At 32.5% G+C, this 260,718-nt stretch overlaps 15 protein-coding genes, 1 long non-coding RNA gene and 1 pseudogene across 25 annotated transcripts; 8 read left to right on the top strand and 9 right to left on the bottom strand.

Moving 5' to 3' along the window:
- The first annotated feature begins 1,756 nt into the window (after positions 1-1,756).
- Positions 1,757-7,653, top strand: LOC148624560 (uncharacterized). The gene is made up of 4 exons (XM_088567231.1): positions 1,757-2,084; positions 3,519-4,346; positions 6,287-6,391; positions 6,521-7,653. Exons 1-4 carry the CDS (start codon positions 1,911-1,913, stop codon positions 7,049-7,051), a joined length of 1,638 nt encoding a protein of 545 aa, XP_088423357.1. The 5' UTR covers positions 1,757-1,910; the 3' UTR covers positions 7,052-7,653.
- Positions 7,654-7,799: 146 nt separating this feature from the next.
- LOC148624559 (myosin, essential light chain, adductor muscle-like) lies at positions 7,800-14,793 on the bottom strand. Its single transcript, XM_088567232.1, has 5 exons — positions 14,619-14,793; positions 10,200-10,346; positions 9,410-9,577; positions 9,006-9,092; positions 7,800-8,150 (listed from the first exon to the last, which is right to left on the bottom strand). The coding sequence occupies exons 1-5, from the start codon at positions 14,644-14,646 to the stop codon at positions 8,101-8,103; spliced, it is 480 nt and encodes a 159-aa protein (XP_088423358.1). The 5' UTR covers positions 14,647-14,793; the 3' UTR covers positions 7,800-8,100.
- Positions 14,794-20,408: 5,615 nt separating this feature from the next.
- LOC148624557 (dynein light chain Tctex-type protein 2B-like) lies at positions 20,409-29,538 on the bottom strand. The gene is made up of 5 exons (XM_088567230.1): positions 29,357-29,538; positions 27,578-27,711; positions 23,024-23,093; positions 22,647-22,710; positions 20,409-20,846 (listed from the first exon to the last, which is right to left on the bottom strand). The coding sequence occupies exons 1-5, from the start codon at positions 29,431-29,433 to the stop codon at positions 20,799-20,801; spliced, it is 393 nt and encodes a 130-aa protein (XP_088423356.1). The 5' UTR covers positions 29,434-29,538; the 3' UTR covers positions 20,409-20,798.
- Positions 23,469-26,402, top strand: LOC148624558 (uncharacterized). 2 transcript variants are annotated; one of them, XM_088567229.1, is made up of 2 exons: positions 23,469-23,504; positions 24,456-26,402. In XM_088567229.1, the coding sequence occupies exon 2, from the start codon at positions 24,464-24,466 to the stop codon at positions 25,205-25,207; it is 744 nt and encodes a 247-aa protein (XP_088423355.1). In that variant the 5' UTR covers positions 23,469-23,504; positions 24,456-24,463; the 3' UTR covers positions 25,208-26,402. The 2 variants fall into 2 exon arrangements, with proteins under 2 accessions (XP_088423355.1, XP_088423354.1); XM_088567228.1 differs by lacking the exon at positions 23,469-23,504 and adding an exon at positions 23,511-23,937.
- LOC148624555 (guanine nucleotide exchange factor DBS-like) lies at positions 29,530-82,441 on the top strand. Of its 5 annotated transcripts, none has more exons than XM_088567224.1 (26): positions 36,501-37,905; positions 44,247-44,330; positions 44,507-44,621; positions 45,916-46,006; positions 46,576-46,689; positions 47,108-47,224; positions 48,641-48,900; positions 51,521-51,635; positions 51,872-51,994; positions 67,466-67,657; positions 69,647-69,838; positions 70,248-70,424; positions 70,927-71,093; positions 71,927-71,993; positions 73,434-73,549; positions 74,132-74,201; positions 74,368-74,463; positions 74,806-74,898; positions 75,165-75,293; positions 76,141-76,350; positions 76,581-76,673; positions 77,078-77,226; positions 77,655-77,856; positions 78,174-78,382; positions 78,662-78,695; positions 80,832-82,441. In XM_088567224.1, the coding sequence occupies exons 1-26, from the start codon at positions 37,464-37,466 to the stop codon at positions 80,871-80,873; spliced, it is 3,699 nt and encodes a 1,232-aa protein (XP_088423350.1). In that variant the 5' UTR covers positions 36,501-37,463; the 3' UTR covers positions 80,874-82,441. The 5 variants fall into 5 exon arrangements, with proteins under 5 accessions (XP_088423353.1, XP_088423350.1, XP_088423351.1 ...); XM_088567225.1 differs by having other exon boundaries at positions 78,662-78,731; XM_088567227.1 differs by lacking the exons at positions 36,501-37,905; positions 78,662-78,695 and adding an exon at positions 29,530-29,654 and having other exon boundaries at positions 78,174-78,378.
- Positions 56,665-60,573, top strand: LOC148624556 (uncharacterized). The gene is made up of 4 exons (XR_015919698.1): positions 56,665-58,085; positions 58,419-58,459; positions 59,250-59,288; positions 59,720-60,573. It is a non-coding gene; the product is annotated as an uncharacterized LOC148624556 (long non-coding RNA).
- A 5,554-nt stretch (positions 82,442-87,995) lies between the features above and the next one.
- On the bottom strand, positions 87,996-98,464 carry LOC148624554 (uncharacterized). The gene is made up of 4 exons (XM_088567222.1): positions 98,042-98,464; positions 93,179-93,317; positions 90,212-90,321; positions 87,996-89,624 (listed from the first exon to the last, which is right to left on the bottom strand). Exons 1-4 carry the CDS (start codon positions 98,174-98,176, stop codon positions 88,263-88,265), a joined length of 1,746 nt encoding a protein of 581 aa, XP_088423348.1. The 5' UTR covers positions 98,177-98,464; the 3' UTR covers positions 87,996-88,262.
- A 1,390-nt stretch (positions 98,465-99,854) lies between these two features.
- Positions 99,855-100,931, bottom strand: LOC148624553 (uncharacterized). Its single transcript, XM_088571163.1, has 2 exons — positions 100,518-100,931; positions 99,855-99,979 (listed from the first exon to the last, which is right to left on the bottom strand). The coding sequence occupies exons 1-2, from the start codon at positions 100,900-100,902 to the stop codon at positions 99,969-99,971; spliced, it is 396 nt and encodes a 131-aa protein (XP_088427289.1). The 5' UTR covers positions 100,903-100,931; the 3' UTR covers positions 99,855-99,968.
- A 6,218-nt stretch (positions 100,932-107,149) lies between these two features.
- On the bottom strand, positions 107,150-108,078 carry LOC148624552 (uncharacterized). The gene is made up of 2 exons (XM_088571023.1): positions 108,011-108,078; positions 107,150-107,820 (listed from the first exon to the last, which is right to left on the bottom strand). Exons 1-2 carry the CDS (start codon positions 108,069-108,071, stop codon positions 107,150-107,152), a joined length of 732 nt encoding a protein of 243 aa, XP_088427149.1. The 5' UTR covers positions 108,072-108,078.
- A 4,610-nt stretch (positions 108,079-112,688) lies between these two features.
- On the bottom strand, positions 112,689-124,440 carry LOC148624551 (mediator of RNA polymerase II transcription subunit 4-like). Its single transcript, XM_088567217.1, has 6 exons — positions 124,309-124,440; positions 119,655-119,776; positions 117,855-117,970; positions 116,183-116,327; positions 115,345-115,500; positions 112,689-113,362 (listed from the first exon to the last, which is right to left on the bottom strand). Exons 1-6 carry the CDS (start codon positions 124,374-124,376, stop codon positions 113,193-113,195), a joined length of 777 nt encoding a protein of 258 aa, XP_088423343.1. The 5' UTR covers positions 124,377-124,440; the 3' UTR covers positions 112,689-113,192.
- Positions 124,441-124,448: 8 nt separating this feature from the next.
- Positions 124,449-140,203, top strand: LOC148624550 (eukaryotic translation initiation factor 4E type 2-like). 2 transcript variants are annotated; one of them, XM_088567218.1, is made up of 7 exons: positions 124,449-124,521; positions 129,923-130,016; positions 130,880-131,008; positions 132,308-132,412; positions 134,612-134,764; positions 137,150-137,286; positions 139,846-140,203. In XM_088567218.1, the coding sequence occupies exons 1-7, from the start codon at positions 124,502-124,504 to the stop codon at positions 139,886-139,888; spliced, it is 681 nt and encodes a 226-aa protein (XP_088423344.1). In that variant the 5' UTR covers positions 124,449-124,501; the 3' UTR covers positions 139,889-140,203. The 2 variants fall into 2 exon arrangements, with proteins under 2 accessions (XP_088423344.1, XP_088423345.1); XM_088567219.1 differs by lacking the exon at positions 124,449-124,521 and adding an exon at positions 124,720-124,748.
- A 4,084-nt stretch (positions 140,204-144,287) lies between these two features.
- Positions 144,288-152,165, bottom strand: LOC148624549 (WD repeat-containing protein 53-like). Of its 2 annotated transcripts, none has more exons than XM_088567215.1 (2): positions 152,056-152,165; positions 144,288-145,533 (listed from the first exon to the last, which is right to left on the bottom strand). In XM_088567215.1, exon 2 carries the CDS (start codon positions 145,530-145,532, stop codon positions 144,498-144,500), a length of 1,035 nt encoding a protein of 344 aa, XP_088423341.1. In that variant the 5' UTR covers position 145,533; positions 152,056-152,165; the 3' UTR covers positions 144,288-144,497. The 2 variants fall into 2 exon arrangements, with proteins under 2 accessions (XP_088423341.1, XP_088423342.1); XM_088567216.1 differs by having other exon boundaries at positions 151,948-152,076.
- Positions 152,166-152,258: 93 nt separating this feature from the next.
- LOC148624547 (nuclear protein AMMECR1-like) lies at positions 152,259-162,915 on the top strand. The gene is made up of 5 exons (XM_088567220.1): positions 152,259-152,499; positions 156,365-156,475; positions 157,034-157,148; positions 158,798-158,888; positions 159,592-162,915. Exons 1-5 carry the CDS (start codon positions 152,270-152,272, stop codon positions 159,756-159,758), a joined length of 714 nt encoding a protein of 237 aa, XP_088423346.1. The 5' UTR covers positions 152,259-152,269; the 3' UTR covers positions 159,759-162,915.
- Positions 152,582-156,358, top strand: LOC148624548 (uncharacterized; annotated as a pseudogene). The gene is made up of 3 exons (XR_015920216.1): positions 152,582-152,590; positions 153,515-153,794; positions 154,059-156,358. The product of XR_015920216.1 is annotated as an uncharacterized LOC148624548 (transcript).
- Positions 162,916-164,287: 1,372 nt separating the features above from the next.
- Positions 164,288-183,011, bottom strand: LOC148624546 (uncharacterized). Its single transcript, XM_088567214.1, has 12 exons — positions 182,940-183,011; positions 178,913-179,324; positions 178,540-178,684; positions 177,886-177,985; positions 175,361-175,480; positions 175,030-175,086; positions 174,513-174,680; positions 172,919-173,207; positions 170,482-172,060; positions 168,656-169,403; positions 167,413-167,568; positions 164,288-166,577 (listed from the first exon to the last, which is right to left on the bottom strand). The coding sequence occupies exons 2-12, from the start codon at positions 179,271-179,273 to the stop codon at positions 166,389-166,391; spliced, it is 3,912 nt and encodes a 1,303-aa protein (XP_088423340.1). The 5' UTR covers positions 179,274-179,324; positions 182,940-183,011; the 3' UTR covers positions 164,288-166,388.
- A 411-nt stretch (positions 183,012-183,422) lies between these two features.
- On the top strand, positions 183,423-227,684 carry LOC148624545 (UDP-glucose:glycoprotein glucosyltransferase 1-like). Of its 2 annotated transcripts, none has more exons than XM_088567211.1 (41): positions 183,423-183,459; positions 184,943-185,070; positions 187,881-187,966; positions 188,205-188,335; positions 188,619-188,737; positions 190,262-190,436; positions 191,464-191,560; positions 193,953-194,028; positions 196,023-196,123; positions 198,446-198,545; positions 199,634-199,694; positions 200,228-200,383; positions 201,498-201,584; positions 202,537-202,656; positions 203,201-203,422; positions 204,889-205,017; positions 205,774-205,938; positions 207,324-207,447; positions 208,126-208,224; positions 208,624-208,718; positions 208,846-209,052; positions 209,620-209,751; positions 210,052-210,182; positions 210,541-210,636; positions 212,599-212,701; positions 212,955-213,034; positions 213,466-213,655; positions 214,403-214,454; positions 215,001-215,104; positions 215,359-215,444; positions 215,754-215,838; positions 216,273-216,358; positions 216,859-216,957; positions 217,896-217,980; positions 219,433-219,542; positions 220,072-220,144; positions 220,758-220,861; positions 221,860-221,916; positions 222,924-223,155; positions 223,957-224,125; positions 226,374-227,684. In XM_088567211.1, the coding sequence occupies exons 1-41, from the start codon at positions 183,442-183,444 to the stop codon at positions 226,403-226,405; spliced, it is 4,602 nt and encodes a 1,533-aa protein (XP_088423337.1). In that variant the 5' UTR covers positions 183,423-183,441; the 3' UTR covers positions 226,406-227,684. The 2 variants fall into 2 exon arrangements, with proteins under 2 accessions (XP_088423337.1, XP_088423336.1); XM_088567210.1 differs by lacking the exon at positions 183,423-183,459 and adding an exon at positions 183,551-183,624.
- A 2,138-nt stretch (positions 227,685-229,822) lies between these two features.
- On the bottom strand, positions 229,823-253,823 carry LOC148624544 (transcriptional coactivator YAP1-like). Its single transcript, XM_088567212.1, has 7 exons — positions 252,990-253,823; positions 241,615-241,835; positions 239,787-239,944; positions 237,602-237,749; positions 236,332-236,421; positions 234,466-234,563; positions 229,823-233,882 (listed from the first exon to the last, which is right to left on the bottom strand). Exons 1-7 carry the CDS (start codon positions 253,451-253,453, stop codon positions 233,799-233,801), a joined length of 1,263 nt encoding a protein of 420 aa, XP_088423338.1. The 5' UTR covers positions 253,454-253,823; the 3' UTR covers positions 229,823-233,798.
- Positions 253,824-260,718: the final 6,895 nt, after the last annotated feature.

The following is a 260,718-nucleotide window of genomic DNA, read 5'->3' as shown; positions in this document are numbered from 1 at the left end:
TTTTATTATTGATGGAAAGTCACATTCTTGATAAATTAAACATCGACTTATAAAGAAAAACACACCGAATCATATCTTCATGACTTGTACAGTAAACTCTTCGTGATTCTTAAAGAACAAAGAAATCCAAAAAAAAGATTATAAATAAATTATTTATAATACGATGTGAAATAGTGATACAAAACATATTCTACAATATATATTTTTACAAGTTTTCTGTTAAAATTTATGTAACAGAGAAAAGAAAAAGAACGGATATAATGGTAAAGCGTAACAAATGCACAAGCGTATAACATAAATACAAAAAAATAGTAAATACTTTCAGAGCTACGTGTAAACACACCTTTAAGATAGCTCTTGGAGGCCCGACAACAAAGTAAATTTTATTACTAATAAAATCCACAGTAAGGGAGCAACCATTTGATTTTAGGGGGAAGTAAGATCAAATTTTTCGTCCTGGATTTTTTTTTTGTGTTAATACTATCCTAAATAGTAGTATAACGACACAAAGACACATTAATGACCAATATATTCTGACCGTGGACAGGCACGTGAAATCTGCGATGGGCTTTAACTAGTTTTATAAGGCCTTAACTATACCCCTTTAATGTAAGGTCAAAAATAACTGAAACAACAAATACACCATAGAATTCACGGAATACCTCATCATAAACAATACAGACAAATGAGATATCCATTTAAAGAACGTTTGCAGTAACTGAAATCTAGCTCATAACATATTAAAGAATGACAATACCATCAAAACTACCAGCATCAGAAATAATCGGTCATTACAATTCCAGTTGACTGGATTTGGAGTAGTAAATAGGCAAGATTCGATTCGTTTTTTGAAACAATAACCTCGATATTTTAAAAAGGAAAAGAGTGTCACCCACCATTACCATCGGAAATGCCTGTAGCATGCCAGGGTCATTGCGGTTGTTACTATGTAGCATGCCAGGGTCAATACGGTTGTTACCAACTTCCCTGTTTTTGTCTTGATATTGCCATTTCTTATACGAACTTTACTTTTTTACATCATGATACTTTGTTGCATTAAATGATATCGCACAACTCTGGATTGTTTCCGGTGTGACCCTTTATGACTGGTGTTGGGGACCTGCATTAATTACTGTTGCTAGACTAATACGAGGTTATATATGCACTTGCGATACTGATGACGGCTACCGAAAGCGGAGCAGAACATGCCGTTCCTTCCAGAGCACCTAATGTCAACCCCCCTTTTTTCATTTTTTTTTTTTGTGGGAGTTCATACTGCTAGTGCTTTAGATCTGTTTGTGTTACGTCTTGTTTTCAGTCTGCTTTCAAGTTCAGACCATGTACTTGGGTTTTGACGTATATGAATGCTTCATGCTTTGATCAGTATTTTTCGCCGATATTTCTTTGTCCTCTTTTGGGTGTTTTTTTTAAATAAAAAAATCAAGGTTTTATGTTCTTCTTGTTTTTTTTTAAAATAATTTTACGAGGGTACAACTGTCTCCTTTAAATCTGCGCCTATTATCGTAACAATGGAATAAATTTTCATTTTTTCTACTAATAAAAAAAAGAGAAAGTATACAAAATACATATATAGAAAAGACCACATGACATATGAAAATATAATCAATTATGTATGTTTAAATAGAGTAATTTCAATTTACACACAAAACTGTAATGTTCAGATATCTAAAATTGATTTTGGCTCAGTTCATCAATTGAATACCTCGTTGTGATAAGTCTTTCCCCAGCTGTTGTCAAAAGGGATGACAAAATGTATTGAATATCCGATGGCCTGCCACGTCTTTTGGTTACGTCAAAATATTGTACGGATATCAACAGACACATGTAAAAACTCAACTTCTTCGAAAAAAATGAATGAAATTTTGGATTAATCAGATGCCATCAATAAGATGCAAAGACGAAAAGCACGAGATGATCCTATGGACAGACTCGAACTTGGGCATCAAGCAAATTTTACAACGTCAATTCCAATGAAAAAAATAACAAAAATGAAATTTGTGAAATACTTAATTTTGATACTTGTAGCTGTTGTTATTCATACAACTTATAGACTTCTTTGGAAGGTAAGATATATTTATATTGCCGACTTAAGAAAAAGTATGTATACATATGTTTTAAAATGTCCAGTAAACCAGAGTGTAAAAAGATAAAATCAACATCTTAGTCCAGTCAATCGAGCAAACTTTTTTGCCCTTACTCCAGACAAATTGGAACAGAAGATATTTAAGTTCTAATCATAGCAAGCACCGAAAAAAGTCTGACTAAATCTGGAAAGGGGAGATAACTCTGTCACAATGACTGAAATAATAAAATCTCGGCAATTTCCGCTACACTAAAAAGTTTTTTTCTCTTGAGTCACGAGAAAGACTGGGTAGTTCCGATTGAATAAAATTTTATACAAATTATCTGATAAATAAAATAGAGGATCGCCTACGTTCATATCTTTTTATCAAATACAAACTTAGATTTAGAAACTATAAAGTTAACCATGGTGTCCATTTTTCGAGGTAATGAAATTCATTAATTCAAACTTCAATGAAAATGATTAGGTAAATATTCTATCTTTTGTGGTTAAAATATTGTTTAACAAAGTCAAAACTGTTGATAAATAGCTTGCAAAAAATAAACAATATATTTCTTTTTAATTCAAAATGATGTAAGTGCATGAAAAAAGCATTTCTGTAAATTAAAAATTTCCTCGCAATTTGAACATACCAACCCTAATTCAAAATGCTACACATCATGTGCAGCATAATATTGGAGATAGTCAATAAGGGGGAATCTGTCTAAGTATCATGCCTTACATAAAATTGATTTTAAAAAATGCAAAAATCTGACCAAAATAAATATTTTTACTGAGTTATCTCCCCCTTCCAATGTTAATTTCGATAGGGAATTTGAAATGCACATTTCGAGGTTTCTGTTAGACTATTTTCTGTGTTTATTTGGATCATAATGTTACATATATTAATCAACATTTTCTTTTGCAAGTGTGTTTAAGTTTAAAATTTATTTTGACTGGAGTATCATGTTTTTGCTTGATATTTTTTTCAGTCGTTTTTAAAACATAATAAAGACATATATCTACATATATAAGTAGAAAAACTGAACAGTTTCATATCAATACAAAATCATATTATATGAGTGTTAATTGTAATCAAAGGCTGATTCGTTTGGGTACATGAAAAGACATACTCATTTAGTCACTTACCATAAGTTTCATTTGTCAGTGGGTGTATATGAGAAAATTAAAGTATCTACAGTTATGAACAAAACATATTTTATGGCATTTTATTTGAACTGGTAACACATCAGTAGCTCTTTACGTAGAAATACGTTATACATTGTAACAATATGTCCTATTTATTACAACTGAACATAGACTATTAAATCGATCAAAATCTACTCTTGAAAGACCCCTAACCGAAGGCAAACTCATTGTAGTATATACTTTGTTCCACCAATTTTAAATTACATGTATCAGTATGTTTTATCAGACAGGTAACGATTCTGAAACTCTGTCTCGAACTAATGACGAAAGAGCCAAAGTTGAATTTGAAATAAACTCATTCAAACAGAAATCAAATGATATCGACCCTCTAAAAAGGAGACCAGTTGATGTTGACTCAACGAACGATAGAGGTAAATTCGATGACCCACGAGATTTTGTGGATAAGCTTTATAATCATGAAGAAACCGACACAAACGTGGACGATGACAGTAAACGTATGTCTTTGTTGAAAAATAAAAGGGAGAGGTTTGAAAATTTAAAGAAATCTATTGAAAAGGCAAAAGAGGAACTTGAAGCCAAAGATGATGGAATAAAGTTGTCGAATCAGGTCAACGACGATGGTCCAGTAAAAGAAAGTAGCGATATTAAAGAGGACCAACCAAAAGCCATTGAAACATTAGAGTTGGAAAAAGAACATATCATTGAAAGCAAAATAGCCGAAGTATTAAACGAGGTTAAAGTTTCAGATGAAGTAACACAAGAAACAGACAAGGCCAAAGAAAGAGTTGAAATCGAAAAAGAAGAGTTGCGTTTGAAAAATCCAAATGCATTTGAGAAGAAACCAGCCACAATTCCATCACCCGATGGAGAATTCATCAAGAAGGCTAATAAAGTGGTAGAAAAGATACAATCTGACAATAACGCACCAACACTGATAACTGACCATAAGCACGGGGAACCAGTACTAGTAACAGCAGCTACCAGTAAAACATTCGACCAGATAAAACAGCTAGTCTTTTCGTTGCAGAAATTTAACCCAAAAGACAAAATATACATCTTTGATCTCGACCTTACAGATCGACAGAGAATGCATGTGAGTTGTTCTTAAGCAGTCTCTATATATTTAAAAACTCTTTTATTGCAAAACTGTTCTCGTTGTCTTTTAATACTAACGAAGTTCCGTAGAACTTTTCAAAAAAGCTTGCTCACCGATATCGTTTCTAGGATTTGTTTTTCAACCTGTTTGTTTGTGCTGTAGGTGTTATGAGATTTTCTAATTCATATATAACGCTATTGAAGGATTTGAAGGTAGGTATTCGTCACTTAAGATATACCGGTAGTCCATGAAACCAAGTTAATATAGCATTGCTGGGCAATAGATTTGGCTTTCATAATTTAAATCAGTCTCCTATTGATTAGGTAGTTGTGCAGTTTGAGTATAAGTTATTCTATAGTCCAATTCACCTCAGATTGTTTGCGGTTTTTTGCGTTTATTTTTGTAATTACTCGACGGTTCTTTCCAAAAACTTGCCATTTTATTTATGTCGTTCTGTACTACGATTCCCTTACAATTATTTTTCGTTCTTACCTCCGAGATTGAAAAAATTCAAAATTTATTTTTCCTACGAGAATTTTGCATTGAATGTATTGTTTATCCGCCATCTTGTTTCTATGGATATTTTGAAATGTGGGAATAAGGGAATCGTAGTACAGAACGACATGAATAAAATGGCAAGTTTTTGAAAGGAACCGTCGAGTAATTACAAAAATAAACGCAAAAAAACGCAAACAATCTGAGGTGACTTGGACTATATAATAAGATGTGTTTCAAAGGTCTTTAGACCACAACCATAATAAAACTTTGACAAGACTTTGATAAACATGTAACCAATGTCATAGACGCATGACAGCCTACTACAAAGGTTTTTTAACGTCCTTGACTACTCTGACGAGTCTCACACGGACGGCGGTTAAGGCATTATAAAACTATAAAAAAAAAAAAAAAAAAAAAAAAAAAAAAAGTCGGCGTCACATAAATAACATACTGTTAAAATTTGAATAAAAATATTTTCTACAACTATTGACACCTACCGTCGTTTAAATTGTCTTAAATGACTTGCTCATTCGTTTAGCCAAACGGCTTCTCCCTAAAGGGGGTTATCTTCTAATACCAACTCCTCTAAAATTTTCACAAATTCTTTAACAAGCTATTTTTTTTATAAAATTTATGATACCATTGTGCACCTATTATTTCGTATTTCCATCTGAATGACCTTTTTTGTGGTTTTGTGATGCAAAACATGAACTATGATATTGATCGATTAAGTGGGGATCCATCTCCCATTCCCCAACTACTCTTAAACCGCTGAATAGAATTATAATGAAACTTTCGCATTTTTTTTTACAATGCCCCCTATTTGGTTTCTGGGAAGTGAATGGGATATCACAGATCACACTTTTTAAACATAATTAGTCTTTTGATTAGATTAACGCTTCGTCACGAAAACACGGTTTCTATTTTATAAGGGAGAAATGATAGATTTATTGATTTTCATTTGTATGGATGACAGTAAAACCGTTATAGGTTGACCTTGTTAGGACTCTAAGGTTGACAAGGTGATCGCAGCAACGCTAGACGATCAAAATTTTCCACTTTTGACTGGCGTACCAGTGCGATTGTTTGGCAATCTAGCCGCCGTATCGCACAATATATAATAGGTGGAATTCTGTTAAATATAAACTGGTTCTCAAATAGTAAAGTGCGGAATAAACAAAATTAGATGTCCGACTGGGAACCAGAGCATGATTTTTGTAGTGACTCTAATAATGCTCAGCGATCAAGATCGGTGAGCAATGAAATAGAAATGGATGAATATTTTAATCAGTTAAGTGCCTCGACCTCTTATGGCCTAACTACCAAATTCGTCTAATTTTAACTAGAGATAAATCAAGAGAAAGAGTAATCTAGGGAACCAAATGTATACGTTTTCGACTGCTTTTCCCCTATGTAATTGAATTCTTCTTTTTTTTAAGCTGATGGCAGCTTGTAATGTGAGAGTTCGAGAGTTCTGGTCGAATTTGTTTCCAAGTTTTATCTCAAATTGGGAGCATTTCCACTGGAAACCGCTAGTAATTCAGGTTGGTACATATGTTCAATAAGTGAATCTTCATATAGCCTACAATATAATTAAAAAACCTTAAGTCCCAGGTTAGAAATTTTATTTTTTAATGCTTCTTCATGTCAAAACAAACTTATTATTATTTCAGACGGCTCTGGCAGAGTTTGGACATATCATTTGGATAAACCCTGGTAATGTAGTCATTGCTTCAACTCTACCAGAGATTGCTAAGGAGTCCAAAGATCTTAAGATGAAGATTATTGGACAAAATCAACAATTTACTACGTATGCTGTAACACATCGACAAATGTATAAATACCTTCCTACAGACAAAAAGAAGTTATTCAATTCTCCACATATTGAAATTCATGCTCTTTTGCTCCATAGTACCGAGGAAATTATGGAAAATCTTATGAAGTTAATTGTTGCTTGTGCAATGGAACCAAAATGTATGGCACCAGCTTCAACGAAGTGGCAGTGCGACTTTGATTTTTCGGGTAAAGAATATGCGAATTGCCATAGATACGACGAATCAGCGATTAACATAGCCATCAAAAATTGGTATAACTTTGATACCTCTAGCGTCTTAAAAACTTCTAACATTTTTAGATCTTATGATCCCGACGAAAAGCTTCCTTTGAAAATGTGTAGAGACGAAAAGGATATGAAAAGACGATGAAAGTTTATTTATCAGTAGTTCTTTTCACATGCTATATGAGGACTCTTGTTGTCACTCAAATGTCTACAAATTTATTAGTTCGGTCTACTTAATGAACGCATTTTATAAGCCAAATTGCAGAATTGGCAAAATTAAAACAATTCAATTATTTCCTTTCACAGAAGCAAAACTAACTTACTGTTTTATCCCAGTGACGAAACGGTTGCTAGGTCATTGCCGTATTGTCTTTCCTTTTGTCTTACTACTTAATATAATGTTAATGTTTACAGCGTATCATATTTGTAAACTAAACTTAGCTCATGGCTCGTTGTATTTGGTATTGGTATACCGTGTATACTATGTATCAAGGTGTATTTCCATTCAAAGGGGTCCGTGTATATGCTCAACCGAGGACTTCTATAGTTCCCATTGAAATTTATGATTGTGACTGCGTCGCTTCCGCCAGCCTCGGTACAGGCCTAGCTGTACATATGGTGTACTAACTTGGCATAATGTACTTGCAATATAATGTTGAAATATTACTTATACGTCCATTTGTGTTTAATCATCGAAATTGTGTTAACAAGTTTCATGTTCCATTAATAAAAAGCGTTATTTGTAAATTATTTTAGATTTTTTAAAGGTTTATAAATCTGAAATCGGTTGCTGGTAAAAAATCCCGTTTGTAATGTGTATGGACTGGGTAAACTACCAGTATGTGTTTCGTCTGGGCATTGTTTGATATTTTATAGGGTATTTCCTTGCCAAGTGAAGACTAAGGTCTCATGTGGTATACCGACACATATTGATTCGTATAAAAAGGCTATCAAATACAGATTCATTCACTTTATATGTTCGTATTATAGATGCGTAACTCCAGAATTTGCATATTATTATATTGTTATATAATCCCAACATAAAGTTCGTTTTCCTACAGTATTTCATTTAAAAAGCCATCAATGTTGTCATTAAACTAAGGGAACATCACGGTGTATTGATATTTTAGAACCATCATTCTAAACTACACACTATTCAAGGATAAGAACTGGAACCTAAGTTGTCAGTCTTTTTCACTTGCAATTTACACCAGATGGACCATCTAGTACTTTCTTGATAAAGTCTGAAATATATAAAACATAAAGCCAATAACACAGATACAACTTTGACTGGTTGATTTCTACAGGTTACGAAAATTCTCAAGTCATCACCATGACTACACCGAATTGTTTTGGTCCTAAATTCCATTCTTTTTATTTTGTTGTTGCAAAAACGGTATAGAAACATAGAATTCGGTCTCCACCATGACCTTGACCGCTATGGAGTGTCAGATATTGTCAGAAAAGGTCCAAACCTACGTATGTCGAAGAACATAACATTCAGTGTCAAGCAACTGTGTCTCATTTTTCTGTATATATATTTTTTAATATTTTATAGTAATGGCTGGTTTTTCGTTTGTTAAACCGGCTTCTTGTCCACGGAGTTCTCCCCTGTATAATAATCTTCGAATTCCTAATTATTCGATGCAAGTATAACAAAATTTTGTGAATACGATGTAGTTATATAATGCATAATTCGTATTGAAGATTTCTACTATGCTCAGTGACGACACTTAGTTCGGAATCTGATCTTAAAATATACCACAGGCACTCAACGTTATATCAATAAGTATTGTGGGAATACTATCCATGGGTAGAAATACTCCATGGATAGTATTCCCACATATTTGAGTTGCCTGTGAATATACCCTCAGAATTATGAACCTCATTAATTTTTCTTTTTTTTTAAATTCTCCTTTTTGACATCGTCAGAAACTCATGGGCGATCTTGGTGGATGATGGACAACAGCCTACCGTTATCGGGTTGGAAGTGGGAGCGTGATCGCGCCATCCTAGGATTTCCGATGATGTCCCTGTAAGATTATACATGCACATACTTTTTAGTGAAACAAATGAATTTGTTCTTGCTAGAAGCCTACCTTCGAACTTAACATTTCCATCCAAGTCTGCCTGGATTTCCGTCTGCTGTAGGATATCGTCCACTTCCTCGTCATGTAATCTATCTCCTTAAACATACACATAACAATTTGCTAACCAATTTACCTTATTAGTCTGAAACACTGGTCATTGCATCCACAAATGTAAAAGTGCAAGAACTCAGACATGAACAAAGAATTAATACACTTACAAGTTGCTTCTTTACTTATTTTCGCGAGAAACGAAAAACGCGTATATAAATCGTTGTGTAAGATAGACATAAATCGACAAAAATTGTAATAATAACGAACTATAATCACTGGAATGGTAGTACACCAAATGATAGGCCAAAAATATATTGGTTAGCTGCATGTCCTAGCAATAGTTAGTCTAGGGTCTAACTTACCCATGGCTGTTAACATATGTCTCATCTCTGCTAGTGATATATATCCCATTCCTTCTCTATCAAACGATTTAAAGGCTTCAACAAAATCTTGTAAAGTCCCAGTATCTTTTTCCTTGGCTATTGATTTAACGATTGGAATAAATTCTTCAAAGGAAAACTGTTTCTCTCCTATGAAATGAAAAAAGTCTTCATTTTGATATTTACGGATATTTTTCATGGAATCTTTGAAAATGTTATCAACAGTCTAGCAACACATTTAGAAACGGTATTCACAATAAAAGATGCGACCAGAGACTTGACAAATAAGGTTTAATTATGTTATATAAAAATTGAAATTTAAAAATAATATTTGAATTTTTAAATTCAAATTTATATATAACAATCATAATGGAGGTTTATGGTTACCTTCAAACAAAAGCTGGAAAAAATGCATTTATTGATTGATTATGGTTTATGTCATATGGCAAATAATTCTAGGACGAGAACCGATCACGGTCCGACATGCTGAGCCGGACTTTGTTCATTATGTTTGCTCATAAAAGCAATGTTCGGCCCATAGCTTGACCCCACTCGGATGCTTTATTCTGATTCCGAGCTAACAAGGCTTCACTCTTTTCCTGTATGTCCAGTGTTTGATGGAAAACCAGTGACTGGCATTTTACAAAGCCTTTGTTTCATGCGACTCCACTGACGACCGAACCATCGAATTTTTGCACTCGAGACAAGACCACCATGAAAGTCGTTGTAAACATATTTGATTGCTAAGTGGTTTATATAATACTGAATTTACCAGACTGTTTTGTACCCTCTGCTTTCTTAATGAAGGATTCTGTAGGGTTGTATCCACAGCATCTCAGCAGATCTCCGACTTTTTCGGCACCTATCAGGCCATCCCGTCCGTCCCAGAAATCATACAAGTCAAATGCCTCTCTTATATCTACAACGTTATTTCAAAAGGACTTTGAATTTGTAACATTTGCAACATATGGTGTCAACCTTCAATAAGAATTTATTGGTTGGGGGTTGGATGGCGCTTGAATGAAATTTGAAATAAAAAGCAGGGTTGAAAATTTCACGAAATAAAGAGGAGGGACAGCAAATATAAATTAAAATATATATAATTGGCACCGAAGAAAGATAGGGAGGACATATGGACCTATACTTCCTCAAAAGAAAAAGGCAGAATAGAAAAATTCATCCTGGCCCCCACCCCCTAATAATAAAAAGCTTCTCCGAGCGCAGCCACTTGAACTTAGCAAAGATCACTTTGCCCCCCCCCCCCCCATCCTCTGTACACTGAAAATGCTAAATGCTAAATGCTGTTAAATTTTCTTAAAACAGAATTTTATAAGAAACAAATTAACTGGTATGTCAATTAATTGAAAGACAACTGAAAAGTCTTTCCCTTGAAAGTTTTCTCTCTCTTTAAGACCTTTCATTTGATATGCCACAATCTTACCTTCAAAGTACTTCAAATTTTTGCATTTAATGACCCTGCACTTCGAAGATATATGACATATCGGGGTTGAAACTATGACTTTTTTAAACGCGCTCATTTGAATGACCATTCTACGAAGTTGAAAAAATGATGCAATATCAATTCTAAAACAGATTTTGATGAAATATACAAAACCATTGTAAAATATGAAAATTTCAAGTTGTTGTAGTATGGTTGGTTTTTAATATTGGTCCTTGGTATTGTTGTCAAACAATTGCATGTACTTGAGCAGATCTTTTATTCTGTGTAAGAATTATTTGTGTGTCTATTGTGAATTTTGAAATATATACCCCGCTCTTAAAAACTAAAATTTCAGTAGCTCCAAAACAAGACACGATATCTCAAATATGATGCAATAACAAACTCCAGAACCGGAAGTCGTATAGACGTGGGACTACCACCATACACATTAGGATCACTTGACCTTGAAAAAACTTTCATAGTCAAAGTAATACAATCATGTCAAGGTCACAAACCTAACTATGTGAAACAATTAAATTGTCATAACTTTTGAACAGACAGTTGGAATGATGTAAACTTTGGCTCAAAATGTAGTTTATCTAGAGGGTCATTCCATACGATGCATGTATGCACTTTTCTCTTATTGTTTTTAATATAAAGGCCTGAAGTTTGCAATGACAAAGCCTTTCAGCATTCTGTGATCTTTGACCTTGGATGCAAATAAAGGTCACATGGACCTAAGATCATTGGTGAAGATCCCATGTCTCTATGACTTCCGGTTCTCGAAATATAAATTTTCAAAACTTAAGTATGATTAGGCATATAACTCCCGTAAGGTTTGATAGCAAAACACATGTTTTTGTTTATTCATAAGGTCATCTGTTAGTGTACTTGTAACCGTTTTCACATTGATTCTATGATACCTATAATAATTTTCAAGATATGAGGTCAGAGTAAATGTTGGAAAAAAACAGACAAAAACAATTAAAGGTTTTTCCTTTGTAGGGAAAGACCTTAATAACAGAACTAACAAAATTGAACAAACATAAACCTTTTCCGTCAACTTTCAATTAACACCTATTTAACCTGCTTTGGCCCCAAATTGCAGAACGGTATGGACCAGTAACCCAATTTTAAAATACAAAGCTTCCTCTTACAGCAAATAATAGTTTTTTAAAAAAATTCATGATGTTCGATTGACTAAAACTTAAGTTATCGCACGGAAACGACAAAATTAACAACGGCTATCTCGCCGACGACGTCATCAAATGCTTGCTACCATAAAGTACCTCAAGTATTTCTTTATCTGATTAAAATAAAATCTGCAACAATATCCTGGACCAAAGGATCAGATATGCAAACTGAATAAGACTGAGAGTTGCATATTATTGTACGATTATGCGTTGTGTTGACTACTCATGGTTGGATAAAACCACTGAAGCTGCGATATGCAAATGAACACCATTCATAGAAAATTCATCCGCCTTCGAATGGAATTATCAATGGAAAATATGCGAATGAAAACCCTAAAAAGAAAATTCACCGACCAATGAAACCAGTCTGTCATTGAATAATTTGACCTTGACGATGAGCTTAACACAGCAATCAATTAAAGTGTGAACTTTCACAAAAAGTTTGACCTTGATGTCATGAATAATGCCGAATGACTTTAAAAAAAAAAACTCCGAGAAATACAGTTCGATACGAAGATTATTTCCCCCATAATATGGATAAGCAAAATCGTACAAAAATGTTATAAGCTCCTTATACAGTCCTTGGAACCCGGAGTGGGCGAGGATATACATCAAATTCCAATTGTTTACTGTGGGTTACAATTCATTAAAATACTTTACATATAAAGGGCTCATGATTGGTTGGATAAAATAATGTCTAATGAAGTTTTGCAATTATGATATCGAATACCGTCCGTGCGAGACCCGACAGGTTAGTCAGGGGCGTTAAAAACCCCCTTAGTTAGATATCAAATAAACTGCTGAAAGAAACTCCTATCCACAATATAAAGTAGCGAAAAAGGGCCAAATTTGACTATATTAGAAGGTTTCTATATGGACACTGCAAAAAATGTTAATGATATTGAATTAACCTCATTTGCGCGATCGGGCCACTTCGGGCCACTTTTCAATACAACCGTACGATGAGTACTTAAAATGAGATCTTGTTCTGAATTGTTACTAAAATACCTTATTTTTCTGTTTTCCCTTGGTATTCTGCTGTGTTATGAAAGGAACGGTAGATGAAGGGAATTTTCTAAAATGAAAACAGTGGAAAACTTGGAATAGCCGGGTTTAGGGAGTTTTGACTAATTTATTTAATTTTTGCTTTTAAAAAGGGCATCCATGGGCGAATGCTGGAACACAAACTATGTATAAACACCCTGGTTTAGACAAGTTGTCAGAAATCGGTCCCAGAATATACATTAAAATTTCTACATTTCCACAGCAAGAAAATCCCGACGCGCATTGACCCCAATTATAACCCTGCATCAAGAAAACAACAGCTTATTGACTTCGTAAATAGAAAATTCATGTCATGCCGAATCGTTTCATGTTTTAGCAGACACTCTTTTGTTAATATGAAGACTACAGTTAGTAGTAAAAATCCGCGCGTGCTCGTTTTAGACAATATTGATACTTTGAAAATGTTTCGTTTCTTTTAAATTGCATTTGTTGATCCTGTGAGTAATTTGCATAGGTTAAAATAATAATGATAATTAAAAAAATACTTTTTGATAATTTTTCTTTTATTACCGTTGATTAAACTGTTAGATTGGAGCGTTTTCCTATTATTTTTTGTCATTCCTAATTACAAGTTAACATAATGCCTCAAAATCTACTAATAGTTAGATTAAAACAAACTCTCAGACAAATCACTGGATATTTCAAAAAGAAGTAATTATCTTAAACATTTTTTTTTAACCACGAAAATGATGAGCACCTGTATTATCTATATCTTTTTTTTTAAATCTATAACATAAACAAGCATGTACTTGTTTGATCGTTTAGGTGGCTATTATCTGATTTTATGGTTTCTTATCTATTGAAGATAGGTACCATGTGTAGCAAAATTTTACATCTGTTAAGTCATTAAAATGTTCATGGAACTGGCGTGAAGATTAGTATTTAAGCGTCCGGTTACACTTCGATTGCTACTACCGCAAAAAAAAATTGAGTAACCCATGATGGTTTCCAAGACAAGACAACTTTGTTGATAACCTCAGACACAATAGATGTACAGGAGGACACTAACACAGCATACAAATCACACAACAGTACACACAATAATTACAAAACATGAAAATAATGCACAACACAGCATCAAGATATAAAGTATCTAACGGAGGAAAGGTTGGTTGACTAAGATTTCGCCTGTAAACGGGGCTGAAAAAAGTTTTTGTCAGGAAACAACTGTTATGGTTGAATTTTCGTGCATTTTAACAGAGGCGAGAAAGGACCTTCTTGTTGACATGCTATGAAACTTTTGTACACATGTCATTGTCATTTGATAATAAAAAAATATATCAACTTTACTCTCATTTCATGAAATGTATGAGTTGGTAGTGATAAAACTACCTATTATTACTCCTTTTTGTAAGCATACAATCAACGACATTTCAAGATTATTTAATTATCTTTTTTGAATACTTCAAATAATTATTTAACTATCTACAGACAATAAAGCTTCCGTTCAGTGCTATCATATAATTATGTTATATCGAAATAAAAAACATACCGTCCAAGTCGACTCCGTTGCTGTTCATGTTTTTTTCCTTTTTCTTGTGGATAAAGGAAAAGTGGTCTTCAGTGAGGAGGATATATTCATAAACTTTTGCATATAAATCCACCGCACTCAATCAATTCGATTCCCACTCATGAGTCCGGTTGATAGCTTTAAATTTTCAAATCTAATTACTGGGACTGTACCATTGTTAGATAGTCAGAGGGATGGAGTGCTATTTGATACGATTAGTGGCATATAAATGAAGACAAATAGAAAATAATTAATTGTTTTAAGTCCCACGGGTACTTGGGGTACGGATGGTTCCGACCACCCCTTTCTTCTCGAGAATTGATATTTCTGTCTGATTCTTTAGTTTGATTAAAAATATTTATTTTTTGCCAGTTCATATAAAATTTCACAGAGGAATGCATAACACACTGCCTATTTTTTTTAAATTCAATTCAGGTATCCTCGAGAGAAAAAGTGAGTGGTCAGCACCATGTATCCGTGCTCCACTCCATGTGGTGAATACATAAAAAACAATTGCCATTTACATCTCATTTATTATATAAAAAACTATTTCAGTGCTGGATTCACACTTAATGCTTTATTTTTTGTTTCTTTTCTGCGTCAATAATTTATTTCTATGGGAACTGAGTGGCCGTAACTATTCGACTAAAACTCTCTGTGTTGCCTATTTAGCGACGACTTACCTTACATTCTGAAATACCGACGTTTTAGCTAGAACACTTTCTGAACGATTCGTCTATCTTTTTGAATATGAATTGGGTGAACCTTTGAATTCGACACAAAAGTCGTATGCTTCTAAAACGGACTTGTAACATCTAACTGACGAAGTATGATTTTTTTTTTCAGCGGTGAAAGGTAAAACTATGGCATGTCGTTTGTAGTGTGGAATGTTCGTTTCCAATGTGATTAGTAAATGTCATACATGTCCTCCTTGTTCGATCGGACTTGACCATCAGCGAGCATCCTTCCTACGCACTGAATTCACTATAATAGTCGTTTTTCTGGATGTACTTAATTAGATATTTTGTGTAGTACGGTTTATTTGACGTTCGAACACTGTATTGTTTGACTAAGGATCCCCTCGTTTGCATCTCCTGATTGTGTAGAATGGTATGTTTTTTTAGGAGAGCGAGTTTGGGCATATTTTAGAACTTCTGTCAAGTTTAATATGGAACCTTCAAGTACAATTTCACAGAAGTTCCGTTCACTTAAATACTGAAAATTTATGCTTGGTGTCTGCACAACGTTATGCAGATTGATAGACCCTTTTGTGGTAAGTTGGTGAGCATGCTCAATATACACTTCCGCGAGGTGGGGCTTGGGTAGAACAAAAGAATTTTCCTCGCAGAAGTGTATATTGAGCATGCTCTACGCATGCTCGTCTACTACTCGAACGTTAGCCAAAGGGTCTATTATGCAGACATTTAATGCATTTTTTGCAGTGTTATGAAAATGGCAATGACATAGGCTTTAAACAGGATAAATGAACTGAATATACATGTGGTACCAATATTTATTTAATTTTACTAAACAGAAATGTTTCCAATTACGCTTAGACAGAACAATACACGTGTCTATAAAAAAAAATGTTATACAGGGTGCAGCTTGATACGACTACTGAGGTTGAACTCGGAACGCAGTTGGGGTACAACAATCAAATTATATACAGATCAGAGTTAAGATTGTTATTAAATGTTTGTAAGTTTCAGACACAAAATATACGTGTCAAACTCATTTTCCTAACGTGAGCTAATATAAAATCCCAAATTTGAATACGATGGAAATTGATTTCAGCTATATTCAGGCGATGAACATGAAGTGGATGATAAAATGAACATGAAATGATGATGAAATGAAAAATGGGATGGGACACAAGGGGTCGACGAATTTTGATTGCCAGTGGAAATAGGGAGAGGTGGGTAGGGTCGGGCAATTTAGCCTTCCGTGGCGGAGCCCTATGGTTCCTACCCCGGGAGAATACCACATTAGGGTTCTTTAACGTGGGAGGAACGTAGCATCTTTCCCAACACGGTGCACCACTATGGTTTGCGGTCAGGTTTTCCGTATTATAGCCTGACAACCCCAGCATGTAACACACCAGGGGTACCCCATTCCACCACCTGGGGCACACAACCTAGTTGCTCTGTGGGCAGAGCGCCCTAGCCCCCGGCTAGGGTTCTGGGCACTATTAAGTTGCCTTTTACGACAAGCTTAGCGCTGCTGCAGGCCTATTCTTTTGACACCCGGACCTGCACGGGGCCAATGGAAATGAAACATGCCAAAGAAAACCTAGAGTTTAATTTTTGAAATTTAATTCAAGCTTTGGGCCAGCAACACAAGATGAGACAAAGTATTGATATTTTGGTCTTATCAAAGAGCACCTTAATTTTATTTTTGTTGAAACTATAACTGTATGACGGTACCTGCTCGGCATTTAAAAACCATTTATGTTGAATTATCTCTCTTTACATGCATGTTCAAGCAAAATAACTATTGAATATAAATAGTTTTGGAGTTAATATGCCTGCAAAATACATTGACAGAGTGAGACAAATTCTTATGTGGATCAAGTCACAATTTCAAACTTCATTCCCAGCCTTCCTTTGAGTTTATGGCATTTTGTTGAGCTCACTTTAAATCCCCAAATCGACCCAGTCATTCTTCGTTGTATGGTACAATGTCATAAAGATATATACTTATGATCAAAATTGTTTATAAATTTTCATGTCCCTTGAGGATCCTTAATTGGAAAAAATCTTCCTCTATACTAAAACTGACAACATGATACCATTATACGACCGTAATTTATTTTGCATTTGTATAAAAAGGTCAATGTGTGTTTCCATTTCTAGGTGCTACAGCAGCGCTCCCTACAGTGAAAAATGGCAAAGTCTTGTGAAACAAGAATTTGATGTTACAACGTATGCCATACATGTCTATATAAAGCCACATACCAAATTTGAAATCAATCAATGGATTCAGAGCTGAAAAAAAAATGCTAGGATAATTAGGATGAACGGCTGGATGGATAATATGATTCTTATATACCACACTCTTGAGTAGGGGTATAAAAAGTTTTCTCAGGATTTTACCTCATCTCATTCAAAATGTTCATTACATGCACTGCGTGTAACAATTATATTATAATATTTCTTAAAAAATAGTTAGTAAAAAACAACGAATTGAAAAAAATTTGTTGTGGAGGATTGTGTTGTGAACTACACCTACATATGTCCAATCATCATATTGATATACCCTATAAAGTACATGTGTACCAAATTTGATGAAAAAAAAAGTAATAAAAGTGGCAATCTGCATTATGACATAGAGGCAATATTAAATGACAATTGAAGGTTAATTGATTAACTGAGCGTTTGCTTTGGATTTAACATCCTATTGTCGATATTTCAGGACGTTATCTCTACACTCTCAACGCTTGGCGTTGGTTTCACAAAAAGTGTTAAATTGATCGTAAATCATGATGTCACAATGCTATTTTAGTTTATGACGTCATTACTTAACTTTACACTTACGACTTTTTGTGAAATCGAGACCAGTGGCTTTCACAAAAATTCGTAAGAGTAAAATTAGTCGTAAGTTATGACGTCACATTACTTTTATTTACTATGACGACTTATTTTGCTCTTACGATTTTTTTTGTGAAAAGGACCACATGACGCAAAGTTGGGCGTTAAACCCGACCCAGGTTTTTACCGGCGGTTTTTACCTGTTTTAAAAGCCCTGTACCATACCCAAAAGTGGTCAAAATTTCCGTCATTATTCATTGTTTTGTAAACATTACTACATTTCAGTGTTCTGATATTTCAAATGTCTCTTTTTAGTTGTATTATGGAAAAATATACATTTCCCTTTCAAAATAATTAAAACTACAGGTAATAATAAATCAAAACTAAAATTCATGAACATTTCTTTATTTCATACAGTAATTAGTACAGGTAACTTAAGTAAAACACAGCTTCACTTGGCAAACAGGTGGTCAACTAACACTGTTAAGAGGCAGTCCATGTAAAAATCGGGCAGATCCTTTGATGTGGTTGCCACATCGTTAATTTTACCCGATGAATTTTTGTTCCCATGTAATGTTTGTATCATTCATTATGTCAAATAGTAAAAAGATCCTTCAATGTGACAACGGATGGTTCAGAAATCAGTTTTAAAGTTCCATAAAAAAGCAACCAAGGTATCCCTAACAACTTCTAACGTTTCCGTTACTCTACACACTAAACAAGTAATTTTCAAAGTTTCACTGTGAATTCCTAGGACAAATGACATCTTAAAGTTACTTACCGTTGCAAAGCTTGGAAGATAAGGCTTTCAAAATCATTATTTTAATGGTACGATGATTGTAGAAATTCGTCACAAAATTTACTTGAATAAATAATAATAATACCTTTTCTGCTAACTGGCGGCATGGAGGTAAATTATTCACACATGTAAACAATATTCATACACTTTTGTTGTAAATTACAAATATGATTTTAAATTACACATTTTCAGCTTTATTTTGACTAATTTTGATCAGAATACAAACAAATTATGCACTAACAAAGCATAGATCTAGGTTTAAAGTGTATTTTTGGTACTACATAGGGGGTGGCCATTTGACCTGGAAGTGTTTAGTAAGACCCAATTTTTGCACCAAATAAAGAGTAATTTCCCTTCTCCAGTGCTTTCTCTGTGTTTTTTTTTTTCTTTTAACCATTGCATTTAATCAAAAACCAAGATTCAACTTTGAGGCGGCATGCACTTATGACATGAAATAGATGAACATTTCATGAAATCAAAATTTGTCATGTGCAACCAACTGCCTGGTTTTTGCATGGACACCCTCTTAAAGCAACATTCTCTCATAACCAGGAAAAATACCATACAAGTGGCTTGATTGAGTTAGAAACACATGTTATGATGCCCTTCCTTGTACCAAATGAAATTTTTCTGTAAAGGAAAAATGGAAAATTTATAAGGAATTATTCTTTACAGTTTCTTTCATATATGGTTTCCTACATGGTGATTTAAAATCATGTCCATAAAAATCCCTTAAATTCTCTGTTTTATTCTATCATTGAAAGCACTTCTCAGTTATTGTCACTAAAAATCTCTTAAGATGGAACACTTAAGATGAAACCAATACTTATACAATTGACAAAGACACCATTAAGACTAGTGCCAGATGCAAAGACTGCAATGTTGTAGCCAGTGCAAAAGTACAAAGACTCAAGGGCCATGATAGAGTGAATGATATCGTAGATAGAATGAAAAAAGCCACTTTGCAATAGACAGTACAGTACACATTCAATTCATTCATCTTAGGAACTGTTCATATTTTGCTTAATACCCAATCAACCATTAATATATTTACCAGTATAGACCGGTAATAACTGGTAAAAACCAGTATTGACCACTGGTCTGGTCAATACTAGTATTAACCATTTTTTGACAACCTTGCCAGTACCACTGCCCAATTGAATAGACCCTGCTTTATACTTAACTAGTCTGACACCCTGAGCTGGGTCTTTATTGTGCTAGTCCACAAAAGCAACAGCCTGCAGGTAGGTATTCAACCCCAATTGGGCTCCAAGCCAACCAGTTGTCACTCAGTCCCATTAAATACAGTGTGCTTTGTTGGGGAAGCAGTGATTAATGACTGACAACCAAAGTCTTAGGTGTGACTCTGCTGGGGATCAAACTCATGACCTTCTGAGCTCAAAGCATGCTACCCCGAGACCATTGAGGCGGTTAATAAAATTGAAGTACAAAGGTAATAACAATTTACTTCATCAATATTATCAATAAAAATAAACTACAAGGCAATAAAATTATTTCACAAGTTCTGTGTGCATAAATGTTCATGAGAATTCAGAAGGAATTATTATGACCTTTTTGAAGCACAATCTACAAATATGTATTTGTGAATTGGTTTTTCATCTCAACAGAGCTTTGCAAAGACATTCTACAGTTTGAAAGCTTATTTTACTACAATATGTATCTCTGATACTGATCCATATTGATCAAGAGGTATGTTAATCATTTTAACACAAGATGTGTCATAACATATGCATGTAATGTCATGTGGTTGGTCACCAGTTAAAAATTATGATGGCAATAAAAGATGGTTGAAATTGGCCCATGGATTTTGAATACTCAGTAATAGAAACATCCAAATGCTGCTGCCACACAAAACAGAGAGTCCTGAAATAAAATATTTAGAGATTGAACAGTTTAAATGAATTTTACATACATATATCACTGTTAACACATTATTAATGAAAAATATCCCAAGTTCATTAAAATGGTATGCAGTTAATGCTGTTGATAGATACAACTCAGACTATGTGATACATGTAAGCATGAAACAGTGAATAAATGTCTATTGCTTTGAATGATTTTCTAGTACGGGAATAATTTCAAGTTGCAGTAAACGTACATTCAATTCAATCTAACAAACAGTTTCACAATACAAATTGGTTTAACTGGAAAACCAGAGAAATGATAAAACTCCAATATTTTGATCAAATCAACTTATTTACATTTAACTGATAATTACTAAATCTTCTGAAGATTCTTTTGAATGCTTTAATACATGTAGGTTAATAGTTTTATATACTATAAACAAAAGGCTCTCAGGAGCCTGAATCACTCACCTGATTCATTTTTAACCTTTCGAGGACAAAAACTCTGACAAGGAGTCATCTGACAACTTTGACTAAGAAGCCTTTAGTATGCCTTAACACAAGGATCATTTTATCAGTTGAAAGTTTTTTTACTACATGTATATACATTAGTTTTTAATATATTGGCTGAAAATCGCAAAAAAAACCCATAATTTTCATCTTTAAAGGCAAATAACACTAACAAGGAGTTGCCCGACATGACTTTGGTTGAGCTTTTCAAGCTGAAGTAGGAAGTTCGCATTTATTTTCCAATATCTCTTTTAGATACAGTGAAACTTTTCCAAACTGGCTGTTTTCAAAAGTCTCGGCCGATATACCTTAAACCCTAAGTGTTTCGTCTTCAATAGACCGGCCACCCCCTAAAACCGTACATCGGCCGGTCGTTCAGAGTTTTAGTTATATATTTCAAACAAAAACAACCTCTCAATTCCGGCCGCCCGGTTATTGTTCACCTGTAATAAATGTGTTAACAAAACTGTAAATGATTATGTAATTAATAATTCATTCACCAACCAGTTTGCATATCATCAGTGGACAGATGATAATTGAAGGGAACAGTAGTTTAAACAACTAATTTAATCCAGACATTACATTTTGTCACTGGTTGGCTGTTAATTGGTGTGTACACACATCAGGCAACCGGGGTCATTTAATAGTATGATCTTAACGATCTTTTAACTGTCAAGTAATGTGACTTGTACCCAAGTCAAAACAACATAGAGTGAAATTATTAGACTTTGTTGATGGGTAATTTATGAAAACAATACAAATAATTAATTACTATCAATAGCCCTTTGATCTTTACTACACATTCTTTCAAAACCTTGAACATTATTTTGTCAGCAGTACCGTTTGTAAAATCAAATCATTTACAAATGATGCAAGCTTTGAAATGTAATAAAAGGCCAAAAGTGTTGAGTTGGCATTAAACATGTCTGGACCAACAAACTGACAAGGTGTAAAATTACAGAACACATTAACGGAAACAGCTCTTAGAATGCATTGCTTATTTTCACAAAACCTGCCATTTTTTCTTGTCCAAGTGGTGGCCAGTTTAGAGAAGTTTCACTGTATATGTAAAAGTTGGCCACTTGACCCAATGGTCTAAAATAAATGTGTTACATTCATATACAATCAAAGTAACATTTAAAGTAGACTCCCTAAGGATGCTGGTGCCCAAGTTAGGAAATAATTCACCGAGTGGTTTCACAGATTTTTATTGAAAAATTAACGAATGAAGACAGATGACAACAGATGCCAAAATGATGACAAAAGCTCAAAATGCCTTTTAGGCCAGGTTAGATAAATTGATTCTTACATTCATAAAAATGTCTTGAGCATAGTTATCTGTATCTGAGTCCCAAAAACATCTACATCCCATTCTGAAAAAGATGAGCTCATTGTAATAAAACATCAAGAATGTAATACTTTTAACAGAATGCTTAATATGTAGTTAATACATTATTTTCTAAAACTTAGTACAACATGTAAAAATAATGATTAAAATGCTTAGCTGAACTGCCAAATAATCTGAAAAAAAAAAGCACTACAAACTCTGCCTTTTAAAAAACAAAAAACCTACAAATGTATTTAAATGTTTTTGTTTCCACTTTCGAAAATGGTTAAAAATCCTTGGCAAATTGTAAATGCTGCACATCTGATGCAGACAAATATAACACATAGCAAGTAACTTACTTTACACCTCCTCCTTTCTGTTCTCCAATAACAACTTGTACTGAAAATTTATATCTGTCATATCCTAAATCTAGAAAAGATTTTAAAGTTTCAAAGCAATAGGACAAAACATTCAAATTATAAGCTTTCTCATTAAAAAGTATGTCAAAATATTTATTTTATATGGTAATAAGCATGAATAAAAATATTAACATGCAGCAACTGGAGGGTATCAATTAAATATTTCTGTGATATACTTAAGGCCTAAACGGCTGTTTCACAATATTTTACAAGCCCTACATAACCTTGGTTATGCTCATTAAATGACAGGAAAATATGTTTGTTTATCATTGAAAATAGATTTAAAATCATGCAAATTGATATTTTAACCTTTACAGTGATACATGATACTCCCAGTCGAACGTTATATTAAAAAATCAAGATTTTGTGTCCTAAAATAGTGCATATTTTGTTGTTATGCTGTAACATTCTAGAAAATAAGGTAAGTTTTGATTATTTCAGACAGTAGATAATTCTTAAGTGTACAATGATGAATTACTTCCCAAAAAGCAGAATGCACCAGCTTTATTTTGCATTTTATTTTATTCAGATCGGATAAAAATTTAGAAAGTTATGAATAAATGAAAGAAGGGATACCTTCGTTATGTTTTTCATAAAAAAGGAACATATGCTAGCTAATCAGTACTTAGAAATAAAGCTTTATACAGATTTTCATCAATTAACTCTTTAATTTGTGGAAAAATGTATATACAAGCTGTGAAAAATAACTTTACTATATATATGAAATAGCATGATAACAATTTCTTCATTTTATTTCAGGTTTGGTTTAAGGACACTTTTTTTGTAGTGTCCGCAACACAGTTATATCTGCTGAACTACTGGAGCTATTGAAAAAGTATTTTGTGTGTAAACAGGTTCCTCCACACTGAAGACATTAACCAATCAATGATGACTTTCTCAATTGATTAGACTTTACAGCATCACATAATTGCTGAACTGTAGAGTCTGCAACCCTGTAGTGTCCGCAACACTCTTATTTGCTTAAGCTTTGAAGCTCTTTTTCTCTTCATTTGAACAAAAGAATGTTTGAATATCTTTCAATGTTCAGTATTTAACTTGATTTTAATACAAAATAGTAGAATTTTATCAGTATAAGGTAAAAATTGTAGCATAACAGGCATAGCATACGATGTACGTCAGTGTTATTAGAAGGTCATTGTTGCTGGACTGCTATTCTGGTTTCAGGTCAAAAGAAAACAGAAAATTGTAAATTTTGAAAATTTGGCAACAGTGGCCTTCCATTCATAGCCCCAGACCATAACTATCAAGGAACCAAACAACAATATAAAGTAACTTTAACAATGTTTCAGAGTGTTGCGGACACTACATGTTCTGTCTCTTACAAGAATATAAACATAGTATCTTGTTTCAGGAGTAACTATGGCCAAGACCAACACTAAGAGATCAAGAAAACACAGAGAAAATCTGAAAAAGAATGCCAAAAGACATGAGAAAGCAAAAAAGAGGGATAGGATTCGAAAACAAAAGGCCAGGTCAGAACTTAGGAAGACAGCAGACAATAACACACTATTGAAGATAAGGGGAAAAAAAAGACTCGAAATGAAAAAGTACAGAGAAAAGAAGAAGGCAAATACATTAGCAAATAACAGAGAGAATTCTGGAAAGCAAAAGAATGCTAAAATTAAACAAAGTCAGAGAAAAAAGAGATACAATGAAAAAAAGAAAGCTGAAAAACTTAAGAAAGAGAAAGCTGTAATAAGAACACAAAAATGGCAAATGCGAATACAGTTAAAAACTGGTAACAATTCTGAAACTGGGTCAGCTGATGGTAGAGAAAACAGTGAAACAGAAAGCCCAAACGCTAAATTTAAGAACAGGATGGCAGAGAACAGAGCCATCAGGAAAGTAAAAGAGAAATTGCCAAAAACACCAAAAAAGAGGGCCATCATCATACAAAAACTAGCTGATTCACCCAGTTGTTCTAAATTTTTGAAAGATAAGATGATGACACCTGAAAATATAGAAAATGCAGAAATTGGAAAGAATTTTGTGAAATCAATGTCGTCACTGTATTCATCTACAAAGGTTACTAGGAACGAAGGACACATCAAAGCCAGGAGAACTCTAAAGAACATTTTGAATGAGTCACTAAAAGGAAAATAAATCTAAAAGAAAAACTGAAAAGAAGGTTGGTTTTTTCAAGCCTAGAAAGGTGTCAGGTTTGGCTTGGTGGATCAATAAAGAGAGAAAAACAAGAAAGGACAAGATAAGCTGGAAAGTTAAGAAAGAAATCACTGACTTCTATACCTCTGGAGAAGTATCTAGGGAGCTGCCAGACAAGAAAAATGTATCAAAGAAGACCAACATAGGTAAAATGGTTATGACGATGACTATAAAAGATGCACATCTGATGTACAAGAAGAAGTATCCAGACAGCAAAGTTGGGTTAACTACATTCTACAAGTTAAAACCATGGAATATAAAGAAGGTGTCAGAAACAAATAGACGATGCTGTCTCTGTCAAATTTGCTGCAATGTAGTTCTGAAAGTTGAGGCAGCTAATAAGTTCATCATTGGAAAAGATACAGAAATACAGAGTCTTACTAAACGATCTGCTTCAGATATAACAGTTTGCAGCTATGAAAACCAGCAGTTTCCAAAAGCTAACTGCCTGAACAGAAATTGTGACAATTGTGGACCTTCTGAAATTAAGAAATATTTCACTAACCTAATAGATGAACATAAAGACACTTCAGACTTATTAGCCATGGAGTTCTGTACATATGTTTATTGTTGAAACAGTTTCTTTAATACATTTTCCTTCATTTACTGTTCTTTAATAGCTTTTACAATGTTCCTAAATAAGAAATTATTGTATGCTTATAACTTTTATTTCATGATAAGATATATCTTCAAAAGTCTAAAAATATATGTAGTGTCCGCAACGTTTCAGGAATGTATTAACTTTGATTTCTATTTCACAATATTGACCATCTCTGTATCAAAATGGCTATAACCTTTATACTGATTGCTTTTTCATCAAATGCAAACATTTACCAAGCTTTGTTTTCTAAATATCCAGTGGAATAAGATTATTTAGTTGAAAATGAAACATTATGTTATTCATAGCTCAAAATTTTTTATGATTCTTTATTACAAGAGACACTTTCTCCTGGTATCAGTGGTGACATTGTAAGGTACACTAAGACATTAGTACAATTTTGTATTGCTTAGTTTTCAATATAAAGCCATATGATAAATTTTAGATTAAATTCAAAACTGTAGTGTCCGCAACGCTTTCAGGCTGCTTTGTAGACCCCTATAATTTTCAAAATTTTGAATAAAGTGTTAAAATTAATTGTTGTTTCTTTTAATATTATACCTATAGTATCAAAATTAGTTGGAATTATCATTTTGTTATCCATAACAAGATCTAAGTATCCATTTATAATAGTATGCTGAATTTCTGAGGGGAGAAAAATAGGGTAAAAATTTCATTTTCCCCAAAAAATCAAAGATTATCATGAAACTTTTACTTGTACAACTACACATTATCATAGTTCAAACTTATGGAGACCATAAAGCCATGGTTAATGGTGTTATATTTCAAATTTTTTAACATAACAGTTCTTGTATACAATGAAAAAGAGCCTGTGGATGCCTGGAAACTTTTATCGAATACAGGAAAACAAGAAGAGGTTACACAAAAATCTTTTCAGGTTTTATTCTAGAGACATGCTTCTTTCTGAAAAATGCCTTGTCATTAAGATTCAACCAGGTTTATTTTTCATCAAATTTGTTACAGTCCTGTGTAAAATATTGTGAAACAGCCGTAAAACAAATTATAACACAACTGTCCCTAGTTTCCCTAATTTTGTATGGTCTTTGCTGCTAAGAGCTATATAGAGTGAAAAAATTACTGTTCTACAATGAATTAACAAAACAACACTACCTCGAATCATACAATTAAAAAATGTTATTTGAAAGAAAAAACCTATCTTTAGACCAACCCTAATTTTACAAAGACATTAAAAAAAACATATAAAACATTGCCTACTAATATAAACAGCTGAGCACATGATATGTCCCTCCCCACTTTCTAAGATGTTTTAAGTCTAACACATTTGGTAACTCAGAATTGAAATCAATAATAATAAAAATGATATGGAAATTCACTCCATGACGTCAAACAAAAATAACCCAAAAAGCTTTAAATACCTCAAGCATTTTTAAGTTATTCTACAATAAACAGACAAACAGAGATATACCATATGTCTGCCAAATTAGGGGTGTATAAAAACTCATTAATTGGCCTAACTTTTAACGTTGCGCATTTTGAAGTCAATTCAGGGTGTAAACTAACTAAACTTGCATAAAAAAAGACATAAATTATTCGCAACCAAAAAAAAAATAAACAAACCCAAAACCAAAATATATAACTTGTCTTTATTCAAATTGGACCAAAAGAAAAACATGCAAAGCTACAAACAATTGTGTCCCAGACTCTCAAAAGTTGGATAGTATTAATTGTACCTTTTAATTTTGTCTTGATATCATCTGCAATGACTTTACATAAATCTGTGGTTTCATCTGCATCATAAACTTTCCCAGCTAATCTGTCACCAAGAACTGTGTGTATAGTTTCCTTAACTATAATTGGTCTGAACCTGAAAAGAATGAAATAAAGCCCATTGTATTGAATAGATCTATCAAGTACACTGCATTTTATACTCCGTCTTTTCTTTATTGGACAACCGTAACTATAGAGTAAATAACATGACACTCACAGAATTTGCATAAAACATTAATGAAAAAAATAAATAAATTTTCAAATAAACAGAAGTTCAAATTAGTCATGGCCTTAGGTCCATATTAAATTTCTAACCTAGGACCTACCTACATGTACATTTTTGTACATGTAAATCCTGAACCTTCAATCCTTTTACCTGACACCTTATTAAGGACCTTGCTTTTCCTTAAGTGGACCATTAATTTGAAACTTATGAAAGTCCTGGACATTCCGATCATGAAAGTAAATTTGAACCCCTGATAAAACTATTTATCTTTAGTGGATTCTCATTGGTACATTAAATATATTTTACAATATGGCTTAATGTTAAAGACATTTACAACAACAAAAAAATTGTTTATTTGAAAGTCCATCCCTATCATTTAATATAGTGCCTTTCTTATATAACTTGGCTGATGATCTACTCTTAAATTCCAGACACAAGACTTGTTCAAAAATTGAAGAATGGGCCAGAAGTGAAGACTGCAATTGTACATTTTTGGAAGCTCCAATTCTTGGGGCTTTACATATAGAGTACAATAACACTAGAAATTATTGAGGTGCACTTGTTTTCATACACTAAGTTGACAGAGTCTAATTTTGTAAAACTTAAGGTTAAGCTTTATTTCCACAAACTGTCATAAAATTATCTGCAGTGACCTATCTATGAGGGGCCTGATGGGTTATTTTCGTTCTTTGAGATTGGCACATTTTCACTATCATGATCTGTTTTTCTACAGATTTATTTGTCATGATTCGTGTTGAAAGTATTGTTCGTGAATCGTTTTCATTGAAGTTTTATGTTGGTTCTTCATGATTGAGACATATATTTCGTTCTCGTGATTTTTTTTCCATTACAGAAATAAAGAGTTTCATTGAGTTGTCTTTCTTGGCTTAAAAAACTGAAGTGGCACGATAGTTTTAAAAGTGCAATTAGAACCTGGGAGAATTCAACACGTAAACAAGTAATGAGCCAGAAATGTGTTTGATTGTAGCTTAATTGAACCAATCCTCAACACAACCAGCTTCTGAATCACTATTATCGAGGTTGATTGGGGATACTCTTTTTATATGTTCCTGACCTGTGATCATGGAAATTTATTTTCTGTGAATCGTGATCACTGATTGACAAAAAAATCAACTCGTGAATCGTGATGAGACCTACCCCCCTCCCCCCCCCCCCAACATCAGGCCCCTCATCTATTGAGACTGAATGGAACCATAGTTACAACTATAAGTATAATACAGTAAGTATACAATTACAATTTATGGAGCAGCTAATGTTATTCCTAAATGGAAATCATTGTATAATAGCTCTTTTTAGAGCAAAAAAAAAAGCAATCAGTTAAATGTTTTGTCTTAAGTTTTTAGCATGAACTTGCTTAACATGAGAGGACGAAATATAGTTATGAGAATCACTTGATGGCGATAATTACACCTCCAAGTTATCTCCCCTACAGTAGAAAACGTGCACATTTCGACAATATTCATCATTACATGTTGTTTTTTTTCGTGAAACTCACTTATTTTGGAAGTTTGGACGGATGATATATGTATTGCTGGCATTATTAGTTGAATCTTCTGTCGCAGTTTCTGTCATTTTATCGGTTGTTTGCTATATAAATTTATATTTCTGCAGTAATTCAGCACAAAACATCAAAACAAGAAAAATGGCGACCCTGACAACAATGTAAACAACGCCCTCTAGCGTGTGACTTGTATAACCTTTAACCTTATTTAAATGACAGGTAAGAAGAAAACAGAAGCACCTGGCATTTGAAAATGACAACAAATATCATCCTACTACACATAAGTTTCTAGGTAAATGTACTTAATTCATATCAGAGAACAAAAACTGTCGTACAAAGACTAACTTCGATTTGATTCGTGTCATTCATGAACAGGTGCGAAAATCAGGTTGATGATGTAAATTTCCATTAATTACTAAATTGGAAATCATCAGATACCGGAAGTACTTCTAGAATAACCTTACCATCTTTTAAAACGGAAATTTTTTCTTCACAACTTTGTTTTTATAATAAGTTTCCTGGTTTTTTTCACAGGATATAAAATGTTTGTCCACTCCTTACAAAATGAATCATACCATTCCTGATTTGTGTTCTAAGGAAAACAATTTAAAACAAGAATTTTTACTATATGTTAATAAATATGTAATTTCATATTGGCCCTGTTATAGGTTTGAGGTCTGTCATATTGGTCGACTATGAGGCGGTTGTATTGGTCCCGAGGCATTGCTGAGGGCCAATAAGGCTGTCGAGGCCAATATGATTGACCAAACCTATAACGGCCAATATGAAAGTTCATGAATCCAATTCTAACTCAAAATGGCGGTGTCAAACAACCAGAAGTTATGAAGCCGTATTGGCCCTGGTTTGATTCATATTGGTCCTCTTTTTTCATATTGGCCCTGTACAAATGCCCGGTTTGAATTCATATCAATTGGTCAGTTTTTGACATATTTTGGGTAACTGGTTAATAAAGTAGACTATAATCCACTATAAAAATCCTTGATTTAGGAAACAGTCTAAAAAAAAATAACAGTATCATGCTGCTGCATATTAATGTTTGAAATAGGTTCAATCAGAAGCTTGAAATATTATTAAAGATTAAAAAGTAAAGGTAAATTTGATTAAATGATTGTAGAGCTTTTTAACAGTGGCGAGATTTACATCCATTAAGACCACAAAAACTTGAAATCTTTTTTATGAATGCTGCATGAAGCTTGTAAATACTTTTCATCTGTGGCAACATCCCTTCAGCACCTGTATATGGAATGTTCATATCACAACTCACACATTATGCCAGAGCTTGCCAAGAAACTACACTGACTTTTTGTATCGCGCTAGAACTCTAACAGATAGGCTTCTGGAACAGGGTTATGTTGCTACAAGATTGAAGTCATCACTACAGAAGTTTTATGGTTGTCATCATGAACCCGTGGATCATTATGGTGTATCCATCTGCACCATGAAAACTGATTTATTCAATGGGTCATAGTTTTCCTTTCCTCGTTTGTCTACCCCGGACTTGACTTTTTTATGAGCAACTTTGCGGGTGTTTCTAGAAAAGCAGAGGACGCTTACCCTACCGGTGCACCTGGTCCATGCTCCCAGTTTTTAGTGGAGTGTGAGTTGCATATTTGCTTTTGTTACTTTGTATGTATGATTTTATGTTACTTTATGTTCATTGTTGTGTATGTCTGTTTTCCATGTCTGGTCTTTTTCCCTGGATTGCATTCTTTTGATTACCGCTATAACCTTGGTTCCCTTGATTACTCTTTAACAACATCCAGCAGCCCTTTTCACAAAAAATCATAAGAATAAAATTAGTCGTAAGTTGTGACATCACAATACTTAACTGCATTATGACATCATAACTTACAACTAATTTTACACATACGATTTTTTGTGAAAAGGGCCACAGACACTCAAATCTGCAGTGAGATTATTAAATGACGCTTGGTATTTGAAATACATGTACCTTCAGTTACCTTACACAGTGACCAAAAGTTAATTCAAAATATTTTTCAGTCATATAATAATTTGACATTGTCTGGTATGAAGACACTTGATTTTCGATCAATTACTTGAATAAATAGACTTCAGCTGGTGGATATTCACTGGTTCCCACATCAACAAATGAATTAGGGGTCTAAATTGGCCAAGAAAACCCTGGTTCCAGGGCAATACATTTTTTTGTAATATGAGTAAAGGCTTATGGAATATGGATCTCTATGATATTGTGTATAGTATTAAGTTCTACTCCTTAAAGTGAAGGTTTTGATGGCTATAAAGGGTGATGCCCTTACCTTTTAGGAATGGAGGACCAACAAGGCATCAGAAATAAGCGTTTTCTTCAACTATGTATAAATTACTTATTTCCTATGTCTAAATGCAAATTTTAAAGTTCTATGATCCCTCTCATTCTGGTCATAACCTGTCAAAAAAGAAAATCAGTATCAGGCTTGAATGGTGTGTCCATTCTTGTCCCAACTGAACAAGGTTCAACCTCTGCAGTTGTATCAAGTTGTCCTGCAAAGCATTTTATTGTTGAATTTGTTGCCTATACATTTTCTAGATGTAGGCAAGGGTTGATGCCCCATTAAGCTAGTTCAATCCTGCCACATCTTTTGTGGCAGTCTTAAGTCAGAAACCTCTAGCTTTTGTTAATCTTGTGTGATTTTGACAAGTTTAGGAGAGTTTGTGATGTCATCACTTACATGTGATTTGGTTTGGTTGCGAAAAATCCATTTAGTGGCATGGGGCATCTACTTTAAATCGTCATTACTTTTTCATTTATTAACATTATTAAAAGATTCTTCTGGTTCCCAAAATTTCAAATAAAATATTTTTTATCCATTTATCCATGGAATTTTTAGATAAATATTCAGTAATAATAACTACATGTATATGTGCATAAGATTTATTTATGATTCTATATGAAAATAGAGGTTTACATATAAATATCATCACACATTTATTTTTCATGTAAAAGAATTATAATTTCACATGCAAAATATGAATTACTTTATCTAAATGAAAAATTTTACAGAACCAAAATTGGATATAAAATAAGAAAGTGTAAAGTTTTGAAAATTGTGATTCTAATCAGGAAATTGTCAATTGTTTATTTGCCAACCATTATGACACTTAATGATATGGAAATTAGTGAATATGACATCACCAAAGAGATTGGCGAACTCTCCTGTAGTGTGATGCACATTTGTTTCAGAGGCCTGTCAAAGACAAAATTATAATGTAATTACCACTTGGTAAGGGTTCATACACTGCCTTTGATAACTGTTTTATTGCTGTTTTTTGTTGATTTGTTTGCTGCCTTGCGTTTTTTGTCTCTTTGACACATTTCTGGTTTCCACTCTCTTCTCTATTTCCTTTTTTACAGGTCTTTAAGTCCTAATTCAGGCCCAATAATATGAAACATTTTCCAAAATAATCAAAATATTACTTAGTCTTGAATGGAACAAATTGTATTTTAGTGAAGCCAATCTACTTGAAATTGGTGAAAAAGTGGATTATTGGATGAATTACTTGTAATTTTCAAATATTAGTCCAGAAATTGATTATTATTATTACTTTCATGACACACCTTTCTGTAATACATGTACATGTAAGTCATTTCTCTACTATACATGTGTTTTGGTCTATTCCGACTTTCTTATTGACATGAAGATGAAACCTAATATTAATCATTCTGATTACTGAAGAGGCTTCATTAGTGGATGTGACTTCTCAAATTTGAAATCCATTTAAACATTTATCTTTTGATTTTATTTGGGGGTAAGGGATTTTAAGCAGGCCAAATTTTTTTGTTGTTTTTTGTCTACTGTGCAGGCAGGGTTATATTTCCCCTTATAATAATTATGCTGTACAAGACATTTTTTTCCCATATGCAAAATGTGGGGTAGAATATTTTTTCTTTCCAGATGCTTGCAAAATGATATTTTTGGATAAAAATTAGAGCCAGAATCCTTTTTCTAAAAAAATCCTAAGCCCTTTCAAAAAATGAAATGGTTTATCCCTTAGAAAACTTACTTTGGTTAAATCTTTATAACATGTGGTCATCTTCTGTTTCAATGAATTCCCTTTCAGAACCTTGTAAGTGATTTTGTCCCAGAGGAACCTCTCATCTCATCTCTCATAATTGATGGAACGATTAATTTTTTTTTATTTTCACTACTAAAATTGTCTCCTGTTTTTCTCAGTTGTCATGTGTACATGTATATGTTTTGATGATTTTGATTGTCTCCAACTTGTCACTAAAGACCCAAGGCTTTTGTGATTTTGGATGTACAAAATGTAAAACTTTTACACCTTAGGGGTCAATAATATCAAGTCATCAGACCTGATCTGATGTATAATTCAGTTTATATACAGCTGAAGACTTCAAGGCATTAGAGTCCTGCAGCCCTTTTCACAAAAAGTCGAAAGAGTAAAATTAGTCGTAAATTGTGACGTCACAACACTTAACTCTATTATGACATCATAACTTACGACTAATTTTACACTTATGATTTTTTGTGAAAAGGACCGCTGAATGAGATGTTCTTGTAGGAATAAACTTAAACTGGGTATTTTGACAGTCTGAATTTGTTTGAAATGGGGTGAAATCTATTGACATGATCTTGATTTTTCTTGTTTGAATGTACTGGTGTGTAGAATAAGAATACAATGATGTGTTTGTTCTATTTTATCATCTCACCTAACTTCTTGAATGATTTTCTTCGATTAAAATAGTCATTCAAATAATTATGGTTACCTCCCTTGAGATACTTATTTCCAATTTTTTTCCTAAACATGCTTTGCATTAGAACAAACCATATGTACTTAAGCCAATGAAGTAGTTGTACAACCACAGATAATTGAAACCCATCCTGCTGTAGTTGATATAGAATGTCACTTAAAAAATATGAATAAGAGAAAAGCACCTTGAGTTGACAACATCACAATAGAAATGTTAAGTGGATTTGGGTAACTGGTAACTGGTGGGAAATTAAGCTCCTGGCAACCACAACAAAAATGGTAGGTAAAATCTTCATCAAAAGAAAATTGCTCCAGCAGTTGAAAAAAGACTTTTTTGGGAGGAGTAGTCAGGTTTTAGACCTAGAAGGACAACAGAGCAAATTTCATCCTCCAGAAGGGCATTGAATGGAATGCAAATCAATATGTACCTTGTATGTCTTGTCAGTGTTGAGAGAGTAATCAAGGGAACCAAGGTTATAGCGGTAATCAAAAGAATGTAATCCAGGGAAAAAGACCAGACATGGAAAACAGACATACACAACAAAGAACATAAAGTAACTAAAATCGTACATACAAAGTAACAAAAGTAAATGAGCAACTCGGACTCCACTAAAAACTGGGAGCATGGACCAGGTGCACCGGTAGGGTAAGCATCCTCTGCTTTTCTAGAAACACCCGCCGAGTTGCTCATAAAAAGTCAAGTCCGGGGTAGACAAACGAGGAAAGGAAAACCATGACCCATTGAATAAATCAGTTTTCATGGTGCTGATGGATACACCATAATGATCCACGAGTTCATGATGACGACCACAAAACCCCTGCAGTGACGATCCCAATCCTGCAGCAACACAACCCAGTTGTCATAGATATATTCTGTGGAAGATCATGAAAGGCTTTAAGCATAGGCATCCCAAATAAACCGATTGAAATGGTCAAAATCATGTATGAAAGCAACAGATGTTCTGTTAATGATGGCATAGGTATACATGTATATGAATGATTTGAAATCAAATCAGGCTTTTTGTTCCTTCTCAACATTGATAATGAGGCAAACCACAGCAGAAAAACAGAACTGGGATGAGGGAAAAATTCAAAATGACAACAAAATTAGATGTTTAGACATTACAGATGACAATTGACTTGATTGACCTACTCACAAGCACAAAAGATCAGATGCTGAGAAACTTTATTTTTGGGTGTTTTCCAAATCAATTAGTTTCCAATACCACAGGAAGTAACCAGGAAAGTAGAAGGTTGTTTAATATGAGTAACTTCCCATGAAAAATAAAAAATGTTAATCTTTGTGGTTTTTTGCTTTTCCAATCATTTTTGAAAATAATGACAGTTAGAATGAAGATGAACTTTGCAGGAAAGATGTTTGGAGTTGCCAGAATATAAATGGCTTATTAGTCTCTTATCGGAGGCTTTAGCCAAACGGGGCTTTAGGTTTGTACTCCTTTAATCCCTCTGTCTGTAACATGAATCAGTTTTCCACACATTTTTTTTGTCATGCTTCAAGACATACATCTTTGCTGAGTTATAGTCCTTGGCCTTAGACAATTTATGCAGACTCAATTTTCTGCACTTTCCTTGCTAACAAATTATGCATTAAGTTTGCATTTTGTTCTTTTTTCTTTGGGTAGAGGACTTTGAATTGTCATGCAATACTCTCAGAATGTTTGTGTAATTTTTGTTCTACTTGATTAAATAGTATGACAACCAGAGAACTAATTTATCCAGGTGGATATGAGTAATTCAGGCTCATTAGAGTTTCTAGCTTAGAAACCCGCTTTATGTGTGTGGGCAACATTTGTGCCTCCCAGACACATGACTCCCATGGTAACCAGTTATCACTCTGTCTCATTGGTGGCACAGGTTTTGTAGAGAAGTGAAAATCGTGATTTCCTGTAGCGAAGTTTGACAACTACTTAGAGACCTCTAAAGTTTGGCTCAAATTGTAGTTTTTTATATACAATCAATAAAGGCTGGATCCTGTGGCTACTTTTAGTAAAAGCACAAAATAGGATTATTGATGCATAGACAAACATCATACAATTTCATCTGTTGCTTATTTCCAAATGTGTTTTTGTAGTGTTGGCCTTGTTGCATGATTCTGCATATTTCCATGATTTTAGGCTAATGTTTGTTTAATTCTTTAAGAGTTTGGAAAAATGAGAAATGGTTGACAAATTTTCAGATGAATTAACTTTGTCTAATGAATAATTTATCTATTTTCTACTATTTTGTCATTATTTCACTAGGAAAGCCTTCTGATATGCATTGTATTGATTGAAACCAAGGTATTGATCAGACAGGTTAGAAATTTAACCTTGCGGCTAATACAACATATTTTCATGAATGTAACTTTATCAAATATGGCTGATGTTGGAGAATTTTTCATCTTTAAATGGGATGTTTGTTGATCTCCTACCAGAAATGGACTTGAACTTACATGGGATCAATATTTAAGTTAAATATTGTAATTTTTCATTGATGATAAGTTCAATAATTGACCACTGTCTGACAAACATGTGGTGCTGGATTTCCTTATTTGCTAAATATTGATTTACATTGAGTTTTCATTTCATCTGGTGTGCAGATTGGATGCAGATACACTACAAGTATAGAAATATTTTGTGTTCACCGAATCATGGATGCAGAAGCTAATTGATTTTTGAGGCTTTAATTCCATCATTTTAAAACTAGTTGTGTTTTGCTATGGAAGTAGATGTTTTTAATTTTTGGTCAATATTAGATAGCTTCAATTTAGAAGAGACTGTTTTGATGGAAATAGTAGATAGTGGTATCGATTGTGTATATATGATTTTGGAAACTTTTCAAGATGTTGTTTACCAGGCTTTTGATTATCCTGAATATTATCTCACATCATTAATGTGGAATAATTAGAAAATATTTATTTGATACATCAATGTGAAATGTGATAATTTGTGATATAGAGGGAGATAACTCTAATATGAGTAGTGTCCAAGTGATTATTAATATTTCTTTTTAATTTACCTTCTCTAAAAACAAGCAATAAACACATGAATTTTAGGTAAAAACAAACAATCATTATAACGGAGACCTTAAGGAATTAACAGTAACTAAGTAAACAGATGTTTATATTGAGATGATTCATATATATAACATGTCACATTTTAGCAAGGAGAACTTTTAACATAGAAAATTCTTTTTTTTTTTATGTTTACTTGTATGTGATTTTGGAAGTTAAATGATGAGTGTCTTTTCAAAATACTAATGTACTTAGTATGGATAAGAAATTAAAGAACTGTGATCAGAACTATTTTGAGGAAATCCATGGAAATTTCGTACCATAAAACCTGACTTAATGGCTACATCAGAACCCAGAATCACATCATCTAAATTACCAGGTATTCCAGGCCATCAAGTGGCAAAGATTGAAAAACAAATAGATGATTTCCTTGAAAACTTTAAACGTAAAAGTTCAATATTAGATCGTCAAACCAGTGAGGAGTACAGGGAATACCTAGGGGTACCAAATTTGCACCAAGGGTACAGCTCTTCCCAAGGTTCTACAGAAGACTTTACGGATGACTACAGTCCAAGTAATGATCGATCATACTATCTTGGAAATAGCTCTTTTCACAGAACTCATAAGAGGCAATTTAGCAATACAACCACCACAACAACTGGTACAAGTGATTCTGAATGGGGACCAGATTATGAAGATTTTGGTGTTATTAAGGATAAGGTTGTTCTCTTTCCCTCCAGAAGTATACTTATACAAAGTAGTGAATATAAAGTTAATGGTAAGAATACTGGCGGATTAATTATACCTCCACAAACAAAGTAAGGGGAATATATAGGAATAGGCCTGGTTGTATGTTGGCCTATTTTCTCTGCATATCTTGTAATTACAGCTTGTTCTTAACCTCTTGACTGATTTTGATAAATCTTTTCAGTGATACACTGTACACAAACTGTATTTACATATTTATTGTCCAAATCCATGCATCAGATAATCTAATTTTAGGGTGTTACATGTTCCCATATCATTAAGTGAAACATCCCCTTAACAGTGGATGAAATTTGATGAAACTCCATAAGAAGGTTAGGTATTGTATATTGATGTGCATAATAAGGCTGTTTATTATTATGATATCCATGCATGAGGGGGAAATTACCATCCTGTAAGTGCTAGTTTTCTTAAACCACAAGACAGATTGTAATTGAACTTAATAGAAATGCATTTCATTTTTTGTATATGTAAAAGTGCATAGTGGAGACACAAAAATGTATTTATTGTCTCTGCAGATGGAGCATGATCAAACCTACGAGTTCAGTATGTTCACATCACGTGAGCAGAACTCTTATTGTCAGTGAATTTTGATGACATTTCAGAATATTGTTACTAGTATAATGTATTCTATTTAGATGTGCATGAAGAAAGATATTAAATGTGAGCTTCCTGTGAGGGGAAAAAGTCCATGTTAGGATGCTGCATGTTTAGGATCCAATAAATATACATTCGAAAGATTTTTTTCACCATTTTCAGTCTGTGTGTAGAATACATGGTTTTCAAGTGACTTGTGTGATGTCTACAAAAAACAGATATGCACTACCTTGTTTTCATTTGTAGTTAACTGAAGTTTCTTTGTTACAATGCAGTGCTTCAGTACTTTCCCAGCTTCTTATGATATAAAAGTTGTCTAAGACAGCTTTGTGTAGTTTGCATTTACCTATTTTCTCTGACAAGATTTTGTCTTACATCTTCAGGAAGTTTGTTAGAATATCACTGGTACATGTACTAACAGCAAGTCTTTCTGGTTGTCAGTTTGTCATAGCCATTCAAGACTTCCATATTGTCATAATCGAGCATAGGCTACATAGTGTGAAAAATGGAGGTTGCCTATCAAGTAGAACTTACATGAATGTTTGTTCTGTCCATTTATATACTCTTGTAACAGGGATACAGTTATGCTTAATTTACATTTGTTAGTGTGTTAGTGATAGTCCTACAGTTTCTGTAAAGATCTTATCCTCAGAAACTATGATATGATGTAGATTTTAATCAAATTTTCTAGTAGTGATGATTTGAAAATCTTTCACATTCAATGTACTTTTGGTTCTGCTTGAATGATCAATATGACTTCAAGAGGCTGTTTGAGCCAGCTTCTGATTGTAATTGTCTTATTGCAAAGTTTTTGTTGAGTGCATTATAGTATCTCCTGCATTAATATAACAGATACTTCAATTTTGTGGGTTTTTTTTTTGTAAAAATTGAAGATCTGTCAGTTTACAAACTTGTTTTGTGGTGTATAAATATGCTTGTGCGTAGGATTTTCTTAAACAATTCCATACATTATTGGATGGTGTCAGATGATGTTTGGTCCGTCCTGGAATGTGTTGGATGGTGTCAGATGATGTTTGGTCGGTCCTGGAATATGTTGGATGGTGTCAGATGATGTTTGGTCTGTCCTGGAATATGTTGGATGGTGTCAGATGATGTTTGGTCCGTCCTGGAATATGTTGGATGGTGTCAAATGATGTTTGATCCGTCCTGGAATATGTTGCCTGTCACAGAGTTTTATTACTTGGGTGTCATATTGTAGGATTAGTCAGATATTCAGTCTGAGTCATCATTGGATGTTTTACTTATATTCATGTTATCATCCAATCAATACTTATAGGTCTATGTAATTAGACAGGATCTTTATGTTTTATTATTAGTTGATATGGTCAACTGCTTTATGGTGATGTTTTTGGACCCTACTTCTTCTCTGAATCTGTGTTAGCATTCAATGTGAATTAAACCTGATCAATAATTGTTAGATAAAAGATAACATTTGTGATTTTTACATGCCAATGTCATGTCCAGGCTGTAACTTTCTTGTTTTCCAAATAGGCTTTTGATATGCTGTTAAACAACCTCACTAACCAGGATTGGAGACTGTTGACCCTGAACTTTGACCTTAATTTCAAATATTTGTTTGGGTTTATTTTTTGTTTTTCACATCAGAACTCTAACATTTTGTTCTGAATGAAAGGATTTTGAAATTTAACATGTACATTTAGATTACCAGTAGACTGTCAGAACAAATTTATACTAAAATTTATTTATAGCTATGCTGCAGAGATGGATTCCATCTCAGGATGAAGTTTTTTTCACACAAGGATAAATAAGGAAATGTTTAAAATAGTAAGGTTTACTTTTCATTTATTATTCTCACTTGTCAAGTTTCCCTGCACATTCAGCAAAGGTAGACAACTCATCATAAATTACTATCTTAGAGTTACCTTAGTTTTATGGAGAAAAAGGATCTACAAATGAAAATATGTACCCACATAATTCTTCTGCTGAATAGAATTTTGCAATATAATTTATATCGAAAAGGTGTCGTTGTACCTTATGCATTAAAATACATACTTTAGTATGCAACATAGATTTACATGTATAGAAAGCTTTAGACATCTTTAATCCAGGAAGGATCTATGTAATATAAAAGTATTAACAATTAAATAATCCACTGTGAAATCTTGTTTATAACTGAAAGATCAATCTAGGCAAGTCTATTGTATATTTTATATTATGTTTGATTAATACTTCTACTGAAGGAAATATTCTCTGCCTTCACAATATAAGTCCTTGCTATGTATGGACTGTGGGTTGTCCTTGCATTGTTTATAAATAAGCCTGTAAAAGTTACTACCTGTCAATAAAGGCTTATTTAATGCTTTATCAATTTTGGCTTGCAAATACATCCTGATATTATTGATACTTATATGTAGTCCATGTGTTTGAATACTAAGGAAATTGGCCAATAATGGGAAGCATTAATCATTACATAATTGGCCAAATATATATAAATTCATGAACATGAATTATATGTAATGTTTATCATGTAGTTTCAGTTTTATTATCAGTATGAGATTTAGTTCAGGTGTATACATTCAGGTGATAAAGTCGTAGGAAGTTAACTGTGACATTTTTTAAATATAAACATATGGAAATTTAGTGCGGAAATTTAAAAGGCGAAATTTAGTATATTGATCTTGATGATGTGATGCAGAAGGATTTTGTTGCCTGCAATATTGAAGACTTATTTGCAGAACAAAATGCAGTCCGATGATACAGGTAAATAGAGATCAGCTGATTTCTTTTTTTAATTTGATATAGCAGTGAAATGTTCATGTTCATAGATATTTAAAAAAAAGTTTTGCTTTATTTCCACTCTGTCAATGTCCTTGTCATTATCTTCATCTGTAGAGACTTAGATTTTGTGCAATAACTTAAATACTAGGTGGTTGATCTTTATTAAATTTTATGACCAGTTTCCTAAATCACAAAAGGAAAGCTGGTATTAATTTTGGGGTTTTGGTCTGAACTGTTTTGGAATTATGGGCTGAAAAGTAGCATTTCATAGAATTTAACTATAGTGTATGGATATCTGTGATATTTTTCCTCAATATTTTATACCACAAAGGTCCAACAGGGATTAAAAAATGCTTAACACTTGAACCATTTAGAATGAGAGGCCAAATAGGGACCTGAAACAAGCATTTTCCTGATGTCCAATTACTTGAATGGATCTTTTTGAAATTGTATCACTAGGAGGAACCATTAAGGAAGGGGCCACGTCCATTCTGGTCAAACTTTTATCCTGTGTCAAATGTCCAATCACAATCAAAATTCAGTGCTGTGTCGAGCTTGAAAGATTTGTCTATACTTACTCCAACTAATGAGGATTCAACCTCTGTGGTCATGTCAAGCTGTGCACTGCCAAGCATTTTATATAATTTTTCACTTAAATATTTTTTGCAATGTTCACAATGAGTTTTGGTAGATTCAGGAGCTATTTCATTGGCCTAGCTATTTTGTATTTGTTTGACAATCCCTATGTTGACTATACATAGCCTACTTTTTCATTATACATTACTATCGATAACATGGTCTCATTACATTATTTTCATCAAAAGACTAAAAGATTTATTATGAAATTCTTTAGATTGTCCCCCTTCTTTGTTCTCATTTTCATTAACCTTTGTAATTTAAAAATTTTCCAAAGTGGGAGATTTGCCTTAATATCAATTTCATGAAATATTTTAGCTGTCAAATTTTTTGTCTATACTTGACTTTGTGGCAGTTTATTTTCATACGTTACAACATCACATTGGAATTCTTTAAAATTTGGCCCGAAATCTAAGCTTCATGACATTTGATCGTCACTGGTAAAATACCAAAATACTGAAACTTCCAAAAGTGGGAGGTTATGAGCTCTCATATGGAGGCACACAATGAAGCCGGAGGTCCTTAAATTTGTAATGAAATATTGGGAAGCTTCCTCTGAAACTGTTTACAATGCCTTACCCACTGGTGTGTAATTATACCCCCACTCCAATGGATAGAGGATGTACTGTTTTCCTTGTCCATGTTTTTGTTTTTCTGTGTTTTACTAATGCCTTTTTCCATCACAGTTTTCTCAACAACTACTCATCACAGTGGCTTGAAATTTTAATACATTCTTCCTGTAAGTATGCCATATGGGGGATACATTTTCAGATAAATTTAACATGTTTACAAAGGAATTTGTTTATTTTTGACATATTTGGAAAATTGAAATTTTTGTCACATTTTCTCAGCAAATTTTCATCACAGCAGTTTGATACTTTAAACCATCCTTCCTGCCATATGGTGGGATTCATTTAAGGAAAAAATCCACAACAACTTCCTGTTTACTGAGGACTTTGCTTATGTTCCTGATATCAGGATTGAAAGCGGGGTATCACTAGTGAGCCATTGCTTACAGATTTCTTGTTTTAAAATGTATATAACTTACTGGAGAATAGCATCATCTATAGATTTGACCAGACTCGGTTAAGGGCCAAATTATGGTTTTATGGTGGGACTACCATAGACAGATACAAGTATTTGGAAATCTGATTTTAATGTTAACCTTTACTAAAAAGTTTCGAAGTTGGTTGACTTATCATGCTTTTTCATAGCTTGGATATTACCGGAAATGTCAAGTTTTATGAAGAACAAGGCTAGCATTTAGGTTACTTGATAAGGTTACAGATGCAGTACTGTTAAGCAGATACTGTTACAATTGATTACTTAAAATTACCTCCTTCCTTCCTCTTAATCACGGAAATGACTTGACAATAATCAACCTGACTTCCTAGTAGCAGTTTATTAATTTTCATAAGGAAGCGCTGGAAAACTTAATTGCATGTGTTAATGGAGGTAACAAAAGCACTTACAGTGTTTGTATTCAGATACAAGTTTTTAGTATTTTAAGTACTAATTCAATTGTATAACACAAGTAGATTTTTAAATTAGAAGTTGTATTTCAATTTTTTATGTAGCACAAACATAGTTGTAAATCTAAAACAGATTTTGAAATTAGAAGTTGTATTTGCCATTTTATTGGACCAACCAACTAATGTTAGATGAAGAATGAAAGTGTAATATTTATAGTACTGTTTTATCAAGCAGGAGGAAATGTTATTACTTTGGACATTTATTTTCAAACTTGTTTAAGGAGGTAGATCTAGGGTAAGGGGCATAACTCTTGAAATCAGTGATATGTTTGTTTCATATGCTTTCCTTTGAAACAGAATGAAATCAGTCCAAGTTACTATGATGCTTACATGAGATTAATGTAAAATTGATGAATACAAACATTCCAATGATTTGTAAGAGTTGTGTCCCTTACCATAGGTCTACTTCCTTAAAATAAACTGTAGTGCTGTTACATTTATTTCATACCTATGCTTCAATGTGCAAAGATGCCTGTTTTGAGAATTGTACAAAATATGTTTTTATTCAAAGATGTTGCCCTATATTAGATTGGTGTATACATGTGCTACTTTCAATTTTTTTTTCAAAATATTACTTTGATGAGGAGCATATTATAGAGTCTCTTCGGACAAGAAATTATAACTATTCTAAATAGTTTGTTTAATCAGATTTTTTAAAATAACTGTATAACACAAACAGATTTTGATATTAGAAATTTTATTTGCATTTTTTATGGAAAACCAACTAATATCCCTACTAATTCAGGTTTTTGACAAAATGTTGGAGGTTAAGATAATTACTTTTCTCAATATTAAATTGAATACTTACTGAATCGTTTTTCATTTACAGGAGATGATATGGGAGAAGCAATCTGTCCGTATAGTGTCTTGGATGTGGCACCTTTACTCCAATGGAAATTTGCTTTTGTATCAGGTTAGTTGACTCCTTAACATACAAAAGTATTGATTTTTCTTATACTCAATACACTTAATTATAAAATAAGCTTCCAGATGCACTTTAAATATATCTGTTAAACCCATTTACTTAAATTGATAATGCATAAGATGATCCAATTACTATTATAGTTTTTGTGTTTGTTTTTTGACTAGGAGGCAAAGCTAGAAATGGAGCACCAATCCTGACAGTACCCGAGAACCCAGATCAAAAGGAGATATCAGAAGAAGAATATAAAAAGATAGTTTGTTACCTTTGTTGCGTTCCTCCGTAGGTATCATTTCATGTTTGGTATGACTGTTGTGTTCCTCCGTAGGTATCATTTCGTGTTTGGTATGACTGTTGTGTTCCTCTGTAGGTATCATTTCTTGTTTGGTATGACTGTTGTGTTCCTCCGTAGGTATCATTTCATGTTTGGTATGACTGTTGCATTCCTTCATAGGTATCATTTCGTGTTTGGTATGACTGTTGTGTTCCTCCATAGGTATCATTTCATGTTTGGTATGACTTGCATTCCTCCGTATGACTGTTGTGTTCCTCCGTAGGTATCATTTCATGTTTGGTATGACTGTTGCGTTCCTCCGTAGGTATCATTTCGTGTTTGGTATGACAACAAAGTATTCTAGTAGCCTGTGAATTAATTGTTGGTCCTTGAAGTTCAATTAGAATTTTTTTTCAACCTAGATTTATTGTTTCACCTTTGTGTCATGGAGAGGGAGACTTATTGTTTGCATTCACATTAAGATTTTATATCAAGTTTTATTATTAGGTTAGTTTAGTTTGAACCACTTGTGCTAGGTCAATCATATTTTAAGTTGCATTAGCATCACTACACCATGTCATACATATGCCTTTGCAGGCATGGTCTATTGGCTTTGAAATTTCTTGGTAAGGTTTTAATGTTAAGTTTTCAAATTTTGTCCATAAACATGAATCCTTTGTGCTTGGTCAATCATATTTGGTATACATCATTACTTCATAACTTTATATTAACAGCATTTCAGGAATTTCTGCCTCAGTAACTTTATCCTTGTCATAAACTGGTTCATATGGGTCATCACTCTGCTATAATCTGTTTCTTTATTTAATTATGTCAGACTTTTGTTGTCCCAAATACGGAATTTCTGGCCTCTGTATGTCTGGTTTTGCTTTCACCTTACTTTATATTACTGGAGTATATAGAGGTACATGTTTTGCGGCCAGTCGCAGCTTTTCCATTGGTGTTAGGGTTTACTCATCGTTCATTCATGGAAGACCCATGGGTAGCCTTGAGCTGACATTTTCTCTGAATATGTAGCTAAATAAATGTAGAAGGCAATAGCAAGACAATTTACCCCTTTGGAATATTGGAAGTTCAACTTTCAGTAATAAAATACAAAATTAAACTCTTTTCCCCATGCATATCTTCATTATGTGCAATAACATCCTAATTTTTTTCAAAGTGGTTACTTAAAATTGTGGGAGGAAATACATGTACCGGTAACTCATGCATATGTACCTGCAGTTCTGTTGCATTAAATGCATTGTATCTGATCATATTTGAATCTGTTTTATTTCATTTTAGATTACATGAAACAGAATTAGGGTTTGTTATTATCATAGATAGACGAAATCATAGCTGGGGAGATGTCAAAAGTTTATTGACAAAAATTAATGTAAGTTATGGTTATTAGTATAACAAGATAATGTATGATAATTAGCCTCTCCATAGCTAATCAGCTGATACACTATCAAGTATAGAAGTAAAGTGCCCTGAGGTGCATACCAGCTAGATTCAATAATGTGTATGCAATTTCACAGGCACAAATTCTTCTTTATAAGAATTTGATGGACAATTTTACTTTGAGATATCTTGATTTTGAATTTAGCAGCACACCATTTTTCTGCTTGTTCATGTTTGTTAATACAAGTAACTTCTGAGATGACTTGTCAAGACAAACTTCAGTATGAAAACCCACTTTCAACATGATAAAGCATGTAGATGAGAATTCTTTAACAGAGAGAATTTTTTACTGAATGTGCCAAAAGTTCAAAATTATGTATAAAAGTATTTGACCAGAACATTAGTTTTAAACACTGGCCTTTTGGTGGACATAACACTGTCAATAGTGGGCTGTAGTTCTGATATTTGTTTATTAATTACTATCATAGATTTTTCAATAGGCATGCATGTAACAAAAATTGTGATTTTGTTTTATCTTTATTGATGTTTACTTATTTCCAGAATTACTTTCCAAAGCACATCCAAGTTGTGTTTTTACTCCAACCAAAAGGATTTTTTCAGCGGGCATTTCAAGATATTAAGACTAAGTTCATCAAAGAAGAACTTGAGTATAAGGTAAAAACTATAAATAACCTCGTTCACATTTTATGAAAGACATTTTATTTCTCACCGTAACTGAATCATTGTCATTAATAGTTAGATACATGAATACAATCTAGTAGGTCTAATTTTGACAAGTATTTGAGTTATTCAAATACTTGTATGGTCTTTTATAAATTAACCACTGTAATGACCTTTCATGTTTTCTTTTTAATGGCCAATTTTTAACTGAAATAATTCTTGCATGTAGTAAATACCATGAATGTCAATCGCACAGTAGTAGTAATTGGAGAAATACTTGTGTTCCTTAGAAAATCATTTAAATGTGCTTTCTTACATTGGGCTCTCTGAAACTGCATGTTTTTGGATTTGAAAGCAGTAAGTTCATATTGAAGCATTTTATGTAGGCTGACTATTAACTTGTTCTTTACAGGTTATTCTGTACAGTGAACCTAAGGATCTGTTAGAACATGTGGATTCCAGTCAGCTGACAACAGAGATAGGAGGACAGTTGGTGTATGATCCTAATGAATGGACACAACATAGATCTGTAAGTTTTCCATAAAAGGCCTTTTTTTCAAATTGAAACAACTGAATGATGCTGAATTCTTGTGTACTTATCTTCACTTGGTATGATACTAAAATAGATTTCTTGATAGAGCTTAAGGGTGAGTGGTATTTATTTCTTGCAAGACACCCTTTGTGCAGCTCATTGAAGGTCAGGTGAATGAAGGTTTGGTCTGGTGAATACGCTTTTGTGGCTGATGGAAGTCATTGGACGTATTGGAAACATACACTTCATTTAGGTCACATCATGGTGACCACAACAGAACTTTTGAAATGACAAATTATATATCCTTGATCCTTGTCCCAGTAGTTTGTGTGTAAGTCCTTGAGCCCTACCTAGAATGTTAGTGTAATGGTTGCAATTTCTAAAAAAAGGTATGAATTGAGTGTCAAAAAATATTTACAAAAAGCAAATGTTTATATAGTGGTTCAACCTCTTTATGGTGTAACCTCCATACAGTGCAATCATTAATTTTGATTTTTTTGTAAGGAAGAACAAGTTTACTGCACATATTGATCATACACCATCAAAGTCAGGTCAAGAAGTGTTTCCTCACATATTTAAATCAGCTCAACATTCCATATATGGTATATTAGTCTTTTTATAAGTTCACCGTTGTGATGTACTGTACATCCTTGTATGCATTCAAAATTAAATTCATATTTTGATATTTGAGATTTTCAACCTACAATAAAATAAACAAAACTGATTAATGGTCTGCTATAAAGAGGCATTCCTCATTAAAATCAGATGATTATTAAATGCATGTATGACCAAGAATTTCATACTTGCATTGGAACTAGGTCCAACAAAAACAATTATGGTGACTGATGGTGACCCTTGTCATTCATCCATTTCTTAAGTAGGTCAAAATTTACAATCATGATGATTTTTCTTCAACATTTAATAGGTGTGTATCAAGGCTATGTGTATAGAAACAAAACATGTCCATCAATTGTTGTTTTTGAATTTTTATTGAAGTACTCCTACTGTATGAAATGTTTCACAAGAGAGAGTTTTTATAAACAGCATGTATCATCTACAGCAATTTTATTTTTTTTTTCATGTATTGCTCATAATTGAAAATAAAAATTATTATCTAATGTCTAATGTTCATTTTGTATTTTTGACTAAATTATGAAATAAATAAGATACTTGGTTAAATAAATCAGGGTTCTTAAACATTTTTAGTGGTAGTATTTCTTTTTATAATTCTTTGAGAAAATTTTATTCAGTTTAAGTATTAAGAAAATTCTCAGAACAAAAATAGAAATGTGGAAACATTACTGTGTACATTAAAGTACTATATCTTATTGTTTATCTTTCCTGAATGTCTTAAAGTCTCCTGTTTTCAGTGTCAAAATAAAATTAATGCTTTTATATATTGTTTTATGCCAGGCTGTTGAGAAGTTTTGTTCTAACACTGAAAAGACAGCTACAGCCATGACTCTACTGGTGAAGAAATATGGAGATACAGAAGTACCTAATACTGTTGAAGGAATGGAAAAACTCATCCATGACCATCTGCTGGGACGAACTGAAATGCTTGATGACCTTGAATCATCTGTAGCACATGGTCAGACATTACTGCAGTGTATAAAGGGAGATAATGAACATACTCCTCTCATTCATCAAACCCATGTCATCAATCTACAGAGGTCAAGTAACATTTTTTTTCTTTTATAAACACTTTCACAAAATGTAACTTTCTCTGGATTCTAGGTTAGTTTACAACTTGTACTAACTACAAGAAACAATTGACCTCTTAATGGCTGAAAGTGAGAAGTTTCATCTTGAAGTTAAAAGTTGTGACAGACTTTGTTGAACTGTTAAGTTAAATATCAAGTAAAAAGTGATTTCAACATATGTTAATATTTTCTACTTATTTTGTATTTAGGTTACTGTATAGGCTCACAGTTACTTTTTCTATATTCTGGGTTTATTTTGAGTTACTTCCCTTTGTCTTTTTTATAATTTAATGTAAAAAATAATTTCAATCTTTGTTAATATTTTCTACTTTTTTGTATTTACTATTTGTATGGATGTTATATGCTGGTGCATTTGTTTTTATCATCATATTCGTTCCTTTACCATAGTTATACCCCACACAACAAAGTTGGGAAGGGTGTAATGTTTTCAACCTGTCCGTCTGTCAGTCCATCATCAGTTTTCCGGAATTTTTTTCTAAACACTTGCAGATATTGACATGATTTTTAGTACAGAAATTCGACATGATAAGTTACAGGTCAAGTTTAACTTTTGTTCCGCTCAAATGATTTTTACCAAAATTATGGGCCTAGAATTTAGTGAAATTCACAGAAAAGTTTTCTGTTCTTTTTTTCTAAATGCTTGCAGATATTGACATTATGTTTGGTATATAAATTCACCATGATAAGTTACAAGTCAAGTTTATGTTTTGTTCCGCTCTGATGATTTTTACCAACATTATGGGCCTTAAACTTAGCAAAATTCACAGAAATAACAGTTTTCCTGACTTTTTTTCTTAACACTTGCAGATATTGACATGATTTTTTGGTTTATAAGTTCACATGATAAGTTACACGTCAAGTTTAACTTTCGTTCTGCTGTGATGATTTTTACTGAAATTACGGGTCTTGAACTCAGCAAAATAAACAAAAATAAGTTTTCCGGACTTTTTTCTAAACACTTCCAGATATTGACATGATTTTTTGGTATATAAGTCCACTATGATATGTTACAGGTCAAGTTTACGTTTCATTGTGCTATGATGATTTTTACCGAAATTACGGTCCTTAAACTTAGCAAAATTAAAAAAAAAAGTTTTCCAAACTTTTTTTCTAAACACTTGGGAGATATTGACATGATTTTTAGTACAGAAATTTCATAATTGGTTCAGCTACAATGATTTTTACCCAAATTACAGGCCTTGAACTCAGTTAAATTCACAGAAATAACCGTTTTTCGGACTTTTTATTTCCAAACACTTGCAGATTGACATGATTTTCGGTATGTAAGTTCACCATGATAAGTTACAGGTCAAGTGTATGTTTTGTTCTGCTATGATGATATTTACTAGAACTAACTAGAACTCAAAGAAATTACAGCCTGGAGTTTGAAACTACCATTCTGAGTAACAGAATTTAGTTAGAAGAAAAAGGTCTAAAGCCTAAAAAACGCTCTTATTCCTTTTTTATTGGGTCCTTCTACATGTTTTTCTCTTACAAACAAATTTACTAGAGTATCCAACATGGGGACACATGGGGTATGTGAACTAAGTTTCTTTAATTTGGGTCCATTTTGAGTTACTTCTTTTTGTCTTTTAAAATTTTTCATAAAAACAGGTATTGTAGAACTGGACAGTTGAATGACATATAAAAAGTAATTTCAATTTTTCTTAACATGTAAGACTTTTCAGCTCAAGTGTCCCAAAGGGCCATGTGAGCTATTGCCATCACTTGGCCTCCACTGTTGTCATCGTTGTTGTTAACAATTTTAAAACTCTACTCCTTTGAAAGTACTTGACCAACTAGAACCAAACTTGGTATTAATGTTCCTTAGGGTAGTCTGCATTGAATATTTGTATGGATTTTTGATCTGTCAAAAAATATGGCCTCCATTACTTAAAATAGGGTCAGACAGAAGCTTTTTGTATGTACACATGTATCTCCAAAACCATTAGGTTTATCAAAATTCTTACTTGGGTAAGTGTTCAGCATGATGAGATCTATCTGTGTCAATTTTTCATTTAAATCTGTGTTGCCATGTTGGAGTTATTGCCTTATTTTGACATTCATTTCTGCTGTTTTTACTTTAAAAAAAATCTTCTCCTCTGATACTACTAGACCAATTAGAACCAAACTTGCTCCTTTATGACATCATTTTGCTATTTTTAATGTTATAAAAAATTTCCCCGTCAAAAAGAATTCAATGAAAATTGATTTGATTGTACCGTAGGTTTGCGCATTAAGAATTTTTATCCAAGAAAAGAAAGCCACTTTTACAAAAAATATTATTTGCTTTATCAAGTTAGGTGAATGATTCAAGCTCATTAGAGCCTTTAGTTTCATATTTACTACTTTTGCCATCTGTTCTTTTCTCTTTGTCTGGGTTTATTTTGAGTTACTTCCCTTTGTCTTGATAAAATACTAAATGTTTAAAAATTGCTAAAATCTTTGTTCACAACAATAGAATATATCTTCATGAGGAAACTCAGTATATGCTTACTGGTACCTCATGATGTTGCACCAGAATCTCTTTTTTACATTTCCTTGAATTTTTATACTTGGTTGGTTGCAGGTTACTTGTACAGCTTGAAGAGACAAAAACTAACTTTAATGGATTTTGGGAGAAACATGAGAGGAGATTGAATTATACGTTGCAACTTAGAAAATTTGAGGATGAATTCAAACTGGTTTGTGTTTATTTGTTGTATAATTAAATGCATACTGCAAGTATTGTGAAAACTAGACACTCATAAAAATGTTTAGAACTTCTATAATAATATACATCTCTATACTAATCTTTTAAAGATGATTTTAAAAAAAAAGCCTTTGTGTAATTTGAATAAAAAGTCACTTTTGAAATGCACACAGATCGCAGTTTTACCACCTAATTTCAATTCGTTTTTCAAATGTTTTTCATCTATAGTTTCAGTTCACTATTGGTGAGAGATTAAAATGGTTGGAAGATAAGTTATCAGAAGTTGGGGAATCTGTAGCTCAAGTGGAAGCCCTAATCAAAGAATTTGAAGAGTTTGAAGTCACTTCTGAGGTAAGGTTTCTGATGATAAAGGACTTGTCTCAAATGCTTCAGTGTTCATGCTAAAAAATTACAAAATAAACTAAAAGGAAAATAGACTTTTATGTGTATTACTGTGAAGAAAAGCTTTGAAATGTCTACTATCCATTTAATACTTATACATTTACTATTTTGTTCAAGATCTTTACAAATTAAATGAGCCAAAATGAAAGATGACACACTTCATCAGTATTTATTTGTGAAAATTATATTTCATTAATTCAAGTTTTTGTTGTTGTATCATTGATATATGATATAAGACTGTTAGTGGTTGATATTACTTTATTCTTATGATAGCCTATAAAATGTAGTTTTTTTTTTCCTTTGCTCTGTAGTAGCCAGAGTATATGATTTTACCAGTGTCCTTTGTTCGGTCATTCCTGAATACATTTTTTTTGTTACAAAATTCTCAGCTTCTTTAAATCACAGGTTGTTGATATTTTTTACCAAGCTTTATATGGGTATACTAAATCCTGGAATATGTCTTTGTACTAGTGTGACATCTAGTTCCTGTATGCCGAAAAGTAGGGGGTATCACTATTGAGCTGTTGCTCACAGTTTTCTTGTTTGTACTGATTGATGGTCTATACTTGGTTAAAAACCTATAGTTGATAGCCATGACATGGTGCCAACATTACCCCTGATAATAATCTATACTGAAATGTATTAGACCATCTAAAGTTTATGGAATATTATCTTGATGGAAATTAGCTGCATTTTACAGACAATTAAGCATTTAATAGACTATAATGATTATATCAAACCCTTGTGCAACCAAGCCTTGTCAATAATCAACTGACCTATTAATGATTTTCTAATCCTTATATTGGTGCAATATATATATAGTCTGCAGCTGTTTGTCTGTCTGTCTGTCTGTTAGCTGCCACTAGTTGACTGGGACACTCCATCAAACTAGGTAGAACAGGTCATGGTTAGCTAATAATGAGAATCTATGCTGAATTGTGATTTGTAATTTTTGGTTTATAGTAGAGTTTTGCTACTAATCAATAATACATGTTTTGAATTGTACAGATCAACAAGGTAACAGTAATCAAACATACACAAACCTTAGTAGTTTTGCCATATTCCAATCGAAATTTAAGGACCACCCAATCTTTCTAAAAAAGGTTTAGTACTGCTACATCCTCCCTCTGTAGAAAATAGTGCAGTCTTGAAAGATTATATGCGCTGGTAATTATGGAAAGTCTGGATTTTAAACATTTTATCTATTTTTTTTTTGTCTGGAAAGATTAGAGAAGAATTTTAAGTGCTCCTGACCTTCATTGTATTGTTAATCTGACCCAGTCAGGTTTTTATCTCTTGTTATCACTTAGGGAAATAAAGTGTATACTGGGATTATCTAAATAGGGTGGCTATTAAACATTAAACAGTAGGACTGTTTAATGTTATTGTTTTATAGGGTGGTTACACCTGGTGAGGTAAAATAGGGAAATCTTCCTTTTTTAAGTCTTGATTGAATTATGATAATTGTGTGAAAGTAATATCTATTTTGTGCAACAGATGGTAGAATTGTATAGTATATCTTTTGAAATATATATTGTGACTTTGAGGGTTTCTATCTTGGAAATTTGGAAGTTTAGAACTTATTGATTTGACAAATTGATATTACTTGTGAATGATTTATGCAATGTATCCATCTGTTAATATTTGTCTTGAAGATGTTGATTATCAACTAATTGAAATATTATAAAGAATATTTTCTGTACTGAATGTGAATGTGTTAGTCGTCAAGATTATTTCCTGAGCCTATGGTCAATGGAAGTTAAACGTTTTGTTGTGTATTGTTTTCACATAAAAGAAAATTGATTTATAATACAGAATTATTGGATTTTTCATAAAGTTGTTCAAGAAAAGTTAGGACTAAATCAATGGGAGTCTACCAGGTTCTTGTTTTAATTGATAATCAATATATGTCCATTATCTGCTACAAACATTAGAAAATACCTGTATGCTCAGGTGTAAACTGAGGTAACATCTTACTGACATGCAGGTAAAGTGCTGGAAATATTCTTACAGGGAGTTGTGAATAATATTGGCCAAACAAGTGATCCATTTTTGATTGTATTTATCAAAAATGCTTGAGTATCCTGAAAACATGCCAACAATAGAAGAGATTTCGTGTGGAAATTAATCATTTAATCTCATTATTCAATTAAAAGTATACTCTTATTGGGATCAGTTTAAAGTGATTCATAGACTCACGCCTGGGAAAATATTCAAGGAAATGAAAAGGAAATTAACTATGGATGAATTTGATGAGATATGTACTGGAGATAGGATTTTATTCTGCTCTAAATATTCTGCTGACAATGTTCCTCAACAATCTTCGGTAAGTGGAAAGTTGTTTTGAGTTATCTCCCTTTTAATATATTTTCTTACATGAACTGCAAGCTTGAGGGCAAATTATTTATTTAGTTCAACTTGAATTGTGTAAGCAATTTATTATAAAACTGTATATAGGGTATACATGTATGTATAAGTTATTTCATTAATTTAAAAGGATAATTAAAATTAATAATTCTTGAACAATGTTATTGAAACTATTGAAGAAAGTATTTTGCTTGTTTGGTAAAATGTAAAAAATAAAGTAAACTTGTTCTTCACAGTTTGGTGAAAATTACTAAGGTTATACATTTTAAATGAATTACAGTTGTGATAGATTATGTTTGGTGTCAATGATCATCAGTCAGAAAGTAGCTGGAATGAATATGTTTTATGTTTGTTAAAATTGTGATTTTTATCATAGCAAATTAATATGCTCTTTATATTCGATCTACAATATTTGTAGATTTATCTGGTAGAATTCAGATGATACTGAACATCTATATTTATTATGATAGAGACAGACAAAATAAGTCTGAATTTATGTACAGATCTAGAGGCAGTTATGTAGAAGATTTCTAGAGATTTTGCAGAACTGTCTATGAAATACTTCTATTACTGAAAAAAGTATTGGTGGTCACCATGGGGTTAGTTATTATACAAAAACTATAAGGAATTATAAACTTTACCTAGGCACAAAAAAGCTTATAGTACTATCAACACACTATGTCACAGCTTGAACAATGACATAATTTTGAAAGAACACAATGATTGAAAATCCTATTAGGTTTTAAGTCATGATCTGTTTTTCCACCTGCATTAAAGTCTTTGTCAAGTATACCAAACAAAACTACTATTTTATGGTGTTTTTATAGAAGCTCATTTGTTTTCATGTTAGAAATATGTGAACAATGCCTTTTGAGATATTTTGGCCCTGACTTAATACAATATTTCTTAATTCATCTGATATCAGTAGGTTTACTTGCTGCTTGGTTTTATGATGCCTTGTATACTACCTGTGTCCATTTGAGTTATTAAATTCTTCAAGAGGGGTACTTTGTTGGGTTATTTTAATTAAATTTTGTTTGTTTGTTGGTCTTGCCTAACTAATATTTTGACATAGGAAAGGTACTGATTATTGTGTATATAGTTTGTGACTTTCACTACAAAATGTGTCATTTAATGGTCACGACATCTTAAAATATATAGTTTTCTAGAATTTTTTTCTCAAAACAATTGTTAGACATTCAAAATTTTTCAATGCAGTTTTGTTCCTTGAAAATGCATTAATATTATAAAAGTTAGTGTATTCTGTATGTGTGCTGTGTTATTTTGTATACTGGTCCATGGAATGCAATAAAGCCTTTAGGCAGCCTTATATATTGACTGAATATTTTATATGTGCCAAATGAATTACTTAAAAAGTACTACCATAGCTCATTTAACTAAGTAAAAATGTTTTAAAAGGGTTTAATATCTTTTGTGAGACACTGCAAGGTAAAAATCATGTCACAACTTGATCAACTGTGGATGTTCATTATGAGTTACATTTAAATGAACAATACTGTTCCTCTGTAGAATTTTAATTACACAATGGAAGATTACCGATTTTTTGGAAGTTTAATTTTTCATATGGTCCTATCTTTGACAAAGATAACAGTAAAGTTTCTATTGTGTTTGGGCATGCCAGCATTATGCATGGATACTGATATCAGTTCATATTGAATTTTTGTCAGAAGGTTATACAGCCAGCAGAATAGGACAATACTAGAGCAATGGATGTTGATCTTAACAAAGGCTCTGGTGGTTTCAATGTGACAATTTCTGTATAACAGGACAAGCATATAATTCTTTTGTTTTGGAAGCTATTTTGGAGGTTTGATTTTTAAAGTTTTTAGAAGTTTCTTCGATGTTTTTTTCACTTCTAATCAGTTCATGGAATCAGTTCATAGTGTGGATAAAAAGTTGGATAGTTTTCCTCCCATGAAGTTGAAAAATTGAATCTTTGTAATACAGTGAGGTTATGTTTAGAAAGTTGGAATTATGACAAAAAATGGTTAACAAATAAGTTTAACCTTCCCTTTAAACAACATTATGACATGAGATTTGAAAATTAATACTTAATGTGACGGTGTTTAACATGTAACGCTTGTATGAACAGCCTAATAAGATATCTATTTGACTTTTAACAATTACTGGTACATGTAGAGAACATAATTGCCTTTAAGGAGTATGGGTTGTCAAAAGACTATCTACAGTCTACTTTGGCAATTAGCTAATAGAAGGATATTTCAGTAAATATGTATATTACAGTATGAACTGGGTGAAATGGACATGATTAAGATTTTATCAAGAATTGATCTGTGGATGATAAATTGGTGACAGTTTTGGATGTTTTGGACTCACTAATTAATGTGATGACAACATAATGTTATGTTCCGCAGTCTGTGTGGTCACATTTCAATATATGGCATTTTCTTAAATTGATAAAAAAAGGACTTCAATTTCACTGGATCATTTGAAAGCTGGTTTTATTTGCTAAAACTAGTACACTGTACATGTAAATTAGAACATAATTGCATTTGCCAATTTCAAGTATTTTTTTGTATGGAAGGAATAAAAGCATTTGAAAATTGAAATTCACGGAGGATTGTTGAAAGCTATTGTTATTGATTAAGAGAGAATTAACAGTGTTAGATATGGCTTAAAGATGTCTGAATATGATAATTGTTTTCTTTTGAATATTTAAATGGAAATCTGGAGTAGTTGTGAGTGGTAGGAATAAATGGAGGAGCTTCTTAGATTTAATTTTACCATTCATTTAGTGATTAATTGTTATTTAGTGAGAATTGTGTTACTTTGTTTGGGTTTTAGTAAAATACTCGAGATTAAACATGTACTGATAACATTCACAAGAAACTACCATCGATATTATTAATTGTGTTCTTTGCCAAGAGGCTAGTATAGATAAATAATTGTCATACTTGTTACTTTTTCAATTTGACAAGCTTACACCTTTGCTAGCAGGGGTAGTTCATGTCAACTAAAAGAAAATGATTAATTTTGTGATTATTTGAATAGATGTTTGTGTAATGTACAGGTGATCAGAGATAGTTTGGTATCAATGACTTCCTATTGTTTGCTATACAGAAGGTATCTTGTTCTTGATACAGTTATCACTGGTAAAGACAATATCATGATACCATCACAATTCTCCATTGGATGATACAAGAGCAACAAAGATTAAACGAGGAAATTGGTGAATTGGATACTATATCAGTGGCATGTACTTGTTTTTTTTGGTGATGAAGTGAATTAGAGAGGCATTTATATAATGCTGCATTGTTGCATTCTAAGTGTGTAAAAAAAACATTTTTCTTTTCCTATGATAATTTAATTTTTAGTAACAAAGGAGCTAGTATCATTCAATACTGCAGCGGATATTGTGGTTTAATTTGATTTAAATGATTCAGCTACCCGTTTTTTACATTCAATGGGTAAAAAGGAAGAAAAATTAAACCGATTGACTTGTGTTAGAATAGTGCCTAACACACCTGAGTTGTATGAATGAACAATTTTAATGTCATTTTGTTTGTCAAGTGCTAATCACATCCGCTCGGAATAATACTATCGTTCAATATACCTTTAAATCAACAAGATGCCGTTGTATCGTAGATGGCGTTGGTCAACTTCCTGTATGCCTAACTTGTACCCTGTTCAGGTAAGAATGGATTTTGTCAACAAAAGAACTTACTGATGTAAAGTTATGACAAATTAAATGGTGCTCATCCAGGGGTTGAAAGTTTCACAACAAATTCCTTTTGTAGGTTTTTGCTTTTCCAACTGAAACTGATTCAGTGATTGTATTATATATGAACTTGAGTTTAAGGTAATATGCAAAATTATAATCTTAGGAATACTGATTTGTTTTTTTAAATAGAAAGTTTCCTTCAAGAACCTCTGACAGGAAATACAATCTAAGCGTTGGTTTTCTAGATGTATTGGCATTTTACAATTATACCTTAAATTGATAGTATATTTTCTCTAACACCAGGATATCAGTGATTTCATTGGATTAATGATGAACCCAATAAGGTATGATCTTACTCATGAAATGACTTACTGCAGTTTTGCATTGTGTAAATAAAGTTAAAAAAGCAGACTGAAAAAAAAATCAATTTATGTTTGCTATTAATTCGTTGATTATTTTTTTTTAATTTAATGTTTATTGACAGAATTAAATTGCAAAAATTGATTATTACCAGAAAAGAAAGCTCAGATTTTATTGATGAATGAAAGATCCTTGCAAGCATGTATAACAAGTAACTGGGCTTTGGTTCCTTGTACAGTTTGCAGCATATACAATTAAATATCTTGCATTATTAAGAATCTAGGTTTAAGTCTCCCCTGGCAGTATTCAGGTGTACAATTCTGTAGTGGTATTTTCTTGCTCTAGACATCTCAGTTAATTTTATCCAAGCCTTACATTATATATTGAAGCTATGAAACATTACCTGATTTTTTTCTAAAATCTTCTTTTTTTATTTGGTTAAACTTCAGTAATTCTACCCAGAAATACAGAAACTTTACATGGATAAATATGAATAAGGAAGAGACATTGGTTTCATTAGAATATAGAATTTATTTTTTCACTTCCTAACTACAAGGGAAACTTTGAATCAGTGTTTATAGAATGTTTTTTTCCATGTTAATGGTTTGAAGTTGTACACTTCTGTGTAATTCATGGTAATTATTTAACATAATTTATGATTTGGTTCTGTTGTATCTTATTTTTTTTTTTTTTTTTTGTATTGCCTGCTTTTCGGGAGGTGTATATCGGTCATGGTATCTGTCCATTCATCCATCTACAACTTTTCCGTTACAGTTTTCCCTGCAGTTATCACAGCCACTTGACATTTTATAGGTATGACCTATAGTGAGATTCCATTTTGATTTCAGACTTAATTGATATCGACTTCTGGTTTGAGGACTTTGTTTATATTTTGACCATGTGTTTAATAGGTAGTGAGCAAGGAGTGTGTGTGTGTGTGGGGGAGGTATTCTTTAGTGAGCTTTGCACACAGATTTTCAAGTTTTTTTTCTGTTTTGAGGGTTATTGCCTACTATATTTCAATAAAAAAATAAAGACACTATATCATACAATTTTTATACTTCTTTATTGATTAAAAATTTTAACATTGTTGAATATACTCAGTTTCCTCGCAGATAAAATAAATTCTCTCTCTTTCGATTAGTAGGTATTTCATGTAAATTAGATTTGGAATATAAACCCTGCTCAATGTTTCTGAACCCAAGAAATTAGTATTCACTCTTTTTTTTTGCTACATGCTGCAGACTGTACAGAAAAAAGACATGAAATACCAACTGGGAGTATAAGAAGGAAGGATGTGCAAGGGTAGAGGGAGGAGTAGGAACTGCTTATTCCCAAGCTATCCCCACATAGAAGTTTATATCATTTTTATATTGACATTGGTACCCACTGTACAAAGCAGATCAATAGATTATCTTATGGAAGACTTCGATTAATTCTTCAGTGTTAATTGTATGAATACTATAGAAATAAAGTCAAATTCACTCTATACAGTTCATCTCTTAGAATTCTGAACAGCTAATAGATTGAATTATTGGTTTGTTTCAATATTGAATGAGTTATATTACACAACCACAATCAAATACATATCTAACAAGTACTGTTTTCTTCAGGTAGGTAGGAACTCTAGTGTCCTATTCAGAAATAAATTATACTCTGAAGATGACCTTTGCCGAGAGAGGAAACAATGAAGTCTCCTTAAACTTTTCTTCTTGTCCACTTTTCTAAATAATCTTTGCCTTGAACTATTTAAATCCTTTCTGCTGAAGAGGTAAAGTATACTATAGGATTATGATATATGGTCGTCCTAAGCATGAATGAACATGATAAGAATGATATACAAAAACCAACAAAACCTTTCTTTGGTTAAAAGTCAATGCAGAAAATGTTTTACCATCCCACTCAATCTTTGATATATAAAGTTCTCAAATGTAGACTTTAGATCAATAATAGGCCGTCCTGACAAGATAAATTGAAACGGTTAATGTTTGTTTGACAAGCTGAGGATAACTGGAGAAAGTTTGACGTAATTTTTTAATGTGTTTTGGTTGACCATTATGTATATGTTTTTGCTGGGAGTGTGGCTGTGGTTTTAAATTTTGTAATGTTTTTGGATTTAATCCTTGTAAGTACATGTGTTTATATATATATATATATATCTGTTTTGGTAATTGAGAAGTCTTTCTATATAATTGGTGTGATTTCATTATTTTGACGAAGGTAAATTGCTCTGAAATATCTTTACTGTAAGGAACAATGCTTTAATTTACTGCTCTCTTTGAAATGTCAAATACTGTAACCTCAGTAAAAAATAGTTTAACAATGTGAGTACAATATTTGCTTCTGTTCAATTTAACATGTGTTTATTTATTTATATTTTTGGGGGTGTTGTTGAAACATGTTTCTCAGAATTTTTATAGTGGTTTATGTTTTACATAGTTTGGTTAAACAATACTTGAATGTCAAGCCTTGGTTTCATAAAACAAATCACAGATTCCTCTAACTCCTTGACTTTTTCATCAAATCTTTAATTTCAAGTGATGTAGTTAGTTAAAATTTGAGTATAGAGTATTTGATGAAAATCTCAATTTGACTTTCAGTAATGTTGTACCTTTGTAATAATTAACATCACTATTACGAAATAAAGCCTTCAGTTGATACAAATTGAGAAACTAAATAAAGCAGTGCTACCATCATTCAGACTGTAAGATTTTGCATCTGAGATTAAAAAAAAAAATTATTGTTGTGTTTGGATCATTGTGCACTAAAAATTATGAATATCTTGGCGATTCTTTCTATTGTGAAAGTTTATTCTAGGGAAACTTACATAAATTTCAATCCTCTAGCTCACTTGAGACCATTGTTTTGTCTAATGATAAATATTACTCATCAGTCTATCCCCAAAGGCTTCTAGGACCTTACTTATACATACAAGACACAACTTCAGTGCATTTTGCCTTTTCCCACATTTGATAATGGTTTATTACCTATAGTTGTTGGCCATATAATGAAATGCAGTGCCTAGGGCTGTAGTAAATGGTATAGTTACATTTTGACAAATTACCTAATAACTTGTGTCTTCTAAATCAAAGTTATACAGATTTCCATTATTAGGTTATTTTATACCTGTTCACTCTAAAACATTGATAGTGTAGCCATGAAAATTTTATGTTTTCATCATATTATATGACAGTTTAATGAAAAAATGATCGGACTTTTTAAGACTTAGATTACATGAAAGAATACTATATTTCATTAATATATTTATGTCCACATAAAACCTCTTATTTTAATTATATTGATATCAAATTTTTTTTTATGATTCTAGAATGAACGTTCAACAAAATCAATGCTTCAGTATATTTTAAACATGTATTATAACAACTTACTCAGTTGACCAGAGATGGTAAATTGAAGATTTTCAACATGTAAGCTTTATCATGCATGTTAAAACATCAATTTAACCATGGAAAATGGAGAAATAGTTTAGATAAATAACAGGCTGAAGTAGAATCGGTTTCTCCCATGAAATATATGGAAAACTTGAAAAATGTAAAATGGTGGGAAACTTCTTGCAGAAATTCAGTCACCACCTGGATAAAAAATTTCTTGCATTTTCAATCACTGATTTAAAATGGGAGAATAAACTATCTGTGTCAGCCATTCTACCGTATCATTGTAATATTTACTTTAATTTGTTTGTTGGTAAAATTCTGTATTTAGTATCATAATCCTACAATATTGTTTGTTCTAGTGATTACATGAACTTTCTCCTTTGATCTTTAAACCAGTACACTTATTGGAAGAGACCCAAATTAATATAACACCTCTAAGGAACTTAAGCCTAAATACTGTTAAAATTATTTATTGACTTGAAATGAGATTTAAATTATTTTACAGTACATAATACAAGATTTGATTTCGATGTAGTTGTTGTTCCTACAGTTTTTGGGTTATTAGTGTTCATTTTTTTCTCAGTATTATTTTGTGTTTTGTCTTATTACATGTAGTATATTTCAGTCAATGTAAATAGAAAATTTTTCACTATTAATAACTGTATCACATAAATTGTATTTTAACTCTTTTTTCAAACATCTAAAGTGCCCCCCTTTATGCTTTATATCATCAATAATGCAAGAATGAAAGAATAGAATCATTATATCCATTTTTCCGGTCTTATTTCCTTACAGCCATATTTCTTCAAAATTAGATAGTAAATATCTGTATTAAAAATATCAGGGTTTTTTTTTGTGAATTTTCTCTTGTAATAAAAATTTACTTCCTCTTAGCTTTCAGCTTTACTCATTGGTTTCTGTTTTCTACATTTAGGATTATTGGCACTTCTTATACTACAGCCTGGATTTTAATTGAACCTGTTTCTTGTATGTAACCATTTAAATGCAAGGTTTCGCAAGCTGATAAAATCAGAGCTCCAGATATAACATCATTGAGTGAAATGGAAATATTTCAAAGTAGACTTTGCATTACATTGAAAAGTGCTTTAAATTGCAATGATAGGATAAAATTTCATTTGCTTTTATAAATGTGAAAATTTTGATAGATAAATGCTAAATATTCATCCTTTTTTGTAATTTTTGTTCCTGTGAATATTGACTTTTTATAATGGAAAATGTTAGCAACATGACATCAGATGCTAATACAACTATAAATTGACACAATATTGCTGAGCTCATATGGCAACACATAATAAGGTGCTAAAATAAGAAGATATGATTACGCATTGAATTGATTGGTTTACTCTAGCAGGTCAAAACTCTGCTAGAAAGGTAACATATTATTTTGTATATATTGACAGGTTGTTACTTAATTTTGCCCAAAGGAAGAACACTGTTACCACAATTCTGAATGAAATGTCAGTGTGAGGTCACATTCCTGGGCTCTTGTGGTCACTGCTAGGCCAAAGATGGCCTATTGATATACTATCTGTATAAGTTCATTTAATACTTAGTTTATCTTAATAAATTTGATGTTATTTATATCAAGATCAGAATTCTTGTCAAAGAGAATAAATGCATAAGATTAGTGTTTCTTTCCAATTTTTACAGGCTTTCTACATCAAAAGAAATTTGTCACCCTGTTGTAGTATAACAGTCCCCTTGAATTTTATAGATTTAAACTGAGCATCTTTTTTTATTTCAAATACATTGAACTATATTTGCATTCTGCAAAGACCACACAAACTTAAAATATTGATTGAATGTAGTGCTTTGTACTTATCCTGCTGACCGAATGCAGGGTTTGACACTAACAGTAGTCCGGTAGTCCTGTGCCTACCTAATTTTTGAGAGAACTACCTTAAAATTCTTAATTGGTAGTCCTTTGGGCTACTTGAATTTATTCTTAAAATTTTATTAGTCCTGAGGACAGGACTGCAAAATAATTTTGAGGACTACTTGCTTAATCTATCAAATATTCCTGTGGGCTACCTAGTGAGAAAAGTTAGTGTCAAACCTTGCCGAATGCAACATTATTATTTATGATATTACAAAAACTTTTGTAAGCCTTATTATGAAAGAATGTCAAAAGTAGAATTTAAAGTCACAAAAACTTTACACTCCTTTTTAATTAAGATAATTAAAATTCTTTCACCACTTATTCCCATACACACTGATATCTGTTATTGGTATTGTCCAAAAACATTCTAGTACTTAAAGCTGAATTAGCATTGACAGCATTTCCATACATTAAATTAATGATAATCATTAAGATAATATTTGTCTGATGGACTGTGAGGGAGAATATGTATAGCTGAAATGTGATGTTGAGGATAGAGAAAGTCATTATATGAAGATTGATCAGTATCTATCACAGTTTGAGGTGAAGTTCTTTTATGATTTATGAACTGTATCTATCACAGTTTGAGGTGAAGTTCTTTTATGATTTGTGAACTGTATCTATCACAGTTTGAGATGAAGTTTTATTATGATTTGTGAACTGTATCTATCACAGTTTGAGGTGAAGTTCTTTTATAATTGGTGAACAGTATCTATCACAGTTAGAGATGAAATTCTTTTATAATTGATGAACAGTATCTATCACAGTTTGAGGTGAAGTTCTTTTATAATCGGTGAACAGTATCTATCACAGTTTGAGGTGAAGATATTTTTTTTTAATTTGTGAATTGTATCCATCACATCTTGTATGTTTTGTGATCAGTATCTATCACATCTTTATGATGTGTGAACAATATCTATCACAGTTTGAGGTGAAGTTCTTTTTTTTTTATATGTGAATTGTATCTATCACAGTTTGAGGTGAAGTTCATTCTATTATTTATGAATTGTAACTACCAGAGAGGTGAAGTTTCCGTATGATTTGTGAACTGTATCTATCACAGTTTGAGGTGAAGTTCTTTTATGATTGGAGGCTTTAGTGTACTATTCAAAGTGCAGGGAAAGCATTCTTTATGGGTATGTCATTTTTATATTTTGTTTTTTAAGAATACTTTAACCTTGATTGAGATTGGCATTTTTTAATATCATGATGAGATTACATTTTTCAAGGAAAACTTCAACAAACTCTTTTCTTTTTGCTATAGGTATTGGTCTATATATAGTCTTTTTTGGTGTTTTTCTTTCTATAGAAATAGAATTGAATCCTGTAAGAGTACATGATATTATGTAAGGTGTGATTTCCTGTACAATTTATAATCAATAATCATATGTTGTGGTATAATACTATATAATACTACAAGATCTATTATTAAAACTGAATTGATTACCACTATTGCTGTCTGGTTTATAGGAGAAAAAACAACAATAAAAGACATGTATATTGTTGTATACCCTCCATGGTTGTACTTTTCCCAGGATATCAGTTCTGCAATGGTTTTATCTTGATCTACCGGGTACAATTTATTTTCTAACACTAGAAATGTATCCACATTTGGACTTACAGGACACCTTACTAAACCAGTAAGTTTCTTTACAGACTTGGATCAGGAAATTTACTATAGAATGTTGATCTTGTGGTATGGCAACATTTGATGCAGATTGCATGTTTAATTATTTATGGCTGGGTTGATCAAAGTGATATCTTCTTACAGTCCATTTTTTTACTTCTGAAATATAATGGATTATGTCACTTACTGGGTTAGAAGTATTTTTTTTTATTGTTGCTGACAGTAGGTTCTGTAAAACTACCAAATATATACAGTTTATATGGTAAAGCAATGATACGACTGTTGTTTTAAATCATTTTCAACTTTTAAAAGATATTTTATTAATCCATTTTTAACTTTTAAACATTCATCATTGTTGTAATCATTGTCGATGTCCTTAACAATTTTTTAAATCTTTTCTATTCTGAAATAAATGGGCTAATTAGAACCAAACTTAGTATGAATGTTTTTAATTATGTTCTGCATAGAAAAAACTTTGGGATTTTGGATCTGTTGAAAAACATTGCCACCATTACTAAAAATAGAACATAGGGGTCCCACAGAAGTTTTTCGCATATGTCTCCAAAACGGTTAGGTTTAGTAAAATTCTGACAGGGCAAATGTGTTCAGCATGATATTAATGGTCAAATTTATTTGTAAATCTGCTAAGCCATGTTGGAATTATTGTTTTTTTTTCAATGTGATGTGGGGATTTTTGATCTGTGGAAAAACATGGCCACCATTACTAAAAATAGAACATAGGGGTCCCACAGAAGTTTTTCGCATATATCTCCAAAACTAAAAAATTCTGACATTGGGTAAAAGTGTTTAGCACGATGAAATCAGTGGTCAAATTTTCATGTAAATCTGTTCAGCCATGTTGGAGGTATTGGCCTTTTTTGACATACTATTTTTAATGGTATTTCTTTAAAAAAAGTGAAATAATAATTGATATGATTGTTCCTTAGGTATGAGGGTAAGGAATAATTTTTGAGGAAAAACATTGTTGCATTTACAAAAACTAATTTGTTGCTTATTGAACCAGGTGAGTGATTCAGGCTCTTCAGAGCCTTTAGTTTGTTTTCAATGTTACTTTTTTTTTTGCTTTAGAATGATATTGCTTGTGGTCATCAATATCATGTGCTAATGCCAAGTTGTTAATTCAGTGATCTGTTTAGGTTTTAACTTCTGTGTAATTTCTTAAATTCCCTTAGTGATGTGTGTTTCTGTAGCTTTTGAAAATTTAAATTTGACTAAATCTCATTCTTTCTGTTGACAGTAAGATATGAATTTTTCACCTGCATACTTATGATGTCTTTACATTCTAACAAGTGGCTACAATACATCTACTTGTTAACATGTACATATCAATGAGTTTTAGCTTTAACTATCTTGTAATATAACATGTTTTTACTATCTTTGCATATTTAACCAGATTTTTGACAGTTTAGACACTACAGATTGAATGGAAATAGACGATTATGTCTACTATAATATATTTTGCATAATTTTGTCAAAGGTTTTAAATGTTGGTCATTAATTCATTCTTTGATTGATAATAGCACGTTCTTACATTTTGTTACTTTGTTCATGACAAACGACATATTTTGCTTGTGCACTTCTTATAGAGTACTGTGCATTGGAACCACTTCAGGATTGCAGTTTTAAAATTCATTACATACAGTGATTGAGATGCATACTGTATAATGTGGTACCGATGATCAGTGATAATTTTATTTGAATCTTTGGATTGCTATAATATTGATAAGGTTACTGGATGGTACAGAGCAATCTTGTAGGGAAAAGAAGTAATAATGGGCTATTAATTTGTTGTTGAATATTTGATGATAGATGTGGTTTGTTCTTTCTTACATAGTGTCTGTTTTAGACCAATACAAGTCTATGGAGGAAATATTTTAAAGTTAATGGGCAGTGTTCCATTCTGTAAAAAAATTGGCATTGCTTATAATTTTACTTGGCTTTTTGAATGTGTGTTATTGTACAAAAATTTAGAAACATCTTTTTATTGTTAATAAACTTTAGGAAAAAGACTTTTGATAAATGGTTAAACTAAGTTTTGATTTTACAGAAAGACTTAGAGCAGGCTGATAGAATGAGAAACACTGGTGAGAAGCTGATCATGGATGATAATTATGCTGTGGATTCTATACGTCCTAAATGTATTGAGCTACAGAGGATGTGTGACCAGTACCGTCAACTTGTCAGACAGAGACGAGAAATCTTACAGAAATCCAATGACTTGCAAGAGAGACTTGATAAGGTATTTTTTTAAGCTTGTAAAATGTGGAAATGAGTGAGTGCACAGATTTATATAAGGTATTTTTTTAAGCTTGTAAAATATTGAATGAGTGAGTGCACAGATTTAAATAAAGATTAGAGAGTGTATTTTGGAAGTATTGACTTTACCACAGGGAATGTAAATCTTATAAAATAGAGCTTTTTATATGACAATCTGAGTAATGGTGAAATGAGAAATGAAAAGTTCAGTTGTAATGTAAGTAATACATAGAAACACAGGATAAAATATGTTTGTCACTTCAGTTGAGATTAAATATACTAGATATGGCCCAGTTTGGAGTAAGTGACCATGAAAATAAAGTCATGTAGGCTCTTGATAACAGTATGTCTTGATAATTAAACCTTTACTAGCTGTATGGTGAATGTTTTTTTCTGGGACTGATAAATAGACAATGACTGGCCTTTCATGTAAGAAAGTGTTTCATATTCATAATAAATGATGTAAGCCACTGGCAGGAGTCTGGCTAGGCCTTTCTAGAAATCTAGTTCAATGTCACTGTCTGATAGGCTGATACTTGGTACATGACTTTTTATATGGACAACATGACCTAATTCTTGTGAGGTATTTGGCTGTACTGTGAAAAAAAACTAAATCATAATTATTTAAAATGATCCCTTTGATAGTGCTACCAATGTGAAAATGACTGCTGCATAAGAATATCTCTTTAATCATTTCATATTGCCTTTATATGTAATACAGTACTTAAGAGGGACCTATTTGGGTTATTCAACTGAGTTGTAAAATGCAACCTGTAAATATTAATGATCCCAGTCTTGTTAAACAATACCTTTAAGGATTGAAATTTTTCGAAAAAGAAAACAACTTTATGTAAATTACTTACAACAACTTTTATGCTAATGAATAGCTGTATTTATTAAGACAGCAATGATTGATAAAGAAGATTCATGGTTAATACACCCACTCACCTGTCAGCTTGAAATAGTATTTTTTATTAATACACTCCTTCATAGTTGTGATTCCAAGATCATCTGATCATACCAAGATGTGGAATCTACTTAATCTAACTAAGATTTAAATTTCATTGATACAATTGTCTATAGGAGTAAAGGTCATGCATTTTGTTAGATTTGGCCAAATCCTCACAAATGCAATAGTCTAAAGGAAAAGGGGTCATACCCTTTGTTAAAAGGTGGCCAAAGTTTGTACATTATACTGCCAGTGTCAATTCATAGATTCCTTGCAAGATATGAACATTGATATTATGGTTTAAAACAATGAAATAGTAATCCTAGATGGAATATGATAATTCCTTCTATGTTGTGAGATATCATATATGCATGCAGAGGAAGACTTTTGTATTTGTTTGAATATGTCACAAGATTTGAATGAAATCTTGGCCATGTATCTACCAGGGATTCATTCAATATGCTTACAAGCACTTCTTGCCTAATTGAAGTGCCGTAGATAATAAGTAAGGGTATAAAGTATTATTTTGAATTTATATGATAAAGTGAATGGTAATTTGTCAGTTATTTTAATAAGCTTGATTTATTACATTTTAAAACATTTCCTGGGAAATATCACAAGTCTATATTATATATTGAGTTCAAGTATAAGTCTGAATTCCAACAAGGAAAAAATAGAGGTCACACTTTATCATTTTGCTTTTTGAAAATCTCTAGAAGATACACAATTCTAAAAGCCCTTTAAAATCTTTATTGATTTATATATGTTGCTGATGATGTTTGTGCATTGATGTCACAACCATCAAAACACGAAACTTATTTGAATAAAAGCAGATGTTATACCTTTTATGTTAAAAATAAATTACATTTCTGTAGTTTAATACGTGTACTTAATCATGTATCTTTTATTTGAAGTCTTACAAACATAGAAATTTAAACCAGTGTCTCCATGACCACAAGAAAGAAATGACATGAAACTACATCATACTTCCAACTCATTAATCATATTTTTTTCCCTTCTTAGGCAAATAAATGGTGTACAAAAGGAGTAGATATTTTAGCCAATCAGCAAGCTGAGCAGAATTTAACTCAACTTAAAGCAGAGTCACAGTTGCAGGAAATGGAGAAACTTATGGCTGCTGCAAAGGAGTTAAGACTCAATAATCCTAAGGAGTTTCGTCAGATGTTTGAAGGCATGATGACTCCTGACACCAGGGTAGGTTTTCTTCAGACAACATTTTTGGAAATAGTTAAAGTTATATTTTGAAAGAGCTTTATATGTTAACTTTCACTTATATTGGATATACTGGAAAAATGCTTTGGATTGACTGATGCTTGATTTATTCTTAAATCAATTTTTTGGTTTTTTTTTTATTGTTTACTGTAAATTGAGTATTCATTTTCGTATTTTTCATGAATCAACAAAAGCACAAATTCAAGTTAAAAAAAAAAACATAATTTCCATTGAAAGCTAAGATACTACAATGATGCCCCCTGAATTCAATAAAATTTTGAGAAATACTGATGATATTTCACAGTGCACAGTAATGCTTTAATTAACTACCAGTATACATGACTTAATTCTACATACTCTCTTCCTATATAAACTTGTTACCTGTTTGTAGGTAAATGTCCAGAAGGTTCTAAAGAGAATAGAGGATGTGACTGGTATGTGTATGAAGAGGAAGGAGGTACTACTAAAGCTGGTCCGTCAGAGACCTGTTCCTCCCCCATCACATGCACCACCAGACCCTCTGCGCAACAACAACAGACCTAATAACATCTATGAAAAGTCTGCCAGGGTATGTATATATTATTATTATGTACATGTTAACAATTTCTTTGAATTTGATCCAAAAAGTCTTACATTGAAATGTATTTTTATGGAATTTGATGACTGTACAAAAACAATATTCATGTTTATTTTGTAACATGCATGATAATACACAAAAGGTTTCTGTTATCAGTGCTTAGGTTTGAGAAAATAACCAATGTTATTATACCAGGAGCTCAAATTAGTGGTGGTTGGACAATTTCATGACCCACAATTTCTGACCTAGGACATTTGAAATTTCATTCAACAAGGTTTTGGACCTTCAACCCTTTTCATTGACACTCTTGTGGGGACTGATTGTTTCTGACTTTGTAGGGTTCGATTGTTTCAGACTTCGAAAAGTCCAAGACCTTCCACTCTTGAAAATAAATTTGAACCACTGTAGACTAATATGAAAGCAGAATGATTTTGGCAGTTTTATCTTACAGATTTTCATATTTCCTTTTCTAGTTTTGTTTGATATTTCTCAGGTACGTACAGACATATACCCACCACACCAACAGTTCATATCTAACTGTGTTGGTAATATTTCGGACACAAGCAGTGAAAAAACACGGAGTTCTTGCTCATCCATGTCAACCACTGTGTCTTCAATGTCTTCTTTGTCAGAAAATGACACCCTGCTTGCCAAACGAAGGTATGTTGTCATTTAAGTCTTTTCTAATTGTTTGCTTACTTACTTAGTTACTTATAAGATGTCAGATAAATGAATCAAGATAGTGCTCCCATTTGAAGTTTTTATCATTAATTATATTGGGGGAAATATTAAAGTACAGGTATGTTTATGTTAGGTCAAGTTATTGTTTTAATGTCCATAGTGCAAATGACATGTGGGATAAGGAGTTTACCTTTAAGAAAATGCAGTAATAGTAAAAACTTACTGCTTACATCCCAATGGAAGAAGTTTGATACACAAAACTTTTTGTGGATCTACATGAAGCATAAATCAACTTTGTAAGAAGGATGATAAGGGAGTTTCAGGATCTTTGTGTCCTTAACCTAAATTAATGTAAGTCTTTAATGATTACACACTGGGTGTCAAATAATTAAAATAGTGGAAAGTTGGAGTGGAAAAAGAACTGTAGTTTGATTAAACACTACTTGTTTTAAGTTTAAAGAAATAAAACCTGTACACGAGGAGGATATTTCCACCAACATTGCATTGATTAAGTTCTAATAAGTAATTTAATTGTCTCTACCTATAGTATTGGCCCTCTCAGTAAAGAAGTGAGAAATATATATTTATGTATTTTGAAGTACAGTTTGAGTTATAATAGAGTCACACAAAGCACTAACATCTGTTGCTACTTAATCAACCCACTTGATATTGATATACTGATACCTTTTGTCATGAAAAAGACTTGCATTGATTTATTTAGTTTCATTATATAAAAAAAAATAGCTAGAACATTAATCTATTTTAAAAGCCAAAATTATTAAATGGGTTCTGTTTTTTTTCTTCACTTTTAGGCATGTGTTGAATGAATTAATTGAGACAGAGAAAACCTATGTTGTACAATTAGAAGATATAGTTCAGGTAAGCCTAACATATGTATTGATCCGTTAAATGTAGGATAGAAGTTATAGTTCATGTAAGCAGTACACATGATAATTTCTGATACCTTAAATGTAGAAATCTCATAGAAAGTATTACAGTCAATCACTCTATGTTCCAGGATTTCTGAAATCCCTTAAGGCTTTGAAATTCCCACATCTTTAGCCCCTAAAGGACCTGTTAAAGTCATATCTAGAACTTACCGTTACCAAATTTTTGACTGAAATTTCCGAAAACCTCAAGCAGTATATGTAAAGGTCAGGCCAATGGCCTAAAAATGCCATATCTAAATCCTTAACAGCTATTAAGTATTTTCATTTTTCTGTTATTTGTTTACTATCTGGTAGATATATGTCTTGACTTGGTTCCTGTCTCTGCAATTTAATTTATTTGAAAATACATGTATATAGTACATGTTTTTTTTTTTAAGAGGGTCAATTTTGTAAGAAATATGTTAGTCCAGTTGTTATTCAGTAAGATGTTAAAGCATTTACCCATCCCTTTAACAATGTATATCTTCCACCTGTAAATATAAACTGATAAAAACCAGGTGTAAGATGGGCCATGCTCGATTAAGAGGAATCCAGATCAGCTGCATGGTATCTAATTTTAAATTATCAAGACTTGAAGTATTTTATTGTTATAAATCTTATTTTATTTTATCTTTTTCTCTAAATCTGTTCTCTACATTTATCTTAAGTATTTGATAGTTTATGTAGTGGCATTTTCTCAATGCAGTATTATTAATTTTTGTGAAACTGTTAAGGCTTAAAGCCCCAGGGCCATATAGTATCACATTACCCTGGTTCTATATTTTTTTTTAACCAGAATGCTATCTGAAAAGAAGTTCCCATAGGGTCCAATACAAATGTGTTGCTATAATGATGCTATATTGAAATTCAGGGGTTACCAGGATGCTTTAAATCTTTAAATCTTAGGGAGAACACTGTAAAGCATAAGCATTTCTCTTCTGTTCATTGTGGTAGCACTATATAGTTACAAAGTGAACTAGCTAATGCTGGTTCTAGGTTTAATACACCATCTTTTGACAGATATATTATGGTATACAACTTGTCCATCTGTCTTTGCATTTTTGTCTATTTGTCCATTCACACATTATATGATAAATGATAACCCAAATGTGCTTTGATGGCTTTTAATGATTTTTTTGGTACAATGTTATATGTTTGTACAATGCTTGTATCATGTTTGTTAATTGTTTACTAAATGGTGTTAACACAAAAAAATAGCTTTTTATGTGTTTCACTTTATGGTGATGAGACAATTGTGGTAAAAAATCATAATGTCTGGGTTTTTCTTGAGTTATCTTCTATGAGAGCAAAAATATGACAATGTTGTGATAACTTAATGTTGATGACATGATGACCACTGATTTTTATGGTGTATATATTTGTTTTATAGGGTTATTATGATCAAATGGACAACCCTGCCTTCAGGAATATGATACCTGACCAGTTAGTCAACAAGAAAGATGTCTTATTTGGAAACTTAGAGCAAATTTATAGTTTCCACAAGAAGTAAGTAAATATGCTTGTATTTATTAAGATGATTTAAACGTTCCTATATGATCAAATTCTTAATTTTGTTTGGTATTTATAAGTTTATATTTTTTGCTGAATTGATTTTATGATGGATTTATTTTATATTGCTTTTTTCTATTTATCCACATGTATAATAAATTTGAAAGGTATATAATTATTTTTATGCAGTGTATTACTTCATGAAAGCAGGCCTTCTTTTTTAATTTTTTCATTGATGTCCATTTACACTCTTCATAATTACGGGAATTAAAAACATAGAACTGGCATATCGTGTGCTTTACCAGAGGTGTTTATATTGAAAAATAAAGGAAATGATAAGAGTTCAAGTTAAACATGGTACCCTTTACCAGAATTTCTGTAACCAACCCAAAATAGTTAAACATTCAGAAATTTATTTATAAATAAATAAACTGTCCTCTTGCCCAATTTTTTTTATGAAATGTTGTTTTTTTTATTGTTTATGCCAAGCCTTCAGGTCTTTTTCAATAGTCTTTTTGTTGTACTTCCATGTTACCCATAAAAAAAAACTATGCTAATTGTATTATTTTTTTTTTTCAGTGTCTTTTTACATGAACTAGAAAACTGCAGGGATGCTCCAGCTAAAGTAGGCAAATGCTTTGCCAAAAGGGTAAGTTCCAAATTTTCAGTTTAAATTTAAGTGATTAAACTATTTTTACTGTTCAAAGTTAACCTATGTCTTTGTTGTTTTAAAAAATTGATAAATTATGATAAATTAAGATTTTTTTATGATTATGTATCTCAATGATTATATATGTATTCTATATGTCAAATAGAAAGAAGAGTTCCATTTGTACAGTATTTACTGCCAGAATAAACACAGATCAGAGGAGCTACGCAATACCATTGGTGATCAAAATCCATTCTTTTTGGTAAGTTATATACAATACAATAGCAACAATTACAAAACATGAGATGAAGGTGTGACATTGAATGGTCAATTGTGTGGTTTTGTATACAAAATCTATATAGTCAAAAGGGAGACAACTAATGTAGTGCAGACTTTATACATGTGAAAAAGGTAGCTAAATGTTGAGTGTGAATAAGTACTGGTAGTTGATGTCACAATATGTTATAAATGTAAAATTTTTCCTATGATGTGATGTCACTATTTTTTGTTATGATGTCATTACTTAAACTTACACTATATTTTATATAGATAACTAGATTTTACAGGTCATGTGTAAATACATATTTTACCATTGATATTTCAGGAATGTCAAAGAAATTTAGGGCATAAATTACCATTAGGTGCATATTTACTAAAACCTGTACAGAGGATAACCAAGTACCAATTATTACTTAAGGTTAGTATAGTATTGTATAAAGTAACTAAGTACCAATTATAACATTAAAGTTGGAATAGTATTGTTTGAAATTATATGTTCATTATTTTCTGTAAATGTGAATAAGCAAACTTTTGATTCATTTGTTCTATTGTAATGATTTTGAAATGCATAATATGATGGATTTGTGTCAGGACAAATTTGAGGTGTATCAGAGATAACAACCCCTTTAGACACTTCAGAACTTTTCAAAGGTATAGACTAATCTTTTATTCTCATGTTTTAAGGAAATGTTACGTTTCACTGACCATGATAAAGCATGTGAAGCCCAGTTACAGGAAGCTTTGGACTGTATGTTAGATGTGGTACGCTATGTCAATGACAGTCTTCACCAAGTTTCCATTGTTGATTTTCCGGTAAGTAGATCTTTTTAAAGTACAGATCCTGTAATGATTTTTTTTTTATTTAATATACACACAGTGCTTATTTTTTCCAAAATCAATGCATACATGCCAATATAAATGAACATGTATAATAATTCTGCGTACAAAAATACAGTTAGAGTTATTTTGTATCTAAATAAGCGTGTTTCAAATAAAAGACGATTTTACGCTTTGCCTATGAGGAACAGAGATTTTTGTAATCAAATAGCAATTTGGTTTCTGATGCACTTTTTTGTGGTTTATTCTGTAAGAATCAGGCAAAATTAAAAAATAATGAATCATGCTTAGAAAAAAAAACACTCAAATTTGGCAGTTGGCACATAGTTTATGGTTTATTAAAGATGCATTGACAGTTCATTTGTCTTTGAAGTGTCCCTGAAAAGTGAGTTTAAAGTTACAATAGAATGATAGGGGAAAAGTGAGTAATCTCCCTTTGATGATGAAACTGCAATGCATTTCATATAATTAATACCTTGAGTTACTTACACTTGAAAAAGAAAGGATTGCCATTTTTGCATTTCAAATAACATTTTGAATAAGATTTCATGGAAAGACGTGTTTTTTTCCATCATGATTCACTCAATACCTGATTCTTACAGAGAATAGTACTTAGTTATGAGTGACCAACAGGAATATGTCAACTTTATAGAACACCCAGCCTTAGCCTGCAATAAAAGTTAAAAACAATCACTCTCAAATTAGGTTTGTCATTTCCAACAGAACAATCTATCAGTCCTCTACAAATATAGGTCTTCCTTACACTTTCATCCCTTATATGATAAATGCAACAACATAATTATCTAATATTGTTTTTATCTAGGGTAACATTGCTGATCAAGGGAGATTACTGATGCAGGGTAGCTTTAACATTTTCACAGAACATCACCGTGGAAAGATCAGAGATCTGAGATTTAAACCAATGCATCGACATGTGTTCTTATATGAAAAAGCCATTTTATTATGTAAAAAGAAGGAGGAATCTCCTACTGTTGTTGATAAAGGAGTTTATGTTTTCAAAAACAGATTACAGGTACATTGAGTTATATAAGGTCTACTGCTCTTGTATTTTGTAATAAACACGGTTTTAAAAAAAATCTATGATAGAGAAAATGAAAAGTTTCTTGTTTAACAAATGACCGCTTCAAGAATTAAATTAATTTTTACCTTACCCTAATTTACATAAAAAAGTTCATTTATTTTTAAAAAAGATGGCTGTTTCCTTTCATATCCAATGTATTTATTTCAATTTATTTATTCTAGATGAACCAGGTTGGGTTAACAGAAAATGTCAAGGGAGATAATAAAAGATTTGAGTTATGGCTGAGGGGAAGAGAAGAAGTCTATATAATACAGGTAAATGAATAAGATTTGTAGAGAAATTTTCAAGGTTATGATAGGTGAAAATATTCTATCATAAGTTGCCTAGTTTTGGCATATAGCTTTTTATTCATTTTGTTTTGCATCAGTCATTAGTCTGTTGATACATCATTTTCTAACTTTAGTTCATATTGAAGATTGGGTTACATTGTCATAGAATTAGTACATATTATGAACTATATTATTTTGACCTTGTATTACCAAATGAGCATTGGTGTTTCATTGATGTATCGTAATATTATCAATATAGTGAATACAAAGTGTAGGTTCTGTTGAAAGGTATTTTTTAAAAACAATTTTTATTTACTTTTTTTTTCTGTTTTTTCATATTTCATGCTTTTTATGTTGGTTTAAAATAGTTTTTGATATTTTTACTCCAGGCTCCCAACATGACATGTAAAGAAATGTGGGTAAAAGAAATAAAAAAAGTCCTAATGGGACAGTTTAGTCATTTAAAAGTGACACAGAAAAATTTACGACAGTCACAAGAAAACTTAACAGCAACTGATCAAGATAATAAATACTCCAGGTAAGTAGTTTGTGTTGTGTTGTTTTATAATTTAGAGGACTTTTAAAAATACATTTTAACTCATACTCAAAGCGATGATGACATGACATCTATATTGAAAAACGTTTTGATTATATACGCATATGATGTACTGGTATTGCTTTTGAAAGTGTTTCTATGATGTAATGCTTCATTTGAATTTTTAAGCTTTTATTCTACATGCTCTTTATTCTGCATTTATCTTGTCCATTCATTTGTCTGTTTATCTGAGATTAATTTTTTTGTTACATATTGACCTTCAAAATATCATTTTGATGTCACTTTTGGTACGCAGCATTGACTTAATGAGATTAAAGTTGCCAAACTTTCAAAGCATGATATAAGTAGAGATATTCTTAGCATGAAATTGTGTTTAACTAAAACAAACATTGTTTTGTCTTTTTTAATAGTAACTTGGTAGACAACTGGAGAAATCAACATTTGCTGAACAATAACACAACATCAACTTTACCAGTTGGGATAGAAATGAGGTCACCAGAATCTCCTACTCCTGCCAACAATGATGGGGCATGGTCAGAAGAAGAATACACAAGTAGCAACCCTGATGAAGAAAGTATTGGGGAACCATATTCACCACACTCAGTTCCTGATGTAAGCTGTTTATCAAATGAAAGTTGATTTATTCTTCTTTTTGTCTTATTTTGAAATAGGTTGTAATTACTGTAATTAGTTTGAGATCTTAGTAATACATGTGTAACATACATATCCACATAAACCAATTAGTTATACCTCCTGGAAACTGGTATTACATTGTATTTTATCAGATTGCTTCTGTATTGGGTTATGTTGCTTTAAGTAAGCAGTTTGTTAGAAGTGGAATTTTCATAGTGTCAAATTTAATCTGAATGAAGATATATTACCTTGTCTTATTTTCTTTGTTTCTTTACGTGTACCATTTTCTTCTTTAGAGATATAGAGCTATTGGAGATTTTCACACCAGTAACCAATCTGAACTATCATTCCGTGAAGGTGACCTGATAGAAGTTATACGGGCAGGAACAAATGGATGGTGGTTTGCCAGACATGTACCCTCACAGAAGGAGGGATGGGCACCTTCTAATTACCTACAGGCTGTTCCCAAGTCTAATTCCCAGTTCTCAGTGTCAAGTATTGGTAGGTACTCTCTGCTGATAACCTAATAACAGTTGAAGGCACGGGTCCAGCTTATAATGTTATCACAAGTTAGATTTTGTACTCAATACGGCAATGGTGTGAAAATCAAGATTTTTTTTCACTTTGTTAAAAGATTTAACAACTTTTAAAATTGACTAGTGTATCATTTTCTTTATTCCACCTATACCTATAGTATAGAAACTATTCCTGTTTCCTATTCTGAACAATCATTCATTTTTTACATGCCCCTCAAAATATCATACAATGTATCATCTTTAGGTAGCCCACTACGACAAGATATAATGTGGTCACCTGAGGTAAAATGACACAAGTTGTGCATGGTGTGGTTAGATGTTAGTAGCATAGTAAAACACTTTGGCATTTTAATTTTTCTGTCTTAACACTTCTGTCTTTTTTGTATGTATACTTTATAAATTGTGATAAAAGCAAACAATAGTCAAAATATAACTGTAAACTGCTTAATTAATCTAATTATGTCAGAAGACATTTCATCGCGGAAACCTGATCCAGTGATTCTGTAAATATTTGGAAGATTAATTTTACTTATGAATATGAATCAAACTAGCAATATATAGTAATAAACAGTAAAAAACAAACATTTCATAAAAAAAAAACTATATAACTGAAGTATAAGTATATGGATTTCTATGGTATTGTACCACATTGTTTTACACCAATAATGCCAGACTAGGATATGATTTTGGTGGTAAGACCTATACCACATAGGAATTAAGCACTGAAAATGACCCAAAAAAGTGTTTTTCTTGGTTCTAAACAGTAGCAAAAGTTTATAGATCTTTATACTATTTGTACCATAAGGTTCCATACTATAAAACAAAGGTTTTGATTGATTTTTAGGGTTATTACCCGTACTGTTTAGAACTACAGATCAACAAGGGAAAGCGAGCATTTTATAAAAGTTACCTATATGTAAATGTATATGTGTATAGATCTCAATAAAATGTATCACATGACAAGATTCTATACCATCAAAGGTTAGCTGGAAATTAATTTATGAGGTTGTTACCATATCCTTGAAGGAATATGGGACCAAAAGGGACAAAAAACAAACATTTTTTACCAGTTTCAAGGCAATTACTTGAATATAAGTTTATGGACTTTTCTGAAGTTGTACTGCTGGGTTTTTCATTTCTTTTAAGGATTATGGCCCCTACTTTTAGGAATTAAAACCTAAAAAGGAATTAGAAAATTGGTACATATTGCTTATTTCTTAAATCTGACTGCAAATTTTAAGAGTTCTTTGTTAAACATTTAATCAGAATCCAAATTATGAGCTGTATCAAGTTTGAATGTTATGTCTGTACCTATTTCAACTGTTCAGGGTTCAACTTACGTTATTGTATCAAGCAGCACCCTATGAAGCATTCTATTTAAGTGAATTATATATCTTATTACCTGTCTCAGCTACCTGCCATTTAAATTAATCAATATCACTTATCTTACACTTAAGTACATGTATTGATTTGACACATAAAATAATTGTATTAAAACCATATTGATTTTACATACTTACATACTTGCATATTTATAACTATGCTTTGACAACTTATATTTTTGAAAAATTCTAAATGCCTAAATGGGAACAATTGATTCAGTGCGAAAAAAGTTATCATGGTTTTAATTGTTTGATTATTGTTGATTAAGCATGGATTGAGATTTTGTTGCGTTTGTTTACATCTTTAGTTGTGTAGTACTAGGGCATGCCAAGAGATGTTGGATTATTATGTCTCTCTCCTCCCCCCCCCAACTTTGATGGGGAGACAATGTTTTTGTTATGTTCATCTGTCTGTCTATTACACATTTGTAAGCACAACTCATTGGAAACTACTGTAGCGAATTTCATGAAACTTTGTATGTAGTTTGATCCATTAAATTTTGTGTAAGTTACACGCCTTTTAACTTTGCCAGGGGAAGACATACATTTTTGAAGACAAAAATAAACATAAATTTTATGAGGTTCTTTTCTGACAGTCTTAAATAAAAATCCTAGTGCAACAGACAAACTGAAATTGTTATACTCAGATAGCATGCTGCTGTTTAACTAATGACTGTTTCATTATGTGTACTACTTATTGTTTTCATTTAGCAGATTACTGTTTTTATGCCATATGCCTGGTTTAAGTCTTTTTTCTGTAATTATAGGCCATTGTTATGAGCAAACATTGAGTGTACTTATTTACTAATTGTAAACTTCTGAATATATTTTGTATATAATTTATTTTTAACCATTATGTGACCTATTGATGTACAAGAAATACAGTTGAACACATGAACATTCACTGTTATGAAACTGTGTATAAAACTTACCGTAAACTTTTAAAAATATATTAGTTTGGTTATATAAGAATGAAATACTTATTTGAAATGTAGACATGTATATTATTGATTAGTGTTTATCATTTATTTTTTAGGATCCCCAGATTACAGTACATCTACAAGCAAGTCTAGTGTAAATAGTGGGAAAAACAGCTCAACACATTCTGTACATGAGACAACAATATGATGGGTTATTTCCCTTGCAGGAACTATTAATTTCTAGTCCAGAAATTGTGATAATTATTTATGTGACTGTGCAATGTAGGGAAGATTATCACATTGTTTATGAGTAGCAACTTATTATCTAAGTTTTATCTCTTTTCTAATTATTCTTTTACAAATATTGTTCTCAAAGTGCTATAAAATTTTTAAACATTACAATTTATTTCGCCTCTTATACTTTGTGGTGGCAATATACATGAAAGACTTTTTTATACTGAGCTTTTACTTCACCCCTATGCAAAAATAAGTTCATACTTGTTATCTGAATATTATATTTTTATTTTAGTTAATACAGTTTTCAATTTTACATGTTTGATTCACAGAGATACTTATTCTTGAACCCATTGGTTCAGTACTTTAATAAGAAAATAAAATGTTTATGATATATGACATTATCACTACATGCAATTCAGTTCCATGTTAACTTAAAATCTAATTTGTGTAATAAAAGTTCATACCCAGAATTTATCTCCCTATAAAACTTTTTTTTTTATTTTTGCACTCTGATTTCTTATTAGAAAGTACAGTTCTAAGTACGCAATAAATGTTTCAGCTGCTTTAGTTGAATTTCTTTTGTTTTAACATATCTTATTTTCCTGTCTGCAAAATTCCCCAAAAATCATCTTTTAAATAGTTCAATCAAAAATTAAGTTTGAAAATGTTTTATTTGATGTTATAAGAATCTCTATCAAAGGAGTATTTGTACAGTGTTGTTAAAACTATAGATCATATATCTGAGTTGATTTGTTAAATTTGTTATGAAAGTGTTAATGATGGTTGTGTTCATGCAAATGAAATGTTGTTAGGAAAAAGTTCATTTAAAAGTGACAGTCATTAGTGGATCTTGGGGGGAAGGGGTTCCAGGAGTTGGAATCCCCTCCTTTTGTAGAAAAATTTGATGATTTATTGTCCCTTTAAAATATCTGGATCTGCTCTTGAAAGCCATAGTTCTGTGTTGTTAAACAAGGATTATTGTTAGACCAAAAGGAAGAATTACTTTGTATTGGTTACAGACAATAGGAGAATGAGTACCTTGTTTGTAAGGCATTTTATTTCTCTTTTTTTTTTCAAAATAATGTTTACATAGAACTTCTTATGGTATGTAGAATTCTTGTTGAAATTCTGTCCTTTATCTTCTTGTTACTATAATATCAAGTTTTAAATCTGTTGTATTGAACAGCATTATTGTGATAATTTGCAACTTTTGGACCCATTTTTTTTTCTTGTCATTTACTTTTATATATATTTGAAGAAAATACAGAAATTATAGTGGGACCATTTACAAATTCTCTTTGTTTTGCAGAAATTTTACTATAATTAGGTATACATGTACTAGAAATTTCTGAAGTGTTATTTGCTTCAAAGCCTTTTGTGATGTTTATTTGTTGTTAATTTATTTACTTGTTTAAATATATGTATGAAAAAAAAATGTAGGTCTATGTTAGTTATATACTAACTGCAAATAAAACAATATGTTCTTGAAGTGGATATTTTTATTTCGTCATTCAAGTTATTTGCTCAATTCATTTTTCTGCTTTCTGCACAAAAAATTTAATAAAAGTGTATATTAAAAGATCTTAATGAAACTATTCCAAATGTTTCGTGCCATTAAAGAAGGTTATGATTGTTTTTGGAGTAGGGGCCAAAACAAGTAATTTCTTATTTCTTAATCAATTTTAATGGAGTTTGAATATTTATAAGGTTGTGCAATTTTGGGGGTTCTTAGAAATGCTCCAGTTGTTCAAAATGAAGATCTAAATCAAAATTTAATTGATTTCATATTTAAAGAAATGAACTCTTGTGGTTCATATGCTGAACAAACTGCTTGTTTAGATTTCATATTGTATGTCCTATTTTCAAATCAATCCACATGAGGTCCAAAAAGGTTTGTGTCCAATTTAACTTTGATTGAATTCAAAACTAATTGAATAATAAGGATTCTTATATATCTAATCTTGTTGTTAGATTTTGGATAAAATCCTTTGAATTATATATTGAAATTTTAGGCATCCAATCATATTTAGGTTAATGTTCAATTTTGTTAAAGTTTATTGGCTACATCATTCTATCACATTCCAAAGTCAGAGTTAAATGTGTGTCTGTCCGTGTCGTTGAGAGTCCTTGTATGCAGGGTTCTCACTAGGATTTTTACATGGTGAGTCCTGGGACTCATCACTTTTTGTAAAAGTGAGTCCCAGATGAACTTGGTGGGTCCACCCTTTTCCTGGTTTAAAACCAGTTTGAATGCTACATTCATTATTTTAGTGCGTACATAGTATTCATACAAAACCATATCTCACTGCAATTATGCACGTCGTCCATATCAAATTGTGTAGAGTAAACTTAGCATTTTTTTTTATTTGAAATCTTATTTTATTTTCTGGCTTCCTGACATAACTCAATACATAATGTGCATTTAGTTCCATGTACCTACCTACGAAGGTGTGCCAGATGTTTGTTCTTCTCTAAAACCACATGGGTAGATTGCAACAAAAAGTCCATACATAACTAAAGTCTCCATTGGGTAAAAGCTGTTTAACATGTTTTATTGGAGTAATTGTCCTTCAAAGGCCAAAAGATATACTAGGGTATTTTGGTTTTCTGTCTGAAATGTCAAATGCCTTTGTTTTAAAAACGCGTGGATTTGTTAGTAGTTGTACCACAGCTCTCTTTCTAATATAGAAGTTTTTCATTTAGCAATAAAATTGGTAATGATTGGGTTTTTGTCTTCTACCAGAAAAAAAAATGAGAAAAAAACTGTCAACTGATGAAACTATCCTCATTACAAAACCCACTAAATCACCACTGAATTTAAGTTGCGCGGAAATTGGCTACAGAAGTTATTACCCCTGAAAAGCAAAATATATGCTGCTTGGCTTCAATCTCAGAAACCGACCACAGGGTCCCACTATCAAATATGCAGCCCGACCACTATATAACACGAATAATATCTGCATATTTAATAGTAAGAGCAAGCCCCTGTGGATTCATTGTCCTCATAATAGTTTGGTTCCATTCCTTAGAAGATATAAATATTCCATACATACAAAGTTTTTTTTTAAACTTTTTTTATTTGGCTTTGTTCCTGGAATCTGTAAGTAGATCTAAAAAAAGTTCTCTTTAAAAATATCGTCGTTAAACTGCAACAATTCCAGGTGAGTGAATCGGGCTTTTTAGAGTCTGGTGAAATTAATATATACTCATGAAATACAAATGTATAGCAAATATACAATTATAAATGCAGTTCATTTTAAACTATGGTTTAAGTGTTTTAGTTTGTGTTTCCCTCATATAGCTTATGTTTAATTTTTTTTTCAAACCGACCTTGAACTGGGGGAAACCACCAACCTCCCCATCAAATAAAATTGTCTTATTTAGGGAATATTGCCTCTCTAGTTGATATTCATGTGGAGGGTATGGGCTTGTCAAGGTTTTGACAATTTGATATTAAAATGCTTTCATGATTTTCATGTGATTCTGGTATTATGAATGATATCGATTAACGGGTCAGGAAAAGGTCTTACCGCTAGTCTGACATTTACATTTATACTAGGAAAAAAACATACTATAAATCATATATACAGTTGGCAACAACTGAATAGTCTGCCCAAATTACGCATGGACAGCATCGACACTTCCAACTATTTTCGTTTTATCGCGAAGAAATTCATTATGGTTATTCATATTCAGTATGTGTATGGTTGAAACGTACGGTAGATAACACGACTGAGCATTGAACGCATTCTTCTATACATCGACCCCAAAACAATGAAACCATATATTCCGAGTTAACTCTATCTGATTTAAAGCGGAAAGTTATTTCTGTTTATTTCCTTTTGCGAGTGAATCCTATTTTACATACTACGTTGGCGTCAACTGTATACTCAGAGATATTTCTATTGTGTTGTACCAGAATTTGCTTCTTTGCTATACAATTCGATACCGAGACATTGAAAAGTACACATCTCCATCGAAACAGACGACAAACGTTTCCGAAAAATCGAGTAGAATACAGGACTGCGTGGATAGAGCCATGTTTTATTACTTATTCTACCAATGGAACAAATACGAGTGGGCCATCTTTTGAACTATCCGTGACACCAGCAATAGATGATTATGTAAAAGTATGTAACGTTCAGGCTTACAGAAGTAAAGAATGGCTAGCATAAAATGGGAGATATCTATGTTTATAGATTATACTTTGGGGAAATTTTACTAATCATGAGAAGTAATAGTCTTAAAGCGCCACAATAGGTGCCAAATGGTACTATGCCTACTGAAATCTGCGATTATTTGATTGACAATCATATGAAGTGGTATGTTTGTCGTTCCAGGGTACTGTCGAATGCTGACTCCGGGCTTGGGAAATTTCTCACCCTTTATTATAGGCCCATAGACTGCCGTTGACTCTTTTTATTCATTGTTAGGCTGGGTTATTGCCTGTTTGACATATTCCCTGTTTTCACTTTCTCCTCTTTGATGACAGATGCGACGTTTCTTCTTATAGACACTCGTAGCAGGTTTAAGTTGTATTTGGGAATTTGAAAGATTTCACACATTTTAAATTTACCTAAAAGACTTGAAAGCTTTTACTATTTTTTATTTAGGTTGTACGCTAGTGGATTTAGAATTACGTACGTTTCACCATATTCATACCTTTTTCCTAAATCTTACCGAAGACGCCAAGACTGTTGCATTCAATACCTACTAAGTTATTCTGTTTTATGACTGATTTTGTGCATCATAAGCGGCGTGGAATGTTACAGTTTTTGGTCGAATGTATAGTACGGAGTTCAAAAATTAAAATTGCAAGAAGTTGCTTACACAATTATCGACTTAAAAGAAAGAACCATACATCATCTAGACAACTGGTTAACGAATCATATATAAAATGAATTATTTGAATGTCACAAAACAGTCTGATTAAAATAAAAGCATACCGATATTAAACAAAGAGTAATCAAGGGAACCAAGGTTCTAGCGGAAATCAAAAGAAAGCAATTCAGGGACAAAGACCAGACATGGAAAACAGACATACACAACAAAGAACACTATGTAACTAAAATAATTCATACAAAGTAACAGAAGCAAATGAGCAACTTGGATTCCACCAAAAACGGGGAGCATGGTCCAGGTGCACCGGTAGGGTAAGCGTCCTCTGCTTTTCTAGAAACAAATATGAATATTCTTATTTTAAATTACAATTGACAGCAAGTATGGCCTACCATTATTAAACACAACAACCAAAAAGGTAAATAGATTTTGGTCTTTTACGATTTTCATAGTCGGAGATACACCTTTTACTGTCAGCGCACGTTTTCGTATCACCTGCAATTAAAAATACGCAAATATATTTGCTTTATAGAAAGAAAGGATAATTGCTTTACCCTTTCTCTAAAGCAAATATATTTCATTGCATATTTATACATTCGAAAAAAAACTGTTACATCCAACGCCGCTTATGTGCAGGATATTGAAACCGACGTATGCTCACCAGAATTTCCGTCTATTAAAAAGCTATAGACGACTTTGTGAATGCACGTATGCTTTTCCCAAATCGAAAAAAAACGGGAGTGTAAATAATGTTGACCCTAGCGGTACTCGTGCACGGGCGACTCACTAAGACTGAACAGAGACATGGTATGAATGGCACAATTGGCGGAAGGGGAGTCAAAGACTTATGAGTAAAATGTCCTTCGTGTTTTGATTGGCAGGTTCTCAGTTTCATGCATATTTGTACTTTCCAAATAAGTTCCTCATCGGATTACTTTTTGCATGACCCTCAACAGACGTTGATTAGTTTCAATTAATTTTTGCTCGAAAATTAAATGTGCCATTGATATCCAATACTGATCTTAGTTTTTTTTTTTTTGTTCTCGTGAAAGACCTTTATCGATGAATATCAACCGATATCGAATATAAATTACAGGCTGGATTCCGGTGTTATAAATGATTTCCTGATATTTCAATCTAAAACAAGATTATATAAACATTTCGAGGAAGCAGAGAAAAATACATAAATGGAAGTAAAAACGAAGACCAGAAAATGACTAATGTATAACGAGAATGGATATGGTGAATATGTGAGATAATCCCACCGGGATTGAAAATGTCAGATCAAGGCCACCCACGGGTCTTCAATGAACGAGAGGAAACCCAGGATACAGCGGCTTGTCCCAAAACAACATTATACACAGGTGCATCGAAATAGTTGGCCCTATACACTCCAGCAATATAAAAGTAAACTGAAATTGAAAAAGAAACACTACATACAGAGGCCAGAAATTCATGAATTGGAACAGGCGCAAAAATACGACGGGATTAAAAATACTTTGGCGTGATCAAAACCCTCCCTCTTTTAAATCTGGTCACTGTGGAAAAAATGTTATTCTCATATGACGTCCTTCAAAGCTCTTTAGACCACAGCCATGGTAAAAAGTAATAAACACATGACCAGAGTTTCGTGCAACACACAGGCTGCGATTATTTAAAAAAATGAAGAAACTAGTCATATTGGAATCGAAATAAATCACGGAAACTCCATTTTATCATTGTTTTATCACAGCCTTGCCATTTATGTCGTTATTTAAAACAATGCATTATAAATGTTAAGCCCTTGATAATATAATGATAAAATGGAGTTTCCGTGATTTATTACTTAAATATAATGATTTGCTTTTTCAAGAAATAATAAGATGTGTGGAAGAAGGAATATGTGATAACATTGTTCACAATTCATAAGTTACTGCAATGTAATTTAGAAATGCCTTCATATGACTTGTTTTTATTTTTATTCTTTAGATTGTAACAAGTCGTTGTGAAAATTTAGTTAAATATGATCCATAATAAGTTTCTAATCCTGATTTTGGTATGCAATTCAATTGACTTGACTGCAGTTAAATAATCGTATTTGAAAAGACGTGGTATAACCAAACTCACAGATAGAAGGTCACAGCCTTTCATTTAAAAAGCAGTGTCATATTTACAAAAGACACTGTGTTTTTAAGTATTGGATTTTCTCAAGAAATTAACCTAAAACCAATAGGTACATTTTAATTCCACAGTGGTGTTTAATACCATAATCTAACATAATTCTCATTTCATTAAAACAGATTAAGCATTTGTAAATCTTTAGGCACAATAAAGTAAAGTAGGTTTAATTTATTTATACCACCATAAATCCACTTCTCTATGACTCCTGTTTTAAGTTTTTGAAAAATAGATTTATTTCCACATAAAAGAAAACAGCATATATTGGTTTCAATTTGTTTATCAATGGTCTCTTCTAGCTGGCCGTATGTTTACTACAACCGAACTTTAGGTGGTGGCAAAGATTTATCAAATTTCGATTTCCCTTGGGAGTGCATCTTCTTTAAATCTCCAAACCCATAAGGCATTTGTGAGTAACGATCTTGTTGTCTCTTCTCAAGTCTTACTGGTGCAGTTGTCAACCCATGTTGCATAAAACTAGACGGGTATCGGCCAGTCTCTGACTGACTCATCGTCACTGCAACAGGCTTTGGCTTTGGTAGTTTCCTTGGACTAGTTGGACTAACTGCAGCACGAATAACTTTTGAGCTCATAGGTGGCAGGATTGTAGTTTTAGATTTAGAGACATCTGTTTTACAATCGCTATAATTGTCTAGGGCAGTTTCCAGTGCGACACTATTCCCTGTTCCATCAGTATTAACAGATACACGACCATCAAGTCCAACGCTTATGCGATGTAGAGTATCACGTGAAGTGGTCGACTCTTTCTCTGCTTTTAATCTTTGAATGTCTTGTCTCAGATCGTGGTTAATATTTCGGAGACGTGCAGCTTCAGTCTCGCTCATTTGGATTCTCGATTCTTTCATTCGAATATCGCGTTTCAAATCCTGCAGTTGGTTTCGCATTACATTCATTATAGCCGCTTGCCATACATTTGCACCCATAGCAAACTTTTTCTTGGAGTTTGAATCTTGCATTAGCTTATCAACTTGCTCCTTTTGACCTTCGATAATCATCTCGGCTTCGGCCAATTTATCTTTGAGATTAGTGATGGACTCGTCGGTTTTGAATAAAAATTTTTTAAACTCATCTTTGAGACTTGTTTCGTCAAAGTTATCGGGGGTATTACCAATAATATAGGTAAGAACATATTCTTTATCATCTCGCATATCGTCGAACAATTTCTTAAAATTTAACAATTCGTTATATTGTTCAATAAAAACCTCGAAATCTGGCAACACAAAGGAAAGCTCATACTGTTCAAGGAGTTTCTTCTCCTTTTCCGTTAATATTCTAGCTTTCTTTTTTATCAGTGGTTGCATTTTTCCATTAATTTCTCGTAGTATCGACTCAGCTGCCTGTACTTTTTCTGAAACCCTTTTAATTTGATTCTCATTTGCTTCATTAAATCGCATTTGCTTCTCAAAATCTCCGCGAAGCCTCGTTTCAGTATCCCGTATCGCCTGATTCAAGCTTTTAATCTGAAGATTCAGAAGATCGATCTCCTCTTTCTGTGCAGATATATGGTCCTCTAAACCTCTTTTGATTTCTTGCCATTTCCTAGTTTGCCCTTTAATTTCGTCTGCCATTTCGATCTGCTGATATCTGGCCTTGATTGCCTTTTCTTTTTCTCTGAAGTCGTGTTTCCACACTTGTCTGAGCGACTCGTTCCGGAACTATAAACATAGTAGAAATGGAACTTAAAATGAATCTGATATACTTTATGACATATAAATTTGAAAATAAAACCTCATATTAATAATTCAAGTAGATGGGTAAAGCTTGTGCAGAAGATAAAATCCCTGAAAATTCTGGACTTCGATAGTCAGTCGTCTAGCTGAGTTTTTAATGCATTTCCCTTGAGTGTTCCTATCCTTGTAGGACGTGTATTCCTTGTTATGGTTTACTGTTAAAGCTTAATAGAGGACAAAGTCCTCATAATGGTAATAAATGCGAATTTAACCTTTGACCTTAGAAGCACTGAGAGTCTGATTTCAGTCTGACAGGAAATTAATTAACCTGCAGTACCAAAGATAATACAAAGTAAGGATCTTTGTCAGTTTCATATCTTAAAAAATCAAACGTTTATAGCTGGCGTCTTAAGGTTTTGCTGAATCCTAGTTATAATACTGTAAAAGGCATTTTTTAATATCAATATATTCAACTTCATCCTTTTACAGGTTACACTTGTCTCATTTAATTGATCTATCATTGCGTCCCTTGAAAACAATAAACCCGTACAGTTTGTTTGACGTTAAATTACCTTATCTACAAAGTATGTATCCAGTTCATTTTTTTCGTTCTCTTTCAATCTGTTCAGGAAAGGAAGGGTTTTGTATAGATCCTCTGTGTTCAGCTTTTTCTTTATAATATCTGAAATGTATTAGGGAAAAATAATAAATAAAAAAACTACGGATATGCAACATTAAGTCATTCATGAAACTTAAAATCCATAAACATAGCGGGATCTAAGTAAATGTAATTGATATACAAAGGGTGTTCTCACATAAAACTCGTAACAAAGTTTTAGGGAGGAGTAGTTCTCTTTGTCTCCTGGTAGACTTTTGACATAAACCGATTGTTGTTTTTAGAACTATATTGATGCACAATTTTGACGACGCGAATATTTGCATGGAAATAAAAAAAAAATAAATAAGTGTTCTATTATGGTTTTCATATAAACGTGTAAGGTTGCATAACTCTTGATGTTGTCGAAGAAAATATAATTATTATAAATATTTAACAATAGAAAGCACTATAAAATGTAGACTCCTGGAATTTTCTTTCGTCCGGTCAATCCAGCCGAAGTTGAACCTAAAAATTCCATAGGAAATTTGGAAGTCTAGTATTAAAGTTTTCTACTGTTTGATTTTTTTTTGTGGATAAATTTAACGTTATAACATTCAAAATATCGTCTGTTGCAATAAATTTGAAGTCAAACTTTATTTTCACTATTTTTTTTTTCATACAACTTATACTAAATCTATGCGCTTCATTTTTGCAAAGGCCTTGTAGTAATGGCCAGTTCTCTGTATTAATGGCCCCGTATTAATGACAAGTATACATGTTTTAATCCCGCTCTGCTCTAGTGAATGCAGTTACTTTGACAACTATGTATGAGGCTGAATTTGATTTGTTAACCATAACATTAACATATTTCAATAGTAATCTTTTAACAATCTAACATAGGAACATGCACCTCTTATTCCGAACATTATTGACACGACACCTATGTCTAAATTCATAGACGCGTCAGTACCAATTACCGGTACCTTGCAGAATAGACACGGTACTAGACTATTCAGTATCTACACATAACATCATAGATACGGTACTAGACTACTCAGTACCTGTACCTAACATCATAGACACGGTACTAGACTACTCAGTACCTGTACCTAACATCATAGACACGTGGTACTAGACTACTCAGTATCTATACATAACATCATAGACACGGTACTAGACTACTCAGTACCTATACCTAACATCATAGACACGTGGTACTAGACTATTCAGTACCTATACCTAACATCATAGACACGTGGTACTAGACTACTCAGTACCTATACCTAACATCATAGACACGTGGTACTAGACTGCTCAGTACCTATACCTAACATCATAGACGCGGTACTAGACTACTCAGTACCTGTACCTAACATCATAGACACGTGGTACTAGACTACTCAGTACCTGTACCTAACATCATAGACACGGTACTAGACTACTCAGTACCTATACCTAACATCATAGACACGTGGTACTAGACTACTCAGTACCTATACCTAACATCATAGACACGTGGTACTAGACTATTCAGTACCTATACCTAACATCATAGACACGGTACTAGACTATTCGGTACCTATACCTAACATCATAGACACGGTACTAGACTACTCTGTACCTAACATCATAGACCTGGTACTAGATTACTCAGTACTTATACCTAACATCATAGACACGGTACTAGACTACTCAGTACCTATACCTAACATCATAGACACGGTACTAGACTACTCTGTACCTAACATCATAGACCTGGTACTAGATTACTCAGTACCTATACCTAACATCATAGACACGGTACTAGACTACTCAGTACCTATACCTAACATCATAGACACGTGGTACTAGACTACTCAGTACCTATACCTAACATCATAGACACGGTACTAGACTACTCGGTACCTATACCTAACATCATAGACACGGTACTTGACTATTCGGTACCTATACCTAACATCATAGACACGTGGTACTAGACTACTCAGTACCTATACCTAACATCATAGACACGGTACTAGACTACTCGGTACCTATACCTAACATCATAGACACGGTACTTGACTATTCGGTACCTATACCTAACATCATAGACACGTGGTACTAGATTACTCAGTACTTATACCTAACATCACAGACACGGTACTAGACTACCCAGTATCATAGACGTGGTACAACTCGCTGTCCAATACCGGTATTACATTGTACTACTACACTCTGTCTGTATCTAACATCAACGAAACGGTACTACTCACTGCCTATATGTTACATCACAGAAACGGTCTTACATACCGCCTATATTCCTAACTTCGTCAGCACGATACTACTCACTGCCTATATCTTACATCACATATTCCTAAATTCGTCAGCACGGTACTACTCTCTCCCTATATCTTAAATCATATATTCCTAACTTCGTCAGCACGGTACTACTCTCTCCCTATATCTTACATCATATATTCCTAACTTCGTCAGCACGATAGTAAACACTGCCTATACCTTAAATCATAGAAACAGTCTTACACACCGCCTATATATAAATTCGTCAGCACGATACTGCTCACTGCCTACATCTTGCATCATAGAAACGGCCTTACACACCGCCTATATTCCTAACTTCGTCAGCACAGTAGTACACACTGCCTATATCTAATATCACTAACAAGAAACTACATACTGTCCTTGTCCAGAACATCATAGACACGGTACTGCTCACTACCAATACCTACCATCATAGACACGGTACTCATCACTGCCAATACCTAACATCATTGACAGTGTACTACTCACTGTTCACAACATCAAATATACAGCCCGACTAAATATGAACAGGTAAATATAGTACCAGTCGGGCTGCACATTTGATAGTGGGGCAAGCCACCATATACATCATAGAAACTGTACTTGTCACTTCCTGTATCATAAACATGGTACTACTCACCTTCTTCTCTGAGGAAATCAGCCACGAAGGTATGCCCTGTGGTATGGAGTATATCAGTGAACCGTCTATACCCTTCAGGGCCACGCATTATAACAAACTCTAAAATCTTAGACACCTTGTCTGCCTGGCTTTTGGCGTTCTATAAAAATCAAATGTAAATATATCATGGAAAATTCAAGAGTATTTCTGTATCTGTTTAAAAAATGGCATTACTGTTTAGGGACATCTTTCATTGCATAAGTGAAACTACTTATGAGACTTAAAGTTTGGTCATTTTTTTCTAGTTTTTTTTTTAATCGAAAAGACCATCCGGTTTTGAACAAAAATGTGTTTGCAGTAATTGTATTGCTATTTGCTATTAAAATTAAATACAAATTGTAGCCTCCAAAACACGTCCGTTCTCATTTATTTTTTTAAGTGGACAAAGATTAAAATTATAAGACCTAAGAACCTTTTTCACACCTGAAATAATAAAAGCAATTTCTAAAGATAGGGGTCAATGACAGTTACTTGGTACTTACGGCTCGCAATTATGGATAATAAGGGGTAATTTCGGGACAGTGACACCAACAAATTAAAGGTCTCAGTATCGTATTAATTTTCACATAGACTTCTATAGTGAAGTGAATATTTTTAGGATTCTAAAAAAAAATATGTAAATTGATTCAATAAAACTTTCACTTATGTAGCATCTCTAAGGACATGTGAAAAAATAATTTCCCGCAAAGCAAATAGGGCGAGTCCACGAAGATCGGACAGAAAAGTAGTCTCGAACTATAAATAGCCATTTTCCCTACTTTCACTTTCGTTTTGCACTCACCAAACCAACGTTTTCAGTGGAACATGTTTATGATCTTATGTTATATTTTCTTTTAAAAAAGTTCTTCATCTTACAGTGTGATGTTTGCTCTATTTTATAAATTATTGTTCATATCTTTTGACAAAATATTAGTTTGTAGAGAGGCAAAAAATAAATGCACTATATTTTTATAGCATCCATGTTTTGACATACACCCGCTCAGGGATATGCAATACGATACTGGTGCCTAAATATATTTAACACTTATGTATTAGATCTACAAGTTATATTTTCCGTTTCCTCTTAGCAGTTTCTGTGAAAATGATAAGATCATAAGGAAAAACACACAATGAATTTAAAAAAGACGATCACACAAGGCCAAACCACACGCACATAGGTACTTCAAACCTATCACCCATACCAGGAAAAATAACGCTCTTTGTTCCATTGCCGGTTTGTCCTATGCCCTAAACCCCGTATTCGCCCCTGTTAATAGTGTAAAGCTTAGTGTTTACATTTAGATATTCAGGGGCAATAATAAAATCCATTTATTGACCGTCTGTGAAAAAAGGGTATTTTTACGTCTTTGATTTGAGAAATACTTGAATTGACATCCTCTATCTTAATTCGAACTTCACGAGATGATTTAACCTGAACACAAGTATACGAACACAGCTTTTCCTTGATTATTTGTCACAAAAATTCCATAGGATTGTGGTCTATACTTTCATTAAACTATTAAGAACACAAACCTGGATACGTCTGTATATGTTTTAATTGGAGTGGGGACGCGTAAATATATTAGTTTCACATTACTCGTAATTTTAGTATGCTTGTGTTTAAAGTTTTATCAAAATTTTGACTTAATCATTATTATCGCTTTGAAAAATCCATGGCGTTTTCTAATTATTAAGGTGTTGAAATTCCATAAATTCCATGGAAGCTTTTATTCTTTATACTAGTATTTAAATTACACGTGCAGTAATATTTACAAAGATACATGCGAGTTTTTATAGGTTTAGTCATTTTTAGTAGTTGTGCATATTATAATGCTCAGTAAACCACGGCTGCATGTATCATTGATTTCTGAAAAGCTTTGAATTGAAATAATATTACAAGTAGGTATAAGCTGGCTGGAAACAATGTTTAAAAGACAACTCAGTATACTACATGAGTATGAATGTGTAATAAAATCATTTGTGTCAAGAATTGCTCATATAACAACATTGATTAAAATTATGCTTTAAAATCAAGTATACGGATTACTTTGCTAAGAATTCTAAAACATTTGAGTGCCATTTGTATCAAACAGTTGCAGTTTTTTTTTAAGTTTATGTAACGCCGTTTAAACGAGGTATTATTATCCGTACAAAGCCATGGGAATCTGTACATTTGCTATAGTTCCCAGTTATTGTTATTTCCTCCATAAAGGTGCGGCGCACTTTTCATTTTCGATACGGTTATCTGATTTGTTTTAATTTGATGATCAGAAGAATCTGAGGCGAGTACCACAACTTCGACCATATAAGAACGTATTGTGTGTTGGTGTAATATTAATTTTCTTTTCTTGTTTGTACATTAAACATCTTGTTATACCTGATATATGCTGGAAAACTATGTGTTTAGACAAAGGGAAATGAAAGTCTAGAGAACGTTTTTGAACGACTAGCAACCCAAACATTCAAACCTTTAAACACAATAAAATCCTTCTTGGAGTTGGGGCGGGTGAGGGTTGTTCGGTTGAGCCCCTACCGGCGAAGTTTTCTTGCGTAGTAGTTCCTACAGTATTTTTTTCAATGAATATCTATAACACTATTCAGTAAAGTAAAATTTTTCAGGAAGTGAGTTAACAGTTTGCTAGGAAGCAATGATGTCTGAACAACTTTGTGCTATTTGTAACAGGTAAAGTTTCGCAAAAATACAAATAATAAATTTGAAACTTAAATGCGACATTGTTAGATTAGCACAAAGGCGTGAAATATAGATACGGTTTTTGGTTGTTGTTGCTGTTGTTGTTGTTTTTTTTGTTTTTTTTTGGGGGGGTGGGGGGTGGGGGCTAATGTGAAACAACAAATACAAGAATATAACTTAACAAACAAAAGAAAAAAAAATACAAAGCCAGTGTTAATAAACAGGAATATTTAAGGAGTAATACAACTGTATTTAAATAGAGAAAAATCTATTTCGCTGTGGACAAAACAAGAATTTCTAACATGGGCAAAGTTAATTGAGTTTCAATGTCATATAACAGCGATTAATCAAAAGATCTCTGGAAAATGTTCCGATTTGACAAAAATATAAAACATTAACTTAATATTCATATTAAGCAGCACATTGAACATGGATTGATTTTCTCAAATACCTGAAAGAGATTCAAGAACCTTGTTTGAATTTTAAATTGACATTTAATTCAGAAAAATATCGACATTCTATTTGCTCCTTTGTAGTACTTTTATTTCATTAATGGGTTTCAGTCACAGTGAACGATGTTTTGTACAAAATGTATGGTCATCTAATAGCGTATACTTCTTAACGACATCTTACCTTCCGTTGTAAATGTTTTTATTAATGAGAAATGGAATTTATGAATTGAAATATATATTGATTTTGGGGGGAATTTACTTCTTTTTCGATTTTAATCTACATCATTAAAGGGATGAACTAAATCGTTTCATGGGAACAGCACAACTAGGTAAAGTGATACATGTACTTGTAGTTAATGCATTTCTACTCTACAGATACAATATATACAGATTTATGAACCAGATTGATACTTGAAAGGCAATCTCAGACAAAAGCTAAACATCAGATTGCAATTTCATATATTTTTTCTTCAGTATAATCACTTTCAAATGTTAATATTCAATCATATATCAGATAAAGTTTGATATCTTGTTTAATTTAAAACCTTTACCTACTACATTATAAGTCCAGGGGTTTACAGTTTGGAAGTAAGTCAGGGTGTTTAAAATTTTGTCAAGATTCGCACAGGATATTACAAGGGACACAAATATGACCTTGATAATCTGAAAAACAGGGAAAAGTTTTGTTTAGGCTGTTTACAGTTGTTGTCTAGATGTGTACGAAAAGAGAGAGAGTTCATATATCTACACGGGACATAACGGTTGGCTTATTAGCTTGTAAAAGAGAAAGTTTGTTGTTACTCGTGGGGAATCTTTTTGTAACACTGTCAGAACTATTGTAGATTTAAACTAAAACTAAAATAAAAAAGAACAATAACGATAAATACGGGTAAGTAGTAAACGAATAAAAGAATTTTAAAATCGACATTTTGGAGTTCAAATAGGGATTAATCACTTGGTAGGGTTAGAGCACCTACATTCATATATTTTAAATAAGATTTCAATCGAACAATACACTCTCTGCTAACTTAACTTGCAACCAAATATAAACGCTCACGTTTCATCGATATGCTTAAGAATAATTTATTTCAATTTCTCCAGTTTGGAAATGATGCATTTATAAGTGCAGATGGTTGTTTTCTATTAAATCAGTCACTCTCCGGTCAAGAATAGCAGCCAAATAATCTTTGATATATGATATATATAGTAATTCTTAAACAGAGGGATGAAACTATGATGCATTTTCTAACAAAACAAAACAAAACAAAATTAAAACACAAAAAAAAGCCAAAATAAAAATAAACAGGACAAAACACAACACAATAGTGATTGAATATACTATGAAATGTTGATAGAAGTGGGCGTAACTCCAATTAAGATAGTTAATAATTTAGATATATGACTAATTTTGTCTAATGAAATATTTCATCTGAATTCATTACCGCATGAACCCACGGATACGAAACCCGAATTATTTTTAACATCGTCCAAAATTAATTAATATGCACAAAAAAAAACATTGCTAACGGGAAACAAAACGAACAAAACGAACAAAAAAGTAATAATTAAACAAAAAACAACAACAAAAACACCTGCTGAAGGTACATATATTTGTATGAACTTTCATATATTTCACTAAATAATTGATAACAATTTCAGTGTTTGAATAGAGTTAATTCAAATATATTGGAATTATCTTACCTCAATTCCTTTGATCACAGACTCTGTTATGAGACCCTCAGATGACAACTTTTTACGTAATTCTGGAGTCCAAATAACATTTTGTTGCAAAAAGTTTTTGTGCACCTGTAACACGTCACGCTGTTTGTTGTCCATGATGAAATCTTTTCTGTCGAAATAATGGAAATTCAAATACCGAAAACCATTTATTGATCTCTAAAATTTATAATGTATGCCTTTGTTGTCATTTCTGACAAGGTTCGATCATTTCATTTATCCGTGTCATTAATTCACAAACTATAAAGTATATACCAACTAATAAGAGTTAAAACGAATACTGTTTTATCTACGATGGAGTCAGCATGATCTATCATTCACGGTCCACGTTGAAATTGTTCATATGCCTGCGAACAGAAGAATTAAATACTTGATGTATTTAATTTTATGGTCTCTGAAATATTAATACTTATTTAGGGCTAAGGTGCGATTTTACCCAATGACAATACTATTAAGATTTAAATTTTGATTTACAATGTACAAGTAGGTAGGTAACAAGTGAAACAAAAATCTGGTGACGTAAGGAAAGGACTATTTTCAAAAACTTGTTTTGTAGTGTTCTAATTGATCTTTTTTTTTTCAAGTCCCACCCTAATTGGATTCTTATTCCGTTGCCACAAGTTCGGTTTATATCATTAAACCCTACTTATTGTCACTGAAAAGCTTGCCTTCCATGAAATGTGATTGATGTGATTAGTCAAACGCTGTCAGGAAATGTATAAAAACTGGGTTTTACAACCTCGCAAGTGATCTGAATAAAACAATTTAAAAATAAATACAAACATAACAAAACAAACAAACAAGGACCTAAAAGAGTAAAATCGGACTGTCTTCTTGTTCTTGCTGCTACCACCTAAGTAACCCCATTGCAAACGAAATTACGAAAGGGTATAGAAATGGTAACACCCATCGTTCCATCGCTACACAGTTTCGAAGTCAACATCCCTCCATCGTTACACATTTTTCGATCGATTGATTTTGACAAAACTTGTTACTAATATGCATTAGGAAAATAACTAATTCTAGAACCCTATTGATTATCAGTCATAATTCAAGATCACAGTTCGTTTTTCGTACATGCATAGCTGCCCCAGAATCTTATTGGTTTTCAAGGTCATGGGTCTTTGTTTTCTCTTTGTGTATTCATGTTTTCTAAATGTTTTTGTATCTGTCTTCCTTTACTTTGTCCTTGCCCCTCGAGTTCTGAATAATTAAAATTCCAACTGCATTTTCCCAATAAATCTAAACAATTAAACACATACACACACAAACATACGTACAAACTAACACGAACAAGAAGACACGAACACATGAATAAAAGAACTATCAAACCGGTTGTGAGATCTAGGTTTCGATTATACTTTGAGTCGCTGTCCCACCTTATCGTATATCATGTATTTGTTATGGGGAAGGGCAAGTATTCGAGAAAAAAAACACACTCAAAACAAACAAATAAAAATGCATGTTTTCCTTTTTCTTGTATTTACTTGTATGTTCAGACGGTGAGATCAAACATATTTCCCACGCATTAGGAAATTCCTATCCTTTGATATTATTCATTCTATTCTAACGATTTTAGACAATTTTCAGTGAAGAGTCTTTTCAAGTAATTTTGATTTTATCACGGAAATCTTGAATGTATTTTATGTTCATTTCAAACAGGGACTTTATATTACTATTAGTATCATATAGTCCCTGGAAACATAGAGATTTAAATTCTGAGCAGGAATTTTATACATACATATAAATGTAAACGGTTGCTAAATTAAAAACAAAATGGCTGAGATCTTTATTGATATCACGGTAAAAATATGAAAAGTAAATAAATAAGAAAATGAGTATTTGAATAAGGTTCTTCGTATCTTCTATCGTTCATCTGCTTAACTTCCGGTTAGTAGGCCCCTGTAGTCAAAAGAAAAATCGATTATCAAAGACCAACAAAATGAAGTCAGAGCACAAAAATCCCTCTAAATAAATTTATGCGCGAAGTACAACTTGTTGACAAAGAGTTTAGGAAAATGTATTGCATCCGATGAAAGCCATTTAATAAAGAAAAATACTAAATGGAAATTTTGTCGGAAATTCCTAATTTAGTTTCAAAAGAGAGCATTACTACGTATTTCATTCTTGCACCATTCACTTTCCTACACATTTTTACAGAATATAATATGAGGCAGGTGTAACCTGTAAGAGGACGATATTGAATATATGGATATTTTAGTGAATGATAATGCCTTTTACAGTTTTATATCAACTAGAATTTATTTTTCTGACTGTTGTTAAATATACGAAAATAAAAAAAAAGAGATCCTTACTTTGTAGTACCCTTGGTAAACAAGATAACGTCCAGTCAGAATGAAATCAGGCTCTCTGTGCTTCTAAGGTCATAGGTTAAATTCGCGTTGATTTAATACACAAAAAAACAAAGGATTAAAATTACCTTTCTTGAATCCTTTGATTCTATATGTCCTCTGGTTTGATCCAAATCCTCGTCTATTGTTAGGATATCCACCAAAACCTTGAAATCCAAGACCGAAGTCATTTGCAAAACTGTTCCAACCATCAAACCCAGCTGGGTAAAGACCAGAACTTAGCATTTCGTTTAGATATCCTCCATTTCCACCATTGAAGTGCTCACTCATCCCATTCTGGAAACCTCCTTTTATTAATCCACTTTTTGGATATCCAACTTTTCCGTCGAATCCAATTTTTGGATAACCCATGAATCCACCTTTCATTGCAATACCACCATTTGGATATTTTCCATTAAACATACCAAGCTGGTTGCCCAACCCCTGCATGTTTAAGAAGCCCTTTGAGCTCATGGGTCTGTATCCTTCCAAATAGTTGTGACGAAAATTATCAACTGCAAAAACAAGGTTAAAGCATTTTAAATGTTTGAATAATTTCGGATACACAGTTTATCTAGATTTAGAAGACTATTATGTTTTATTTATATAGTAATATACATGAATCTAGTTGATATAAATCAAAATCTATTCTGCCCGACTTTTTTTGGCGCGTAGAAAATCTTAACTCTCACCTTTGTACAAAGTTGCTGTCACACATCCTAAAAGAGCTACGGCGAAGACGGTTTTCAGCATGGTTGGGTGACTGAAAGTATACAAAGAAGAGGACACTACATTAATATAGCGCTTCAAAGCCATGGATGCGTCTATTGTAGTTGAAGATTTCTAGGTTAGAGAAGTAATTTAGTAATAAGTACACAATCGCAAAGATAAGGACACCATAAGTATGGCTTTCAATTCACATCTGTGAAATATAATGATAAAGTAGGTACTGTTTTTTCTACGAACACTTACCTAAGGAGGTCTTCAAATTAAGCCAGTATAAGTATTCAAAAACAGTCCTCGAGTGCCTTTTTACACGAGTTTTCAATACTTTTATACAAAATACCAGACCAATACGTTGAATGTCAAAGAAACCAACTAAATTATGGTTTTGGTGGTCAAGAAAACATAATAATGCCATATAGTTTGAACACATCTTTTGTCCTGTTTGTTATTAACAAAAGAGCGTTCAGAAAACATGGTTAATGTTGTTATACTAAGGAAGCTATAGACATACAGCCTGACAGGTTAATATGCCATATAACATGACTTGCAGTGTTATGAGTTTTCGTGGTTCGGTATGTCCACGGTGATAAAATCGCCGAATAATAATAAGATGGTTATCAGTTGTGTATACAGCGATAGTATTCATGTGGCACGGGGGTTGGACATCCTCCCTTTTCGGAAAATTTCACCCAAAATTTGGCACAGTGAGCAAACAACATCCTATGGAACTCTTTTTCAAAATAGCTGATTCCGCCCTTGAAGAAAATGATATCAAGCTTTCTTTTTTAAAAGGAAAACAAGATATTGTCGTTGGGGGTTATCCTTCCGAACATGAAATCAAAATATATATTTAAAAGAACAAAGGACTTAGCATCTGAGGCTGTGTCTGTCAAACCATTATAAATTGATTCTACACTCAGAGAATAATTATTTGTTCTGTTTGTGATTCGATAGTCTGTATACTCTTTTTCCTTATTGTAACCGTTGTATTTTTTATGTTCACTCTGTACAATGTCCCAGTGGGCCACTGATTGGTGAATAAAGTAATTTGTATCCTTGTATATAGATCATAAATCATGTCATACCTGTAGAAAAATTTGAAGAAGAATTTTGCCATGTCAAACAGAAATTCGACGCACACAGGACTAGAAAAAAGAGGCAACAAACATATAATTAAGTTTCATCTCTGTACTAATATTTCAAATCTCTTTGCCTGGTAGAAACTGAGAAAATATGACAAAAATTGTGTTCAGACAAACGGACACATGGAAATTGTGGTGTAACCCCACTCCAACCCCCAATTACATTTTTTTTTTAAATAAAAGATATCTGTCTTATAGAAATTTCCTTCCCGTTTTTTATTTGATTTCTTTTACTAAACTATTTGTTATTTCGTTTAAACGTTGTTCTCTTTATGGCACTAATAGTACAATGGATGATACGAAAAACAAAATAATCCTTGAACTGTGTGTTTATGTTTTTTAGGTCTGTAATTTTGCATATTGATTATACTGATCAATATTTTCAGATTTAGTGACAGTTTCGTTTCGTTTCTAGGAGCGTAGCCAACTTTACATGCAAATGCAAGCTAGTAGGTAAGGAGTCAAAGGCTGAGCTCCGGTAGGCCTAGGGGGGCCTGGGCTAATACAGTGGAAGCCCGAACACATGAGTAATTATATTCAGCGACTGTATAGTAGACCTTCCATTTTCCAAGTGAAAGAATACCACCATGACTGATATCAATTTTTACTTTTGCATTTTCGTTTACTTTTTTATGAAAGATTGTATAGTTTTTATGATAGTGTGTTGTTGTTGTTGTTGTTTTGCTTTATAATATGAATGATTATGAAGAAAGTTCTGTATATAAACAAAAATAGCGTAAAACAACAGACGGGGAATATGTGGTATAAGATATTATTTTTACAGATTGTATGTTAGCCTACACGTAACAGTAGCAAGTGGCCAGATAACGTTTCGGAAAACAAATTTCGAGGAAAAAATAACTTCCAATTCATTTTCTCTTCATCGATTTAATATCAGATGTTCACGAATGAAATTTTGTCGCGGATACAGCTCTGACTTTCAATTGTTGTAAAAGACGTGAAATCGGTGGGTGTTGACGTTTACATTACCAGTTCATCTAGTCCACGCTATCAGTTTTTGGTGGAAACCGGGTTGATCATTTATTTGTATTCAATATGGGTGTTATTTTTATTTTTCCATGTTCTTTGTTGTGTGTGTCTATTCTCTTTGTAATAGGTTATATTTTTGTTATTTCCGTTCGAGTAAGTACCCTTTGACACAGAAATTACAGAACTGTTTATTATATAGAGTTAACGAATGAAATTAATGAACAGAAAACAAAATGAAATTAGGTGATTTCCTTATATGGTGTAACGCCCAAAATGTTGAATTATGCTTAGGTTAGACATATCAAAGAACCCATAAAAGCAATTTTTCTTGACGTCAAAAGTTTTTGACCGTAAGTTAGTCTAATTTGAATCCTGTATTCTGGAAAACGGTAACTTTAGAACTCGAACAGAGTTTAATCCATTTCCGTTGGAATTGGTAAAGAAGAGAGGGGTATTTGATTTTGTCCTTTATTTCTAAAAAAATAGTACCATAATCTACGAAATCGATCTTTTTTGTTATGGTATGGATCCTTGTATGATAAGTACAATACACTTATTTTAAGCTATTGTCACGAAACTAGAGAATATTTGTTTTTCATCCCACCCCAATAAAAATTACCATTGATTTCAAAGCCGTAGGAGACGTGACACTATTATAATGAATCCGAGGCTTCTTTTTTAGTTGTGGAAAGTGATTAATTTGTCAAAAATATATCCTTGTTTTTTTTTTCATACCCAAACTGTGATATGTAACATTCAATTTATATATACAAGAGCAATCTTTTTTCGGTCGTATAAAAGTCATACAAGCGATGCATTCTGGACAATCAGTACCTCGGGTTTTAAATTCAGTAGTAGGTACGAGATCACAATTAATTCCCCTTGACTTTTCGTTGTATAGTTCCCCTTTTTAGTGTGTTTCCTCCTGATTTTTTTCTTTTCTGTCCTAAACTTTATTGCCTAATATTTGCTGAAATGTAGGACAAGGATCAAATTTACAAGGATTTTTTTCACTGTAATTTTACGTGAAGTTGTGATTTGGTCCTATGGAAGAAGGAATTTTGGACATTTGTCAGTGGTCACTATTCATGTCTACGGGGTCTCCGAAGCAAAGGTGCTATAATAAAAAAATGATGGTGATTTTTTTCTGGCACTCTTATAGAAACCTGCTTTTATACATGTTTCCATATTGGTGAAGTATTATTAAGTTTGAAGGAGTGGATTTTTTTATATGTCAAAATGGGTCTGTCGAAACGCATTACGAAATTAATTGTGTTCTCGTACCTGTAGCTACAGTTATTTTAAAGATTACCCTCCATCTTTTTTTAGCAGTACACGTGATTTTTATATTGTACAAATACCTTATTATTTTCATGATTTAATGTGGTAACATTGAATGATATAACCAAACCTTTTAAAAGGGAACACAGGAAATTAATAATTTGCAGACACATACTAGGATCACAAGTGGTTTGTGTGCAGTGAGTATTCAAGATCACCAAACACACCCTGCTCTCCTCTTAAGCTGAAAGAGGAGGTCAGAGGGTATGTCTGTCAATCGCGTATACTCATTGTACACAAGCCCATGTGCAAAGATATTCGGATTTGAAATGAAACACCTACAAATAAGTCAAAGCGCATTGGTAAATGTTCTTGAAACAGCAAGGTAATCCATACCATCCATATCACAGACTCATGAAATTTCAATTGTCGTTGCTAGATTCAGAGTCTAAATGGTTGAAAAAATGTTGATATAATTTTTGTATGGATGAAGGTAGATCAAGTTGATCTATTTGAAGTTTAAAGAGTAATCAAGGGAACCAAGGTTATAGCGGTAATCAAAATAATGTAATCCAGGGACAAAGACCAGACATGGAAAACAGACACACACAACAAAGAACATAAAGTAACTAAAATCATTCATACAAAGTAACAAAAGTAAATGAGCAACTCGGACTCCACTAAAAACTGGGAGCATGGACCAGGTGCACCGGTAGGGTAAGCGTCCTCTGCTTTTCTAGAAACACCCGCCGAGTTGCTCATAAAAAGTCAAGTCCGAGGTAGACAAACGAGGAAAGGAAAACTTTGACCCGTTGAATAAATCAGTTTTCATGGTGCTGATGGATACACCATAACGATCCACGAGTTCATGATGACGACCATAAAACTTCTGTAGTGATGACTTCAATCTTGTAGCAACATAACCCTGTTCCAGAAGCCTATTTGTTAGAGTTATAGCGCGATACAAAAAGTCCGCGTAGTTTCGGCAAAAATTCCAGCATTTTGTAAACATCTTCCTCTGTATATTTGAAAGACGATTTGGAATTATTTCTTACAAAGTATGAGGAATCCCTACCAAGAACTATATATTTGTATCTAAGTGTACCATCTTTTTGGAAAAACAACGATGTATAATATTTTTAAGTCGGGATTTTAACTGAGTATGGGGAATAGAAGTATACAATGTTGAAAAATCATAGGTTTTAATGCTATTATATTCAGATAATAGTCTTGAACAGATTGTCTCCAAAAGATCTTTCGAATTTTTCAGGATCCACATTGAATTAATACCACTACGGGAGTAACAAGTGTTGTGGTAGGACTGCAGTCCCTCTTTGACAGCTGTGAGTACAGAAGTTAAAAGTTTTGAAAGAGGTTCGGTGGTACATTTTGCAGATCCAGCTATGAAACGTTGTTCGTGTGGATTCTTGTGAAGTTTAGGAATCCAGTACATAGACGGTAAATCACAATCATCGTCCTTGGTAGAGAGACCAAAAGAGGACAGCACAGATCTATGGTTTTCCACAAGAAGTGTTATCTATAAATGGCATTTTGAGATTTGTTTTCTCTCATATGACAAAATTCTTATGTGTGTTCTCTCCCTAACTGTAAAAGGATTGTTCTAAATGCTGATGCACAGGGGTTTGATTTCATGAGTTAGATCAATAGAATGACAAAAAAGAAATGTACTAAAATGCTGTTTTAAAGATTTTTTTACATGTTACTATCCATAACAATACATTAAATGATTTTAGTGTATGGCCATGGATAGTAAAATATTAAAAAAATCGTTAACACGGCACAAATTTTTTTGGTCCATTTTATGGATCTAGCTTGTAAAGTCGTGCATGGTCTAATGTAGATTAAGGTCAATCCCTATTGACGTTTGACACTAGGCTGGGGGAGAATAGGTTTCCCCAATGAATCTAGAGAAAACTTGGCAAATACAAATCTGCAGAAAACCTTTTGCAGATTTCTTTCATCGCGCGGTTGATCTATCTATGATCATCTGTACAAAAGTAAACAATATAAAGTGAATTAGATCTCAAGAATAATTTATTCGTAAAACCCAATGCAAACAACTCCATCAGAAAATGCGAAATACATGAAGATATTACCCATTGGCAATTCAATAAGATATGGTTAATAATCCCGTACTTTATCTTCTGTATCTGCCTAGCTTTCTAACGTTCTGTAACAAGTCTTTCCGCCAAAACTGAAATTGCCTTCTACATCTCCACTGTCCATACTCGTGTTTCATGTGTTCAAATAATTACATTCAATATTGTCTTCAAAACACAAACTGAAACACCAGGAGACTCATAAACATGATGCCAAAGGACGCAACGGCGTCCATTCAGGGTAGAACTAAACCAAACCTGAAACAAATTGAGAATATGAGTATATACGAAGTTTTACTTCACACATTATATATCCAAAGTCAGCTAATTATTATTGTTAAGTATCATATCTATAAAACGCGATAAAATATCACAAGCAAAAGTTGATCTAACATCTCTTCATTTCTTTTTGTATATTAGTTTATGTAGGAAGAAACTGATGTCCATTTTCGGTTAAATAAATTATGTACTTGTAGGGGTCTGTAAGACCTTCTTAATTTTATTAAACAAAGTATTCTGACCTGTCTGTGGTCCAGTAATACTGAAAGTTCCGTCAAATGGTCCAAATTCTCTATTGCTAAATCTATCTAGTCCCATAGGTTCCGCATCAAAGTTGGTAGTGGCTAAGCTGTTCCACTCGCCTAAGCCGGGTGTATTTAGGTCAGCACCATTTAATCCATCAAACCAACGAACATTTCCGCCAACCATTCCACCAATAAAATGATTTCCAAAGCCAGAAAATCGACCTTTAGGAAAACCAATATTCATCGATTCCCTCAATCCGACAACTGTCGAGTCAATTTTGTTCGTCGAAATTTTTTCCCCAACACGTGTCGCCAGTCCTCTCTTAGGGTATCCTGCATTTACATTATGACTTCCTTTTGCAATACTACCAACCTTGCCTTTCAGATAACCTCCAGTAATAAAACCGTTCAACCCGTCTTTTGTCATTCCACCCATTTTGCTTTTCATATAGGCTCTATTTAAAAGACTATTCGGGAAGCCGTTTATCATTCCAATTTTGGAGTGTCCACCTCTGTAAGTCTGCCTTCCGAATCCCGGCATACCCCATGGATCTATAGGGACCATATGTCTAAAACCATCAAAGTTTTGGACGCCATATGAACCAAATCCTGTAAAAATGAAAATAAGCATTATTATTAGACCTTGTGTAAATAGTGGACTAGCATTAAGCATTTCTAGTTTTTAAATTACAAATTATAAAATAAACTGAATGTACGTACTAAGAAAGTTGAAACACCGATATAACATCGTGGAAACAATGAACTGTGTACTTTTACTTATGTGTATAAAATTTATTACCTTTATAATATGTTGCAGACACACAGTTTAGAGCGACCACGAGTACAGCTATCTTCAACATTGCAAACTGCTTCTGAAAAAGAAGAGGATTTTAATTCTTCCTCGATACAATTGAAGCAATGTTGATTTTCCTTCCGTGCAAAATGTAAATGCATATGTTGCAAGAGACAATTACAGCCTTCTAGAGAACATGAGAGAAGTTAAAGTATTTTTTATGTCACATACCAATCTTTTTATATGAAATCCTCTTGTATCAGATAGTTACAAAGAATTCCTTACGATTAGAACTTGTTTCCACCTCCTTTTATACAGACCATCTTGTCACTGATGGCCAGGCTATTAAACTATTCCGATCATTAGAAAGCAATAGCTTACAACGTTAACATCACGTTTCGGGACTTGTCTGTAGTCAATATCGTATTTGGGAAGTAATCTGTGGTTAATGTTTATTATGTGCGGAAACTATACTTAATATCGTTTCTTTTCGTGTATAATGACCGTTCCATAAACACAGGTGCAAATTGTAAGTTGGTTATACCTAGCCAATCTATATATACTTTTTGGGACACGTTGATGTCCTGTTGGATGTTCTACTAGGTCAACCTGATCTCTGCTAAAATTAGTTCTGGGCCATACCACGTATACAAACTGTCAAAAGCGCGAATATTTTCAGTTATTTTAAATAGTATCTTTAAACCTGATTCCAATCGTAAAAAGAATATTTGAACATCAAGTATGGACAAAGGAATATTTTTTTCGTCATAACATTCGACTTCTGAAGATTAAAAATTGACTAGAATGTTTGATAATCAAACAGACCCTGATTGACATTTCAATTTACCAACAGTTTGCCGAATTATCTGTGCCAGCTCGCAGGTGCTGCAGCCAACGGGATAAGTCAAGTCAATGTTATTCCGAACTCCTGCTCACCCGTCATCACATTTATAGATCTCTTATTAAAATTAACGGAAATATATATCAGTGTTTCATCTTTACTCTGTAAAAATGAATTATAAGGTAATACATGTAAGACGCCTTTATCAGGACGGGTAAATGTGAGAGCGTAATGGGAGTACGCACCTCCCTTCTCAAAGAAAAAAATATCTGCTAAATATTGTATTGAATATGACAATTTATCATATTAATTCATTAAACATGTCATAATCTGCTTTCATTTAATACCGATTCTCGTAACAACGCTCCCCTTCATCCGCCAGTTTATTATATTATCTCGTGAAAATAATTGATTCAACCAACAACGTAAATTAACACCTCTGCGACTATTTAGATGTTTCTGTTTAGAAAATCCCCACTTAACATGGACCTAGGAACCGCTACGGTTGGTACTGCTCCGACCGTAGCAATAGTTTTGACAGATACGGTATGCCGTACCAGTCATTTTCACGTAAAATGTTTTTTTGAACATATTTCACCAGTTTTCTTATTTTCTATCTTCTTCATTTTCAGATGTCAGAAACAGTACCATTAAGTTTTTGCTTTCTACACCAATGCTTAAGTCTTATCCTTGGGAGTTTTGAAACTGTCCTATTCCTCTTTTCTTGATTGTACAATGTTAGTTTTATTATATTTCATATTCTCATTTTTGTTTGTTTTACATGTAGTTACGCTTCGTTTCTCAGTAGCTCATCTAAGCTTGCAACCATGCATCTTTTTATTTGGAAAATGATTCGTAAATTTACAAATGCAAGTGTCAAAATCAGCGTGTCATTCAGTACTAAAGGCGTTGATTTATTATGCAGTTACGGATTTCAGTCTTTCCTCATAACAGAATTTTTAGGCTCCAGGATCTGTAAGATGCACATTATGGTCTGCTAGTGATCAATTAAGAGTATCTTTTGAATGCTATTCCAATATGTTGTGTTATGACTTCAAAAAAAATTTGATTCTTTCTCCTGATTACTTTTACCAAACCACAACCTTGCGTCCTGGAAACCAAATTGAAAACAGCATAATTAGTTTTTTTCAAGATATATCTATAAATAATCTCTGTATCAAACTCTGGGAAAATGGGTGCCCTGTTAACCCTAATTCTGGAGAAAGATGTTATTTGTAATATGTTCATATTAAAGACTGATTAATTATTTGGGCTTGTCTTTTTCTGTTTATCCATAATAATATAAAATGTTTCACCAGATGTAGCTTGATACCACCACATAGGTCAAGCCCTGAACAGTTGGTCAAGTATGGAAACACCATTCAAACTTGATACAGGCTAGAATTGTGATTGCAATTAGACAATAGGTCATAGGTAAAAATTTGAAAAGAGTTGAAGTGGCCACTTTGCAACCCCCAAAATCAATCTTTTCGTGGTGTAGCACCTTGTAGTGAAATTGAAGATATTCATTCACTTTTACTCAAGTTATTGTTCAGACATAAGGGAAATGCTTGTTATTGGCCCCTAATTCCTAAAAAGTTCAAGTCTTAACCAAAAAATCAGTCTTCCTTTGGTAGTACAACACCTTGTAATATAATTTAAGAGAGATTCATTCACTAACAGTAAAGTTATAATCCGGACATCATCAAAATGTGTTTCAGGTCTTAATTTATAAAATGTTCAAACCCCTAAAATCAATACCAACCATTCTTTTGCGTCTACAAAAGAGGAAGACAAACAGGGCCATACCATTATATCACCACAATTTTTTTTGGTGGCTGTATAGTAAAAATCAACTTCTAATTCCACATCTGTACATTTACTTCAGTATCAAAAGTTTACAAAATGTAAAAAGGTTGCATATATTCCTTATAAAAGAGCATGGGATAGGTTTGAAAAAGCTAACAATGACCACAGCAACAGAAACAAGAGGCTCCCAGGAGCCTGAATTGAATTTTGCAATAAATTTAACAAGCAGTTGTCCAACAAGTTTAACTCAAGAAGTTTTTGGTAGGGCTTAAAAGGACCATTTCAACAATTGAAAGTTTCTTGTAATCTATCATAGTTTTCAAGATATTAACTGAAAACTGTTTAAAAAAAGTCATTTTTCCCCTTTCTAGGGCAATAACTCTTACAAGAAGTCATCTGACAACTTTTATCCCTGAAGACTTTTGTATTCCTAATAATAAGGATCATTTCAGCTATTGAAAGAATTCTGCTAAATCTAACGGTTTTGGAGATATATGTAAAAAAATACTGTCTGACCACTATGTTCTATTTTTAGTAACGGCTGCCATGTTTTTTTTGACAAATCAAAAATCTGCACAACAGTTCTATGCAGGATACCCCAAGGAACATTCATAACAAGTTTGGTTTCAATTGGTCAAGTAGCATCAGAGGAGAAGACTTTTGAAAGAAATAAAATTAAAAATAGCAAAAATCGTTGAAAAAGGGCAATTACTCCAACATGGCTAAATGGATTAAAACCAAAATTTGACCAGAGATAGATCTTATCATCCTAAACACTTTTACTCTGTCAGAATTTAGCTAAACCTAATGGCTTTGGAGATATATGTGAAAAACTACTGTCTGACCCCTATATTCTATTTTTAGTAACAGCAGCCATGTTTTTCGACAAATCAAAAATTCCCACACCAGTTCTATGCAGGATACCCCAAGGAACATTTATACCAAGTTTGGTTCTAATCAGTCAAGTAATTTCAGAGGAGAAGAGTTTTGTATAATTGCTAATGATGACGACGGACGCTTAGTGACGGCAAAAGCTCACATGGCCTTTGGCCAGGTGAGCTAAAAAGTCAGTGTCAAAACCCATCACCCTGAAGATATATACCAAACACTAAATGATCCACAACATAAGAGTGCTGTGAAAGTACAGTTGTTTGTGGGGTATCAATTTTCATGGTTTTCAAGGCTAGGCCATAACACGAAATTTGGTTCCCAAAGAAAAAGGAGATTTGCATTGATGCATATACAGAAAAATTCAAACACCAAGAATTCCAGAATCCACGAACTTCCTTCCTAATCCACGAAAATTGGTATCCATGAATCAAAATACTTTCACAGTAACATGTCCAGAAGACAGATATTAAGAAAGGGGATACAACCCACACAGAAAAATTTGAAATAATATTCACTTCTGTTAATAATACAATGCTACATGTAAATATCTAAATTGCTTGATTATTTATTGATCTACATGTATAAAGCTTTCTAAGTATTTATCATAAAAATATAAAATTTTAAACTAGAAATACTGTGAGCAACTTCATAAACAGAATACCTACGCTTGAAATGAAGTAACATGTTAAATATAAAACCCTTGAGAGGTTATGTAAATGTTGCCCTTCTTAAGCTTTAAGGTGAGTTCCCTTAAGTTGGATTTTCTCCCTTTGGAGTCCTCATCTACATATGATGCCTAACCTTCCTCAATGTCATCAAAATCCTTTGAGTAGTTTAGGAGTTGCACTTGCAAAAGATGTGGATAATCAGACAGAGTGATTCCTAAATACCCCAAAACTTTGCTCGCAGGGTTTTACAAATTTTCAATTTCATGAGGGAACCTTGGCCATCTGGGGTCCTTTTCCTGTATGTACCTGTGCATAAGTACACTTAAACTTAGACCAAACGTTATATACACTGGTAGATGATACATAGCCACATTTTAGCTGACAAAAGTTTATAAGACTTTCAAACACAAGTAGACAGCAGTCAAATTTACTTCCACTGATGACTAAAGGTGGAGACAACAAAACACAGACCCAATTACACTGTTATAGCATTTATTCATAAAATAATTCAATTCATTTTGCAAACCTTTCATTACATCTGTTTTATTCAGAACACAGGAACAAACAGAACATGTCCATTCTGCCCAACATTTTATTGTACATTTAGTTTCAGGTACAACACATGTGCAGGCCTGCTCTGTTGTTGAAGTACATGTGTAGGCCTTCCCCTATCATAGTACAACACATATGTAGGCCTGTCCTGTTACTGTAATACAATACGTGTAGGCCTGCCCTGTTATAGTAGTACAACACATGTGTAGACCTGCTCTGTTATTGAAGTACAACACATTTGTAGCCCTACTCTGTTATCTTAGTACAACACATTTATAGGCCTGCTCTGTTATTGTAGTAGACTTTATCTATATTCTGACACCATAGTTGGTAAAGCTGTAAAACATCCAACCTACAAAACTGTACTCTATGCCATTGATTGGACTTCTTGTCATGTAACTTTTAGAAGAATAACATTAACATTGTTTTACTCATCACTAGAACTACTACTAGATGAGTCACTTGACATAAACCCAACATCTTCATTTTCTTTATTATGTCCCTTAATATCAGCTAAAATTCCTGAACTAGTACTGAGAGCATGATGGAGGTCTGAGGAATGTTGCCATGTAGTTGACTGAGAACCAGATCCATGATCTAAAAATAGATAACATTCATACAAATAAATGCCTTGCAAACTAATTTATATACAAAAATTGCTACAATGAATTCTTTCTGGCTGAAATTTTTTGTTTGGATCCCTTTTTGGCACCTAATTTTCCAAACCTCAAATATAAAAGCAACCTTCTTTTGCATTTGAAAAGTATGAAACCTTGTGGTACAATTTTACACACTTTTACTCAAGTTTTAATCCATCATTAGTTTAATAGGAATCAACTGGAGTATATTTTTTGTGGTGCAGAATCTTGGTTGTACAAATTTTAACCAGGTATTGCACCAAACCTTAAACAAAAAACTAGAAGCCCTGTTTGTCACAGGAGCCCCACATCATTTGTTAGTAGTGATTTTTTTTTGTAAATCAAATGTGTCTGTAAGACGCTAATGATGCCCCCTCTTACTAGATTTGCCAAATTAAGAATATGTTTTTTTTTTTAATGAAGAAAGGTTATTTACTGTTGGTTGATGCAGTAAATATTTGGTTTGTTAGGCTAAGCACTGCAAAAATACTTGTGATGAGAAAAAGAGGACTGACAGACACATAAAAAATGTTAATAACCCCAATAACAAATCCCTAACTTCGTTGCTTGGGGTATACTTCTGACAAAAATTACTACGTCCAACTATCACCCAGTTCCGTGATATTCAAAGTCCAACTTTTACCCAGTTCCATAATATTCCACAAAAATCAACATCCTATGACCATGCACACCTTCATCAAGTGTAGAAACATCCTGCAAAAATTTTTGGTGAAGTTCAAAAATTGTAACAGGAGATAGCTGGACAAGCCATGATATGTGTAATCCAGATGGACTGACGGACGGACGAATGAAAGGACGGACAGGGATAAATTAATAATGGGGGCATAAAAATGTGATCAAATGTCAAGACCAAATATCTAATAGATTGGCTCTCAAAAGTGAGCTATCACACAAAGGTTTTTATTAAGAAATAAAATTATACTATGCACATTGACAAAACAACTTCTGACTTGAAAATAGTGAGATCATACATCTTACCAGTAACAACAGACTAGTTACCAAGTGCTTTACTATTGTGATGTTTTATTACTGCAAAAATGCAACTGGGTAACAATCATCAAATTTAAAACTCTGCTTTTAGGGAAAACGTCAGATTTTTGAATTCATGGATTTGATACCACTATCATACAAAGGAATGGGAAATTTCTTTTTTGTTGGGAACCAAACGTAATGGTTGAACAAACCACTCAAAACTTTTATCCCATGATCAATTATACTTTCACAGTAGTAAAAATAAAAACTACTGTAATTTTTGAATTTTCAGTATTTGTCAATATAACGTTTGTCTACATGACTTCACAGTTGATGTGATAATTTCTTCTGATGGTAACAAGCTTGTCCAATGGATGTGTTCTGAATTTAACCATGTGTGCCTACAGGAAAATCAAGGGAACAAGGACTTACCACTTGAAAAGCTAAATGATTGGTTGTAACGGTATGACTGTAGCAAGTATGCCCGCAAGACTTACCACTTAACATGTCCAATGGTTTGTTGTGACTGTATGACTGTAGCATGTATGCCTACAAGACTTACCACATGGCATGCTCAATGGTTTGTTGTGACTGTAGGACTGTAACTTGTATGCCTACTAGACTTACCACTTGACATGTTCAATGGTTTGTTGTGACTGTATGACTGTAACATGTATGTCTATAAGACTTACCACATGGCATGTGAAATGATTTGTTGTGACTATATGACTGTAACCTGTGCTTACAAGACTTACCACTTGACATGTTCAATGATTTGTTGTGACTGTACGACTGTAACATGTGTGCTTACAAGACTTACCACTTGACACATTCAATGATTTATTGTGACTGTATGACTGTAGCATTAATGCCTACAAGACTTACCACATGGCATGTTAAATGATTTGTTGTGACTATGACTGTAATAAAAGTGCCTACATGACTTACCCATTGAAGTGTTAGCTGAGGATCTGTTACTTGACATTGGTTCTCCATATGATCCCTGTGACTGTAACATATGTCCACCTGCCGGGATATCACCTGCTTTACCCAAAAACCCATGTCTCATTTCAAAATCTGTTGGATATGGACGCCTTGGGTCACCTGAAAATATACCAGATGCAAATTGCATACATGTCTAAATAATTTATTCAATTCTCTAGCAAAACTCTGTATCAATATACCAACAATAGATTCAACAGTAATTTTAGAAAGACTAGTGCAAAGTAAAAATTAAAAAGCGACCTTAAATAAATTAAATTTTTTTTTGGATTGAAGGTTGTTCATTTCCCGTTTGATATACTTTTTCTTTGTTTCTACTTTTGTTTTCTTCACTGCATACCTTGACTTAACATACTTCTGTTTTCATTTTAATGGGCAAAAGTCTCTTAATTATAAAGTCCAGGGGTGGAAATATATTTTTTCCACCGTTATTTTTTTGTTGTAGCATGGGCCATATTACTCATCTGGATAAAAGTGATCATTAAAATTAAATGGGACAGACCAACCAAACTGTTTCAATATAACTATCAGGGTGGGTAATGTGATTTTTTTCCCATTAATCTGAAGCCATATGAAAGGTGTTGTTGGCATCCTTCATGCCACTAAACAATCCAAAAAACTTGCACTGTGTTTACTATAAGTATCATCTATGGTTGCCCTTGATTTTATATTGAAACTTTAGAAATACTAGTGATCCTCATTTCTTACTTCACCAAGTTATTTATATACAATTTCATTTTTCATCCAAACTTCACTTGAACTAAATGTATTATATTTTTTTTACCTGGTGCCCATGTAGGAGGAGAGGCAACTGCATTACTAGCACTGATTCTATGGGCAAACTTAATAAGCTCCTCTGAAGAGACCTTCTTGTTATTTGCTTGCTGAATGGCATTTAATTTCTTCTTTGCCTGGTATATTGCTGTGGACTATAATTAATTAATAATGACATTAATTTGTCATTAAATCATGAATTATTATGGTACAACAACATGCAAACAGTTCAGGAAAATTACATGAAAAACAAGTACTATCATAAATAAGAGGTTCTTATGAGCCTGAATTGCTCACCTGTTTTAATAGCTAAAAAAATGCTGAATACACTATGTTCTATTTTAAGTAACGATGGCAATGTTTTTTCACAGATCATCATTTTGTGCAGGACACCCTAAGAAACAATCATGCTAAGTTTTATTCAAATCCATTCAGTAGTTTCAGAGGAGAAGATGTATAAAAAATTGTTAACGACAGACAACGACGACCTCGGACATTAAATGATGGCAATACCTCACATGGCCTATGGCCAGATGAGCTAAAAAGACAGCTTACACATATTATTGCTTTGTTAATCCAAAATCTGATTAAGATTTTATTTGGATTTTATTTGGTAAACTGTACTATATTTTGGTCAAGGTGAAGAAAGTAGGGAACTAGAAACCAGGACCCTGAATCGCTCAGCTGGTTAAAGTTTGTCTTTCAAGGGCAATAAATTTAACAAGTTATCCAACAATTTTGACTCAAGAAGACTTTGGTAGCACTTATCATAAGGATCATTTCAGCAAATGAAAGTTTCTTTCTATCTGTTACAGTTTTTAAGCTACAACATGTATTGACTGAAAACTGTAAAAATAATATATCATTTTTCACCTTTCAAGGGCAATAACTCTTACAAGGAGTTGCTTGACAACTTTGATCCCTGAAGTCTTTTGAAGGCATTATAATAAAGATCATTTCAGCAATTGAAAGAATTTGGCAAAATCTAATGGTTTTGGAGATACACTTGAATATGCGAAAGACTACTGTCTGACCCCTATGCTGTATTTTCAGTAACGGCTGCAATAATTTTCGTTGGATCAGAAATCCCAATGTCATTTCTATGCAGGATACCCCAAGGAACATTCATACCAAGTTTTGTTCCAACTGGTCAAGTAGTGTTAGAGAAGATTTTTGAAGGAAATACCATTAAAAATAGCAAAAAAAACATTGAAAAAGGGCAATAACTCAAACATGATTTAACAGATTACAATGAAAAGTAAACCACAGATAGATCTCATCACGCTAAACATTTATATCCTGTCAGAATTTGGCTAAACTTAACAGTTTTGGAGATATATGTGAAAAACTACTGTCTGACTCTTATGTTCTATTTTTAGTAATGGTGGCCATTTATTTTGTTGGATCAAAAATCCTCACAACAGTTCTATGCAAGATACCCCAAGGAACATGCATACCAAGTTTGGTTAAAATTGGTCAAGTAGTGTCAGAGGAGAAGAGTTTTGAAAAATTGTTAATGACGACGACGACAGATGCCAAGTGATGGCAATAGCTCACATGGCCTTCAGCCAGGTGACCTAAAAATACCTAAACGTCATAGATGATGGTAAATTTGTATCAATTGTATTCAAATAAAATCTTAACACCACCTTATACAATATACTATCACATGTTATACTCACTAAAATTGTCTCTGCTTCCTTTAGACTAGTCTGTAGTTGTTTGATATTAGCATCTCTTTTATCCACCTCAGCTTTCAGTTCATCTATTGTTTTCTGTATCTCTGCTTGTTCAGCAGCTGTGTTAAGATAAGTATTTCATGAAATTTAATTATTATATACTATCTGATGGCATACCACAATAATAAACAAGTACTATCTTTAAAACAAGATAGCCGACGCAGTTTAATTTTTTCTTTTTACTCATAATTTTCGTAAGGAAATAACACAATGCACTCAATTTCAATTTCCTTTTTCGGATGCCACTAAGTTAGCAGTATTTGGCCAATCTGGAAACAGAATTTTGATCAAGTGACTTGGAAGAGCGTCTTTAAGGTCAAAGGGTAAAAAGCAAAACTATACCGACTGCGTTGGAAAAAAGATAATTTATATACTATGATAGAGCTGTCAGTTGACAAATCAGCTATACTCCTTCAAAGGAACCAGAAGTACATAAAAGAAATATATTTTATCCCATTAATTTGCAACTGTTAAACCAGGATCTGATTCAATCCACAGTTGTTTCTTGCCATTTTATATAACTTTTAAAGAGATTTCTACAACTTACATTGGAAAAGCCTGCTAGTTCACCCAAGTCATGACTAAAAAGTTTTCTCTTTAGATTTAACATTAATGTAGAACAGACATAGCATGTTTGCCTACAATTTTTTTAAATATTCCTAGAGATAATGTTGGGTGAACATACTTTTGATTTTCAATTAAAGTATAAAGTAGATCACAGATTGTGAAGTAAATGAGCTTTAATTCAAGAGAAATTTTACACGATTATATACAGATTATATATCCCAATGTCCACATTTAAACAACCTAGTCTGTAGAATTTCATAAATGTTTGGAAAAAGTACAATTATCTGACATTCTTTCATATAATAAAAGAAAGTTACATGTACAAGTCAACACACTTTTCAGAAATAATAGAATATCAATGAAATGAATAATTGCCAGAAACATATTTACTGGTTATAAAAGAGGAAATAAATTTGATAACAAAAGAAAGTGTAGTAGGGAAGTTCCTGTGACTGAAGGTATTTTGATCAAAAATCCCAAAAACAGTCAAAATTGACTCTAATACTTGATACACCATTTGATTTGTCTTAAATTGACATAAAGAAAACTAAGTGTTTTGATTATCATGGTTTATAATTATTATTTGTGGGTATAACAATATGCATGGTTTTTATGGTCAAAGGTTAACTGCAAGTGTTGTGAAACAAGTACATTTTGTATCAGTCCATAAAAACAGACACTAATAATTTTTTTTCTTGAATGGTTAGAAAAACAAATATGATTCAGTGAAAGTAAACACCGACCAATTGGTCACATTTTTATTGACCTATAAACTATAAATTCAAGTATTCTTCTTAACTATCTTTCCCCCATAAAAACTTATACCCAAGAAAACAAATGAATATCGTTTTATCAACTTTCCTATTGTGATTATAAACCTTGTGTGAGCAAACTATTTCGTATCAAGGAAATCCTTTGTTACTTTTCCATGAAGTGTGAACATGTAAGACGTCCACATTATGATCTTACCAACACTTTTTAGTAATACATGTATATATAAATCTGTCTGTACCAAAAATTTTTCAAGTAATATCCCAAAACATAAACTTTAGCATCTTTCCTTTACAAGCACTGGTAAGCAATTTCTATGGGCAAGATAGACTTTGACATAGGCCTAGTGGCTTAAGTTAAAGATTACTAAAGTATTGGATTTATGAAAATCGTGTACTGTTATACCTGTCTTCAGAGATTCTTTAATTTCTTTATCTTTGTGCACAAGTAAGTCCATTAAGTTCATTGTATCTGGAGCATCTGGCCTTTGTTGACCTTTCGGTGTGCTCATGATCTCAAACAACTCCCTGTAGTAGTAAAATGCACAAATCTAAATAATCCTGTTAATACTTTTTGTGTAGTTTTCATAATCTCATACTATCTCATGAACAACTTGCACATACTTTCATACATATGATGGGGACATAACTTTTTGTAGGTTTAGACTAATCTGGAGCTGGCATGTCGATTAACTGATGGTAATCCTTCATTTGTACATTTGTGTAATTTATTTTCAGTTTCTTTATTTTCCAAGAAACAAGAGACTCTGACCTTTTTGAACTGATTTTTATGTGTGTTTAATTGTGTAATATTTTTTCCACTGTTGCTAGATTTTAAAGGCAAGATTGTAATCACACCAAAGTACTTTAACCCTGCCATGTTATTGCATCTGTCCAAAGCAGGATTTCTAGCCTCTGTACATATAAGTCTCATGCCATTTCAAAAATTTTTCAAGGTAACCAGGATTCTAGCAATAATCAGAAATACACATGTAACATATCCAGGGATAATGAATATACCACAAAAATAGACACATGAAACAAAGTAATAAATAAGAATCAAAATAACTCACAGAAACAAAGTTGAATAAGCAACCAAGAATCCACTAAATATTGGATGCATGGACCAAGTGCACCAGAAAAAATGCATGTTCCTTTATATTTCCATCAGTGTTCTCCCCATAATTTTAAAATAGTGCAGTGCTTACTAGCATAGCACAGCTCTTTTGGCCTTCCTCCAAACTTATAGCACAGTGCCCATAGTGCATTATAACTAAAATTAATAACTGATAGCACAGTGTTAAGAAACCATAGCACTGCAAAAAACAGTGCTATAATGGCCTGGGGAGAACACTGACTTCGATATAAAGTCTACATATCAAAATATAATAGACGTGATGCAAAAACTCCACAGAAATCACTATTTTGTCAGAGCAGCCAAAACATCCATTGTTTTAAAATACATGTGTAAATGCCCACAATTAATACATACAGCTCACCTACAATGCTTTGTTTCAGAAGATCAAAGATGCAACTGGTTTGTTTAGATTGACAGAACACACAAAATACATGTAAATGTTAGTGTCATTACAATCAGTCTGGACCAAAAACTTTTTAGCCACCAGTCAACAGGACTAGTAGACAAAATCTTTCACCAGTTCCAAAACTGATTTACTAGTTCAAGAACTAGACTTTTTCAAAGGTTCATAAATTATTGATTGGACAAGACTGTAGTTGTTAGTTTACAATTAAAAATTGCCTACATGTATTACTATCAGTCCTCCATACAACATTAGAAAAAAGAAAAAAAGGATGGGCATATTTTTTTCAACAAATCCAATCAAACCAGTAGCAATAGAAAATAACTACACCGAAACAAAAAATCTACTAGTCTAGGACATCAAACAAGTGGCTAAAGTCGCTGAGTTAATACAACACACAGTTTGGTAAAATAATTCATACAAAACAAAAAGGGATTGAGTTACATTCTCTGATTTATAAATAGGGTAAAATGCCCCCAAAAGAGTCTCAAGTAACCATGAAATAGTACTATAAAGTCCCACCATTGAATGTATATTCAGAAATCCCAATACAGAAATTCTTTTCATATCAACCGGGTACATTGTATACCATATGATTTGAAACTACTTTCTGACAGGGTGCCATCTGTTCTATTCTGTATACAGAATTTCCTCCTTCAAAGGAGCACATTCAAGTTAAGCGGATTAAAGTTAGATAGAGTAATCAAGGGAACCAAGCCCAAGGTTCTAGGTACATGGTTCTTGATTGGTTAAAGATCTAAAATATTTACTGCCTGGAGTTAGTTTAGGAGTTTAACTACTGCTTATAAGTGACTGTCCAATAGGCTTATTTGGAGGCATAGTGTAAATAAGTGATTCCTTCTTCTCTTCTCTCTGTTTAGTGGGGGGCTCGCTCTGGAGTATTGTCCCACTTTGGTAGTGATGAAGGTTGTGCTCTATTTACATGTGGTGATGACAGCAATCTGTATGCGATATGCTAGTTAAAATTGATAAAAACAGGTGGAATGTCTCCTTCGTCTGCACAAACCCTGACTTGAAGGATTCAAGAGCTTGTACTGTGGTCAGGTGTTCAGGCAACTGATTCCATAGTCTGATGCTGAATGGGAAGAATGAACATTTGTATATTTCAGTCCTGCATAATGGGACAACAAATCGGATGGTGTTTCCTCTTGTGTTCAGGCTTGCTGGGTGTAGGTATTGTGCTGCTGGAATGTCAACCAAGTTGTAGACTATACGGTACATCAGTATGAGTTTGGTGTTGGTTCTACTTTGGGATCTCCTGTACTTGGTTGATCCAGATACTGGAGTACACACACAGACCATTGAATCGTACTGGGCAAAGGCAAAGTACAGATTCAAAGAAATGAAAGGTTGTGCCAGATATCTACTACCAAGCTATTTGGATAAAAGAATGTAGCGTGATCGTTGGGGCAGTACTGGTGAAGACGCATTCAGCAAAATTATGGTACATTGCAGAACAGTACAAAGTGTAATTCATTCTGACATTCAAATACTGGGCATTTACTTTATTTATATGTATGAACATGTATAATCTAGTGCTTCCTTAGTTTTTATAATTGACTAATAGGTATATTAATTATCATTAATCTATAAATTCTCTATATTAACTATTCTTGAACTTCAAATATGATTTAAATATATTTTATAAGATATGCCTAATAGAACTTGTTATAAAAAATGAAAAATAAAGATTGAGAACTACATGATTTCTTTTTTAATTATTAATTAGTATATTAGTAATTATACAGGTCTCATTATCTGTTAATTTCAATGCAAACTTGCCATTTTCATTTAAATAAAATAAACACAGACACATATACAATCACTTAAATAAACACAAACACATTTACAACCATTTGTTGACAAAACAATTATTTAAAAAAATAACAATACTTGTACAAAAATACTATACATGTATTGTTCACAATACTTGTATACATGTATTGTGATTGCCAAGTACAGGAGATCCCTACTTTAGCCATTCGAGGTCTTTGATCACTTCGATGGGGTTACTGGTTGTTCTGTAGTCTTCTTAGACAAACCTGTCTACTCTCCTTTGTACTGATTCCAGTTTGTTTGTGTTTAGTAACTATGCGGATTCCCATACAGCCATTAGTGGAGGATGCAAATTGTTCCGGCGCAAAGTCGTTCCGGCCCCAGTTTTTTATTGTATATATATGTATCATTTGGAAACAAGACGATGTTGAATTATCATGAAAGAACTGAATACAACAACAGAAAAACTTACATCAAGGAAAACTTACAGCCTTTGAATATGAACCCATACTTCCGCATAAATTTCAATATATTTTACTAGCATTGGAAACTCCATGATTAATAAACAAGGCAAGATTTTTCATATTTATTATAATAGTTTAACAATACAGATAACAATTTAGCATGATATCACAATGTAATATATATGCACTATACAAAACATAGCACTGGTATTAAAGCAAGTTTTTTTCTGATATCTATTATAGTAATTTAATACAGAAACAATCAAACATGATCTATTACAATTCACATAGTTATCACAAAATGTCACAATTGTCATTAAATGACTATAACACAGGTTCACATTTTCATTAAATAACTATCACACACTTTCACATTGTCATTAAATAACTATCACACATTTCACTTGTCGTCGCTGTCGTAATCAATTGGTTCTTCATCTGGTTCTGGTATTGGTACAGTACACATGCTTTTGCGTTGAAACGGTGGTGCCATCCTGTAATGAAAAAAAAGTGGATAATAAACAAATTGCAAAAGAATACAAATGAACATTTATTTACAAATGTATTCAAATATGATAAAATGAAAAGGAAACCATATTTATTCATCATTTCATTTGATGCATCTTCATTTATAAATAACAAAATAACCAAATGTCTGTAGATCTATGATGGACAATGATGGATATGATTGATGTGTAACTTTAAGTAATAAGTATCAACGATGTTGTGTATTGTAAGTTATATAAATTAAACATACCCTCAACGTCATTGTTGGTTCTTACTGTCTGCCTGAAGATTGACCACTGATGAACACTCCAGATGCTGTTGTATAACCATGTATTGCGCAAGTACGCAATAAGCTGTTGTAGTTGTGGTGATGTGATTTTGGGGATGGAACGACTTTTAAAATGAGGCCGGATCGACTTGGGGCCGGAACGACTGGAAAACTTGTGGGAGGCATATTCAAGAATTGGCCGAACCAGGGTTTTGTAGCACTGTGCTTTGACTTCGCTTGCAAGGCATCGGATACCCTATACTTTGACTGGACAAAACAGAGTTTACGGAAGACATACTCTGCTAGATAACAAATCAGTCAAGTTTTAGTCGTTAAAAGGGCAACATCCTAACTGCTTAACTGGCTAACATTTACCAAAACTGCAAAAGACAATTATCATTTCATTGGAAATAGCAGACCGATGCAAGCGTAAATGAAAAATTGTTTTCCTTATCAGAGTAAAGTATTTCATTAATAAATTACTTTGAAATCAGCTCAATATCGTCTATTTGTTGCAAAAGTTTTTGCCTGGTACTTATGGAGGACGCCATTATTGAACATTCACCAATCAATTAAGACAAGAGAACGGATTATGATTTTTTATCCAATTGGAATCAGTGTTACAAAGCAAAAATTTAACCGGAAGCGAAAAATACTGCACCAAAACATAGCGAAAATGAACAACAAATTTGATGCGTATGTGCAAATGAACTATTTCTAACTCATCCTTGGCCAATATAGCATGATTTTTTTTATCATTTCATACACAAATAACCGAAGCAATTAATATCAATATCTCAATAATACCTAGAGGCCTTGTGGCTTGTAGTCGTATAAGCTAAAATTTTAACGTCATCATTTGTGTATCCGTCAAAACACGTGCAAACCGTTCTTAGGATATTTGACAGCATGAAAAACCAAAGGTGAAAGTGTTCCTTGTTTATTGAACAGCGCTGCCGCCTATTTGCAAATTTGAATGTATTTTTTAAAAGTGAATAATCAATTAAAAGTGTTTTTAATTAAGATAAAAGTTTGTTTTTATTTTTTGAACAGCTGTTTGTTTCATATTGACACTTTTCCAAAAATATCATGAAATGTAATAAAAAATTCTTGTCAAATTTTTTCCTGCATTCAGATTTACTTTAGATGGAAAATATTTTTGACTGTAATGACTAAAAGTTCGAGAACTATTGAAATCATGCGATTCTTGCATTGTGTATGGTCACTAGTAGACATTAAACTGAATTCTTTGCAATTATCAACTTGTGTATAAATTGTGAACAAATTCAAGTGTTGAAAGATAAATAATATATTATGTTTGTTTTAGTGATTATGTTTGTGCCATACTTGCATGTATATTGTGACTCACAACGAAAACTATCTTAAGATCTGTTGAAAAATATCAAGACGTTTTTAGACTGGAAGTCTATAGTATTGTGTATAAGTAGATTCGTGACAGATACGGACATAAAAGAATTCCAAGTATTTGAATACCGTAAAAAAATTAAAAAAAAAAAAATTGGGAGTGGGCCCTTTTGAGTCGGAGCGAGCAGGGATGATAATCGACAAATTAACTTGATGTGGCCTTATAGCGACCAGAGATGTGTTGGACGTATATATACATTGTATCAATTCTTTTAAACCTCTCAAGGAAGTATTCATAATAAATGCTTTTAAGTGCCACAGACAAGCTTGAATATAGGAAATAAATGGTATGAACACCCAGTTTACCTGTTTCTTGCATGTAATTTATTGGAAATTAATTGACAGGTGTGTCTCAATATATTACTTGATGTGCAGCTACCATGATTATTAATTAGTTAATTGCATTATAATTTTAGTACAGTACATGTGCCTTCACCAAGCACAAATGTGTATAAGAATGAATTGAAGTGATTTAGAGAATTTTCATGAACTTACTAGTTGATTTATAAAAATTAAGATTAACGAAAATTCTACGAGATCCATCATTTTCCCTCTGTTCTTTCAGTGGTAAGGAAAGCAAGTAGCAGTGTGGGAAACCACCAATCACCAGCTCACCAAATACGAGTATATGTGTAATTTGGCGAGTTCTTATTGGCTTACACTCGTCAATTTGGCGACAGTCATTTGATTGGCGAGTTCCAAGGAAAGTTAACCAGCCAAGAGGTTATTTAGTTAAACATCCTTTAACAACACACATTAAAAACATGTTCCCTACATTTTAAGAAGTTTAGGTTTAGATCTAACATGTCAAGTGAATTTTGGCATGATATGCATAATTTTATTGATGTAAAGCATTGTTTACAATCTTCCATTTTAATTTACGGTAAACGGGATGTGCCAAAACCTATGCGATGGTCCTGATCTTGAATTAGTATTCAAGCGAAATTATCTTGGTAATTTGTGATATGTTACCTTAAATTATTTGTTTAATGTCAAAATAAAAATGAACAAGAAGCAATGATAAACATTTTCTTTTTCATAATGATGAATCTGTTGAAATATAATTTTATTTTTAAAATATGAGTTCAGAAATAGAGTACTTATTGTACATGAAAAACTTCAATCTGAGGGAATATTCGAAAATGGAAAAGTTTTTGATAAATTTAAAAACAAATAAAAAGATAGTTGAAGAAAGAAAAAGAAAGGCAGAAGATAGTTAAATCCAAGAGAAAACAGATGACAGTACAGACAAAAACCCCCCAAAAATTTGGCTAGTTGAATTTCTATTTGGCTAGCAAGATCAATATTCCATTAGCCAGAATGGCAAGTTGGGAAAAAAATGGTTTCCCCCACTGATGTACTGCTGAAACAGTGTGTCAAATAGAACTAATCAATTAAAGTTTCGTAATTATTATACCCCATGCAACAAATTTGCGAAGGGTATAATGTTTTTGATCTGTCCATCAGTCCATCTTCAGTTTTCCGAACTTTTTTTAAACGCTTGCAGACATTGATATGATTTTTGGTATATAAGTTCACCATGATGAGTTACAGATCAAATGTACATTTCCTTCCGCTCTGATGATTTTTACCGAAATTACGGGCCTTGAACTTAGCAGAATTCACAGAGATAACAGTTTTCCAGACTTTTTTCTAAAAATTTGCAGATATTGACATGATTTTTAGTATATAAATTCACCATGATAAGTTACAGGACATGTTTGTAGTTTTTTCCGCCTTGATGATTTTTACTAAAATTACTGACCTTGAACTTGGCTAAATTCACAGAAATAACCGTTTTTCAGATTTTTTTTTCTAAACGCTTGCAGATTATGACATGATTTTTGGTTATATAAATTCACTATGATAAGTTACAGGTGAAGTGCATGTTTTGTTCTGCTACAATGATATTTACTTTGGATTAACTAAAACTCAAAGAAATTACAGTCTGGAGTTTGAAACTACCATTCTTATTAACAAAATTTAGTTAGAAGATAAAGGTCTAAAGCCTAAAAATCACCCTTATTCCTTTTTTTTATCAGGGTCCTTCTACATGTATTTCTCTTATGAGCCAATTTACTTGAGTATCCAATATTAGAACATTTAGGGTATGTTAGCATGCTCACTAAGGTTCTTTAATTAATTATGCTACATCCATTTATACATATATTTATTGCACTTTTCTGAGCAACTAAGGTACATGTTCAACCACTGGATACAATGTATTTGATACATTATTGTATATGTATATAACTTCAGCTTTTTGTCCTTTACCATGATTACTAAATTAAGACCTTTTGCAAACCTAAATTGTACTTTCTTATCTACAATAGACTTAGTAATAGTACATTCATTATCCTTTCTGGCATCTATCACTATATGATTTATAATGACAACATTTTTGTAGCCCTTTCTTAGCAATGACAGTTCACAACCACTATATATATTTTGAACTTAATGATTAATGACAACATTTTCATTGTACTTTCCTCAGCAACTACATGTCATATCAAATTTATATTTGGTATACAAGTGAAAACCTTTGTTGAACCTCAGCATGGGATCCCATACTGTCCTTTCCAAATTAAGACATTTTTTGTGCACTTTTCTCTGACAGCAAATTCTTGTAATGTCCAGCCACTTTTATTAGTCCACCTGGCTGAAGGCCATGTGATCTATTGCTATCAATTTGTGTCCTTTTCTATCAGCGTCGTCAGTGTAAACTTTTTCAAATGTCTTCTCTGAAAGTTCAGACCACTGGGGCAGTTACAATCAAACATGGCATGAATGTTCTTTAAGGTATCCCTATTAAAATGTCTTTAGGATTTTTGATTTGTTAAAAAACATGGTGGCCAGTACAAAAAATAGACCTTAGGGGTCAGTAAGAAGTTTTTTGGTTTTTGATTCTTCAGAATCGAAGTACATGTGTACCTTATATCACCGGTCCATCACTGGAACTTCCCTACTATTTATGAACACTACACAAAAATATAGTCCAACTGTAATTCTGCTTAAATCATTCAATAACTCTTTTATAATCAGTAGTGTTACTGGCAATAATTCAGCCCAACAATATTCTGTTATTTCTGCAAAGAAAATTAAGATCTAGTCTTCAAATCAGCAGAAGGTTTGAGGGACTCTTTTTTAGCCTTTAAAGACATTTAGTAATAACTTTGCATTTAGGGAATTTATTTCTTGCAGTAATGTGTCAGGATGTGTTAAATGGAACAGCATAAAATTTTAAGCATATTCTATTTAACACACCAGTAAAATTTCATCATATCATTAACATTTCACCATTAATATGCTGGAAGTGAAGAGCAGTGATTTTAACCAAGTACAATTGGTGGGAAAATTCAAATTGATAAAAGTGTCCAATTTTTGAAAACCTTGTTTTCACCAAGAAAATTGTTTTCTTAAGCTGAAATTGGTTTTATTTGAGTATTTGGGAAAAAAGGTGAAATTGAACAATATTTGTAAATAGTTTGTGAAGTTTGATAAGTAGTATGGATTGACATTCAGTTTATGCATATCAAAATATTAAAAAAACTGATTTATATAATATTTAAAATGCAAATGTACAATGTATGATCACAATTTTATTTAACATCATGGTATCTTTGAAATTATTTTCATGCTTCTATTTTCACAAGAATCAAAAACCTCCAGTGCTATCAACACTTTGATTTGCATACAATCAAGCCAATACAGTTAAGCCAAATTCTGACAGGATTAAAGTGTTAAGCATGATGAGATCTGTGATCAAATTTTCGTAACAACTGTTGAGCCATTATGGAGTTATTGGCCCTTTATTAAGATGCTAATATTGTTAGTGACTTTTTGTACTTCAATATTGTACATTCATATATGAATTGCATAATTATACATTACTACACGATCTTATGCTGCAGATCGGTGCCATAGAACCATCAATTCTAGCTTCATACAAGATCAAAATGTACCTTTAAATACCATACGTGTTACGGTGTACATGTGTTCTACGTATGTGTCTAGGTTATTTTTTTAAATTTTGCCATGGGTGGCTGCATCTGCGCATAGTTGCCATTGAAACCATATGGGGAAACACATTTTGCCTATATCTTTGCTTGTATTAAGCCGATATTGACCAAACTAGGCAGAACTAATAAAAGGGTCAACTTAAACATCTTATAGAATTTTGGTTCTGATTGATTTAAAGAGATGGCCTCCAGTGGCCATTTAATCTTTTCATGATCAAATCACATGACCACATGATTTCAAGATTCGGGCTCTTGAGAGCCTCTTGTTTTGACCGCAGCTATATATGTGTATGCCATATCATGAGATATAAGCAAGCTTATGAAAAGCTAATATTATGCAGATTTTACCTCCAGTAATGGGAAATACTGCTTTTCATATATTTGTCCAGCCTTACATTTTTATGGACTTTTATCAGGTTCATCATTTTGTTACTTTTTATGAACATACAGGTTTCAAAAATGGTCTTGTTTAAAAGATATTTCAGCCATCTTTGAACTTGATAACTTTTTTGTGTTATTATTAATTAATGTAGGAGAAATTTACTAAACATGGTATACATGATTTTCATCCATACAGAGACGTCATAGATAGGTATATATTTTGAAACCAAGTGTGATCATTTTATATGATACAAGATTTTTACACATTTCAGACTTAAACAGGAAGATAGTGGTGAAGATGACCAAAATGAACAGAAAATCGACCAGGAAGGAACAGATTCTCCATACAAACCCAGACCTTCTCCAGTAAGACTTACCAATATTCTTATTTGTTGACATAGGCCTATGAAATACCATTGTATTTAATTTTGGTAGTTTTACCAACCCTGCATTTTACTGCTGACCTAATACTTAAAAGACCTTTGAGGATAAAATTTAAATTCAATCCAATTGTCGTGAATTGATCAGGTTTCCTGATGCAAAACATGGACTTCGTCATTGGTTGACCAAGGGGGACCATCTTCTAATCCACAAAACATGGACTTCGTCATTGGTTGACCATAGGGGACCATCTTCTAATCCACAAAACATGGACTTCGTCATTGGTTGACCATAGGGGATCATCTTCTAATCCACAATACATGGATTTCGTCATTGGTTAACCATAAGGGACCATCTTCTAATCCACAATACCTCTAAAATCTCGGAATAAAATTTGATGAAACTTTCACATATTCTTTGCCATATAATGCCATTGTGCACTTCCTATTTTTTTTCTCGATCTGAATGATTTATTTGGTTTATATAATTTCAGTGGGATGGAAACATCAAGTGAGCTTTGCTCACACTTTTTTATAGGACTGCAAAAAATTTGCAATCCAGAGGTTTCTATCGATTTGGGGGTTATGGAATACTTTGAAGAAAGTAGTATATTGGTAGACCCTTGTGTCAATTATTGTAGTTTCACTGTGTGTTCTCAGATATGTCTGCTTGCTATTTAATGCTGTTTATACTATGCCCTGTTTTTCGTCTATCTTCTTCTCTAAGAACATGTCTGAGAACACACATAATAACTCAAATATGGAAAAAATGAATTATATTTTTTGTGATAAAAAAAAAATCCTGGTCCCAAGGACCTGTGATATTGATGAATATTATTTTTTTTATAGAGGCCTGGTCCTGGAGAGCATCCACTACAATTTAATTATGCATTATGGTTTTCACGGAAATCACAAGGCAAACAATCATCATCTGCAAGTTATGAACACAATTTAAAGCTAGTTGGAACATTTGCATCAGTAAGTGACTTGTGTAATTTTTTCCCTACTCTTTATAAAAATTTGATTTCATTCACTGTTTTTACCCATTCAAACAGAGTTGGAGTAGTATAAAGAAATTCAATAACCTTGTCCATCTGTCTGTACACCGGTGTGTCTTTTAACCACTACTGTGAGTTCTATTGAATAATTAGCTCAATTATACTTGTAGTACTTGTCTATTATACGTTTAAAGTTTGTTGATTGTAAATTAGCGTTGAAGAATTTTATTTTGTTGTCTGACTTTTGTTTCAGAAAGGCAGTAGCTGCTTGTCCACGCAATTATGGACAGGGAGCCTCTTCAGGCTAATCATCCACACTTCCAATTTGAGTCAGTAACACACAGAATCATGACAGAAAACCAGTCTTTACATTTTTTGTACATTAGTATTGTGGACATTGTGAGAAATTCTTTTTATACAAATATATACAAAATGATACGTATACAATTTAAATCGTAACTGATGTCATAAATAATGATTAAAATTAATTCAAAATTAATACAAAATACACATTTAACAAACCTGAAATACTCTTTTTAACAAAGTTTGCACATTAAGAAAGATTGTTTTGGCACATGATTGAGTCCGGCACATTTTAAATCTTAATGCTGCCATTCCAGACGTCAATCACAAGATATAGAAAGTCTTGGTCAGACAATTTCTCCTTAACATGTGTCACACTGTCCTTCTTTGTAAAAACTAAAATTTTAGGAATAATCTGTGCACTTTTGAATATTTATATTTTCAGCCAAGATTTTATTAAATTTTTTAAACATCTAGTAAAGATGATGCATCAACCTCGGCACCAGTCATCATAACTTCTTTGACTTGTTCTGTGTCTGACCAACATGAAATCTGTCCATTTTCAAACACAGGGGCTTGCTCCCACCATCAAAATGTGCAGTCTAACTAGTATATAACATGAATTGGAAACTGTTCAGTCAATTAAAAATTTATTAAAAGTGAATGCAGTTCGCAATTACATTAAAAATTGTACATTTACGGATAAGTTTGACATTTTCATACCGAATTGAGCGTTTCCGTCATGATTCCGTATGTTTCTGACGCAAACCAGATGTGTGGATGTTTAGCCTGAAGAGGCTTCCCGTCCACGAATGCGTGGACATGGAGCCACTGCCTTTTAGATAATATCTTGTAGTATATTTCAAAGCTCTGAGTCTATACTATAGATTCTATTAAGTCTGAATCTACATGTAAGGAAAAAAAGTTGTTTAGGAATGCAAGTATATTTGTTTAATATATATATATCTCTATATAGGTAGAACAATTCTGGATTATTTACAGCCATCTTGTTCGGCCTAGTGAACTAACAGGTCACTGTGACTATCACATTTTCAAAGAAGGAATAAGGCCAATATGGGAGGTTTGTAAATTTGTTATAACACAGAGGATTCCACTTAAATGCATACTTGTTCCATATTTCTATTAATTGCTTAGAATTTTCAAGAAATGAATCATTTCCCATCTCTTCCATATTAAAAATTCCTCTTAATTGCATAGGTCTAAACAGACATTCCTGTTTATTGCATATTTTTTTGTGCATGGGGAATGTGCATTTTTTAAAAAATAAATCTTAAACTCATAATGCTTATTATCAAAAACAAAACTGACAAAACTTATTCAAATTTGTTTCAGCATAAGTTTATATTTCAAACTAATTCGCCAAAATGTGCACTATTTTTTTAAATATGCAACAAATTTGACAAGGTATGATAATTTATTTTTTATGAAGTTAAGCTAAATACACAAAACTTAAAAGATTAAATGGAATTTATTGTATCCTTCAGACATAGTTGTACATGTAATTAAGTATTTAATTATATTTTGTTCCAGTACATCTTATTTTTTTACCATTTTAATATTTAAACTATCAAATTCTTTCACCTCTACTTTATTCTCATTAACCATAAACTGTTACAGAGGAAATATGCAAACATTGATAATGTGACATAAACTGCATGTGAAATTAACAATTAACATAATTTGAATAATATTAACCCTCCAAGCGGATATTCAAGTTTTGCTTCTAAAAATGCATTGCCTTTTGTTAATGTTGCTATTTATGATATGAATTCTAGACACAAAGTATAAGCATAATAATGGAGGGCTCAAAGCATTGAATCCAAGTACGGCAAATGCTTAACAAAAATTACTTAAGCACTTCAGTACTGAGTCTCCTAGAATAAGTTTGCTAGAGAAAGTTTGATCTTAGGAGTTTATTCATTAGAACTTCTAATGTTTTTACATGTATATTTTGATTATGCTAAATAGACATACATATGATACACGTATGACCCCTATGAATTTGGGACAGACTATACAACTTCATGGTCAGTGAACCCTTTTTCTTCTTTTGTTTATATAACTGATTGATAATTGGGTTAATTAAAAGTGGACAAACCAAGATTAAACCGAGAATAAGATCATTCCACCATACCAAATTCCACATTACTGATAATGGAATATTCCTTTCAATTGCATAATTTTATCTGACAAATTGGGTATGGGATTAAGAGGAATCCACTGTACTAACCAGTGGTAGTATTTTGATAGCAAAAATTGATATGTATAGGTATTGATATGTCTCTTTAGAAGTAGGTTCATTAAAAAAGGTATATTGATACTAGCTAATGCTTTTTACTTAATTCAAATTTTAAAAAATGTCATTGTGTGTATAATTATTTGTTTTTGCATTATCTGCCCTTTAACCATGTGTCTGGTAAGCAATTGCCATCAATTTGTGTTTGTCAATGTAATTAAGTACCAGTCCATATAAAATTCAGACAATGCCTGTATTACGTAAAGTGATTCATGGTGGAGAAAAACCCACCAAACTAACAATGTTTTTTCGATCTACATATGCTATATTTTAACATAACAGTTGTCCTTTCCATATGTAGATCTGTACTTTTGAGAAAATCATATGGTTGTCTCTCACTAAAACCAACCAAACTGAGTAAAATCAAGAATGATAACTCTTGCAAAGTGCTATACAAATTTGATCTCAAAGCGTAACACCCAAATGAAAAACTATGACTGGTTATGTGGTCTGTAACTGATTCTTAATAAGAAATAAAAGTGACTTTGGTGGGTTTTTGACATGCATGAATCACCTCCTGTCTATTTTTTCTTTTTTACTAATACTACTACTTATTTTTTTTTTAAATCTACTCATGTTGAATTTTATTCAAATGCATCCTTGAGATATCTTTTTTTCATGGAAATTGTGTTAGATATATTGATAAGGCATATGATATAGTTGTCTGTTTTTTTAAGACCATGTGGTTATAGTTTGATATGTACTTCAGCTTGTATACTTTAATTTCAACAAGTGTACTTTATTTAATAATAAGTAAGTTACACAAAATGTGATTTAATTTGGAATTAATTATTATGAATTAATTTAATGATGATATTAGTAATAAAGAATTAATTTAGAGTTTCATTAAAGAACTTTTGTCTTTGAAATTCGGTTGAAAGATTCATGATTTTTGCATAGGTCAATGGATTTTTTGATATTTTGGAGAGGCCTTTCTTTTAAAATAACAGCTATCAATTGCAGGATAGTGCAAATAATAAAGGAGGAAAGTGGATAATAAGACTGAAGAAAGGATTAGGATCCAGATGTTGGGAAAATCTTATTCTAGCTATGTTGGGGGAACAGTTTATGGTTGGAGAAGAAATATGTGGTGCAGTGGTCTCAATACGATATCAGGTAAGTTTGGAATAGATAAAATACTTACTGTACTTATGTCTAATAATGGTGTGAATGTTCCTCTACTCCTCTGAATCTACTTGATTAATTAGAACCAAACTTGGTGTGAATGTTCCTTGGGGTATCCTGCATATAACTGATGTGGATATTTTTGATTTGCCGAAAAAATATTGCTGCCATTACTAAAAATAGATCATAGGGGTCAGACAGTAGTTTTTTTGCATATATGTCCAAAACTGTTAGGTTTAGCTAAATTCTGACAGGGGGTAAAAGTGTTCAGCTTGATGAGATCTATCTCTGCACAAATTTTGTTTTTAATGTGTTGAGCCATGTTGGAGTAATTGCCCTTTTTCATGTTATTTTTAATGTTATTTCTTTCAAAAATCTTCTCCTCTGACACTACTTTACCAATTGGAGCCAAACTTGGTATGAATGTTTTTTTAGGGTATCCTGCATAGAACTGTTGTGGAGATTTTTGATCCTTCAAAAAGCATGGACGCCATTATTCAAAATAGAACTTCCGGGTCAGACATTAGTTTTCCATATATATCTCCAAAACTATAACTTTTAGCTAAATTCTGATCAGGTAAAATTGTTCAGCATGATGAGATCTATCTGCGGTTAAATGTTCGATAAAATACTTTGAGCCATGTTGGAGTTATTGCCCTTTTTTAACGTTTTATTGTTGTTTTTAATGAAATTTCTTTTAAAAATCTTCTCTTCTGACATTATTTGATCAGTTGGTACCAAACTTGGTATGATTGTTCCCTATTGTGTCCTGTATAGAACTGATGTGGGGATTTTTGATCCCTCAAAAAACATGGCTGCTTTTACTAAAAATAAAATGTATGGGTCAGGGAGTAGTTTTTCGCATGTATCTCCAAAACTGTTAGGTTTAGCCAAATTCCTTCAATAGCTGAAATGATCTTCATTATTAGGATTACAAATGTTTTTAAGGTTGAAAGTTGTCAGGTGACTCCTTGTAAGAGTTATTGCCCTTGAAAGAGGAAAAATGACTTTTTTTTCCAGTTTTCAGTCAATATCTTGAAAACTATGATAAATTAAAAGAAACTTTCAATTGTTGAAATGATCCTTATGATAAGTCCTACCAGTCTTCTTGATGCAAATTGTTGGACAACTTCTTATCAAATTTCTTGCCTTCAAAAAGGCAAAATTCAACTAGGTGAGCGATTCAGGCTCCTGGGAGCCTCTTGTTTATATGTCTTTCTAGATGTTATATGATATACTAGTATCTGCCTCTTCACCTATCATTCACAACTGGCAAAATAAATAAAAAATGCTGGCACCAATTTTTGTGAAACTTTGGAATTTTCTTAGATGTGAGTTGTCTCTGTCACTGCTATCATCTGTAGGCATTTTTGTCTAGGCCATTAATTTGAGTATAAATGTATAGATCGTTGTGAAATTTTACCAAAGGTGCCATACCAAGAAAGGAAGACTGAGATTGATTTTTGGGGTTGTTTCTTAAACAATTTAGGAAACTAGGGTCTAAAATGAGCATTTTCCTAATATCAGGAAAATAACTTGATTATTAGTGAATAGATCTCTTTGAAATTGTACCACAAAGTGCCATATCCCCAAAGGATTGGTTTTACAGGTTTTGAAATTTGGAATAAGGGCAAAAAAGTGACAACTTTGTTTCTGGTAAAATTCTTATCCAGTGTCAAATTGTAATCAAAATTCAAAACTATGTCAAGTTTAAATGCTATATCCAGACTTGCCCCAACTGTGTAGAGTTCCCTCTCTGTGGTTGTATCAATCTGCATTCTGTGAAGCATTTTATTATTTATCATGCCCTCCTGAGTCTAAATTTTGGGATATATAAATATCACATTGTCCATTTGTCTGTTTTTCTGTCAATGTTATTTTTCATAAGTCTGATGGCAAGTATTTCAGTTATTATTTCTGATTAAAGTCTTATCCTGTGTTAATATTTAATCACAATAAAATTCTTAGCTGAATCAAACTTAAATGTTGTGTCCATATTTGCTTAATCTTTTCAGAGTTGGACCTCTACATGGGTATCTAGCTGTGTCCTACAAAGCATTTTATTCAAATTCTATGAATCCACCCTTGGACTTCCAAGTCTGAAAATCCAGAAAAAATGTCATCATGTTTGTCTTTCACTTCATGTCATATGAATGGCTTTAGCCTTTTATCCTCTAGTTGATGGATTCAAATGGTGATTAATCACTGCAATATTTAAATGTTTTTCTGTGTCTATTCAGTGGTGCCACTAACTGTTAGGATATTGATAAAGTTATTTCACAAAATTTTCTTTTGACATTTGCTAGAAAGAGTTGTCCACTAAAAATAACATAGAAAAAAAATATTTGATGTGCGTTGGTTTCTTTTCTATTTTAGGAGGATATTTTAGCATTATGGAATAGAACAGCCTGCGATCAAGTAACAACATCACGAATCAGAGACACTCTTAAAAGAGTACTTAACTTACCTCCAAATACCATCATGGAATATAAGACTCATAATGACAGTATGAAGTAAGTGCTACAATTCACACAGCTAAATCATGTATTTAAAACTTCTATTTTTAAGGACATTGTATACCTGTACATGTATAAGTGATGACCTGGAATGACCTCATTATTGCATGTTTACAACTTGTTCTTATATGTTTGAATACAATTCTTAGGTTCTTTTTCCAATGATTCTGATCATGAGATTCTTCATGCTTATAGCTGTTTTTGATTGGTCAAGAACGTTGTTGCCAGAAAGTTCATACATGCATGAACTTCCCCAGATCGTTCATAAATGCATGAATGCCAGTCAACTTGAAACCAATATGGCGGCTGTGTAGTTCGAAAGAGTGTGGCAACAAACTGAACGGCATAATATAGCCGTAAGAATAGTTTATTACATGCATATTGATTTTACCGGTCAAGTTTGTTTACAGAGAGTAATTTTCAGCTTGGGAAAGAAATTTTTAACTGAGTCTGACTGAACCCTGGAACACACCTCGTTGTAATTTTCCTTCTTTCTTGTTGTATTTTCTTAAAAATTATACTCCTGTTGATTTGTTTACATCTCGTGTTATCACTTTGTCCATGCCGCCTTCACTGTCATGCAGCAGATTATGTGTAAATATTTGTCCACACTCCCATCTCCTTTCTGACATAGAATATTATATGTTTTGCATAAAGTAGTATTTCCTTGAACTGATTGACCTTCGATACTTAATTCAGTTAATAACAAGTCATGAAACTAAGTGTGTGCCTCCATAGAAAATGGAAAATGCCTAATCAGGTAATTACTGGATAGTATTATCTTTACGGTGAGATTAAATTTCCATATTTTAAGTGAGCATGGAATTGATAGAACATTCAGAATATTAAGTAAATCCAGTATAAGAAGAGTTGCACTCACAGTACTTTTATGGTGTTAATATTGCATAACTCCATATCACTACACTTTTTATCTAGTGTGCGCATTTATCACATCAAGTTTGAGGTCATATCAGGGTTCATTAAACTATATTATGAATTTTGCCATTGACAGTGAGTAGTTTTCACTGTATATTCTATCCATTCAAAAGAGAAGGGACAAGAAAAGCTCGTATTTGCCTAAAAACGCAACAGTAAATTAATCAAGTGTTAAGAGTGTCAATTGTGAATTTGGAGATTTGAACCAATGATAACTGAGAAAATATGAAGATTTCTGACATTCTTGCTTCAGAGAATCACTTTAGTTGATCAAATTTCAGATAATCTAGTCATTCCAGTTATTTTGGACTTTTTAGCTCACCTGGCCATCATCCATCGTCATTAACAATTTTTCAAAACTCTTCTCCTCTGACACTATTTGACCAACTGGAACCAATGTTCCTTGGGGTATCCTGCAGAGAATTGATTTGGGGATTTTTGATCCGTTGAAAAACATGGCCAACATTACTGAAAATAGAACATAGGGGTCAGACAGTAGTTTTTTGCATATATCTTCAAAACCATTATGTTTAGCCAAATTCTGACTGGGTAAAAGTGTTCAGCATGATGAGATCTATCTCTGGTCAAATTTTTATCTTAATCCGTTAAGCCATGGTGGAGTTATTGCTCTTTTTGACGTTTTTTTGCTGTTTTTAATGTAACTTCTTTCAAATCTTACACTACTTGACCAATTGAACTGATTAAGGGATTTTTGATCCACCAAAAAACATGGCTACCATTACTAAAAATAGAACATGGGGGTCAGACAGTAGTATTTTTCATATATCTTAAAAACCGTTAGGTTAAGCAAAATTATTTCAATTGTGAAATGACCTTTATTATAAGGTCTTCAAAAGTCTTCAGGGATCAAAGTTGTCAGGCGACTCCTTGTAAGAGTTATTGCCCTTGAAAGATGAAAATGACGTTTGTTTTTTTTTAGTTTTCAGCCAATATCTTGAAAACTACAATAGATAGAAACTTTCAGTCGCTGATATGATCCTAATGATAGTCCTACCAAAGTCTTATTGAGTGTTGGACAACTCTTTGTTAAATTTAATGCCCTTGAAAGACAAACTTTAACCAGATGAGCTTTTCAGGCTCCTTAAAGCCTCTTGTTGTCAATTTCCAGCCATATTTCTAGCACAGATATTGTGTCCACACCCAAGAAACAACTTCATATTTAGTATATACATTCATTATTACATAGTTTACACATGTGAAAATATGAAGTTGTTTCTTTGATTTGGACATAAATTTTTGAATGTAAATATGTCCCAAAACAGCAAAATTTTATATTTCTAAGCAGACTTTATCAAATTATGTATAACTGTGGTACCATTGTGACATCTTTAAAGTGAACTAATGTCACAAAACATTCATTTTCCTAATATTTATATATTTCACTATGTTTTGAACAATTTTCATGTTATTGCTACAAATTCCATTTTTTTGGGTCATATACTCATAGCCGAATGCCCATTCACCTATATATCCAATGAGATTATATCAGGTCCCCTATCAAAAGACTATGGTAGGTAAAAAGAGGGAGGGACATGGAAGGTCAGACATTTGGTTATTTGCATATTGATTGTACCATATTTGAATGCATTCTATTTACAGAGACAATTCAAGTTTTAGAAACACAGACATCTTTATGAGATGACATAGAAACAACAGTGGAACAAGTGGACTAAAGTGTAGACCTTGACTGTACCGATACTGGAGTAGATGGAAGAAATGTCAAATGTTACTGATCTGGATAATGGATAGTTAAATGATATTATCATATGATAACTATTAGGAAGTTATGTTAATGTAAAGAACTTTTAAGAATTTAAAATGTCTTAAAATTATTTTGAAAAAAATAGAGAAGTAACTCAGGTGGAATAGTTATTAAAATAAGTCTTATTTTTTAATTAATATTGTGATATTCTTCATGTTAAATTCATTTTAATGTAATAAAGATCAATGACAAGTCTCTAGTGTATGTGTGTTGTTAAGATGGCTCTGTTGATAACTGCAGTTGCTCGAAGTTGTATTGAAACCTCTGTGAAACACCTTTCAGCATATATTTCTGCTTGTATGCAACAAAGGTTTAGCAATCTTGGCAGAAATAATTTATTGAAGAACCTTTACTAACAGTCCATTTTTGTTTAGACTTGGTAAAACATGATGGCCCCAAGGATAATCTTTGCCTCTGATGGCCAATTTTCAAAGATCCACTCATCCACAGGTGCCAATGATAGGGATGTTTACCTCAATGCCCTCTTCATATGATCCCCTTTTGTGGGGCTCAGGTGGCTCAAATGATTGCTGCAGCTGTTGAACTGTGTGGAGAAACATTTTGGGATATATCTCTCCTAATGCTTAACCAAGGTTAAGAAAATATGGCAGGAACAAAATAAGCAGGGACCTCCATAAATGAACACTTATTCAAATCATATGACCATTAGATTTCAAATATATATATTTCATGACAGTGATTCTGGCTATTTGGAGAGGCCAGCTTTATTTTTGGGCAGTTTTTATACATTCACAAAAAATTGTCATACATTGTTTTGGCACTGTCATTGTCTGTTGACACTCGGTTTTTGTGCAATAATTGGGTATTGGTTGGTCTTAAAGAAATTTTATAACAAGGTTACAAACTTCAAAGAAAGCTTTGTATTGATTTTTTGGGTGATAACTCATACTGTTTAGAAAAAGGGGCCTAAAACAAGCACTTCATAGAATTCAACTATATAATGAATGTTCTGCTGATGTTGGGATTTTTGGCAGTCGAAAAATATGGCTGCCATTATTAAAATTAAAACAGTGGTCACACAGAGGTTTTTCGTATATATCTCTGAAACTGTTAGGTTTATACTAATTCTGACCGAGTTAAAGTGTTCCGCATGATGAGATCTATCAGTGATCAAATTTTCTTAATAACCTGTTGAGCCATGTTGGAGTTATTGCCCTTTTATTAAGTAATTTATATCGTAGTGTCTTCCTGTACTTGAGATCTATCAGTGTTGCAATTTTTATGTTAATCTGTTAAGCCATGGTGGAGTAACTGCACTTTTTTGGATGTTTTTTTTTTCACAATTTTCAATATTCCGCCAACTGTAGAATATGGACAAGATCTGAGGATTAAGACAGGGCGAATAACTAGAACAGAGGTAACCACTGCAATTAAACATCTGAAAAATGGCAAAGCAGACGGAATAGAGATCATTCCTCCAAAAGCAATGAAAGCATTAGATTCTATCTCGATCGACAAGTTTCACCATCTTTTGAACAGAATATTGGAGGAAGAACAAATACCCGAGGAATGGCACAGAGGAATCTTGGTAAAACTTCCTAAAAAAGGGAGCCAGGACTATATGTGGAAACTGGAGAGGTATAACTTTGCTTTCCATTCTTAGCAAAGTACTATGCCATATCATCTTACACAGAATGAAAAATGTAGTTGATAAAATATTGCGAGATGAACAAGCGGGTTTCAGACAGGAAAGATCATGTACTGACCAAATTGCCACCTTAAGAATCATTATAGAACAAACCATTGAATGGCAGACATCACTATACCTTACATTTATTGATTTTGAGAAGGCATTTGATAGTATAGACCATCAAGTACTACGGAACATTCTCAGACACTATGGTATTCTAGAGAAAATTGTATCCATCATTTCGTCAGCTCTATGAAGGATTTACTTGTCGAGTTATCCACAGTGGGAACCTAACTGATCCTTTTCCAGTGTCTACAGGAATTCGACAAGGATGTCTCCTCTCTCCTCTTCTCTTTTTGATGGTCATAGAGTGGGTCAGCAAAATATCCTATAGTCAACCTATGGGAATTAAATGGATCTTACAATCATGTCTTGAAGACCTTGACTTTGCCGATGATATTTGCCAACTTTCACATCGCCACCAAGACTCACAAGAACTGGCCTCCAACCTAGAATCAAATGCCAAAAAGGTTAGACTATACATCAACCCAACAAAAGACAAAATCTATGAGGATCAATGCTAAAAGCGAAAATAAAACCCAGATAAGAGGTTCTGGAATAGAAGATGTGGTACAATTTACTTATCTTGGAAGTGTCATTAGTACAACTGGAGAGACCGATGAAGACATAGTAGCAAGGAAAAAGAAAGCACAACAAGCTTTTGCTATCCTCAAGCTGATCTGGAGGAGCAAAGAACATCTACAAAGATCCGAATTTTCAACTCTAATGTTAAATAAGTGCTTTTATATGGAGATCATTCCTCCAAAAGCAATGAAAGCATTAGATTCTATCTCGATCGACAAGTTTCACCATCTTTTGAACAGAATATTGGAGGAAGAACAAATACCCGAGGAATGGCACAGAGGAATCTTGGTAAAACTTCCTAAAAAAGGGAGCCAGGACTATATGTGGAAACTAGAGAGGTATAACTTTGCTTTCCATCCTTAGCAAAGTACTATGCCATATCATCTTACACAGAATGAAAAATGTAGTTGATAAAATATTGCGAGATGAACAAGCGGGTTTCAGAAAAAATTTCAAAAAACAATTTTAGTTTGGAGTTAAGTGTTTTAGAAATGGCAGCAAAATTGTACATAAGTACTTGGTCTGTCCTCAAAATGATGTGTCCACATTGGTCCTCAAATGTACATGGTTCAACAGGTTGTGGGTATATTAGTCTATTAGCAGCAATGTCTAGTTATTTTTTTATTTTTATAGGACTGCAAAAATGTTTTTGGTAGTATAATGGTATTACCCTGTTGTTGTCACCAATTCACTTTAATAAAACTTATCCAATCTTTTTGAAAATTTAGCACATTGTTTTTGGGACATTGAGGAGGAGTAATTGTTTTTGGAGCTTTTTGCCCCACCCTTTTCAGAAGCAAAGGGCTAAAAGGGGGAAAATATGTTATTATTAGAATTGATAGGAAAAGCTTATTGTTGATCAAATTTTTTGATGGTTTAGATATCAATCTGTTCCTTTTGAAATTCTGTTTTGAAAATTTTTACAGGGTAGGCTTATCTTTAACTGTTTGAGAATGAAAAGGGTACAAAATTGGGCCAGTACCCAAATAATCAACTTTTTTTACTTTTGGTCCAATTTTGAATTTTTTTTTATTGAATAACTCGTGAAAATGTCCGCATGTCTTTTTCAATCAGATTTCAGATATCTCTCATTATTTTTTTAGTTATGAGGGATCAAAATTGCCACACTCAAAAAATCAACTTTTTTTTTTATTTTGGTCCGGTTTTGGAAATTTTTATGCTATATTGTGTCTCAACAAGTTGTTGTGTCCTAAATAAATAAAATATTTTTGTGTTCACACTTGCCCAAACTGTTCAAGGTTCAACCACTGCAGTTGTATCATGCTACACATCATGTAGCTCTATGTATTTCATGTCATGTTTTGATAATTTTTAATTAAATTTGAAATTTTGTGCAACATATTGTGACCAAACCAGTTGTTGTGTCCATAATGAACTGTAAGTCCCTATGCTTAGGTGTGTCAAAAGTAATATTGTGTCCGTACTTGATCCAACTGCTCAGGGATTGATCACTGCAGTTTTATCATGCTGCACTCTGTGAAGCTCCTTATGACTTTTCTATGGGTCCATATCAAAATCCAAATGGTCCAATATTAAACTTTGATTTTAACAAAAATTAAACCATATGGTAGGTGTATGCTAACTACATGTATGTATTTAGACAAGTTGGAAAGTCATGTTTCATATATTTTTTTTAAAACCACATTCACTCTGTTCCAAGTTCAGAAATATCATCATTGACAGCATATTCACTCTTTGCCAAACTGCTGGAGCCTTTTAGTTTTCTGATTAAAGAACAATCATTTCATATTGGAAAATCATTAAAAAAATCAAATTTGTGAAAAATCTAAATGTGTCTCAGGTATTGCATCGAATAACTGTACATTATATTTTTAACAAATTGTGTGGATATAAAAAGACAGGTGATTAAAAACTTGAACAGGTCTAAAAATGTAAATCCTGAATTCAGATTAGCCCCCCTTGTAAATCATGCACTTCTATATTGTATATTTGATACTAACCTTCAAATAAAGTTTTATTACAATCCACCAAACAAGAGAAGTTACATTTGTAAGGTGCAAAATTACATAGATGGATAGACTGATGGAGGACACAGCCCTTTATTCTACAATAAAAAAAAAACATTGGAAGCATTGTCATGGGGAGATAGACACATGCACAATTTAATAAAACTAAATGTAGCATGAAAAGAAATAGCATCATGTCTGGTCATTAAGTTTCTAGGTCTAATATTGTTATATTTGGTGACTGGTCAGCTATGGCAATCTTCTGAGTATCTTGTAACTTGAAAGGTTTCATCCAGTTAATTTTCCCAGCATGCTGAATTTCATTGATTTTACAAGCCTCAGATATTGATTCATTCCTGTCCTCATTGCCATTAGAATGACCGTTTAAATGAGCATCACCATTTGCTGTGGATTCCTGTTCTGCCTCTGAAGATTTGTCTAAATCCCAAACACAAATACTACAGTCATTACCACCTGACACTAACTTAGAATTTGTAAGAAAATGAACTTGTGATGTACCTTGTGAATGGGCATGTAGACTATACAATTCTTGAATGTTCTTTCTAGTTGTGTCGAAAATGGCAACATGTCCATTTTCTAAGGCAGCTGCTAAATAATGTCCATCACCTGAAGCTGAGAGATTGTGAACAAGTGGAGGGTTGAACATATAAGCATCACCCTCAGCATTGACACTTTGAAGCTCTTGCATATTGAACTGATTTACACATTTTGGACGAGAAAAATCCCAATGAATTAGCTTACAGTCTAGTCCACCGGTAAAAATCTCCCATGGTTTTCTTGAACGGAAGCATGCAGTTGAACAAATGTTAGTATGTTTCAGTCTGAGTGTTTTAAAGACTTTCTTATCACCTAAATCAATAACTTTGATTTCTCCAGAATCATCACAGGCTGCCAAGTACTTCTCTTTTTCATCAACAACAATCTGATTTACCTCCTCTTGATTAAACTCAAAGCATTCCACATTATTTGGCAAGTTATTAAGTTCATAAACTTTGATTTTTTCATCAAATGCTGCATACAAAATATTTTCCTTTTCTTTAGAAAATAGGACAGATGTACAACCAGTATCAGGATTTTCTATCTTTCTAATTAGACTGCCATTTGTATTCCAAATACAAAGTTCACCATTATCACTTCCACTTGCAATAAATGTAGCTGTCTTGTCTACATCTACACATAAAACAGATGATGTGTGTCCCCCAGTTAACAACATGGTCATTCTGAAAAAGAAAAGATCTTAATGAACATATCATATCCATTTTGGAATACCATGCTTATTGTGGGCTACAAAGACATTAACCAACTGTATAATTCAAAAAAAAATGGCAAGATCTCTTTTCACAAGTCATGGAAAAAATTGAATGAAGATAGTTCCAGAATAAAACTAGATGAAAAACTTGGTATATTTTTTTTTTTATCAATATTGAGTAAATTACAGCAAAACCAATGCAATGACCTGCATCATTATCATATATTTGTCAGCACATACCATTAAGTACTGTATAAATAATTTATAAAATGTTACCATTAAGTACTGTATAAATAATTTATAAAATGTATGAAAACACAATGAAGTTAAAACACTACAGTGTGCACTCTCCTGAAGTAATGTACTAATAATAGCATCTACTGTTGAAGAAATGGCTAACTTCAACAATTAATAAAATAGGAAATAATCAATCAAATTTCTCAATAAAAGGAGTTGGGCATCTTCAATATATATATATTACTGGGGTAACACTGTAAAAGTTAAATAATTTACAGATGGCACATGTTATCATAAATATAAATTTAACCTCATATTAAAATGCCACAGCAGACATCTTTATAACTGGGACGGACATTCAATAAGAAAAATGTGCAAAATATTCTTGGTTGGCTAAATAAAAACTAGTGGCTCTAGAGAGCCCAAATGGCTCACCTGGTCAAAAATAACCATTTTAGCTTTCTTAAACTCTTGACCTTACTGTACTATTGTCGTAAGAATCATTTAATCTTAGTTATTTACCAAGTTTTCATATTATAAAACAAATCTCTCATAGGCATTATTTTACTTTTCGAGGGCAATGAAATTCAACACTGGTCAACAGATCTTTATGAAAATATTGGCATACGTTGATCTCACCATGCTGATCAATTTTACCCTGTCAGAATTTAGCTCAACCCATTTGTTAACGAGTTGTTTCCGAAAATCTTCAATTTGACCCACTATGGTCTATTTTCAGTATCATTGGCCATGATTTAGCCAAATCAATAAAAGAATAGCGTTCCAGTGTCCCCTGTGTAAGAAGATGCATTTAAACTTTAAATTCACTGAAATTTTCTAAGTCCAAGGGCCATAACTTTTGGTAGGAGCATTACATAAAAAGTGCGGAAAACCTGGACAGACGGACGGACGCCTGGCATTTCCATGTCCCCTTACGATGTGTCATGGGCGACAAAAATCCCCACTCAAAGACTGTTAAGGATATTGCAAGGTATATTCATGCCAACTTTGGTTACAATCCATCCAGTACTTCAGGAGGGAAGATTTTCAATGTTGAAAATACAAAAATTCTGGAAAAAAATCTATTTCAGTACCCATAACTCATTCATCAGTCAAGGGTTCTTTCTGTAAATTTCGGCATGGGTCAATCCAATCAAGCTGAACAATTTTAGATAAACCCACCTCCTTTTGAGTTATGTGCCAAATTCTGCAATTTGACCCCTATGGTCTAAATTTAGCAATGGCGGCCATGATTATTGCAAGAAAACAAATCTCAACCCACAGATTGTTAAAGATGTTCTAAATTGGAAATGTAAAATACGGGGGAAAAAAAAACAATTTCAGGTCCCATAACTCATTCAACGAATCTTTCTGAAAATTTTGGCATAGGTCCATCCCATCATGCTGAACAATTTTACCCTTAGCAAGATTTTAACTAAACCAATCTGTCTTTAGGTTATTTGCATAAATACCGGTATACAATTTGACCCCTACTGCAAATCTGCAATCACTTAGTGTCTGTTGTGTGTCGTTTTTAATGTTCTTTAAAAATCTTCTATCTACTTTGAATATTGTGTTAATTAATAGATCAAGACTAAAACATGGTAACAGTTGCTATTACTAGACCATAGGAGTCATACCACCAATTTCTACATATATCTCAAAAACTATAAGAGAAAATAAATGTGACCTTCCTTATTCAACTTGGAGAGCTCTACAAAAGTATCCATTGTGTCAAAGTTGTAAGATGACTTCATATTAACTTTATTGAAAGGCTAAAAATGACACTTTTTGCAGTTTTAGCCAACTTCTTGAAAACTATTATAGATACAACTAGAGGCTCTAGAGAGCCTGAATCCCTCACCTGATCAAAAATAGTCTTTATAGCTTTCTAAAACTGGACTCTTGACCTTACCGCACTATGGTCTTGGAACCATTTAATCATTACAGAGCATCTTAGTTATCCACTCGGTTTTCATATTATAAAATAAATCTTCAATTGTCATTTTTTCTCTTCAAGGGCATAACTCCAACACTGAGCAACAGATCTTTATGAAAATTTCAGCATAGGTTGGTCTCACCATGCTGATCAAATTTCCCCCTTTGGTTTTCAAGTTGTTTCAACAAGTTGTCAATTTTTATTAGTGGTGGCCATGTTTTCGACAGAGAAAAAATTAAGGATATCCTAGCAAACATTCACACAACATTTCATTACAATCCATCCTACAAGTTGTCCAAGAGTGGATTTTTAAAAAAACTAGAGGCTCTAGAGAGCCCTCACTTGGTCAAAAATAATTATAGCTTTCTAAAGCTGGACTCTTGGCCTTGTCATACTATTGTCACCAGAACCATTTAATCAATACAGAGCATCTTAGTTATCCAAATGGTTTTCACATTATAAAATTAATCTCTAATAATCATTTTTTGACTCTTCAAAGGCAATAACACCAACATTGAGCATCAGATCTTTATGAAAATTTCCACATAGGTTGGTCTCACCATGCTGATTAATTTTTTCTTCTAGAAAATTAGGGGTTGAAAAAGTTTACGGATGACGGACACATAGTGATGGCAATAGCTCACATGGCCTTTTGGCCAGGTGAGCTAATTAAAAATGATCTTTTAATTTCATGAAATGACCCTTACGATAACCTACAAAAAATAGCTTTTTTCAAGCCATTCAGGTACTTACCGAAGTGATAATAGTCTAAGTTTCCAAGAAAAATGTTTACTTCCCTTTCCCCAATGAAACCACCAACCAGACTGTCGGGTTCTGGTAGGTCATGTCCCTTTGAAAACTTGTTTAAATGGCTTGCATTCCGTAAATATGAAAATCGACAACTGATAGAAAAAGCATTTTTTTTATCCATTTTTTATGACTCAGATGTCAATTTGTTCTTTTTGAAATTCTTTTAAGAAAACTTTTTATGGGGTAAGCTTATTTTTAAAAGGAGTGAAAGGTGTACAAATTTAAGTCACACCAAAAAAAATCAACTTCTGTATTTTTGATGCAATTAAGATTTTTTTTAATTCGATTCCTTATGAAAATCTGTGCCTGTGTTTTTCAATCAGATTTCAGATATCTCTTGCCATTTTGAAATTTAAGGGATCAAAGTGGCCACACTTCAAAAAAAAACCAAACTTTTTTTAATTTATGTTTTTAATGTTTTGAACATTTTTAATTTAATTTCAAATCTACTGCTATAGTGTTTTCAATCCAGTTCTTGAGTCCATATGCTTGTGTGTCAAAAACTAATATTGTGTTGACACTTGCCCCAACTGATCAGAGGTTAACCACTGCAGTCGTATCATGCAGAAGCTCTTTATTTTATTCTGTATGAAATACTTTGCAAGACTTAAGTTTGACATAAAATAACAAAGTTATAATTTTTTTTTAAAATTTAGGATAATATAAATAATCCTGTAATTGGTTATTATTATCTAATTTGACACTTAACAGGGTTTTTTTATGGCTTTAGACCATTATGGGCTCATAAGATGGGCCAAGGACCCATTTTATACAGGAGCTTATGGAAATATTCACAGTTTCAATGGGGCAGAGTAATGTATTGAAATAAGCCAATAGTATGAGAGATGGGAGGAATTTGTCTTGCATGCTACACATTCATTTATGTCTAAGTCTGTATTATGTATCTTTCATTATAGATTAGATTGGAGAGCCAAAACAATGCCTTTAGTTCCCATGCTATTAAAATAACACCAATACGATTTACAGGCATTAAAAAAAAAAGATGGGCCTTGCAACATTTCAATGGGCAATATTAAGGGGCCCAGCCAAATAAATGACCAGTTAATTCTATCTCAACACTTTCCCGTAAAGTTGATAGGACCCATCCCAGGATAATTCCGGCTTGTCATACATGTAACTAATAAGATCAACTCCTGCTAACAAAATCATAACTTTCTGAACACCATAGTTATCAATTTTTGTTAGTAAACAAGAATTTGGTGCTGTTGAACAGGAGTAGGGAACCCAGGATTGAGAGAGTCAGAAATTAGAATGAAGGGGTCAGGAAGCAGGAATTAAGTAGATAGAGGCCAGGAATAAAGTGGTCAAGATTCTGTTTAATACATTTTTCCAGGAGCCTAAATGGTTGTATTATGCTGTATCAAGTTTTGTACCGTCCATTTTTTTTTTTGCTGAGTTTGGCCAGGGAGTGCATGTAGGAGGAAGAAGTCACTGCAGCTGCTATTTGGCTGTTTATTAGCCAATTTTCTGTTGGAAATAGGATAGCTTTGCTTTGCTATGAGTGTTGGTAAAAACTACTGGATGAATTTTGATGAGTGTACCAAATTAAAGACAAAAGATTGGAGAATGGCAATATGCATGTAGATTTTAAAAAAAAAATTATTTGAAATAAGAGGAATGTAAATATTTTCCAGTTCAAAATTTGGTCTTTGTAGATAAATGACCAAAAAATTCACTTTACAAAATGTTCATAAAGGTTGATTTGTCACTGAGTGTTTATGAAAACTATTGTGTCTATTAAAATTGAAATTAATATCAAATGAAAGAGAAAAATCTGCTGAATGGCAATGGCCATTTTTAATCAGTATGCTTTGAATAACGATAAAATGATGACTACATGTAAATGAATGTTCCTATGTCTTGAGAAAGAAATATCAAAAAATTAATTTTCCCTGGGGCAATTACTGATAACTAGTAGCTAATTGTTGATTTTTACAAGTAAATTTTAACATTTTTATTTTATTTTAGTGTTTTGAGAACACAACCTTCCTCAGTATTTTCATCATAATTTTGTCAAAATCAATTTGTCAATTTAATGACTTATATAACAAAATCCTGAATAATTTCTCTTTTCCCAAGTATGCATAAGTCCTATATAAACCTTTAAGTTTAACCAGTATGATTACCAGGGAGGCACAACTATTTTTGTAATATAAAGTCCGTGGTTTGGCCCTTAGACATAGAAAATGAACGCAAAAAAGTTTTTCACATTTTCATTGTAATGACTGCATTCTCAATTATTGTTCTCTTTCACAGATTTTCCTTCCAGTAGAGGACTATGTATTGCCATGAAATATTCTCAGAATGCTTGTTCATTTACCACTTAAGGGGGAGGTTAGAATTATAAGGGAGGGGAGGGCAGCCTTTGTGACTGTTCAATACAATTTGGCATTTTGGATACATGCCCAAAGGAAGTGTTTATGGTTGTATTATCAACTTGGTTCTGTATACTTATGGCAAGAAATAACATCAATATCTAATTTGTACCTGCATTTTCAGGAGCTAAAAAACAGCATAATGGCAGCTTCATTTGCATATACTTGTATATGTGCGATTGAGAGCCAAACCAGTCTCAGAAAATATTATCTAGTTTTGATAATTAAATACAAATTGAATAATAGCTTTTCGAAGATAGGGTTGGCCTTATAGTCTGCAGTATTGCCCCCAGATGTTTACGAAAATTATGCAATCAATATTACCCATAATTCTCAGGTCATAAAAATTGCGAAATGAAAAACGAACCAAAACGAAACAAAAATAATCGATAAAAGAAAAAATCGAAATGAATTAATTTGATTAAATGAATCAAATCATTATAAAAACATAATTAACTATACAAATAGAAACAGAATGAAGCAAAACTAAATACAGTAAAAGAAATCTTTTAAGACGTTTCACAAATTATAAGAATCATAATGATAACCAGTGGCAGTGCCGGACGATTCTAACCAAGGCATTTCGGACCACGACAACCAATTAATCCTTATGAATGCCGGACATTTCAGCCAATAGACATATCGGACCATGACAATTAATGTAATGCTTTAGGACAAATATTAATCCCTTTAGGGATTTGGCGCTGAAGATATTTTTTGTTTTGACAGTGGTGGTCAAAACACAAAATTTCTCCAGCACGGAATCCCAAAAGGGATTAGACAAATATACCTCATTACAAAATTTACCATACTTGAAAGTTATAAGTATAATATATCAAATCAGAGCTGACAAAAATGATCGAAGTCGTTTTTAATTAATGTTTCTTCGGGAGCGTTAATAGGTTTCATCTTCATCATATTAATCCCTTTTTAGATTTAGTGTCCAGGACTATTTTCTGAAGACACTGAATAAAAAAAATCTGAAAAGGGAATTATCTCATACACATATCCAGTCTTTCACATTTCCTGATAACATAGACATAGTCAGGATCCAATATAAGTAAACAGAGAAAATAAATCAAATGGTTATCAAATCATTAATAACAGTTACATTTCTTCAACAGCACATTGCTCCAAGGAACCTCCTCTAGAGTTGACCTTTGTAAATTACCGAAAAAAGCCGAGAAATTTCAAACATCGACTGGTTTGTTGAACGTAAAATTAAAGGAAAAACAGTATTTGCAGCTATGATAACAGTTTTCGACCTAATTTATCGGGGGTTTTCTTTCCTTTTCAATAATAAATTCAGGTTTTCCGAATGACTTATGATTCTTGTATGTAAGATGGCTGCCAGCTGTTGTGGAGTGAAGAAACAAAAGCTCAACAATTCCATGCCTGCTGTATGCTGTAATGGGTCAGCCGTCCATCCGAATCACCACAAAAATGGCTATACTGTTTCATGTGTAGATATGTGTAATTTCTGTTTTGATGTTCTTCACAGTCACCTGTACAATTACGATCCGCCCAAGACCCCGTCTTTCACCAATGATCCATAGTAAGTATAATATGGAAACCATAACAAAGAATTATTGATTTTTTTAAAATAAAAATAACAACCTGTAAAAAAATATGTGAGGATGAAATTAGTAAGAACTTGTTAAGTTAAAGTTTAAACATACTCGTTGAACTAAAACATCAACTTATTTAAAATTTCAAACAATAAAATCAGCTGATTATAGAGACTTGGTACAGTGTACCTTAAATGCACATTGTTACAATCATGGAATACAATGTCAAGTCTTTGCTACAATGTAAACTGGGACTAGTAAAACAAATGTTAGTTATATTTAATCCCAGATGTAAGAGAGAGAGTAATTAAGGGAACCAAGGTTTTGGTGGTAATCAAAAGAATGTAATCCAGGGACAAAGACCAGACATGGAAAACATACACAACAAAGAACATAAAGTAATTAAAATCATACATGCAGAAGGAGAGTTCTTCGTGATGTCATCACTTACCTGTGATTTGGTTTTGGTTGGCAAAAAATCCATTGAGTGGCATGGGACATCAACTTTAAATCTTTTTCGTTTTTTAAAATAATTGAAAAATTCTTTTGGTTCCCTAAACTGCCAATAAAACTCTTTTTATCCAAGGAAATTAATTAAAGAAATATTCAGTAATTAGACTATGTGAGCATAAAATTTTAAAAACAATTTTATATGAAAATAGAGGTTTACATATAAATATCATTTCAAATTTATTCTTGAAGTAAAACAGTTATAAATTTTCATATAAAATATTAATTCTTTTATGTAAATGAAACATTTTACAGGTTTTCCAGTCGTTCCGGCCCCAAGTCGATCCGGCCTCTTTTTAAAAGTTGTTCTGTTCCCAAAATAAAAATATTTAATTTTACCAATTAGTCAATGAATTTAGATCAATTATTTGAGATTTTACCGAAGTCGCATATTTTTTATAAAGATTAGTCAAAAATGTGTATTCATAATGTTTCCGTCAAGAACCATAGACATTGTTTTTGTAAGAAATCAAGGGGTGCTCATTCCATTAGACACAGGCAGTAATGCGCCGTGTAGCCAACCTAGGGCTCAAGACAGCATACAACTCAAAGAAAGCAGTACATTACTTCATCAAAAGGTTACTAGCTTTACCATACTTACCAGCTGAACACATAATCCCAGCATTCAACAAACTGTCAACGCACGCCACATCACCACAACTACAACAGCTTATTGCATACTTGCGCAATGCATGGTTATACAACAGCATCTGGAGTGTTCATCAGTGGTCAGTCTTCATGCAGACAGTAAGAACCAACAATGACGTTGAGGGTATGTTTAATTTATATAACTTAAAATACACAACATCGTTGATACTTATTACTTAAAATTACACATCAATCATATCCGTCATTGTCCATCATAGATCTACAGACATTTGGTTATTTTTTTATTTAAAAATGAAGATGCATCAAATGAAATGATGAATAAATATGGTTTCCTTTTCATTTTATCATATTTGAATACATTTGTAAATAAATGTTCATTTGTATTCCTTTGCAATTTGTTTATTATCCACTTTTTTTTTCATTACAGGATGGCACCGCCGTTTCAACGCAAAAGCTTCTGGGTGTAAACTTCAATTCTACAAATAGTACCAGCCTTAATGAAGGAAGCCAAGCAAGTGAACCTGACCGTACGTCTAGTTGAAGAACATGCTGTACAACGGTACCAATGGGCAATGTACAAAACAACTCAGGGTAGATTGACAGACCTCTGGGACCAACTAGAACAGAAAACCATCAAGACATCCGAATTTCTCAGAGAGATTGGTAACATGTATACTGTACCAATACCAGAAGCAGATGAAGAACCAATTGATTCCGACAGCGACGACGAGTGAAATGTGTGATAGTTATTTAATGACAATGTGAAAGTGTGTGATAGTTATTTAAAGAAAATGTGAACGTGTGTTATAGTCATTTAATGACAATTGTGACATTTTGTGATAACTATGTGAATTGTAATAGATCATGCTTGATTGTTTCTGTATTAAATTACTATAATAGATATCAGAAAAAAAACTTGCTTTAATACCAGTGCTATGTTTTGTATAGTGCATATATATTACATTGTGATATCATTGCTAAATTGTTATCTGTATTGTTAAATATATACAATAAAAACTGGGGCCAGAACGACTTTGGGCCAGAACGACTTGGACCGGACAGGTTTGGGGCCGGAACGACTTGCATCCTTTTACAGAACCAAAATTGGATGTAAAATAACTATATAATAAGCTATAAAGTTATGAAAATTGGGATTCTAATCATGAAATTGTTGTTTATTTAGTTTTTATTTGCCAACCAATTTGACACTTAATGATATGCAAATTATGAGTATGACATCACTAATGAGATTGGCAAATGCTCCTATAGTAACAAAAGCTAATAAGCAAAGTATACAACCTATGTAGTTTAAAGCCAATATCTGGAAAATAGATAGAAAAAACTTTCACTTGATGAAATGATCTTTATAAAAAAAAGCCTACGAAGTTCCCTTTTGGGTCAAAGTTGTTAGACATCTTCTTGTTGTTACAGTTATTGCCCTAGAAAGGCAAGAAATGAACCAGGTGAGCAACTCCGTGGGCGACTCTTGTTATTAACAAACACATGCTTTCCTTAAAACCATTATCACTGTAATCACCCCAGGCCACAGAATGGTCAAATATTACAATTTGGATGTTGTTACATATTTTCCCACTCAGGAGTTGACATTTATGTTGAAAATAATTTTAAAACATGATCAGACAGCTAAGTGGTAAGGTACAGAGCAAGATGAGTTATTAGTTATGACCAACATATTAACATCTTCTTAGCTGATTTCTTCAGTATACCACATGTATCAAAATAAATAAAAAATGGTAGCAGCAGAAGTCTCTTTTCTTAGTTTATAATATTCTACTTTAATTTTGTTTGTTTGATCAGAAATAAACTATTGTGGTGATGTGTATTTGCAAAAACAGAAATTCCTATTTCAGAGACAAATTAATAAATTGTTCTGATTACATGCCTGTGATATTTCCACTCAACTGAGTTGTCTTGCATTCACCAGTACATGTACTGGTATGTGTTCAATCTCCTAATTTTATAGGATGTTCCTTACAAATTTGGAAAATTCTGACATCTCATATTGATTTTCTATCATTAAAGTTACCTGATTTACGGTATGCACAATTTGTCAAATTACTTACCTATACTAGATTTTGACCACAAGGTATATAATGGGATGGAAAGTATTTCTTTGAATACAATCAATAGTGTAAAAAATATACACGTAGCAATATCAACATTACCATGAACATATTTTTAACTTAAAATTCCAAGTCACTTTAAAAAGAATATCTGGTAACAAGAAGCTCATTTTCAGTCAACATTTTTTGAAAAGTTCATACATAACTTGTTACTCGTGTTTCTTGTACAATTCTTTTCAATAGGGAATGAAATTTTTATAATGTGTAGATATTTATAAATTTTGTGATTTGGCTAGAGTATAATGAAGACTTTTGCTTGTTGATATACATGTAACAAGATTAATAGCATAATGCTATTGCTGAAAATAAAACACAAGAGCCAAGCACCAGTTTTTGCATTATCTTCAATATGAATAATTTCTACAAACCTATAACAGTTACAGGGAGTATATTGGTATAATAATGTTAATTTGTAAGCATATTAGAGAAAAAGACTAATCTGATATTGGTTTGTGATTAATCTACATTGAGTTATATCAAGCTACTGCTTTTGTACCATATTATTGCTTGGTGTTAGTGGTGACTGGTGAAAGAATGTTATGTTTGTAAAAGTTTCAATTTTACTGTATGCTTATATTTTAAATTTTAGTCCTCTCTTTGTAACATGGAAGATAGGCAGCAATCGTCGCCTGCGTGGTTGCATTGGAACCTTCACAGCAACTAACCTTCATGGTGGACTCAGGGAATATGCTATAACTAGGTAAATGATATATATTGTGTAGTCTAGGTTTCTCATAAGTTGATTGGACTTGACTTCATGTAAGTGCTCATGTCATGTAAATAACAGTACATATATAAATGCACCATAAGCTTTGTAATTATTGAAAGTTGAATAAAATTTGTGGATTGCTATTGTTAATGTGGTTTTCATATGCCATTTTCATTTCATAAAAATTCTTTCAGACAAATGCATGTATATTATGTACATTGTAAATGTTTCTGTTGTTTTTTCCCTATTGTGGAATATGTATGTACTTGTTGCTCATGGAAATAATTTAACTCATCGGCTTGTATTATTTTCAAAAATCTTTCTTATAATGTGTTTCATAATATAGTAGTTTGACTCATTAAAACCGAGGTGGTCTTGGTGTATCTATGTAACCATACTATTTGTAATTTCATGCATTAAGAGACTGATACAAATTGTATGTTTCTTGGACAATACATATCTTATGTTTGCCATTTCCTTGGTGAAATGAGTTTGAAATCAAGTATTTAGTTAAGCTTTAAGAATAATAGAAACAATTGAATATTCCAGTGCTATGAAAGACAGTAGATTCAGTCCCATTACCAAGGAGGAGTTTCAGAAATTGCACTGTTCTGTGTCAATACTCACAAACTTTGAGGAGGCCAGAGACTATTTAGATTGGGAGGTAGATAAATAAGTTAAATAATTTTTTTAATCATGTTTTTTTTCTTGCTTCAAACAAAGGATATTTTCACAATGATTTTTGGGGTTTTTGATCCTTCAGGATCAAAATACCTTATGTCACCTGTCTATGCTTACTATTTCTTAACTCTACACAAAAATATAGTCTAAATTTACTGGTAATTCCTTTTATGTCATTCAATATCTCTTTTATAACCAGTAAATTTGTTTCTGGGAATTGTGCAGCTGAATAATATTTTATTATTCCTGCAAAATGAAATTAAGATTTAGTCTGCAAATCAGCTTGAGATTTGAGGGGCTGCTTTTTGGTCTTGAAAGAAGTTAAGTAATAAAATATCATTTATTTATAATTCTTGCAGTGATGTGTCAAGAAACATTAAATGTGGTAAGAATGTTCCCTTTAACACACTTATCAGTGAAAATCTTCATTTTATCATTAATATCTTATCATTAATAAACTGAAAGTGAAGAGTGATTTTAACCAAGTAAACTTGGCAGGGAAATTCAAATTGATAAAAAGTTTCTGGTTTTGCAAAATCTCATGTTCATGAGCTAAAATTGATTTTATTTTAGTATAATTACATTGTAAGGTAAATACTAAGTTAATATAGTTTTAAAAGGTAAATGCAAATTAACATTTGGACAGGTTCAAAAATTTGGGAAAAAGGTAAAATGGAACAAAATTTGTAAATGTGAGTGAAGTTGAATACTGTTTAACTATTGATTACTGTGTACACAAAGAAAACAGTAGTAAAGATTGATATTCAGTTTGTAGATAATGGAAAAAAAAAGTTCTAAATAATATGGGGACTACAAATGCATGATTGCTGTTTTATTTTACATCACGTAATCTTTGGAAGTTTTTCATGCTACAATTTTCATTAGAATAAAAAACATTCAGTGCTAACAGCACTTTGATTATTTTTCACCCGTGTCACAAAGTCAAACATGAGATATGATTGTGAACAGACTGATAATTGATGTCAAGTATTGCAGCTTGATTGTAATGGGGGATATAAAAGGTCATGAACACTATTTCTAGTTTTTAATTCAGTACTATGATTAATCAAATCAATGCATTGAAAGTATTTTTATTTGTGGAATCAACTTCTGTGGTTCAATCTAGTTTTTTAATTCAGTACTATGATTAATCAAATCAATGCTTTGAAAGTATTTCTATTTGTGGATTCAACTTCTGTGGTTCAATCTATTTTTTTCAGTTTGAGTTTAAATTCATTTAGTTTTGCAAAGCCTTCAAGTTTTAAATTTGGGAGGGGGGTTATTATTTATTTCATTAATTTAAGTGAAAAATGCTGTTAAATTGAAAGAAATTGACCTAATTTGGGGGAAAAAATCAAACTAAAATTTTCCAGGATGGTGAAAAATTTGTTCAGGAGGGGATGAGAATCTAGGATATTTTTTATTTTGGCCTAAACATAAATAAGTATTCATTTCAATTGATTCATTCTACTACATGCAGACGTTACCAGTCATCTCTATATTCTTGAGAACATACATGTTGTTTTGTGATGAATAGAATAATGACTGCTTCTATTATAATTAAGATATACTAATGATTTACATACAGATAGTGATTCAAGCTCTTAAGAAGTCCCTTGTTGTGTTTTGTAGGTTGGAAAGCATGGAATCAGAATAGAATTCTTAAATGAGAAAGGCCACAAAAAGACTGCCACTTATTTACCTGAAGTTTCAATTGAACAAGGTATGTTTTTTGTGAAAAACCAATATTTGTGACTTTGTTACTGCTCCTCTAATACTGTTAACTGCTTCAGAATTGTGGTAACCATACACTAAAACCTTCCAAACCAATACCCATTATTAAGGCACTCTGCAGATGTACAAGTTAAACAGCTTATAATTTTCTGAAACTGATAGGAAGAGACTTCAGAAGAGCCAAATGGGGTCAGATTTTTAAGCTCTTTCTCCGATTTTTCTAAAATTTGCTTATTTTTAATGTCTTCGTAAAAATAGTTTTCTTAGCCATCCATTGTAGATTTTAAAAAGATCTCTGTTCTATTGAATATATATCTATAAATATTACATTTGGAACAAATAATTCTGTGGTATAAAATTTACCATGTGCCATCCATATGAAAGGAACTGCCATTTTTAAATGTACAGTCTCTTAAATGGTCAGAATCTCTCCAAGCATTTAACCACAATCCAACTTAAAAGCTGTATCAACTTTGAATTATTGAGTCTCTACTTGTTGTTCAATGTTCAACCTGTGTGGTCATATATTGCACTCTGTGTAATTGAGTTGAGATATCTTAAACTATGAATGCAGTTTAATTCTAATAAAAAGTCATTTCCTGAAGAAAATAATAAATAACTGTTAAAATAACATGTCTAATAAAGAAAATAATAACAACTGCTTGCTACCTATCTCATGCATATATTTGCAGGCTGGGATGCTGTGCAGACTATTGACTCTCTCCTTCGTAAAGGAGGTTTCAGAGGACCAATTAACAGTGAAGTACGAAGAAATATAAAATTGACTCGCTATCGTAGTGAGAAAATTACAATAAGCTATAATGACTATATAAGTCACAGACAGAATGGACATGCATGATGATAGCCATGTACAGCAGGGAACCAGTAGCTCAATTCATTCTCACAGGACCAGTTCATGAAACCATTTTACTGGCAACCAGATCTTTTATGCATGGGTGACTTTTTAAAAATATGTCTTTTTTGTGACATGAAGGATGTAAAAATTAGGTTATTAGGTATCAAATTACATATTGTGTTCATATATATCAAGTGTTGTGATAAACTTCACCATTCTTACATCATTTTGAATTTAAATATCATTTCTGTGTTGAAACACAAACCATGGTAGTAAACTAAAATTTCCTACTTTTACAGATTTTTTTATGAGAAGTGATATTTACAAAAGTTTGGTATGTAACATGACTTGAATGATCATTTACACCTATGTTTTTGCTCTCCTTATATTTTTAACTTCAAAGTAATTTCTTTGTTAATAATCTAAAAGAAAGAAAAAAACATTGAGTTTAATCATGAAAATCCAATCTTACTAGTCATTATTTTAGAATTTTAAACATATGTTTTATGAAAAAAATCAAAACCACAGTGTATCCACCCATTAGCCTATACATATATGATAATCTACTGTACACTCATTCTAAGTAAATATCATTGCTTCATTTGTTACTACAGTTTTATTTTTAACTTTTTTATTTAATATCTGAATAGATGATTGTCTGTTTCATGTTAGCTAACTGGAAGAAAAAAGGGAGGCAGCAAGCTAATGTATAAAGAATAAAGATTGATTTATACTACAGTTGTGGAATTAAAATTGAATCAGAGAATACTAGATGTTTTTCTACCATTTTTTCCAAGATGATGTATGACATGTAAGATTGACATACATGTATTGTTTTAGTTAAATAAAATGGTTTTATTGTTTTTATATATGAACAATTATAAACACACTAAAGATATTGTAGTCTATTTTTGTTCATTTTGATTAAGAATCTCATTTTCTTTTTGTCATAAGGTGTTTTTGGCCTGGGGATGGAAGTGAAGTAATGTCTTACAAATATGATGAAATATTTGATTCTGGTTTGAACTTATTAAAATAGGATTACATTGAATTAAAAAATTAGTTACAATGATAAAATTTCATAACCATTTTCTATACCTAATATTAGCTGATATTTTTCTTGGATCAATACATATAATAATGAGTAATGAGAAAATGCAAAAGAAAGTGTTACATTATAAAATATCATATTATTTGTGTCTTAAAGCAGTACTAAAACTTGTACGAAGTCATGTTGCAGTTAAAAAAAAACTACATTGTGCTGTGCATTTATACAATGTTATCTCAGGGAAGTTGTCATATTTTACATGAACCAAGTGAAACATACAATGGAGACAATGTAATTGTCTATAATAAAAAAAAAGCTTTTGTAAAGATTGGGAAAATTTACTTATCTTTCAATCATTTAGTAATAAGTCAGATGACAAAGACATAGAAACCATTCAGTTCTCTTTATACTAAAGAAAAAATGGTAGGTGAATATTTAAAAAATCATACCTGTTAACCATCCAACAAAAAAAACCTGATAAATGATCATAATAAATTTAGAATCTACTACTTTAAAATGTTAGATTTGTGGGTTATTTTTTTTTTATAAAAATTACTGTATTTTCTCAGAAATTTTACATTAAAATTTTCCTTATGATGGAGAATCTCCCACATTTACTGTTCCAAAGGTTAACAGGGAAAAATATGTCTGTTTAGTGTGAAAAGAAAGTCAACCAAAAAATAATATGGAATGGGAGGGTTTACTGTCATGTGTATTTATTGCCTTTATGTCTTAAAAATTTTGTTCGTAATTCAGGGTAGAATGGCTCTTCTGTCTTAGTTTTTATCAATTATACTCTATGTATTGTATTTTATTTTTAATACATGGACTTGTAATGATGAAAGATCTCTTCTCTGTCATTTTTATCACCATTAGAGCTACAGGACCTTGGCTGTACAATATTATTAGGATATTCAATATTTTTAATCAACAAATTATTCAATTAGTATGTGTTAATATTGAGTTTTATATGATTGTCAATCTCCTTATATTAACAGTATGGACTCCAGTGTGTGAGTGATGTGTTGTGTCTTATTTACTTTCAGTATGAATGAAGTACTTTATTGAACTTCAGATCTTATGAATTTAATTTCTTACTAGCAAAATACCCTTTTGTCACCTATATTTGTAGGTGAGAAGGTATGTGTTTAAAAGTTAGTCCTTGTCTGTACTTTTTGAAAAAAGCGTTCTGTGCTTACAGAATAAGGCTCTTGAATTTCTTGGTTAGTTTTTCAGTTTTTAGTTTTCATGGAGGGGTTTTCTGAATCATATCTGGAGTTCAATTTTGTGATTGAAGGGGATAAAAATATTAAGGTTTCATACCATTATGTATTTTATGTGTGCAAGTTTGTGCAATTTCATATTTTTTGTTGTTGTCCAAGATTATGTCTTTTTAGTTCAGAGGAGATATGTATGTCTTTTTAGTTCAGAGGAGATGTTTGTATGTTTCACATATTTTATATATTTGTTATAGAATTCTTCAACTCAGGAAGATTTTAATGAAAACAGTAGGAAGTTTGGTAATGGGATTTGCTTTGATATTGTATCTGCATTGTTATTTTTAAAAACTTGCCTTATTGTAGCAACCCTAGATCAAACTCCTTCAACTTCTATCAATTGTAAATGAATGTTTCATCATTGCATATGATGAAACTGCTGTGATAAAATCATGCAGACATTAATTTTCAACATAATTGAGATGAAATTTTCATAAAGCTTCATTATTAAAAAAAGAAAAAAATATCTTCATATAATAGGCATTCATTGAGTAAAATGAAGCAATTGCTATATTTCTTTCCAGCAATAGATGGGTGAGCATGTCACATACACAGTGCCACTTAAAACAAATATGACGGTTTGTCAATTAAAAAAACAATCACTTTATAGAATCAAAGTTTCTTCTGATCATGAGTTTCAATATTTTTTAAAATATTTTAATGTGAAGTGTAAAAGATTTTTTATATTGTCTAACTGTTATGTATGAATTGTGGCTAAGTCCACACAAATTTAGCTTCTTGATGGTAATTTTATGGATATGTCAGATGTATGTTTGGTCGATATACAACTATAATGAATGTGTGTTCAAAGCAAATAAAAGATTGACAATTTTCATGTTATTCTTGTTTTCCTTCAATCAATGAAGATTTCTTTCGAGTTGTGGTAACCACATTTTTATAGATAGCAAAAATTATGCTTGACCATCATTCCTTTTATTATTTCATATAAGGGAGAAGGTTTGAAGTTACTATACATATTAATATACACTGTGTTAATGACAGGAAAAATTCCTAGGTACAATATTAATTATTGGGCTGCATATTAGACATTTACAGCAATTTTGAATTCTGATTTCAATACAAATTTAGCAAGACTACTGAGTGTTTAAATAACTCAGTGGGTAGAAGTCTGCCCTATGAAAGGCCAAATAAAACTATACCAGTTTCATTTCCAATTCAGAAAAAAAATGGGTCGCTATGTCAGGATTTCATTTTATTTTGTTTACCGGGTACTTTTATTTCCCTGAATTTCATAGTCACAAAAACTTCTTATTAACCACCCTAACTTTGTGGAAATTGAAAATTTACTACCATCTGTAAAATGTCGGTTCATTAGGTAGTTGTACTTGTTATTTATTAACTTGAAAATAAGTCAGCTGGGGGATAAAGGCACGAGTTGGTCGAGTAACAGGAAACAAAAGGAGTAATTTTATTTGACTTTAATTCAGGAGTCTCACACACCTGTGTGATCCTCTGGACACTTTTTTTTCAAGTTTAAATAGCTGCCAATTATGATCATCATGTCATTATCTGCCCCATTATTACCAGCTATTCAAATTTGAATGACAGAGACCAAGAGATCCACAGATGTTCTGTTAAAATGAAGTATGACACATTAATGTAGGGCATATTTCTTCATGAGAGCATTTTAAATCACTCAGTAGCCTAGCTAGATTTGTATTGAAATCAGTATCACCCCACTTCAAATTGCTTGAAGTACAGGATCTGTTATCAATGTAATTTTGCTGATTTATTTTTTCAACACCTTTGTAAGCCTTCATTTTGGTATGGCACTTTGTGATACAATTTCAGGGATCCATCAATTTTTATTCCATTTATTATCTGGAAATCAGGAAAATGCTAGTACCTAATCTGTTAAGTTACAACCCCAGCATTCCTTTTGTGGTATGGCACCTTGAAGTACAGTTTAAGAGATCCATTCACATAGTCAAATTTTTGTCCCAACATCATGAAAATGCTTGTTTCTGGCCTCTTATTCCTATCAATGGTTCAAGTCACTATCCCTTAATCTTGGCCTTCTTTCTATGGAAATGCACCTTGTGGTATGATTACGTTAAGAGCTATACACTTGCACTGAATTACTGCCCAGACAACAAATGCCATAGATTTTTGTGGTCATATAAAAACAGCAAATTTAAAATTTTTGCCTTTCTGTCTTCTTAAAGAGGTATCACGAAGTAACGACATAAGGTTTGATCAAATTTATTTTGGTGCACAGTCACATATTAAGGTAACAAATCATATTCATATAAATAATTATCATAAAAAAAACAGTGAAAAATAGACATATTTTGTGATTTGTGCTAATAGTCTTTAACATTCATTTTTTAAATACTCTCATCAATTAAGGCAATATATTGCATTTTAAACCACAAATAAGAAAGGTGCTGTAATCATGTACCATATTAAATCAGGACGTTTTCACCTATGAATACAACCAAATCAATGGAAGGTAAAGCAAGATTAGATACAGATTGATCATGCAAGATCACTGACCCAGAACTGGTTCTTGTCTAATTGAGCATGTCTCAGAAAAGTAATGTCTACATTTCTATTGTTTCAATTATGAAAAAAAATGCTTATATATTGAATATATATGCATTTTCTGTAGGTTATATAAATTATTGACTACATGCTTTACATGATATTTTTCCAACTGAACATAAACCATACCAATTTTTAAGAAGGTACAGACATCTTGATAATTTAAAAGAGAGCATGTAACTGGCTATTTTGAAAGTAAACATTGAAAGATAATTTGTCTAAATTACAAAAAAAAAACAACTTTCAGGCCATCACAAATTGCTCACCTGGCAACGCAAGATTTTTTTAGTTCAAAGACAATTACAAACTAAGATAAAAACACATACATTTTATCTAAAACTCATTGTTTTGGAGATAAAAGTTGAAATCTATTACCAAACCATCAGAAAGCATTGATGGTCATGTTCAATGCTTGATCAGCAGCATCATTAATTCTTAAAGAGAATACAAGAATGCATTTGATCAAATTTGGTTACAATCCGGTTAGTGGTTTTAAATGAGAAGATTCCAAAAAAAAAATTTTGAAGATGACAATAATTTACAGGAAAGATGGCAAGAGTCATTTGATTTTTTGGTATCTCTCATAAATTTGGTGATATATGTTAAACTGGTAACACACTTTATGTCCTAAAAAATATCATTTGCTTCTATGTTCATTCTGCATCATTGCATAATGAACACAATTTTATAAGATCACCTCAGGATACTTGTGACCAATTTAAGTTTCAATCCACTAAAGGTTCAAGAAGATGAGATCATTTCAAAAAAGAGAAAAAAAATAATGACAGCATACCATAATGATTGATGTATTGCAAAGTGATCGCAGTTGATTTAGAAACAACGAGTTTGCTTTTTTTGGTTTAGGATACAAATATAACAAGATGTTGCATGCTATGTCATGCTAAGAATACCCCCACTCAACCTACCGTCAAAGCTTGGAAAGGGAGAAAAAGTACAACTCATCATGCAGAAGCAAAATACCAAATATCATTCCCTGTTAGAGAAGCTGAGAAATCTGTTGTGAAATTTCCATTATGCAGCACCTAAAAAATGACCAAGTCGATTGGTAAACAGAAAGTAGATGAGCAACAAACCTGAAATCTGTTACAAAAATTGTGTAATGGACCGACAGACATGGTGATTGCAATATAGCCCACACTTCAATGAGTGGGGTATAATAATAATAAAAGAACAGTGTTCCATGACTTTCGACTACCCCAGTTTTTGTTAATTAAAAAGGGCATAAATGTCATGAAAATATTAGCTGATTTTTTAGATTTGTCCATGATATTATGTAGAAATAAGAGCACCTATAAAACAAATTTTAATGAAATTTCCAAGGGGAATAACTATCATAATTTCAGTTTGTATTAGTTGATTTTAGAGACTTAGGTATGAATTTAGTGTTTTTCAGTGCTTTTTATATGGTAGTAAATGTATAGCCTATTTCACATTGTTCAGATAAAAAATGCTAAAAGCATTTGTAACAGCTGTTAAAAGTAAACACCAACCATTTTATTAGTAGGGGGCTGGGATATTTTTGAAAAAAAAAGAAATGCTCCAAATTTTTGGAGCTTGTACTTGTGCAAAACAGATTTCTTATCTGACATCAAATCCAAGGCACCTGTGAGGATAAAAATGGTCAGTGCCTTAGTAAAACACATTTCATTGCTGTCCTTTGGTGTAATAGATTTCAATTTTATTAAAAGGTATAATTATCTTTAATATCTAAAGGAAGAATTATTACATTTTAAAGTTCTTGCTACTTTGAGGAGAGTTATTGTTATATAACAAATCATCAAGTAAGTCAGGGGGTTCAGAGTTGGGTTGTTCCATCAACTCATATGTAGTCTGACAATAATTTCTTAAAGCTTGCATCAGATGGCAAACTGTCCAACCTCTTGATAAAATGGAATCAACTGTCTCTTGTAACTGAAATATCAAAATATATAACATAAATTAGAACTTTTAAGGTTATTGTTATACACTGTTCTTGCTTTTTGTTCAAGTAAGTAAAAAAAATTAGTTCCTGGCCATATCAATTTCATAACATATAAAACATACGAATGCTATTGCAAGGCCAAGTCCAGTAGTCATTTTTTATTTAACATGACCAATAATTGTTCATAATGTATAGTAATATAGGGTTATTTCCTTTATATTGGTTAATATTGTCTTGAGCTGATTTTATATGGCAGGAGCTTGTAATATGAAACTCTCCGAGGGATAATATTAAGTAATCTATTACACATGTATTATACAGTAATCAATATCCTAATGTGCTTGTATGGAAACAAAGCATTCTTGATAGCCAACTCATTCAAATATTGATCAAAATTTTACATTAGAACTAGCGCAAAAAATGTCTCAAATTATTTTCAATCTCAGAATTTTTAAATTAAAATATCTGTTCATCAATATTCATCTCATATACATAATTTCAACAACAAACATGTTTTTTTTTCAGGTATGACTGGTATCTGCCATTTTGTTTTTACTTTTGACAACAATTTAATGTTGACTAAGTAAATTTAGAAATGCAATGGTTCTTTTCCAAAAAGGATTATACCTTATGTACAAAACATGGATAGATTGCATGGTTGTTTGAAGCAAATATTCATTACTATATAATAACAGCATATACTAACAATAAGTAATAAGGCCTCAGTTTACTGCTGTTACAAATCAGCCTACCAATATCTTCACATAAGTATAGTCTTTCAAGGCATGTAGTTCTCATTAATACAAGTGAGTTGAAAAACAATACCTTTACTAATTTCTCATGATGAAAGGTGTAATACATGACATAAGGAACACCGGCATAGGAGGCAGCCATCCATTGTAACAAGGCCTTTAACTGAGGATCTCCACAGAAAGCTCCACAACCCCAATTACCTGTCGATATCGGTCTACCTATGTTTCTCTACAATTAAAGCATCAGGTATAATATAAATAGAGGGTGATGGTTCCAGTTTTATAATACATCTCAAATTGAGAACTTCCTCAAATAATTAATATAATATAAAATTAATGAAACAGTGTAAGAAATAATTGCTAGCTCAATCATTCACCTGTGTAGAACTTTATCTCCAGTAAGTTGTCATTTGGACATGTCAAAATATCAAAATTTTATACTGTAGTAAACATTCAGGCAGGTTTTATCAACTTTATTTGGTTCTTCTGTGAAGGATTAAAAGGAAAATTTCCAATTTTAAACAATGATTTTGATCTAAAGTTTGGTATTACCTTAATGTATGTCCCAATCTCATCCCTATACCTAAAAACAGCTGTAATCACAAGCTGCATCAGTTGTATATTTTGGGAAATAAATTCAATTGGGCAAAACTCCCAAATTATTTAGAGGATCAAGATTTCAAATTTGGTTACAAATGAGTTGTGTCTACAAACTGCTTAGGTTAAAAAAATAATAGGGGCATTACTCCTAAAATCAGAAAAAAACTAATAACTTGATAACTAAATCTAATGTCTTCACTACCTTCAAAGTTTCTTGAAATTTGATCAAGTATTTAAAGGAATAGCACTTACTGTCTGCTTCAGTGGTTCATGAGATTTAAAAGTTCAGAGGGGCATTATTCCCACAAATAAAAAAAATAAAAAAATCCTGGCAACAAGTGTGAACAACTGAAAGTTTGAGGGTAATAATGAGTTTAAAACATTTGACTGGAACACAAATTCGAACTTAGAACTGTAACTAAATCTAAATATAGCTACATACCATATAGCAAGTCAATATCTTAAAGAATGTCCAAAGAAAGTCCAGACACTGAAAAATTTGATTAAAATATTAAGGGGTCATAAATCACAAAAATCAAAATTTGAACTTGAAGTGTATCTCCCCAAGAAAATGCTACGTACCAATATCAAGTCAATATTTCAAAAGACACAGTAATCAATTGGACAGAAAGACAGGGGAAACCATAAAGTCCCCTCCTGGCTTCAGCTTTCATTGTTAGAGCACTTTGAATATTTTAATAGGAGTTATTCCTTACCCTTTTTGAGCTTTCTTCTTCTCGTTTAAACACATTTATGGATCTCTGTATAACATTTATTGCTAGAACATCAGCAAACTCTTCAATTCGTTTGTATGGTACATCTAAAGCATCTGCATATTCATCTGATAAACTGTGGAACTCCTCTTCACTCAGAGGAACTTCATTTTCTACAGACTTTTCTTTGGGCGAAATTTCTGGCAAATCTGATAGAGCATGATTCAGAATTTCTGAAGCAACCCTGTCTGCAAATTTTGTTATGTGCTCCAAATCTGTTGATTTGTTGGACGAGTAACAAGTTGCAGATGCACCACTGAACATGACTTGATAACTATCTGCTAAGATAGCATGTGATAACTGTTCAGCAAAGTTAGACAACTCTTCCAATGGTGGGCTAGGTGTTGATGAACTACCAGTAAATGAACAGAGGGATGTTTCACTATCAGCTGATCTTCCAAAATGATTTGTTATGGATCCTTTACTGTCTCTATTTTCTGTTAACTTTTCTGTTGATTTACTTTTAAGTCTTTTTGATTTAGAATTTCGCTTCTTTTTGAAACTACCTCTGGACCTAGGTCTCCCAACTGTCAGGAGCTCTTCCTCAAACTTAGCTAATGTTTCATTTTTAAATCCACTCAAGCTGCTCCTCCAGGAATGACTAGATGACCCACTGGTACTTCTGTTTGATGAGTTGAAAATGTACAGTTCCGGAATTTTACACTCTGCCTTCATTAGTTCTTCAGCAAATCTAAAATATACAATTGAATATTAATAGTGTAAAGACAGTGAAGTTTATGATGTTGAAAAGTCACAAGGGCAAGTTAAAATATTTAACATAATATCTTCAGTATCTTAGTTGATAGGATAAAAAAATTCCTTTATTTTACATTTTTATGCTGTAATCAAAGTTATGCATTTTTTGTTCCAAATTTGAAGTATGACAGGGTTGTTCCCACAATCTCTGTAATTTAAGAAACATAAAACAGTAGTAGGGGGTGTGAAAGGCAAATCAAGGAAACCAGAATTGGAATGGTAATCACAAGAATATAATCTGAGGATAAACAATGAACATGACTAAAATAACACATACAAAAAACAAAAGTACATAAGCAATCCAAACTCCACTAAAACCTGGGAGCATAGACCAGGTGTGGCATTCAGCCTCACACACAATACAATGAATTATTCAAAAGCCTCTGAAAGACCAAATTTGATAGCTATACTGAGAAGGGTAATGAAAAGCCTAAACCCAAAAACTATAGCCTTGATAATGCTGAAAATTGTACTTAACCTGTGTTTTATTGTACTAAACAATTGAGTAAACTCAAAAAATGCATTGATCTGTTTCCCAAGTTATCATCTGGAAACCATAGAAAATGGACAAATGGACATGCAAATTTTCTGAAAGTATCACATAATAACTGGCCATTTTGACTGGATCTACAACATAGCCTAAAGCTTACACACAGTTAAACCCATCAATATGAAGCTGCAAACATTTAAATCATTCTTTGTGACCACAAGTATAAGAAAGATGTAATACCAAATCAGAAGTTAAGGCAAAAATTTATATGGGATCATGCATTTTATTTTTGTTTTTATATATTGTGATGTTTTTCTGTTTAAGTTTTTAGGCATACAATCTAGCTCAATTATTTGACTATTCATGAAATCTGAATGACTGGGTTCTTTTTTTTCTCACTTTACAATCTTAATGTTTTTCACTTCTACTATATAAGGTACATACCTTAATTTGATGCAATGAAACTCTACAATAAAAATACTCTTTATAATCACTGAATGAGATATAATGAATGGTACTTTACCTTGACAAAGTATCATCATAGAAGCCGCATGACTCTCTCCTGTACTTGGTCGAGAAGTCAATACAAAAAGGTCCTTCCTGAGAAATCTCTATTTCTAATCTTTCTATATCTTCATCAGTTCGGCTAGTCTTCTTCCTTGGTCCATCATTCCCATTGATTGAATCTTTCAGTTGACGAGCAGCCTTGTTTGACATCTGTAATGGCTCACTGCTTCTCCTGATGTAACTACCACCATTTGTATTGCGTTGGACTTCAACAAAAGCTGTTGTCAGAAGATCTCTAGACAGTGAACTCGCATAGAAGCTTACTTTCCTTTGATTTCTTCCAATTAATTGATCAAATTTTACATCTGAAGATCTATGGTTGTTGAATATGCCATCTAAAGTATTTCTTTTTTTGCTTCTTTCTATAGTTGGACTTTTGACTCTTTCAATATTGTTTTTGACAAGAATACTACTACCTACTTTTTCAGTAGACACTGTAACCATGGGGACATTATTAAGGGTAGAATCTGAGTTATCATCTGTGTTTTCAAAATGTTCATCCTTATACAGATGTACACTGCTTACAGGAGGAAGAAGGTCTGAATCAGACATGTGTTTGACACTAGATGATTCAGAATGGTTAGAGTAGCTATCAAATGGAGAAGAGCTTTCTGATACAGATTGATTAAGCATTTCATCATCATTTGTTGCTAAGCTATCATCTTCTTCCATTAAATATTTAATAACAGCTTCATTCATCACATCATAAACAATATTTGTTGCCATTTCATGACAGCGTCTTTCTCTTTCTTCTTCCAATAACTCCAAAGACCTATCGTGTTGCTTAGCAACAGCTAAACTGGAATCATTTTGACTATTGAATTCTGGAATGTTTGATTTGAAATTCATGGTAAATGTTTCACTTGATATTATGTCTCTGTACAAGTTCCTGGTAAAAATACTGTCTATAAAGCCAGAAGCAAACTTTTTAGCTACTGGTAATGAAATAACATCACCATCAGAGTTGTTGAAGCTGTCCTCCTCTGAAAGTTTTCTAGCTTTAGGTTTATTTATCACAGCTACAGGGGCATTATTATGAAACTCTGTCATAACAGGTGAATTAGAAACTAAGACATTTGCAGCAGCTGTTGTGCCTTCATACATTATGGTAGAAACCAAAGAGGCAGCAAATTCTCCTATCACAGGATGACACGTTTCCTCTTTGATTGTATGTTGCTTCCCTAACAATTGTTCTCTTTTCTGAAAATTCTCGTAGTACTCTTCAAATTCAGAACTAAAATCTGAGCTATACCTAGTACTACAACTACTCCTCCTTGAACCAATATCACTCAAATTAGAGCTTCTACGTCTTAAACGTAAGTACCATTCACGTAAATCTACATCTAAATGATCCATCCCATCATCAGGTGGTGGTTTCTCATTGGCTGAAGTAGATGTAGAAGATTCCTCAAGATAGTTAGTGTCAATATGGACATGCTGACTTTGACAAGCCAGTTCAGAACCAGCCTCCAGTAATGCTGAGGACATTATCTCTACCAACAAACCATCAGCATAATTCAATATGGACAATGGAACTGCGGAAAAAAATTCATTGACTGAACTCAATTCTCCTTCATTTCTCTCTCAAACTAGGTTTGCACAAAGACTGTTTTACTTAGACATTTTATGGTATGTTTTCAATAAATCCTGTTGGGACTGTATGGTCAATTGAATTAAGTTCTTTACAAAAGTACTCCATTCCAAGTTTTCTAGTAAGCTAATGGTGTTAAATAGTTCTTTTACAAAGTTCAAGGTTAACAACCCCACGTAACATTATTATGTTGATGTGCCATGTGAACGTCACTGCTTTTTATATTGGCATTTGCATAAAGACTTTGTTTTACTTAGGACTGTCTCAAAATATTGGAATGGAGGTGTGGGAGTGTATTCCAGCTGTTTATTTACATAGATTCCAGAAAGTTATAGTAAAAACCTTTTGTAGCCAGCTTGTTTAAATTCTGACTTCTCCTTCTACACATTTCAAAGACGTTATCTCAAGTGTTAAAATTGTTATTTGTTGTATTTTTTTAAAATTATAATTACTACTGACAACACAATTACCTATAATGTAGAGAATGATTTGTTTTTTTTTTTAAATTATAATTACCATTGAAAACACAATTACCTAAATGTAGAGAAGGATAAGTCAAGACCAAAATTTTAACATGTTGGTTTAATCAATTTTTTTCCTAAAAAAACACAAGAAATACTGGAAATTTATTTAATTTTGAGACCATAACTTACCCTTCAGACTCTTACAGCTTTACAGTAGTTGACTTGTAGCTAGTTTTGTGACATTCATTTAGAAAGTGATTATTTACCATGACAATTATAAAGAGGTTAACAAAGGCATGGTATGTAAAAAAAAAAAATACAGGGAATTTCATAGTTACCATTTTTTTTGACAGCCTGCTCTACATCCTCTTCTACTGCAGTCATATAGTCATCTTCGCTGACAGACCCACGTCTACTCTCAGACCTGTCATGTGACACTATTCTCTTCGCAAGCTGTTCACAGGGATAAACTATTGTCCCTCTATCTACTCTAGCTGAGTATCCAACAAACGCTTTATTCAAATCTCTAATATAATACTCTTCTAAATATTGTTGATTTTTCTTGTTCCTGTACTGAAGGGCATCTATTGCACACAATGTTGTCATAAAATTGCCTTCTTCATCCACCTAGCAACACATCGAATAAGATTTAACCATCAATCTTCAGGTGTTACACAGGCTTAATGATAACATATGCAAAGTACATGGAAAACATACTGTTAAAATGCTTGTTGATTAAAGTGTATTTGAAAGTTATTTTTTTCATCTTTGTTTATTTGGTTCAAAATTTGGAACCATATTTTTGGACCTGTAAGTCTAAGTGGAATAAAGTTGAATCACAAAATTTCGACAAAAATCTAAAAATTTGATACTGTATTTTTCTACCTATAAGTTGAATTGCCAAATTTTGATTAAAATCAATGAAAATTTTTTTTTTTTTCAATAAGTTGAATTTGCCAAATAAGTCAAGGGTCAGACCTTCATCTTAGGTCTTCAATGTTAACCATAGGTGTCAGTGGAAGTTTTTAAAATCATATTATTAAAGCAAAATACCTTTAAATGATATCCTATAGTGTGTTAGTATTTTTAATAAAGCTTATTTGGAAATGAGTTTTTATTAGTTTTATTTATTTCCATGTCACCTGCTCTGATATTGAAACATAAAGGTCGTAAACATGTCAAGCGTGGGCACCCAAGTGTGAAATTATCTGCACAACCAGTCATAATTAAGTCCGGTAATAAATAAACAATATAATCTGGTATTCTAAATTACAATAAAAAATTGCTACCTTTAAATCTTTAAATTTACAATTAGCCAATTAAATAACACTTAAAATAGCCACCCGCTAACGTGTTATGACACACCCTAAATGGGTATGAATTTGCATATAAAAGAACTGATAACTCTTTGATCTATGATCCAATTAAAGATTTTGTAAATGTAACTTCAAGAGTTTGTTTGTATATTTTAAAGGTTTTGAAGAATATTACTTAGGGATGACCTAATATAACACCGTCATATTCATTCATAAATGGATAGCAGCACTGATCAATTATCTTTTGAGTTCAAACACCGGTTTGATTTGCATTGATATTTTTTTTTCTAAGACGTGTAATTGCAGTTTACCCCATTTATGAATGAAACAATAAATGCAATGTAATCGATTCTAATGAAATCACTTGAAGATAAATTTTTTTCTGAAAAAAAAATCCTTGTATAAGTTGAGGCTGACATTTTGCTGAAGAAAATAAAATTGACTTACAATCCAAAAATATGGTATTTTATTAAACAATGAAAAAAGTAATGTTACTTACTCTGTTAATTGAACTGTTTTAGAAGTGGTTAATATTATACCATTTGATAAGAATTCTTACTTGTCATTAGTAAGGTTTCGAGTGCTGACCAGTTAATTTTGAATTTAGAATACTCACCATAGTAGATTCTGTGAACTCTCCATCATACTTCAATGTAGCAGCATATCCACTTGTTCTGGAATACTGCTCATAACCTTGCATTATTATTGCTTCATTGTCATCCATCACTTCCATAAATAGCAATGATGTAATCAACTCTGGACAAACACAAAATCTGATTTCTTCCTGTAAAACAACAGAAAATTTAATGGATCAATTTAACTGAAAATACTGTGAGAATGATATTTATCTGCTTACATCTAAACCCTGAACATTTTGATTATCTTTCCTTGCAGACATTGATTTAGAGTTACAGCAGATCCCTAAGAATTCATCTTAGAGGCACTAACAATAACATATTCAAAAGAGAAATATGTAGATAACATACATATAACATGGACCCCAAATCAACAGAGATGAGCTCTGAATTCTTAGCTACATCATGTATAATGAGAACAGGTATGGTGAATATGTTAAAATGACAACAATCCAACCGAGATGAAAAAGGCCACCCATTGGTAACATTTATACTTACTTGCACTCTTCCCCTTGACAACACTCCCCCACCAATATACCTGTTGGCAAAGTCAACCTAAAACCAGTGTAAAAAGTTTCAGTGTAATTCAACAGTTTCTTATCCCATGGTAAAAGTATGACTTTCAATTGATAATCGGCGTAACATAAAATTTCAAATTGCTCCAGTTAATGATTCAAAATTAAGCTTTGATAATTAACCAAATACCATCATATTGTTATTAAAGAATAAATCCAAAGCCAATTAATTGTAATTAATGTCTGCAAAAAGGCTGTTCATTCCTGTCTTTTAGTATTCACCGATTCTCTTTCAAAATATGTTAATATATTACCTCTATTGCACTACAACCAGCATCTTCAATAACACCCTCATGATGAACTATCAAGGGACATAACTCAACATCACAGTTAAGCCATGTGTCCATACATGGCAGTTCATCCCAAGGAATGACCTGAAATAACAAGAGGCTCACCTGGTTAAATTCTGTCTTTCAAGGGCAAAAATCCCCACATCAGTTCTATGCAGGGTACCTCAAGGAACATTCATACCAAGTTTGATTCCAATTGGTCTAATAGTGTCAGAGGAAAGAATTTTTGAAAGAAATAACATTAAAAATAGCAAAAAAAAAAAAAAAAAAAACGTCAAAAAGGCATTAACTCCAACATGGCTTTATGGATTAAAATGAAAATTTGACCACGGAAAAATCTAATCATGCTGAACAGTTTAACCCCATCAGAATTTGGCTAAACCAAACAGTTTTGGAGATATATGCGAAAACAACTGTCTGACCCCTATGTTCTATTTTTAGTAACTGCGACTATGTTTTTCGATGGATCAAAAATCCCCACATCAGTTCTATGCAGGATAGCCCAAGGAACATTCACACCAAGTTTGGTTCCAAGTGATCCAGCAGTATCAGAGGAGAAGATTTTTGAAACAAATGACATTAAAAAAGGCCAAAAAAATGTTGGAAAAGGGCAATAACTCCAATATGGCTTAACAGATTAAAATGAAAATTTGACCACAGATAGATCTCATCATTCCAATACCCAAAAGAACTTGAGATAAAGGATACTACAGACACTGTGAAGTCAGCCTCATTTCTTGACCTATACTTAGAAATCGATGGTAAAGGAAAACTATTGACCAAACTTTACGACAAACATGATGACTTTTCATTCAGAATTGTCAACTTTCCTTTCATCTGTGGCAACATCCCTTCGGCTTCTGCGTATGAAGTGTTCATATCACAACTCATAAGTTATGCCAGAGCTTGCCGAAACTATGCAGACTTTTTGTATCACGCTAGAACTCTTACAAATAGGCTTCTGGAACAGGGTTATGTTGGTACAAGATTGAAGTCATCACTACAGAAGTTTTATGGTCATCATCATGAACTTGTGAATCGTTATGGTGTATCCATCAGCACCATGAAAACTGATTTATTCAACGAGTCATAGTTTTCCTTTCCTCGTTTATCTACCCCGGACTTGACTTTTTATGAGCAACTCAGCGGGTGTTTCTACAAAAACAGAGGACGCTTACCCTACCAGTGCACCTGGTCCATGCTCCCAGTTTTCAGTGGAGTCTGAGTTGCTCATTTGCTTTTGTTACTTTGTATGTATGATTTTAGTTACTTTATGTTCTTTCTTGTGTATGTCTGTTTTCCATGTCTGGTCTTTGTCCCTGGATTACATTCTTTTGATTACAGCTATAACCTTGGTTCCCTTGATTACTCTTCCAAACAAGTTTACCCTATGTAAGAATTTTATTAGACAACAGATAGATCTCATCATACTGAACACTTTTACCCTTTGGCAGAATTTGGCTAAACCAAACAGTTTTGTAGATATATATGCATAAAACTACTGTCTGACCCCTAAGTTCTATATTTAATAACAGTGGCCACGTTTTTCGATGGATCAAAAACTACATCATTTCTATGCAGGATAGACCAAGGAACATTCATACCAAGTTTGGTTTCAATTGGTCAAATAATGACAGTGGAGAAGAGTTTTGAAAAATTGTTAATGATGACAATAATGGATGGTGACAACGGACGCCAAGTGATGGCAATAACTCACATGGCCTTTGGCCAGGTGAGCTAAAAATAACAAAAAAACTTTGAAAAAGGACAATAACTCCAACATGACTTAACCAATTAAAATGAAAATTTGACTACACATAGATCTCATCATCCTGAACACTTTTAACCCCATGTCAAAATTTGGCTAAACCTAACGGTTTTGGAGATACAAGCGAAAAACTACTGTCTGACCCCTATGTTCTATTTTTAGCAACAGCAGCCATGTTTTAATGGATCAAAAATCCCCACATCAGCTCTATGCAGGATACCCCAAGAAACATTCATATCAATTTCAGTTCCAATAGGTCAAGTAGTGTCAGAGGAGAAGAGTTTTAAAAAATTGTTAACGACAACAAGAAATGCTAAGCGATTGCAATTGCTCATGTGACCTTCAGCCAGGTCAGCTAAAAATATATAGCATTTTTTTCCTTAAGTTAATGCTTATCTATCTGCTAATTAAAAATAGCTTTCTTTTTGTCCAAATCCATTTTTTCCCCCCCCCCCCCCCAATATGGGTTTTTTAAAAGGACTAATTTTTTGTTAAAATTTCAATGTGCTCCAAGTTTTGTCTTATTCTTTCACAAAGCAGACAAAAAATTAGAAGGAAGTGATAAAGAAGTGTTAATTTAAATCAGATGTTAAAAAGACCTCAAAAACATATCTTAAAAAACCTTGTGTCATAAACAAGACATAGCTAGATAATCAATTAATGCATGATTATGTGAAGCACAAGGCATAAACTAAAACTTCTAAAATGAAAATCTAATTACCTGTCTAACAAAAGTAACATGACCTTGAATTTCATATCTTCTACTTGCAACTTTTTCAAAATAGTTCAATATGCACCTCAACTTAGCTTGTTGGGATGTACTGAAAGTAAAATAAAGTTTAAAAATTTGTTATTAACATTGTCTATAACTAGTGTTTAAAATATAAAAGTGTCAGAACAACATAATGATTCATTGAACATACATGTAAACCATATGTAATAATCTCAAGTTTAATTTTGTGAAAATTTTTACAGCACAATAACAGGAGTAAATAAGCAACAAGCTTGATGACATCACAGTCACATTACAAAATTTGGTCTATGAGACAATGGACAATTTTTTTTATCCAATAAGAAAACATGTTACATCTGAAATGAAATTATTGATTATTAACTAGCTGAGTCTGATCAATGTAATCATACACATGTCTTTGTCATATCCATATGTATTTAACATCTTAATATGTGTGGTATGCAAGTAAGATATCAGTTTTTTAAGTACTAACAAAATGCACGATTAAACCAGTAGAACTACATATCGAACAGATTGCTGGCCAGTTTAAAAATATGCATTGTACTAAAAGGCATGTTTTATTATATTACCATAAAAATTAAAACTAGATCAAAAATATTATTTTGCACTTTAAATACTTACAGTTCTGGAAGAAACTTGAAGAAATTTGTAAAGTTGATGCTGTTTAACTTCTTTTTAACACTTCGTTTCTGTGGAGGGAATAAACAGAGAAAACCACAGGCTATTATGCTGGCTATACATTGCTTGCTGAGTATTGTTTCACTTCCTGCAAATAAAAGAATTAAATACAAACCTTCTGTAAATAAAATAGTTCAGAATATTTTATTCTGAAGAATGTTCCTACAATGTAAGGGCTGAGACAAAAAACTGAGTAAAACTGTCTAAAAACTAATTATTAACATATAATTTATCTGCAACAAAAATGTTTGTTAAGCATCTATTATACACAAAACCTATTGAACTAAAAACAATGTAAACTATTTGATAGATGTACCTATTTGTTGTTTACTGTAAAGTACCCCACACAAAGGGACTACACTTGGCAGCTCTACAGCTAAATCAATTATTGCTGGGAATGTAGAACGCAAAAAAGTACGCTTCTCAAAAGGTGATGCTGATTTCTGAAGAAATTCTACCAAACCATACAAAATACAACTTTTGAAATGCAATCTCTTTGGAACATCTATTTCATCTTGTGCTATGTTTACAATCTCCTGGTGTTTTATGACCCAGTCTTTCACACTACATGTTGGATCCTGAACACAATTTTTTAAATTTTCCAATCCTTCTCGAATAACATGCCATTGTGGCAATTGACAAGGCATAAATAGAATATTATTGATCTCATTGTTCATTTTGTTGTCTGCAAACTATCCATCACAAAAAGAACTACTTGTTTTAGTGCTCTGAAAAATAAGAGTCACATTATAAATGTACATTTTTTCATCATAGTAAACAGTCATAAACCTACACCTGAGGCAAGCCTATGGATAATGAAATGTCTGGTCCCTTGTTTCAAGTTAACTCTGAAATCAAATAAAAAGAAACTTCCCCCAACAAGGTAAATATACAAACACACAAATATTAAAAATCTTCCAAATATTTTGAGTTGTGGACAGTCACACATTCCATGCTTTTTGTTGGGATAATTTTTTTTTCTACAATCTCACAGACCATCTTATAAATCTTTGAACGTACAAAAAAAATTAAGAGCTGTAAGCCCAACATTGGTTCAAATGGCAAAAGTGACTACAAAATGTACTTTATTACCCAAGCTAATTACAACTCTCAACAGGTGTCAAGAATCACCTAATGGTCAATTACACTAACCAGGCAGATGGATTAAATGTCGATCATTTAATGCACACGGTTAAGGATTTATATAGTTCAAATGCCAGTAAAAATTTCTCCTGGGGAAATATCAAAATGACAAAAAGTTATTTTTCATTTATTTTTGTACATCGAACTTGTGTTTAAACTAACTGTGAGTAATTTGGTCACCATCCCCTCAGGCACTCAATGTTATATCAATAAATATTGTGGGAATACTATCCATGTGTAGAAAAAAAAGCTTTTTTCCACACATGGATAGTATTCCAACAATATTTATTGATGTAACATTGAGTGGCTGTGCTACCTTGGTTTCACTTCATTTTGAAGTTGCACGTCGGCAATGTTTACAATCCTGAAAAATATCATTTGTGCTATCAATGAACTCCTCTGAATAGGTCTTACTCGGTCTTATTCCAAATACATGTAGCATACTTGACATAGTGCTAACAACAGAACCTCATGAGGCAACCAGGGAAAATATTTTATCTGTTCAATGCATGGAGTACTGGTGCATGTTAAGGCAGTTTATACATGTATCTATATCTACACTGAGCTAGATGAATTTTTGTGTTTCTACAAAGGGTGGCAATGCAGAAAACAGCTTTTTTTTTAAATATTAGACATTTAAAATTATACCAGGGATGTTATACTATACGGTTTCTAATTAAGCAGAAGAGTGTAAAAGGATTTCTATTTTTGATGATTATTAAAGGCTGGGGAGTTTCTGTTTTAATCAAATCTAAGGTATGCTACTTGGATTATCTGGAAAACATGGTTGCATGATAGTAAAAAAAAACCAATAATGCGCTTTATTCATATGCAATGTATATTTAAGTTTTATTTACAGAAATGTCTTCACACAGTCCTGTAAATAAGAGTTGATATCGAAATATCTTACATTTGTTTGTATGTCAGATGCAAATATTTAAAAAAAAATACACCATTAAAATGATCCTCTTTTTCACAAATGAAAGTGACTAAGCTTTCAAAATCCTGATAAAAAACCTGTACTATACATGTATATGGCAATAAGTGTGCTGCTTCACTCATGATTGCTTGATTGAATTAAACTTGATTATCTAAATAAATTCAATAATTTTTTTGAGTTGTCTTTCCCTGATTGTTTATTTTAAACAAACTATTTCAATTTTTCTTTTGTACTTAAAGAAGTACAACATTGAATCTTGTACCTGGCTATTTTATATTTGTCTTTCTGTGACTATTGTAAACAAACTTAACTTCACATACAATGAATACACATTTATTGCTAAATTCTGCAATTCTGTTTACATGTATTTACTATGATTACATTATTTACATGTGTGCCTTTAAAACTTTCCTGATTTTGTGTTGAGGACCAGGAATACTACTGATGACTCATTTTAAAAAAAATTTAATTAGTAAACTGCTGGCCTATGTTGACATACAATGTATATGTCGTGCCATACCCAGTAGCTACATTCACATGTACCACCACCTTAGCACAATAGGTTCTGGTCACAACCTTCAAAATAAATCCCACCAATCGATACGCTAAGCATGTTTAACCAGGAAAAGGGTGAATCATCAGCCACACTTCCCCAACTGTTCAGGGTTAGATCTCGACAGTTGTATCCAGCTGCCCATGTGATACATGTACATCTGACTGTTTTGATAAAATGTTACATACTAGGAGCAAAGCAAAGGTACGGAAGTTATGACAACCCATGTCACACATTTTATCAAATTCATGTTTGTATCAGACCTTTACCTGCCTAAATAGAGATTAAACTTTAAAAACCTTTTTTTGTAGTTATTTAAAGATAAATATTGGAATTTGTGTTATTCCACCAAATACTCAATTTTGAACAAAATATGTGAACAATTTCGGTTTCAACCACACATGGACGTCCTGACATGTAAACAAAACATTGTGTCTCTCTGACTTTTTCATCCCATCGACATACAGCCGAAAACTTCCAAATGATAAAAAAAATGTTGATTATTTTAAAAATAAAATCACAAATACATTTTGTATATTGATTTGAATGGGTTGTTGACTTCTGTACTAAAAGATTCAAACAATGAATTAGTAATTACAAATTACGACTGATTTGTAGTTTCAGCACCATGTGCTTTGGTTACAACCGAAAGATCGGTGGGAAAAAGATGGATTAGTCAATCTTTTTCTTATTTAAATCAAGTAATAAATGTATGAAAAATCTCCAAGTCTCTTCAATTAATGCGTATGCGAAATGGTGCTGCACATGTAGCGTTAATTTAATTATGCAATCAACTGATCAGTTACAGGTAAAGTCACAGTCACAGGTGGCTGCATATCGGCAATTAATATTGACATACACCTGTAAAATAACTTCCAATAAATGACAGGTAGACAGGATGTTTATACAGTTATAAAACCACACTGACTGTAATTTATAAGGGTTGACAGTTACAATGTCCGATATTGTCAAATGGTTGCCAGTCAATTGCAAAATTCGTTGGTCAATGACCATCATTTTTTACAATTTCCAGACCCTTTGAGCAAAGCATACTTTGCTGACATCTGTAATTACTTACATATGAAATATTGTCTGATGAAAGTTGTTACTTTTAGCTAGAAAATGTTACAAGCACATACATTTACCACCAGAATTCTGGAAATTTAATCAGCTTTAGTTCTATTAAATTTGGCTAAAACACTGCATGGAGACACTGACAAATCTAATTTGTAAAATATTGTGTGTATTTAAAGTGCAAGGGCAATACTTACATGTTTGTTATAAATGTATGTATCATAATAATAAACAGAAAATATTAATTGTCTTTTACACATTCAGTGTCTATACTATACAGAAACTTTCAGTATACTAGTTTCATACAAATCCACATCACAACTGCAACATGACATGCAAATAAGCAAATTTAAGCAACTGGTCAAATACACAAGAACAAACTCAGAAAAATCTACAAAAAGCATTGTCAAATTTACAGCTCGTGTTTACATAACAATTAAAGACACAATTACAACACCCCTTAAATACAATACTGGAACATTTTTCTTATACTAGTATTGTGCGATCGCCAAGTACTGGAGATCCATTATCTAATAATGGTTTAATGCCGCAGAATAGTATATATATATGTTAATCATATAGTTAAATTCGTATTCGTCTGCAGATAGCACAGTCAGAAGACTGATATTTTACCTAAAATTCTATTACTTTCCACTAATCCAAGAGTACCTGTCAACTGTCAAGTCAAACCATGTGCGCATGTTTATAAGAATGGAACTTCCGGTTGATCAATTTCAAAGATACTTTTATATCGTTAAAATACAAATTTGCAGTGTAGTCACTATCGATTGACTATAAAAGTTGCAGTTATAAAATTTCATTCCATACAAATTGAGTTAACCTCGGATATTTTAAGAGTTAAAATATCATATTTTAACTAAAACAACACTTATGTTAGCAGAGATATCAATTGTTTTATGTTAGCAGAGATATCAATTGTTTTGAGCTTTTCCAAAAAATTGTCATTCAGCAGTCATTAAAATATTTCGTATGAAACAAACAAAATAGTTTTCATGCTCTGTCAAGATTAAATTTATTGTTTGTTATGTAAATGAACGAAGCTCAGAATTATTAATACCAACACCACAAGTTTTTGACTAATGAAATCACCACACATCACGCTCGGTCCTACAATATGGCCCCGTCCATGGAGGTAAACGTAACAATCAAAGAAGCGAAAAAAAAATATTTGTTTATGTTTTTAATATATCAAAGTAGATTGATTTTGTTTAAAACCTGTGTTCACATCAAACTATCTTAAAAAATCGTTTCAGATGAAATGCTTTCACACAACAGCGGCTTTAAAGCCAAAGTACCGGTGCGACAGTAGCTTCCTCTTATGTTATAGATGTACAAGTTCTTGAACAGTATACAATCGCAAGACCAAGGCTTGACAGGGGCTTATTCTTTGATTGTCTGAGCTATACTGCTGATAGAACATTTTAACAGTGCTAGTACAATTGTTGTAGTTAAGTTGGATGAGTACTGTTATATACTCTCACTGACATGTTCGAATATTTTGCTTCTTCCTTAATAAATGCTTCTATAATTCTAGAAATAAATAGACGGCCTATTTAAGATTCAGTTTAAGTCAATATCTAGGACATTCATTATTGAAATGTTTTCATTCATAGTTTTAAAAATACATTGAAGTTAGCACTGAAACATTGCTAAATGCATCTATATGTATATATAACACACAAACACAAGTCAAACTTAGGAACAAATGTTTTATAACTTCTATATAACTTTAACAACCAAAATGTAAACAACATATTTTAGGATAAACCTACAGCTGTCAAAAACAAGATTTGAAGTCTGAAATCCATATAGTTCTGTTCCTAAATGTGTAATGCAGTAACCTTTCAAAAATGGACTAGCTTGAACTCAGTGAAAATTTTAATGTGTTGTGCATAGCTGATCCACATGATTTTTACCACAGTAGGCCATCAGATATGGATTCTATTTCAATGATACACCACAGAAAGAGACATACCATGACTGATCACTGACATAATGATAAACTAGGTTCAGAAGATTGATTGATTGATTATTGGGGTTTAACGCCTGAGCAGCAGTATTTCAGCTATATTCAGGCGATGAACATGAAATGGATGATAAAATGAAAAAAGGGATGGAACACAAGGATAACAGGGTCTACGAATTTTGATTGCCACTAGAAAAAGGGAGGGATGGGTAGGGTCGGCCAATTTAGCCTTCTGTGGTGGAGCACAAAGGTTCCTACTCCTATCGAATACCACAGCATGGTTCTTTCACGTGTGAGGAACCTGGCATCTTTCCCAACAAGGTGCGGCACTATGGTTTGCAGTCAGGTTTTCTGTATTGTGGCCAGACAGCCGCATGTAATACGCCAGGATTACTCCATTCCACCACCTGGGGTACACATCCCAGTTGCTCTGTGGGCAGAGTGCCCTATCCACTGGCTAGGGTTCTGATCACTATTTTGTTGCCTTTTACGACAAGTTTAGCACTGCTGCAAGCCTATTCTTTTGATACCCGGACCTGCACGGGGCAGAAGAGCAAATTAAAAGAATTACAGTTATTCACACAAACTGGAGTGAAAACAATGAATGAAAGTAATTTGAATAATTCTAAATACATTATTATTTTTGTAGAAAAAAAGGATGTTGGTGCTTAGTATTGTTGTGTTTTGTGTAATACCAATAGTTCATGGAAGATCAAAGTCAGTATCAGTTACCCTTGATGCAAAATGGGGTTCTACTCCTCTGTTGTTAGAAGCAAGGTAAATATACACGTATGTGATAAGATAAATTTATTTATTCCAATCAAGTACCCATTACACGCATGATCATTACAATGGTTCAAATGACTTCTGATACACTAACATTAATAAAAATTATTCAAAGGAACTACAGTAATTGATTTGTAACAAGCATCTGATGGATTGGTTCTCTCTGAACAAACCAAACTCTTTTGCACAACTCGATTGTGTATACTCAATGAGTTCACACTCTGAAATTCAATTGATCCCAAATAAAATAATGTTTTGATTATAAATTAATTCATAATTTCATAATAGGATCTGAATCCAGTACAAATTTTAATTTGTAAACAATGTTTTGTAGTTTTTGATTAGGTTGTACAAAATAATCTGGTTTTTTGCCACTAGCAAGTTAAACCTGTTTAAAAATTAGAAACATTAAGAAGGTTTTGTTAGTCATCACATTTTCCAGACTTTTTTCCAGATGTTTTTTAAGATATTGACTTGATATTTAATGTATAGCTGTATCTACATAAGTTTACAGTTTATTTTAAATTTTGTCCTAGTGGAAGAATTTGTATAATTTGATCATTTTTTCAGTTGTTCAGTCTTTTGTATTTTGACATTTAAGATATTGACTTTATATTTGGTATGTGGCTGTATCTTTAAGTTAAATATTGTTTTGTCCAATTTTGGCTGAGTTATGGCACTTCAATTTGTATATTTTTGTCATAGTTATAGGTCTTTTATTATCCCCCCACTTGCAAAGTGAGGGGATATAGTGATAGGGGTGTCTGTCCTTCTTTCCTGTCTGTTAAACTTGGGGGGGGTGGGACCCATCTATTATCCATTACATCTACTATACCACTGATTGGAATTTAATGAAACTTTCACAGAATCTTCATTACATGTTCCCATTGTGCACCTCCCATTTTAGGTTTGAAACGAATCAATTGTGGGGTATAACATAGCAAAACAGGGACTTTGTCATTTGTTAATATGGGACATGAGGGAACCCATCTCTTATCTGTTCCTCCTCCAATACCACTGAATGGAATCAAATGAAACTTTCACAGAATCTTTATAACATATTCATATTGTGCACTTCCTATTTTAAATTTGTATCCAAATCGGTCTTGGGGTAACATGGACTTTGTCATTTGTGAATATAGGGACATTGGGGGACCCATCTTTTATCAGTTCCTCCTCCTAAACCACTGAATGGAATTGAATAAAACTTTCACAGAATCTTTATGACATGTTCCAATTGTGCTCCTCCTATTTCAGAATTTGATCCAAATCATATGGAGGTCAAAAGATGCTTATTTTGAAATGGGGGAGTGGGCTATTAAGTTAATGAGCATTGCTCTCTATTTTTCTAGTTTAATTTTGCAGCCAGTAGGGAACTTTGTATGTTATTTGTAATAATCTGTGAATCTTGTTTTTTTTAAATGAAATACTTTTTTAGCTCACCTACCCAAAGGCCATGTGAGCTATTGCCATCACTTGGGGTCCGTCGTCATCGTTATCCCCTGTCGTCGTTAACAATTTTCAAACCTCGTTTCCTCAGTCATTACTTGACCAATTGAAACCAAATTGTTATGAATGTTCCTTGGGGTATCCTGAATAGTACTGATGTGGCGATTATTGTTTTATTGAAAAATATGGCAGCTGTTTCTTGAAAATTGAACATAAGGGTCAGACAGTAGTTTTTTGCATATATCTCCCAAAACCATTAGGTTTAGCCAAATTCTGACATGGGTAAAAGTGTTCAGCTGAGAGAGCATAATCTAGGATTCAGTGATTGGGAGAAGTGACTTCTCCTTTCCAGGAGTGATTGGGAGAAGTGAGCCTGGAATGAAGAGAAATATCGCCGCTAGAATATTTTATCGCATTGAAATGAAGTTGATATCTCGAGGACATGTATTCTAATAAATAATAAGCAAATAAGATAAGTTAAATACTGTAATTCCATTTTCTATACTTGCGAATGAATAAGTAAATGTATAATAAGTAACTGTAATTGAATATAGTAAGTGATCAGATTGTTATTGAGAACTTGTTTCTTATAGTAACATGTTCTTGAAAGTCTAAGAATGGTCTGCACCTTCATGTGGTCTCTTCTTGAAAAAGAAAAAGATATTTTATGTAAATCAACTCTGTTCTGACATAATGATGAATACACTTGTATTGTAGTTGATACAAAGCACAAATCAACCTGCCCAGACATGCATGTCCATGCATGTTTACATGTAAATGTACATAGTTTAGTTGGATTATTTTCAAATAATTGATAGCTAAAATTTAAATTGATAAATGAATGACTATATCTTGGTATGGCAGATTATTATCCAATAAATTCCCCCCTGATTTTTGTTTATAAGTGTTTATAGTTAGCTTATTTATCTTTATTTTGGCCTTATCAAAACAAAGTATCATGTCAGACCCACATGCACTCATACACACAACTGTAAAACTTAAGAGCGAGGACTTAATGGTAAAATGACAGAGTTTAATAGATAGAAAGAAACTTTCGGTTGTTGAAATGATCCTTATGATAAGTCCTACCAAAGTCTTCTTGAGTCAAAATTGTTGGACAACTTCTTGTTAAATTTATTGCCCTTCATAGGCAAAATTTAATCGGGTGAGGGATTCAGGCTCGTGGGAGCCTCTTGCCATCACTTGGTGTTCATTATCTTCCGTAGTTGTTAACAATTTTTCTAAACTCTTCTCCTCTGAAACTACCGGACCAATAAGAACCAAACTTGGTATGAATTTTCCTATTTCCTTATTTCTATGTATATTCTTAATTGAACAACTAACCATTTCAGTGAGTATCTTGCCCATGAAAGCATTGACTACTTCTGGCGATATGTAAGTGATGTTTCTTTACTAAAGCCAGAAGAGATGGAAAATGGTAAGTACATAACCTGCTAGTAATATTTGACTTACAAATGTATTTGAATATTTCTTCAAAAGCAAGTAGACTTCGTACTGGGTAATATATGTGTATAGAAAAAAGGAAATGTTGAACAGGATATTTTGACATACAAATATGATATTGTTCTGTATTATACAGACATTAACTATTTATATACTATTCAACTGTGCTTTTATTTTGAATTAACTTAATAAAGTTCATTTTTCTATTGTAGTAAAGGACCTGGCCTACTATCAGATGATACTTACTTATGCTGGAAAGTCATTATCTAATGCCCAGATAAGTCTAATGAAACTAGCCATGTCACTTAGAATTTACTCTCCAGCTATTGAAAACTTTAGACAGGTATTAAGTTATTTTGAAAGCTTTAGTCAACAATATATTAAGTTTGAAATTTGGGCTGCAGTTAAGTAGACATTTGAGCAATTGAATATGGAGACGTTCAAATATTTAAAATTACAGTTTAAATTTTTTTCACTTGCTTCCATTTTCATAGTTTCTAAGTTACAATGAACTGGATTTATCAGTTTGAACCCCATTGTAAGATATGAATGTGCAACCTGTTTTAATACTACAAATTGGTATTCTTACTTTTAAAAAGTGGAAGTTATGATATGTCTAATTGCAGATGGCATTACAAGAACCTCCACCAGATACAAGTAATTGTGATGGGTTTGTCAATATGAATGGCTTACACATATGTGAGCCTGGTAAACTTAAACAAATGCTGGCAACAGCCAAAACACGGTTAGTATAGCCAATAGAACTCACCTATGATCTGTGCTTAAATAACACTATAACAATAAAATTGAAAAAGATAGCACTTTCTGTATATCCGTTACAAGCTTCATTTCATTCATTATAAAGCTAAGACAAAGTAGCTTTGAGGATATAATTTTACTGTCTTTGTGGATATAAACCACAAATATCCCCCAAAAATATTTCATAATGTAGTGTTAACCAATCAAACACATGATACGAGTGATGCTGACAATCAGCTGACTGTTCCTATACTTGGTGTAATTGCTGTTTTTGTGTTAAGAATATATACTCAATACTTCGCACTTATGTGGTAACCATGACTGACTAAGGGATTAATTTCTTAACGTCCTTGGTTCTTTGTTTATGAAAATCATTTGTGTACTTTAGTAACATTTTTATATAATTTTCACAGTAGCAACTTTTTTTTAAATATGGATGAAATGTACTCAGAAGAGAGCTTATGCAAGTAAAAGGGGTAAAAAAAAAGGTGACTTCTATAATTTTTATAATTGCATTTTAATTCCTTAGTTGAACATGATTTCAATGCGAATAGTAGTTTTCAGTGTTATACCTCTGTGTACTATTAACAACATATTAGTCAATATTTTTTCTATTAAATGAAATGTTGGGACCCCGCAGTACCCCGGTTTATCTCAACTGGAAACGGTTAAACACTTCTGAGGAGGGGTTATTTAAGTTTACATTCTGTGTAAATATCTTTTAAGAAAGTTGAGTATTTACATTTAATATATATTTTATATACTTTTTAGTATTACATCATCTATTATTTTGTGTGATGTACGATTTAAAGAGAGGTACTAGATTTGTTAAATATGAATCTAACTGTAGTACCTCAGACTCCTGCATATTAGAATATTCCACTTTAACATGTTCATTTTTTAAGAAAACAAATCATGGACACTCCATTTTGTCATTGTTTATTATTTATGTTGCATTGTTTTACCCTGAGCGATAGCAAGGGTTAAATAAGGACATAAATGTCCAGCCTATGGTCAAACAATAATTAAATGGAGTTTTTGTGCTTTATTTTGATTCTGATATGACTTGTTTCTTTGTATTTTTTAATAGATGCAGCCTATGTGTTGCATGAAAAGTTGACCATATGTTTATCACATTTTTACCATGGGTGTGGTCTAAAGAGCTTTGAAGCATGTCATATTAGAATCAACAATCAGTTCTAGTATCTACAGCTAAAAATCTTGTCGATAACATATTTTCTCTAGATTAATTAAAGATTTTCAAGTCCAGGGTTGCACATTTTATTTTACTGTACTGATGACTTGAAAAGGGGCAAAACAATATTTCAGGTTATTTATAAATATTCAAAATATTTAAAATAGGTAAATAGATTTTTAACTTGTGATAGATTTGGTATTATTGTAGAAGTTATCGTGAATATGAAATATATTATTTTCAAACTGTTAGCTTTTGTTTTGCAAATGTACACAACCAGTAATTGTTACTGAATGTTTGTAATTGACATTATAGAAGTAAATCTGCAGTATATAAGTTGGACCATGTTTACCCTGGATCTGAGAACTCTGACATTGTTGCCATATTGTATGCAGAAGTTGGTAAACCAGGCTTCAGAGAGTTTCATGTTGCACTCAGAGATCTGGCTATCAACGGAGAAGTAACTTATGTCCTTAGACATTTTGTTAAGGTTTGTTTATACACAATTTAAATACTGTATTGTTCTGTGTATCATGCTCATTCATGTATTCCGCGCACCCCCTTCTGGGCAAGAGAGATCAATGAAAAAAGTAAAATGCACACTGGGAAGTGAGAAAAAGTCACCAACAGAAGACCACATTGAGATGAAAGGATTCTGGTAAATTCCCTGAAATGTGTATCCTTTCATCATTAATCATAGAAAATGAACGTATTGTTTTATGTTTCCCTGCATTTGCAAGTCATTTATGCATTAAAATACAGTGATATATTGGATCCATTTAACGATTCAGCTAAAATGTTTACATTTCCTGTTGGTATGCAAATCAGGTATTTCACTAAAACAATGGCGTCAACTATAATCGTTTATAAAAAAGACGTTTTTATTTGCCAAGCTTGTGTATTGATATTTGACATATAGAAACAGTTCATCAACCGGGTTAAAGGGTTAGTGACAGTTGTTTTCACCTTTTAAATTGACCTTTTGTTATTTGAGGAATAAAGACAATGGGTTCAAGGACAGGTTGGCACTCTGGTTATTGTATATTTAATGCTTCACCGCAACCAGATGAAGAAGTTATAATTTGGACAGGTTGGCACACCGGTTATTGTATATTTAATGCTCGTTTTGAGAGAACAATAAGATGTTAGTTGTGGTTTTTCATACTAACTATGAAATGCAAGAAAACAGCATTGATGAACTATTAAATAGCAGTAAAACTTTATTTGTTTATTTCACAAAACTGTTCTCAAAAATACAAATTGGCTCAATGTTGTCTTTTGTTGACAACTTTGGTTCTGATTCCCAAAAATTATGTCTCCAGAAAAAAATCTAGAAACTCATTGTTTTGGTGTATACCTCACTTCCTCCTGGTCTACACAAAAGAATACGGTAATTTCATTCTTTTAGCAGTTTTATTTGAAAGTTTAATAATTCTATGTAATAAAAGTAGATAAGCCTCCTCCAATCTGGTTACTGTTTGGGAGGTTTAAATTTCATTCATCTTTATGTCTTGCAGAATCCATCAGAACAGAAAACAAGATTATCAGGTTATGGTGTAGAACTGGCCATTAAAAGTCAAGAATACAAAGCCAAGGATGATACTAAAATAGAAGGTTAGTACACTAAGTGTACAACAAGAAATAGAAGGTTAGCACACTCACTGTACCAAAAGTACACAATCATTGTACAGAAAGAGATAGAAAGTTAGTCCACTTGCTGTATAGTATAATCACTTTACAGGAAGTACACACCCTGTACAGAAAGAGATAAAAGGTTATTACATTCACTGTACAGAAAGTACACATTTGTTATACCTTTAAGAGATTGAAGGTTGAGTACACTCACTGTTCAGAAAGTACAGAAAGAGTTACAAGATTTGTACACTTGCTGTACAGAGGAGATAAAAAAAGGTTTGTACACTCTTTGTAGAAAAAGACATACAAAATTAGTACACTCGATGTTCAGAAGGAGGTAGAAGATGAGTACACTCACTGTACAATAGGAGATAGAAGGTTAATACACTCACTGTACAGAAAGAGATACAAGATTAGTATGCTCGCTGTACAGAAGGAGTTTGTTTGTTTGTTTGTTGGGGTTTAACGTCCGAGCAGCAATATTTCAGCTATATTCAGACGATGAACATGAAATTGATGATAAAATGAACATGAAATGATGATGAAATAAAAAAAGGATTGGACGCAAGGACAATGGGGTCAACATATTTTGATTGCCACTGGAAATAGGGAGAGGAGGGTAGGGTCGGGCAATTTATCCTCCTGTGGTGGAGCCCTGTGGTTCCTACTCCGGGAGAATACCACAGTAGGGTTCTTTAACGTGCGAAGAACGTGGCATCTTTCCCAACACGGTGCACCACTATGGTTTGCAGTCAGGTTTACCGTATTATAGCCTGTCAACCCCAGCATGTAACACGCCAGGGGTACCCCATTCCATCACCGGGAGCACACATCCCAGTTGCTCTGTGAGCAGAGCACCCTTGCCCCCGGCTAGGGTTCTGAGCACTATTTAGTCGCCTTTTACGACAAGCTTAGCGCTGCTGCAGGCCTATTCTTTTAACACCCGGACCTGCACGGGGTGTACAGAAGGAGAAAATGTGAAAGTACTATTATTCGTGGGTTACCAACTTTTGTGGATTTTATAGGTTAGGTAAACCACGGAATTTGATTCCCAACAAAAAGGGGTATTTACTTTAAATTATATGACAGGATCATCAAAACCATGAATTCAAGAATCCATGTACTTGTGCTTTTCCCTTAAACCATGAAAATCGATACCCTTAAAAATAAGTATTTCACAGTAGAAGGTTAGTACACTCACTGTACTCAAAATTGTTGGATAACTGCTTGTTAAATTTATTGCCCTCGAAAGGCAAAATTAAACCAGATGAGTGAATAGGACTCCTGGGAGCCTCTTGTTCAACATCTTTTCAAGAATTAGTTTCTGTCGGCTCACAGTATGTACTATGCTGTATAAAAATGTGAAGATCTCCCTCGCCATGTGTCTGGAATCAAATTGTCTTTTCCCAATTCCACATCTCTTGTATGTACTACTCCACCTAAATTGCTCAGTTGATTATGAATGAATTTTTAAAAAATGATTAGATGTGATGATGATTATTATTGACAGGTGATTGCAAAAGAATAGATTAACTTCTGTTTTTAAGGTATTCATATTAAAAGTTACTATACAACTAAATAATGAAATCTCTGATTCCAACTAGATTTTGCAAGACGTAAGGTTTTTCTTCTTTAAAAAGTTGATTTGTGTATCTGGAAAAAAAACCCAACTTTCTATTCACATTCTTTATGCCGGTCAAAGACATATCAAATTTCGGTATATGCATGTCTGTCTGTCTAACAAAATCTTGTTCAATTACTAATTACTTTAAAGTTTATATGATTGTTAATTATGAGGGTTTAATGGAGAAAGCAATTGTAATTTTTTTGTTTCAGAGTTAAGGGACTATTTATAAAAGACATTGATCAGTCATAACTAGAAAACACCTAGTTAGATATAACTTTTCACAGTTGTTTTTTTTTATAATTATTTGAAGTACTATACTTTTGAGTGAAATTATGAATTTCTACTAGAAGTTATTGGAATGTGTTCACTCTAAAAAGAATTTATTACATGTTGCACCATACACTGTATATTGAGAATATCATATTTTAACTGCTTCAGACTTTACTGAGTTGAAAGTCATGATGATGTCCAAGTATGCTTTTTTTTTTATGAAAATTCATATTTTTTTTCACAAAATATGGCAGTTGTTCAATGCGCTTCTGGGGTTGGGGACAGACACATCACATGCTCAAGGCGCAGCCATTTATCAAAATTCATATGCTATTGGGTCAGAGAGTTTTTTGTCAGAACTAAAAATAAAACTGAGTTCTGTAAATTTTAAAAAGTGATTTTTTTTTTTCATGTCTCTAAAATCAGCTTTTGCCGCTTTGAAGAGTTTCAATGTTACCCTTTAAAATTTTGCAGGAGATGGCAAACAAGAAGATGATGAAGAAATTGAAGGAGAGGATGCAATTCATGGATTTATATTCTCAAAATTAAAGTAAGCTTTTATCCCATATTTATACTTCAGTCTTTCTAGATGGAACTTGTTATTGTATATTGGTGCAGGGTTCTCCATGACCACTTTTTGCATGGTGATGCACCACATGTTACTTTCCTTGCACCATGAATTCAAAACGAGCACCATGTGTTTATTTGGTGTGCGCCATGTATTCAGATTACAAATCAGCACTGTTTTTCCCAATTACTCTAGCGTATTAATCACCTATACCTGTCAGAAATCAGTATGGTTGATGCGAGTGTTTATTCTAACGGTAATACAGTGTTTTGATTGGTAATATCCGGGAGTTTTATGTTCAGGGAGTGAAACACGTGTGTAAATAAATCTTGGATCTGTCACATTGGCAATTATCACTATTGGCAAAATCAGTAAAATTCAAATAAGCTGAATGATTGCTACCCCCTTATTTAAATAAACATATTTTTTTTAACTTTTCATTTAATAAATATAAAAAGTATCAAGAGTTGAATTCAATTTGACAAAGAGAGATGTGATTGGTTAGGAAGTAAGACGATCTTAAATTTATACAACAATATCTTAACGTTCTCTGCATTTATGGGACACAGAAAAGCAATCCAATTCACTTAACCTTTTTGAATTGGTGATAGACTCCCAAAAACTAAAAGATTGTTTTATAAGTGTCTAAGTTCTTTTGGTAAAATTATAAAGAAATTGTTAAATGATGTCAACAAAATGACCACACCTGCCATTGATTTTAACTTCTCTAGAGCTGTGGACCTATGGTCAAGCCTGGGGAAGAGAAGACTTGACCTTGGGATAATTGAGTTAGACAGTACAGACAGAAAAATTTACCATTGTTGATTGTTAATTTCTATGTTGTAGCTTGTGCTAGTAAATAGATCTGACTCATTTAACCTTATCATACTTTCTTTGGCAATTTATTTTCTGCATGAAAGGACATGCACTACAATGAAAATTTGTCCAACCAGAGAGTGAGCCATGTGTTCATCTTGATCCATGGAGACCCCTGCTGGTGTCCATCTGTCTGTAGGTCATTCACATGTCACATGATAAGTAAAAATGCTGCCATCAAATGAAATTTTGGTGTATTGTTTCTTTCTATTGATATGAGCTCCCTTTTAATTTTTACAAATTTCCTTTTTTTGTTTTTGAGTTACAGGACTTTATTCATACAAAAAATGGGGGTTTTGACATTTTTGGATTTTAAATCAAATTCTGGTTCTTCATTTTCAAGTTTCGGGACTTTATTCATGAAAGGGGGAATTTCCAATACTTTCCTGTAACTTAAAATGCTTCTAGCATTTTTCATGAAACTAACTGTAATGAATTGTTACTTTTATAAATGTAAGATCCTTTTAAATTTTTTATAAATTTATGATAATACTTTTTGAGTTACGGGATTTTATTCTGCATACCCTATATTGCATACCCTATATCACACCCTAAGCAGAACACACTTGAATTTTGTTAATGATGGACTGATATTCATATTTGACATTTGATGACTTTTGGTGGGAGAGAGTCCAATTGAAATTACCAAATTTATTTCACATTGTGAATTATCAAAATTTTTAACACAGGGAACAATCAAATCACTGCTATCTATAAAATGAATAGAAATCACATGGTATGTTGTTGTCTGTCTCAAGATCATGTAACCTTATATAAGTGTTATTGCAAGTATTTTAGTTCATTGACCACTTCCATTTCTGATCAAAATCTTATCTTGTGTCAAACATTTAAATACAATATAAACTTGGGGCAGTATCAGCCTTGAATTTTGTGTCCTTATTTGTCTCAGCTGTTCAGTGTCTAAACCTTTCAGGTGTATTTAGCTATGCCTTGTGAGGCATTTTATTTCATTAATGAAACCATAAAAAACATTGAAGAAAGTAGCCTTATTTTTTTCAAGACAACCTTTGTCTTAAGCTAATTTGACCTTGCAAAGTTTTTCATGTTTGTGACTTTAGTGACATTTTTACTATTTATAGAGATTTGTATCCTGATAAAAAGGATGACCTTAAACAGTTCAGGAAACATTTAAAGGACTCATCCACTGAATTAATAGCCCTAAAAGTATGGCAGTTACAAGGTAATTATTTTCAATGTTTCATAGAAAAAGTAAAAATTATAATTTATGTTGTCAGAATGTGAATATCTGTATTTACCATAATAAGGGCCCTGTCACTTAAAGTGGTTGACAGCCTATAGTAATCAGTCTGTCTGTCTGTCCATCTGAAACAAAACTTGTCTTGGCTGTAACTATTTATACAGCATCAAACAATATGCGGTCGTATATTGGTACAGCGCTATCATCATCGTCCATAGACACTTGTTTGCTAGAATATAACTTTAGTATTGGTTGATCTTTATAGAATTTTATTGCAAGGTTTCAAACCACAAAAGGAATGTTGGTATTGATTTTGGTGGTTATGGTCCCAACTGTTTTAGAATTAAGGGTTAAAAAGAGGCATTAACAAGCATTTCATGGAATTTAACTGTATAACTCCAAGGATAGAAATGTCTGTGGTACTGTACCACAATAGTCAGACTTGGATTGATTTTGAGGGGTTGAAATTCTGAGAAATTAGGAGCCAAAAAAGGGGGCCAGAAACATTCATTTTCCTGATGTCCAGACAATAACTTGCCTATTTGTGAATGAATCTTTTTGAAGTTGTATTACAAGGTAGCATACCACAAAAAGAAGATTTGGATTTATTTTTGGGGTTATGATTTGAGCCAAGTAAGAAGAAGGGCCACAAAGGTACCAGAAACAAGTATTTTTCTCTAATTTCGTGACAATAGCTTGTTTATTTCTGGTCTGATTTTGAAATTTATGTATTGAATTCCTAATGAAAATCCTTGCATGTGTTTGTCAGTAAAATTTTAGATATTTTTTACAGTTTTCGAAGTATAAGGGGCCTAAGGGTACCACACCCCCTAAAAATTGACTTTTTAGCTCACTTGGCCACGTGAGCTTTTGCCATCACTTGGCATCTGTGCTCGTCCTTGTTATCAATTTTTCAAAACTCTTCTCCTATGAAACTACTTGACCGATTAGAACCAAACTTCAGGGTATTCTGCATAGAAATGTTGGGATTTTTTATCTGTTGAAAAACATGGCCACCATTACTAAAAATAGAACAGCAGACAGAAGTTTTTCACATATATAACCAAAACCCGTAAGCTTAGCCAAATTCTGACGTGGGTATAAGTGATCAGCAAGATGAAATCTATCTGTGGTCAAATTTTCATTGTAGCCTGTTAAGCCATGTTGGAGTTCTCATATATCTCCAAATCCATTAGATTTAGCCAAATTGTATCAATTACGGAAAAGATCTTCATCATAAGGCTTTTGGGTCAAAGTTGTCAAATGACTCCTTGTAAGAGTTATTGCCCTTGAAAGGTGAAAAATGTTCTTTTTTTACAGATTTCTGCCAATATCTTGAAAACTATGATAGAAGGAAAGAAACTTTCAATTGCTGAAATGATCCTTATGATGAGGCCTACAAAAGTGTATGGAAGTCTAAGTTGTCAGACAACTCCTTGTTAAAGTAATTGCCCTCGAAAGACAAAAAATTATATTTTTAGCAGTTTTCAGCCTATAATTTAAAAACTATAATAGATAGAAAGGAACTTTCAATTGATGATATGAACTTTATGATAAGTCCTACCAAAGTTTTCTTTGAATCAAAATTGAAGTCTTCTTTGATTCAAAATTGTTGGACAAGTTCTTGTTAGAGTTATTGCCCTTGAAAGGCAAAAAAAAATTAACCAGGTGAACGATTCAGGTTCCTGGGAGACTCTCGTTTATTTTGGTGCTATTTTGAAAATTTGTTATTGGATTCTATATGAAAATCCCTGCCTAAATACAAGAGCTTTAAGAGGGATGCTTACCAAATTAACCGTATTATTTAATGTTTTTGAAATAATGTGGTACAAAGTGATCCATGAATGTACCCTGAGGCAGACCTTTATACTTATATGGAATTTCAAAATATTGTGCAATATTTTGTCCGAATGAGTTGTTGTGTCCATAATGAAATTTAAGTCCCTATGGTTAGTGTGTCAAAAACTGATATTGTGTCCACACTTGCCTTAAGTAAACAAAGTTCAACTGGCTGTGGTTGTATCATGCTGTGCTTGATGAAGCTTTTTATTTGTCTTATGGTTTAAGCATGGTTGGTAACCTTTGACCTCAAGTTCAAATAAATGATTTTATTCATGACTGGTGTACATGTATGGCAATTTTACCTAAGGGGGCCCACCAGGATATAATTAAGGTACCTTATTTACATTTTTGTGGTATCTTTTGATTTTAAAGATTCGGTTATGTGTGTCACAATGTAACAATGTAACAATACAGATTCAGTGTCATTTCATATTGATTGAAAATAATGTATTTCCCTTCCAGATTTAAGTTTACAGGCTGCTCAGACAATATTATCATCGGAAGATCAAGATGCTTTGAGAAAATTAAAAGATATTAGCCAGAACTTCCCCTCTGTAGCAAGGTATAAGCTATTATTGATCATTCAGTTTTAGGTACACATTTCATCATATCACCTGGAAACAATGACAGAAATAATGCTGGCATGAGTAAATAATAAAACAAATAAAGGATTTTTTTATGTTGCCAGTTTGTAAACACAACACCTTCTCAACCATTTTTTAATGATACCTAATATGAAGTGTTTGCATCATATTTTGATGTGATAAAAGAAGATATTGTCAGATTATGGAGATTGAGGATTTTGTACGCTGATAATGCAATTAAGAGATTTTATATTATGAATGGAGCAGGTGGGTTTTATTTTTTTGTAAGCTTGCTCACTATATTTCTTATTAAATTTTGACAAAATATAATCAGTTTTAAGCTTTATATAGTTTTATCTGCACTTCATCAGTCAACCATCCAAGTTTTTTTTATGTAACAAATAAAGTATTAAGAGCCTAAAACATGTGCATGTGTAAAGTAGTGAAATCTTTGACACCTATAAGGATAAAGTTACATATGGCAATAATCAAATTTCAAACTATTTGTACATGTATGTTGCCAGTACATGTAATACATAATGTTAATTAATGCTTGATAAGGAAGCTTTTAGTAGTTAGAGAGCTATTATATTTCAACTGAGGATATCTATGATTTCTAGTGTTAGATTTTTTTTTCTCATTTTGAGTTTGATTTTGAGTCACTGCATAATTGTTTTAAGGTAACTTACATTTTACAGCTGATCTGGGTGCATCAGTGCGACCACTCAGTGATATGTCGCAATCCGATGAAAAATTAGGGCTGCTTTAATTTGAAACAGTCACTCAGTGACAATGTTTCAACCAGAGCTTTCCATATCTAGAATATTGTATTTTACTACCACTATTCTATCATCTGGGAGATTTTACTACCACTATCCTATCAGCTGGGAGATTTTACTACCACTATCCTATCAGCTAGGAGATTTTACTACCACTATCCTATCAGCTGGGAGATTTTACTACCACTATCCTATCAGCTGGGAGATTTTACTACCACTATCCTATCAGCTAGGAGATTTTACTACCACTATCCTATCAGCTGGGAGATTTTTTTCTCTTTTTATAGGACTTTGGTAAAGGTTCCAGTAAAGAATGAATTAAAGAAAGAAATTACAAAAAATCAACAGGTAACATTCTATTTTCACTTGTTAAAAATTTCCCATTTATTGTCCACCAAAACATTGAAAAAAATGAATTTATATCCACATGAACTCTTCTTTATAAGTATACCATGCCATGCCATGAATTTTAAATGTGTTTGTTTTTGCTTGATCTGTCTTATTAACTTTCCAGCATTAAAAATATTACCTTTTATACTTTCTTCTTGGAAAAGGAGGTCCATACTATGTTAGGGCCTAGCATCACTACCAACAGGTATTTTTGTGAACTCAACATTGTTTTGTGATGTACTAAAATTTTATAGACATACTTTTGAAGATATTTGATAAATATTTTTGCAAGATTTAAGAATCAGGTTCAAAATCATGAAAACGATACAAATTTATGAAATTATATAAATGTATGATTACGATATCAATGTGTGAGTATTGATTTTTTTTATCAAAATTTGATGAAATTTTCATAAAAATCAAAGATATTGAAGAAAAAATTGTGAAAGAACACCTTCAAAACTATGTATAATGTAAATTTTGTTTTTCAGTATTTTGAAAGTTATCATGGATTAGCTGCTGGAGATGCTGCTTTGTATGTTAATGGTCTCCCTATTGATGTTGAGGTTTATGATATGTTTACATTCTTAGAATTGTTGAGGTCAGAGGCTAAATTAATGCAGGGACTTTTTTCTTTAGGTTTTAAGGTGAGTCAAGAAAAAAAGGGGGAAAGAGTATTCATAAAAATAAGATTTAGCGGAGAAAATTATTTTGACACTTTACAATTACATGTACTACTCTCTGTCCATAAGTTGTATAAAGACTCAGATACACTGTATAATTTTTAGCACAATGTCTGTCAAGGGAGGAAGTTTCCTTTCAATATTTGTTGTTTTCTGATTTTTCCTGTTCTAGTTAAAGGACTTACTTCATTCAGATGTACTGAACAAAACATGTTTTAGCCAACACAAGTTTGTTGAAATGCATAATAGCATTCTTATAATCAGATTTAAATTTTGTAAGTGAAAGTCTTTGATTCAGTCTTTTCAAATTTTAAATTCTTGGTTCGTAAACAAATTTTCATGAAGACCAATGATGAAGGGGGTGAAGCATTTCATTTACCCTTTTCTTTGACAAAAAAGCAATGAGGAAGTTTCTTAAATTGATCATAGGAAGAAAAAATGATGACAACAGTGGCTTTTTGTTTTTATTTTGATGATATGGCATTAAAAATAGATAATGAGACAGCCTTAAAAAAGTGAGGGAGGGCTGAAAACAAACCAATGAGACAGCCTTAAAAAAGTGAGGGAGGGCTGAAAACAAACCAATGAGACAGCTTTAAAAAGGTGAGGGAGGGCTGAAAAAAAAACCAATGAGACAGCCTTAAAAAGATGCGACAGGGCTGAAAAAAACCAATGGGACAGCCTTAAAAAGGTGCGGCAGGGCTGAAAACAAACCAATGAGACAGCTTTAAAAAGGTGAGGGAGGGCTGAAAAAAAACCAATGAGACAGCCTTAAAAAGGTGCGGCAGGGCTGAAAAAAACCAATGGGACAGCCTTAAAAAGGTGCGGCAGGGCTGAAAACAAACCAATGAGACTGCCTTAAAAAGGTGAGGGAGGCCTGAAAACGAACCAATTGTATTTGTGAGGTCTAAATAACAGATAAATATTAGGTATTTTCTAATATTCTTATATTATTTTTGAAAAAAAAAGATGAGTACTTAAATGTTTTCTTTTACACCATTTTAATCTCTTTTTGACATCCCTGATATAAAAAACAGATTTGACAACAGTATAATTGATATGTATTTATTTATTGTAGGGAAATGACCTTTCCCAGCTGATGAAGTTAGATCTGTCTGGTGATGCTGAGGAGTTTGCACTGGACATAAGACATACTGCAGTGAAGGTGAACAATTCTCATATGATTTTCATATTTGGCAATAAATTTTAATGTTTGATTCAGAGGGTGCCCATAGCTGTAATTGTTTACTATTGGTTACACAGTTGTGATGAACCACTACTCTACCCACACATTGATTCATCTTTAAATAGATCTGTTTTCTTTCACATACATTGTTACATTTTAAAAATGATATTACATAATATTCATTCTAATAATGATAAGATATTTTTATAACTTTCATTGAGTTCTTTTTTTTGCGTTTACCAACAAATAAATCCATTTGCTAAGTCATTCCAATGATACAAAAACACAATTACATATATTGTATGATAGAGGTTGAGAGAAGGGAAATTGAATTATCTAATTTAATATAATGATTTATATGGGTAAACATGCCTTTAAAGGAATTTATTGGTGTATAAAGTCGGCCAGGTCACTCACAAACATATCAGAAATTACTGGTAAGTGAATCGGGTCATTTCATACACAAATAAATTCCTTTAAAAGATGTTCCAGTACTGTTTGTTAAGCAGCTGGCCAGAACTGAACAATCTTCAATTCTGCTATGAAAAATGTGTTCTTGAAAAAATAAGTTTATTCATGTCACTGCAACAACATTAATATACTTAGCACATGTTAAGGGCTGTTTCATTAAAACATACATACATGAGGTACTTGAGGAGGACAATTTTTTGCCAGTGAACTCACCAGTAGATGCAAATTTAAGGTCAGACTCAGTCTTTATTTCTTTATTCATCAAATTTGACAATCATACATGTATGATTTTAATAAGTGCCTTTTCCTTCACCTCTTATTTTTTAATGAACAGCCCTAAATAAAGTATTGTGCATCACGTTTTCTTTCTATTTTCTTATTTTCTCAACTTTCTTATCATTAATGACTCGAAGTAGCAATGGGTATCAATTTATTGATTATTTTAATTTTTTTTTTACAGTATATAAATGACTTAGAAAAGGACAGCAAATACAATAACTGGCCTAACAGTTTACAGGACATGTTGAGACCAACTTTTCCAGGAATGTTACGACATGTTGCTAGAAATATATTTCATTTGGTAAGTGTATTTAAAAAATGATTACTATAGAACTTATAATTAACATTAATTTTATTGTTTACCAAAATGAGGATTTGATAAATGGTTATAGAAATTGCAAAAAACTTTTTTTTGGAAGGGGACTGATACCAGGGGTTTAAATTTTTCCCCCAGAAAAATGTGAAAAAAATATGTATAATACTCATTTGTTTTAATAATTCAATGCTAAATAATAAATTTTCTTGATTAATCATTTAATTATATTGCTTTCTGAGTTTTTTTTTAAAATGTGTTAATATAAAATAATAAAACATTTTAAGAAGTTATAAATTTTATAAGAGGGTGACCACCCCATCCTTTTTTGAATCCACTTGTGAAGTGTATCATCAATAAATCACCAGATACATACATATCATGAACACCCTTAGAAAATCCTATTTTAAAGAATGCTATCGATTTTGTATCAGTATTATTCATTTATATACATGTACTTATATGAACATGTAGAGAAGACTGTTTTACTCATTTGTTATTTATTACATTATGTATTAATGTATATTTTTAGGTGTTTATTGTGGATCCAACAGATAGAGAAAGTAGAGAATTGATAAAAATGGCAGAAGCATTTATAGTTCATAGTGCCCCAATCAGAGTAGCAGTTGTCTTTGTTGCAGACAGTGATTTGACATTGACTGGTTTTGATGACCCTGGGGTAGCCTTGTCTAGAGCATTTGATGTCCTCAGCCAAGAAGAAGATCCTCTGAAAGCACTATCATTTGTCACTGATGTAAGTCTGAAATTTACATATATGTAATCATCTCTTCTTGTCAATATTAATATCATTACATAGAATTGTTTAAAATTTCTAAGAGTGTAATGCAATGACATTTTAAACTCAATTCAGATTTAAGTGTATTATACTTCCCACATCCCTGTATTTCTGTCTTGCCCAGATATGAAATCTTAGTGTATCATACTTTTCGCATCCCTGTATTTCTGTCTTGCCCTGATACAGACCTAAATGTATCATACTTTCCACATCCCTGTATTTCTGTCTTGCCCTGATACGAAATCTTAGTGTATCATACTTTTCGCATCCCTGTATTTCTGTCTTGCCCTGATACAGACCTAAATGTATCATACTTCCCACATCCCTGTATTTCTGTCTTGCCCAGATATGAAATCTTAGTGTATCATACTTTTCGCATCCCTGTATTTCTGTCTTGCCCTGATACAGACCTAAATGTATCATACTTTCCACATCCCTGTATTTCTGTCTTGCCCTGATACGAAATCTTAGTGTATCATACTTTTCACGTCCTTGTATTTCTTTTTTTTTGCCCTGATACAGACATAAGAGGGTCATACTGTTCACATTTTATGTCTTGCCCTCAGACAGACCTTAGTGTATCATACTTTTTTCACCCCGGTATTACTTTCTTGCCCTGATACAGACCTTAGAGGGTCACACTTTTCAAATCCTTGTGTTTCTGTCTTGTACTGATACAGATATGCAGTGGGTCACTACCTCAGCCATCTCAAGATAGTGGGCTTGCCTTGAGTATGGGTTTAATACCCAATGGGGACATTAAAATTGGTAATCACTGCTCTGCCGTGCAGGAGATAGAGTAACGACTGTTTGGTTTGGACTCAGAATAATGAATCCAAGTAGGGTTACATGCTTACCAGTTGTGTGCTTTGTCAGATTACCACAAAACAGGGTCTTTAGTTTTATAAAACATTAGGGGTGTAACGGTTCCATTACCTGACGATATGATACATATCATATCACAATACCTGACTGACAATACGATACATATCATGATGCCTACTTGATAGAAGATTTCCTTTATGTCACTGAATATTATTGCTTCCAGTAATCAGATGGCTTGTTCAAGCTTTAGTTTATGGTAGTTTCTGCCTCCACACAGCAGATTTATACTCAGCTGATGGAGCAACAAGTCTTCTGGTTACCATGGAGCAACAAGTCGTCTGGTTACCATTCAAACACATTTTTGTTTACTTTGTGTCTTTTTGGTCAAGGTGATTAAAGAATCAGATCAATATCATGTAAACAGTTTCTGTATCAATTCTCGGGTTGTAGATGGAAATATCGCGATGCACTGGTGCACTGGTGGATTGTTGCAACCCTATAAAACATGCATGGAATGCCTGCCTTAGGAAATTAAACAGCAGCTTAACATTCATGTATTCTACTCTGCTATGAGGGTTTTTATCTGTTATACTTGTCAGGTATATGAGAATGTAAAGTCAGGACCAATGGTACCAGAAGATGTTATCAGTCTGTTTAAAAAGACTTATAAAGATCATGATTTTGATTTGATATTTGGGTCATCTGATGAGTATGATACTTCCAGAAAGGTCAGTACTCTATAATCTTACAAGGAATTACTGTTAATCAACTTATTCTCATGACATTTTCTAGGATTAAAATGGACAAAAAATAGTCAAACAAATCTGAAATGTAATTGGTCCTTGTCACATGCCTTTGTGTTATTACCGAAAATTAGGTACACATGGATTTGTACTCTATCCTTAAATAAAGAAAGTTTTCTTTGTTTTGTAAAGTGTATATGTTATACAGGAGAAATTTAACAATAAAATTCATTTGGATGTTCTTGCAACAATAAAGAGGTCAGAGTTTGAAGTTGCATCCAGCCGTCTTTCTTTAAAAAAAAATCACAAAAAACTTAATATTACTGTTTGTTACTGTTACAATAATAAAATGATACATCAATCTCTGAACTTACAGTAAACATATCATAGTGGTGAAATATTTAAATACTTTTTAGGCTGTAATACCACAGAGGGCAATTACTTAATCATTTCTGACAATGAGAGATTGATACAATGAGGCCTTTTTTGTCATATCCTGCCGTAGTAAAAGGCAAAAAAAATATTTTTAATATAATAGATAAAAATGAAATAGAAAACATCAAGACATTTTGAAGGACAGGAATTTTATAAAAAGCAAAAAAAAAAAAAAAAATCTTGCAAATTCTTTGAGTTTATCTAAAGCTTTTTGACTCTGACAGGATGACCTCATTGTTTATGATGTACATGAAAAAAGCTGCTAAAAACTGAAAAGGATGTCAGACAATTGTAAATGTTTTATAGGCAGCTTTAGACTACATTCAGAAGTCTGGCCTGAAGGATTTTCCTCAAGTTTTACTTAATGGTGTCCCTATGAAGGAGAAATATTTGACCGAAAACACATTCGAAGAGGGAGTTGTTTCAGAAATAATGACACAAACTCCAGAAATTCAGAAGGCTATTTATAATGTAAGTGTAGTATTATAAGGTGTAATATTGTCCAATTCTTATTTATGCCTACTGAACAATAGATCATGCAGGTATAGACTCATCAACATTTTTATGTCTTACTGTTTTTAGTTACAGTTTTATATTTCTCGTATGATGTATCTGAGTTCCTAATTTAATTTTTAAATCTTTTTTAGTTTTTTGTGTCGCTACTGGGGAACACTTTTTAAAAAAGGTTCATACCGCTTACTTTTGTAGAAAAAAATATTATATTGTAAAAAAACTTGTTTATTTGTGTGGAAAATAAAACTGAATGAATAATCGTCAATATGTTAATGAATGGAAATACTGCTTGTAGGATCAAAAAGAAACACATTATATGGTTTTTATCTTCAATTCCTCAGTAGAATATTTAGGAGGAAGAAATTTTTTCTGATAGTGTTCAAATCCAAAATTATCATCGTCTTGCTGGTTTTTTTTTTTACTGTTACTTTTATTTATCATGTATATGATGCACTATCCTTAATATTAATAAATGCCAGAACCATTTTGTTGGGGATGACAATTTTAATATCGACATTCACAAATAGTGACTACAGGTTTACAGTTTTTTTCTATGATTAGGAAACAGTTAAAATAATCAAAGAAAGTACTGGCAAACAACTTTTCACACAGCTGAACTATTTTTTATCTCTTATCATTTTTCTTGGTCCCAGATACCTACTAATATAATCTTGACATTTATATTGTTTTTGTCTGACAATCCTGTTGATGTAATAGTTTTAAACAGTTCTGATGAGGATTCTTAACCACCTATCTTTTAGCAATGGATTAATAGGATAATTCATTGGGAAGAGTGAATGATCAAAATGTGGTCATGAATGACTAGGAAATGCCTAGATATAACAAGTGTGTGGAACTTGTTATGTGCACGAGTTACATTATAATGTGTTCTTGGCACAGATCTTTTCCATAATATAATGCTATCTTCAACATAACATTTTAAATTTTGTGATGGGTAAATTGATATTAGTGTAATAATGTTTTGATAGGAGACCAAATTACCGAAATTATTTCACAGTGTGAATTATCAATTTTTTTTTACGCAGGGAATTACTAATATCTATATAGAAAATGGAATTCATAGATTAAGTAGCCTCCAATATCTACCTTCTGTTGGGTTTGGAAAGCTCATTTTCGATTTTATTTTTGGTTAATAAAATCTTTATACTTAAAAAACCAAGAATTTTTATTTTTCAATCAAAATAATGAACTTGTGTAACGACAAATTGTTTACCTTTATCAATATGGCAATGTCTTCAGTTTGTTTTTCTGAGGATATGAACATAATTTAAAATGTTGACATATTGATATGAACGAATTAAAGCTTATATCATGATTTTCAGGGAAAGCTTCATGATGGTCACAATGTATTGGAATGGATGATGGAAAAGAGTCATGTTTTACCCAGACTAAATTCCCGAGTTTTGTCACCACCAGCTAAGACCCTTGACTTCACTACTAATATTGGTTAGTTACATGTGATTCATCATTAAGTACCATTATACACCCCCAGTTGGCATGAGTTGGTTTAACAGTTACTCCTTGTAAAAGATGTTTATCTATTTATATTCCAGAATCAGGAATTTTCAGAAGCAGCACAGGTAATATTTTGGAAAACACTAGCCCTTGTCTGTCAATTGGTCTGCCTTTTCATCTGCCCTGATTTCTTGTTAGTGCAACTTCTTGTAAACCACTAAAGAAGTTTTGATGAAATTTTTATAGGAAGCTTGGGCATCATATTTTGATGTGCAGGGAGGATTATAATTACTTTCAAAGGATGATAATTGAGCTGTAGAGTTTTACATATACCATTATCTACATCTGAAGTCATTGTAAGCTTGCACAAAGTATTTCTAGTGGTAAAGGAGTTTTTGAAGGGTTTATTGTATTACTAACTTATACTTCTGATAGGTAATTTTGAATATTTACCAACTGGGATGTGACATGGAAATATAAATTTCAAACAGGTACGTCTATGGTAGAATTAGCTACTTCATTACCTCTACATTACTGGGTTTGTAATTAATTGTTTACAATGTATGATAGATGATATTGTTTGTTGGAGATATACTGAAGTTTCCTGTCATTAAATTATTTTTTATAATTATTCATTTTTTTTATTTGTTTATTATTTGTTTATTACAGATGGTGATGCATTCAATGATTTAAATACGTTTGGACTACTCACCTCAGATGATATGACATCAGTTATAGCTGAAAATTTGAACTACATGCAAAGAAGAGGTGAGATTTTGTACCAGGAGGGTAGTTTGTTCTAGGCTTATAATCAGATTTAAAGCGGCTGAATTGGTAGGAATGATACTTCCATCCATGTATATCTTCTGGTACTGAACTTGAGATGATTACTCAGAGGAATTTAGACCTCACAAACCTGATCTATCTGTCCCTTCTTCCATATGTCCACTATTACAATAAATGCCTTTAATGACATTTAATTAAATTTGGTACATACATTTTAGAACACTTTTTAATATTTAGGTCACATTTTTGCAGGGTAATGATTGGACACTTTACCCTTTCCATTAATTTCCTATATTTTAATGTATTATCAAGAATACTTTTTGTTTCTTTCTGCCACATTAACATCAAATATATGTTAGTGTAATATGATTTATTTTATAGACAATATTATATTGAGAGCAGTAACAATGTGGATTGTTTGTGATGTAGAAACACCAGAAGGCAGAGAACTTTTTTATAATTCAATTAAACAGTTGGTAAGTTTGTTGTTATAAGTTAGATCATAACCTAACAAATGATAAAAATTAATGGCAAAAAAACTGAAATAATCCGAATGTAAAGCATTTAACCATGAACTTTTTTTTTTATATTAAACTACTATAGAAACATTCCCATGACCTTAGAGTGAGTGTTATATTTAACACAGAGGTGGAGGATGGTGCTGACTACACTATAAGTAAGGCTATATACCTAGCTTTACAGACTTTAGATACATCAGAAGCTAAGAACTTCATCACCAAACTTGTAAAGGAAGACAATGTTAAAGATCTCAAAGCTGCCAAGAAGTCACTCAGAGATTTTGAAGTCAGTGTAAGTATTCAAAGTTGAAATCCATGGTATGATTTTAGAGAACATTTGGGAAGGAATAGAAATTTCAAGTATAATTTCAGCATAGTATTCTGTGATAATGTGTGATTTATCATGCAGTTAATTACAGCAGGTTACTGCTCTGCCAAGGGTATCATAGTAAGAAATAAAGTGACCACTGATTGGCTGGATGTCAGAATATCGTCTCTGAGTGAGTGACATACATTTCTGTAAGCTAGCACATATTCTGCATATGAAACAAGTACAAAGCAGGCTCTGTTCAGTTGATTTCAAGTTTTCATCCGGAAAATGTATGAAATATCTGACAATGGTCTGGTCAATCTTCCTGCACAGTAGGTGACTTCCTTTATTGTACCATAGCAACTTCTTGTTAAACTCATATCTTAATTTTCAAAAGGGGCATTTCAATCAGATGGACACTTTCATCTACTTTCATAATATAACGAAAGTGGTAGTAGATTGGAACAAAGACCCACATGTTAAGAACAAAGTACTCATAAAAATAAGTTAATATAGTTCATGTTTTGTTTTTTCATTCTGTATGAATAGGGAATGGATATAGACAAATTCATGAAGAAGATGGACAAATTGACAACCCATTTTATGCAAGTACACAGATCCTTTGTAAGGACTGTACTTGGATGGAGGAGTCAGGCTAGAGGACTTGTTTCTAATGGAAAGGTATGTAAATTCTTAAAGGTTAAATAACCATATTTCTTTGTTATTTGTGTTACCAGATAATAGGGTTGTTGTGAGTCACATACTTTCTTTTTTTAATTAGAGTAAAATGGTGAAATCTATAAAAAAAAAAAACAGATACATTTGACAATTGAATAAATCATCATTAATTCTTTCCTCCAAATTATAGTTCATTTTAAAAAAAAAGGTACAATCATTATTATCAATGTTTGATATTATCTTTTTATGATCAGTGTATATAGTTTTCATTCCAAGAAAACTAAAAAATAAGTTTGATGACAGGTGATTGGACCTTTGGATGACCTAGAAGAGTTCACAGTAGAAGATGTTGCCTTATTGGAGAAGTTTGTGTTCGAGAAAGGGGCGAAACAGATTAAAGAAAGAGTCTTTACTATGGGCATTACTGATGCTAAGTAAGGATAGCTACAGTTAAAGGTTAAAATATTTGTTGGTAATATTCAAGATGTAATAGAACAGAGGTAGTAAAAATTGGTATTTTAATACTATTTCTTTAACTGATGTCATTATCTAATTATATTCAATTTATTAGGCTAAACCTCGAAAGGGTATTGATAGCAATGTAATTATGTGATGTACATCTTTGAAATTGAATTCTACTATTCTATACATATGAAAATATTGAAATTTATAGTTAAGAATTTATTTAGAAATCGATTCCTTTTATTTCAGAGAATATGTTTTTTTTTGGTATTTTGAGGAAAGCACATCTAGTTTGTTTAACCATTGCTACTGAATTTATTTTGTATGTAGAGGGAGTGATATGGTAATGAAAGTGTCTGCTTTGTTATCATCTAAAACATCTAAAGCTGAGAGAAAGGAGATCAGTTTCCAGGGAGATAAACACAGGTAATTCCTGGTGTAAACCATTGAAAACTTTGAAGTAGGAGATCTTGCCCATGAAACCCTCTATTGTAGTGATATAGTAGTTTGTATACACATTGATCTGGATCTGTGTGATTTTCATACAGTTTCGACAAAGGACACATTTTTCATACGACTGCAAAAGTTGCAGAGTTATTATGTTATAGTCCTTAAATTACAGAGTGTTACATCAGAATACCACAATGGGAAAATATACTGGTATCATCTGAGACAATGTCAAGGAGGATATATTTTCTGAATGTGGTATTTTTAAATATTATAAAACATTTCATGGTCTAGAAAGTAAAATATTGCAGATACTGGCAGATGTATTGTTAGGAGGGTGATGTATATGAGTGAACTATCTGGACAGTCCATCATTCATTTAAACATTACATAGGGCCAGAGTAAGTAAATAATACCATACACATGGTGTCTGTAGTAGAGTATTTTAGTACCACCTCTATTATACTGAATACATTTTCACATTTGAGTAGGGAAAAATAGTAGAGTATCTTACATAGTATATAATACTATTGGAGTTTTTAACATTCTTGACTAGCGTTGTGGGTCTTGCACAGAAGAAAGATGATATAGTCTGGAAGAGGGTGTATAAGAGTAATCTATTTGGGTAGCTCATCATTCATTGTGTAGGGAGCGGGGCAAGTAAGGGATAGACCAAAATTACTTATGCTTCTTCTTCAATACAAATTCTTGGTTTTCGTATGAAGTATATATATAGTCTTATAACATTCTCTGAGTACACCCTGCTTTTTTTGCCCAATAAATCCATTTATTGATCACCAAAAACCAATAAAATTATTTAGGTTGGTCTAGTGAGTGAAAAACCTGTGAATTTTTTAGTGACCTAGATGAGTGAATATAAAATTTGGTTTCTTATAGTTTGCAAGACAGGTTTAAATGTTAGCTTCATGATTTTTGTGTTCGGCCACACTTTAAATGCCTGATTAAAGTTATTGTTGTAAAAGCAAATACATGTACTGTCAGAGGTCAATTTAAGTATACAGAGATTTTTTCAGTTAAAAATACATGAATAACAATCTTATACCAGATAACATTAGTAGTGAATCAAGAATTTAATATTAAATCAAATGTTGAATGTTGACCAAGTAACAGGTTAAGTATCCTTTGTTTTATTAGCTTGAAAGGCCATGTGAGCTGTTGCCATCTTTTGGTGGGTGTCATCATCTGTCGTCATCCTCTGTTTTCTCTCATGGTTAACTTTACTTTGTAAATCTTCTCTTGTGAAACCACTCAGTGGATTATTACCAAACTTATTCAACAGCACCCATATGGTATTTACTTTGAAAATCATGTCGATTATATAGATCAGGCGTAAAACATGGCTGCCCATGCTATTTTTAGACCACAGGGTTCTTGCCACCAATTTCTACATATATTGCAAAAACTGTGAGAGATATTGGAAAATAAATGTGACCTTCCTTCTTCAGCTTTGAGACCTATGCTTCAGTCTTAATTGGATCAAAGGTGTAAAATGACTCCTTGTAAGAATTATTGCCCTTTAAAGGTGAAAAATGATGTCTTTTGCAGTTTTTAGCCTGTATCTTGAAAACTGTATGAAATAGAAAAAGTTGATGAAATGATCCTTATGGTAAGGCCTACAAAAGTCTTCAAGTGTCATAGGCATAGGATAACTTATAACTAGAGTTATTTCCCTTGAAGGATGAAAAAATGAACCAGATGAGCGATTAAGGCTCCTAGTTCTAATCATCAAAACAAAATTGATTGTCAAGTACACAAGAAGCACAGCTTTGATTGTCATTTGGTAGTTGCTTTTATTTTAAACAAAGATAATTATAAGTAGCTGTACTTCATTGTAGGGAGATTGTCTCATGGGTATTTTTCCACTTTTCTTTTAGTTATTGTAGTACATTATACTTTTATTTCTACAATTGTTATTTTCAGTGTTCTGAAATTGCCAGGAGATCCTAGTGAACCAGCATTCCAGATAGAAGCCATTGTAGATCCAGTTTCTAGTGAAGCACAAAAACTGGCACCCATTCTTGAGGTAGCGTAGACATGTAATTTCTAATAAGTGCTTTTTAGTTTTGTTGATGTTGACATGAACTTGTGGAAGATATGGAAATTTACAAATATGAATTAGAATAGTAACTTTTCATCACAATTGAAGATCACAACAGATAATACACTTGCTTCATATCTAAACGATGTATTGGTTGTGATTTTAATCAAATTCATTAGATTTGGGTTTATCATTATCTGACACTTACTTTATATAGCTTTGTTTATTGTGCTTTCAGGTTCTTCAAAAGGCAGTTAATGTGGACATCAAAATCTTTATGAACTCAAGAGACAAGTTATCAGAGATGCCACTCACTACGTAAGCTTTGAAAAAATCATTTTGATTGGGTTCTTCACTAATACCATTTATGAAAATTGAATGAAACTTTTGTACTTGTCATTACCGTGAAAAAGTGTCATACATTAACAATACAAAAAGAAAACAATTCTCCTGGAATGACTACACATTTCTTAAGTATTACTTTAGGTTGAGAACTCAAAGAAAAATTTAATAATTATTGTTCCATCAATCATACTTTTCTTTGGCTGACTATTCACTTGTTCTCAGCTGTTGTATGTAATGGGTAATTTATGTACAAGTCAGATGTCTATGCATGAATTTCACAGAGAGATATGCTCTTGAAGAATAAAATATTTCCTTAAGTTATTGTATTAGTTTCTATTCTCATGGAGTAAGGGAGATAACCCAGATTGGATTCGCCATGTGATGTCAGAATGTTACTTCTACAGGTATTACCGCTATGTTTTGAGTCCTGATGTAGAATTTGAACCCAGTGCCATGTTTAAGTCTGGACAGAAGGCAGTGTTTACTGAGTTACCTCAGAAATCAGTGTTGACCCTGGGAATGAAATGTCCTGAAAGCTGGATGGTAGAATCTGTCAAAGCTTTACATGATCTGGACAATATTCTCTTAGAGGAGGTAAGGGGATTTTCTAATGAGTAGTGATTAATTTACTACAAATTCAGAAGTTAATAGATGCATTTGCTAATACTAAGACCAAAATAGAAAAATACCTGCTTGAGGACGGTTTAAAAAATCATAATTTATGGTTTTGTTATTTGGACTATAACTTAAAGGCATTTATTATTAACAAACTGCAGTAATTTACGAATTTACAAAAAACAAAGGAGGGTATTGTACACTGAACAATAATTTAACCAAACAAAACAATTTTATGACTTCATTAAAGAACCTTCATGTATAAGACTTTTGTAAACAATAGAAAATAGTGTTCAGCCGCCTCACCTTGTTAGCACTTTCACCCTACATTTCTCAACAGATTTGGATAAACTTTATACCGAAGATTGTTTAAATTTATGAATTTCTTGGCCTAGTTTGAAAATCCACTATGATTTGCTGAAATAGCTCCCTTGGTCAAGATTTCTTTTGTAAGGGCTCTTACATCTACATTTCTAAATGAATTTTGATAAAATTTATACTACAGGTTGCTACCATGAATCTCTTGGACAAGTTTGAAAATCAGTGAATGTTATTTTAATTATTTTGATGGCACATTTGCCCTCTTTACTTCCAAAAAACCAAGGATGGGCATGGGACATTAATTTCTGAGTTATGGTACTTCTACACAGGTAAAAGGCAAATGGCATATTTTCTATTCAATGACTGATCATCTGGTATTAATAAAACATCCCTGGTTATTTACAGGTGGAAGGTGTAGTGCATGCAGAGTTTGATTTGGAGTACCTGCTTTTGGAAGGTATTTGTGATGCTATGAATAGCAGTTATATTCTTTTTTGATGAAATTTTATAGAAAGGTTTGGCTTCATGTGTAGATGTGCAGGACTAATGATAATCATTTTCACATATCCGCAAGGGGAGATAATCCAATTTAAGGGTTTTACTTCTCACATTTTGTAAGTGCAACTCCTCCTAAATTCCTCAATGGATTTTGATGAAACTTTTTAAGGCTTGGTATTCTATGTTATGTGCATTAAGAAGGATAAATTGTGTAGTGCCTTTAACGGGAAGTTATTGAACTCCAAAGTTTTATATGGTCACATCTGGACAAAGCAACTCCACCTTATAACTGCTCAGTACCGTAATGAAAATATGAGGTTTGATTATTCTACAAAAGTATGTTAATGTTCAGGAATATATACTATAGCAACCTTAGGTCATCAAGTGCTGGTAGAATAATGTAGTAGCTTTTAAAATTGGCATAAAAAACAGCATAGCAAATATTAGACATTATTGAATTTAAGAATATTTAGGAGAAATAAGTGATTTTTGTATTTCTGTATAGGTCATGCTTCAGATGGAAGTACAGGACAACCACCCAGAGGATTACAGTTTACATTGGGTACAAACTCTACACCCCTGGTGGACACTATTGTAATGGCTAATCTGGTATGATTTCATAATTAATATTTGAACTTTGCATTTTTGGGTCCACTGAATATGATGAAACTATACTGTTAATATTGTTCTTGTTTTATCCTTGTTTTATCTTTGTCACCAACTTTTAATAACATCAGTTTTGTCATCTTATATTTTGAGAATAATTTAAAGAATCTTTTGCTTTTGGCAAAAATTTAAAGTGTTTAGGAACTTAATATAGAGATATTAGTCACAAACATTTGAGTACACTAAGTATTTTGTAGGGTTATTTCCAGCTAAAAGCCACCCCAGGATTATGGCATTTAAAACTTAGAGAAGGCAGATCTAAAGAGATTTATGATATTATCAGGTATCTCCAGTTTACTTATTTTTACATACAGTTACATATGATGTTTTGTTACTGTAGGTTTTATTGTAATTTTTACTGTAATTAACTTGAGCCTATTTTATTGCTTTTTATTATTTTAAATAATAGATTGATAACAGCTTGTACAGTAAATTGGTAACTATTTTTGATTACAGATCATAAGATTTTTAGGACATCTTGAGCAATAGTGAAATTTGATTTGCCGAGTCTTTAGGAATATATGACATGATTTTAACCATGTAAGACATCAGGTTGCTCTTCATCTTCATAGTGATAAGTTGCATTTTACAGCCATGAATATACAGATACCCCAGCTGGTTCTGAAGATGTAACCGTTTCTGTCAATAGCTTCCAAAGCAAGATTATCAGAATTAAGGTTAGTATTTATTTTATAATATTTATTCCACCATAAAAAAAAGTTTTAAGCATGTTCTATAGATCTTTTACCTATCATTTGTTGTTATTTTGTGTTCATTCTCAAAAACAGCATAATATATGAATAAATTACATACTTTTACTCAGTAGTTTATATTTGTTGATCATTTGAGTCAACTATTTAACCAGCTATGAAAAGTAATTGAAAGGATTTTACTGAAGTAATCATGCATCAACTGACTGTAGTCATGCATAAATGTAGAAAGTATAGATTGAGCCTCCTAAGTAATTTTGCCTGTCATGCAAAGTAAATAATGTGTAGATGAAAAAGGTGGTTTTATTAGTATAATGAAAGGTTTGTTATTATTCAGTTGTTCTTCTTTTGTTTGTATCTACTTTCCTTTGTGAAATGAACCATGTATAATTGTATTATAGGTAGAAAAAAAATCTGATAAGAAAAATGAAGATTTGTTGAAAGATCCAAATGAGGAAGATAAAAGTTTATGGGATTCCATTTCAAGGTATCTATGGAGTTAAAGTGTAGGAAATGGCAAAAAGAAACTAATGTAGGCACAAAAAACACTGCTATTTAAATTCATTTTACAAAGTCTTTTGTGTAACATAAGCTTCATTGCTGTGAAGAAGTGGTCACAGTGAGGTTCATTTCTATAGTGATTTTGTCAAATTATCATTTTTACATGGTGAACTTCTGCCTTGGTAAGGCTAATGAAGACATCAGTGTTTACTTTTATAATGATTTGAATGATAATTGATAAAAGCAGCCAACTTGTACAACAAAACCTTCCTTGATTGAACCAATTTTGATTGGAAGACGAAGCTAAGATTTGGCAGGTATTTGGCTAACACAGGTTCAAAATGCATTAAAAATTCTGATTTGGGTAACAGAAGACATTTTATTTAGGCTTGTGTATGTTTTTTGGCTAGGTATAGACAGCTGTGATTGTAATTTCCCAAATCAGTAGCTAAAATGAATCTAACCTTGTTTTTTTACATTTTTCAGTACCCTTACAGGCAGTGATGGGGGTACTGCTACTGATACTGACCAAACACTCAATATATTTTCACTAGCATCGGGACATATGTATGAAAGACTCATGAGGTATTTAACATGTTAAAGATTCTTTGTCCTGTAATTAAAACTTTTGGTGAAGGGTATTACAGTAAAACCTATCTTGCTCAGACTCAAAAATTTAAGTACCAATATTTTCTCCCGTAAAGTCAATGTTACAGCTAATTGAAAAAGACCTGTTCCAATTTGAATACAAATCTAGCTAGGCTATTGAGTAATTTAAATAGCTCTTTAGGTACTCACTAGGCTGCCTAAATTTGTATTGAAATTGGAACTAGTCTATTTCAGTTGGCTGTAAAATTGATTTTACCGGAGAAAAAGTTGGAACTTGTCTATTTCAACTAGCTGTAATAATCTTTGGTTTCTCACACAACAAGGTCTCTAACACACAAAATGACAGGTAGATTCCTACTCAAACTCATCAGCCATTATGTCAGCTTTGAAAATAAATGGTGTGAAAAACTTAAGCTGTTTTATTAAACAAAGTGTTGTTCGAGGTTATTAAAGTTTATAAAAATTTCACTTTTTGTTGTGTATTGATTAATATCACAATGATTGAAGTTCATGAATGTTCCTTTGTCAATAGCCTTAAAGAAATGAACAAAATTTAATGAGAACAAATTTTTTAAAAATTTGAACATAAATGAAAAAGATCAAAACACTTAAAAGTTAACAAAAACAAGCAAGTTTAGCAAGCAAGAGAACAAATTATATCTGAAAAGCTATGAACTTCAGTGTCTCATAGTCCCAAATTACTCCAACACATTTAGATGGTCCCTTTGAGTTCCAAGGTTTTGCTGTAGTTTATTCATAACAATTCATGATTGTAAATAGTAGGTTGTTTTAATTTGAAATAATCAGTGTCTTATCAGTGTTTTACTCGAAAAAGAAGAAAAAATGAAACTAAGTTTCTTTATTTACTTTCACTCTTCTTATAATAAATAAGGGTTGATTTCTTGTTTTTACAGAATCATGATGTTAAGTGTACTAAAGCATACTAAGTCAAAGGTCAAGTTTTGGTTCTTAAAGAATTATTTATCACCATCATTCAAGGTTTGTATGAGTCATAATTGCTACTTTATCATTTTATCTTCCCGACTGTTAAACTATTTCCCATTGCATTAGGGTGTGCAGGAAAAATAATTGCTACAACTTTTTAAGAGTAAAAATCAAAGACACCAGTGAGAAAATACAAAATACCTAGTAGTGCAACTACACATGGTTGGTATGTCAATTTCATTCAAGACTCTATAGAAGATGAATCCAGATATGTCACAATCACTCCTAATGTTTTGACTGATATTTTCAATAATCTTGTCATATACAAGAAATGGAGAAACATCCGTCAACATGATTGAAGGAAAGAGGTATGGATTATCAGAAACAAAAATTATTGGTTATCTTCATTATATTTTCTGACATTTAAGAGAAAGATCTTTCTTAGAAAGTCTTAACAAGGGCAAGGATATATATAGTATGGGCCAGGGTATTACTATTTTAACTTTGTACTGGGGTTAAAATTAGTCTGGGTCTAGGATCCTTAATTTCTGGGCCTAGTTTCATAAATAAAATCTCGAAGTGAGATTTTCCTCAAACCTTTCTTCAGCTCAAATTTCAACCAATCAGATTTTTCTTGACCTGGTTTCAGAAATAAAAAATCTAAAAGTGAGATTTTCCTCAAATTTTTCCTCAACTCAAATTTCAACCAGTCAGATTGATTGTTACTGAAGATTTGAGTAAATTCTCAATTTGAGATTTTCTATGTATCCCATGCTTGACCTAGGACCTTTAAAATTTTACTTACTTAGTTCCTGGACCTTCAACCCTTTTGACACTTTATTTTAACTTTTGATTTTTTTCAAGGAGACCACTGATTGAAAATTGAAAAAGTCAAGCAATCCTTTTCAGAAAAAGTTTGTAAGTGTAAAATTAGTAGTCGTTGGTTATGACGTTACAATACTTTGATCCATTTTAACTTCATAACATATGACTAATTTTTCACTTATGAATTTTTTGTCAAATTGACTGCAGGACTTTCCACTCTCGAAAGAAAATTTAAACCCCTGAAATAAGATTTTCTTATATAACATGTTAAATTTGACATGTCACAATAAAGCATTTCATGACAACTTGTTAAAGCAGCAAGACAGAGTTACGGCATTGTTGTACTCCTCACAAAATTGGTTTTAAAAGTTTGTAAGTTCTCATTTTTGAAAGATGAATCCATTATTAACTATCTGTAAAGCTGTTGTATAACAAGGAGTGCATCAAGACAGATTACAATATATCATATACAAAAACATATACAAAATTAAATTGTGGAGATGTTTAAAGACTTTAAAAGCTCATTGCCATTTAGTAAAGCAGTTTCATTTTGTAATATTGGAAGCCTCTATATTTTTTAGGTGATGTGAGATTACCAGTACACACTAACCAGATTTTTGCCAATAGGTTCTGCAATAATTGTATCATATATTCGAAGTCAAGTTTTGTTTCCCTTTTTAGGATTTTATACCCAAAATGGCAGAAAATTATGGATTTGAATATGAATTAGTACAGTATAAATGGCCAAGGTGGTTAAATCAACAAAAAGAAAAACAAAGGATAATGTGGGGGTATGTAAAGTATAAACTTTAACCTGCAGTTCATGTAAAGCAAACATAATTTTCTTCAGATATGAAATGAAATTCAGCTCTTTCAAATCCAGGTTTATACTGTTACGTTTATCTTTTCACAATATGGTTATTTCAAATTACAGTAATTTACATTTTTTTATTGACTATACAACTTCATGGTCAGTGAACCCTTAGTCTTTTTAGTTTATAGAACTGATTGAAAATTTTGGTAATTATATGTGGGCAAACCAGTATTATCTCATAAAATCATACCTGGCTAAAGAACAGCATACTTACTTCAGGCAATTCATGTGAAAGATCAAACTGAATTTATTGTCAATGCTTTGAAGACTCCTACATCATGTATTTGTAGTCAAAATATCTAACCATTCTCAACTCTAACTGCAAGCTGGAATTTAGAAGAGAACTAGAGTAATGTTTTTTGCTGTATTCACAGTTGTTTTTATTTCATTACAGGCTTTATAACTTTGTCATCTGATTAGTGATGTCTTTGTTATTATATTTGTAGTTATAAAATTCTCTTCCTTGATGTATTGTTCCCCTTGGATGTGAAGAAGTTCATTTTTGTTGATGCTGATCAGGTAATTTTCTCTAGTTCCTCATTCTTCTGTTTATCTTTATGACTTTGTTTAATACATGGAAATATCAATATCACCCTTGTTATCTGTCTTGATACTAAAACTATCTACAATTTCCAATGACGAAGTTACGTCAATCAACATATGATGGATGCCTATAAACAGATAAAGACTGTTTTTGAACAGTTGTGTTGAAGTGATGTCAGTAAAGCTCATGAGAGGGAAGATGGTATGTTATCTGCCCATTAAACATGTTATTGTCCTGAGGGCAGATATCGATCCAGAAAACACTGCTTTCAAGTGTGCTTCATGGGCATTGAGGTTATTTCAAATAGACTAAAAAAACATAAAAGTCATTCATTATATTTTAATTTTAGTATCAAAATTCAACAGGTAAATCATTGAAATAGGTTGATGACATCATAGTCATATACAAAATTTTGTCTATGAGATGATGGACAATTTTTTTTTATCCAGTCAGAGAGGGTGTTACTTCTGAAATTAAATTACATGTATAAGGAAATGACTGTAATGTTTTTGCAAATTTGAAGACATCAGTTGTTGATTTGATAATTTCAAACTGTGATTACATAGACAATATTTTCTATTTTCTCAGATTGTACGTACAGATTTACAAGAGTTACATGATTTAGATCTTAAAGGAGCACCATATGGATATACCCCATTCTGTAGTGATAGAAAAGAAATGGATGGCTTTAGGTTGGTGTATTACTGTGGAGGTGTAATAACTCTATTTCTGGTCTCCATTACTTTCTGTGTTAAATTCAGCTTTTTATGAGGCTCAAAATTTGTTTACATCAGTACAGATGGTGCTAGGGTGGTATCATTATGGTGGTCACCCTTTACCTTAACTCTCATAAAAATATCAACATACTTTGTACCATGTGCCTTCTAAGAAAGAACGGTGAAGTTTAAGTAGACAGGTGCAGAAATCACTACTTTTGTTTTGAAATTTAGCCATATCAAGGGGCCTAGAGTTTTTGTTCAGAATTGTTTTACCCTACACTGAATAAAGAAAATGAAGTTTTTAGAGTATTGCTGATTCATTCAGCTTGCAGATGACACCAAGTTTGTATACCTCTACTAAGCAAGGAGAATGATAGGGTGCAATATTGGGACTACTTTGTGTCATTACAAACTACTTTCTTGTATGTGCAGGTGACTGGTTTCCGAAATAGTGGTATTACACCTGGACGAATTGTTGTTAGTTGTATACCATTTTATTTTATTGTGAATTTGAATTGCCAATGTAAACTTAATTGAAAAAAATATAAAAAAAAAACAAAACTTATGAATTTTAACAACAAACATTGTTTCTCATGAATTAAAGTGCCTTAGCTGTATAATTGCATCGTAATGAAGAAATTTGAATGTCCTTATCTATATCTGATTATTATTATTTAATTTGTTATTTTCAGTAGGGTTTGCTGATCTCTAAAATATTTTAAATACAATCCCTACAAGTTCAATTGTAACCCCCTCATATTGAATCTTTTTAAGTTGCTTTTGTTATAACTTGTAAATACATGAAACCACTGATAATAAAGCAAAGCAAAGTCTTCGGAAAACACCCTTGAGACAACAAGCGAAGAAATAGAATTAAATAAAAACACAAGAGTCGGTCTAAATCTTAATAAACAAAATGTCAATGTAGAAAAAATTAATGTTACTTTTTAAGTAATCTTGTCTTATTTCAGATTCTGGAAGTCTGGATATTGGGCCAGTCATTTAGCTGGTAGGAGATATCATATTAGGTAATCTTAAAATATGTACTGTAGCCCTGGATTAGTGTAGTGTAGCCCCTGGATTATTGTACTGTAGCCCCTGGATTAGTGTACTGTAGCTATGGATTAGTGAACTGTACCCCTGGATTAGTGTACTGTAGCCCTGAATTAGTGTACTGTACCCCAGGGTTAGTGTACTGTAGCCCCAGGATTAGTGTACTGTAGCCCCTGGATTAGTGAACTGTACCCCTGGATTAGTGTACTGTAGCCCCTGGATTAGTGTACTGTAGCCCCGGATTAGTGTACTGTAGCCCCTGGATTTGTGTACTGTAGCCCAGGATTAGTGTACTGTAGCCCCCAAATTAGTGTACTGTATCCCCCGAATTAGTGTACTGTAGCCCCTGGATTAGTGTACTGTAGCCCCTGGACTAGTGTACTGTAGCCCTGGATTATTATTATATATTTTTATTCTGCTGATTTACAATTTCTTTGGTTGAATAGACTGCAATCCTTTTCATTAGAAATCAAAAACTGACACAAACTGAATATAATGTTTTCTACTGATGTCACAAAAAATTGCCTGCTTCAAATCAGAAACATTTTTTTTCTGGCTTTAAACTTTAGTTATTTGTTATTTTGTTGTAGTATAAAAATAATTATAGTGCACTGACTTGCCAAAATTTGGATAAACTATCTCTGCTCAGGCCAGTGAATATGCTTGGCGCAGCCTAACAGTTAGTCATTGTTCTAAGCCTCTTTTGAGTATTCATATCCCAGTAATTTCACTGTTATTGTTTATATAACCTGAATATAGATGCTGATACATGTACTTTTATTTCCTGTTTGAATAATCAAACTGTGCAGACTATTTACATCTTGTTGATTTTTTGTCACCAGTTGTTTAAAATGGTCATGTCTACCTCTTAACACTTAAAAAGGAAGACTGTAGATGAAACTCAATTCTTAAAGTTCTTAGTGTCAGTATTATATACATTTTTTCTGAATGCTCATGTGTTTTCCTTGATTTATTCTTGCAGTGCTTTATATGTAGTAGATTTGAAAAAGTTCCGTAAGATTGCAGCTGGAGATCGTTTACGTGGACAGTACCAAGGGCTAAGTCAGGATCCTAACAGTTTATCTAATCTGGATCAAGATTTACCTAATAATATGATACACCAAGTCAGTATAAAATCTCTACCACAAGAATGGTTATGGTGTGAAACTTGGTGCAGTGATGAATCTAAAGCAAAAGCCAAAACTATAGATTTAGTAAGTATTTTCATCTTTGAATATTTATAGAGAAAGTGCTGTTGTTTTTGTCTGGTATAATTGTAATTTTTTCTGTAGTCTATCAATTAAAAAAAAAATGTAAAATTGCCATTGAAAACTTTTATGCACTAATGAGCTAGAATTTAAACTGTTCATACTCATTATCATTTGAAAAATAGCAAAAAAAAAAATAAGACACCAGCTATGCCAACTTACCCTATCGGTGCACCTGGTCCATGCTCCTAGTTTTTATTGGAGTCGGAGTTGCTCATTTGCTTTTGTTACTTTGTATGTTCTTTTTTGTGTTTGTCTGTTTTCCATGTCTGGTCTTTGTCCCTGGATTACATTCTTTTAATTACCACTAGAACCTTGGTTCCCTTGTTAACACCCATGTTCACTATCACTCAGTTCTATAAATCAGTCAGATTCTATTACAAATTTCATTGACAAAATTCCTTCAACTGTTGGGTTTTGAAATCATGTAATGGTGGTAGCAAAATAGTGCTGAGGATTTAACACCCCCCCTGTCCCTCCATTGCGGAAGCTATAGAATTTTATTTCATTCTGTCATTCTGTTCGTAATTGGTTTTATCCCCCATATATTAGTTTGCCATGATAGATTTAAATTTTAAGAAACTTGCACAAGTTGAAGATTAACTGAAACTTATTAGTGTAGAGGTCAAAGGTTGCAATCACAGATAAAAACTTGACTTGAGTACTAACCACCCAAACAATAATTCATACCTCCTTAATTGAATCAATAACAGCTTTTTATATTAAAGTTTGATTTTTTTTTTGCAGTGTAATAATCCTTTAACAAAAGAGCCAAAATTAAAAGCAGCATTAAGAATAGCACCTGAGTGGAAGGATTATGATTATGAAGTAAAAGTTTTATGGGATAAAGTTTATGGTACAAATACAAGAAGTCAAATAGAATATGAAGCTCCAAATATAGATACTAAAAAAATAGGTAAGATAACATACTATTTAAAAAAAAAAAACATACCTGTAATCAAATATGATTCTATTGAAGGAATTAGGATGCATGCATATGACCCTCCCGATAGAATCATATCTTCTGACATTCAGAGACCATGTTACATTTGGTTTTTACTTTGAATGAAAAAAAAAAAAAAGAAAAAACTGTGTCATATCATTGACAACAAAGTGACTTAAGACTTATGCATTACACATTCAAACATATGTTCACAAAAATACAATATCTTCATGCAGTTCAGGAACACACGAGATAAGTTTTTTCAATTTTACTTCTTACAATATGTATATTTTTTCCGAGATTCCTTTTATTGTTCAAAATGAATAGAGAAGATTTTGTGTCAATTAAATACATGTAGTTTATTCCTACTCATCCTTATTGCTGTTGTTTCAATTTTTCTTTGTATTTTGATCCTTAAAAAAAACTCATTTGTTTTTGTTTTTTCTTTTTAGCTCACCTGGCCATAGGCCATGTGAGCTATTGCCATCGTTTTGCATCTGTCTTCTTTCGTCTGTCGTCATTAACAATTCTTCTCTGAAACTACTGAATGGATTTGGATGAAACTTAATATGATTGTTCCTTAGAGTATCCTTCAGAAAATGACAGTTTGGAATTTTGATCAGTGAAAAACATGGCCGCTGTTACTAAAAATAGATAATAGCTGTCAGACAGCAGTATTTTGCTTATATCTCCAATACCATTATGTTTAACCAAATTCTGACATGGGGTAGAAGTGTTTACCATGTTAATATCTGTCTGCAATGCAATTTTGATGGAAATCTGTTTACCTATGTTGGAGTTATTGCCCTTTTTTCATGTTTTTTGCTGTTTTTGATGTTATTAAATTCAAAAATCTTCTCCTCAGAATCTACTGTACACAATTTAATGAAAGTTGGTATTACTATTTTTTAAGGTATCCTGCGCAAAACGACTGTTTGGATTTTTGATTGATGAAAAAACATGACCACTGTTACTAAAAATAGAACAAATACAGTTTTTGTCAAATAATTCAAAAAACGTTGAAGTTAGCCCAATTCTGATGTAGTAATATTGTTCACCATCAGAAAACGGACCTTTGCCCAAAATTTCAAAATGATTTGTTGCCTATTGTAGGATTTATGGCCCCTGAAACAGATTTTTTGTGGTTTTAATGTGTACAACTCTCTGAAACTAACTGCAACAAAAATTTAATAAAAGTTTGCATAATTATTTAGGATTTCCTCCACAAACTAATCATGTAAAATTTTCATTGGTAAAAAAACATGGCCATAAATACTGAAAATAAGAACATAGGGGTCAAAATGCTTTTTTGCCTTTTTTTTCCTCAACTATTGAAGAATAATAAAAATGAAAGCTACCCATAAGATAAACATGATATTCTGAGTTGACTGGCAGTATTGAAATCATTTTTAGGCGGCCATTTTCTAAATGGCTCCATTTTTTACGACCATTTTCACCAGTTGCTCAGATTCTATCTTTAGGAAACTAGGTGTTTTATGTTGAATGGTGATGAAGAAAGATGGTTCTGGGCCAATCGGAACTACTCTGCCATTTCCGCTACACTAAAAAATTACCTCAGATGCAGAAGGAGAATTTCTTCCTGAAAAATTTGCCAGAATTGTAGTCTTATGTGAATCAAAGTAGTTCTATCCATCAGGTGGCACCAAAAATTTTGGTTGGATAGCACTAGAAATAAAGATCAACTCTTCCAAGAATTTTGGCAAAAAGCGAGGAGCTAAGTAAAATAGTAATGGTAAAAAAATCAACCAAGTTTTTCTTCTGTGTAACTAGAAAGGCTGAGGTGTTCAAATTGGGTTCGTGGCAGCCATTTTTCTGCTTATTTTTATACTTGCTTTGATTTCAACAATAATTGATTTATATAGTAAACAAGATCCGTGATGATGAAAATTTTGGATAGCCATGGTTTAACATCATTTTATGTTCATAGGGGAACCCCTGCACAAATTTTTTCCAGAGGTTCTAAAAACACTTTGAAGGCATTTCCAACATTTTACAGTGTCTTAGGTACTCTTTTGAACTTGCAGCATTTATCAATATATGCTTTTTTGTCAAACATGGTAACAAAGCATGATACCTTTACTTACTTAGTTAATAGGTTTTGGTTTGTCAATTGAGTGATTCAGGCTCTCCAAGAGCCTGTTGCGTTATTGTTTTGTTTTTTTTTCATTGGAAAATATTTTATCTTATTTTTCTTTTCCAGGTGCCAAATTAGGATTCCATGATGAATTGTAACCCACATTTAATGACAACAGAATTTAGGTTTATCATTTATGTCTACTGAATCTTATTTATCATGAGAAAATCCTTATTTAAGTTGTTGGTTAGTTGTTATTTGTTGTCATTCAGTTAATTAATAACTGCAACAGTCTTAAGGGACATTACGTATGCCCAATCTTGATTTTGACACATGGTGCTCAGTTGTAGTCTAAAGGGACCAACATTTTTTGTAGGAGGGGTAGCTTTTGTGTTACTTAAATTATTCCAGGACTATATTTATAATTTTGAACCCTTATGGTCTCACACACTTTGGAACATTCATATCATTGGTGCCTGTATGCTATTGTGAAGAGAATTTTTCTTTGTATGGGAATATTTGCATATTTATATTCATTTCTTTTTGGTTAATCCATTGAAGGTACTGTATTAAGATATGATAAGGTATGACTGTTCATACATGACAATACAATTCCTGATTATGTTTCAATTATAATTCCATAAGTCTTTGAATCAATATATGTAGACAATTAAAAAAGTTAACTACCTAGTGAAGTTAGTCAAGTAATTGATAATTCAATCAAAGGGAGACCAACCAGCTGTTTTACTCGCCAAATCAGGAATTGCTTTACATTGTTCTATTCTTGAAATACTTTTTATGAAATTGATTTTCATTTGTGTGTCAGCAACTGGATTTGCTGGTAATTAGAGTTTTGTGGTTGTGGTCAGGTGTGTTTGTAAGTTTGTTGTTGATCTCTATCCGTATGACTGGTACAGGTGTATGATGTTAGAAGTTTGTAGTCTACTCATGATATGTATGTAATCTAGTGCTAATTCATTTATGTATGAAAGTGAAAGAAAAATTCAGTCAACATTGAAGTAATGAATTGTATACTGTGAAAGAACTGTTACATTGTACTCATCTTTCCTTTTTACTGATCTGAATTGTAGACCTAAACAAAATCTAGTTTTGAAAATTTCAGGTTCTGTTTATTTTATTGTTAATGTTATATCTAAAAAAATGTCTTCTGCAAGATTGAGCTAACAGCCTCAAGTGTAACCCAGCATTCCACAGATGTATGATAGTACTTCATTATTCATATACATTTTAATTAAGATCTTTACTGTATTTTTTTAAATATATTTTATTTTGAAATATTAACAGATGTTTGTTTTCATAATTCAGATTTACCTATGATGAAAAAGAATTTACTGCAATCGTCACAAACACAAGATAAGCTGTAAAATTCCTTTTAAACATTATAAGATATTTAATAAAGAAATCGACTCCATTGTATTCATGCTTTTTTTTTATACCAGCTTGCTAGTTCTAGGAGTGAGGGATGAGGGAGGCTACGTGATTCTTTTGAATTTGTCAAATTTTTTGTTATACAACCACAGTTATGATGATACAGTGCTGTTTTCATTGTCATTTGTAGACACTTGGTTTTCGTGTGATTTCTTGAATATTTGATGGTTGACTCTTATAAAATTTTATAACAAGGTTCTTTACCACAGTAGAAAGTTGGTATTGATTTTAGGGGCAGGAAGTAGGGACCAAAAGAAGAATTTCATAAACTTTAATTATAAAACTCCAGTGAAAGTATATTAATCATTTAATAGACAAAAAGGGACTGGAAACAATTTCTTCATGTCCAGACAAGTGTATAAATCTCTGATATTGTACCACAAGGTGCCATACCACAAAATTGATTGTGTGGATGTTTATAAATAGAGGACCAAAAAGGTGCCATTAATGATCAGATAATGACTTGGGTAAAAAGTTCATGGATCTCTGAAATTCTACCACAAGGTGCTATTACCAGAAAGAAAAGCTGGAATTGGTTAAAGGGGTTAAACCATTTCAGAATTAAAGGGCTGAAAGGGTCCATAATGGGTAATAGTTTGAAAGGCCAAAAAACAAGCATTATCTTTGTTAAACAGGCCTTCAAGTGGGTTTTGGTTAAAAAATAGGGCTTTGAATATGGCTAAATTTCTTGAAAAATAGGGCATTATAGGGCAAATCTGATGAAATAAAAGAAATACAGGGTGATGTTTCTAAATTTTGCACTAAATTTATACTGTAGAAATATATGTATATGTTCATCTCATTATAATGGAAACTCTTACCAAATGACATCAAATCAAGCATACACACTTAAATCAGATCTTGTAAATGACTATACTACACCAACTGGGAAACCAAGACAGCTCTGGAACATCTTCAAAGTCTTCAGTAACCATGTATCTGCAAACTCTGAAAGCTGTCTTGGTACCATGTTGTTGTAGTCCATCACAAAGACTTGAGTATTGTTTATTACATGAAATGATAAAAAAATCTGATTCTGAGAAAAAAATAAAACTATAATTGTCTTCAGGTCATATTTACATGTGGAAAAAACAGGTTTTACTATCCAATTGAGGAGAAAAAACCCAACTTTTTAAAATTTTCAACCAATTTATTTCAATTTATGGAGATGATATCCCTAACAGATTGTATGTGAAAACTTGTTCAATTTAATATACTTTTACTCAAGTTAGTGTGTGGATACTAAATATCTGTGGAGGATGATGACAATAGAGGCACAGAAACAGTATTTGACAGGAAGCTTTAAAAGGTAATAACACTTTGCGGAACTTTTTTCTGATCACTTTCAGGTGTTGAGCTGATATATTTTATATGTGTCCTTTGATGGATATCAGATAAGGATTCAAATCCCAATACTATTAAGATTGGCTAGGAGCACATCTTTACAAATCCAATATACCTGGGTGTAACGAAGTTTCCCTGTGGAACTTCACACACTATTTAGCACAAACACAATGTCCTTTTCAAATATATCAGATTTACATCTCTTGTTGACTTTAAGGTATATGAAAAACACTTGAAATATTTTCTAGCCACATGATAAATGACCTTAACAAAAACTTCTGTTGCAGTAGAATAGATATGTGTTGTCTTGTGTGTGAACTGTATTCATATTTATATCGGGTATATGCAAATTAACTTTATCAACATCAAGTTGTTGTAACAGCACTGAGAACAAATTATGGTACCAAAGTCAAAATTGTAAAATTCCAGAGAATCCAATATTTTCAGTACCTGAAACCATACACTTGATTAAATAAGGGTAACAACAAAATTATGGAACACTATAAATCTGATAAAAAAGACTTATTTTCTCAAATTAGTAATAATATCAAGATAATGAAAACATTACTTTCATGTCGCCTCATTTTGGTCCTCTGAGTGTAAAATATACATTTTTATCTACGGATGTGAATGCAATTAATAAACCACACAAAGAAAAAAACAATATATGTATTGATGGATGCCAATAAATTTAATACCCCACATCTTAAGGTGGGGACATAAAAATATTTCTCCTAGGACCATATTGGGATTCATACAGAAATCATCAATAAAGTCTCACCTTATTTACTATTTTTATTTGATTTTTTTTAATTATTTTTATATACAATATAAGTACCTTTGCTTGAAGGTACGAATAACAATTTTCTCACTTTTTTTACAAATTTAAAATCTCCATGCCTTTTGAGATCATATGTACAGTGTTGAACTTACTATGTTTGAAGTTGAAATATCGAAAAATGCATATGGAATTGAATGCAAGAGGAAGTGAATTACAAAAAAATGTCTATAAACTTACAAAAATCAAAATGGAGATATATCTAAACAATGGGCTTCAGATCCAATCTGGTATCACTTAGTAGATATCACAATATGTCACTCTTTTCAACTCTTTTATCCTTTATAATATATAGATTATTTTTCTATAATATCTAAGGAACAATATGTACTACAGATAAAACACTATAAATGGCTTCTTTATTTATCTACATCATTTAATGATATTAAGGTAAACTGCTCTCAAATCATGTCCAAATACCGTATGACTTATCATTATACCTGGTATTTAAATGATCATTGAAACAAAAACGGAAGTTTATCTACGAGAAAGCCTGTTGTTTGGCTATTATAAAATAGCAATGACTGAAAAATGGTCTTGTGTTGGGATCTGAAGCACATTTTAAAAATAAAATGAACAATACTTGACAAACATGTGAAACAAATTAAAATATAATACTACACAATAATCTGTAAAAATAATCTGTACAATCTATAATAAAACTAGCACTTCTATAAGGGCAAAATACTGTTAAATCTTATATTTTTTGTGGTTTGTAAAAACATATGGCAGTTCCTTAGCATAATTTTGGATGGAAACTTTCACATTCAACATTTGACCTCAGACAGTCAAACAAGATATACTTTTATCCACAAAAAATACAGATTAAGTACAAGGGGCTACCAGAGTTCAGGGTTTAAACTTCGCCTAGTAAAATCAACTACAACATTAAACACATCCTCAATGCAAAGTGTTTCATTTTCACATGCATGTTACTTGTGACATGTCATTAGACAATGTCATGTGTTGCTATGACAACCATTAAGTAAACAAACAGCAACCAGTTGTTTCAACCTTGTGAGAAAAACATTACTTTTGAGGGTCCCTACTAACAATTCCCTGATATTTTTCAAATTTGTCTTCAAATGCCACAGATAAACCTTAAGAAGGTTTTTTTTTATTTGGGACCCTCATAACATTGGACATTGGAATGTTAATTTGACATATAATACAACTGCCTTCAAATCAAACATATAAAAAATGCAAATCCAAATCAGAAAACTTTTATCAAAATGGTGATTTGTATCAAAATAAATTTTTGTTATACATTCAACATATTTGGAATTGCACAATTATCAATAACAAAGATTTTCCTAAACAACTTTGTGCTGCTATTTGAAAACTGACTTGCAGTAAGCTGCATATAAAATTTGTTAAAAGGCTTAAATGGTTATATTTACCCAGATGAATTAACTTGGTCATCTATGGTCAATGTATTTCTCAACAGAAGTCAATTCTATTGATACAACAGCATATTTATTATGAAGTTCATACTTGGGGCTTTATACAATGGAAGCAAAAGAATAGAATTCACATTTTTTTACTATTTACACTTTTTTCAATGTGCAAATAAGACCACTATTCACACTTCATTAAAGATTCAAATGTGATCTATCTACTTATATTCATTCATAAGAATAAAGCAAGTGGGTCATTTCTAAATCTAATTATGCATGCTCCGTAGAAATGCAAGTGATCTTAAGCTAATGACCTGGGTTAATATAACCATTATCCAGCAAGCATTAAACATATGAGGTAATATATTGCAAAGATCTCAATAAAAAATCACAGGTTCACATCAATATCACACATTGGTTGCTAAGGCAACTACTGAAAGCTTGTAATAAAAATAGATTTTAAATCAGCAAATTAAACCAAGAAGCACAATATTCATCACTTAATTTATGCCAGGTTTAAAAATTTGAACGGTCTAACAAACATTTGCATAAGGTTTTAGAACAGTATCACGATTTTCTAAAATATAACAATAAAATCCAAACTTTAAAACTGTATTCATTCCTGTTACACACTATTTAGTACTCTCACAATTTACAACCTTTCTTCTGGTAATATAAAATACTCTTAAAATATATATATAATGCCTACCTAATAACTTATTAACAAATATATATGTTGAAGTTAATACTAAAATAAAAACTTTTTTTATTCAAAGGATCAATTTCTTAAATAAATGTTTTGATAGTTTTGTCTACATTATGTGAATCTCAAGATTCCTTCCCAACATATATCTGTCCACCTATGCAAATCAGTTGTCTTCAATGTCATTCATAGTCACTCTCAAAGTCCATTTATTTTCTAAACAAATCTATCAAAGCATTAAGTTTTATATGACCCAATAAAAATTTTCAAGTAATAAGTTTTGTTAAATTGTACAAAATAAATACAACCAAAATATATTGCATAGAACTAGGTAATTATTATATCCTCAGATTATAGAAGTACACAATGCAGATTTTACTGACCCAAGAAATTTCTTATATAACAAAAGTGAAAAATGGCACAGGCAATTTCAGTCATGTCAATATTACTATTTAACACCATTCCGTATTAATATAAATCATATCCATAGAGAGCTTGAAATTCTACTCAACACCACCTATAAAAGTGATTTTACTTTAGGCTTGAACTTCCACTTAATACCACCTATAAAAGTAATTTTACAATATTTTTTAACCATGGCAAAGAAGGGATTTATATTTTTTTGCCTTTCTTAAGGTAGACACATGTTTTTCATTGGAATAGCCCTCACTTATCCATCCATCGTAGATTTTTTTAAAAAGAAAAGTTGACAAAAATTCTATTTCCTTTTATTAATTTATTTGATTCCATTTTTTAGAAGAAATTAAACTTGCAGCATGTTATTGCCTGTTAAATGATCATTTCATCACTTTTGTGACTATTAATTTGTTGTAAAGGTTACCTGTTAAATTCAGTAATATCAACATAAGTCAATATCAGTGCCAACACAGAATTCACAACGATAAAAAACTAAGGCAACAAAAAGTACTTGACAATTCATGAAATAATACAACTAAAAACTTCAATATCTCTTACAAAGTAAAAGAAGTCAAGAGCAGACAAACCATTAACTAGCTACTGAAAAATATCTATGCTCATCATTCTTTAACTGGGTCAGCACTGGATGTGTAGTACAAATCCTAACCTGTTCCTTACAAATGATTATGACATGAGTGGTAAAAAAATATATCTATACTTCAAACAGCCACTTACTGATATCATTGCACAACTTATCAAAAGCAGCTATATCCAATGCTTAGGTTTTGATTCAAAATGTATTCACAAGATGAAAAAAAAAATGAGTTTAAGATAATTATGAATATGCTTATATGTATGCACGATACAAGTCAATACAAATTTTTTTGTTATTTTTCCCTGATATTCTATAAAAATCCTACTGGAAAAATAATCATTTATTAAAATATGTATAAGAAACAAACAATCTTTTCCCCAAAGAGGAAAAAATGACAACAATATTTCACCATAGCAACATGGAATAATTCAAGTGTCTTAAAAAATCAATGACCCGGATCATCAAAGTGTTTTAAAAAGTATGGTTATACTGACAGTAGGAAAAACTCATATGAAACTGGAAAAATAATGATACTAAGTTTGATTTTCTTATCGTAAATATTAGAAATGATATTTCCATATTCCTGTACAACAAGAAAATATGAAAATAATGATATGTTTATTATTTACAAAAATCCCTGCAATATTTGTTTGTTTGTTCATTATATGATTTTTGTTGTTTAGGGTTTTTCATTGTTTTTACAACTATTTCTATATCACCCTTTTAAAAACATTCTGATGATCAAGATGAAATATATCTAAATGGCATGAACACTTTACAGACACAATGTTAACTTTGATCTTTGACCTCATAACCAAGTCAACAGGCCATTATCATCTTTTGCATTCAAAACGTCCATATCATTTAACTGTAATTCACCAGACAAGTCCTCCTAAAAGAAAAAAGACGTTTTTAATACACATTAATAAATATTTACGACGATATGTTCAATAACTAAAACTACTCATTAACCGTAGTATGCCTTATTGTCTAAAATGTTATAACAAAATGAGAGTTAAACTGCATGAAAATATCACAAATTTAATAATACCTACGGAAGGAATGATGCTTGAGAAATACTCAATGAAAGTAATATTGCTTAGAAGCCTGATAGTGAACTTAATCTACTAAGTATCATTTTGGGATGAAAGCTAATTTTACTGGAGTTGTTGCCTAAACAAAGCTGACACACAAATTAGGTCTTAAAGCCAACTAATATAAGAGTCGCTTGGGGTGATGTGTTCATAGCGGCATTATTGTCCACAATAAACTTTCATAATATCTGGACATATACTAAAACAAAAATTTTATTATATTGCTTAGGTTCAAGAACATAACCAACAACTCACTCACCTATAGAAAGCCTAAATACTGTGGCTACAATGAGTACTTGCAAAGTAGTGTAAAAACAATTTTAAAAGACAGACATAATTAACCTAAAACTGTATGAAACAAGAGTACGATAAAATACACACCTGTAAACTTGGCACTAAATTATCACTGTCCATGTTGCTGGTATCATCAGTTGTTAAGCTTCCAATGTCCATTCCTCCAAAGTCATTAAATCTGTGGCCTGTCAATAAAAATCAAAGACTGAAGTATTCAAAGTTGCTAATTGTCAAATATTCTCTGTCATTGATTTAGGCTCACGTTCAACATCTGAAATGGCACAAATGCAATACGCTCTAAATTCAGGTGACTTCCGCTAAAATCTTGGTTCCCTTGATATGATTGCATACTCTTTCGTAACTGTGTGTTTGAATTGGAAACTGGGTAATATCACATAAATTCAATGGTAGCCTATCATTTCATCTTTCAATGTAAACTTCCTGTTCTCATACAAGCAAAAAAAAAAAAAAAAACAGAGACATGTGCATGATATTTTTTAAAAGTGGTACATTGTATTGATCTTTGGGTCGCTTATAATATTAAACAGGGAACCAGATTTAACAACTGGCAATGAATATTCATAGATAACGGGACCGTGCTAATGTATGTGACCTATATAGTCTTGTAACGAACCCCTGTGCCTGAATCGGTAACTGGTTAATGTTATATGTTAACAGATCATTTCATGTAAACTTCACGTTCTCATACAAGCAAGAAACACACGTAAAACATGTGTGTGATCTTTAAGAGGTATATTTTTATCTTGTATGAAGCTATATCTATGACACTATGGTGGTAAACACGGCACAGATCTGCAGCATTACATCGAGTGTAAATATATAATTATCCAAATCAAATGCGAGTATAAAGTACTGAAATAATGAGTCCAAGAAGTCGCTAACAATATTAGCGACTTAAAAAGCAGCACTTATAAAAGTTGCATATTATTTGAACCTCTAGAGATATTTTAATACTATTATAATTTCTCCTACAAACCGCAGCCAACATAAGAAATGAAACATGGTTCTTCATGAAACATAATTATATAGCACTAAAACTGTTCTTTGTTTATGTGTTCGGTGGTTTTTGTTCTTTTGTTTTTTCCCTAAAAAGAATGGTTTGCCTGATTGAATGTTTAATTTGCACATGAAGTTGCACACACTGTCATGCAAAACACACTTTTTAATTCTCTACTTCTACTGTGATTCAATGAAACAAGAAGTTGATATCAGACAGTAACAAAAATTTCTTGCAATGTATGCCCCATCTATATGAAGCCAAATACCAAACTTGAAATCCATCCATTGACTGGGAAAAGACTGAAAAACAATATCAACAGACAGACAGACAGACAAGGTGATTCCAATATACCACACTCTTGTTAAGTGGGGTAAAACTTCATTAATTTTCATGATGGATATGTAAGAGTTTGAGTGTTAATGTGAGCCCTAAGATACAAGATACTTTCTTTCTATTTTATTGATCTGAATTAAACTACTAGGGTATATATGGACTCTGTACCTTTGATTCTCTGGATACATAATAGAAACTGTAAAATCACTAATAGTAACACTCTACATATATTGGATTTTCATAAACTAGCCATCAAATGAAAACCAGTATATTTACAAACTTTGTTGTTTGATAAAGTATGTGAAGTGTTTGTGAAGTAAAATGTCTGTAATTATACAGTTTTACATATGCTTCGAGTTTTTAACATACAAGGTAATGTAGGCTAACAGGCACAGGGATATTCTCTCTTACATACTGCTTTTTAAAAAAAGTTTCATTATAAAGAATAAAAAAAAAAAAACTAATATCAGAATGTTAAAACACACATTTTTGATGACTTATGCAGGAAAAAAGCAATGAACTTAAAAAAAAAAAGACACAAAGCAAGATCGGTAATTTGAAGCAAAAGCCATGCAAGTATGTTAAACAATAGATCATACTTGTATCTTGTGTGTCCATTTCATCAACATTACTCAGGAAATCTTCAGGTGTTCTGGGTAAACTATAGCTGGTCCCTGTGCCCATTCCACCTTCAATATAAAAAAGTTTTCCATCAATCTAACTTATTGTCTGTCTGTTGATTTTTTTTTTGTGTTAACAAGAGTGTTCCATAAATATTTCAGAGAACACTTCAGAACAGATTTCAACATTTTCATCTGTAAATGGTCTTGGTTTCCGACTTAAATTTTCCTTAAATCATTTAAAAAAAATTTTACTCAGTAATAGAAAATATTAATGATTTAAATAAGGTTCCTAATAAATATCATCCATTTTTGTTAACTCAACTTTTTGAAATAAATGTTCAGTAAACCCTCATAAGTTTGACATCATAAGTTTGACGTCCATGGGACCATTAAAATCTGTTAGCGCTATTGGGAGTTTGAGAAATTGAAATTAACCATTTCTGGACTTTTGTGATTGTTTTTCCTAGTTTCACTTTATCATTAGAAATTGCTTTCTTACTATGTAGTCATTAGTTCGCTTAGAAGGCTAGGTCACTTGTCAATACTAAAATAACTGTGTTTGCCCTTGAGAAACTTTCAGAGTTTGAATTCAAATGTCAAATATTTGTTTCCATTTAATATTCTTTGATGCGTTCATCATGGTGATTTAGGACATTCTAAAACACAAATCAGTAGTATGTTAAATTAAAACTACCTAATTATTGATGTCTTGAGTATTACCTAAAATGGCACTTTTGATTAATGATGGGACTTCAGTTTTTTACACCTTTTATTACCCAAGCTGACAAAATGAATAAAGAGTTAATAGTGAGGGTTATTAACTAAGATTTACTACTGTGCAGATTGACTAGTCAGTTTGAGTGTTCCAAAAATGGAAGTTCGTGAAATCCAAGGTTATCTTTATTGATTGTATGGGAGAAAATCTTGGTACATTGAATTGAGTAAATCTTGGGTGTTCAAGCCATTTGAGATAAGTGAGTGAAATTCAACTAAAACAGCTTAACTTTCAGAAATTACGACTTCAAAAAAAAAAACAAACTAGCAATGAGAAATGTCTCACAAAATTTCATTGAAGCTTATTTTGTTTCCTCCATTATATGGTTTAATCAGCAACTTTTACCATAACTGCACATCTTTTCCAAATATAACATTTTTCAAACATCTTTTAAGTCATTAATTAACTGAAAGTCTTTATATATATAAGTTGGGCAAAAATATACATAGAGTTGACAGTCTGTAACCTTACCAACACCACTGTCTGTACTGGCTTGCCGTGAGTGGTCAGACGAGGGGTTCTGTCCTAAGAATGGGTCTGACTGTAATGGATCCTGCTGTTTTACATTACTGTCACCACCTTGTTGTAGTTGCTGCATTCTTTGTTTCAGGAGCAATTCCTGAAATAATTTAATTTTCAGAATTATCATTTCAAAATTAACCTAAACATACCCCTATATTCATAAACCAATAAAAACAATACCAATACAAACTGTTCAGAACAACTTTCACTGTACATGGTTACATTGAACAAACTGTTCAGAACAACCTTATGCTTTTCATATTGGAGCAGGGACTGCTCTGAACTTCGTCAATGTCGCAATTTGCGATTTTTTATTTTATCTGGCGCCAAAAATAACCAGTTGTCGATTTTCTTGGTGCTTAGGTTTTGTATATTACACTACCTACTACAGGAAGATTATCAGCAATGGATATTCTCTCTAATTAAACAATTGTGTTGACACTTGGTCAGAGTTAATTGACCATGACCAATTTACACTGAAGGTAATTAGACCAGGTGACAGCGACAGCGACTGACAATATCCTCATGGGAGGTGTCAACCAAATGTAAATATATTACTGAGCCAATCAAAACTCTCATCATCTGGTCAAAGGTAAACACAAAAATGTGCACATTGCTACATACAAGCTTCACAGCCCTGTGATACATTCAGAAACAGACTTACCTAATAACAATAAATTAAATCCAATTAACGATGATTGTCTCATCAGGAAAAGTCTACACACTTTGAAATGAAAGAATTGACAAAAGAAAATGGATGACATTCGTTTATACTCTTGCCATGTGATTCTTTGGTGGGAAAATTGGTGAACAAATTGAATGGGGATTCCCAAAATCTAATTAAGGAAATAATATTCAGATATCGAGATAATTAAACAGGGACACAATTAATGGTCCATGGTACAAAATGTAGTTTGCTAGAAATTTTATCAATTGAAAAATAAAATGTAGTTTGTTAAAAATATGAAAAAAAAACTGAATTATATATTGTAAGATAAATTAGACCATAAATGACAAAGGTGAACATGTTTTAAAATCAGGGACTATAAGAGAATTGTAATATTAAGTCCTTGATAGAAATAAAATACCTGTTAATTCATCAGTGGACTTGATACTGTCATATTTAAAAAAAAAAAAAAGTATAATTTTTTATGCCACCCTTTGGCTCTAATTTCTGAAAATTGGCAACAAAAAATGGCAGCTGACGATTTTTCTGGTGACAGAATTTTGGAAGCCAGAGCAGCCATTGTTGGAGGTAAAAGTAGGTCTAACATGCATTATCAATGATCACCAATGTTTGTGGTAGCTAATATGCTAACAGGTTATGATATAATTTAGTGTACAATACTAGAAATAGTTTACACATCCATAGTGTACTGAAATCCACCACTGGCCAAGCCATGCATACAGGTTTTGAGTACAATAAAGACTTTTACAATATTTTTGTGCCCCTCCTTTAATTTGAAAATTGAGACATCTGAAAAATGTAGGCAAGGAATCAATAAATAAAATTTTCAGATTTGAACCAAAAATAAATAAAATGCTAAATTCAATCAAATATTTGTTTTGGCCCTTAACTCTAAAACAGTTGGGGGCCATAACCCCTAAAATTAATACCTTGCTTTTGTGGTTTGAAACTTTGTGCTAAGATTTCATAATGATCAACACATTAATATGTACAGGAAAACCAAGAGTATACAAACAACAACCTGGATGACAAAGACAGGACCATTCCATTATACACTGTATGTCAGCAAATTTTTTGTGGTCTTACAAAAATATGCAGCTTGACAAAAGTTGCACAGACAGTTCTACCAAACATGTTGAAGCAGCACATACATTATATTATACATTATACTGTTTTGATGACGGGTTAAACAAATTTTGTTTGTTAATTGAACAGTCAAACAGATAAAGAAGTCAAACTTTTAAATTCCAATAGCATGACCTAATAAGTTTATCCAGTCTCCAGTTGAACTTGTAAAAAAAAAACCTTTTTAACTGCTTTTAAAATGCATAAATGTAAAAAGAAAATGCAAAATCCCATTATAACATTGAGTAGGAAAGAAAATAAAATGTAACCAGTTTTGACCAAGCTCAGACTGGCAGTCAGACTTCCAAATCTATACAATACCTGACGATCTATCTCTTCTTGTCTTTTCCGCAGCTTTTCTTTTTCAGCTTGTAACTGTGTCATTTGTAATGTGGGACTGCTCTTAAAATTTGGTTGTGGTGGCATAAGCCCCTGTTGTGAAACTTGAGGTTGTATTCTTACATCTTGTAATCTTTGTGCTGTAAAAATATAGAATAGTTTTTGTTTATTTTCACTGACTCTAATAACATTAATGACACTGATGAATTGAGTTAATATTGGTTTATTTGTTTGTTTGTTGGGGTTTAACGCCCGAGCAGCAATATTTCAGCTATATTCAGGCGATGAACATGAAATGGATGATAAAATGAACGTGAATGAAGATGAAATGAAACAAGGGATGGGACACAAGGACAATAGGGACGACAAATTTTTGTTGCCATTAGAAAAAGTGGGGTTGGGTAGGATCGGGCAATTTAGCCTCCTGTGGCGGAGCGCAAAGGTTCCTACTCCTATCGAATACCACATTAGGGTTCTTTAACGTGTGAAGAATGTGGCTATTGGCATGTCATTTAAATTTATTTATGTGATTATTAACTCATAAAATTTAAGCAGCTTTTACAAATAAATAAACACTGGGTCATACATCTATATAAACCTTTATCATACCAATAAACAGTTGGGGTGATAATCTCTTATCAATCAAATGTTCTTCTTGTGGTATAGAACCTAGTGGTTAAAATACTCAAGTTCATGCATGAAAACAATATCATAATTTCTATAGATAACTATGACAATTGACAGTGTCATACAATTATACTACTGCAAAATATGACAGTGTCACACAATTATACTACAGCAAAATATGTGCAAACAAATAAATAGGAAAACAATGAAAACTGAAAGAAACATCTCACTAATATCATAAATACTTACCCCCAAAAAAATCAATCAAAGGCTTCAAAGGGCACAGCTTGAAAAGCTTCCCAACAACTAGAGCAATTATAATAACAACATTCAAGCTTGATACCCGCCATAATTGAATGGTAATTAAACACTTGACACAGCATACATTTGTAAGCATCTCAGTAGAATAAAACTGGTGAAAGCACTTAAAAAATATGCAATTTAACATTAGGGCTTAATCAAGAGAGAGATGAAACCTTGTTTGTACAAACTTCTCCCATATGTCTTTGACAGGGGGTAATTTTGTAATACATGTTGATCACAAAGACAAAAATATCAATACAGTTTTTTTTTTAAACATAATTTACTTAAGTTTCACCTTGTCACCATGTCAACATACTACATAAGTAATTTATACAGAGTTTAAAAATGATTATTTCTAACTTCTTTAGACCCTGAATTCCTAAAACAGATGGACAGGGCCATAACACCTTATATCATTCAAACCCTTCAAATTATGGGGTAGAACCTTGTAACTGAATTGAATAGAGATCCTTACACTTCAACTCAAGTAGGAAATAATAAACAATTTTGTTTTTTGGTTTTTTTTTGTCCCTTGCCCCTAATTTCTCCTTGACAATGGGTCATAAACCCCAAAATTAATCACAGTTGGCCACTATGGGGTATGGAACCTTGTCGTACAAATTCATATCCTCATACTTATATAATTACATGTATAGTTAAGTTTATCAAAATACTTGCTTTTTCTCACATTTAGGCCCCTAAATCCTAAACAGAGACATAACCCCTGAGTGAACAAAAAGGATCACAGTGCCATATAATTTTATGTATTATTATAACCACAAAATTTTGGCAGTTGCATAAAAAGTTTGTTGCTGAACCAAATGCTGTAGGAAGGACAGTCATATACCATAATATATTACAGGAAAAAAAAGCAACTAACTAAGTCTAGGATCTATCCAACTTGTAGTCCTTTCCATGTGGTTAATATAATAGATCTCCCCTTCAGGTGTAAATGCTTGTTCCCAACCTGGTGGAAGGGGTCCAAGGTTCTGCAGCGAGACATTTGGTGAGTGTTGTGATGTAGGTGGGGCATTCTGTGGGCTGGCAGGAGGACCCAATGATTTTCGTGGATCTATCCATGTTGTTGTTTGTAAAATGTGGCTGAAAAGAAAAGGAACCAGTTAAACTTTATATGAAATGAAGTGGCAATAATGATTCTGTACAGAAAAAAAATGAGTTATTGAGCTATACAAATGTATCAAAATTTAAGAGGAATACCCATTCCAACAAATACTATTAAAAAACGATTTGGCATTCCACTGTATTGCCTAGTGCATGTACATGTAAAAAGTAAATAGTCTGTACATATACTATGTAACCTATCGAATTTGCAATCTGTTAAGAATCCTGTATAAACTGACATTTGAGTTTATAGGATTTTTGCTATAAATCCTGTGTTGTGCTACAACTAAGTGTAACTAAATATGAAATTTTTTTTTTTTAATAAAGAAGTGGCAAATAGGGCCATACCGCAACGATGCAAAAAAAAAAAGCAATGTAATGATGAAAGCTATAATTGTCTGGGGGGTACACAATGTTCAATTTTACAGATATAAGATGAGTATCACTGTACCTATCACTGTGAGATATAAGAAGTTTCTCATCAGCATATGTATTTAATGAACATGTAGCATTGACAGGTTGCTGTCAACAGAAATGGTGCCAATAAAGCTATACAGGCTACATGTATATGTACCAGGTGTGTACTAACAACTTGACTGATAGGTCAGACAAATTATACATGCTCTATATATCATGTGATAAATGCATCCATCAACCATTATCATAAACACATAATTACAATTGCAAAGAACAATACATACAATTACATGTATTTACATTAGTAAAACAAACACTATTTTACATTTTACATGTACAATTATAAATAGAGCTTTTGTTTACATAATATTTGACAATCAGACACTGCACCTTGTACTATTATATACCAGTTGGTTAACCCAGTATGTTTTGACATTATAAAATGACTGTACAGTTCTATTCCTTGCCAGATTTCTCACTGCTGGAAGTCAAAAACATTCATTTATCAACACAAACTTATCCTGCTAAAGTTTATTTTTAGACATGGGTCAGATCAGCTGTAGGAAAAAAATTCCTTACATCTTGTTTCAAGTACAATATTATCAATAGATTATGTTTTGATGTGATATCTCTAAAGTAACAAAATCATATCTGTCTTAGACACTTGGAGACTTTCCAGGAAGTTCATGTCCTGATTACCTGATTATGTTTTGTACCTGGTAATCACTCATTATCATGACCAACTAATTAATCTTATTAACAAAGACAATTTTGTTCCCCCTGATAGGCTCCTACATGCAGATCCAACAAAATATACATGTACTATAAAACATCAATATTATTAAGCCACACCCAAATACAAACTATATCAATGGTAAATGGTCTTAATATAGTGGTGAAATTATGAAATTTCCAGTCGGACATGATAATAGTTAACCCCAAGGTCTTATCATCTTACTATGGGGGGTAAACTTATCTAGTCAAAATTCACATGACAATTCATATCTGCCATTTAAATGATAGAAGACTTTGTTTACTTCAAGGTGCAGTCCATCTAAAAATACAACCAAAAATAGTGTGGTAAATCTATTGACCAAAGTACTTTATTCAGAGGTCAGTGAAAGAAAAGTGACTCAGCAAAACAACCTCTCCAAAACACAATGAGTGATTTTATTTCAGCAGATATCAAATGTGGTTACAGTGGTTGAGTCTCATAGAGCACTTCTTTTATAATATTAACATGGTTCACTATGGGTGTAGACCAAAAGCGTGGGTGTTTTTAAGATTTGGATGATGATTTAAACTTGAACTGCATATTAAACACTAGCATAGATAGTAACTCCTAAGATGATTAATCTGAAAATTCTGTCAATATTAACAGCTTCATGACTAGGAAATGTATTGACCAAAGACCTACACTTAGTTATATTTTGCCAACAAAACATTCAATAATACAAATGTACAGTCTGCAAACACACATAATTCATACATGTACATGTATACTGCTGCACCTCATTTTTCAATAACAAATCATATACACATGTAGGTAACCAAGTTTGTCTTTCCAATTGACAACCATTTCAACTTGAACCTATAGAAACAGGCAAAAGTGCCACACAAGTAACTACCTTGTGTTTAATTATATATAGATTTATGTATAATTACTGTATTTTCTTTTATCTGACTGACTAATTCTTACCTTGATACTTAACAATGACAAAAATGTCGAAATTCCAAACATAGAACATTTCTATGGTCATTCCCTTGAACATTTCTGCATAGTGAACATATTAACTAGTATGGCAATCTATCACGTCATTGGAAAATCCACTGTCTTTTTACTTGGAACAAGTTCCAATCAAAAAGACAACTTACATGTACAATCATTGTAATTTAGTAATCACAGGAAATTTATGAGTCCAAAATAATTGCAAGTAGCTTAAAATATTGACAATTGGAGAAGATGAAGGTATACCACATTTACATGCTTATAACATGCATGTACCTGTCATAAGATTTACAATAACTGAATCTGACACCCTTTTTATGCCATAAACTCATAATTAATTAGAAATTCTAAATTTATAGAAGCAAAATGAAAAAAAAAAACACTACAGTTTGTTTTTAATAGGTAACAGAAGCTTCTCTTGTTTATGACTAACTGATTTTATATTCATACATATATTTACCATGAAGATTACTAACAGCTACACCTCCAAAATATTTGCCTATCTTACATGCATGTAGCTTTACTTTGTCTCTAAATTTTACTTTTATATTTCATAGACACTCCCTATCACCACCTAACAATCAGGTCATTTTACTTCTTTTGCATACTTTAATACATTTTTAAAACTTTTAATTTTCTTATGTAATTATGAAACATTTTACTGCTTTATGTACAAGTATGTTTACCATGAAGCAGTAAACAACCCCTTATCGCCTGAAAACAACAGAGTGACACTAAATATTATGCATGTGTATATCCTGTGTGTAGTTTAAAAACATTTGATTTGACTAGAGTGCAGGTTCACTGAGTAAAGCAAAATGGCTGGGTTGCAGCTGAATAGATAGAAATATGAATGAAGATTGCTAAACACAAAAGAATCTTTAGTGTAAGGCTTAAAACAGTAATTACAAGCTCTTTTGTTGACTGAAATAGGTCTTTAAAAATCAACCCTCCTTGAATGTGAAACATGACACTAACTTTACAAACTGATCCCATCATAAAATAAATTGTTCATTGTTACTAAGCACTATCTCAACTTTAACAAGTTTAGTTTGGTGGTCTAAATTTATGTAGGTCATTGGCATTCATGTCACAGCTAATAGGATATTGTAACCTCTGCAGTTACCAACTTTTAAGTGTCCATTAACTTCAAAAACAATTCAGTCATTGTTTGCAAGATGCATAACCAATTGATGCTCACATTAAAATCTGTCAATAATTTTATGCAGTATCACTGCATACATAATGTGTATTTTTGCAATATGCACTATTTATTTACATGTACATGTATGTTATAGTCCAAATCATTCATGCAACTTTGGTTTACAACATGACAAAGAAAGTTTGATGCAACCTTGTTTGACATTCATGGATTTAACATATAGTTTCCATTTACTTTCCAAGCAAGATGTTAATTGTTCACCCTAAGTGACCCTCTCAGAAAAAGAGTTGTAATGTATGGTTTATCAATAAAATCAGTGCAAGTAAAAGATCCTGTAAGTTATTGGCCCAGGTGAAATAGTTCTACAGCTGTTTATTTTGGCTGTGTGCCAATCAGACATTTGTAATTTGGTTATATTAAGAACTCTATGTAGCAATTCTTGTTCTCTTTTTTTTTTCTTTAATAGGCTTTGAATTGTCAATGAAATGTAAAACATGGTATCATTTCATTGATGTAATTCATGATTTCTAGTTGTCACAGCACATAAAGCATGATAATTTCTGTCTTTTCCTGTGTCAAAAACATATTTATTCATACTAATTACGGAATAGTAGATTGACAAAACAAAAAAAACTTCTAAAAAAGGTCTGCAGTTAATTGAGAGAACAACAAAAAGCTTATTTTCATGTTCATGTACATTGTATATGTACATACATTTGTTTGTAAAACATATGCCAGAACTTTTCTGACAAGTCTTTTGAGCTGCGTCGTTATACATGTAATTCAAATTCACAGTAACTTAAAAAACTCAGAAGTCTATATTTTTTATTAAATAGCTACATATTGCAACAATGTACAATTGTACCAGGTAAAGTGAAATTTGCTGAAACAAAAAGTACAGAAAACTCTAAAAAAAACTCTATGCTTCATTTAAAGGACTACCAGGTATTTTTTCAGGAAAAAGTGTCCGTTTAAGTGCTATTCTCTGTAGAAATCGGGCAAAATAAAAAATAATCATGCTTGGGAAAAAAATGAGAATTTTACTACACCAACAGATAGTTATGGTTTATTGAAGATAAACTGACACTTTGATTGTCTAAGAAATGTCAGAGGATGCAGAAAAAACGAATTCAGTTACAATTGAATGAAAGGGAAGTGAGTTATCTCCCTTTGGAGATGAAATTGCAATGCATTTATTATAATTTATACCTGGAATATCTGACATTTAGAAAAGAAAAGAATGCCACTTTTACTTTTCCGATATTACTTGGAATAAGATTTCATGGAAAGACTTGCTTTTTTTCACCATGATTCAACTACCGCCAGATTCTTACCGAGAATAGCACTTCGTTTAAGGGTACATGTAACTTTTTTTAATCAGTCATGTCACAGACAAAAACCAAGTATTTGTCAGATAACTTTGCTAAAATTCTTAAATATTTATAAATTTTCTTCTGGGGCCCTCGATTTTCAACCTACATGCAAGACCTTTAAAATGTTGTTCACTTATGACCTGTACCTTAAACTCTTTTCAGGACTTTCACTGTGACCAATGGACCATTGATTCAAATTTGGAGAAGTCCAGAACCTTCCACCCTTGAAAGTAAATTTCAACCCCTGCATAATACATGTTTAATGTAAATCCAATAAACTGCCATGCAATTCAGTCATTTTGGCTACTTGAGATGTTTTTATTTGTTAAGCACTTAGGTATTTACAATGTACATGTAAATAACTGTGGTAGAACAAAAAGATCATTAGGTCATGAAGAAGAGCTATGAGAATAACTTCATTTGTTTCCAGTGGAAAAGGGATCAGAAATAAGTGTGTGATAAAAGCTCTTAAATGAAATGTTCTAACTGGCCTAATTATAAACAGAAGGAAAACTTTAGACTGTGATAATTTTAACTGCCCCTGGAGCCCAAAACAAAAATAAAATCTTTCCCAAGAGATACAATATAGATCATGAAAATTTAATAGTTACTCTTAAAGGTCAAGTGAGGACAACTAAAGTTGACTTGTTAGCCATAAAACTATCTTTTATAGATACAAGGGAACAATAAAAATCATTTCTATGTTCCTTCTAAATTCTGTACACCAATTAATATCAAAAGAAACTACTCAACATTAAAATTCAGTCCATATATAATAAATTATGACTTAATTAGACAAGAAAATACGCATAATTATTTCCTAGCATAAGTCTGAAGAAAAAAGTAAGTTAAGTGTTTATTTATTATCTTGAGGGCATGAATTTTCCGTCATCTTCAAACAAAATTTTTGGTCATGAATGAGTCAAGTTTTAAACTTATTTTTAAATATTAATAGTTTTGTTTTAAAATACCAGTGGGACTTTCTCAGTACTTTGTTTCTCACAAAAGTTTAAGTTAAACAAGTTTAAAGAGGTCCTAAATGGGTCAGTGATCTTAAAGTGAAGTGCAGTAATGCATTATATGTTTTGTTTACCATCAATTAATACCCAACTTCTGTATAACAAGTCTTATGGCTATCTAACATGCAAAATACTACTTAAACATGCATTATTAACTGGAAACTCTTTGTTCAAATCCAGACAGAAAATTTGGATTATTACTGACTTGCATTTAATATGAATGAACATACAATATCATAAGTTACAAGCAACTTGTGAAGCAAACTTAAAAAATAAGGTTTTTGGCACAAAAATGGTAAGACAACATATGTACAATGAGTTTTAGGTAAGACAAAAAAAAAACATATGTTTGTTTCCTGTTATCTGACTGGTCTGAATTCAGAACCACTACCTGGAATTCCTGATTGAAGTTCTTGAAAATGTAGTTAGTTTCTAAATTCCAGTTATACAAATATAGGTCTTGTCCAGTTCCAATCCAGGTCAATAAAATTGCTGCTCTCAGAAACAGGAGCAAGCTTGGCCAGTTATATCTGTATCTACATGTGTGAATGTGTAACTTTTATCTTTTGAAATAATGTACATGTATTCATTACTAGGAATAAATTAAAGTATATTTAACTTAGCTTGATCATTGTACATGTACATTGTAAGTTATGATAACATAAATAAAAAACTAATGAATACTTTTTATATATCTCAACCTACAAACCTGGAGGATTTCTCTTTGTACCAGAAAAAAAGGACATTTTTTGTCGATACTCATGTACATTGTATATAATAATGTACATGTACAATGTATGACAGGAATTAACTCAAATGTATTAAGGAAAAAATGGAATTCCTTAAATTGTCTTCATAATTTAAGATTAACCTATTTGTTTAAAAAAGAATAAAATATAACTGAACCTGCTGACATGAATATGCCTTCAAACACTTTAAAATGCTAAGTATAAGTATGTGTACATTTTATAAAAAACAGTTTTGTGACTGAACCACACCTTACAAAAATGTAAAAAATTCATACATACATGTACATATATAAGTACAGATACATTGTTTTCATGTACTGAAAATGTATGTACAATTGGTCACTTAAAAAGCCGCTTAAGAGGGCTCTTGAAGTGTAAGTATTTTCGTGATTTATCGCTAATAAAGTAAGGAAATTACTGTTTCCGATTAAAAGATGTCAGAAAGAGATAGTGGAGTCTTACTGAGCATCTTTTTATAAGAATTTTATAACCCTGGTTAAAACCAATCGAGACACATGCCTTGTATTGAGCATTAAATTTACAAATGTACATTTTACATGCATTTTCCAGTCAGAACATCAGACCAACTTTGGCAAGAATCTCATAAGCAGACAAAAATGTACGAAGTTGTCATACTGTTAGATATACGACAAGCACAGTTTGTGAACGTGCATATACATGTATGTGTACAAATTGTATAAGTACATTTTACAGCTGAAGCCATCTTAGGCAGAATTATTGGTGATGCGATGCTACTCAATATTAATTGATTAAATTACATGTGATGATATATAATTTTCAACTAAGATTATCAAATTTTCGATATTGTTCTTCCAGTCTTTTTCCGATGCAGTCGGTATAGTTTCGTTTTTTACCATTTGACTTTAAGAACGCTCTTCCATGGAAAAGCTAGTCTTCTGATTGCAATTCTGTTTCCCGATCAACCAAACAGTGATAACTTGGTGGTGTTCGAAAAAACTATCGAAAATTGAAATTGTGTGCCATGTGTTATTTTCTTGAATGAACTGTAAAAACTTATAAATGAAAAAGAGCAAAATTCTACTGCATCGGTTATTTTTTTAAAAGATAGTACTTGTTTAACATTTCAAAGCAATTGCTCGAACCTCTGATAACTCAAACATTTTTGCATGGTCCTTTCGACTTCGACTTAATGAGGTTCGACTGTACATGTATTTTTGTTAAGTTTTGTCAATGTTTGTTTTTGAGTTAACAGCATCTTGGTTGCTTTGACATTAAATAGTTATCATGCATGAAATCAAGAAAACAGCTTAGTTTAATTCATTTTCTTCAAAGCTTCCCATAAGGACGTGCTACGATCACCTTACAGACTTTGTCATGAGGGAATCGGCTACTGTGAATATCTGTAAAAATTTCGGCTAAGTTTTTACGATGCAAAAAGTTTTACATAAGCCGTACCTCACTTGTGTGTGAGCATTTATACAGATGGATCGCCAGAACACTGGCAGTGGGAAAGCTGGTGGTAAAGCTTCTGTGAGTTCCTCCAAATTTGAAGAACTGTAATCTTCATTCAAGGTGCAAAAATGCTTTACATAATGAGACAGATATAATGGAAGCGCTCTGGTAACCAAGATCGCTGACCGGAAATAAAAATAAAATTGTTATAGAAACACTGTGGATTTTTTACTATTATTCTTTTAAATTTGTTAAAAAAAAGAACCACCCAGCAGGTTGAAAGAGACGCGGTTGGGTAAGGGGAAACCAACAATCATTTTTCTTTGGCCTTATAAACAATGCTTTTCGGAGTACAACTTGATATTCTGTTACAAATACAATTTCTGAAAGCAGTAAATACAAATGTACATGTACACTTAATACACAGTCTCAGTTGTGCATGTAGTTCCACATGTGTGAGAAACTCTATTTTTTCATTTAATGCAATACTGCTTAACAAGTGGATTGATTGATTGTACATGCAGATAAACATTTTATGGCAAACTGGTACTTCATGCATTTCAGGACGAGAATCATTGACCACATGAATCGATCTTGCTTTCTACTACATGTAAATGTAATCGAGTACAATGAGCTAAATTTTGATGTGCTAGCACACAGAAGCAACAACCCACAGAAAGGTGTACAGTATTACCCTACTTGGACACATTGTTCTGACTCCAAGCCAACAAACTGTCACCCTACCTTCTATGTGCCACTTGTTTAGAAGACAAGTAGGGATTACCAATATTAACAAACATGATTTTAAAAAGCCAATGATAAAAAGGAGAAAATGACAAAATTGGAAGTTAATAAATGGTCAAAAGAGAAACATAAAGGTAAATTCAGAATTTGAAAAAGTGGAAGAAAATCATGACTGTATTAAAGCCTTTACTATGACCAAATCCATAACACTACCAATCCACCAAGACAGTCTCTTACAAATACTAGTAGAAGATATCCAAACATCAATGAAGACAAATGTCAGTACATCTTTATTTCCAAAATCCTGAACTTTGCACTCACATGTACATAATGTACATGTAGTCAGGGAAAACACTGTCAATATTTCCCCAACTCTCATTGTGACATTACATAGGTACAATTGTATGTTATATTAAACCAAATCTCTTAATAAAAGTTTTTTTTGTAAACACTGCCAATGAATGATGTACAAAATTATGATACATTTTGTACATCATTCATAGGCAGTGTTTACAAAAAAACTTTCATTAAGAGATATGGTTTAATGTAACATACAATCGTACAAAGTGCTAAGTTCAGGATTTTGGAAATAAATATGTAATGACATTTGTCTTCATTGATGTTTGGATATCTTCTACTAGTATTTGTAAGAGACTGTGTTGGTGGATTGGTAGTGTGTTATGGATTTGGTCATAGTAAAGGCATTCTGTACAATGTAGCTATGATGTACCAAAAATGTCATGTACATTTTAAATTTGAACAATGCAAATATGGATCATGTGCACTGATTGATCCTCCATAGAAATTCTCAATTTTCAGAAGAATGCATCATCTAGGACCTCAACCATGGAAAACAGTACATGTCTTGTCAATATTACCAACAAAATTCCTTCTATACTAGCAAGGTCAACATTTTATGCAAAAAAAAACATTTACAAAGAAAGGCATAGTGTCCACGATAAAAAAAAAAAAAAACAACAGATCAGGTCATACCAAAGCGGAGATCAAAGATAAAGGTGTACCACTTAATCCCCTATAAATCACAAGAAGATTAAAGATCAATACAGCTACCTGGCCCCCAGGATTGATTTTACAAGTGCACAACCAGTCATTAAAGAATGTAATCCTCAATATTTCTTACCCAGGTTGGTAGTGCAACTGAACTGTTTAGTGTGTCTCACACCTGGAATAATTTTCTTATAAATTACACTGTATAATCATTTCACAAAACAATTATTGAATAATTCACGTAAACGTGTTAAAGAGATATGCCACATTTTGTATGTAGAAAATAAGTTTGTTTGTTTGTTGGGGTTTAACATCCGAGCAGCAATATTTATGTAGAAAATAAGACAATTGTCTTGATTTACAAAAATGTATGAATTTTACATAAGTATTTTTTTTTTCAATTTACTGCAAGAAAAACTAAGACAGTCATGACTTACATGTTCAATACAAATGTACACTGTATATACAAATGCATAAAAGAATGTGGCCTTAGGATAAAAAGACAAAATAGAAATGTTAAATATTACAAGTACATACAAACATTGAAAATTATTACAGGTACATTTGCATATCGCACAGCTAAAAAATCCATTGCCATTTATCATGTTTACTTATTTAATCTAACATACACCCCACCTTTATTTACATTGCACTTAGAAAGGTAAACACACTAAACAAAAATGTTAACATGTGTATCAAAATCTACAAGTTACAATATATTTTTTATACATAAAGTGTACATGTACAAAAGGGAACACATTTCCATTTAGTATACAGATGATGCTGGACTTCAATACAATGCTACATGCTCAAAATGCAGACATGATTTTCCAAATGCATTAAAACCACAACAAAAAAACAGAAATTGGTGAAATCAGAAGTAAACATACACTGTACATTTTGTACATGTTCAGTAAAAAATGTAAACAGTAACTTCCATATTTGAAAAAGCTGAATTTGGTTTTAAAGCTGAAGAAAAGTACAATGTACCTGAATGTAAAATCTACATAAACATTAGTACATGTACAATGTAGGCAAGACAAAAAAATGTCTGTTTCATGCTATCCTACATGTACCTACCCTATATGTAGTTTGTTTTTTTTGTGTGCCTATCCAACACATTTATGGCCATTTTGGCTAAAGCACTGTTAAATCAAGAATTTTTCTCAATTAACTCAAAACCCTGTCCAGTTTTACATGTACATATGTACATGTATAATGTGTACACAAATTAGCAAACACCAAAGCGTCACACTTGATGTATGTCTTTAAGTCAATATAGTTTCTTAATTTATCAAGCATACTAAAACTCCCCCTCCCCCCCAACATAAAATGTCCCTGTAAGTAGCCTCAATCTTAATCTGGTTGCACCTGAAAAAACTAATCTACTTACACCCAAACAGTTCATTTTTGTAACAACAAAATACAATTTAAGAACTTTATACAGGTTTCACATTTTAGCATGTACAACAAATAATAATGGAAACATTTTACTCACTTAATGTAATACAGCTGTCCATCAGGGGTCCTTGCTTTTTCCCACCCTGGTGGCATTGGAGGTTCGTTGTCTAACAGAGCATCACATGAGTGTTGTCTGGCATGCTGGTGTTGGGGAGGGGGAACTGTAGATAAGGACTGTGTCAAACTTGCTGGCGACGAATGAGCCCTTGTATGTACTGGTGGTGGCTGAATATTAGGTCCATAACCTGTTGAATCATTACTGCCCTGTTTATTATGACCTGACACTAACTGCCTAGCCTGTTGTGGGTTTGACGGACAAGGTGGAGTAAAAAAAGAAGCAGGAAAGTTACGCATTTTCATTGGCAATTGTCCAGATTGTCCCTGACGGGACGGGTTCATTGCAACATTAAATAATTCGTCCAGATCGTTCCCACTGTTGTCTTTGACGTGTATCACCTGATTACCTTTCCGCTGCGTTAAATCCGACTGTTGTCCAGACATTTTGACGAAATTTAAAGAAAATCACAACACTGAAATCCGAAAAATATCCTATAAGCTATCACACAAGCATTTCAAAGGAAAGCGAAACTAGTTACACATCCTTAAGATTCCCTGAGAACTTTTCTTCATGTCGGACACCATTGAAGTTTACGAAAAATTAACTAATCCGGCTCACGACCAGATTCTACAGGTTCCCCTCGTCCGCGGGACGATATAGTTCGTCACTAATCTTGGTGCTGTTATATAAATATCAATCTTAAAGAGTTCAACTCATTAAGATTCCAGATAATTACTAATGAAAAACTATTCAGTTGAAGGCAATAGGAAAATTCTCATCGATATGAAATTCTGGTAATGCACCGATGAATGTGAATTGCGTATGTTTCAAAATGATGTGACGTCACAAACAATTTGTGTCAATGAGTAACTACATTAAGTATTTCTTCAGGCAACATAATATTCAAATGAAGTTTGATCGAATTCGTGGATTTGAAAAAAATAAAAGTTTGAACATTTTTACAAAGGTTTTGACGGTTATTTTTACCTCAATCTTTACGGTGTATGTTTCCCCTTAGAGACCCACCAATCCTTATAAGGGGATTGCTTTTATTATTGAATCTGTCAATCAATCAATGGCCGAGTTTCATAAGTAGTTCAGGTTGAAATTACGGCGTGGGTGGGGACTCAAGCCAGCGATGAATCACAACTTAAAAAAATATTAAATATAGACATGTAAATATTTAAGACGTCACCGGACACGTTCCGAGATGGTCGGAGAGTTCATTTGCTATAGTTGTTATCATTTTCCTCGGCCTTGAGTATATTACAAGTATTGTTATTATATTTAGTATATAGCGACTGAGTATCATAAAAGTACCCGTTGACAATTATAATTCCCCCCCAAAAAAGGTATGTTCTCCTATAAAGCAAGGCATATACACTTCAATACATATTTTACACATGTATACTAAAATTGGTCAAGGAATATGGGGTGAATTTCAGTAAACAACAACATTGAAACACCTTGAAAAAAAAGAAGCTTGGTTAATAAAAGTATAAAAAACTTGTTTAGTTGTGTTTAGACATGGAGAATAAGGTATGGGACTCACAAGGGGTGGGGGGGGGCTAATATAATATATCCCTCGCAAGAATTGTATTATTTTATAAATATCTCAAAAATATATATGTCATTTTAAACATGTGCTCTAGCTGCCTCTTAACTGAAAAAAAAGTTGTCGTGAATAAAATGAGATAACTGCACTTATCATCAACATACCTGTTTTTATTACAAAATGATTTTTATAATTTTATAATAATTATTTTTCAATAATATCCTTTTATGTTTAATATCTGTGTGTTACTAAAATCATTCAAATCATGTTAATCATATGTACATTTTGATTGATGTTTAATTGGTCAGCTCATTTTTGGGCGTCATATTTGACAATAAAGCATTTGTTGTTGTTGTTGTTGTAACCATTGTGTTTATGGGGAAATAAGCTAAAGATACATGTTGTTAATTTCAAAACTACTATAAGAGATTCGGTATATTTGATGTAATTTACTACTGAGATCTTATCGTCAAGTTCAAGATTAAAAGTTTAGCAAGTGTTAATAATATATTTAGCTTAGAAAGCGGGTGTCTTAATTTGCACTTTCTACATACTGTTAAGTACTGTAATGTATAACTATCATTGGCGGATCCAGGGGTGGGGCCTGGATGGGGCTATGGCCTTTTCAATTTTAAAAAATGAAAGCGTATTTTTGTGCTTAAATGAGTTTATCAAGGAATTATTGGAGGCTGGTGATCCCCACCCCAATTTGGTGATTCCCTGATGTCCATGGGCTGGGAGGGTCCACCGTGCACCCACCCCCCTACTCCTCAACTTCATGGTGATTTTTAGGTACCCTTATATCTCCCATTACCGATATATTTGTCGCCGAAGAATATTCTCGGATTCTTTTTCAGTATAAGCCTATATTTGTATCCCACTGGGTCAAAAAGCCAAGATATTCGTGACTCAACTGTTTGAGTGTCTAAGCCTTTCTGAGATAGCATGTGTAAACAAACTAAATATATGTAGGTACCATCGCGTAGCCCTGAAGTCCATGGGCTGGGAGGGTCCACCGTGCACCCACCCCCTACTCATCAACTTCATGGTGATTTTTAGGTACCCTTATATCTCCCATTACCGATATATTTGTCGCCGAAGAATATTCTCGGATTCTTTTTCAGTATAAGCCTATATTTGTATCCCACTGGGTCAAAAAGCCAAGATATTCGTGACTCAACTGTTTGAGTGTCTAAGCCTTTCTGAGATAGCATGTGTAAACAAACTAAATATATGTAGGTACCATCGCGTAGCCCAATGTCTCAGCTTTACAATGACACAAAGAAAACTGCGGTAACACTTAGGATTTTGCGACAAAATGAACAAAAATGTACCCTTACCCCGCCGAAAAATCGCTTAAATTGAAATATTTTTCCATGTCAAAACCCCTAGAGTATTTATGCTTCCGTAAAAATGGTTTATTTGGTATTTTCTGTTTAGTAATATCACAATCTATACTTCTGGGGTTCTTTTGATGAATTTTGGCGATTTTTGTAGACAGAATTTAACCCCCAAAAAGCGAAAAATGGGACTTTCAAGTTATTACTCAAGTAAAACGTCTAAAATTTGGCATCATTCAATAGATAATTTAATTTTCTACATAAATGAACCAAGAAATACTAATTTTATTTTCAAGAAAGGATTTTCAAAAAATGTTAAAAATATTACCCCTACCCCTATAAAACTGGTCTCTGTATCAAACATAATTCTCGTTTACAGCATACTGAAAATGTAGAACTCATATTTCAGGCATTCATAATTCAGATATGATGTACCAAACATATCTGATCAATTCAGGTGCTTAGATTTTCCTTTGAGGGTGACAATTACTATAAAATCGGAATAATGGGAATTTTCGGAATTTCAGAATTTCCTTCTATATCACACGTTATTGTCTTTTTTTTTTTCAGAATATCGTAGTTTAAAAAAGCTTTTGTGTGCATAATAGGTACATTAATATAGTGTCTTAGCTTCAAAATGAGCCCAGGTAATATATATATATGAACTTTTCCAAGTCAAGCTAGGTGGAAAATTGCTACCCCTGCCCATGAAAAAAATGCCTCAACATGAACTAAAATATTAAATTTTGGCATATTAACGGTGTACAATAGACATATTGGGTGGTATTGCTTTAATTATCGGTGTATTCAACATATCTCCTCATTTCAGTCGCGCATTTTTCAGTTTTAATGTGACAATAATGAGTTTTTCATAAAAAGGAGGATTTTCGGAATTTCATACTTTCTTCACCTACAATTGGCAATTTCTTTCAAATACCGTACTTCAAACAAGCTTTTGTATATTCAAATACACTTATATAGTGTCTTGGCTTTCTAATGAGCCCAAGTAATAAATATTTGAACTTTATAAGTCCAAATAGGTGAAAAACTGCCAACCATACCCATGAAAAAAGTACCTCAACATGAACCCAAATGTTAATTTTAGCATATAATCAATGTAAAAAAAAACAAGTTGGGTTTTAGTGTTTTAATTATCGATGAATTCAACATACCTGTTGATTCAGACGCGTTTTTTTTTCAGTTTCAATATGACGATAATAAGTTTTTCGTAAAAATGGGAATTTTCGGATTTTCATATGTTCTTCCATTTCAACAGTAATAGGCATTTTTTTTTTCAAGTAGCCTACTTCAAACAAGCTTTTGCATATACAAACATATCTATGTAGCATCTAAGCTTTCTAATGCGCCAAGGCAATGCATACTTTAAAGTATTCCAGCCCCGTGCAGGTCCGGGTGTTAAAAGAATAAGCCTGCAGCAGCGCCAAGCTTGTCGTAAAAGGCGACTAAATAGTGCTCAGAACCCTAGCCAGGGGCTAGGGCGATCTGCCCACAGAGCAACTGGGATGTGTGCCCCAGGTGGTGGAATGGGGTACCCCTGGCGTGTTACATGCTGGGGTTGTCAGGCTATAATACGGAAAACCTGACCGCAAACCATAGTGGTGCACCGTGTTGGGAAAGATGCCACGTTCCTCGCACGTGAGAGAACCCTACTGTGGTATTCTCCCGGAGTAGGAACCACAGGGCTCCGCCACAGGAGGCTGAATTGCCCGACCCTACCCAACTCTCCCTATTTCCAGTGGCAATCAAAATTTGTCGACCCCACTGTCCTTGTGTCCCATCCCTTTTTCATTTCATCATCATTTCATGTTCATTTTATCATCAATTTCACGTTCATCGTCTGAATATAGCTGAAATATTGCTTCTCGGACGTTAAATCCCAACAAACAAACAAACAAAGTATTCCAAGCCATATAGGCAAAAGAAAGATACCTCATTCATAGTTGCTTCTTGTAAACCTTAAATGTATAAATATAATGATAGCAAACAAAATCAAATCATGTTTAACCTGTGATATTTTAAACAAAAAATATACAATTGACGGGCTAAAATGCGTGATAATCTGTTTTATTCTTAAATTTCCCTTTTTGAAAATTTTGTCGTCTTCGGGACAATGAAAGCATATTTTGCTTGACAATGTGATTGATACAAGAAGATCTACATAATAAATACAAGACAGACATTGCGTACAGTTCGTGTATGCTATTGACGATCTTTTTTTCACACAGGGACACGTTTTAGTGGGTATAGGGTACCCTTCTTATGCTTTTAGAGCAATTCTCCACCTAACTTGACTTGGAAAAGTTCAAATATTTTTTACCTGGGCTCATTTTGAAGCTAAGACACTATATTAATATGCTGTATTAGCACACAAAAGCTTGTTTAAACCACGGTATTCTGAAAAAAAAAGGCAATATCGTGTGATGTAGAAGAAAATTCTAAAATTCCGAAAATTTCCATCTTTTCCGATTTTATAGTAATTGTCACCCTATATAGAAAATTAAATTATCTATTGAATGATGCCAAATTTGAGACGTTTTACTTGAGTCATAACTTGTAGAGTCGAATTTGTGTGACTTTTGACCGAAAAATCGAAAGTCCCATTTTTCGCATTTTTGGGGTTAAATTCTGACTACAAAAATCTCCAAAATTCATCAAAAGAACCCCAGAAGTATAGATTGTGATATTACTAAACAGAAAAAAAAAAACAAAAAAAAACAAATAAACCATTTTTACGGAAGCATAAATACTCTAGGGGTTTTGACATGGAGAAATATTCCAATTTAAGCAATTTTTCGGCGGCGTAAGGGTACATTTTTTCACTTTGTCGCAAAATCCTAAGTGTTACCGCAGTTTTCTTGGTATCATTGTAAAGTTTAGACATTGGGCTACATGATGGTGTATACATATATCAGTTACTTTGTTCGGTAGAACGAAGAAGTTCGTAGAATAAAAACAAAATTAAAAATTGGTTTTTGCCTCAACGAGGTATAAAAAGTAGCCAAAAAAAATACAAACATGCTTCAGTTTATTTTTTTGGCGACAAAAAGATTCGTAAATGGGAGGTATAAGGGTACCTAAAAATAATATTTTTGGTTGATGAGTGGGAGGGGTTCACCGGGGTTATCTCAGCCCACGTACTACTGGATCCGCCATTGACTATATGCTTTTCCTTTGCTTTTTGGTGGAATCAAAACGAAAGTAGTACGAATGTAGAAACTTTATATATCTTTTTCAGTTTTTCTTTTTTAGGTATGAAATCAAACTTTCTAATCTCACAGTGCTCCCGGTTTCCTGCTGTGTGTTTTGTTTTTGCCATATGAAAACAAAAACAAAACAAAATAATAAAAAAAACAGTGGTTGTGCGAAAGCGGCTTTGGAGTAAAATCATTTGGATTAAAAGAAATCTCATCTAATACAACGGATTGCAAGTTGTCTTCAATTTCGTGTTTCCTTTTGGGATCTGACTATTATTTTCTGAACTACCACATTGAACATTAACAATGTTATGGTCATTTTCCAACGGTTACGTTCCTGTCACCTCCCTTCACCAAGGGTTACGGTCCTGTCCACGCCTTTCAGGACCGTTACCATTGGCTAACGAAAATGTGTTACAATAAAAAGTTATGCCTTTGGTATAAATACAAAGTAATTTTAAATGTAACTACAATAGATATGGTATATATGTAAAAGAGACAACGATCCCATAGGAAAAATGTCAGCCCAAGGCCACCCATTGGTCTTCAATGAACGACGAGGAAACCCTCACACAACAGGAAAGGCTGCGGCTGACCCCAAAACATCATTATACACAGTCACAGCGAAAGAGTTGCCCCAATACACTCAAGTAATATAAAACATAAACTAAAGGTGAAAACGAAGCAAGAAATACGGAGGCTAGATATTCCTGACGGGACAGCACAAAAATGCGGCGGGGTAAAGTAATTTGGCGTGATCACAACCTCCCCCTTTAGAATCTGGCCACGGTGGAAAAATATTACACAATAAACACGCCTAAAATCAGTTTAAAAAGGTCTGGGTTCCCTGATACAACGGAAATAGAGAAGCTGAATATAAATTACACAAACTAAGGCTACTAGCAGTTAACTGACATGTCAGCTCCAGACCAGCTCAAACCTGCAAAAAGTTACGTCTTCATCGTATGTAAAATCAATTCCAATTCTTCCCAGGCGGGATTGAGAATCACATCATTAGTCATACCATAAGGACACAACCCATGTCATGCCGAAAACTGTTTAAATATATAGTGTGTTAATCAATTTTAATACCAAAAGAAATGCTATCCTTAACGATGTGACAACAAAATCATAATTATATCCTTTACGAATAAACCTATTCAACCTAGTTAACTTACTGGGTGAGTATCGAGCTTTCCGTGCTTTGTGTAGAATATTACCGTAAAACAAAGGGTGAGAGAAACCTGCACTTATTAATCTTTACAAATACATCTGCATTTGAGAGTGAGTTCCTTGTATCGGTTGAAAAAAAAATGTGAATGTTTTTACGACCTTGTGATATCGAAAACCTTGATTTAGTAATTTTATTTAATTCGTTTAATTTCTCGAAAGATTCCTTTCGTTAAAATCCGAAACACTGCTACAAATACGAGCAAATCGAACCAGTTGTAAGATGCAAACACCATATGATAGTGACAATGGGACGTCACCATCTCAAAACGGGTAGTTGACAATAGGGAATGAAAAATCATCATTTTTATCGTAAATTTGAGTATTAAGTCTACCATTATCGATATAAATGCTAAGATCAAGAAACG

This window comes from Perna viridis, chromosome 2 (genome assembly GCF_037379345.1).
Source record: "Perna viridis isolate PV_CMFRI_1.1 ecotype Kerala chromosome 2, ASM3737934v1, whole genome shotgun sequence".
Taxonomy (NCBI): domain Eukaryota; kingdom Metazoa; phylum Mollusca; class Bivalvia; order Mytilida; family Mytilidae; genus Perna; species Perna viridis.
Note: the sequence above shows the minus strand (reverse complement) of the source record. Positions and strands in the feature narration are given on the sequence as shown.

Coding starts and splice junctions, on each gene's coding strand:
- LOC148624559 (XM_088567232.1), bottom strand. CDS start 14,646: ATGAACAGCAACGGAGTCGACTTGGACG. Junction 9,578..10,199: donor AGAGGGTACAAAACAGTCTG/GTAAATTCAGTA, acceptor TTCATTTCATAG/GAGAGAAACAGTTTTCCTTT. Junction 9,093..9,409: donor ACATATGTTAACAGCCATGG/GTAAGTTAGACC, acceptor TGTATGTTTAAG/GAGATAGATTACATGACGAG.
- LOC148624544 (XM_088567212.1), bottom strand. CDS start 253,453: ATGTCTGGACAACAGTCGGATTTAACGCAGCGGAAAGGTAATCAGGTG. Junction 239,945..241,614: donor TTGGATAGATCCTAGACTTA/GTTAGTTGCTTT, acceptor ATATTTTTACAG/CACAAAGATTACAAGATGTA. Junction 237,750..239,786: donor AAGAAGAGATAGATCGTCAG/GTATTGTATAGA, acceptor AAATTATTTCAG/GAATTGCTCCTGAAACAAAG.
- LOC148624550 (XM_088567218.1), top strand. CDS start 124,502: ATGAACAACAAATTTGATGC. Junction 124,522..129,922: donor ATGAACAACAAATTTGATGC/GTATGTGCAAAT, acceptor TACACATTTCAG/ACTTAAACAGGAAGATAGTG. Junction 134,765..137,149: donor TGGTCTCAATACGATATCAG/GTAAGTTTGGAA, acceptor TTTCTATTTTAG/GAGGATATTTTAGCATTATG.
- LOC148624554 (XM_088567222.1), bottom strand. CDS start 98,176: ATGGACAACAAACAGCGTGACGTGTTACAGGTGCACAAAAACTTTTTG. Junction 93,318..98,041: donor CTGTGATCAAAGGAATTGAG/GTAAGATAATTC, acceptor TGATTTTTATAG/AACGCCAAAAGCCAGGCAGA. Junction 90,322..93,178: donor TGATTTCCTCAGAGAAGAAG/GTGAGTAGTACC, acceptor AATACATTTCAG/ATATTATAAAGAAAAAGCTG.
- LOC148624555 (XM_088567223.1), top strand. CDS start 37,464: ATGGCTACATCAGAACCCAGAATCACATCATCTAAATTACCAGGTATT. Junction 44,622..45,915: donor TACCTTTGTTGCGTTCCTCC/GTAGGTATCATT, acceptor ATTTCATTTTAG/ATTACATGAAACAGAATTAG. Junction 67,658..69,646: donor TGCAAGAGAGACTTGATAAG/GTATTTTTTTAA, acceptor TTCCCTTCTTAG/GCAAATAAATGGTGTACAAA.
- LOC148624557 (XM_088567230.1), bottom strand. CDS start 29,433: ATGACAGAAACTGCGACAGAAGATTCAACTAATAATGCCAGCAATACA. Junction 23,094..27,577: donor TATCAAGACAAAATTAAAAG/GTACAATTAATA, acceptor AATCTTTTCTAG/ATTTAGGATATGACAGATAT. Junction 20,847..22,646: donor CTCAAGACATTTTTATGAAT/GTAAGAATCAAT, acceptor ATTTTATTTCAG/GACTCTCTGTTTTGTGTGGC.
- LOC148624552 (XM_088571023.1), bottom strand. CDS start 108,071: ATGTTGAAGATAGCTGTACTCGTGGTCGCTCTAAACTGTGTGTCTGCA. Junction 107,821..108,010: donor GTCTGCAACATATTATAAAG/GTAATAAATTTT, acceptor TCATTTTTACAG/GATTTGGTTCATATGGCGTC.
- LOC148624547 (XM_088567220.1), top strand. CDS start 152,270: ATGATTCTTGTATGTAAGATGGCTGCCAGCTGTTGTGGAGTGAAGAAA. Junction 156,476..157,033: donor AGGGAATATGCTATAACTAG/GTAAATGATATA, acceptor TGAATATTCCAG/TGCTATGAAAGACAGTAGAT. Junction 158,889..159,591: donor TGAAGTTTCAATTGAACAAG/GTATGTTTTTTG, acceptor ATATATTTGCAG/GCTGGGATGCTGTGCAGACT.
- LOC148624560 (XM_088567231.1), top strand. CDS start 1,911: ATGCAAAGACGAAAAGCACGAGATGATCCTATGGACAGACTCGAACTT. Junction 2,085..3,518: donor CTTATAGACTTCTTTGGAAG/GTAAGATATATT, acceptor ATGTTTTATCAG/ACAGGTAACGATTCTGAAAC. Junction 6,392..6,520: donor GGAAACCGCTAGTAATTCAG/GTTGGTACATAT, acceptor TTATTATTTCAG/ACGGCTCTGGCAGAGTTTGG.
- LOC148624558 (XM_088567229.1), top strand. CDS start 24,464: ATGGCCAAGACCAACACTAAGAGATCAAGAAAACACAGAGAAAATCTG.
- LOC148624549 (XM_088567215.1), bottom strand. CDS start 145,532: ATGACCATGTTGTTAACTGGGGGACACACATCATCTGTTTTATGTGTA.
- LOC148624545 (XM_088567210.1), top strand. CDS start 183,586: ATGCTTTCACACAACAGCGGCTTTAAAGCCAAAGTACCG. Junction 202,657..203,200: donor CTAGAAATATATTTCATTTG/GTAAGTGTATTT, acceptor GTATATTTTTAG/GTGTTTATTGTGGATCCAAC. Junction 219,543..220,071: donor AAACAAAGGATAATGTGGGG/GTATGTAAAGTA, acceptor TTATATTTGTAG/TTATAAAATTCTCTTCCTTG.
- LOC148624551 (XM_088567217.1), bottom strand. CDS start 124,376: ATGGCGTCCTCCATAAGTACCAGGCAAAAACTTTTGCAACAAATAGAC. Junction 117,971..119,654: donor TAAAGAATCTCTGAAGACAG/GTATAACAGTAC, acceptor ATCTTAACACAG/CTGCTGAACAAGCAGAGATA. Junction 115,501..116,182: donor TCCTCCTACATGGGCACCAG/GTAAAAAAAATA, acceptor GTATATTTTCAG/GTGACCCAAGGCGTCCATAT.
- LOC148624546 (XM_088567214.1), bottom strand. CDS start 179,273: ATGAACAATGAGATCAATAATATTCTATTTATGCCTTGTCAATTGCCA. Junction 175,481..177,885: donor ATGTTACTTTTGTTAGACAG/GTAATTAGATTT, acceptor TTGTTATTTCAG/GTCATTCCTTGGGATGAACT. Junction 173,208..174,512: donor AGTTCACAGAATCTACTATG/GTGAGTATTCTA, acceptor ATGTGTTGCTAG/GTGGATGAAGAAGGCAATTT.
- LOC148624553 (XM_088571163.1), bottom strand. CDS start 100,902: ATGAGCTCAAAGGGCTTCTTAAACATGCAGGGGTTGGGCAACCAGCTT.